Source organism: Macrotis lagotis, chromosome 8 (assembly GCF_037893015.1).
Source record: "Macrotis lagotis isolate mMagLag1 chromosome 8, bilby.v1.9.chrom.fasta, whole genome shotgun sequence".
In the NCBI taxonomy this organism is placed as follows: domain Eukaryota; kingdom Metazoa; phylum Chordata; class Mammalia; order Peramelemorphia; family Peramelidae; genus Macrotis; species Macrotis lagotis.
In genome coordinates this window covers 144,586,671-144,857,482 of record NC_133665.1, presented here as the reverse complement: position 1 = coordinate 144,857,482, position 270,812 = coordinate 144,586,671, and the positions used below count along the sequence as shown (strand labels likewise).

Genomic DNA, 270,812 nt, shown 5'->3' with positions numbered 1-270,812 from the left:
CAATCTACAGACATATATATATATACATGTATGTATATATATATATATATATACAGAGAAAGAGAGAGACATATAGATATAGATATACATAGATAGATAGATAGATAGATAGATAGATAGATAGATAGATAGATAGATGGTAAAAAGTTTATCCAGTTGCCTACAAATGGTAAAGCCCTGCTTAATTTGAAGCCTGTAGCCCCTGCAATAATTTAGGCAGTAAAAAAACTTCTCTAGCCCTCTCCTTCCTCAAGATTTCTACTGCCCTTATATTGGCATAAGATATGTTTGTGATTATAAGAACAAAGATTTAGAGATAATATATATTAAGAAATCAAAAATTATTTAGAGATGGAAGGGAGATTGGAAGTCATCTAATTCTTTTGTTTAAGAAATATATTATTTATTTTGAGTTTTACAATTTTCCCCCCTAATCTTACTTCCCTCCCCCCAACCCCAACAGGAGGCATTCTGTTAGTCTTTACATTGGTTCCATGGTATACATTGATCTCAGTTGAATATGATGACAGAGAAATCATATCCTTAAGGAAGAAAAATAAAGTATGAGATAGTAAAATTACATAATAATATAACTTTTTTCTCCTTATTTGATGGTAATAGTCTTTGGTCTTTGTACAAAGTTCATGATTTTTTCTCTGGATACAGATGGTATTCTCCATTGCAGACAGTCCCAAATTGTCCCTGATTGTTGCCCTGATGGAATGTGCAAGTCCATCAAGGTTGATCATTGCCCCCATGTTGCTGTTAGGCTGCAAACTGTTTTTCTGGTTTTTCTCATCTTGTGCAGCATCATTTCATGCAAATTCTTCCAGGCTTCCCTGAATTCCTATCCCTCCTGATTTCTAATAGAACAATAATGTTCCATGACATACATAAACCACAATTTGTTAAGCCATTCCCCAATTGAAGGACATTCACTTAATTTTCAATTTTTTGCCACCACAAACAGGACTGCTATAAATATTTTTGTACAAGTGATGTTTTTACCCTTTTTCATCATATTTTCAGGTTATAGACCCAGTAGTGGTATTGCTGGGTCAAAGGGTATGCACATTTTTGTTGTCCTTTGGGAATAATCCCAAATTGTTCTCCAGAAAGGTTGGATGAGTTCACAGCTCCACCAACAATGTATTAGTGTCCCAGCTTTCCCTTATCCTTCCAACATTGATCATTGTCCTTTCTGGTCATATTGGCCGAGAGGTGTGAGGTGGTATCCCAGAGATGCTTTAATTTGCATTTCTCTAATAAGTAATGATTTGGAGAAATTTTTCATATGACTATAGATTGCTTTGATTTCCTCAGCTGAAAATTGTGAGGCCATTTAATTCAACCTTATTTTGTTTTACATTTGTGGAAACTGAGGAAGATTAAGAGTCTTGGCCAAGGTTCACATAGATAATAAAAGGCACAATTAGGATTTGAACCCAATTGCCAAACCCAGTGTCCTTACCACTCATCACACCACAACTTCTTTGGTGTTTAGTGAGTGAGACTCATTAGGAACTAGGTTTGATCACTAACATGAAAAGTGATACGTACTTCAATATATACAACCCTCTTCAAAGTCCAACTTAAAGATACACGCTTTACCATTTTCACTGCTCTTAAGAGGTCATATTGAGGAAATATTGGATATTGGAGAAGAGATAGACATTATTTTTGCAAGGTCATTGATTTCAACCTAGAAAGACTATCTAGTACAATCTTTTCATTTCTACAAATGCAAGCTATGAAGTCCAGAGGTTTTTAATAACTTGTCCAAAGACATGAAGATATTGAGTGGGAAAGGCTGAATTTAAACCCAGTTTCCGACTCCAAAGTCAATATCTTTGGGGGTTGTTGCAAGGCAATGGGGTTAAGTGACTTGCCCAAGGTCACACAGCTAGGTAATCATTAATTGTCTGCGGTCAGATTTGAACTCAGGTCATCCTGACTCCCGGGCCAGTGCTCTATCCACTGAGTCACCTAGCTGCTCCCAGACAGCATCTTTCATACTACTATTGCTCAAATAAATTTCTCATGCTATCCTCTCCCTAGGGCTGTACATTTTCTAATCTTAAAACCATTGTAAATACCTCAGAGTCAGTTTCTGATGATGCTTGAAAAATATAACAGATAGAAAAGATTAATCTGAAGAAAGAAATTAAGCATTACTTCCAACTTGCCCCACCTTCAACCCCATATCAGACCTTTCTGTGTATAAACCAGAATGATGGCTCTGGGAAATTCCATAGAAATAATCTTGGCTTCTGAATCTTTTTTTTATGTCATTAACCTTTGACAGTCTGGTCCATTTTCTAAAAATAATGTTTTTTAAATGCATTCAATAAAATACATAAGATTATAGATGAAACAAACTACATTGAAATATAATTATAAAAAAATTAAGTTTATGGTCTCTGGGGTAAGAATCTTTGATGGCCTGACCCTTTTACAGAAAAGGAGCTGTTATCCAAAGAAGTTATGATCCATTCAAGTTATCACAGATAATTACTGTCAGGAAGATTAAAAATTCAATTTACTTAATTATGAATTCAATACTCTTTTTACTACACACATTAAGGAATAGTAAAAGCAATTGGTCTACATTTTACAAACTTTCACTTTAGCCATCTTACTATAATGCTGTCTTTTGAGGTCACGTTGAGACCATATACAATGTGCAGTAATATTTTAATGAGGTGACTGCCACTTTCCCTTGGGAAATGATTATCTGACTAATCAAATTCCTGTTCTCCCACTGGGAAGTGATAATAAGAGAGAAATGGAACAAAAAAATGAAGGAAGAAAGAGAGGAACCCAAGGGTCCAGATGTCCCACATCTGCATTATCCTCTCCTAAACCATCAAGATTCAGCTATACTGGAATTAAAAATATGAGCTCAAAAGATTTTACCTTATTTAACCCTAACTATAAGAAGCCAGGGAGAAAAGACCATAATTCTATCAGAATTTTTTTTCAGAAACTTCCCTTCTACATTTTCTTCTTTTCCCTACTGCAGGAAAATTTTCAAGTATTTCCAGTTACTTTCATCTAGAGATCCTATGCTTACCATAGTTGAAGGCTGTTCTTTCATTCATATATTAATTGTAAACTAGAGAGAGAGAGGAGAGGAGAAAGAGAGAGAGAGAGAGAGAGAGAGAGAGGAGAAAGAGAGAGAGAGAATATCACCATTATTATTATTAGTTCCTGCTCAAAGCCAAAGAGTAAAGATAGAAATACTGCCTGGCTGGATGAAGCAACATTTTCCTCCTTTATGATAGTCATTTCTAAAACATGTCCTGCACCTATCATCCAGGAGCTATGTCTGGATCTAATCCTAATTCCTATTTCCTAGATTTATTGCCTCGAATAGCTGTTGGATAGACCTTATAGTCTGTTTTGAGCCCTATTACCTTCCTTACCATGAATCAATCCCCTAATATTTCCTTTGATCCCTTTTGTTGCTCTGTTTGCTGACTTCACCTTGTCTACCTGGTTCTGACCGATGATCTTCCTCTGACTTTCAAGATGGGGCTTTCTCCTCAGTCTCATCATAATAACTAATGCTTATGTAGTGTTTCAAGTTTTGTAAAATGGTCCTCAAATATCTTATTTGATCTTCACAACACATGGTGAGTGAGATGCTATTATTACCATGTCCTTTGATATCTGAAGAAACTGAGGCCAAAACTGACTTGTCTAAGTTAACATAGTTGATGAGTGAAGTGATAAGATTCGAACTCAGATCATCTTGACTCCAAGTCTAACATTCTAGCCATGATGCCACCTAGCTTCCTCAATCCACTACTCATTATATTCTTCACACTAACATCCTGAGCAGGATGTCTTTTATAACCTGTCTTAGAGGTTTGGAAATTTAAAAACACACAGAGAAAGAAGTCCCATGAAAAGGAGTGTATCCTATTGGTTGTATTTACTAAACTGCTTTCTTTTTTGTCCAGGATATATCTGGAAATAGAGGTGATGTGAAACTAAAATATATCAATAAAAATTGTTAGTAGAAAAGGGATGACAAGGGATTTCTACATTTGATAAGAGACTAGAATAATTGATCTTGGAGTCAATCACTCAGTTACCAAGAATTTATTAAGCTCAAGATTTTAATGTTTCCCAGACTTCTTATGGGAAAAAACAATAATATACATCATATCTATGACATATATAGATATCTATATGGAGATGAAATGTGTCCTAATCTTAGGGTTGAGGTTCTTTTTTTATTATTTAGGGTTTTTTTGCAAGGCAATGGGGTTAAGTGGCTTTCCCAAGACCACACAGCTAGGTAATTATTAAGTGTCTGAGGCTGGATTTGAACTCAGGTACTCCTGACTCCAGTGCCGGTGCTCTATCCACTGCACCACGTAGCCGCCCCAGGGTTAAGGTTCTTAACCTAGGGTTCATGAATTTGTGATTTTTAAAAGACACATTTTGATAAGTACATTTTACTATATTAGATACTGCTGTGGTCCTATGCATTTTATTCTATGCATTTAAATGCATCATTCTGAGAAGGGATCCATAGGCTTCATCAGATTGTCAAAGGTGTCCATGACCACAGAAAGGTTAAGAATCATAACTTAAAAGAAAAGGTTTTAGTTTTAGCTTCTAGGGAGGGCTAGGAAGGACCTTTTGTAAAAGGTGGGATTTGGGTTAAACTTTGAAGAAAGACAGAAGAGGCAAAATATTCCAGGCATGATAGGGAACAGACAGTTAAAAGACACAGAGAAGAAATAGAGAGTCGTATGGACAGAACAGTAAGACTGTGTAGCTTACAGTATAGACTCTCTGGAGGGAAAGAAAGTATAAAATGATTAGAAAGGTAGGAAAGGTCAGGTTGTACCTTTCAGTGCCAAACCAAGGATTATATATTAGATCCTGGATATAATAGAGAACCCCTAGAATTTATTGGGGTTGAGGGGGGAGAGGGAGGTCAAACAGTCTAACCTTCACTTTAAAAGGAAAATCGATTGAGCAAGATTCATCAGAACAGGGAGATTCATGAGGCACAGACATTTCAAGGTTGATATTGCAGAAAACTGATAAGGTTCTGCAATTCGATGATTCTGTGTATACTATAATCTATAAAAATCCAAGTGTGTAGTTTAAGCAAGTTGTGTAATTATGATGCTAGCCAAATATGTTTCATTCAAATAGATACAGCTGAGATCAAAGGCCATATATAAATTTGTAATATTTCTGACAGCTAAAATGATTTATATACCAACAATCTTCCAACATGCTGCATAAGAAAAATCCGGACATAGGTAATTTAATGTTGTTGTGAGTAGTGAGAACATCCATCAGATTGTGCTATTTACCAACAAAATTAGATCCCTTGAATCTTATTTGTCCAGATTACAAACATTTATTCCCATCCTGTAGACCAGGGAAGTCTTAATTGAGCAAAGTTTTAAGGCATCCATAACTTCACCAATGGGATCACATACCTCTTTTTTTAAACAACGAATTGACTTAAAGATCAATTGGGAGCTTATTTTCTACATTAGACCTGCCTTGAAATACTCAATGTAGGCATACCTCGAAGATATTATAGGTTTAATTCCAGACCACCACAATAAAATTGATCACAATATTTTTTTTTTGTTTTCTAGAACATGTAAGTTATGTTTACACCACACTGTGGTCTATTGAGTATGTGATGGTACTGTGTTTTTATAAAACCATGCATGCTTTAATTAAAAAAATAATTTATTGCTAAAATAAAATTCTAATTATCATGAGACCAGTAAATAGTAATTTTTTGCTGGTAAAGGGTCTTACTTCAATGTTGATGGCTGCTAACCTATGGAGGTTGCTGAAGGTTGAGAGATATCTGTGACAGTGTCTTAAAATAAGACAATGAAGTTTGTCACCTTAGCTGAGTTTTCCTTTCACTTGAACACTTAGAGGCCATTGTAGAGTTATTAATTGCTCTAATTGCAATATTATTGTGTCTCAGGGAATGGGAGTCCCAAGTAGAGGGAGACAGAGAAAATACACATGAAATTTATAGATTGTCAGCTTATAAGGGCATCAAAGATTACTGGACACAAATCACTGCAATATATTATAATAATAATGAAAAGTTTGAACTATTACAAGAATTACCAAAATATGACACAGAGACATGGTGTGAGTTCATGCTTCTGGAAATGTGGTGTTGACAGACTTGCTTGACACAGGGTTGTCACAAACCTTTAATTTGCAAAAGAAAAATAAATCCATTTTTCTATGAAACACATTAAAACAGTATAGACCTGTGTGCTGAGAACAGATGAGACAAGTTTGTCAAAAGTTGATCATAGATTCTCTGTTAATTCACATTAAGAATAATGTATATTGGGGCAGGTAGGTGGCACAGTGGATAGAGCACCAGCCCTTGAGTCAGGAGGACCTGAGTTCAAATGCAGCCTCAGACACTTAATCACCTACCTGTGAGATCTTGGGCAAGTCCCTTAACCACAATGCCATGCAAAAATTTAAAAAAAAGAATGATGTTTACTACATTCAGAAAATGGAGTAGGATTTTAGAAGACTCAAGGGGTGCATTTTATTTTTGAAGGAAGTTAATTGTGAGGAAAGTATATAAAATGAAAGGGAAGAGAAATTTCAATTGCCCAGAAAATGAATTCCATGATTTAGCAATTACTTATTAGAATCCTCCTTATGTAGTATTTTCCATCTTTTTGCAATTAAAATAAAATCTGCAAATAGATAAAATGAGTTTTTCTGCTCCTACCTGACCTAAATGGTAGGGAGGATTTTCTTTGTCAGAATCAACCAGAATTAAGTACTTGCTATTTGCTAGGTATTATGCTAGATGTTAGGAATAGAAAGACAAAAATAAACATTTCCTGCCTTCAGGGAACTTATTATCTGTACTGCTTTATGAAAGTAGAATTCCCAGAATTAAATACTTCAGCACTTCAATAAATCCATGGCATTATATTTAATTGTATACCCTATCTATAAGTCATCTTCATGATTCATATCCATTTCCCTTGTAATTCTTCACAGGGAATGGATACCATATGCTTGCATCTTTATTCTATGTTTTTTAGCTTTCCATGGAAACCATTTTAACACTTAAGATATATACATATTATATGTATATATATATATATATATATATATATATATTCCTTTACAGTCACTATATGACTAATTCATTCTTTTCCACATATGCATTTTCTGAATGATATCCCTTTAACTATTTATTGTCTGCAAAGCATCATTTGTGTAGCATCCCATCAGGGTGCTCACTATTCACAGTGGTATTAGAAAGATGGGCTCCCAGAGATTTGACTTGGGTTCTAAGGTTATTCATTCACATCATTGATTTTTCCCACCCACAAGTTCCCACCAATGTGTAACTCATTAACAATCATCTAAGAGAGCCAACTAGCTCTTAGAAAATATATTTTTTTCAAATAGTAGCACAAAAACACTATTTATAAAAAATTCCACCCTCACCTCCACTACCCCATTAAATGACTGGAGCACACTTTCCTACACAGACATATGAAACAAAGTGGAGAAGGGTGGACCCAAATTTAGAGTAATGACTCATTTGTATATGGAACACACCTGGTCAAGCCACTCACAACTGTGGACGAGAGGACTTTGCTCCATGTCCTCTCATTCTCTAGGGAGCCCTCTTGAAATTCCCTACATGATAAGATGAGTCATTCTGCTGCTAAGCTGGCCAGGCTCTCCATAGAGCATGGCATCTCAGTTAGACAGGTGGCTTAGCTAGAATGTTTTTAGGTAAGCTATTAAAGGACTAAAGGGAAGCATTTCAACTGACAAAAAAAAAAACCCAGAGAGAATAGCTTACCAGCTAGGGAGAGCTCCACTAATCAGATTTGTCTTGAGTACAAATCAGACTAAAAAATAGGGCAACACAAAATTATGCAGAGCATTGAATGCCAAAAACAATGGATTTAAACTTTACTCTGGAGATAACAGGGAGTCACAGAATATTTTTGAGCAGAAGCATGGCAGGATCAGACCCAGGCAGAAGGAAACTTAGCCTGGCAAAGATATAATGAATTGATTGAAAAGGAAATTTGCTTCTTCATTTTTAGACCATAATTATTTCTTTTGGTTTGCCTATATGTTGATCATATTTTTACATATGGTAATTATGCCATGTATGTCCCAAGATAATTAGGATATTTTAAGGTTGATATAGACAAATTAACTGGTGTAGAGGAGGGTGAACTTGATAGGGAAGGTGTGAAAAATCTAAAACAGAGGAATTAGCAAAAGGCAGTGAATCTGATCAACATTTAGATAAGCCTAATGTAAATAATTATTGTATAAAGATGAAGATGAAGGAACTAGGAATGTTCAACCTAAAGTAAAGAAGTCCAATTATCTCTTCCACATTGTAACTTTCCCCACCTAGATTTCAAATATTGTGGGTCAGCATGGAAATTAAATGAGGATTTGGGAGGAGCATTGTGGAAGTCACAGACAACATGTAAAAGGCAGCATATAACATAGAAAAGATTTAGAAACTCAGAAATATATAAAGTATATGGATAGTATTGAATAATATCAACCCAAAACTTACAATAAGGTGTTTTAAACACCCTATAAAAGAAAAAGAAAAAATTCATACTTCTTTGGCATGAAAGGAGGACCACAAAAATTATACATGAATTAGGGTCACTGAAACCCTAAATCCCTGCATTGTAAAAGGGATAATTGCACTGGGGAACTGAGCAAGTATCATCTTTCTAAGATTCAGTTTTCTCCTCTGTTATATAAAGGACCTGCCTAGATAGCAGAGTCAACTAGACACTACCGTGACACTATGTTAGACCTAGACTCAGGAAGATCTCAGTTCAAATCTGGCTTCAGACACTTATCAACTATGTGACCCAAGTAACTAGCTTCCTGGCCAAGTCACAACTTCTATGCTTCAGTTTCCTCCACCACAAAATGGGCATAATAATAGCACTACCTCATAGGGCAGTTGTGAGGATCAGCAGAGATAATAATGGTAAAATATGAATCAAAGTGATGACCCAAAGTAGTTGTTTAGTAAATCCTTATTCCCTAGATGACCTCCGAACTCCTTTTCCACTCTAAATATAGGATTCTAGGAAGCAACTGAATTTTAGAGAGAGTCTGTGGCTAGGAAATGTCCAAGACAGAATTTGCAACCCAGTTTGTCCTAACTCCAAGACTGTCTGTTCTAGATTGCCTCATCTTACTAGATGGATCATGATGTGGTAAACCCCTCATCACTTGAAATGGTCAATCACAAGCTAGATGGTCATTTGTCAGGAATACTCTTGGAGTTTTTTCCTTCATTGAAGGATTCCTTCATTGAAAGAGTTTAAAATATATAGTCTTCAAAGTTCTTTTCTACTCCAAGAACCCTGGTAGGTTCTGACTTGTCCAAATATTTATCTAAGTGCTTGCTATTTATTTAATTTAAAATTCATACCAATTTTAAAGTCATTCCCTCTTCCATATTCTCAATTTTTCTACTGACAAATTGACAACTTTGGTCTAGGAGACCTCTAGTGATCCTTCAGCTATTATAATAGTCCCTAAATCTATAATTCTAGATCAAAATATGCAACTTGAGGGCTTTGAAATCTAGGAATGTAAACTTTGCACCCATTCTGACAGAGACACAAAAGGGAACTCCCTTCCTGTGGAAGCTTTTAAGCCCACACTAAATATTTAATCTTTCTTGGAAGTTAATTACAATAAATGGCTCAATTAAAATTATCTAAAGAAAAATCTTTCACAGTTTTTAATACCATAAAAAGATTAGGAGGTCTTACTGACTTCTCTCCCTCTCTTTTTGGTGGGAGCTTAATAAATATGAAGGATGTGTTTCCAGAAGTTCAAATAAGGAAAGTTTTAAAATAGCAAAATGACACAAGCAGTTAATTATTTGAAAATGCTACATTTCACTCACTGTTGGCAATCTATCTGTTTTTTAATAAAAGATAAAAATTCCAAAAGTTTTGTAACTAGCCTTTGCCCCTATATGGGAAAATGTTTTCCTTCCTTGACAGGAGGGTGTGGCATCTCTCTTCTCTAGCTGATAAGAAGATGAAGAACAAGAGCAGATAGATCCCAAACAATCCCAAAAGGACTTGGTTTAGTAAGAGTGGAAAGTCAGTTAAGCTTAAACAGTAGGCTACATATTAACTCAAGGTTGATACCAAATGAGAAGGATTTCATTTCTTAGATTGTCTTGTGTGGTCTCTCTCTAAGAATAGTTCAGATATTTTCCCCCTTATTCTTTGGAAATAATCACTCCTTCTAAAATGAAAAGCGACTATGGTTCATTTACCTTTGGATTAACACAACCTAATGGGAGCAATGTGTTGCCTATAGCTGTGTGACTCTTTTGTTCTGACTTCCCATCCTATTTCAGCTGAGTACTCCTAAGACTATCTAAAAGAAGTGAATTAAGGTGCATGGGCCAAATTCAACCACCATCTGTTTTTTATATGGCCCTCAAGCTAAAAGTGTTTTTTTTCTTTTTTAAATAAAGTTTTATTGCATTTTAAAATTAAAAACCATTTTTAACTTATAAGCCTTACAAAGGACAGACCAGCTGTATGGATTTGGTCTGAGGGCTATAATTTGCTGACTCCTGCTCTAAACTCCCATTTTACTAGATTCAGAACATGAATTGTACATGACAATCAGGATTTTTCAATAATAAGGGAAACAATGTCTGTATACACATACTATCTTCAGGTTAGAGTCTCATTCTCGAAGAAATACTGTAGAAAACAATGTAATGGTAGATCCCTATTTCCCCAATTTGAAACATGAATATACTATTAGATTGTTTCCTACATTATTTTTACTCTCTACTTTGCTCTCTCTCTCTCTCTGGAATGAGATGGAAGTAGCCTTCAATGTAGGCATGTTAACTGGTAGATTGCATCTGCTACCATCAACTTGTTCAAACTCAGTTCTTTGCTCTCAGCAACCATCTTTCTTTGTTCTGTAATGTCTCAGAAATGTCAATATTTGGATGACTTGATGTAGCCCCTCCACATGGCTTTCTTCTCTCTAAAATTTTGCATCATCCTCATTATGGTAGAAGTATACAATCTCACTGGAATAAAAGTCCTACAAACTTCAATCAGGTCCATTCTTGAGTTCTAGAGTCTTATGGGAAATGTCATTCTTGTCTTGAATGTTCCCTATAAGCTTATGTTCAAGATGGAGAACTGAATTGGGAATTATAGACCAATGGTGCCAAACTCAAAGAGAAATGGATCTCTGTGGGCATATATTGACTTAGAAAACCACACATTATGTTGTATTTTTTTTTATTTTGCTAAACATTTCCCAACTACATTTTAATGTGGTTTGGGTGGCATTCAGGTAAACGTGATCTGAGGTCTGAGATGTTGACCTCTCTACTCTAGACACATCTATCTGTGTGATCAGTAGTAAATCATTTAACTTCCTGGATACCCAGTTTCTTCCTTCGCAAATTTAAGGTATTGGTCCAGAAATTTTATAAGACTCTATCTCTAATAGTCTATCACTCTGATATTTAATATCAGGATAGACATATTAATGTCTTGAGTGAAGACTGGTATAATCAACTTCATAGACTATCCTAATTTTGTTCCAGATAACCTTTTGTGAATGGATCATTCATTCAATTACCTTAAACATACTACTCATTTTTCTTTGAGTTTGCCATGTTTATTTTCTTTGTCTCTCCAATCTGTCTTTGCTCAAAGGACTACCTTTACCTTAATGAAGGTAATTGACATTGGGATACATCAGAGGTTCAGAAGGCTGCCTAGAAATCAAGAATGTCTGTGGAGGTAACAGTTTGTTTTCTTTAATGGTTTAAAGGGAAACTCTAGGAAATCTCATTTACCGTTAAGTCTCCTGAAACCAGAACTTTTCAAAAAGATAGGAGGAAAGTCTATATATCAAGAAGAGAAGGTTTTAGGCCAGGCATAGGGCTAAAAAAAGCTTCTCCAAAGTTGATTCCTGGTTGAGTTAAGTGGTCCAGTGGAAGTTTAAGAATATTAATTTGGATCCCACTGAACTCTCCACAAAACTGTAAAATGAGCAATCACTCTTCCCCATGTCAACAAAACACCCCCACACTTGGCAATTCTCCCATCCAAATATTTCAAGCCCTAAGTCCCTGTTTTTCAGAGCTCAACTTAATAATAGCTCACACTAAGATAGTATTTCACTAAGTGTTGGGTTTAGGTTTTGGGGGTTTTGTTTTATATATATTTATAGACCTTTTGAATTTGACAGTATTATCCCCATTTTACATACTAGGGAAATGAGGTACAGGAAGTTCATTTGTTTCATATGACTTAATAGAAAGACTCTCAAAGATCATGTAGTCCAATCCCTTCATTTTGTGGGTGAGGAAAATGTGCCATACAGTGACTAAGTGACTTGCCCAAGATTAAGTGACTTGCCCTTCCTGTTTACAGAAAAGAGAATTGGGTTTCAGGACCCAGGTTTTTTTAAATCTAAATCCAGTGCCCTTTCCCCTAGATCACATTGAATTGTGCTAAAACACTTGCTGCCTTCTCATCCAAAGTCTTGATGCTGGAAGTGACAAAGACTTAAATCCAAGTCTTCTTGTATCTTCTACCTGTGTGACCTTGGACAAGTTATGGAATCTCCTTGAGAGTCACCTTATCTACAAAATGAGAGCAGTCTAAAAAACTTTTAGATGCCTATGATCCTATGATCCAAATTCTCACCCTGGAATCCTGGCCTCAAAAAGGTAATAATAGCTTTCTTTTTAAATTAATTAAGGAGGAAAGGGGGATGGAAGGCACTACACATTTTCCTAGTATCATTTTTTTTTCCTCCAAATACTTTGTTTCTGCCATACTCAATTTTCCTGTTTGCCATTTTCTTATACTTCTTTCAAAGAACTTTTCTTGCTTGAAATCTCCATCTCTTTTATTATATGTTTGCTGTTTGATGGGAAACCAACCAGATGTACCTGAATGAGAATTTCCTTTACCTAAAAAATTCTTTTAATCTTCTCAGAAACATAGCACTGCCCTAGTTTATTGATGATGGGAAGAGTGAGGCCTGAAACTGGACTCTCCAGGACCTCTATGGAATTCCTCTTGTCTTTATTCCAAAGAACTGACTCCAACTCACCCCCTGTAACCTATAATTAATATCTATTCTGCTGTGATTGACACTGGATCCTGCATATTCCTAGGCAATTCCAGGTTTGGGTAGCATCCTTGCCCTACTTGTGGTTCAATTTGGATCCTGAATACTTTGGATTCTGGCTGCATCTTGTGCTTCAACCCCAACCCTAACATCTCCTCATGCTCTTGGGCATCTCCAATTAAGAGAGGGGTGGGTTTTCCCTTTTGAGCTAAATACACCAGATAAAAGGGTTTTTTGCTTTCAGTATACACTTGCTCATTAGATTAACTTTTTTTAGGTTTTTGCAAGGCAAATGGGGTTAAGTGGCTTGCCCAAGGCCACATAGCTAGGTAATTATTAAGTGTCTGAGGCCAGATTTGAACTCAGGTACTCAGATACTCCTGACTCTAGGGCCAGTCTATCCACTGCGCCACCTAGCCAACCCTCATTAGATTAATTCTTAAAGCCTCTTTTTAGTTCAGAAACAAGTCTACCTCAATTCTATACCTGTGACTGTTAATAATTTGGAGAATAAACCTCCTTAGATATAAGCAAGTTATTCCTTTCCACACAAAGTATGATTATACTGAAATCTCACCAGTTCATCTGTATTTTCTATGAAGCAATCATGATATTAGAGAAGAGACCAAATTCTACATTCTTCTGAATATTAAAAATTCTACAATGAAGTTTTATGAAATAAGTTGGCTAAGGTAAGGAGCTTTAAAGTGTATCTTTATCATTTGGCATCTAGAATTCCATAAATAAAGAAGCTATTTTTTCATTCTGAGAACTTCTTCAAATCTTTCTGATTTTGGTTGATCCCAAAAAAGAGAGTCCTTGGAAAATCTTCCTTATAAACAGTCTTAGGGAATACATTTTTAAAAATCAGTCACACTCTTGGCATTTCGATTGGCCATCATTATTCCATAAGGAAATTCCTGAATCAGGTCCCCTATTGATGTAATTCATATAAAAATTCCACATGAAACAATCTCACCCAAAACTTACCACATGTACCCCATTTGTATGGCCTAGATTTGAGTGGCACATTTTAGACGAATCTGTAAATGATGAACATAAATAAGAAAGACACAGTCACCTAAAGGAAGAGAAATTAGAGTAATAAGACCTAGCTTTTATTGAAAACAATTGCTCTGCAAGCCTTAAAAAGAGCAGTCTTGGAGTTATTAGTGGTAAAGGGAACAAGCTTCTGATTTTGAACTAGTGGTTTCTCAATAAGGAGGTTTTTGATTATTGTTTTTAAATCATCATAGTGGAGGAACAGTTGACTAGAGGAATTATGTTCTATCATGTTCCTTTGAAACAATCAACAGTACCATAATTAAGATAGGAAAATCAAGACTTTGCCCCAGGGCTAAAAAAATTAATCTTTCAGCACCATAGAAGCTTCTAAACTTGGTACCTAGTTAGCAAGAATATTTATCTACCATCTATTAACTTCCATATCCCAGGCAACTATACCCCCAGGTGAGTTTAGTTTTGTTTTTTGTTTTTAGATTTTTCAAGGCAAATGGGGTTAAGTGACTTGCCCAAGGCCACACGGCTAGATAATTATTAAGTGTCTGAAGTCGGATTTGAACCCAGGTACTCCTGACTCTAAGGCCGGTGCTCTATTCACTGCACCACCTAGCCGCCCCTGAGTTTTTTTTTTTTTAAGAAAGATTTTAGTTATTTTGAGTTTAACAATTTTTCTCCTAATCTTGCTTCCCTCCCCCCACCCCCACAGAAGGCAGTCTGTTAGTCTTTACATTGTTTCCATGGTATACATTGATCTTAGTTGAATGTAATGAGAAAGAAATCATCTTCTTAAGGAAGAAATATAAAGTATAAGAGATAGCAAAGTTGCATAATAAAATAATGGGTCTTTTTAAAAAATTAAAGGTAATAGTCTTTGGTCTTCATTCAAACTCCACAATTCTTTCTCTGGATACAGATGGTATTCTCCATCACAGATACCCCAAAATTGTGCCTAATTGTTGCACTAAGTGAATGATCAAGTCCACTAAGGTTGACCATCACCCCCATGTTTCCATCAGGGTGTACAATATTCTTCTGGTTCTACTCATCTCACTCAGCATCATTTCATACAACTCTTTCCAGGCTTCCCTGAATTCCCAGGTGAGTTCTTTGCAGGGCAATCATGTTTATCTATGAGCATCAATCTCCTCAGGAGTGACCCAAAGTACTCCAGAGACTCTATTTGAATTTCCAACCCACTGGTTACTAAAATTGAAGATTCATTTTGTGGCAACTGGTAGAAATTACTAGTTATGTCACTGAGGCTCAAAGTCTTTTATAGTAAACTTTCCTTTTCATCACTCCAGATGTACAACTTGCAAAATCTATATAGTCTGTTTGAAGTCAGTAAGACATAAATCCACTTAGAGTGTTCATAATCAACATTGAGCTACTGATTACCTATGCCATCAAGGTTACCAAAAAGACCCCATATACTCAGAAAAGTCATCAAAAATATTATTGTCTTACAAGGGAGATAATTAAATTCTTTTTGACCAGTAGAAATTGATCATACACCTGATCTGAAGAAGAATCCGGTAGTTGTGTGGATACAAAGATGAATACCCTATCATCTTATTTCTTGCTCTCCAAAAATTTACAGTCTACTGTAAAACAATTTGGTGTACAGGGTACCAAATGGTGAAAACAATTTTTACAGGGACAAATATAATCAAAGGTATAGTGAGATTGTTCAAAACTAAGAAGACAAAAAATTCTACAGAAATATAGGGAAAGAGAAGAAAAATTCGTGATCTGTGATATAATCTATATGGGAATCCTCACCATTGAGAGGTTGCAAATCCTCTATATCTAAGTAGTCTGTTTTCAGTGATAGTTGTTGAAACCATGCATCAACTTTTGTGATCTTTCCACTGTGTTCTTAAATATTTGAAACATCTTGAAAATCAATATTTACCTATCTGGGATTCTTCTTCATCTTTTTTTTTTACACAAACATATCTATTATTCCATCTACTTCCATTTCTGTTTTTTATTACTTTTGCCGTAGTATATTAGGTTCATATTCTCATTATTGCAGAAAGGAATAAACATTGTAAAAATGCTGATACCTCTGTACCATATCATGCTTGTTTGTTATTCTTTGAGAGTCATCTGCAATTACTCTTAGGATAATGTTAAGGATTATCTAGATTTTGTGCTAAACTTTCAGCATGCTAATTTTCTAATCTGCTTTTTTTTTTCATTTCTATGGTACTATTGCTCATACTCTTCTATCATTTTCCACTGTAGATTTTTATAAATGGCTAAGACTCTCCATTTATATAACCATCAACTATCACATCTCTTCAATTAGCAAAAAGTCAACATTTACTGATTAAAAAGTTTCTGGGATCTTTTGGCCTCCTCACATACCAGTTAAACTCATCTGGGAAACAGTTAATGGTTAGAATTGACATCTTTACCTTATTGATTTTGCATTTTCAGAAGGGTCAGCTTATTTAAAGTAGTCTTTAGGCTGATTAAAAGTTATTGTTCTTGTTCAGTTGTGTCTGATTCTTTGTAAACCCATTTTGGATTTTCTTTTATTCTTTTTCTTTGCCATTTCATTCTTTAGCTCATTTTAGAGATGAGGGACTGGAACAAATAGGATTAAGTAACTGGTTTAGGTTACACTGCTAGTGTCTGAGATCAGATTTGAACTACAGGAAAGTGAGTCTTTCCCCCTAAAGAGCCAGCATTCTAGCTGACCCATGTAGGGAGAATTTAATCCCATTTTCTGACATAGTACATTCTTACCTTTGTCCTTTCTTCTTTGATGTGAGACAGCTGAGAATATGAGACTCCAAGGGCCTATGATTTTAAGGAAGTTGAATCCTTATCAAATGAGAGTAAAGTATTGTCCTAAAATATTTTTTGGACAAAAAATGTTTTTCATCCATCTGTTAGCATCATCAAATATTCCATGACAGATGCAATCACAGTAATAAACTTGTTCAACAAGTCCCTGAAAATTAAAGTCAAGTGAAGTATCTGGGCATGGGGCATGGGTGGGCTACATTCTGCATCATTGAAGACAATAATTGCATTTATGAGATCATGGACCTACAGACTTTTCGGAGTTTGGGGCATTTTTGGTGACAATCTTGTCAGTAGGTATGTTTGCAAAGAGTGACGGCTGGAATCACACAGAGGACCTTGCTCAAGTTCAAGAGGAAAAATAACCTACCTAACCAAGACCTTGCAAAGAGTATTTTTGATGATTGGCATTCTATGTATTGTAATGAATCCTAGAAATACCAAAAGGCCTTTTTTATTAAAATATAGAGAAATGTGGAGATCAATGTAATAATTCACAAAAGAAAAACCAGACTCTAAGCCCGAGTCTTACAAAAAGTAGATGCTTAATATGTGTTTTTGAATAGAAATATAAATAAAAGTAGTTGAAAATACCTGTCATCCAAACTATGACTCAAACAAACTCATCAATGGATGAGTAGTTTATGAAACTAGTCTGTCCAAGTAGAATTGGATGGGAAGAAGAGTAGCCTGGATCACACTTCTGTTACATAGTACTTTTAATGACCCAAAACTATACACCTCTATGAAAGTCCATTTTTTTCTTGTTTCTTTTTGTAATAGATATTTTATTTTTTGAAATACATGTTATGAAAGTTTTTTCAACATTTATCCATATGCATATGTATATTTTTAAGTTACAGAATTTCCTTCTGTCCTCCATTCCCACCCCACTCTCCTCAGTGGCAAATTGTCAGGATGGTATTGTACATACATATTTTTGATAAATATGTTTACAAATTACTCATTTTCAGTGTAAGGAATTAGGATTAAGGGGAAAAGATACACAAGAGATAATTTTTATAAAGTGTTCATCAGATTCTGAAGGGGTATTTTTGGATTTTGTTTTATTTGTCTTTTCTTGCTCTCGATGGGGATAACATTTTCCATAGCTGATCTAATACGGTTGTTCTAGCTCTCTGAACTGCTGAGAGGAGCTGCTTCCATCAAGGTTGATCATCTCACAATGTTGTTGTTCATGTGTACATTGTTCTCTTGGTTCTGCTCCCTTTGCTCATCATCAGATCCTGTAATCCATTCCATGCTTCTCTAGAGTCCAACCATTTATGATTACTTATAGAATGATAATATTCCATAGTATTCATGTATCATAATTTTATTTAGCCATTCCCCTCAATTTCCAATTCTTTGCCACTATAAAAAAGACCTGCTCTGAATATTTTGGAACATGTAGGACTTTTCCTTTTTTTTTTACAATCTCTTCTGGATATAGGCCTAGAATTGTAATTGCTGGGTCAAAGGATATGAACAGTTTTATTGCTCTTTGGGCATAGTTCCATATTGCTCTCCATAATGGTTGGATCTACTCACAACTCTACCAGCAAAGCATCAATGTCCCAGTCCTCCACAACCTCTCCAACATTGATCATTTTCCCTTTTTCTAATATCAGCCAATCTGATAGGTATGAGGTGATAGATACCTCATAGTTGTTTTAATCTGTATTTCTCTAATCAATAATGATTTGGACCATTTTTTTCTTATGAATTATATATATATATATATATATATATATATCTTTAATTTCTTCACTTGAAAACTTTCTATTCATATTCTACTGTACTTATAGTCCAGAAAATTTCAGTTCCCTATTACTTACTAACTTTTTGACCTTATACAAGTCATTTCATCTCTATGTACCTTAGATTAGTTCCTAGGGCTTATCTACTAAGTCAGAGATTCCCTGCCCCACCCTGCCAACTTTCTTGGTTCTTAGTATCTGAATCATTTTTTTCCATCTAGACCAAAAGAAAAAACTAACAGTTCTGTTTATTAAATTGTTAGGTCAAAAATATAAAATATTCCATGGCATCCCTGTGAGTTCATAGCAGTACTTAGTGATAAAAGTTTAGCAACCTGATGTAGTTGAAGGATTTAGCTGGGAATTTTTCCTGTTAGTGGAACCATTGATCTCTCTTGAAGTATCAAGAACTGGCTGCAAATATGAGCCAAAATCACTGTTCATAGAACGAATATTGAAAGTAATTCACAGGTCAGTTGAAAAGCATCCAATGGGTATAAGCATTTATTAGTGTCTATTGTTATTAAGGTAGCTAAGTTCATTGGACGTAGAGTGCCAGTTCTTGAGTCATGAAGACTCATCTTCCTGAGTTTAAATATGACCTCAGAGGGATTTGCATGAACTGATGCTGAGTGAGATGAGCAGAACCAGAAAAACACTGTACATCCTAACAGCAACATGGGGGTGATGATCAACGTTGAAGGACTCGATCATCCCATCAGTGCAACAATCGGGAGCAATTCTGGGCTGTCTGCAAAGGAGAGTGCCATCTGTATCCAGATAAGGAGCTGTGGAGTTTGAACAGAGTTCAGGGACTATTCCCTTCAATTTAAAAAAACACAGATATCTTATTGTCTGATCTTGTTACCTCTTAGACTTCTTGTCTCTTCTCTAAGGATATGATTTCTCTCTCATCCCACCCAATTTGGATCAAGGTACAACATGGAAACAAAGTAAAGACTGACAGATTGCTTTCCATGGAGGGGGAGGGGAAGGGAAGAAAGATTGGGGGGGAAATTGTAAAACTCAATATCTTTAATAAAAATTAATTTAAAAAATAAAAAATAAATAAATATGACCTCAGACACTTACTAGCTGTGTGACCCTGGGTAAATCCCTTAACCCTGTTTGACTCAGTTTTCTCATCTGTAAAATGAGTTGGAGAAGGAACCACTCTAGTGTCCTTGACAAAAAAAAACCCTAAATGAGCTCATGAAGAGTTGATTATGCCTGAAAATGACTGTTAAATGACTACCAAATCATGTGTGAAGCACTTCACAATGTGATCTCATTTGATTCTCATTAAGAGGGAGTTACTATTATTATCCCCATTTTACAGTTGAAGAAACTGAAGCAGACAGAGGTTGTAACTTGCCTAAAGTCACACAATTAGTAATTGTCTGAGGTAGAATTTTAACTCAGGTCTTCCTGAAGCCAAATCCAGTGCTCTCTCAATCAAATGGTAAGATAACTTTCTGCCTCGATCCCTAATTGTTCATAAACTCTCACTAGTGAGTGAAACAATATATTCTACACATTTCATTATTTGGGGCTGTTTTGCAGCTGAAAAGATACTCACAGCTCCATTTCTCATGGGTAGTCACTCATGCTTCATTGCTACTCTCCTCTAGCTACACTCTAAGACTGTCATTCTTTGCTTCTCCACATTGATGCCATATGCTACAGCTGTTTCTTCTTCCTCCCAAGTGTTATCACTTTTGTGAGAGTGCCAGAGATCTAATCAACCTATTTTCTCCTCTTTCATTAGTCAAGCCTGCACACAAAAAGATCCCTCAAACAACAGTTCTCACTTTTTAAAAAATTATATCCAACTCCTTTCAGTAGGTGTCTCTTAGCCTCTCTCCTCTTAGGGTTGGCTAAAGGAATCCTTTCAAGTTCAATCAGTCTCTGAATATCTTAGCATCAGGTCACATAAACTTCATTGAAAATTTTAAAACACAGATTTTTGTTAATGTATTTCATTTTCAAATCACCTAAATGTCTCCCATGTCCTCTCTTACCCCCTCTTTACCCCACCTTGTCCCTTATTGCTTATAACAGACTTTGTTCCAGAAAAATGGGAAAAACATAATTCCATATATATATATATATCAAAATTCCAATATATCAAAATAGTATGACTTATCTGTAATGTTTCACATTCATAGATCTTAAACCTGCACAGAGGACTAGAGAAAGGTATAGCCTTATATTTAATTTTGCAGAGTGTTTGCTTATTACAATTTTACAAGATTCAGTTTTGAAAATATGTTTATATTGTAGTGCATTTTTTCCTGACTCTATTTTGCATCAGTTCAGGTAAGTTTTTCCATAATTCTCTTTATTCTTTTATTCATTGTCTCTTAAAGCACAATAATATTCCACTATCATCATGCAATACGATATGGATTGCCATGTCCTAGTTAATGAGTTTCCAGTTCTTTACTATTACAAAAAAATTTGCTAAAATATTCATATATTTACAAATTATATGTAATATATTTATTAGTGTACATAGAGTTCTCCTTTCTGTCAAAGACTTCCTTTGGCTATAGAAGAATCTCTGATTCAAAGGATGTGGACATTTTGCTCCCTTTATTTGCTTAGTATCAAAATGCTTTCCAGAATTGTTGTCCTTATTTTCAGCTATACAAGGCAAGAGTTTGATGATCTTTCTACACCTCTTCATATATCGACTACTACCTTTTGTCATCTTTGCCAAGTTATTGTATATGAAACCCTTGAAGTTTTGATAAGTCTTATATGTATACTTCATAAAACTAGGAATGGGGAGAGGGAAGCCAAAGAACTGAAGTCCCTTGCCCGTCTTCTATTAACTATAGAAAATGTCCCTTTCCCTCAGGGGTATATTGGAACCAGCTTGACCCTCCCTTGCCAATTGGCCTCCATCTTTCAACATGAGGAATTATACCTAGGAAATTGGCAAAGCAACAGGTCAGTGCTTGATTTTATATTTTGTTAATTGTCTGGGCTTAAGAAAGAAATGGAAAGAGGTATAAAATGGGAATTAAATTTAAATTTGTGAGCTAGTTGATAAATACCATCACAGTTTTACTTTTAACATTAAATATTTAAAATGTAAATGACTGATCTCAGATCCTTTTCGGGGGTGGGGTACCAGAGACACAAAGAAGGACATGGAACAAGGAGGCGTGTGGTCCAGATAAAATGTGGCCTCCTCCATAAAGTTTCTGAGAGTCAGATCCTCTTGCAATATCAGGAGTCTCCCAGGTGCAGGTTTTCTCACAGCTGTCTCAATCAGTCAGGGCTTGCCTCCAGGGAGAATCTTCTTTCTCCCCATCATTCATCAAGTGTGGCTGCTGTTTTGGCAAGCTCCCAGAATTCTATGGGCTTAAAACAAGGGAGAACACTTTTTAATAGAATACAGAAGTTTGATTTTATAAGCTCCCAAAGACTTAAAATATGTAGAATTAAGAAAAGATGGAATGTTGTTTTTTTCCTGCACTATATACAGAGCTCAGGAGCCAAGGAAGAAGAATCAAAACAACTTCTCCCCTCCAAAAATTATTTAGAAATTTCTCTTCTGGTGAATCTGTCCAGTTGCCAGTCTTACTGCTTTGCTAACAAAAAAACTAAATTTGAAGAGTACCTTAAATTCACCCCAAAAATCTTTAAGGTAAAGATAAGCACATCTATCATGTTCACACCCACATCAGGGACATCCCTGGGAAAGGCTATGCTAATTTATAGAGTCACAAAATGTTAGAATTGGAAAGTTTTTTAGTGATCTTATTCAGACTCCTCAAATTTCAAATGAGGAAACGGAGGCTGAGAGGCAAAGGTGCATACAAAAGGATGGTGAATAGAGTGAAGAATAAATCCTACTTTTGCCATTTGTTGTAAGACATGGGGTTTTTCATTCAGTGGGCACACTGGAAATGTCTCTAGACTCAAAGGACTTAAGGTTCAGATACCCTTTACTTACTATTATGTTCACTATTACTCACTATTATGTAACATTGTGCAAGTCCCTCAACAACCCTGGATTTCAGTTTCCTCCCCTGCTAGGTCGAGAGCTGTGATCTCTCTTTACCTGAATTTCTTCTTCTGTATTATGAGAGACTGGTCTGCGTGACTTCTTTTTCATCTCACGCCTAGAAATTCTATGATTCTACAAGCATAGAATAAACTATTTCTAGGACTAGGGATTTGTTTGGTCATTGATGTTTCAGAATTGTCAATGAAGCAGTGCAGGGAGCACATAAGATAATATTTGTAAAGTGTTTAACCCAGTGTAGATAATAGATCATATGCTAATTATTAATAAATTATTAAATGCATGAGTTAGGTTGTCATATATAACTATGATAATATAAATTATTAAAATATTAATAGGCACCATTTTGAATTTTATTTATTTTATGAATACCTAAAGACTTGAAATGTGTAGCATTAATAAAAGATGGAATGTTGCTTTCTTTCCTTCTCCATACAAAGTTCAGGAGCTAATGAGTAGGAATCAAAGACTTTCTGCCTTCTGAAAAGGATTCAGTAAGTTCCAGTGAAGAAGCTTCTTCCATTAAACAGGCTTGCAGCTTCAGTGAATAAATGAAAACTTATTTATGAAATTCTTTCTTTTTTATCAAGTACTACACTAAACATTAGTGATATAAATAAATATAAAAACTGAATCGTCCCTGCCTTCAAGGAGCTTCCATGCTAATGAGAGACAAGGAGACATCTGCTAGAACCAGCATCGTTGAATTTTCAGTTTGAACATTTCCATCTTGGAAATTAATAAATACTGTGAATTAGAGCTTGATTTACTATTTTTGTTGTTTGTCTATACTTTCAAAAATGGTAGAGAAAATGCTAAAAAATATAATTTTTCCCCTAGAGAGTTGATTGTTAAAACATTTACCAGAAAGGGCAATGTATAGAAAGAGAAAAGCATCCAGGGGAGCATAAAATCAAAAAGAATTGGAAATGAGATAATGACCTTTTTTCTCAAAAGTAATGATAGCATTTCTTTGATTACTTGAGGTGGAAGAGGTGCCGGTGGAAATGTCCAGTCATTAGAACTGGCATAGTGTATTGAGTTGTCAATGATCAGCACAGAGAAGGACCTGGCAATCTGGTTAGGAGGCCACTGGCAGGAACAGGAAGAGTGGAATGCTAGGAAAGTGGCAACTTATCATCTCAGAGCATTGTCTAGGCCACATAAAGACCAAGTGTCTTGCCAAGGGTAGATATTTAGTGTGTAATCAGAGGCAACCATAACTCACAGGCTATCTGGCCATCCATGATCAACCTTCTCTCTGTTATGCCTACCTACAAGTAGGGATGATTTTGTACAAACTCAACCACTTATTACTCCTTGTGGTCATAGTCTCTAATTTGCAATCAGCAAATTAAATTCAAAAAACATTGATTAAGCATGTATTTGTCTGCAATCCCATGATCTTTTCTTTACCCCCATAGGGCCTCCAACTTCCACTATACAATAAAAGGTGATGATGTCAACCTGATGAGTTATAATGAAAAAAATGCTTGCAAATTGGCTAGACGACTCCTAACTTGCCCCTGGACCCTTTATGCCTATGATTACAGATGTTGAACTTATTACTTTATATTCACATGGGTAAATTAACATTCAAGGAGAGATGCTGAAAGCTTTTCCACTGATGGGTGTTTGCAATCTGCCCTGGTCGAATGATCTATGCCTGATCCTTTCTAAGAAGCTATTGTTCCCTTGCCATGGCTCTAATGAGGGCCTGTGTACAAGCATGTTATTATTGGACCAGATGTTTTCTTTACCGGGTCCCTACATTCCTCCAGCAATCCACCCTTGGTGCTGAGCTATAGAAAGGAGCCTTCAGAACACAGACCCTTGGTGTGGATCTGAACGTGCAAACCATAGCAAGCTTGGGCCAAGTTACAGCTTGGGGCCCAAATGCCTCTTTTCAACAGAGACCTAGTGAAACAGAGCCAGTCTTGCCCCTTGAGAACAGCCTGAGCAAACTTCCTCAGACAGACTTGTCTGGCAAAAGGACCTTTTAGCAAACTCAATTCAAAGGCTATTTAACTTGGGTGGAATTAGTCTCATTTTCGCCCCCACAATATTGCATTAACTTGAAAATAAAAGGCCACTTTTTAACCTCAAAAAGAAAAAATGCCATAGTAATTTAGAGTCCTGGGTAATGGGACTAATCTCCCTTTGCTGCAATTAAAACAACAAAGAGCTTTACTTGGAAGCATCTGAAATGGGGAGAAAGTAGAGGGAAAATCCCTGAATGGGGAAATCATATGGGAAAACATTTTGAAAATGAAAAAGTTCTACACACTAAATCATCAATAATGATAGTTGACCTGGCTTAACTATCAACTAGCTGGGTGATTGTGGATAATTCATATAATGTCTCTGGGTCTCATTTTCTTCCTCTGTAATTCAATTCAGCAAAAATTTACTGCATCTACTCTGAGATCTACAATGGAGTAGGCATTGGAACCTGAAAAAGGGGGAAAAAAATCAAAACAGTCCCTGTCCAAATACATCCTCCTAGGGAAAACTTCAAAATTAAATATTAAATATATATGTAGTAGTGAGGAGAGGAGCAAGTAAAAGTGACCAAGGAGCTACCAAATGTACACATTAGGATCAACTTTACTGCCCTTATAGGCTTGTTAGGAGAAAAAAAATGAAATTGATAGGAAGGAACTTTGAAATCATAAGTGTTATCAAATGAAATAATTCTTGTGGTTTGTACCACAGGCAAGATGACACAAGGAAAATCTCACATAACCAGAGCAAGGGGGGAGAGGTTCCCTCTCCATACCAGGAAGATGTGAGTTCAAATCAAATACGTACATACATACATATGTGTGTGTGTGTGTGTGTGTGTGTATCTATACAAAGAATAAGTGTGAACAAAGGAAGTCATGTAACCTCCCTGCTTGACTAAATTGGATGAATTTAATTATTTAGGAATTGGGTGACTTATTCCATGTGAAATGATCCCCACTCTTAGGAAGCAGCTTGGCATAGTACTTCTGTTTCTTCTTATACTAAGTATATGACCCAGAACAAGTCACAAGATGGTCAGTAATTGTCCTTCAAGTCATGGCCCACCCAGTTTCAACCAAGATTTCATCATTCTTCTCCAACGTCCATGTTCTTTAGCTAGTGTACAGGTTGGAACATTAAACTTTGAGCTAAAAAAGACCTGAGCTCAAATGTTACATTCAATAATCACTAGCTCTGTGATTCTGGGCAAAATCATTCAACTACCCATAACTTCAGTTTCCATGTCAAAATGAGAATAATAATATCTCTCTGAAAGGGTTGTTGTATCAAAAAGAATAATCTATGTAAAATACTTTGTAAACAATGCCGTATAAATATTAACTATTACTTTTATTCCACATCAGAGAAGTTCAATAAGATCCTGGAAAGACCAATGATTTTATTTGGTGGAGGGAGCAATACTCATTCAGCTATGTCCCCTGTTGAATGTTGCAGTTAGAAAAATCCGGTAATAGGTCACTGAGATCCCAAATGGGGACCCCAAAGTGGGGTTTAAAAGTATTCAGAGGAGGGAACAAGGAAGGTTGCTTAGTCAAAGGATGAGACCAGAGCAGAACAAGCTGCCATAATTAAGTACTTTAGGTCTCAGAGAAAGTCATCAAATAAATCTCATGAAATTCAAGTTTACTGATTAGAATTTGGAGCAATATGATCTAATAGAAAGAACAGAATTTTGAGTCTGCAAGATCTGGTTCAAATGACTACTCTGACTTATACTAATCATGTAACCATGGGAAAATCACCTATGTGTTCACTGTACCCCCAACAATTCTAAGACTATAAATTGTGGCATTGGTAGATACAAATTTTCATTGGTAGAGGAAGTTTCTTCATCAGGAGTGTACTAGACCAAATAAATCACAATTACAATTCCCCTAAAATTTTAAATTTTCAGTCATTTGAATATAATAGCACATGAATTTTCTTTAGTTATAAAAATATCATTCCTCCTTTAATCATTCATAATCATTCAGTGAATAGGAAGGTCCAATATATATTCAGCAGCCTTTTCCAATCAGAGGAATCGGTTAGGCAGTTTGCATTTTAGGAAACCAAAGGATTTTGAAATTTTATTGGATCATAATATTTGACATTGTAGCATATGTAAAATATTGGATCATAATTGATCTTGTATATTGATACTTAATGGTATATGGTGACCAATGGTGAATTGTGATGTTTTCTTCACATACCTAGTTTTATTTAGAAATACTTTGTTTTTACTGTTTAACAGAGCTGTCTTGGATCAATGATGATTAAATATTTTATACTTTTTCAATTCTACTGTATGACAGTCTTCTTGTCTCAACCCACTAATGACAATTAAGAGGATTTTTCTATATCAGAAAACATTTGTTCTCATTAGCTGGAGTTTCTCAGTGTGTAGTTACTCCCCTGAAGCAAATGAATGATTATAATTATATATTTTTTTCATTTCAGAACTGGAAGAGTTATTAGAATTTATTTCATATAGTTTTCCTCCAATTTAGGAATCTCTGATGGAGGTATGCAATTTCTATTTGAACTTTTTCAGTAACAGAGAAATTCACTACTTCACAACCTATCTTATTCATGCACAGAGCCAGTTGTTAGAAGGCTTTGCTCATATTAAGTCAATATTTGCAACTCTTTATCTTCCCTAAAGGGGAGAGCTGTGCTCTGGATTAACAATAAGCAAGTTGATTCCCTCTTTGTGACTAGTCCTGGAAAAGTAACTCCCTTCTACCTTAGAGGGCATAGATCATTGAGGGGTGGCAGACAGCAAAAGTTGGTGGAAACTGGAGGAAAGGGGGGGTATGGAGTCAGAGTATGAAAACGGTAGAAACTAGGGAAACAAGAGGTAGATTTTTTAAGTGATGATCATATATTTCACCAGGAAAGTGGCATCCAAATATTGGAGAGCTCTTAAGTCATAATTTAATGAGAAGTAAAAAACCAGTAGACAATGCAGCTGTTCAATGAGCCAAGTAATACTCATTCATAAGAAAGAACTTCTAACAGTGGAGCTCACCAATTAAAGATCATAAATAACTCTCAGTAATTACATGTATATTTGAGCCTTATTTGAAGTCTCGATCTATGATTTCATGAAGTTAGAAATCTGCAGTGTGGCAACTCCATCTACTGATGCACATCAATAAGAGCCTATAACTTCAAGTCTTAGAAAATTGTGACAAGGTTCGAGGGATTGAGAAATGACCACAGCCACAAAATTAGTAAATCTCAGAAGAGGGCTTGAAACCAAGTCTCTCTGACTCCACGAATCCCCTTTTATCTACTGACCAATGCTGCTATTCCTCTTTTAAGCTATTGGCTGCTTCTTCAAAGTTCTCCTCTGTGCTTTATTTCTCATCATCATAACTTCTACACTATTGGGAACTATATCCCTCTTAGCTAGGGGCATTTCTTTGTAGAAGTGGGGGACCTACTATGTTCAATATTGCATATGTAATACTTTTTGGACATTCTGCTTAGTTTTGCAGAATCTTTGTTTTCTTTCTTCCTCGTATCTGACTCATTATTACATTGCAAATGTCTCTTACCTTATTCTTCCAGGGCAGAGCCTGCTATGTCTCCTCCTCAGAGTTCCAAGGTACCCTTAAACAGCTTGACTTCCTATTCTGTCGCTTTCTCCCACTATTAGCTGCCAGTTCTAAGTGTTCCTACTTCATTAAATCAACTAACATCAATTAACTTTTTACAAAGGAAGATTTGCTTCAAAGATGTAGCAAGAACAGAGGGACAAATTTCCCTTCCTACCCAGCAAGCTTGGGACACACTTTCCCCTATAGTTGAGAAGAATGCGTTTACACTTCATATAAATTCTAAATAGCATTATTCCTATCAAGTTCACATCCAAATGCCACAACTTTGCTAGAAGAGTCATCCTCTAAGATTCTCCTAGGCTAAATCTCAAAGATAAACCCTCAATCCCTTTGGACTTGATGACTAAAAATTTTGGCAGGAACTTGGAACTTCCAGAGTTTCATGTCCTTAGCAGGAAAGATCAGGAATGGGATAAAAGGTCATGAAACTCAAAGAAAGAGTAGAGTAGAATTAGTTCACTTAGGGTCAAAAAGTAAAAGGGATACAGAAGCCTGAATGGGGCTTATGGGTTGGGGGCATAAGGATTGTAGACCATGGAAACTGCTAGCCTCAAGGGATAGACTTTCTGTTTAAGCTGCTGTTTTTTGCTTCTATATTTAAACACATGTATACTTTCTGGTATAATACGTTGAAGGATCAAGCTGTTTTAATTGATGTAATGCATTTTTAAATATACAAGGCAAAGAAAATAGTGATAGCAGAGGAAAAAATTTATTCCAAAGTTAAAGGGTTTGAAATTGTAAGGCAGGTAAAGAGGAGGAAAGATTATAAATTCTGAAAAGATAAAGTTATATCAGAGTTCATGAAAATAAAAGAGGAATACCTGTGAGTACTAGTATGGAGAAGCAGGTTCTGAAAAATAATTAAGCTGAGGAACTGGGAAGTTAGAGTGACCATTCGAATAGGAGACATTGGGCATTATACACTGAACAACGTTGAGGAAAGAAGGAAAGTACACTGGAGGTTATAGTTTAAAGCTGCCAGAATCTTGATTGGGCAATAAATATGGATTGAATGAATCTCAAAAGTAGAGAAACTCCTGAATTAGAGAGATAGAGGGAAAGCCTGGAAGTGACAATGGGGAACAAGGAATATTCCCACTCCCCAATCTGGATGAATGTCTATAGATAAAAATACAAGAGCTAGAAAGGGTGGCTGAGGAAGTTGAGTCATCATACAAAAGCTGGGTTTCAATGAGAAAAAGATTGAAAGAGCAAAAAAAAAAAGTAAAAAGTTTAAGATGAAATTGATAATTAGTTTTCTACGGAGCAGACATTCTGAAAACCATGGTGAGGGGCAGCTAGGTGGATAAAGCACCGGCCCTGGAGTCAGGAATATCTGGGTTCAAATCTGGTCTCAGATACTTAATAATTACCTAGCTGTGTGGCCTTGGGCAAGCCACTTAACCCCATTTGCCTTGCAAAAAAAACCCTAAAAAAATAAATAAAAAAATAAAAAGCATGGTGAGCAGGTAGGTGATTATAAAGTGATAAGTTGAGGAATGGGAAGGTTGGGTGGAGAGGGATGGGAAGAAGACTAGGTAATGGCATAAAGAAAATGGGCTTAAATAACGACAGACCAGGAAAACTCATTTCACTGGAATGGTATAAGAGGAAGTAGGAGTTTGTTAATCACTAAGGAATGGGTTCAAGTATCAATATCTATATCCCTAGATATTCAGCCTTAGGTTGGAGTCCTCTAAGAATGTTAGGCAGTGGTGTGTGTAACTAGAAAGCTGGGGTGGGGGTGATAAGAGGAATACAGGAGGAGTCTTAAGAGGAAGTTCAGGCAGGCAGGTGACTGAAGCGGGAACCCAGTGCAATGATGCTGGAATGTTTTTCTTCTCCTTCCCTACAACACCCAGGAATGACTATTCTTGACAATATTGCTGACAAATGGACCTCCATTCTTTACTAGCATCCTTACAATTACATGGAACTCACTACATCAAAAAGTAAGCAATTCCATCATCATTGCAAGAAAATCAAGGGAAGACATAAGCTTTCATTACAAGTAAATTTTAAAAGCAATTTTCCTGGATCCTAGAATTAGAATTTAAATTGGAATATTCCATAAGTGATGATTTTTAGAGTCTATCTCTATCTATAAAATACCCTATAATAGTTTATAATTTGCTACAACTGAAATCTATGCTTCCAAATATGAATTTCTCTTGTTTTGACTAACAGACTTGACTCATTTGTTGTTTTTAATTTTTTTATTTTAAAATGGTTTACCATAAATAATATTGAACCTCAATACATTCAATTAAATTTGTTATGATTAGTTAGATTTAAATACATTAAATTTAATCTCCAAAATGTCATAAATGTTTTAGTTACAAGATTTATTAGCAATTAGCAACACAGAATCCAAAGCTCCTAGAGCTATAGTTCTAGAAGTGATCTTCAAAATCATGTTGTCCAACTCTACCATTTTACAGATGAGGAAAGCAAGAAAAGGAAATTATTCATCAAACTAATGTAAAAAGTTATTGGTTTATTAAGTACTAAAACCCTGTTCTCCTACCTCAATCCAATAATCTTTCCACTTCACTTTGCTTTATATAGATAAATAAGGCACTAAAGTCTAAAGGAAAAAAAATATTATAATAATTTAAACATGATTCCTGCAATTTATTTTGCATGCCAAATGTGCCTGGCCCAGGCAGATTTTCACAGATAGTGCGAAGACAAACTAGACCTGTCTGTAATAAATCACCAAAACTTTACAATAAACAGAGTCTCGAATGAATGAGTTTTGAATGTCTGAAACTTTGTGTGAGTTCCCAAAATTACACAGGACTGACAACTCAAATCAAAATGTTATAATAAAAATAATGACCTCTTAGAAAGGACAGAATGTCCTCAACTATAAAAATACTATCACAAATCAAAAGCCTAAATATTATATTTTGGAACATGGAACACAAGTTCAAATGACTCCAATATACTTTCTAGAAACAAGTGAGATCCTTCATTATTTAAAAGTCTGAAATAGTTTAGCAGTAACAAATAGCAGCTGCTAGCCTCAAGGGATAGTCTTTCTGTTTAAGCTGCTGTTTTTTGCTTCTATATTAAAACACATGAATACTTTCTGGTATAATACCTTGAAGGATCAAGCTGTTCTAATTGATGTAATGCATTTTTAAATATACAAGGCAAAGAAAATAGTGATAGTAGGGGAAAAAAATTTATTCCAGTTAAATTACAATGTCTTCTTGTAATTATTTGTATTTCAAGTACTCTTGCAAAGCTAAGTGAAATTGTAGTAACTGATAGTGCAATTATGAAGAAGAAAAAAGCTGTCAATTGAAGTTTCCAGTCTTTCTTGTATTAAATATATTGGAAATGGAAATTGTTAGGCTGTAAATGCCTACTTAGATTCTAGGACTGATCAGGGGATCACAGAATTTGGGGTTAGACAGAATCTTAGAGATTATTTTATACCATCTTTTCACTTAATATTTGGGGACAATAAGACCTAGAGGAGAAAAATGACTTGTCTAAGGTCTCATCAGTAATACATGGCAAAGGAGATATTTGAACCCTACACTTATTTGCAGTGTACACTGGTAGGGGAGATAGTGGAGAGCACTGGGCCTGAAGTAAGGAAGATTCATCTCCAGGAATTCAGATTTGACCTTATACATTTACTAGCAAGCTGTGTGACCCTAGGCAAGTCACTCAATACTTTTTGCCTCAGTTGCTCATCTATAAAATAAGTTCTCTTGTTGTTTGTCATCACTATTGTTAATCTTCCATCTCCCTCAACTTGCGAACTAAAAAAAATGAGAAAGAATACCATCATCATATAAGAAATGAAAGCAGGATGATTTCAGAAAATCCTAGAAAGACTTACATGAAATGAGGAGAACCAAGAGAATATTATCCACAGTAACAGCAATACTGATTGTACTATGATCAACTGTGAATAGCAGTTATTCTCAGCAATATAATGATCAGAGACAAATTCAAAGGACTGATGATGAAAAATACTATGCTCAACCAGAAAGAGAACTGGTAGGGTATGAATGCAAATTTAATCATACTATTTTTCATTTAATTTTCATGGGGCTTTTTTATCTATATCTTCTTTCAAAATATGACTAATATGAAAATTTATTTTACATGATTGCATATATATATATATATATATATATATATATATATATATATATAACCTCTACCAAATCGCTTACCATCTCAGACATGGGGAAGTGAAGGAAGGGTGAGAAAGATTTTGGAATACAAAATTTTTAAAAGAGAATGTTAAAATTGTTTTTATATGGAATTGGGAAAAAATGAAACATTATATGCACATAAATGTTTATATATCATATATATGTATATATATACATATATATATATACATATATATATGTATATATATACATATATATGTTTGTATGTATTTCAAGAAAGGATCCTGAGGATCTCCCTGAGTTCCTGTACTCTGAATGTTGCCATACAGAATTGGTTGTTGCTACTCCCTGAGTCTTCCAAAGTCGCTGTCTTGTGACTTTCTTGGGAGAATCCTTACTCTTACTGTCTTAAGACACAGGACCTTACAAGCTGCTCATATTTCTGATCCAACTTTGATCTTTTGGGGAGGTTGGGTTTGTTTGCCTTCTGACTCCCTTTCTAAGTAGTTCTGAGGTGGGCAGAGTCACATATTATAGTTTCATATTGAATTTCTTTATTGCTATTCAGTCTGGTAAAAATTTCAGATGTTTGCTTAGGGTAGGTATGGAGAAACTAAGTGGTCCACTCCCTATTGGGGAATTTTATCTTGGCTAGAATTCACTTTGAGTATATTTTGAGAACTTTACTAGAGTGTTTGTGGAAGAGCTACGGTCCTCTAGAACAGCAGTTGAACGTGGGTCAGTCAGTCCTGAGAGATGGGCGAGTGCCATTCCAAAGGGATGAATGATGGTCTCCAATGCCTTCAGGTGATCAAAAAGAAGCTGGGCTAATCATTTAATCTAGAGTGGCAGAGACAGTCACCATGAAGCATTCAGTACTGTTACTTAATTCATTCCAGAGAAGCTGTGGGAGTCCTTAGAGGATTCTCTTTTCTTTGGGAAGGGAAGGGCCCCCATGACATAAGTGTGACCCAAGAGAAGGGTCCATGCCTCCTTAGTTTCTTGGTTTCAGCATCATCCAGTGTACTTGAGCTCTGGTGATTATTCTTTTTTTTTTTTAGGTTTTTGCAAGGCAAACGGGGTTAAGTGGTTTGCCCAAGGCCACACAGCTAAGTAATTATTGTCTGAGGCCAGATTTGAACTCAGGTACTCCTGACTCCAGGGCCAGTGTTTTATCCACTACGCCACCTAGCTGCCTCTTCTGGTGATTATTCTTACAGAGCAGAGCAGCACAGACCTGTGGGTGTCAAGCTGACATTGTCCAAGACTTGAAGCTATTGCCGATAGTCACATACCGATGGTTAGCTCAAAGGTAGAATGTCTGAGAGGAAATGCCATACTGATGATTAGTCCATTGAGAGATAGATTAGGATTTACAAGGTTGTGGCATTTTGTTGCCAGATATCACATGCTGGTGCTTACCCGGAATTAATGGTACACCATGATGATTTGCTGATATGGGAGGGGAAGGGAAAGCAATTAAAGGTCAAGACTCCCCCAGCAGCCAGACCATCTCTAATAGTCCTGTTTCTTATCAATCAGATCATGGGGTGAAACAATTCTGGTAAAGGCAAGTAAGAAGGATGCCTTGCCCAGCATAGCTCTCACTATAATAAACATAATTGTGCAACTCGTATCATCAATCATAGGTTAGTTGGTGTGGTCCTCTTTGATACCAAAGGACTAGTTGCCACCATCTTTCATGCCACCATCTTAACCAAAAATTACCAAATTGCCAAAGGGAAGAAGGCCATGACTTCAGCTAAATTCATCTGTACCATGTCTGTTTCACCTCATGTTTATTTTGTCCAGTATTACTTCCCCTCCCAGCAGGTAAGATCATCTGCATGCTGAAAGAATACATGTCAGAAGAACAACAACATAAAATTAAAGAACTTCAGGGACCTTAAATGTCCTCTAGATCAATTCCCTCATTTGAAATATGAGTAAAGTAAGAACCAAAGAGGGAAGGAAGGGGAACTTGGTCAAAATAATTTAGTCATGGGGCGGCTAGGTGGCACAATGGATAGAGCACCAGCCCTGGAGTCAGGAGTACCTGAGTTCAAATCTGGCCTCAGACACTTAATAATTACCTAGCTGTGTGGTCTTGGGCAAGCCACTTAACCCCACTGCCTTGCAAAAAAAAAAAAAAAAACTTAAAAAAAATTACATAGTCATGAGGGCCCAAGATTTAGGATAAAAAATATCAAGGTTTTTGACTGTCAGTCAAATATTCTACTATTCTACCCTGTGAGAAATAGAGTCTGGCAATAGGGATGAGCTTAGGAAGGCCTAGAGAGAGAAAAGACAAAAGGAAAATAGTCCTTCCAGTTGCATCTCATTTAGACTAGGCAGGGTTGGGTGAAAGGGGGAAGGTGGGTGGCCAGTCTGAATTAATAATAATTAAAACTTTATGTCATTAAAATAATTTGATTAGTTTCAAGTCAATTGGATTAGGCCAATAAGATAGATCTAGTTTCATAGGATTTAGAACTGGAAGACACCTTAGAAATCATCTGATTCAATCTATTCAGTATACAGATAAAGAAACTGAGACTTAGCAACATGAGTGACTTGCATGAGATAATAATTAGTAAATAAGAGGTCAATATTTCTTCTGGTTTGGTGGTATAGTAAACAAGGTCCCAGGCCTAGAGTCAAGAATATTCATCTTCTGGAGTTCAAGTATGACCTCAAACATTTGCTAGCTGTGTTACTTCTGGGTAAGACAATCTGGAGAAGGACATGGAAAACCATTTTAGGTCCTCTAAGCTGGAGAAGGAAGTGGTCAACCACTCCAGTATGTCTTCCAGGTAAACCCCAAGTGGGATCACAAAGAGTCAGTACAACTGAAAAATGACTGAACTCTCCATTCTACCAAACAACCTTATCTGGGTTATTTACTACCACTGATCTCTTTCACTAATGCCTCTTGCCTTTAATCCTATCTGGTATCCACTGCTAATAAATCTTCCTAAAAGATATGATTCTTGGTTATGATATAAATTGAATATAATATCCTATTACCTATGATATCAGGTGAATTGTATTTTTCTTGCTTTTAAAATACTATACTCCTTAGTTTGTCTCCCATCTCCCTACCCCATTCCTCATAATTCTCCAACACACACGTTCCACTCTAATCTGACCAATCTCCTGGTCAGGACATGTTCTTAAGCAAGCAGATCGTTTTCTGACTGCAAAATCAAATACTAACTCATGTTGAAATGGCATTTTACTAAAGGCCTAAGATTTTTGTGATGCAAAGACTTCTAAGCCTTAACATACTTTACAAGTTTGAGTTGTCACCATATTCCTGGAATGGATTATAGAGGACATCTAATTTAACCCCCACCTCCATCCTGTATTTCATAGATGAAGAAATTGAGGCCCAGAGAGAAGTAAAAGTTTCTTAAAATCACACAACTTTGACTTTGTCAAGTTTCTAAGCTAAGTTGTTATTTTGATCCCTTCTACAGGTCATGAATGGTTGCACCTAGCTAAAAGATTTCAGCACCTTAATAAGTCCTGATCCCCATTCTACCCTTTACATCTTTCATCAATTATAACAGGGGTCCATGGTATATCAAGGGGAAAAAATGATTTCAATAAGAATCAGGATGTTGGGATTGAAATTCTAGTTCCATTATTTTTCTAGTTAAAAGCTTTGGGGCAAAGTTTTGCTATTCTTTAGGTCAAGGTTTTCTCACCTATAGAAGAAGGGAGTGTTTCAAATGATGCTGAGGTCATGTCTAGCTTTAGATTCTATGGCTACAAGACAACGACTATGTCTCTGAATTTAAGAAATTACCCCAGACCATTTGTTTTCTTGGTCTTCCATTTTCACAGAGCCTTCCCCAAGTGAGTAAAAAGAAAAGGAAGTCATTTAGCTTTTAAATCTTGAATGAGAGAATCTCAGTGGTTCCCAGGATCACACTGTCACTCAATAGTTTACAGAAGACAAATATTTGACCTCTCCTCCCACAGAATCTAAATTAAAATATTGACTGGGCTAGGAAAATACTTCTGAGACACTTGGGAGGTTATACGTAAATAAGACAAAGGGCAAATAAGGTCTTCTGAGATAGATTGAGGAGACCAACTGGCTTATTGGAATCCTTTATCTTATGTATCACAGGTACAAGTAGCCCACATGCAAAACTCAGCAAGAAGAAAAAAATTCTTCAGGTGAAAATTGTACTGGCTAAGTCAGACAGAACTGTTAGAATGTAAAAAGGATACTTGGATTTTGCAGACCATTAAAATAACTTTTCTGAATCTAGTTAACAAAGTCACTTTCCTTAACATTGAGCCAGACTGTCCCAATGGATAGGCTATTAAGGGATAGAATGCTAGGCATTCTGGGAAACCTATAGTTGAGTTGGGGAGGCAAGATTGCAATACAAATATGCATAAAATAATCATAATGTGGTGGAATTCTTAGTTTTTTGAGGTCTCTTTTTTCTCCTCTGCAAAATGAAAGGGTTAGGCTAGGTGATATTTAAATTCCCTTTCAACTCGAAATGTGATGGGTTTTATAATAACTCCTAAGTAGTATAGTGGAGGCAGTGTGATTAGGGACTCAGATAAAGGAGAAATTAATGAGAAATGGAGATAGAAGCCTAGACCCTTGAAATTCACATAAAATTGGCAGGATCTGGATATGGAAAAAAGAAGACATTCTAAGCTTCATTCTAGGGAAATCATTAAGTGAAATATATAAAATTACAGAAATATGGAGTGTTCTTAGGTATCCTCTAGTCAAACCTCCCTCATTTTGCAGAGGATGGATCATTTGAGGAATATTAGCAAAAGAATAGAGCCCTTGCTGGCAAAGATGGCTATAAACCAAAACTCTGCTAAGCAAATCTCACTTTTCCCCTTATAATTGAAATAGATAATATAATCATAATTGTTTCATCATGAGGGAGAAAAAACAGATTACATGTATTTGGTGAGGAAGGGGTTTAAGATAATGAGAAGTACTGTATCCTGCTAAGTATTACAATATAGCTGCCAATTTCATTCCTTCTGGGAAAGATAATCATCATTGACCAAAGAATCATGGAAAAATAAATCTGAAAGACCCTTTGATCTTGTCCAACCCCTTCATTTTAGCATTTTGTAAAAAAAAAAAACTTAAGCTCAGTGACTTATCCAAGGTCCTACAACTAGCACATGCTAGAATAGAGAATAGACCAGAGATCTCTTGACCTCTCTCAAGATTATCAAGTATTTGAGAAATATCCACCTCCAGAGAAAGAAATGATGGAATCTGGATGCAGTTTGAAACATACGATCTTTCACTTTATTTTTTCCCATTTTTTTCAGCCTGTATCTTCTTTTACAACATGACTAATGTAGAAATGTGCTTTCCATGGCTGCACATCCATAACCCATATCAAACATTTGCTGTAACTCTAACTTAAGTTTCTGGACACTATAGCTGCTCTCCATTTCACCTAATAGACAATGGGTTTCTTCTAGAAGAAGAATGTAAGGGTTAGTCTTGAGAATGGCTTCACATGGCTCCATGCAATATCTCCTATCTAATCATGTTGGGGGTTATAGTCCTTCTGCTTGGATCTTTGTCTTCAGCTCAGTTAAGGACTTTTAGAGCTAGTAAGGTCCTTAGAGATCATATGATCCAACTCACTCATTCTACAGCGAGAAGTTACTCTATTTCTTCAATAGTCACATAAAGGAAGAATCAAGATTTGTACCCACTTCTTTCTACTAAATGACATTCTCCTTTTCTACTTTCAATTTAGTAATTAAAAGAGCTTTAACTAGGAATTTTGTGCATTGGGCAAGCAGCATGAATCATGCCTTCAGATGAATGAGCTAGAAGACAAGACACTAGGGCAGGACCATGGCACATCATGGGAGCAGGGGAGAGGGATGAATCTGATCTCATATCATCACATCATCTAAACTCCTTAAGTCAGTTAGTGTTTTATTTGTGTCTTTGCGTTTGTCTTTGTGTACAGTAAACACTTACTAAATGCTTTCTGGTCGATTGGTTGGTAGCTTCTTATTTTAACAAATAATTCTTGATTAACAAGGGAAAAATAAGCTCCTTTTTTCTAAATGGGTCAAATATTCCAAGCACCATCAGCACCTTTTAATTTCAGAGTCTTGAGGTAAAACGTCATGTGCCCTGGCCTAGTTAGAATTCCCAAGGTCACACCTGAATTAAGTCACAGAGGTCAATCGAGTACTTTATCCTTACTACATGACAGAAGTGGGGCTAGGGACACAGGGAGGAAGAATGAAACAAAGTCCTGCATATGGAAGCTTTTATTCTAATTAGATTCCAAATCACATAGCTTAACACCAAATCCTTACTCCTGGCTCCTCCTATTCTATCATCTCAGCTCTCTCCACTGTCAACCTTTGTTTTATGTATCTACAACTATCTCTCAAAATGGAACCCTCATTCCCTACGGATCCCCGTTTCCTGCCCAGCTTCTAATATAGTGCTACACATTCAATCAGCGGTCAATAAATACAAGTGTGTTGATAGGTGATTCTAGAAATTGAAGCATGTTCATAATGGCTTTGAAAGGTATCTTTCTGTTTCAGTCCTACTATAAAAGCACTGAAGTTCAAGCCTTTCCAGTTTAACTCTTGTGGCATCTCCAACCCTACTCTGAATGCTGATCTTGTCTCATTCACTGTATCTGGTGTCACATGGAAACTCTTCAGAGAAGGGACTAGGATTCCAGGCATGCTGGTTCAGGTCCCATTAATAGTGATGAAATCATAATTATATTAAGCTCAGTTGTTACCAGGTCAGCTCTTATCCTGTCAGTCAACCAAAGTTTAGATTCCAGAGAGTCACCCCTAGCACATGGTTACTTCAGAGTGGGACCCTGATTCTTCAATGTAACGTACAGTAATTAGTGCCCCCCCACCTTTAGGTTTTAGGTTAGTACACTATGAGATCATTATACACATCTGAAGAATCAAAGCAAGCCCAACATTGGTCTAGCTGGCCTAATAAGTTCTGTGCTTTTAAGTTTTCCAGGGGAAGCTAGTGATCAGATGTGGGAAGACACGTCCATTATTTGTTCCACTAGATGACCTCTAAAAGGTCCTTCCAATGCTGGGATTCTGGGCTTCTATGAGCTAAGCTGCATAACCATCTGCAGGGTTGTGACGAAGGGATACTAGGTAAGATTTTGAGAGTCCAAATATGACTTCATTGTTGTAAGAAAATCTGGATAAAGAAATTCAGTCTACTAATATTTGACAATTTTGCATTTTAGAGGTTAAGTGACTTGCCTAGAATCATGAAATCTATGTCAGAAAAGGCTTTGAACTCAGTCCTTCTAGATGCTGAGGTCAGATCTCTACTCACTCTGTTTCATTCCCTCTTTGGCAAGATTTAAACATTAATTTACAGCCATGTTTGTACAATGTTTAGCCCCTTAGCTGTCCAATTTGGACTCAAACATGCTTCATGCAGTCATATCTGATGATATTTGATGATGTTGATGTTTTTGTCCTTCATTCTCAAAGACCACGACATGAGGGAGGTGATGTTAGGACAAGCACATGAACTGGATTTGAGTGAGGGGATGCTGTGCTAAGTCACCAGCCTCACTTTCTTCTCCAGAACCATCTGGGTCCAGTGACCAGTTATGAATCAGATGACTGCAGATGGCCCTGAATGCAAGGCAATCAGGATTAAATGACTTGCCCAAGATCACACAGCTAGTAAGAGCCACTGGATTCAAACTCCTGTCCCCCTGACTCCAAGGCCAATGCTCTATCCACTGCACCACCTAGCTGCCCTGTCTATGCTACTAAAACAATTTAAACATTTATGTCTTAAAGCACCTGCCTCAGGACTAGGGAAAGATGAAAAAGTTCAATATTATTTTCTTTGACACTGACTCTTTCTATAGCTCATATTTTTACTTGTGCAGGTTTTTCTCCTGTAATTATTTTCCATCTAAAATGAAATGAAATGAAAAACTTAATTATTCACTCTCCTAAGTACAAGAAAGATAAAAAGGTAAGGAGGAGGGGAGGAATGGAGGAATTGGAGAACTTTGAAAACTATAGTCCCTTTAAATTTAACTCTAAGGGGGGCGGCTAGGTGGCACAGTGGATAAAGCACCAACCCTTGAGTCAGGAGGTACCTGGGTTCAAATCCGGTCTCAGACACTTAATAATGACCTAGCTGTGTGGCCTTGGGTAAGCCACTTAACCCCATTTGCCTTGGAAAAAACATAAAAAAATATATAAAGTTAAATTTAACTCTAAGAATAGGACCTGATGAAGTCCAATATAGTCTCCCTAGTTCTTAGCTAGCCCATGGAGCCCAATAACTGTCTCACTGGAAACTTTAGTCATTATCTATGATTATCATTCCTCAATAGAGGCAGTATCAAATATTATGTCTTCAGCTAATTCACCCTGGGAAAACCCACTTGCAGGGCAAAGCCAATTCCTTTTGGGCCTCCAGCCACCCAGCCAGCTAGATGAATTTTATTTATATTCCAGCAACTGACTGGCCAAACTCATCCAAGCATGTATAATTGCCCTACAGATCACTTCATCTTCATCTGTCCATAGCGTAGTCTTCTCCCTGAAAAGGGTTGATACACCCACCTTGGTTGATCTACACACCTGACCCAGGCTGCAAGAAGGCCAGAGCAAAGAAAGCTGTTCCCATGCTCATCAGTCACTCTCTTGTTTTTCCTTCTCTAAATGTACAACGAGAGACAGATGGCTCCAATGCAAATGAGCCCATCCTGAAGAGAAAGCTAGGCTTGTTCTGTCTGATTGCTTTTTCCATGGATATTTCTACACCCTACAATTTAGAGACCACACAGAGACAGCAAACACTGAGCAGTTGTTCCACGTGGCTTTGGAGTTTGATGTCAGGCCACCAACTCAACAGTCCAATGGACAAGACTAGTGGAAATCTAGAATGTGGCTAGGGTGGTGGTGGTGGTGGTAGTGGTAGTGTCTGGGACTTGATTTTCCACATCAATTCAAAGTAGATTTGAGCCTCTAACTTTTTGGCAAATGGAGATTTCATGATTTTCTCACTTTCTGGTGTGTGGATTACTATGTAAATCATACATTTCCAGAACAGTTTCCACATTAGTTTAAAATTGATGAGCATACACAAGAAGTCTAAAATAGACAGAGCTACTGTACCTAGGAGGGATTAGCCCTACCTCCATTCTGTTGGTGGGGACAGAAATTATTCTGAACCATGCCCTTCTAGGTAGGGCACAAGGTTTCTGGTTATTAATTATTCATTTGAAGTGCTGGGTTGCTTTAGCACTTAGCACTTAGATACAGTCAAACTTCATCCTTCTCCAAAGCACGGTCTTCAGGATAGTTAGGGTCTCTGAGAAAATGAAGTCCTTTTATACCAAGACAAGAATTTCTCTAACAACCTTTCTGCAGGTGGTCATCCTTGAAGACCCACAAGGAAAGTTAAACTCACCATGACTCAAAACCGACTATTAACTGCTAAAAGACTTTTTGTGACACCAAGCCAAAATTCATCTCTGCAATTTCTAACCACTTTGTTAAAGCAAATCAAGATAGGCCTGACATAGTAGAAATAGGAAATAGACCTATGAGTTTATTCATGCAGGAAACTCTCAGGTGAGACAACTCCCTCCAGAAACACAGGATATCATCTTTTCTGGAACTTTTATTCATAAAAAAGTATCTGTAGCACTATGAGGTCATGACTGACTCAGCATCACAAAACCAGTATGGATCAAAAATAGAATTTGAACTCAGCTCCTCCAAGAAGTTTCTCCTGATATGCGGCCTAAAATTACCCCTTTGAAACTTTTATCCATTATAACAAAGTAAATCATGACAATATTAATACATAATAGAGATAAGGAATAGATCCATGATTTCATTCCTGTAGGGAACTCCCAGTGACTACTATCAGTGTAGATTGGCACCTTCTCTTCAACTTATAGTCATAGAGCAGAAGCATCAAGCTCATGGGAGCAGCTAGGTGGTTAGCGCACCAGACCTGGGGGAAGAAGACTCATCTTCGTAAGTTCAAATCAAACCTCAGGTACTTACTGGTTGTCTGATTCTGGGCAAATCACTTAATCTTCCTTGCCACAATTTCCTCATCTGAAAAAATGAGCTGGAGGAGTAAATAGCAAATCACTCTAATATCTTTGCCAAAAAAAAAATGTCAAATAGGCTCACAAAGCATCAGGCATAACTTAACAGCATCAGACTCATGACCTTCAATCAGATAAAAATGAAATTGGGAAACATTTAACAAAATAAATAAAAATACAATAGAAAACAAGTGTTAATATGTGGTTTCCTAAGTCAGTATGCTGCCTGTAAGGATTGTTACATAAGGTTTCTATTTGAACTTGACACCACTGATCTAGAGCCTTCAGTGATTAAGTGACTTTCCCAGGGTCACACAGCCAACTCTTAATGGCTTAAATTCTGACTTCCTAGTCATTAGTCTATACTTTCTCTTGATCATTAAATTGATCACTTCCTCACTAACCACATATGATACAATAAAGATTTTTAAGAGTGTTTAGAACTCTTCAACAGTACTCAATGATACAGGTTGCAAGTCATTCCCACTTGCCTGTCTTGTGGAACTTTTGTCCATGTCTTCCCTTAAATTCCTCATAAGGTTCTACCTAATGTTTTAGGGACCTTCTCTTCCTTCTCTTGACATTATGAAAATACCAATGAATAATGCAGACCATGTTAACCCCTCTCTCTTATCATATGATCAGCCCATCTTTTTTTATTTGCACATTTCTTTAATGATCTCCTTCATACTGCTTCATCATAATTCCTTTTGGGTTTTATGCAAACACACACACACTCACTATACTTCTCTTCAATGGATGGTCAAATCTGATTATTTAAAGGATACATTACTGCCAGACATCTAATCTCACTAGAGGAGTGCTGATATTAAAAAAGTGAGTCTTTATTTTCAAAAAGAAGCCCATAGTCATTGAAAGAACTTCCCAATTTCTAAAAGGCAATTTAATCTGCTCTATTTTGGTCTAATACTAAGTTCAAGTTACTGTGCATTTGCAATGTCTAGACAAAATCTATCATTTTTTCATTAAAGAGCATGCCCTAGACTGGACAATAGGTATTCCCCTATTCACTTGAACTTTCCTAAACAGTCAGGCAAAATGATTGAGAAGAGTTGAAGTTTATGCAATGTTCTGAGGGACTTGATACTTCCAGAATAGTCATTCACAAACAGAAGCCTCTGAAATATTTCCCTAAGAAATCCCTAACCAATTGAATTCTCCACTGAATCTCCTCCATGGAATCCTGGCTACTTTTGGTGAATATACATCTTCCTATATTGTGCCTCTTTGATGGATCAAAGAATTGCCACACTTCTATAATGTCAGTTCTTATAATATGCTGTTTCTAAAATGTAAGCTTTTTGAAATCAGAGGCTATGTAAATTTTATATCATTCTCAGTGCTAAATATTACCCTGTTCATAATACACTGTATTCTACTTATTTCAAATTTATACACTAAACTATAATAAAAAAATCTAGGCTATTCTGTATGAATCTATATTGTCTATTTGTTTTGTTCTACCATATCTACCTCTCCTAAACAGCAATCTTCATTTTATTTTTTAACTTCTAGAGTATGTTAGGGGACCTTCAAATATTGAACCTGATTTATCTCCTTGTTAAATAAACATTTGCTAATTTTATTTTATCATAGAATGCAAAGCTAGAGTAAATTTTTCTTATAGATTGTATTTTGTATCAAGAAGGAGCGTCTTTCTCTTTCAAAATGTGCCAAATGAAGTAAAATTCAATGTTATTTAAAAGACAAAAGGAGAGAAAAAGATAGAAAGCACTGTTTGGTGGCTCTAGTACCAATGAGTTATGTGATAGTAGGCTTTCCATAGGACCTCTGCAAAGTTGTTTTCTTCCCTATAAAATGATGAGAGTCATAGTCATAATCAAAGAGCTTTTCCAGCTCTGACATTCCATATTCTTCGATCACTTCTGACTCTAACACTTTATGTTTTAAATTGCCTCTAGTTCTGATGTTGTGTGTTCTAAGGTCCCTATCAGTGTTAATGCTTTTCTCTAAAGTCCCTTTCATTTCAGATATTTCTTAAATTTCCTCCAGTTCTGTTTTATAGTTTTGTGATTCACTTGGTTTCCATTCACAATGAACTCCAAAAAGTATATTTCACCTGTGTCATCAAAATTAAAATTAAGATCCTACCCACAATTATTCAAAAAAACTATTAAAATGTAGATAATTGGGGATGGTCTAAATTCCAAAGTGTTTCTGCCTTCACATATTAAATCATCTTTTGTTTTAGCTGGGCTGGAATCCTTTCTGAAACTATTATAAAGCACATTTTTCTGAACCTTATTAATTATGTCAAGATTCAAGGGGAAAGTTTAAGTATATTTTAAGACTTAAGATTTTGCAATATTGAATAATGACTTGGACTTTAAATTAATTTAATTCCAAAAATATATATTAAGTATTTACTATTTCAAAATGCTATACTAGACTTTGGAGGTCCAAATAAAAAAATACAGGGGTATCTGAATCCAACAGAGCTTATATTTTATTGGGGGGATGCCCCATAGAAACAGATAAATAACCACAAAATATTCAAAGAGTATTACAAGATAATTTCAAGAGGGGAGAAGGTAGAATGAGACAGAAACAAAGACAGAAAGAACTCTACAACTGGAGGGATTGAGAAAGGCCCTGAGTAGGAGGTTATACCAATGCTATGCTTTCAAAGAACTAAAGATTCTAGGAAGAAGTGAGGAGAAATGTTTTCCAGGAATGTAAAGGGACAGAGGGGAGGAAATGGAAGAGCATAAAATTCAAAAAGTAAGTGAGAGTCTATTATAGAAAGCTCTGAACACCAGGATGAGGATTTTGTAGAGATAACAGGGAAACAATGATTTTTTCTTTTTTTTTTAAGGGAGCATAATAGTTAGTTCTTCGTTTTCATAATATCCATTTGGCAGGCATATGGATGATATATTGGAGAAGAGAAAGATGAGGAGAAGCATTAATAAACAAGCTGCAACAATAGTCCAGATAAGGGTTTGGTTAGGGTGGTATTCAAGTGACTGGAGAAGAAAGAACAGAAACTGTATATGTAGAATCTACAACATTTGGCAACATAAAATGTAAAGGAAAAGGTAGAGAGGGGTGGCATCAAGGGGGTATACCTTGTCAGCCAGAAGGACAATGGTTCTCTCAACAAATACAGGGAAGATTGAATGAGAAAAGATAATCTTTTCTTTTGGATATGTTGAGTTGGAGATGTCTATGGGACATAAAGGTAGAGATGTCTAGAAGTCATTTGGTAATGCAAGACATAAGTTCAAAAGAAGGGGTAGGTCTGTCTATGAACCCTTGGGAATAATCTGCAGAAGGATGATCATTGAACCCATGAAAGATAATGAGATAACCAAAGAATAGGACATACAAAGAAAGAGAAGAGAAGGTAAGACATAGCTGTAAGAGATGTCCCCACCTCTCAGCCTCTGTTCTCTGAAGCCTCATCCAGAAACTCAACATGTCTATTTTCAAGATTCAGGCAGGGAAAATGTTTGACTATCCCCAAAACCCCACTGTTGGAGTTGATCTCAACTTTGAAAGAGGTCTCTTCCGAGTTGCTCTACCCAGTTGTGCTTCTACTAGCATCCACAAAGCCCTGTAATTTTGAGACAATGATAAGACCAGTTATTTGTGGAAAGAGATCTCAAAAGCAGTTGAGCACAGAACTAAAACTATTGCCCTGATCTGACTAGTAAGAAAGTGAATATTGTGGCATAGGGGAAGAGCAACAAATTGATGATAGAGATGGACAGAACTAAGAATAAATCTAAATTTGATGCAAATGACGTATTAGGAGTATCTCTGGTTGTAAGGATGGAACTACTGAGAAAGATGCCTCCTTGCACCACCATATTGCTGACCTTGAAAGCATTGATGAAGTCAGTCTGCCAGTTCCAGCCTTCAATGTGATCAATATTGGCTTTCATGCTGTTAACAAAGTTCATGATCTTCCCTGTTGGAGTATCAAACTTCAAGGAGGTCATATGCTTTGGAGCTGAGGTCTAGTACAACCCGAATAATGTAAGAACTTAGTGGATAAAGGCAGTAGGCTGATTAGGCAAAGGAAACTGAAAGAACTGTCAGACAGGTAGGAGAATCAGGAGAGAGAAGTGTAATATGAGGCAAGGAAAAAGAGACTATCCAGGAGGAGGGAAATGGTTATCAGTATGAGAATTTAAAAACTATAGAAAGCTAATTCACACACATCAAAACTTCACCCCATGATGTCATTGGTCCTCTTTGAGCAGGAAAGATTGACAACAACAACAGAGAAGATAAGTTGAGTGAAAAGAGAGAAAGGGTCATTAGATTCACAATTCAGAAAGTATTATTAATTTTGAAGAATGGAAAAGAAAATGTGACTAAAGGTTAAGAAAACTGATAAATTTGCTAATGCTAAGGGCTAAAAATACAAATAAAAACAATCAAGACAGCCCTTACCATCAAAGAGTGTACATTCTAAAATGAAAAACTAAAGATGACCAAGTTGTAGTATGGGTCTGGATCTAGGCTATAAAGAATGAGTGCTCACGACTCAGAAGTCTGCATTTCCTGATGAGTGTGTGCCATGTCAATTTGTTGGCAGAGACTAGCACAGAAATATGGAAGCACAAAAATGGCAGGGGGCGTGATGAAGAGAGAGTTTCAGTCAAGTGGGAGATCACTTTTTCTAGGATTTGGTTGTGAAAGGTAGAAAATATATGGAGTGTTGGCTTGAAGGGAAAGGAGGACAGACTCAAAATGAGGCCTGGAAGACCTGTGTATTGGGAAAGAGTCAATGGATAAATAACCAATGAAATTGGGGATCAACAATTGTGACATAAGAAAGAATGAAGTCAGAATTTAATATAATTCATTCAATTCTGCATTTAATAAATAACTACTATGGATTAGGTATTGTGCCTAGAGATTCAAACACAAAAGTGAAAAATTTTTTCCCTCAAGGAACTCATCTACAGACAAAATATACATCTGTAGCATGTCCAATATAGATATCAACTGGTGGAAGGCTATTGGGAGGAGGAATTAGTCCTTAACTGGGAATCACCATGGTAGGTTCTAGGGAAAGAAAGATGAAAAAAAGGATTTTCCTCAAGAAGCTTATGTTCCACTGGAGGAAATTTAGGTAGGGAATCTGAAAAGCAAAATGAAGTGAAAGACAGAATTTACTTCTAGCTACAATGTGTTCCAGCACATTGAACTGGAAAGAATTCTGGAATTGGGATCAGAGAACTAAAATTCAAATCATGATTCTGCCACTAGACCACCTGTGTGACCTTGGCAAGTCAATTAACCTTCTTAGAAGGTCTCAGTTTCTTCAACTACAAAAGAATGGGATGAACTAGCTATTCTCTTCAACTAAATCTATGGTCCTGTATCTTGAAAACATGATGGGAGGAAAGTGAGGGAGTTAGGAAGGTTTATTAGTATTTTTCTTGAGGAACTCTGAGGGTTCAATTTTCCATTCTTTCCATTTGAATTATGGATCTTGCTGTGGTGACACCAGCTGTTATTTAAGGAAAGGAGAAAAATTATTAAGGGAAAAAAAATCAGTAGCAGAAATGATCTCCCAGCTGAGTCTTACAAATTGAATTTAAAGTCATACCCTCAGCTTGAAAAGTCTGTCATCAATAATATTGGCCTTTAATTTAAATGTCTTAGTGAGGTTGACCCTCTTAGTCAGCTGAGTGTTCTCCTGCCCTCTAAAAAAATACCCTTGATGCTCTAGCCTTTGCAAACTGATTTATCACTATTGCACAATGACCAAACATTTATAAAACTCCAGTGGAAAAAAAGAGAATTGCCCTTGAAGGCATACACACCTCACACACTTGCATTGTAGTAATAGTCTTCTAGCTGGCCTCCCTCACTTTGAATTCTTCACTACCCTTTTCATCCTTTAAATGAATTCCAGATTAAATGTTCCTTGAATTTCCTTTGTATGATGATAGCCCTCCTCTTAGTCAGGTATCTTCAATGCCTCACTACATTTTGACACATCAAACCCAGGGATTTCCCCAGAGGCTGCTGTAGCAGTGAATAGGGAAAGAAGGAAGGGTAGTCATTCCACTCCCTTTTCCCCCCTCATTACTTCAGGTTTACTCATGTTTTACAATTTTCCAACAAAAAAATACAAAGTTCTTAGATCATTGTGAGAAAAAATTTCATTTTCATGCTATTTAATCATATTTTACTGTGAAAATCAGAGAGGATATAGTTATGTGGATATGTTTTACCATGGTATAGTATAGCAATATTAAATTCAAATAGAAATTCATATATAGAGCAGCTAGATTATATAATGCATAGATTCCTGGGCCTGGACTCAGGAAGACTTGAACTCAAATCCGATATCAAACATTTAATTGCTATGTGACATGATCAAGTCACTTAACAACATGAAAATTCTTTCTGAGTAAATTGCTTACAATTTAACCTCCTATTCCTATCACACTGCTATAGACATATCTAAAATGCTCTTTTACCTGTCTCTTCTTTCATCTATCCCTTCTTTCTTCTTTTCATCCTTTCTGTTTCTTTGTAATTTTCTTCCTTTCTCTTACATTGTCTCTATTTCTTTCCATTCCTCCTTGATTCTTTCCTTTTTTCTTCTTTCCTTTCTTTCTTCCTACATTTTTCTTTTGTCTTTCCTTTGTGTCTTGGGTCTTTTTCCTTCTCTTTTTTCCTCTTTCATCCCTACTTGAGTCTTTTCTTTTGTCCATCTTTTTCTCCTTCCTTTCTCTATCTTCCTTCTTTTTACCACTTCATTTCAGTGATAGCTGTGCAACTTCATAATCAGAACTTTTCTTTAAATATATCTTCAAGGAAGAGGAGAGTGTTATCTTTTCCCTTTTAAAAAACCCCATTAAATAAGAAAGGAAAGGAGGAAAGAAGGAAGGAAGGAAGGAAGGAAGGAAGGAAGGAAGGAAGGAAGGAAGGAAGGAAGGAAGGAAGGAAGGATGGATGGTGAGAGAGAGAGAGAGAGAGAGAGAGAGAGAGAGAGAGAGAAATACAACTTTTTATAAAATCAGTTAATCCAAAGTTTCTGGGGAAATATCTGTTTTCTTATCATTGTCCTTCCAAGCCGGCCTTCTGGCCTTCGGCTTCCACACCAGGCAGGAACTCACTCAACCTCTCACAATTTGATTTTTCATTTGAGTCCTCAGATACCAAAATAGGAAAACAAAGTGGAAGGCAAGCAGCAGTGGTGAGCAGCCTCTTTGATGGCACTGAGCTGCCTGGAAGAGAGAAAAAGCACCAAAATCAGCTTCTCTCTGAACTCTGTTGTCCCCAGGCCGGGCTGCTTCCCAGGATAAACTGCTCAGGAAGGGCTGTGACATCCAAGAGATAATAAATTAAAGGTTATTTTTTTAAATGTCAGCTTTATTTATGACCTCATTTTGCTAACACATACTTCAGAACATTTGTGGTGCTATTTGTTTCTATTATATTTCTCCTGAGCAAACCAATATTTGGATCCCACAGTTACACAATATAGAAAGGAATAATAAGTCTTTATATGGCTGTATGATGGCCAATACTATTCCCAACATGGGTCATTTCTTTTGCTCAACAGAACTAAAATTCTCATTAGTTCTCCATTGTTTTTTGGAGATCTTAATCAGGTTTTAAGGACAGCAGGGTTTTGCTAATGAATCACATTTGGTAAAATAAAGTCTCTAGTATCAAGTGGAAATTAATTTATTTCTGGGCAAAAGGACAAAAGAAATGAATTAACTCCTTTGCTTAGAATTTAGATTTATTTAAAAAAAATTACAATTACCTAAAACCCCCTAGGGAGTTTTTTCCTAGAGATACCTTTCAAAGCATTGCCTAATTTTAGGGCAAAAAAATATGCGAAATACTTTCTAGGGATTGATAGGCAAGATCTAGGGGGGGAAGCAAAGAGCTCTGTGCTTCAATACTTTGGGCATAGTTGAAAGAATGCTGAACTTGAAATGAGTAGTCTTGGCTGGTACACTTGCCAACCATATGATCGTGGGTGAGATACATTACCTCTCTGAGTCTCAAACTCTGCACTTCTAAAATGAAGTGAATAAAATAATACTTGTACTTCCTATCTTACAGACTTGTTAAGGGTATAACAGAAAACATATGCAATCACTTGTGTTAACCATGAAGTGCCACATAAAGGCCAGTCATAAGAAGTAGCAATAGCATAACTAATACCTTTAAATTGTTATTACAATTGAGGAGAGACAACATGGTGTAGTGAATGAGGACTACTCTTGCAATAAGGGAGATCCACTGACTAGCTATGTGACCCCGGGCCAATCGCTTAATGCTAGGATCCTGATTCCAAGGTCTTTTTTTCCTCTGCTGTCATCCAACAAGCTTCTCTTGCTGGGAGATCCCTCTTCTTCTCAAAGCCCCTTCTTCCAATTGATCATTTTCTCCTAGATCTTTCATTTTAAGGAAATTGTCAGAGTAAACCATATTCACCCCTTCATTCCCCTCCAAGCTCCTGACTTTTAGGATTTCTACCTTCACTATATCTCACACGTTTATGGATTTTATTTTGTTTTGTTTTGTTGTTTTTGTTTTCTGTTTTGTTTTTGCAAGGCAATGGGGTTGCCCAAAGTCACACAGCTAGGTAATTATTGAATGTCTAAGGCAGATTTGAACTCAGGTCCTCCTGACTCCAGGGCCAGTACTCTATCTACTGTGCCACCTAGCTGCCCCACAAATCTATATTTTCACCCCACTCTTTCAGCTTCCTCTTATATTTTGTCATACCTATTAGAAGATAAGCTCCTGGAGGGCAAGAGTCATTTTTTATAGGTTTATTTATATCTGCATACCTAGCACAGAGCACTTAATGTCTCTCATGGTCCACACTTCTCTTAGACTGTTAACAAAGGAGTTAGTGATTTGCATCAGTAAAATTTTTCACAAAGATAAAATAACTACCCCACTCCCTTAAATATAATTAGTATTATCATGTTCCAACCTTTCTGATGTTCCCCATAGTCGCTGAAACTCCAATGTCACCAGATTCTGGAAATCTATTCCTTTTTACCAGAGCCTCTATGGACCCCCCAAATTGCTTCAATTTGTCACAATAATGAAGTAATTTCTATTACTCAAGGGTTGATAACATTCTAGACACAGAATTCCAAGTCATTTCTCTTTATGTATTTGTATGTATTTTTGAGAAGAGATTAGCTTATCAAAGTCATGAAGAAGGGTTCCTCTGATTTTAAAAAGATGCATTCCCCATATATACATATATATATATATATATATATATATTCTGCTGATTAGAGATGCTTTTGATCTTTTTTAAAAATGCATATTAGGAGGGGCAGTTAGGTGGCACAGTGGATAGAGCACTGGCACTGGAGTCAGTAGTACCTGAGTTCAAATCCAGCCTCAGATACTTAATAATGACCTAGCTGTGTGGCCTTGAGGAAGTTACTTAACCCCTTGCCTTGCAAAAAAAACTAAAAATTTTTTTTAAAAATGCATATCCTAAAAATACCTAGTTCAATCTCATCATTTAGCAGAGGGGAAACTTTAGACAGATTCAGAGTCATCATCTAGTTTGTTGGTTACAGAATAGATGCAAAAACAAAAGTCCCCACTCTCCAAGTCTAGTCATCTTTCCATACTGTGGCAGAGAGTTGGACTTAGAATTAAGAAGATCTGAATTCATATCATACTTCTGACCCTTACTATGAGACTTTAGGCAAGTTGTTTAATCTGCTGAAGTCCCAATTTTCTCCTTTGTAAATGAGTGATTATAATGGCAATATCTGTTCTCCAAGGTTGTTTTGAAGCTTAATGAGTTCATAAATGTAATGAGCTTACATATAAAAAAACAACCCTTCAGAAACTGAACACTTTATAAAAATTATGTCTGATGTATCTCTTTCCCTTAATCTGAATTCCTCATACCAAAAATAACTAATAGTAATCTGAAAACATGTTTATCTAGATAGATAGATAGATAGACAGACAGACAGACAGACAGACAGACAGACAGACAGATAGATAGATAGATAGATAGATAGATAGATAAACAATGCTAACCTGTCTGTTCACTGCTGAGGGGAGGGGGTGGGAAGGGAGGGTGTTAGGAAATTTTGTAGCTTGAAAATATACATGTGCAAATGGATGAAAATAAATAAATAACAAAGAAAATAAAAAAATAAAAATAATGAGCTTTGCTTAATAGAAGTATGTATGAACCTCTATGGTGATGATGGTTGGTGGTGGTGGTGATGATGATGATGATGATGGTGATGGTGATAGGTTGACAAGTTCTATTGCATTAATATTTATTTTGAAGCTAGAAGGAAACTTTGGCTCCCTTTGAGGTCTTATTCATCTTTTTATGACATATACAATAAGTGCTCAGAAACCATTTGTTGAATCAATTTATAAATGAATAAATACATGAATGAAAAATGAATATATATGAATAAATAAAGATCCAGTTTATACTCACAGGCTAAATGAGTGGCTTCCTCCATCCTACCTAATTAGAACAGTATCTGCAGAGTTCTTTCACCACAAAACCCTGGGAATGAATGTTGTGCTTTTGAGGTCTGCAATGAAATCCCAGTCTGTAAATACTTGGGATCCTATGAATAGAACTGATCTTGCTTCCTTCTCAGAGGAAAAGTATTCTCTTTTTGTATGATTGAAATGACAGGTCCTCATTAGTGAACTGGTCAAATACAAGACCTGGAAAACAATAATAAATGAAATATGAGAAAGGAGGAAGAAGAGAAAGGAGAAGGAGGAAGAAAGGAGGGGGGAATAAGACATCATCACTTCAGGAACATGTAGCTAAAGGTAGTGCTTCTAGAAATTGTGTTTTATGGAAGAAAGCTAGAAGGATTGCCCTCTGCATCCCTTGTAATGGCTTCAAAGTTGTTACTTGATGGTATAAGAATTGTCCTAATAGTCCTGCCATGTCACCATCTCCTCATTCACTTCCCTAGCTTCTCTTTCCCTTCTTTCTCCCAAGATCCCAGTAAAAGATGAGTGGGAAACAAGTTGCTCAGGGAAGAGAAGGGTTGATAGACTGGAGAACAGAATAACAGAAGAAATCATTGTGGGGGTTTGGTGTAACTTCATCCCTGGCTATAAGACAGTAAAGTGGTGGTGATGGTGGTGTTGACCATGGCTCTATTAAAGGGATTCTTAATCTAAGATGCTAAAATGCTTAAATAAATTTCAGGGGGAATGGATCCATGAACTTGTATGTGAACAGATGTGCAACATTTTTGCAAACACCTAACAAATACAATATTTCCTCCATTGTTTAAAATCATTACTCTGACGGTACATTCCAAAGGGTGCTCTCTCTCTCTCTCTCTCTCTCTCTCTCTCTCTCTCTCTCTCTCTCTCTCTCTCACACACACACACACACACACACACACACACACACACACACACACACACACAAACACTAAAAAAGCAACTCGTTTTAGTAGTTAGGGAGCCAGCCTTGAGTCCTGTTTCTGATACGTAGTGGCTGTTTGACCATGGACAAGTCATTTCAATTCTCAGAGACCCTTAGGCACCTTTCTGACTCTCAGTGACATTGGAACCTCCTATGTACATCAGTGGAAGTTTCTCCCTTTGGAATTCTTTCTACCCAGAAAATCAGAGAGATGGACCAAATAAATAATGATGATTTTCATAATAAAAATAGGAGCTAGACCTGTCATTTCATTGCTATAGGGAACTTCAAAGTGAAAAAAATCCCTTTCTCAATACAAGTCAACACTTTCTCTGTAACTCTGAAACTTTGGATTTTGCTGCCCGAGATACTGAGACTTGCCCAGAGTCAGATAACAGTCAGTGTCAGAGGCAGGGCTGGAAGTCAAGTCTTCCTCGCAGCAAGGCCAGCCCTATCTATCCATTGCCAGATGGCCTCTCAATAATAATGATAATAATAGCTGACATTTATATAGCACTTTAAGGGCTTCAAAGGATGGTAATGTGCTCTCATTTGAATAATGTGATCTCATTGGAATAAAAGCTCTAATGGTAAAAAGGGGGAGAGGAGAGATCTTCTTCAGCTCCACCCCCACTATTGGGTCTAATTTCCACTCTATCTTCCTGACAACAGTTTTTAAAAAAGGTTTCCAGTCTGCATTCCAATGGAATCCCCTAGCTTTACACCCCAACTTCATCTGTTCAACCCAACTTGGTAAACACATTGCACCTGTCCTCATGTCCTCAAGCTCAGTGGCCAAATATGAGTTTAGAGGGGCTTAGATTGAGGATTTCAGCTGTTTCAGATAAAATTAATACATGAAGAGACTAATTTATAGGAGGGCAGAGAAGAGAACCAGAACTGTCCTCTGTGTCTCTTCTTTGATGGCTTAAATTCTCCTGTCCCAGTTCATCCATCTCACCTTTCCATCACATACCTTCCTCTCCTCTCTCCCAAGAACCCAGAGGAATAGATAAGTGGAGGGAATTTTCAGATCCTGGCAGATTTTACCCATTTAACAAACAACTATGGTTTCTGGTATTTCTGAAATATTCACTTGCCTGTTCAGTTCTTTGGGTTAAGAATCATCCAGCTCTCCTTGGGAAGGATGAATGCAAAAAGTCTTTAATGCCTCCCAGTGATTGAAGAGCTCAAATTTCTGGGGTCAGATTTCCTACTGGGGAGGGGAATGGGAATGATGAATTGTAGAAAGATAAAGAAAGAAAGAAAGAAAGAAAGAAAGAAAGAAAGAAAGAAAGAAAGAAAGAAAGAAAGAAAGAAAGAAAGAAAGAAAGAAAGAAAGAAAGAAAGAAAGAAAGAAAGAGAAAGAAAGAGAAATGAGAGAAGAGAAAAAGGGAGAGAAGAAAGAAAAAAGAGAGTGAGAGAAAGAATGAGAGAATTAAGGAAGGAAGGAAGGAAGGAAGGAAGGAAGGAAGGAAGGAAGGAAGGAAGGAAGGAAGGAGAAATAATAAAGAAAATTCTTGAAAGGAAGAGATAAAATAAAAGAGTCATGTTTTCTGAAGGGATATGTTACTCCCCTATCCAGAATTTTACCACCAGGAAATTCCTTACACTTCAAAATTCATAATATTCTCTTTCGGGCAAGGGTTCTGAACTTAGGACCCTCAAAAATTATCCACCCTCAAAGGGAATCTGCAGCTAGAGCCAAGTTGAACCAGCTCTGGAGAACCAATCATTAAATTTCTAGTGTGAAATCAGCAAACACTATAAGTTAAGTCATGATGTTTGGTTTGTTGATTGTCTAGATTTAAGTGAAGAAGAAAATATGGGTAATGCAAAGAAAACTTAAAATTGTATCATTCCACAATTTGTTGTAGGGGCAGCAAGTTAGTACAAGGGATAAAATGCTAGGATTAGAGTCAGGAAGACCTGAGATCAAGTCCTTGGTATGTGATCCTGAGCAAGCCATTTAACTGCTATTTATCTCAATTTCCTTATCAGTAAAATGAGAATAATAATAGCACCTACCTCCTAGGGTTACTGTGAGGATCAAATGAAATCATAATTGTAAAGCATTTAGCACATTTGTGTTATATGTTACCTATTATTCATCATCATTATTACTTAGTATTTATCAACATACTGCTGGGGATTGTAGATATATTTCATGGGATCCATTAACTTGGATGGGAACAACATCTTCATTACTGCATTTGAATATAATCAGTTTCCTTTAAAATCCTATTTATTTTGTTATATGCATTTTAAAATATTATTCTTAGAAGGGGATCCAGAGGTTATTTTATTAGCTATTTGTGGTTTTACTCTCATACAAAATGTTAACAAAAAAAAATACTCCTTGCTACTCATCAGTGGGGAAATGGCTGAAAAAAATTGCTGTATGGAATTGTGATGGAATACTACTCTGCTATAAGAAATGATGAGCAGGATGCTTTGAGAAAAATCTGGAAAGACCGACAAGACCTGATGCAAAATGAAATATACTGTATACAGAGTTATAGGAACATTGTTAGGATGATTCAACTGTAAATAACTTCACTTTTCTCAGCAATATTGTGACTCAAGACAACTCTGAAGGACTTACGATGAAGAATGCTTTCCATCCCCAGAGAAAGAACTGATGGTGACTAAATATGGATTGAAACAAGTTTTTTAACTTTATTTTTATTGAGATTTCTTTATTTTGGGGATGGGATCTATGTTTTCTTTCACAAAAAGATTATTATGGAAATGATTTGCAAGACTACACATTTATAGCCTATATCAAATTGTTTGCTTCCTAAGTTGAGTTGGGGAGAAGGATATGGAAAAAGTGAGAGAATTTGGAACTTAAAGTTTTAAAAATAAAGGAACAAAGATATCACAGGGGTCAAATATTTTCTTTTACCATCTACTTTGTCACTTTTACTTTCTCAGCTCATCTATTTTGTTCTGTTGCTGCTACTGAGTTTTATATGGAGTGGAAATTCATTGCAGGTAGAATGAAGAAGCCATGCAGGGACCTCCTGCAGTATGTGTCCATATCTGCCTTCTTTTTGGTTGAAAATGGAGCCAAAGCCAATTGCAATCCACAGCTGCCATCCTGAGGATATCTCTCTCTAGGCAGGCTCCAAGGATTGTCACGCACTACCTCAGAGACCAAAGTCCTGGCCAGAGATGCTTTATAAAGCGGTGATGTCACCCCACTCATCACTCTCATTTTGCCAGTACACTGAGGCCCCCAGAGACATTTGCCAAGGTTCCTCAAGTTACTGCCTTTATCTCTGAAATAGACCCAGAGGTCTTTCAAATCAGAGGGCCTCGGGAGCTTTGCATTTCTCGGTACGTGAAAGACATGCTGAAATTCATGAAGTTCTCAAATAGAACCACATCTGAACCACAGGCTGGCAGCTAAGCAAGCCACCATGACCCAGGAAGGATAAGATTAGGTCTGGGACATCAGGGATGTGGCACTGAGGTTATATCAATCCTTCTTTTATTGTTTGACCACAGGCAAACCATTTAATCAATCGACAAATACCTACTGTGTTCCAGATTCTGGGAATTAGAAGACAAAAAAGAAATAATCCTTGTTCCTGAAAAGTTCACATTGTATAATGGATATCCACCTTGAACTCATTCTTTTATCTGTAAAATGGAGAAAATAATTTATTTAGCCCTTAATTCACATAGTTGTAATGAACATCTAAGGTAATGTGTATAAAAGCCCTTTATAAAACTTAAAATGCTATAAGAATATCAGTAATCACCACTACTATCACCACTATCACCATCCCCTTTACAATTGCAGGATTATTGTGAGGACAAAATGAGATCATATTTGTAAAATGCTTTGCAAACATTAAAGCATTACTATTATTAATAATAAGTATAATGAACTTCACACAGAAACAAGCACATAATCAAAATACTTGAGCTGGGAAACCGAATTGAGATGATCTGAGCCTATATTTTTATGTTATAGATAAGAACACTGAATCCACAGGAGGAGAAATGACTTGCCTAAGGTCACACAGAGTTTTAGAATGTGAGAAATATCTATCTAGCCCTCAGTCCTTCTCTTGGTTTAGTTCTCATTGCACTATTTCATAGTTATTTTACTTTATTTTTGCTACTTCACTTTATTCATAACCTCCCCAATCCTAGGTTTCTCTTTCACTGTTGGCCCATCCCTGTTCCCCTGTAATAAGGATCCCCTCGGACCAGGGACTATACTGATGAGTATGCCAAATACTCACTGTTTTTCTTTAAGCAATTACTCTCAGCCCACTACCTTCTAAGACCAGATATATAACTGGGGAAAAATAAAGAGATAAAACTTAGACTAGATTGATCTCTTTTGACTCTCTGTGCAATGATTTTAATTGGAAATGATATGAAAAGTCACAGAAGAAATCACAGATCCACATTTTTAGAACTAGAAAGACTCTTAAAGATCATCTAGAGTCCCATGGCTTAATTGTGTAGGTGTGTAATAGATTCTTTTGGTATCCTATGAAATCCACAGAATAATGTTTTTAAAGACAAACAGTAAAATATTTATATCAGGTTAAACAGAAAGTAAATTTTATTGAAAAACAGGTATCAAAATATTTTTTTAAATAATAAATTTGGGGTGGCTAGGTGGCGCAGTGGATAGAGCACCAACCCTGGAGTCAGAAGTACCTGAGTTCAAATCCAGTCCCAGACACTTAATAATAACCTGGCTGTGTGGCCTTGGACAAGCCACTTAACCCCATTGCCTTGCCAAAAAAACCTTAAAAAAAGATATTACACATGGAGGGCATAAGAAAGGTAAGAGATGTGGAGTAGCTCCAGAGACTGAATGTCACTCCCATGGTGACAGTTGCATAAGGAAAGTCTTAACAAAGACCTAGCCCTGAGTCTTCCATCACTGAGATTGATAACACATTAACATGAATTTTTATTGTTTTACTCTAGTGTAAACCACTTTAACAAATCATTGTTCAGCCCTTCTAACAGCCTGATAATTCAGGACCTAAGGAAACACGCTAATTAGAAACACAGACTTGGTGAAATCATTATCCCTTATCTTTTCACCCTTCCTTTTTCTAGGGAGTACAACTGACTTGTTGCCAGTATTCTTTAGAGAGAGTATCTCTAAAAGCTTCTAGAAGATTTGAGTTCCTCTGTGTTATTTCTTTAATTGCTCTGGGACTGCTTCTAAACAGAGGCTGCCAGCTTCTGAGCCCCCACTGCCAACTCTTAAGAATGTCATGACATCATTGGCAAGCTTACCCAAGCTCTCCCAAGACTCAGACAATGGTTCTGCAGAGCCCATCTTTGGCAGATCTGTAGACTCAACGATTAACCCCAAATAAAAACTGTATCATTCTCCCTTGGCTCCCCCAAGATTTCAAGCTAATGAGTTGTTGAACTAATTTTTATCTATATATGTGTGCAACTGTATGTGTGGAAATTGGTGTCAATTTTTACAGGCTCCTAAGTCAGACTACCTTGTGAGCCACATTGTGACAAAGAACACAATAGGCTTAGGAGTCTAAATTCCAACAAAACTGGCCTCAGCCTCCCATAATTGATTCTTTTTTTTTGTCTCACAATTTGAATCCCTAAGGATAGCAATTCTGAGTGCTAGTAATTATGCCTTTTTAATCCACAGACCCATTGGTTCCATGCCTTTGATTTCCCTCTTCCATGAAATCATATGCCCTAAAACTTATGAGTCTTGAATTGTCACCCCCAAAATGAATGGAGCAAAGGGAAAAAGGTAACCCAAAGACTCAGTTTCTAGAGAGTGCTGTTGGCCAAATGTTCATCCCTGTTCTGTGACATGGAACAAGAACTATCAGCTCCATGTTCAACACAGCAGATAGACAGTCCAACACCAGAGGGCATGCTGGGGCACCATACTAACCATTCTCTGGCTCTCAGAAAGTTGAATACTTCTCTTTTGTTAAACTTTCTGAACCACTCCCTGACTCCAGGCTTTTCCCACCCCAATCTATCCTCTATTCAACTGCCAAAGTAATTTTCCTAAAGGGAAGGTTTGTTCATGTCATCCCTCTACTCTTTAACTCAACTGGCTCCCTATTACCTCCCTGATCAATTAGAAATGCTTCTATTTGACCTTAAAGCCCTTCACAACATGACCCCCAACCTATCTTTCCCACTTTCTTACTCTTTGTTACTCTCTACACTATGATTCAGGGAGGCTAACTTTGTTGCTCATCCCCAAACACAACTTCCAACTCCTTAGTATGTTTTTACGAACTATCTATCAAGCTTGGAATATTCTCCTACTTATCAAGTCCTTCTGCCTCCTAGATCCCCTCCTGGTTACCAATGAAGTGATGTGGGAGACCTTAAGAATTAGTCTGAAAGTTCTTGCGATATCCCTCATTAGTTTTACTTTTTCAGAAAAGAATGTATATTTTACATCTTTAAACAGTTTCCTAGGACCTTCCTATTCTGAGGGAAGGAACAAAAGACAGAAAGGACCTACCTTATATCCTGTTTCCCATCATTCCTGCATTCCCATTGTTGCTATTCAGTCATCTCCAGTCCTTTCAGATTCTTTGTGATCCCCTTTGGGGGGGGGGCGGTTTCTTGGCAAAGATACTGGAGTGGTTTGCCATTTCCTTCTTCAACTCATTTTCCAGATGAGGAAAATGAGGCAAATAGGATTAAGTAATGTGCACAGGGTCACACAGCTACTGAGAGTCTGAGAATGGATTTGAACTCAGATCTTTCTGGCTCCAGATATAGCACTCTATTCACTCTGCTACCCAACTGCATTCCTATATTCACTGAACTATCGGTCAGTAGAAACAGTAAACAATCCAATTAAAATCATCTTTAGGTAGTCACATGTTGATTGACTATTCAGCCAGTCCTAAACATTAGTGAAAAGAGGAAACAGTTCTCTTCTCTGCCTATATTTATATGGACCCTCTAACTGACAATAGATTCATATATGTGTCCCTGCATGCCATAAAATCAGTTTTAGGAATGACCTAATTTATTCTTTAGGGTGTATTTGCTAGGGCAAGAAGAGAGTAGCTGAATAGAATTTACTAACATCAGGTTGTTATTACTCAAAATAGGACAAAGCAAACATCTGGCATTTTTTCCACAAACTGAATATGTTCAGGCAATCAAGGTAAAGCAATTCAAGTTAAAAAAAAGTGTACTTTAGGAGATGAATTCTCCATTCCATTGTCTATTCTGACAAAACTCATACTATAGGGTAAACATTAACTCAATTTTTTTAGATGGGGATTGTGTTACAGCAAGGAGAACCTATCAGAGGAAAAGTCTTCAGGCCATGGTAAACTGGGAGAGTGCAGAGGGAACTTGTCTCAAGTAAATCAATTGCCTGAAAAGGATAGAGAAGAAAGGAGGAAAAGTCAATGAATGAATAAATAAGAGAATGGAGGCTCATCTAACATGTAGGAGTGAGAAGCTTTAAGGAAAGCAAGATCCAGGGCGGAGCCAAGATGGCAACAAGAGAGGATCCTGTCTTAGGTGCTCTCTCATAAAACTTATAAGCTAAGGACTCTAAATTTTCGAGAGACAGAACCCACAGAGGGACCCAATGAGGCAGTGCTCCTACTCAAGGCAACCTGGAAAAGAGCAGAAAGGCTCTGCTCTCCGGGGTTGGAGGGGCAGCACGCCAGAGGGGTGGGCCACCAGGGTGAAAGAACTTCAGCCTCCTGGAGGCAGCCCCAGGGTGCTGGGAGCCCCAGCTCACAGCAGCGGGGGAGTTTCCTGATCTACACCCCGGGGAGCACTGGGCACAACTTGGGGGAACAGCAGGGGACCTCTGCCAGAGTGCGCACGTGAAACCCAGCCCTCAGGGCACGCAGGGAGCAGCATGGTCAGGGCAGTCAAGATCCAGAAAACAGAAGCAGGCAGAGCTGGTAAGCAGGAGCCCCCAGGGCATGATCCCATTGAACCTAGGGAGGGGAGTGAAGAGAGACTGCAGAGCTCTGTCCTCTGTCCCTGGAACAGGACTCTGGGGCTCTGAACACATTCAGATCCTGATGGAAGTCTAGGCCCCCCCATAGAACAGCAGGGCCCCCTCCACCTCAGCCCCGTGGCAGAGGGAGGCGCTTATGGTCATTCACAGACCAGGGGGGGAGGACAGAGCCTCACACACTGAGACCCTTGTGGGAGTGTCCCAAAAGCTCAGGAAGCACCTCAAAACCAGGCCCAGGCTGGGAAAATGAGCAAGCAGAGAAAAAAAGAGGAACACCATTGAGAAATATTTTGCATATGAGACCAAGAAGAATCAAAACACTCAGTCTGAAGATGAGGAAGCACAAGTTCCTGCATCTAAAGACTCCAAGAAAAACAGAAATTGGGCTCAGGCTATGACAGAGCTCAAAAAAGACTCTGAAACTCAAATGAAGGAGTTAGAAGGAAAATTGGGAAAAGAAATGAGAGAGATGTAGGAAAAACATGAAAATGAAGTCAGCAGCTTAGTCAAGGAAATCCAAAAAAACAAAAAATGCTGAAGAAAATAGCATACTAAAAACCAGCTCAGGTCAAATAGATAAAGCAGTTCAAAAAAGTTATTGAGGAGAAGAATGCTTTAAAAAAGCAGAATTGGCCAGATGGAAAAAAGAGATAAGAAAGCTCTCTGAGGAAAACAAATGCTTCAGACAAAGAATAGAATTCAGGGAGATTGCTGAATTTATGAGAAATCAGGATTCAATACTTCAAAACCAAAAGAATGAAAAATTAGAAGAAATTGTGAAACATTTCATTGAAAAAACAACTGATATGGAAAACAGATTTAGGAAAGATAATTTAAAAATTATTGGAATACCTGAAAGTCATGATCAGGAAAAGAGCCTTGACATCATTTTCAAAGAATTACTATAGGAAAATTGGCCTGATATCTTAGAAGCAGAGGGCAAAATAGAAATGGAGATAATCCACCGATCCCCCCAAGAAAGAGATCCCAAAAAACCAACCCCCAGGAATATTATAGCCAAGTTCCAGAACTCCCAAGTCAAAGAGAAAATATTACAAGCAGCCAGAAGGACACAATTCAAATACTGTGGAGCTGCAATCAGGATCTCATAGGACTTAGCAGCAACTACATTAAAAGCTCTTAGTGCTTGGAATATAATATACCAGAAGGCAAAAGAGCTTAGAATGCAACCGAGAATCAACTACCCAGCAAGGCTGAATGTCCTCTTCCAGGGAAAAAGATGGACTTTCAAGGAACCAGGGGAATTTCAAATGTTCCTGTTAGAATGGACAGAGCTGAACAGAAGGTTTGATCTTCAGATACAGGACTCAGGTGAAGCATAGAGATTGGAGGAGAGGGGGAAAATATGAGGGACTTAATGATGATGAACTGCATGTATTCCTGCATAGAAAAATGACACTGATAATACTCATATGAACCTTCTCAGTTAACAGAGCAGGTAGAAGGAGCTTTTATATATGAAGCAAAGGAGAAAGCTGAATTTGAAGATAAAATATGGTGTAAAAATGGAGTCAATAGGGGCGGCTAGGTGGCACAGTGGATAGAAAACCAGCCTTGGAGTCAGGAGTACCTGGGTTCAAATCTGACCTCAGACACTTAATAATTACCTAGCTGTGTGGCCTTGGGCAAGCCACTTAACCCCAGTGCCTTGCAAAATCTAAAAAAAAATGGAGTCAATAGAAAAAAGGGAAATGTAATGGGAGAAAAGAAAAAGGAGAGGGGAAATAGGCCAAGATATTTCATATAATAAGATTTTTCTTTATTACAATGAGCTATTGCAATGATATGGAAGGGGGGAAGGCAAGAAGGAATGAGGGAATCTTTGCTCTCATCAGAGGTGGTTAGGAGAGGAAACAGAAAATATACTCAATGGGGTATAGACAACTGGAGTATAAAGGAAAGAGGGGGGGTAGGGGAAGGGAGGGAATGTGAGTGACGGAGGAGAGGATGGACCATGGGAGGAGAGTGGTCAGATATAACACATTTTCTTTTTTACTTCTTGCAAGGGCCTGGGATTGGATGGCCTGTCAGGGACCATAGGGCTAGGTGGATGCTGGGCCTAAGGGGTGGTATGGGGGCTCAGGGCCTCTTGGCCCCAGGGCCAGGGATCTGTATGCTGAGCCAGTCAGCCACCCTACAGCAGAGTCAGAGTGAAAGAAGAAAGAAAATATAGTACATGGTAGTGGCGAAATATGAAAGGAGGGAGTTGTGATCAGCAATGGCAATGGTGGAAAAATATGGAAGTAACATTTGTGATGGACTTATCATAAAGAATGTGATCCACCCATAACAGAGTTGGTGGTGTTGGAATACAGACTTAAGCATGTTTTTTATTATTATTATTTGGGTAGGGTGCAGAGCAAATGGGGCTGGGTGGCCTACCTGGGGCCACATAGCAGGGTGATTGTTGGGTGTCTGAGGCTGGATTTGGACCCAGATGCTCCTGGCTCAAGGGCCAGTGCTCTGTCCACCACCCAGATGCCCCTACTATTATTACTATTTTATTTTATTTTGGGTCTTTTTTTTCTTTTTTGGGTTTTTGCAGGGCAGTGGGGTTGGGGTGGCTTGCATGTCACACAGCTGGGTGATTATTGGGTGTACGGGGACAGATATGGGCTCAGGTGTTACTGGCTCCAGGGCTGGTGCTCCATCCACTGTGCCACCTGGCCATACCTACAATTATTACTATTATTTTTAATTTTAATTTTTTTCTCTCCCCTTTACTTTATCACTCAAGTGAGTCTATATTTGGGGGGGAGGGGTTATTTTGTTTACTCTTAAACAAGAATATTTTATTAATGTATATAAAAACATTATTTGTACAAAATGAAAATAAATAAATATTAAACAAAAAAGGAAAACAAGATCCATATTTCTCCCATAGAAAAACAATCAAGAAAAGGAAAGAAACTTGAAAAAGACTAATCAAAACAAACCAACAACAGCAAAAATGTCAAGTAATGATCGGCACTGATGTAATTTTAAAATATAGAAAAATGAATAAGCCAAGTAGCAAGAAAAACAAATATTGGGGGGAATTATGGATAATATGCAATATTTAGGTACTTCATGCTTTGTGAGTATCTTACGGAATAAGACATTTCTGAGTATAAACTGAGTAGAAATTCTTAAAATAGACAGTAACCAGATGATTCGGCTCTTCTTTCCTTTTCAGAAGGTATGTAAAAGAAAGAATCATGTCTCAAGATCCAACAAGGTCTACATGATCTCTTTCATCTGCACCATGAAGCCAAGTGGGTATGATTCTAATATTTCTGAGGCAGATAGCAGAGATGGCATCCCATCTCTCCACTCAGACCAACCTAAACCTGTGAATACCAATGGTTCTGTTCTTTGCCTTTTTTGTGTGTTTACTTGATGTTACTCTTAAAGGTTATGACCTTATGAACTTTGAAAGTTTAGGAGATATAAAAAATGACAATCAGGATGATTTCAGAAAACCCTGGAAAGACTTACATGAGCTGATACAAAGTGAAGAGTGCACAAAACCAGGAGGATGTTGTACATAGTAACAGGAATATTGTATGATAAAGAACTATGAATGACTTAACTATTCTCAGTAAAACAATGATCCAAGAGAATCTCAAAGGACTAATGAAATGTCCAGATATTGTTTGAATTCAGACTGAAGGATGCTGCTTTTTGCTTTTTTCATTGTTTTTCTTTTATTTGAGTCTTCTTGTATAAAATGACTAATTTGGAAATGTTTTACATGATTATATATGTACATCTTATATCTGATTGCTCACCATTTCAGGCAGAAGAGGTAGGAGGAAGGGATAGAACTTGGAACTCAGAATTTTATGCTTTTTAAATTGTTTTAACATATAATTGGAGGGAAATAAAATGTGTTTTAATTTTTTTTAAAAAAAAGAAGTCATTAGAGTTCCAAAAGCTCAGGTCCATCACAGACACTGTGGACATCCAAGTCTAATGAGGAGCAAAATTCTGAACAATTTGCCTGATCAAACAAGATTCAGAGAATATAGCTGAGAGAGACAGTGATTTATCCATTAATTCTACCATATTTGGAAGTAAACCTGGTGAAGTGACTGCTACATAAAAATTGTTCTAAGTTTGAACCCACTTTACCTGGGGGTCAATGTATAGGGGAAAGTATGTCCCTAGTTAAAAGGAGGGAATATTTGTATTTCTGGTCTTGCTATATCTGCTCAATAAATATTTCTTTGTAAAAACTAATCAATGTTAATTGCTTAAATGATACTTGGTAGCTAATGACTGATGATTAATTTTGCATCAAACCCATCAGAGTGTTGACTAGAGTTAATAGCATTAGATAAGAATCATCCCAACCTCTTGGGGATAGTCTTAGAAAGATGGAGAGGTGTAGCTTCAGACCCAATTTATAAGTGTGAATATGAGTGAGGTTTACAATCCCCAGAATTTATACAAACTGCAAATTCAGTATCATAGAGCTATTTCTAATCTCCCCTCAACTAGACTATAAAATGACTGAGGAAGGGGATGACCATTTGTTCATAATGTCAGGTAACTGAAATATAAAAACCTTAAATTCTAGTCTCAGTAACTGAGTGGATCCTTGGATTGGATTTGAAATCCAGAAAGATTCTAAAGATCAAGGATCTGAATTTTAATCTTGGCTATTCCACTTAGTAGTTTTTGGGTAACATTTCTCCTCTATGGGACTTTGTATCCTTTCACCTCTAAATTTATGATCATGTAATCCTTTTTACTACTTCCTCTCTCTCTCTCTCTACCTCTTACTAATCTTATGAAGAAAATCTTTGAGTCTCACTCTTCTTTAAAATGAAGGGCTTATAAGGAATTTTATATGATTTCTAAGGTTCCTTCCAGTTTTAACTGAGATAAAGGGGAATCAGGGAAAACTTGGAACAAAATAAATTTTCATGCTAAATAAAATTCACTCCTTATTAATATTTTTGATGCATAGAATATTTATAGTATCATAGAAATCCCACCTAACACACCATCTGGAATAAAAAAATTGCTTGGGACCTTGTTTAGAAAATCTTGATGTAGCTGATTTTTCCCTTGGCTGCTCATTTTCTGCTTCAATATTCTGTACAACATAAACAATATAAAAAGAAAAAAATATAATCATCACAAAAGCTTTAGAAAAATTTTAAAGTGTTGTCTTTTTTCATGTTTTGGAGTAATCAAGCAGGGTCTAATCAAATAGGCTTTAATCAATATACAAATAACCCTCAATCTGTGTGGGAAGTCATGAAAATATTCTCATTCACTGCTCATTTTCAGGAATCTGGAAATTAATATTCTTTATAGTTTATGAAACACTCTCCTATCCATTATCTCTTTATTGCTGAGGTTTACTGATTGAAATATTCAGGAAGGATTTATTTTTGTTTTGTTTTCATTGGTTGAACTCAAAAGAGGATGACTCCTAAGACTTTTACCAAAATGGTTGTTTCCTTTTGCCATTTTTCTCACCTCCCCCAGTGAGTTTAAACAGTCCAACTTCCAGGAATTCAGACCTTGAAGATCTCAAGGTTATCAGCAGCCTGATTGTTTGTGTTTGGGTTACATAATGCCTGCCAAGGAATGCTTAAAGTCAAACAGGAGATTGTTCTAATATTTCAAATATTTTCATTAATAATAGATCTTGTAAATCTTCATTTCTCTTAACCTAATTTTGGAGCCTGTTGTCATATTTAATTAGGGAAATGAAAAGGTTTCCATGTGCTGTAATATTTCTAAGATCTTATATTTTCAATGTGAGTAATTCCCTCTACAAATGGAAATTGCAACCCCTCCTAGTTTTAGTAGTTGCTGTGAGTGAAAAAACTCATCACCTAGGGGTTAACCTTCTAGGGCTTAATATGTAAAAGATGTCAATAGATCTCAAAGAAAATAGAGAAAAGCTAAGAGATAACCTGGTAACTATACTAGGTCTATACTCAAAACTCTTCTGGCTTGATAGGATCTAATAAGTCTCATGAATGGATTTAGAGAACCCAGACTTATTCATTCCATGATAAAGTTTTAAAATGTAAGCTTAGTGGAAATGAGAAATGAACTCAATTTAAAAAAAAACCTTTAAATGATATAGAATTACCCTGTGGAACCATGGGAAAGTTAAGTTAGCCTCCCTATACCTTAGTTTCCTCATCTATCAAATGAATGGATTGAATTAGGTAACTAAAGTCTCTTGGAGCTCAAAATCAGGGATCCATATATGGTACCATTAAGATCAAATTTGCAAGTCCCTCTTTCCTTTCCTTGGATCTTGTCATATTGAAGCGAAATTTCCTGACTCTTTTGCTATTTCCTGATGCTTTTGCCATGCTTCCACAGCTTCATGCCTGAAACTGAGACCCAGGCAGGGAAGGAGGAGCCACACCCCAAATCCAAACCAGACGGCTCAAGACAATTTGTGGGCTTCCTGTGGTTTACAATCTGGTTTGTTTTTTTTTCTCTCTCTCTCTAAGAGAAGAATGTACACTGAGCATCAGCCATCCCAGAATCCTGCTCATATTTACTGAATGAAATCATGTTTATGCTGACTTCAAGGATGGTTTATTGAAAGACTAAACATTGTTTTTTTTTTTAAATACCCACAACATACATAGAAAATTCTAAGGGAGTCAATATATGGCCAAAAATGGTCCTCTAAAGCCTTGTTCTTAAAAGAAAAGTAAAAGGCCCTCTCCTGGTACCAGAGAACAGATGATGAAATGTGTTTACTTCCTTCCTCTCAATAGGGAGGGTATATGGGTATAGAATATTTCATGAACTACTGGCATACACATTCTATTCATCACTTTTGCTTCATGATGGTGTTTATCTGACTTATGAGGGAGGGCTTGATAGGATGGGGGGGCATATTTGGAATTGATGGGGTTTAATATGTAAAAGACATCAATATAGGGGCAGCTAGGTGGTGTAGTGGATAAAGCACTGGCCCTGGAGTCAGGAGTACCTGGGTTCAAATCTGGTCTCAGACACTTAATAATTACCTAGTTGTGTGGCCTTGGGCAAGCCACTTAACCCCATTTGCCTTGCAAAAACCTAAAAACAAAACAAAAATAAAAGACATCATTATACCTAAAAAAGTGAAATTGAGAAAAGATAGAATACTATTTGGTTGAGCAAATAAAATACTGAATTTGAATCAAAAGATCTGGATTCTAGGTAAATAAAACCACTAAATAGCTCTGAGCTTCTGTTCCCTCATCAATAAAATAAAGAGATTGCCACAGAGAAACTCTAAGTTCCTTCTAGTACTGAATCCTATGATTCTATGCACCCTCTTTAAGGAGTCTTTATGAATATTTGTATGAATATATGTAGATATATATATGTATATATATATATATATTTCATAATACTGTTCATGAACTTTGAAGACCATATTTAACTTTGCATTATTGATACAGAAAATGTGAAGGCAAAGAAAGTGCTCTTACTATTCACAATAATTTGGAGTAATTCTGAAATGTTTTGGGGAAAGATATTGAATATGAAGTCTGAGGCCTGCAGTGATGAATTGTTTGGCTTCAACCATCACCTAACCTTCATGGGCCTCAATTTCTTCATCTTTAGAATAATAAGGTAAGAATAGAAGTCCTTTGAAGCCCTTTAACCATCTCTATCTATGATTTTCCTCTTCCATTCAGTATATCATCTCTGTTCTGACCTTACTTTCCTCCCTTTCTGGTATGATTTTAGTTTGAAAATCAAATTATGTACCCATCTTCCATCCTTGAAACTTCTTTTCCCTACCATTGAATGTTCCCTCAACCCTGAATCATCCCTGTCATTCACTTCTCTTTCTCCACCCAAGCTACTGAACACAGAGAAAATTCCAAAACCAGACTGGAGGCAGAAATGATTAATTTTGTCTAATATCAACCCAACTCTCGGTGTTACTTGGCAATCCTCTTTATTGCTCCTTTATTCATTCTCTATCACGTTCCCCTCAGTAGTTATTTAAATCTTTCTCAAGTCCTCGGTTTATTTCTTAAGTTCTCTCTACTAACATATTACCCAGACTCCTATTCAATTGAGAAAGCTGAGGTCATCTCTGCCGTTTACCTCATTTTTATTCCATACTTCAAAACCCCTCTAACATCCTCATTTATTTTCTTCTTTCCTCATTTTGAGGAGTGGTTGCCCTTCTCCTTGTCAAAGGCAAATCATATACATATACCTTTCATTTTATCATCTCTAGGGATTTGTCCCATCAGTCTCTCTCCCTCCATATTCAAGCTTTCTACCTTTCTAATGATTCCTTTCCAGACACCCATAAACATGATCATGTCTCATTTATATTTTAAAATTTGTCACTTGATTCTGCCATCCCATCAATTTGTATTCCTTTATGTCTTTTCACTGAAGGGCAGCCAAATGGTACAGTGCCAGACCTGGAATCAAGAGGATCTGAGTTCAAATCTGACTTCAAGCACTTACTAGCTGTGCAAACTTGGGTAAATCACTTAAACCTGACTATCCCATATCTAGGACTATCTCAGGTCATCCTGATTCATATCTGGTCACTGGACCCAGATGGCTCTGGAGAAGAAAGTGAAGCAAGTGACTTAACACAGCCCCTCACTTGTTCAAATTCGATTCATGTGCATGGCATGGCATCACACCCTTGATGTCATGCTCTTTGAAAACAAAGGATAAACATCATCATCATCATCATCCTCATTCTTATCATGATTTCTCATTGCCCCATTCTTAGAAAAAAAGAGAAATCTGACATAATTATATTATAATGTACTGATGTAAAGTGAAAGTCAAGAGGAAAAACAATTTCTGCAATAATATATTGAAGAAGAACCTTTGAAAGGCTTGAGAGTATGATCAATCCAGTAATCAATTATATCTTCAAGTGTTGTTTTTACTGTTATTTGTCCTTCACTCTCAAAGAGGACCAAGACATCAGGGAAGTAATGATAAGACATGCAAGTGAATTAGATTTAAGTGAAGGAGGGCTGTGCAAAGTCATCAGCTTCACTTTCTCCTCTAGAGTCATCCAATTCAGTGGCCAGATATGGATCAGGATGACTGGAAATGACTCTGGGTGCAGTGAGAGATAAGGTTAAGATCTTTAGAAAGTCTCAGTTTGACTGAGGCAAAGCCCATTCAGTAATTAGGGTAGGTAAGAAAGAAAAGAGACAAGAATGGCCTCTTTACCTAAGCAAAAAAAAATCCATCTGTGAGGGAAAATCCTGAGGATTTAGAAGACTGATAAGAAAGCATGCCTTCAATCTCTTGGCCAATGAATTAGAGGTAGAGAAGGAGGCATTCATTCTCAAAATGGCCAGGATGTTGATTTATTTAGTTGACTATGCTTCTTTGTTACAAAAGAGTACTTTTATTTGAGGGAAAAGGAATTAGTGGGTAGCAATAGAAATGCCAAAAAACGGTATCAGTAAAATATTTTAAAAATACATAAAGAAAAGTCTAAAACAGGAAACAAACAGAGAAATATTATCACTGATGTACTGTTTACTATTATGCACTTTAAAAGATGAATTAATTTGAAAAGTTTGCAATTTCCCATTCAGTCCTCTTTTTCTTCTTTCTGTGTAGAAACATTGATATTTGTTGAACCTGTTGTTTCATTATCAAATTTAAATATTAAGTTAAAAACAGAAAGTTTTACCCTCAAAAAAATAATAGTTCAGGGTAATAAAGAAAATGGATTATGTTAAATCATATGTAAATCGGACACCAATGCAAAGGTGTTATTAATAATTTTATTTTAATTGCTAATTACACTGTACTAGATGAATTAATAAAGGCAGAAGTCATTGTTCATATAAAGACTCAAAGGAAATATAACACCATGGAAAATATTTAAATCACTTTTAAGTAGGAAAAAAAAAGAATTATCAGGCAGAAGGAATCATTACCTTTAGCAACACAAAAGCATTGCTTGGTGAAAATATTCCTTCAACAGGAGGAAATTCAAATACTTCTAGAATTATGAAGGAAGAAATCATGCTTAGTTTGGAGTTAAGAAACCTGGCTTCAAATTTTAGCTCTGATCCTGGGTTGAGTTGACCTGGGCAAGTCATTTTACCTTTCTGTGGTTGTTCTTCCTCCTATAGGATGAGGATGATACAACTTCCACTCTCTACCTCATTATGAGGGAGCACTTTATAAACCCTCAAACCATATAGGAATGTATGTTACTGAAATAGCCAAAACTGGCATATTATTAGAATTGGGTATGGATCAGTTCCCCTACCAATCTGTAGGCTGGCAAAAGGGGATATCCATTGCTAAGACTGGACTATAGAGTTGCTTTATTCTGAAAGTGGAACACTGGAACTGACCTTCTGACAATGAATGTAGCTTCATGAAATGAAGCTAAATGTGGGAGATCAGAGTCCAAAGAGCTATGTTATCCATAACTTCAGAATTATTATCCCTGCATTTGCTCCTTGATTAAAAATTCCCCTTTTTCAAGAAGCTTTCAAAAATTATTCCAACATCACCTATTCTATCCACCTTAGGCTATCCTACAAGCTTAAGTCACAATGTCTGTCTTAAATCATAACATTTGTTAAAAATATCTCATTCTTCTTCCTACAAGATTTGAATTGAATCGAAGTCACATTGTAGATCCCTTTGTGCCTGGACTTTTAGCCTGTGGATGCCCAATAAAGAACAGAGTGTGGTGAGTGTCCTTGAAACCCCCTTGGAAGAGGAAATGAATAAAAATCCATGAATGAATTCAGCATTACATTATATAGAGTAAGTTCCAAACTACACTTGATCATTTGGGAACACAGGAGACCAACTTGAAGCATTTCCCTTCCACCTATAAGCCTCCAGGAATTTGTAAAGAGGAAGGAATAGAATATCAAATTGGGAATTCATTACTGTCTGCTGTTCCATTTGCAGAGCAAAAGCACACACTTTACACTCTCAGAATGTTGCCTATGACCTTCTTTTTATGTCAAATAATACCAGGAATGGGGAATTAGTAAAACTCTCATCTTTTTACATCTCTTTGTCATTGGCTAGTTGACCTTCAATCACTATCAGACCAACTAGAGCTAAGAGAACAATTAAAATGATCACTGGCTTGTCTGATGTTACTTAGCAGTTCAACTTTCCAATAAGACCAATGGAAGCAGGAAAGTGATAGTCTTAGATTGTGTATAGTTAAGAGTCCTAAAATTATTTATGGAGCTTCCTTTTTGTGAAATCCCTGCATGAGTAAGTCCCTAGAGTTCACAAAAAAACTGTTCCTTCTTTCTAAGGCAAGACATTGAATAAGGCAATGGGTTTCATCTTCCAAGAAATTTCAAAATGCAGTGAGAAGCCTTCAGTCTTGGGGATAGAGCATGGTCAGAAAGATAATAGTTCCAGTCTTTGTTTTGCTACCCATCAGCACCTCAAGGCTCTTGGATAGACTCTTAGACCAACTGGGTCAAAAAAGGTCACAGGGGCAGAAGGCTTAAGGTTTTTTGATTGGTTAGGAGTTTTTTGGGGGGGAGGGTATCATTTATTAGATTTTTCTTTGTGGGATCTGGGAGTGCTCCTGTTTGTAGAATATGTATACATACATATATAATGAATAGTTAATATATTTTCATATATATAACATAGCTACATACTATATACATGTGTGTAGTAGCTCTATGCTATTAAGATTAAAACTGCAATAAGAATTTGAGGATGTTCTGAATGTATTTTATACAGACTGTGAAAGACAGAAAAAAAAATAGAGGAGTGAATTTGACTTCTAAGTGGGTGTAAAATCCAAGAATACTCTTTCCACTACAGTTATCTCCATTTTCTCCCATCCCCCAAAGTCCCAAAATTGGAAGAGAGAAAATTAACTCTTTTCCTAACCCCCCTTATGTCCTATGATGAGACCCACAGATGGGCACTGAGGGTGCTGATAAGAGGTCTAAGTACAGAGGTGGGAAGTTGCAGAAGAACTAGCATCTATACCTTTAGGTCTTGCACAAATAAGAAGCTCCTTTACACTAGCAGCATCTTGCCTGGGTGATGTCTGTGTCTAATTCAAGTCCAAGCTCCCTCATTAATTAATCCTGTGATTTTGAACAAGTTTTGTCACCTCTTGGGCTTCAATTTCTCACCTATTGGATTGGTTATAAAAGGAAGTATAAGTGTGAAAGTGCTATGCAAATATAAATCAATCTTATTTTACTGGCATTTACATCAGACTTGCCAACCAGTATCTAACACTCTCTATCTCTTCTCCAGTGTGCCTTTGGGGTCCTAAGATCAAAGTTACATTCCTACAACAGAACCAGTTTATATACAAATCTGGCAGAAAAGAGAGACCTCTCTGAGTTGGAATACCAGAGAATAAAGCAGTCTATCTTATCAGACTTTCTTAGGATGTTAAAAAGGGCCCCTTTTCTAAATGCCAACTCTATATAATGCTATCTCCCTTTTTCAATGATGCTCTCAGAAATGGGACAGACAAAGCAACACAGACATTGAAAAAGGTAAAGGCAGTTCAAAAAATCTATTATTGCCCCCTCCATAGGTTTTGAAATCTGATTGATTTTGCAGACAAAATATTTTCCACTCTCATCATTGTAGGTTTCTAGAGACTTACCCCTCCCAACATTCAGATCAAACCCAACCCTATAAATATTCAAAACAAGCACCTGCATTTGAGAATATGATGAGGCTCCATCTTCCCACAACTATTTCCCTCCTTGACTTGCTGTATTATTGACCTCACATGCCATTAGGTCTGAAATGATTGCCATTGATCATTTGTACTTTGACACTGACTCTAGAGGGCCCCTGTAGTGGACAGAGCATTAGCCTGAAGAGAATCAAGTTTATGTCATTTAAAGACTGACTAAATGAAGTGGGATTATTTCATCTAGAGAAAAGCAGACCTAGAGGGAATATTATCACTGTCTTTAAGTTGGCAAAAAGGTCATTTTGGGGATTTTTTCCTGGTTGTTCCTAGAAGTCAGACCCAGTAGCAAAAAATGGAAACATCACACCAAGATTTAAGCTCAATGTAAGGATAAACTTCCCATCAATTAGAGCTGTCCAAATGTGGAATCCACTGCTTCAAAACAGAGTGGCTTCTTCTGATAAGTAATTGCTTCTCCATCTCAGTAGTGATCCACTGTCGATCACACCTAAGGAAACTAACTCTCTCTTGAGTCAGCTTACTTAACTTTTTTTTGGATGGTTCTCATTATTAGTGAGCTTTTTGTTATACCGAGCCTAACTTTGCTTCTTTAAATATTTCACCCAACACTCTTCATTCAGTTCTTAACAGCCAACCAAAATAAGTCTAAACCTTCTACCATAAGATAGTCTGCAAACACTTGTAGACAACTATCTTGTCTTCTCCTCCTGGCATTCTCTCTTCAATCTAAGTGATATCCTTACTTCATAAAGCATATTCTTGAATCCCTTTACCATTCTGATCAATTTATCAATATCCTTAAAAGGTAACACGCAGAAACTAATAAAATATTTCAGATGTAATCATTGCTCTTTCAAAGGGGCTTAAATTACATGAGCAAACCTATTTGGTGATGATTTTATACCCTATCAATTTGAGAGCTTTAGGTGCCTACTCATTCCTCCCTATAAACAAGCAGTGGCTTAATTGTAGTCTAAATAAGTTGGCACTCTCCTCATTCCAATCCATCCCAAATCTAACTTTCTTTTCCAGTGCTAAACCAAAATCATCACAAAACCTTTCTGAGGAGTTGAGGAATTGGCCCTAACGAGATGAAACATCTGGGAACTGAAACAAACAGATGTGGATTACCATAAAAATCCACCAATTCTTCCATGCTTTTAATTTATTTGGTTTTGTTTGTCCAGTAACACTCAATGTGCCTGGCTGGGCTCTGTGTCCCCTATGGTAAAAATGAGAAAAATGACTGGGTCCTGGCTGATTCTCAGAGTCCCAAAGTCTAGGTCCATGTCACTTGGAGAGGACTGAGCCTTAGAGTAACTTCTATAATGACACAAGAGATGCAAAACTTTTAACGTTCCAGGTGCTATGACTGATAGGTAGCTGTTGAGCTATGAGAGTAATCCTAGAAAGACTGCTAAAGCATTTTAATCATCCAATGGGTAGCTTTGGAATGTATTTAGAAATTGATACCAAATTGTTTGATGCTCAAACATGTTATTGACACAAAAACTCGTTTTTCCTTTGGGGTGTGTTTGTTTTCTGCATTTATATACTCCTTGGCTTCATCATTCATCAGCTCACTGAAGGATAAATTGGTAGCCCAATTCCTGAGGTTTCTCAAGCCTGAACCACAGTTTTAGAAGAGCAACTATTGGATGGATGGATCTAACCTCAACCCTGCCTTCTTTGGGGACCTATTGGATGAGAAAAACAAGTGGGTTTTCCATTGGAATGACTCTCTTCTCTTTTACAGACCAAAGTTTGCTTATTGACACATTGCTGATGTGCTCAAGGGGCACACCCAATTTTAAATCCAAGAACCCCCATTGCTATTAGATACCAACAGCCATTTATTTATTTATTTATTTGTTTAATTGTTTAATTAACTATTTATTTATTTATTCATTTATTTATTTATTTATGCTGAGAAGTTGGGTGGCCAACAATAACAGTGAGCATTATGCTATCCAAAGATGAAACCATGATGGCATCTATATTCTCTCCTTTTTTCTTCAACTTAACTTTTTCTTTTTTTCTTTTTTTTATAACTCAATTGTTTATAATGGAATGTTCTCTGGATTTTACCTCTGATTTGTTGGGGATTTGTCGCTGATTAGAATATTCCCAATAAAACCATTTCAGGGTTAATATTCCTAGTGAAGTCCTCTCGGGTTAAGAAATATTAAAGAAAGAACAAACTATTATTTTTAAACTATTGCTAGAAGAAACTCCCTTGTATTCCAAACAGGTGGATCACTCTTCTAACTTTTTTCTTTTTTTTCTTATTCTTTTTATTTTATTACTAAGAAATTTGTATTTTTGCAGCATCTGGGATGAATTATAAATTTTTGCCTTTAAAGTAGATATAGTTTATATTTTAAAATATATATGAGAGACAGATAGATAGATAGAATATGCATAGAATACCAAGTTTGAAGTCATGAGGACTATATGATTCTGAGCAAGTCAGTTAACCCTGTGTGCCTCAGTTTCCACATGAGTAAAATGAGCTGGAGAAGAAAATGAAAAACCACTCCAGTATTTTTCTTTGTCAAACTTATTTTCTTTGAAATTTTACTGAATCTATTATGTCATCAATCTGAGTAGTTTCACTGTGGTCCATAAAACCTCTGCCTGATTCAGAGTGGTATTATTACTTTTTGTCCATGCGTTCTCTAAATCCCCTAGAGAGATTCTTTTCTTTTTTTTGCATTAAAATTGTTTTTATTTCTTTTTACCTATTCAAAGATCCTCTCCAAGTGTAATCTCCCTTTTATTTAAATTTATTTATTTATTTTCATCCATATGCACGTGTATATTTTTTACTTACACACTCCAGTATTTTTCCAAGAAAATCTCAAGCAGAGTCAGGAAGATTTAGACATGACTGAAAATTCCTGAATAACAACAATAAAGAAAAAAGCCTTTTTCCCCAGGGTTTACCAAAGTGCAGAACTTGGATCATTAGGTAGAAGAAATTTCAGTAAATTAAGACTCATCATAAAGGAGATGAGAACATTTGAAAGTAAAATAAGGTATTCCTAGATGTCTTCAAAAGAAGGATTAAAAATTATTTGTTGGTAATATAGAAGGGATTTCCAATCTCATATAGGTTGGATTAGATGTTTCTTTTATGCCTGTTATTTGAAAAGTCTATGCTTCTAGAATTTTACCTTTTTTGGGTGCACAAAGAAAAACACCAAAGTTATCAATGGAACTATAATTCAAAGTTAGAGTGTAGATATCCCTGATCTCCTGAAAACAAATGAGTAATCAGAAAATCATTGTGTATGACTTCTAAAGAAAGGAGATGAGTTAAGATTGTAGAATAGAAAGAAATTGTATAATCAAACGTCCTTACACAACTATTTCACAAAGACCTGGAAAACGAAACCAGACTTAGTCCTGATTGGGTAATCTAAGGATTGGGTAATCACATTGAGTCATTTTTTTCACTCAAGTGAGCCAAAGGAGATAGAGGTCTACAGACATGGTGGTACTATAACTAAGAGGTTGCCTCTTAGCTATAGCATTCCAGGATGTGGAATGAATTGGGGTTTGGAATTATGCACTAGGCTAATAAGAATTTTCAAGATTATGTTTAGATGATCTGATGCTATGGAGGAAGAAGGAATTTGTTCCAACTGACAATTCTGTTGTTTATACTACAGAGATGGCTCACAGAGCCGATGCAGACAAAGTCAAAGGAATGAAAACTAGAAGAAAATGTTAGGTAAAAACTGACTGGAGAATAGATAGATCAAAAAGATGTCATCATATTTCAAAAAAAATAATGAAAGAAAATTTCCTAGATTTCTTAGAATCAGAATGCAAAGTAAAAACAGAATCTCCCAGTTATATCATTTAAGAGATGCCCAGTTGAAAATTCCCAGACATTTAATATACAAAATCAAGAACGTCTAGATCTGGAGTGGACAGGAGGGGATCTAAATTCATTTCCATCAGATGAGTGAACTTCATGGGACTCACTGGTTTAGTTAGGTAACTTTTTCATATCATTTAGTCTTAGAAAATTGACTGGAATACTATGAGACTAAATGATTTACCCAGGATCACATGGTGGATTCAAAAGTCAGGACTTCCTGACTCCAAAGTTGACCCTCTTTCCATCATACCCGAGGACTTAAGTCACAGACTTTAGAACTGGCAAGTACCAAAGAGCTGATCTAGTCCAATTCCTTCATATTAGAGATGAGAAATTGAGGAAAAGGGGTGATTAATAAAAATAATAACTTACATTTTTTGGCTCCTATAGCTATAAAAAAGTGTTTTGGTGCCATTTTTCTCGTTTGAAATGCTTTGTCCTCATAAAGGTCAAAAATCCCTTGCTAATATGGTCTTCAGAAATCAAAGCAGATTTCTGCCACTTGGCTGGGTGTGAACAGAATTCTATCTCCTGGAGCCTGTCATTTGGTTCCACTTTACAGCAACAAGTAAAAGGAAAATCTCCTGGGATATCAGTAATGGTATGGCTGATAAATGACCTCAGTCGGTTATATGATAAAAGTCAAACAGCAAGAATCAATTTCCTAAGTGAAAACTTGGAAAGAAAATGATGTAAGAATGAAAGAGTGTGGACTATGAAGAAATCAGAACTGAAGGGTTTAGATAATGACTGGGTTTACAGACGTAGAAGAGGCAAATGGATTCTGAAACGAAGAGTGAAACATATTGAAGGGGAAAAGTGCTTTTCTAATGGACCTGAACCTGGGGCTTAACCATGGAGACCACAAATTCAAGTATTATCATACTTATTCCAACCATTCATTTCATCCACCCACCAGCTCTGAGTGTGGAGTTCTATTGCTCCCCCAGCCTGTCTTGTTAAATGCTAATGATCTTTTCAGTTTGAGAGGATGAAAACCACTTTGGAGATAAACTGGAAAGAAAAATAGATATGGTGATTTTTTTTTTCTTGATCTTTGTACAAAATAAACACTGCATTTGTAGTTAAGATGGTGGCACAAAAGGCTCTTCCATAAATACTCCAGTAATTATCTTTTTTTAAAGGGAAGAGATAAAATAATGATCAAAGAGTCCAAAGATGAATTGGTAAATCCCTTCTTTCACTCCATATCTGCACAAAGAGACTGAAGTTTCAAATGAAAGCAGAGGTGTTCTGCCAAAAATAAAATCTGCATGACCTCAGGCTTTTTTTTTTTTTTGGCAAAACCTGAAAAAGAATCTCGATAGGGAGACTCTGGTGGCTAGGGAGCAAGGTAGAGTAGCACAGAAGGGAAAATGGATGCTTTCAGTAGAATCTGGGCTGGGGTCAGTTGACCACAGAGAACTGATTAAGGACAATGAAGTCAACTCACAATCTGGATATAAACACATCAGTGAAGGTGAAAATTAGTGGCAGGAGCTCAAGAAATCAAGATTAGGACCAAAAAGGTCCTGACCACCCAATATCTAGTAGGAGGTAGAGTCTAGACCTAGTTTGGGATTGGGATCTAACATTGACGTTAAAGGAAAAAAACCAGAAGAAAGAAATCAATAAATGCTATAAAGAAATATTTGGTTTGAGATACGCAAGACATGAATACCAGAAGAAAGAAAGTAACTCTTAGATAACATTAAGTAAAACTTCTGGAACGAAAAATGGTTCAGCCACAAGGACTGAAAGAGTTCCTAGAAGAAAATGATCTAGAGATTAAAAATGGAATTACAAGAGAAATAAGCACTTGTGAAGAATGAATTGAAAGAGATTACCCTCGAAAACTTTATTCAAGTATGTATTTTTAAAAATTACAATAAAATTTAAAATAATAATTATAGCCAAATGAAGCCAACAACGAAGCCATGAGGCAACAAAGACATTAGAATAAAATCTAAACCTGGATAAAATAATAGGAAATTAGAAGGTATCTACTATCAGAAACAGCTAAAAAATTGGTCAAGGCAAATAAGTTGCAAAATTTGAATTTCTTTATCACTGTCATAGTAGTGTGCTGAAGAAGTAGTGACTATAGGGAGCGGCTAGGTGACACAGTGGATAGAGCGCCTGCCCTGGAGTCAGGAGTACCTGAGTTCAAATCCGACCTCAGACACTTAATTACCTAGCTGTGTGTCTTTGGGCAAACCACTTAATCCCATTTGCCTTGCAAAAAAAAAAAAAGTAGTAACTATCTGCAATGACTACATCAAGACCCTGAGAACAGATTGAATGTGATGAAGAACAGACTAGAAGGAATCCATCAAAACAAAACACAATAAAACCTCCATAAGGAAATTATAGTGGGAACTCCAACAACAGTATCTGTAGGAGCTGTGTGGTATATTCTTTTTTGCCATCCCTACTATAAACTTTAGTCTATTTCCCCCTCGACTCTATGTTATACTTGTGGGAGAATGGGTCATTGAGATGGGTGAGATAGGGATATTTTGAATTGATATAAACAAATATTCCAAGAAGAAGCATACTCATGATAAAAAAAAAAAAACCCTAATGCTTCAGCAGTGATCTTCAGCTTCATCCTTAATTTCTTTACAAGATCCTCCTTTGTCCATAGTATAAAGGGTGAGAAAAATGAGGTTGAGGCTGACGCTGAGATGTCCTTCTCCCTCTGTAAGTGATTTCTTTTCAGGGGCTTTGCAGAAGGTGTTCACAATTAAGCTACTAGATGATTCTTCTTGGTTCTGAAATTCCTCTGGATTGGGGCAGCTAGGTGGTACAATGGATGGAGCACTAGCCCTGGAGTCAGGACGACCTGAAGAATTCAAATCCAACCTCAGACACTTAATAAATACCTAGGTGTGTGACCTTGGGCAAATCACTTAACCCCATTGCCTTGAAAAAAAAATTGTGCAATTCCTCCTTATTTTATAGATGACCTGCAAGATAGAATCAGATTTCCTTAACCAATTCTGAATATACTTTCTGTGTAATGTCACTCCATTCAAAGACTTTAGAAGGCATCTAAATTGATTAAAGACTTAAAATTATAGTCTAAGCATATGAATGAAAGTCAGGCAGGTAACAAACATTTATTAACTTCTAACTTTGTACTAAGTTCTGGGGATACAAATATAAACAAAGAAAAAATGATAGTACCTACCTTCAAGTAGCATACATTCTGTTGGAGAAAGACAATACATAAAAGAGATCTGAAAAGAGGGGTAGAGGAGAATATTCTCATGGTGGAGGAAAAAGGAAAGGTCGTATATCTAGAGGGAATCAGAAGCACAACTGGGAAGAGTCTAAAGCATAACCACACAGGACCCATTCCTAAAATAGAGGCCCCTTGGAAGGAACTCACCAATGGAAGAAGGGAGCTATATGGTAGAAGAATATTACAGGAAGAAAAGGCAACTAAGTCATGATAATAAACTTCAGAGAGTCAGAAACACAACTCAAAGGGTAGCACTGCCTCTGAATTATTTATTCATTTATCTAACAGAGGTTTTCAGGTCCTGTATATACCTTATCAGCATTCACAATGTGTTCTCACCTGGCTAATGTGTCATGACATAACTTCTTGTAATGTTAAGTGGAGTAATTATCTATACTGACAGCACCCTTACATACTTTGAATCGGAAAAGGGAAGATGACCTCCATCACACATTTCTGTAAGCAGGCTCATCAACACTTCAGGTGGGTTGATATCAGGCAGAGCATATTACATGGTTTAAGGATTAGGCTGACACTGACCATTACCCTCTAATATCAAGAATTTAATAGGGTGATAGAGTTTTGAAAGGGATTTCAGGAATCATTCGGTCCCACTGCCTCATATAGAAGAGGTCTTGTGTAGTCCTTTTATTGAGAACTGATTTAATTTATCTGCAACCCAGTATCTCTACCTTGGGGGTATAATACCTGACAGCTCTTATTTGTCCCTCATGAGTTCTAATCCTCACCTACTGATTACTCTTCTCCATTGTAGATCCAGCATTGTTTTTTCATCTCCTCAAACCCTCACCTATAGTTTAGCAAGTAGTTTGATTACATCAGGGGTAATATATTAATAATATCAGGGAATATATGAGTAGGCAACAGTTTTGCCACCCATATTTCATCTAAAACATTAAATCTTATTCCAACCCATTAGGGAATAATATAGGTACAGTCCTCCCCCAGCTCCAGAAAATCATGTCTTAACCCTGCATTCACCTCAGAGGAACTGGAACAGATGGGAGTGGTAACTTGCTCATCACCCCAGAAACAAAATGTCTTCAGGACTGAGAAGCAGGGCTGCTGACTAAGAACATAGCTAACAGACAGACAAATTCTAATCTGGCACAGAGGTGCAATCCACCACAAGTCTTGCTGGTCACTTCCAGTCTGAAAATTAGTTATCAGCAGGATCAATGGCACCTCCCATTGCTATAGCAGTACAGTAACATCCATACCCAATTTCCAACCTCAGCAGGAAAAGACAAAAAAAATCTCATTCTCATAAGCCATGTTAACTCCAAATCCTTTTATTTTCCCTCTTTCCCATACTCCTTACCATAGTGACATATGTATGTGTCTCATGCTTGCTCCCCCAGGAAGTCAGTTTTGGGACCCTCTCTGAATGAATGTAATCTTTCCTCCAAGTCATTCCAGGAAATGGAGTTTAGAGAGATTAGGTATTTGTCTATCCAGACAAAAACGTCTTCTATGTGACATTGATCTCTTATACTCATTTGACAGAGGAGGAAACTGAGGCAAAAAATGTTTGCATGAATTACCAGTTCAATTCCCTTGCCGCTTCACTGTAGCTGGAGCCACCCAGCCAATGATGAGACCATCAAGAGTCTATTCGAATGCTGTCTCAATGTTCATTATCAGCTTTTTCTTCTAGTTTTGGCAAGTTTTCATGGGCCTAAGAACTGATTTCTCTTGACTCTAGAATCCCTCAAGTCCTAGATCCGTGCTTCTATAGACTACAAAGAGAAAGGGTTTTGGCTAAAGCTTCTCTGTGGTCCCTTCCTTTTCACTGTTCTATCATTCTGCCTCTGAAGTGAAAAAACCTCATCCAAACCTGTAACCCTAGCCACATCTGATAGGTTCCATTTTTAAAGAAATGGAGAAGTCAAGTATCTTTGTATCTGCTGCCCTCTGGTGGTCATACTTATGGTCAAAGGCCAGAAGACAAACCTGTCTCTCCATAAAAAGATGAGATTGTCTTTGATTCTCCTCTCTCAGTCCCCTCATCAATCTTAGGTACCATAACTAAACTACCAGTGCCTCCTACCCAAGAAATAGCCCCCCAACATGATTTTTAAATTTCTCTTGGAGGAATTCCTCTCCCAATCCTTTAACACCAAATTTACTCATTGTCTCATCCTCTCAACCAATAAACTAACCATCTAAAAACTCAGGTGACGATAGCTGGTAATATATTCAGATCACATTAGCATCTTCACCAAAGCATTCTAAGCTTTCATTAAAGGGAGAGAGAGAGAAGGAAAAGCAATAAACTTCTTTCACTCCACCTAGGGACTCAAATCACCATCTTGAAATCACTTGTTTCCATTCCATAGTTCTTTTGTCCTCAACTCAGAACAATTCTCTAAAATGAATCAAGAAAAATTTGGAGTTAACGTGAAAGAAACGATGTGGAGGATGTTTGGGAACACTGGTTGACTTTCCTCAAGGAACAATTCATAGTCAATGATTCATTCTTTCCATGCAGAAGGATATGTGTCTCCTGGTAGAGATAACACTCTCAGAGCAATCTAGACATTATCAGAGAACTAGTCAGTTGGCATGTGCTAACCAGGTGATAGTTAATAGATAGAAGGCTAAACTTGGGTCACACCTCTATAGGTGTGACAACCCTGGGAGACTGGTTATGGACAATGCCATCCTTATCCAGAGGAAGAAAACCAAAACAAACAAACAAACAAACAAAAACCTCCAGAATCAGAATGAACATTACATTCAGTTTTTAAAATTTCTCTTATGTATTTATTTCTTTTCTCATGATTTTCTTTCTTTTCCCTTAATCCTAACTCCTCATACCAAAAATTACTAATTTATAAACATGTTAAATACAAACGTGTATGTATGTACACCTGAGGAGAGAGGGGTGAGAAGGGAGGGTGGAAGGAAAGGTAACCTAAATAAATGCATATGTATGTAGATGAATGCTGAAAAACTTTGATAACGTGTAATTGAAAAATTGAAAAAATAAAATAAAATATCAATTTAAAAATACCAATTGAAATTTACTGTGATAAATGTGGTTATGAGCAAGTCACATAAGCTCCCTAAGATCATCTCCTAAATTTTACATAGTTTACCTTCTATATCAGTAGAGCAGGTTCCATCCTAATGAAATCAGAAATCTTTAGCACGCTGGATATTTTACTAGGTATCTTAATAATTTTCTTCCTTTCAAACCTTCAGTGACTCACTTTCATCTCTAATATAAAATGCAAACTCTTCAGCTAGGCTTTTAAAACTCTTCCCAATCTTTCTCCATTAACCTTTCCAGGTTCATTTCCCAACATTTCTCCTTCCGACACACTACACTCTAGTGGAATAAGCAGGTTTACTTGGTATCCAATGAATTCAACGTTCCACCTCCTGGACCTTTTATACAGTTTATACTGCATGTCTAGAATGTACTTTCTTCTCATCACCATCATTTGGAGTCAGGTTCACTCAGCCTACCTTCTCTCTGAGCCCCCTAGAGTTCAGTACTCCCCTCAAATGAACTCCAGGAAGCTCAGTTATTGGAAAGTCTCCCATGAGCCTTGGTCCTGCATCTCATTACCACCTTATGCCTTTCTGATTGAAGGATAGAGTCAGGAACATCAAAATGTCTATTTAAGGAAGGGACTCACTCAGTTTGTCATCTGTCTGAACCAATACTCTGTGACATTTCTGACATCTCTACCATGTCCTTCATCTGAGTATGTCTCTTGATTTATCAGTCATTTCATTTGTGTCTGACTCTTGATAATCCCATTTGGGGTTTTCTTGGCAAAGATAGTAATTTGCCATTCCCTTCCCCAGCTCATTTTACAGATGAGGAAACTGAGGCAAACAGTGTTAAGTGACTTGCCCAGGGTCACAGATAGTGAATGTGTGAGATCAGATTTGAAACTCAGGAAGGTAGTTTTCTGACTCACTTTATCCACCCTTTTTGGCTTCTTGTATGTGTTGTTATCCCCATTAGATAGGAAGACCCTTGAGAGTAGTGATTCTTTCTTTTTCTTTTTGTATTTGTATCTCCAGTGAATTAACACAGTGTCTAACACATAATAGAAATTTAATAAATGTTTATCGACTATAGCTATGATTACCCTCTCTATTTTTCATGGAGTTTTATTCCCATTCCCCCAATAATCTGTAAACATCTTAAGGGCATAGAGCTATTTTGATTCTCTTTCTGATTTATCGTTGTATTCCCAGGATACCCACCAACTGATGTCAGCCCTTCATAAATACTTATTGGGTCATTTGGAGAGGGTCACAGCTAATAAGTGCCTGAGATGGAACTTAAGTCCAAAACTGCTGACTCAGAGCCCACTTTTCTGTTTAAATATGTGTTCATTGTCTCTCCTAAATTCAAAGAACCTGGAGAACAGTGTTTGTCTCTTATTTATTCTGATATCTCTCTTACTTGATACAGAATAGGTACATGTCTCAAAGCAAGGAATCGATAAATAATCATTTATGTGTGTTTTCCCACTCCATAAATTTGGGGAACCTTAGAAGGGTAAGGCATCAAAATCCCTTTAAAGTTGTGACTCTTGTCTTCAAGACATCAATGGCTAATAGAACAGGCTAATAAAACAGGACAATAGCCGTGGGGCAGAGAGAATGATTCCTTTGTCATTATCAAGTTTTTTTGAACCCCTTCTACTGACTTCAACAGGCTTTTGGCATAGCTAGGCATAGATAAATAGACCCTATGATGATAGTGAGCCTTAAAAACATCAAGCTTAGACATTTCCTATCTCTGATGAAAGCAGTTAAAGTCAATAACAGCAGAGTAGAAAGACTCAAGTCATTAAAAGGCAATAGGAAAGACAAATTTGCTTTTGTCCATAAACAGTGCCAGTGGCAGCCTAGGTGAGGTTAGTGGTCATAGAGTGTATTTTCTTGCCTCTTACATTTTAAAGGAAGAAAACAAAACCACTTAGATTGTAAAGCTGCCAGTAGACTTTCCTCACACCTGTTGAGAATTTCATTGTTGTGGCAATGTTCTGGTAATGTTTACTTGGAGGAGAGAGAGGGTGAGAAATCAAGGTCATGGCATCTAGGGATGTACTGTTCCAAGATGTAGGGACAAAGACTTTAATTTGCTAAATTATTTTTATTGGTAGTATTTGCTTTTCCATCATATTCATTTCTCTTTATAGCCAACAAGCCATATCTTGGATCCCACAGAGAAGGATAGTTAGGTATCAATGTGAATGAAGTCAGAGACCTTCCATCAGGAAGAAAAGAGTTCAAATCTTACTTCAGACACATATTAAGTGACCTTGGGCACTTAATTTGCCTGTTTCAGTTTTCCTCATCTACAAGATAGAGTAATAATAGCACCTACTTCCATCAGTTGGTACAAAGATAAAATAAAATATTTGTAAAGCATTTTGTAAATCTTTTTTTTAATTTCATTTATTTAAGGCAATGGGGTTAAATGACTTGTCCAAGGTCACACAGCTAGGCAATTATTAAGTGTCTGAGGTTGGATTTGAACTCAGGCACTACTAACTCCAAGGATGGTGCTGTAGCCATTGTGCCATCTAGCTGCCCCCAGCACTTTGCAAATCTTAAGAGCATCATGTGAAAGCTATTATTTATAAGAAGAAAAAAATAAGTTTAGCCAATCCAAGTAACTATCAAGAATGTATAATTAGTAATATAATGAACCTTAATCAGCATCTCCCACCTCTGCAATGAAGGAAGTGAAGTGCATCTCTCATTTCTTCTCCATGACAAGCTTGGGCATTATATTTATACAGTATTGTTTTATTTTTTTAATCCTTACCATTTACAATATATTTTCTAGATATATGGTCACCCTGATTCTGCTGATTTCTCTCTCTAGCAGTTTCTCCTTGTTTCTCTGATTCCTTCATCTTTGTCACTTTTCATGACATACCATCCATTAGATTCATGGACCACAATTTATTCAGCTACCCCCCAATCACCACCCATTGAATTTTTCTAAAAATCTATTTTATCACCTATAAAATAATGATGATGCTGATAATATCACTCTCCCAAGGTTGTTAGGGAAATCAAATGATATTTTACATATGCAGTTTTTTGGTAAACTTAAGGCACTATATAAATATCGATTATTCTTAGTAAACTTTAAAGTATTATATGCAAGAATGCAATACAAAGTCCTTGGAGGACTATTTTTGTTTCTTTATCATCTAACTCTAAAATAGTGTCCATCACATACTAAACACTTAAGTTCTTGGTGATAATTATATGAATATGAGTTGTTATCATCTTCATCCTAATCTCCGCATAGGATAAACCTGACATATTACCTCTTACTGTTACTTCTTCTCTCTTGAATAGCTGTGTTTGGAGAAAACTATGAATAGAGGGATATTCAGATTGGGCCTGAAAGGTAGACTAGGAAGTGGTAGGCAACGCTTTAATTTCCTTTCCAATTCCTATAATCAACCTTTCCGATCTAAGGCACAGATTTTTATAACAATCAGGACCTCAAAGAGATCAATATCCATTCTGTATCAACATAGTTATTCTTCTTCTCCCTAATTTTCAGGGCCTCACTGACTATGAGTAGAAAATAACGAAGTTGGTTAGGTGAAAGGTCAACACTCACCAGAAGCATAACTGGGGTGTAAAGTCTGGGTTTCATCCCAGGAAGGCATTAACATCATTGTAGTATGGGAAGATGAGTCTTACTTTTCTCACCCTTCTAAACTCTAGAATTGGCAGAAATTTAATTGATCTTATATAGTGTCCCAGGCATCTCAGAGTCCTTCTTTACAAAGTAGTATTTCACCCCTCTCCCTATGTCCATACCAGTCCCATCTTTTGAACCTTTAACTCCAGAGTAGAGTTTGTGGTGCTTACCATCAACCAAAATATCCCTAGTTTAGGCTCTGCTTATCATGAACTGTCTTTTCTTCTTTTTTAGGTTTTTCCAGGGAAAATGGGGTTAAGTGGCTTGCCCAAGGCCACACAGCTAGGTAATTACTAAGTGTCTGAGGCCGAATTTGAACTCAGGTACTCCTGATTCCAGGGCCGGTGCTCTATCCACTGTACCACCTAGCTGCCCCTGTCTTTTCCTCTTAAAACTAAGCATTGCTTCCTATCAGTGGTCTCTCATTGGCTCCTATGACTTACATGTGTGCATATGAATAATTATACATGCATTTATATATGTGTATATATATATATATATATATATATACATATATATATATATATATAGTTATCCCATAAGTGTGAAGGTTAAGAGCGTTAAGTTCACAACTCAACTTGTGAATTGTTCTGAATTTAGGAATGAAAAGAACTCTTTTTCCCTTAAAAAAATTAAAATAGCAGCATATTTTTTGACTCTAATGTTGAAATCCCCCTAAAATCCTGTCCTTATTTAGTGCTATGGTAAAAGTGTTGGGTTTAAAGAAAGAGGTTTCTGCATCTCCACTCACTTCTAGAATGGTCTTGGCCAAGTGACTTCCCATTCTGGCTTCAGCTTCCTCCTTTATGAAGTATAGGATTTGCCCCAGGTGGCTTCCTAAGATCCTTTCTAGTTCTAAATTTATGTCTTTCACAGGGTCCTCCTTCTTGCCATTATCTGCAGTCATTCACCAAGGTCCATTAATAACCAGAGAGTAGTAGCCAGGAGGTAAAGGAAAATGACAGGACTTTGAAAAGGGATTCCAGAGAGCTTTCTCTGTACCCCATTTCCCTGCCAAGCAAATATAGTGAAGGATGAGATAAGACTTGGAGATGCCTATATAACAAGAGGGACTCTTATTCCATGGATCTGGACTTATTCCATGGATCAGGTCAAATCATTTCACACATATTCTCTCATTAGGCTTCCCAGCAGCCCCCAGTTGAACAATTCCACAAATGCTGATGTAGTCATTAGACTAGAGCCCAACACCAGCTGATGGAGGAGATAAACCTCAGAAACTTTGCCAACAGGATCCCACAAACCCTAAAAAGGCAGGGGGTGGATCTCATTAAAGCATGCCTCAGCCTCTAGTGCCTAGTGCCTTCTCAGTTCATGATAACAATGACTTAGTTTTGTAAAACACATTAAGTTTTCCTAAGTGATTTATATATAATGTCTTTTGAATATCACATCAATCTAGGCAGGTAAGTTTTAAAGATGTCATTATTTCCACATTACAGATAAAATGATGCTGGTGTTTAATAAGCACTATATCCCATGTTAGTGATTATCATCATTATTTTTATTACAGAGGAAACTGGGGCAAACAGAAGAAATTATTTGCCTAGGATCATATAGGTTGTGGCCTCAGGTGAAAGGTCAACCAACAATCACCAGAAGCATAACTGGAGTGTGAAGTCTGGGTTTCATCCCAGGAGAGCATTAACATCACTGTATGGAGGATGAGTGTTACTTTTCTCACTCTTCTAAACTCTAGAATTGGCAGAAATTCAAATCCAAGTTTCCCTGGTTCCAAGTCTAATCCTCTAACCACTGCACATTACCTCTATATTTTGTTTTGCTGTTTTTTTTAAAGAACTATAATTCTATTCTTGTGGGAAATTCTTGATTTGTAAAATACTTCTAGCAATACAAATTTGTAATTAATATGTCTAACTGAGCTTCCCAGAGTCCCGGGAAATTAAAAATGTTTCTCATGGTCAATGAACTACTGAAGATCAGAAGCAAAACTTAAACCCTTGGTCTTCCTAACTTCAAGGTGAGGCCTGAATTAATTAAACAATTAACTGGCTAATTCATTCATTCCACAAGAATATTCTTAAGCTTTTGACTTTTGAAGGACTACAGATAAAAAGACAAAAACTCTATGTGACTTCAAGGGACTTCCATTCAGTGGCATAAAACAACATGTACATAAATCATGTTAATGTGTAAAAAGAGGGCATTGTGATTTCATTCATGTAGTGAATTCATGATAAGGATATTAGCTCAATCAGTAGAGATCAGAATCTGTTCAGAAATGTATAGCCTATGAGTGTCACCTGGGAAATTGAGAGGTTGTGACTAGCCCAGTCATATAATGAGTAAGTGGCAGAATAAAGACTCAAACCTAGGTCTTTTTGACTGAATCTAGCTCTCTATCCATTGCATATTAGTTGCCTTTACATTTGAAATATATACAATGTGAATATAAAGAAATGTGAGAGGAGACAACTCTGTCACAAAAGGGAATTCACTTTATGGTTTTTTTGGGTCCATAAGTCAATCAACTAGCATCTATTAAGCACCTACTATGTGTTAAGGACCTGAATCTACCAGTAGAAAGCTTGTTCTTATTAGGTGAAAATATTTATTGTGATGTTTAAGTTGATGCTCCCAACGTATCTATTTGGGAATTCCATTTGTGGAACCCTTTGCAATGAAATATACCAGGGTTTCCAAAAGTTCCATTTTCTGAAAAGTGAACCAGAGCACTCAAATTCTAATTTTTGTCTCTTCTCCCTTGAGGGTTGTGCATTTCAGTCCCACTATCATATGATAGTGCAGCCACAACAATATCTCTCCGGGTAGTCCAGTGCATACACCTTGTTCTCCAGGCCATAGATGTAATAGAGGTAAGTCTTCCCTTGGTACCAATAATGGACTTCTGTGAGTGGGATCAGCTCAATGGTCTGACGCTGAAGAAACACAATACAAAAAAGAGTCTTAAGTAAATACTGTCTCTTCCTCAAGCCCTCCCACACTTTAATCTATCCTCCCGCACAAATTAAACACATTACACCTCAACTCAGTCCACTCCATTGGCTTCCTATTGCTTCCAAGCATAAAAGAAAATCTCTCCAATTAACTTTTTTATTAAAAAAAATCTTCATATTGGCAGTCAGTGGCCTTTCATTTATTTTTTTGACTTATTTATTTTATATTATTACAATAATCTTGTGAAATAAACATAAACCCACCCCCCACCATCCAAGAAGCCTCAAGAATAATGAGAAATAAAAAAAGTGTACTTCAATCTGTGTTCAGATTCCAATGGCTCTGTCTCTGGGATGAGTCACTTTCCCCATCATAGCCACAAGAGAAGTTGTTTCAATATTTTTCCCACAGTTGCTATTACTAGCAACTCAATTTCTCCCCACTCTCATCTCTCTCTCCTCTCTCCTCTCTCTCTCTTCCTGTCCCTGTTCAGAAGTTTATTGTATCTGGTTATCCCCTCCTCTATCACCTACTCCCCCCCTTCCCTCCCCCCCCCATTCCCTCTTGTCCATCCCTTTCCTCTCATTTTTCCTCTATGGTAAGATAGATTTCTATATCCCATTAAGAGTGTGTTATTTCCTCTCTGAGCCATTTCTGATGAGAATAAAGGTAGACTCATTCCCCCTAGCCTTCCCCTGCTCCACTCCATTGAGAAAGCTTTTTCTTGACTCTTATGTGAAATATCTTAACCCCTTCTTCCTCTCCTTTCTCTTCTTCCTAGTGCTTTTCTTCATTACCCATTGACTCCTTTTTTAAACTATGTTCCATTATATTCACACATATCCACTATATACCATTATATTAAGCTCCTTCCTATGCCTTGCCTATATATGCTCCTTCTAACTGCTCTTATAAATGAGAAAGTTCATATGACTTATCAATATCTTCTTCCCATGCAGGAATATTTTCCTGATCATTAAATTCCTCATAATTAGTTTTTCCCATTCACCCCTTCTATGATTCACCTGAATCCTGTACTGGGAGATCAAACTTTCTGTTCAGCTCTTGTTGTTTCAATAGCAAATTCTGAAAGCCCCCTGTTTCACTGAAAGTCCATCTTTTCCCCTGAAAGAGCATGTTCAGTTTTGCTGGGTAGTTGATTCCCAGTTGTAAATCAAGATTTTTTTGCCTTCTGGAATATCATATTCCAAGCCCGATGAGTCCTTCATGTAGACACTGCCAGATCCCCTGTAATCCTGACTATAGAGCCATGGGAGTTGAATTGTTTGCTTCTGGAAGCTTTTAGAATTTTCTCTTTGACTTGGGAGTTTGGGAATTTTGCTATAATATTCCTGGAAGTTTTTCTTTTGGATCTCTTTCAAGAAGTGATCAGTGAATTCCCTCATTTTCTATTTTAGCCTCTGCTTCTAGGATCTCAGGGCAATTTTGCTATATTATTTCTTGAAAAATGAAGCCTAGGTTCTTTTCTTGGTTGTAACTTTCAGGTATCCCAATAATTCTTAAATTATTTCTCCTGGATCTGTTTTCAAGGTCAGTTGTTTTTCCAATAAGGTATTTCACATTTTCTTCTAATTTTGGGGGTTTTTTTGTGTAGTTTTATTTATTAATGATTTCTCATAAAGTCATTCATTTCCTTTAGTTCCATTCTGCATTTGAAGGAGTTATTTTCTTCAGAGAGCTTTTTTATCTCCTTTTCCAGCTGGTCAATTCTGCTTTTTAAGGCATTCTTCTCCTCATTTGCCTTTTGTGTTGCTTTTTCCATTTGGCCTAAACTGGTTTTCAACATGTTCTTTTCTTCACTATTTTTTTTGTATTTATTTCAGTTGTTGATTTAGTTCTCATGATTTATCTGTATCAATCTCATTTCTCCTCCCAATTTTTCCTCTATCTCCCTTAATCACTTTTTGAATTCATCTATACTCTATGCCCATTTTCTATTTTCCTTGGAAGTTTTGGATATAGAAGATACCACTTTTGTCATCTTCTGAGTATGTATTTTGGTCTTCCATGGGACCAAAGTAATTTTCTATGGTAAGATTCTTCTTTTTCTGTTGTTTGCTCATTTCCTCAGCCTATGACTAATTTACTGCACTTCCAAGGTTTGGGGGGAGATTTTAGGGACATCCTACAGGGACCTTAATTCCTCCAAGGTCTTATGAGAGGTTCTGACTGCTCTCTTGCCTGTGCTTTGGTATGTGGATGACCACAGACCCCCACCTGGGAGCTGTAAGGAAGATCTGTGCTCTGTTATGGTGGTGTTGTAGGGGCCCAGACTGTGACCTGGATCTGAGTGTGGGCAAACAGCTGAGTCCTGCTCCAGGGAGAGCAGAAACACCTCTGTAGTCTCCCCCAACTCCCTTACCATCTATGGTGATAGATCTGGACATGTTTGGTGCCTCTGCTGACTCCCACTGCAGGGCTGCTCTGAGGTTGGAGCTCCACTCCACACTCACTCTTGTATGGCAGAGTTCTCTCACTACCCCTTTCAGCTATCCCCAGTGATCCCTGGACCAAGAGGTCTGGAAACTGGCCCCTCTGCCATGGACCCAGGCACCCTGTGAACTGTTCCTAAGAGACTGGAGCTGGTTTGCTCCAGTCCAGCTGCACTGGAGCTGTGACTCTTTCCAACCTCTGGTCCTAGTGAAACACTCCTTTTCTGTAGAACTTCTAAGTTCTCTTGGACTGGGAAATTGTATCACTCTGTCTTTCTGTGGGTTCTGCCCCTCTAAATTTTGGCTAGAGTTATAATTTGATGACTTTTGGAGTTTTGGGGGGAATGAGTTTCCAGGAATTCCTGCCTTCATGCTGCCATCTTGGCTCCTCCCCCTCCAATTAGCTTTGAAAGTTCTTCACAGTTTGACTTCAACCTCTCTTCCCATCCCCATTACACACTCCTCCTCTTGCACTCTGTGACCCAGTCAAACTGGGTTGCTCTTTCTGTCCTCACTTATAACACTCAATCTCCTCTTTTATTGCCATTGCATTGACCATCCTCCTTATCCAAAATATACTTCCTTAACACTCCATCTTATTATAGACTACATTACTTCCTTCAAGACAAAGTTCATGGACCAACTTCTACATGATCCCTTTCCTAATCATTCAACAGATTATGATCCCCTCACTACATTGTATTTAACGCCTTACATTTTATATATATATATATAAAATACATTATATACATTATATATATAATACATTACATACATTATACATTATATATATTATACATTACATACACTATACATTATATAGTATATAATTATATAATTATATATATAGTATATGTATTTGTTTAATACATGTTTATAGAATATAAATTCATTGAGAGGAGGAATTTTCTTTTTTGTCTTGGTAGGTCTAGCATCTAGAACAGTACTTATCACAAAATGGGAGCTTAACAAAGGCATGCTGATTAGGTATTGCCAGACCACAGCAAAGGATGAAAGTGCTAAAGGTATCCCTTCCCCCAATATGCCTAATATAATATGCTTCTGACACTGTGTTAAGGCCTGAGAATGCCAATATAAAATATAAAAAGACATTTTCTTCCCCTCAAGGAAGTTCCATCCTAATAGCGAAAGACAACACCCAAAAGGGAAATTGAAGAGTAGTTTGTAAACTACATGGGGTTAGGTATTGAATTCCAAATGCATTCAGAAATGGGCGGGGGGGAGAATGTCACTTATAGATGAAGAAAGTGAACCCAAAGACATATAACAGGAAATTGAAATCAGCTCTCATGACTCAATCTCTGGGACTCTTTTCACCATCTCTAAGCTTTCTGAAGCCTTCAATATGAAACTGAAAAAGCAAAGATATGTTTTTCCCCCATTTCCATAGTTTAAAGTGCAGGGCTTCAAATAAGAAAGGAAGATATGGAAATAAATAATAATAATTAATAATAACAATAATTCATTTGTATAGTTAGTGCCTTCAGATTTACAAAGTACTTTCTGACAACAGCTTTCTGAGATGTAAATTTTTTTGTATCTGCATTTTACAGATTAAGAAATTGAGGTTTAGAGAGTTTAAGTGACTCAGGTCATGTACATGAAAAAGTCATATTTAAACCCAGTTTCCTGACTGCAAATCAGTGTTCCTTTCATGACATCACAATGTTATAAAAAATATAAATTAAATTTTTGATCCAAATTCAAAATATAAGAGCAATGGGGGGGTTTTTTGATCACTCATGAAGCATATAATAGAAGTTGGGAAGAACACATTTGCCTAGACTCTTTCATAGAAGATCAAGGGAAAGACCAAATGTCCCAGTCTGTTTGCTTTTTTTAAGGAATAGAGGTAAGAGTCTGTACATTAGAGGAAAGAGTCTGCACACTATAGAACAGTAAACTTCATTTAAATTCCCATGAAAATTTCTAGAACATATAGAACATATAGCTGATAAGAGATAGTTGATGATCATCTAGAGAGAGAAGTTGTAATTATAAAGATACAGCAAGGTTTCATCAAAAATAAGTCACGTGAGACTTCCTTTACTTCTTTTTTTTGACAAGGTTATTAAACTTGTACATCAGGGGATGCTAGGGAGATGGTGTAGGTAGATTTTAACAAAGCATTTGATAAAGTATCTTGTACTATTATTGTGAAGTAAAAGAAGAGACGTGAACTAGACAATCATATAATTAAATGGATTTGGAATGGGTTGAATGCATGGACTCAAAGAGTTGTCATTAACTTGTCATTAACTGTCAACTTGGCATGTCATCTTCAGTAGAGAGTGCCTCTGGGATGTGTGCTCAGCCTTAAGCTGCTTAATATTTTAATCAATGACTGGGATAAAGGCAAAAATGCCATATTCATCAGAGTTGAAAATGACAGCAAGCTTAGGAGAATACTTAACTCACTGGATGGCACAATCTAAGATCCAAAAAAAAGATTGCTACCAGTTAATATGGGGTCCAATCTAATGAGATGAGATTCATTAGGGAAATATGAAAAGACTTAGACTTGCATTTTAAAAATCAACTCTGTAGGTACAAGGTTGGAGAAGTATGATTGGATAAAAGTTTGTGCAAAATATATGTGAGAGTTTTAGATTTCAAGGTCAAATATGAGTCAGTAGGGTGAAATGATAGCCAAAAAGATTCATGTAATCTCAAATTACATAAAAAGAGGCAGCAAGGGGCAGCTAGGTAGCACAGTGGATAGAGCACCGGCCCTGAAGTCAGGAGTACCTGAGTTCAAATCCAGCCTCAGACCTAGCTGTGTGGCCTTGGGCAAGCCACTTAATCCCATTGCCTTGCAACCCCCCACCCCCAAAAAAGAGGCAGCACTTTGAGCAATAAGGAGGTGATGGCTCTTCTGTAAGTCACCCTTTCCCAACACATCTCTGGTGTTGGACTCAGTTCTGGCTAGTCAACTTAAGACTGACACTGATGGGATGCAGCATGTCCAGAGAAGAGTAGCTAGGATAATGAAGTACCCTTGAGTTCAGGCCAGTTGAAAGCCAGTCAAAAGATTAGTCTCATTCTGTTTGACTTCCAAAGATCAGAACCAGGAACAAAAGGCAAAAGATGGGTCAAGATATACTTGAGGCTTAATGTCAGAAAAAAATTTCTTAACAATTAGAGTTTTCTAGAATGAACTTCCTTGGGAAGAGGTAGGTTCTCCTGCATTAGAAGTATTCAGATGGAAGCTAGGTAACCATCTTTTGGTTAGGAAGATAGGAATGGAGGTATTTGAAGAAGTCATTCCAGTTTGGATTGAACTAGATAACCACTGAGTTTCCTTCTAACTAGAAAAATCTAAGGTCCTGGCTTTTTGTGATTGTTTCTGCCTACAGCAAATATCCAGATATCACAAGTTTTAAAGTGTTTAATACAGTATCCAGTACTTTGTAGATGCTACTATTATTATTATTATTATTATTGTCATGGCTATTTTTCATGTAATCCCTGAAAAGATTGGAATCTAAAAACTGAAATATTATCAAAAGATGACTAGTAATTTCTTTCCATTCACAGTCCTGAAGAATATCAATATCCTCTGGAACTTTCTGAATAGAATCAAAGATTGGCTCAATTTCTTGCTTACATATTAAAAATCAAAATCCAATTACAGAAAACACTATCATTACACACTGCCTATTTTTACTAAATCTTTTCAACTTTAAAAAGAGTACCCACCTGCTAAAATATTTGGATGTCATAGTATTGAGTTAAAGATTTCCTAATCTACTGAAGGGAAGAAGAAAAATCAATGGAAAACAAACTAAAGTCAGAGTCAGGGCTTCAGACTATTAAGGGCTAATAGGCTTGGCTCCACACCATCATTCTCTGTTTGGTTTCCATGGGGATCAAGACCTAGCAACTCTGTATGCTCATGAGCCAAACAGATATTTGGGTTCTCTTAGCCTAGCCATAGTTTCCTAGCCAGGAAACAGGAATAACTTTTTTTTTCCTCTCCTGGTGGAAATACCACCCAAATATTTATTTAGTAAGTGAGATGACAGAAGGAATAATAATAATAGTTAACCACTTTTATATAGCACTTACAAACATAGAAAGAATGTTCCTTATGATTACCCTGTAGGAAACCAAGGCTTAGAAAGGCAATGTGACTTTGCCAAGGTGTCACAGCCTGTAAGGATCAGCTCAAGAATTTAGAGGCATATAATTTGAAAGTTGGAAAGGCCACAGAAGTCACATGGTCTACCCTGAAAAGTAATGATGGGAGTGGGATTGGAAAGGAGAGAATGCAGTTATAAGTACTACTATGAAGGAAGATGAGATAGACTAGCCTTGACTCCAGATTAGACGTAGGAGTCAAGATAGAGAAAATGATCAAAGATGATGTTAAGATTATGATTCTAGGAAATTCAGAGCACAGGTGCAAACTAAACCTGAGATGATTTCAACATGGTCAAATAGAACTGTCTAATCAAAAGGTTCAAGTGAAGAACTGCAAAGGTAGAAGGGGAGGGAAGAACATTACAGCTGGAGTCAAGAGAATAGAATTCACTCCCAGGACTATGCGCAGCTTCTGCAATCCCTGTGAAAATCAGTTTCCATGTTTGTAAAGTGGAGATAATAATACATTCCCTGTATATAATATAGGGATAATAACTTTATAGTTAATGGTATGAGAAAATTATCTTTTAAAATGAAAAGTGCTATAAAGATGTGAAATAGATAAGGTTCAGAAAAGTAATTATAAACACATAAATATACATAATATGTGTATTTATATATATATTAATCAACACATGTATATGTGGATATAGAAATATGTATGTATATGTGCATACACATGTTATATGTATAATTATCCATTCGTATCAGATATATAATTAAATCTATGATCAAATGGAGGCAGCCTGCAACCATGGAAGGAAAACTAATTTGACAGCAGAAGATCTGGGCTCAGATCTCTTCTCTAATGCTTCTTTCTGGTGGGACCTTGCCAATACTGGGTCTAAGTTTCCTCAGCTTTAAAAAAAAGATTTGACTAAGTCCTTGCATTTGTTTCTTGCTTTAGGTCTCTGATCCATATCTAAGGAAGAATTCCCTCTATGACTTATAAAACCAATGGTCAGTAGAAACTCAAGTTTCCTGATGCTAAATCTCTTTGCCCTCCCTTTGTAGTTGGCAGCAGTGGAAAGAACCAAGGAGAGTGGAGATCTAGCCTGACCACTGCTACTTATCTCACCAGCTGTGTGACCTGACATGAGTACCTTTTCCTTCAAGGGTCTCAGATTCCTCATCTGTAAAATAAGAGTTTTGGACCAATTGACCTCCAAGATCTCACCCAACTATGGCACACAGTCTGTGATAAGGAAGGAGCCTTTCTCCCTTGGAGGACAGTTTATTTTGCCCTTAATAGTGGTTAAAAGTGATATGGTTTGAAAATTTGGGTTCAAGGGTGCCCAGAGCCCCCATTCATGAACCTTCAGGGCACAATTGGGGGGGTGAAAGGTGAGAAACAAGAAGTAAGATCTTTTTCAAAGACATTCAGAGGGCCAGAGTTGTAGAGATGTGGGTTTTGTTAGCTTGGCTTTTTAAAACACAAAAGTTGTTTTCTTTTGAGCACAAAAGGAGATCATTTGACCCCCTCCTCTGGGTTTGGCTTAAAATCCCAGGAAAGGTGGCAGATTGCCTATTACCTCAGAAGCCATCCAAGTGACTGGCCAGCAATTCACAGACACCCGCTTTGTCTCCTTTTGTCATCCCTGAAGGGACAAATACTGCAATTTCTTTGCACAAAGATAGTCCTCCTTCCCACAGATAAAGTTGAATGGTGGCTACTCCCCACCAATGATTACTGACCATTCTTTCCTTTTTCAACCCTTTTCACATATTGGCATGACTTCTGGCCTTTGTATTTAAAAAAAGCCAATCTTGTGAGATAATTTTGAACAATGGTCTCTTTCCAAATAGTGTCTTTTATTTATAGAAATCCATAGACTTAAATTCTCTTTTACCCAAACAAAGCAGCTAAATAGTGTAATGGATAGAGAATTGATCTTGGAATCAAGAGGTCCTGAATTCTAATGTGACCTCAGACACTTAAATAGTCATATGATCCTGGCAAAGTCACTTAATCTCTGTCTGCCTCAGTTGCCTCACTTGTAAGATAGGGATGATAATAATAATAATAATACCTGCCTCCCAGGGTTTTGGGATCATCAAATGAGATGATGTTCATTTTTTTTAAATGTGCAACATAGACATATTTAAGTGCTTAATAAATTTTCTTCTTCCCACTCCCTTTTGATTCTAGGGTTTTCAAATAGTTGATAATATATAGGGAGGGCAAGGAGATACAGTAGAAAAAATCCTAGCTGGGTATTAGTATTGTCTTTAGTTTTATCCCAAACTCACTGTAGGACCTTGGTCCAGTTGTTTCCCTTCCTCTGTGACTATTTCCTCATCATTAAATGAGATGGATTCAGTGATCTCTAAGGCTCCTTACTGCTCTAACATTATATGATTCTAAAACACACACACACATACACAAACACACACACACACACACTCATGTACCTAGTTCCCAAGCTTGCTTTAAAGATAAATTTGCCCAGTCTTCTTGAGATAAAGTACCCTCTAATTGCCTCTGGTACTTTTCTCCCAACTAACTCCTTGTAAACATCAGTTCAAGTACAAGAAGGAAAAGAATCATGGAATTCTCCAGTTCTATAACTGGATTCAGTGATCACCAAGTCCAACCTGCACTTGAAAAAGAATCTGTTCCTTGGCACTAAGCAGAGAGTTGGCATCCAGGCTTTACTTACATATCTATAAGGGCTGCTAGGTAGCTCGGGAATAGAGCATCTTCTGAAGTCAGAAGGACCTGAATTTGAATCTGACATTAAACACTAGACATTTACCAGCTGTGTGACCTTGGGCAAGTCATTTCACCCTGTCTCACATCCAGAGCCAACTCCAATTATCCTGATCCATATCTAGACACTAGCCCCAGATAGCTCTGGAGGAGAAATTGAGGCTGGTGACTTAGCACAGCCCCCCCCTCACTCAAGACCAATTCACTTGCTTGTCATGGCATCACCTCCCTGATGTTACATAAGTGATATGGGTACATAATGTACCCAAAGCAGACTTCCATTCTGGGAGTCATTTTAATCCTTCAGAATATTCTGCTGTTGCTCCTTCACCCATTACTCCTCTGTCTGCCCTAGTTCTGGGAAGAAAAGGTCCAAATCTAATCTTTCAACTTTAGAGATAGATCACAGAATTAACTACTCCTCTCTGAGGGATGAAAAAAGTGAGGACAAGGAAGGTCAACTCATTTGCTCAAGGTCACACAGCTATGTGAGAATTTGTTCCTGATATCTCATTCCAGTGAACAATCTCCCCATGATGCTTCTGTGGATAGAACAGAAGTGATTATATGGTCAGAAAGTATTCTCTTATGAATACCATAAGAATCCTCGGGACCTCAGGCTTCCTTTCTCTTTTGAGTTATCTTTTCTTGTAAAGTCACGAGCCTTTTCTTCTCCTGTTTCCTTAATACCAATAGGGGCCCACGATCATTTAGAAAAGTAAGGGAATTTAGGGATAATTTAATCTAACCTTCTCTTTAACAGATAAGGAAACTGAGAGCTAAAGATGTTATACAAATAATGAAGAGTAGGGGCAGTTATTTGAACCCAGATCTGCCACCTCCAACATTAGATAGAACTGTAATCATGGACCAATCAAATGTAACTCCTTTCCAGAAATGTCAGGACCTTGGGAAGTAGGAACCACTGTCAAAGGTAGTGTCCAACCAAATTTTCTTTTCAAAACCAAATCAACAATTTAACTTCTCCAAGAGTTCTCCTTGCCCTTTGGGTTGCCAGGGGAAAGACTGAAGTTCTAATCCTATATGGACCACTCATGCTAGCTGTGTGACCCAGAATGAGTCATGTCTTTTCTGGGCCTCAGTTTCCCGATTTCTAAAATAGAGGGTTTGAATGAAATGACCTCATACATTTCCCCAGCTGTGAAATTCCTCCGATTTCTTTAACTACTTTATCTCTTGAACAAAAAATAGAATTCCCTTCAATCCATTTGCTGCTTAAGTATGTCTACAAATTCATTCCCAGACCCTGAGAATGACCCCCTGCCCCAATAACAATTAGGTCATTACTTGTTTTCCCTCCAGGGCTAGTAAAATAGTGGGGGGGGGGGGGAGAAATAAAATGTACTTTTATTAATGTTTCTGGGGATCTACTGCCATCTAGTGCATTGTAGAAAAAACACAGCTAATTCAACAAATCAACAAGTCAAGGTCACATAGCTATGGGAGAGCTGGTTCCTGATATCTCATTCTAGGGAACTCTCTTCCCATGATGCTTCTGTGGATAGAACAGAAAATTCTTTGTTACTGATAGTGGTTATGTGGTCAGAAAGTATTCTCTTTTGAGAAGGTAAGATGGTGTTCCTTGCCCTTCATCCCAGCAGAGAGATGTCAGTCATTCCATTGGGGGATCACAAAGAAGAGAGAGGAGGGATAGCATGGTGAAGTGGGAAAAGCCTTTGCATTCTGAATCATAAATACTCAAGATCTGAAAGGATTTCAGAAGTCATGTAATCCAAATATGGCCCCATGCTGTCATGAACTGGCACCAACTCTCCAGAATTGATTGCTAGACTTTCAGTGGCACCATTTATACCTCAGAAATCTGAAAATACTACAAATAAAAATTTGGTTTATTGTTTTGGTGATTGTCTAGTCTTAAGAAAATGGTGGAGATAATGTTAGTAATATAGATTTAATGTCAATGGGCACCATGGACCCCTCCAAAAGTTGGTTGTTAAACTTTTATCAGTACACTCACAAGTCTAACCCATAAATGAAAGTCATTCCCTCTACAATATACCAGAGAAATGATCATCCAGGTTTTTCTTGGAACTTCAAGTGATGGGAAACCCACTATCTAATTGTAAGAATCCTCCTTCACAATGAACTGCCACAGCACTGGAAGCCACTTTGTACCTGCAGCCCCCTCACCTTGGAAGCTCATTCAACCCTGAAGTCCTTGAGGCCCCTTCCTTTAGTTGGTAGGCTCCTCCCAGAAACCCCATTTTAAGAAAAATGCCCAGGCCAGTCATCTAGGTCACTTTATCCGTTTTTCTTCATCATTCTTCACTCCTAACTCCTGAGGCTTTCTTCACCATACTCCCAAGTGGTCCCCTCCCCTAGTTTTTAGCTTTGTTGTGGGTACTATATTCCTCCATTGGGCAGCTAGATGACATTGTGGATAAAGTCCGGGTTCTGGAGTTAGAAAGACTCATCTTCCTGAGTTCAAATCTGACCTCAACCACCAACTAGATGTGTGAACCTGGGCAATTCAGCTAAGCATGTTTGTCTCAGTTTGTCTTAAAATATGCTGGAGAAAGATACAGAAAATCACTCTAGTGTCTTTGCCAACAAAACCTCACATGGGGTCAAAGAGACAGACAGGATTGAAACTACTGAACAATTATCCCATCAGAATATAAACTCCTTGAGGCCAGGACTGTCCTTTTTCTGGTTCTAATTGTATTCTCAGAGTTTAGCATGATGTCTAGAATATAACAATTACTTAATAAATGCTTGTTAATTTGACTTAAGTTGACTAAATTCCCTTTGTTGATCTTAGTTTTGCCCAAGTCAAGCTAAACAATTCTAATCTCTTCCACAAGGCAACTCTTCAGATACTGAAGTCAACTATTATAATCCCTCCAGAGACATCTCTTCTTCTTGATTTGCATCCCAGTCCCTCCAAACAGTCTTCATATGTCTTAAAGTTGCTGCATTCAAAGCTCTATACAAAGAGCCCATGAAAAGGAGGCAAAGAAACATTCATGTACAAAGAAAGCTACACTGGATTTTTTTTCCATTCATCACAGCCATTAATCCATCTCCTCTTTCTGTGCCTTTTCATTGTCTTTCCATCATGCTGGGAATGCTTGCCCTCATCATATCCAAATCCAAGAATTCCTTCTGTGTCCAAGGGTACCACCATCTTCTGAGTCACCTAGGTTTACAATCTATGTGTCATCCTCATCTCCTCATTGCATCACTCCCACACCCTGCCATTTGTACCTTTAGAGAATTTCTTCTATCCCCTTCCTCCTCTCTCACTTCTATTCTACCACTCTGGCTGCCTATTTAATGTTGATCAACATACTTCAGTGAATTGACTATTCTGGGTAAATGAAATTGGGATATGGGGCGATGGGAAGGGTCTAATAACAAAAGAAAAGGAAACTAAGATTTTTCTCTTGATTTTGCCACTGGTGTTGATCTTTGTACAAGTCACATAAACTCCATGAGTCTCAGTTGCCTTCTGTTTAAAATGAGGCGTAAGTCTACCATGGATCATAGAGCTAGAAGGAGTCTTAGAGATAATCTGGCCCAAACCTTCTAGCTCCCTATATCACTTCCATTGCATCAGAGGGGTCAAATACATAATGGGCCACATTTGACTCACAACATTCTCTTGTGACCCAAATCAGATAAAAATGCATTTGGGAAAAATTCAACCAAAATAAATAAAAATACAATGATATATACATCCTATGCTTCCTTTATTTTATATATATGTAAATATATATATATATATATATATATATATATAATATGTGATTTTCTAAGCTAATTTGTACCATAGGCATCCTCATGTGCTAACTGGTGGCCCTATTTCTAATTTTATATAACCACAATGCAACATTTTATCTCTTAAGTAAGATTCTCCCTTAGAGCATTAGAATTTAGAAATTCATTTGGTTCCCTCAACTCAGAATTTATGTTTCCTAATTGTTCACCACCCATCACCTTTCTTCTGACCTGCTGGAGAACACGAGACCTCCCAGCCAAAGCAGTGCTATGCTCGGCAATGGCTCTCTGGGATGCTAAAGAGATCTCCTGTTTGGGGAAGTCAACGATTGGATACACCTAAAAGAGAAAAATAAGCAATAAATAAAAGCAAACATTCATATCCTTAGTACTCTTTTGACTTGAAGCAAGAAGGCTAAATTAATTCAAATATTCAAATGATGGGCATTTGGAATAGGATTTAGACTTCTTTTGTTTAACCCCCCAACAGGGAAAAAAACAGGAACACTAAATAGAGGTTGCAATGAGACAAAATTAGTCTCTTTGTTAGAAGAAAAAATGCTTCCTTGCAATTAGAGTTATCCAAATGTTGAATGGGCTGCCTTGGAAGGTAGTGGCATTCATATCAGCAAAAGTCATTAAACAAAGGCTAAATGACTATTCTTAGATAGATTACTATAGGCAGTCCTTTCATGTTAGGGTGGGAGTGGAAGACTATTAAGGTATTTTTCAACTCTAAAATTCTTTGATTCTGTGATTCATGGTTTTTAACAATAGAGAATCTGTCCATTTTAACCCATCTTTTTATAGCTAAAAAGTGTTCTCCCAAGTATTCTCCAAGTTAGCAATATTGAACATACAAAAAAACAGTTTCCAGGCATTAATGATGATGATGATGACTGATGATGAAGGAGGAGGAGCAACAGGAAGAAAAAGAACAAGAAAAAGAAAAAGAAAAACAAGAAGAACAAAAAGAAGATCAAAAACAAGAACAAAAGTGAGGAGAGAAGAATAACTGCATTAAGGTTTGAAAATCACTGTATGTGGGAGTGGTAGGAAAAGTATGGAAACTACACTCCAGTTGGCCACAACCACCATATATTGGCACTGTATTGCAGAATTTCTCTGTTCATCTGAGATAAGCAGTATAATGGACATTTGGATCAGAAGGCTTAGGCACAAATTCTAGAACCGCCATCCAACAACATTGAACTTCTGATATTGTCACTTACCTCCTCTATGTATCATTTGTAAAATGGAGATAACTGTACTCTCATAAAGTTGCTTTGAGGTCAATTATTTGTAAATGATAAAGAAATATACATAAATATGTATGTGTATATATTACATATATATATTGTGGTATAGACATATATGTATTTATACATGTACCTATATGTGCCTACATAAATACTGTCCCCCTCCTTCCTTTTCCCTTCATATACTGGCTGGGTTGGCATGAACCTATATAAGCATGGCTGATGCTACATAGAAATAAAATAGGTGGTTACCTAAGTAGTTCAAAGTGAAGAGCCCTGGAGGACCCCTGCATTTCACCAAAACCAAAAAACAAACAAACTATTCCTTCATTACTTTTCATTACTTTGGGTTAAGCATTGTCTCCCCTTAGAATCTGCTTTGAGACTTAGTTTCCTTATTGATGATATGAGGGAATAACTCAAATTTCTAAAGAATTTTAAGGTTGTCAAAAAGTTTTGTTCTTGATGGTTCACAATAATCCTGCAAAGTAAGTAGGAAAATGCCATTATGCCTGCTTGACAGTTGGGGAATCTAGAGTTAAGAGCTGTTAGTCATTTGCTCAACCCATCTAATAAACCACTGAGCTATTTCTGCAACTGATATCTTCTGATTTTAAAACCAATGCCCTCGTCTATTCTCCACTGATAATTTTAGAAGAATTCCTGCATTACCCATCTTTGAGGTTGGTAGCAACAACCGATTAAAAAGTATGGAAAAATAACTAGCATTTAAGTAGTGCTTTAAAATGAGCAAAGAATTGAGCAGTTTCTCAAATGAAAGAATATATATAATATTTAGTTAAATATTATAAATGTACTCCTGTATAAGCATATGTAATGCTTTGCCAACATTAAAGTGTCATCTAAGTGTTAGCTATAATTATCTCATGTAATTCTCAAAACAACCAAAGAAGAAAGATCTGTTATTATTCCCATTTTTCAGATGAGAAACTAAATCTGAGAGATGCTAACTTGCTCTGGCTCAGATAGCTAGTAAAAGTCTAAGACAATCTTCTGACCCGGAGCTACCTGATTATAACTAAGCAAGCATAGTCTAGCTATGATACTAGGCTGCGTTTATCTAAGAAGTCTTTGTAAACTAGAATGTCCTGTATAAATGCTGCTGCTGCTGCTGCTATTGATCTCCTGCTCCCCTCTTTAGAAGTTGGAATTTGCCAGAGAAGATACACTAAGTTACCTAATTCCTCATAATGACTGTATTTTGCATTGACACTCCACCTTAACTGGAGGGACCCAAGCATCTGGAGAGCTCAGGATAATGAAGACAGCAGTAGGCAATGAAAATAGGGGAAGGGATTGGGGGCCAAGATGGCGGAGAGAAGACAGGCACAGTACTAAAGTCTCCTGATCTCTTCCCCATCTATCACATGAAACAAACCTCTTAAAAGAAATATGAACCAGGAAACTCAGAAAGAAAAGCCAGGAGAGGAAAATCTACCTCAGGATTCGTCTCCGCAGCAGCCTTGGCTGAGTACCGGCAGGTGAGTCTGAGCTCCCAGGGAAGATCAGCCAGACCAACAGCTAAATCGGAACGGGGAGTCTGAGAGCCCGAGAGCCGGACCCGCTGGATCAGCGGTGGGGCTGGACAAAGGGGGCTTGGGTCCTCGGGGAAGCAGTGGCGCTGGTGTTGGGGCTGTCCCCCTGGAGCTTGGGGAAGGGGCCGGGGGAGAGGTCTGGGGCAGGACAGCTGCGGATGCCATCCCTGGGCTCCTCTGGTCTGAGAAACTCTGAGCCCACGCCTCCATTGCAGGAGGTCTCTTCTCAAACAAATGCAAATTATTTCTGCCTCAGGCTCAGGTGTGTGAGCAAAAGAACCAGCCCAGCTGAGGAATCACCTCAGGCCAGGGTAAAGCCCACCATGGATTGAAGGCAAAAGAATTCAATAGCTCCAACTCCCTCCCTCAAGCAAAGGGAGAAGGCCTGGCAACCAAGGTCACAGACACCCCAGAGAGGGCAACCAGCTCCTCCTACTGGCCAGCCAGAGAAACTGCACTCAGTAAAGACTTTAGAGATCCCAAGCCCAGGTGAACCAGCCCCACCCAACTCAAGGTCTTAGCATAATGAAGAAGGGTCAACGGAAAGGTGGATCCATAGAAAAATTCCAGGAAGGGAAAGACCCCAACCCAGAGAGACCTGGAACCTCTGAGGAGAATACAATCTGGTCTCCAGCACAGAAAGACTTCCTTGAAGAAATAAGGAAGGAGTTTAAAAATCAACTGGAAAATTTGGGGGAGACAATTAATACCTTGCAAAATGAGAATAATTCTCTCAGATCCTCAGATGAGCAAATGCAAAAAGAAATTAATTCTCTCAAAACCTCAATTGGTCAAATGGAAAGCTCTTTCAAAAGTAGAATCGACCAATTGGAAAAGGTTCCTGAAGAAAACTCCTCCCCCCAAAAAATAATGGAGTCTACAGAAACTAATGACTCCACGAGACAGCAAGAGTCAGTTAAACAAAATCAAAAAATAGAAAAAATAGAAGCAAATGTGTAATACCTCATCAACAAAACCACTGACCTCGAGAATAGATCAAGCAGGGGAAATCTGAAAATTATAGGACTTCCTGAAAACATTGAAGAGAAAAAAAGCCTGGACTTAATATTGCAGGATTTAGTGATGGAAAACTGCCCTGACATCATGGAATCGGAGGGCAAAGTAGTTATTGAAAGAGTACATCGATCCCCACCAGAAAAAGATCCTAAAATGAAAACACCAAGGAATGTTGTGGCCAAACTCCAGAACTATCAGATAAAAGAGAAAATCCTGCAAGCAGCCAGAAAGAAACAATTTAAATATCAAGGAGCCACAGTAAGGATCATGCAGGACCTGGCTGCATCAACTTTAAGGGATCGAAGGGCCTGAAACAAGATATTTCAAAGAGCACGGGAGCTTGGAATGCAGCCAAGAATCTACTTTCCTGCAAAGCTGAGCCTTCTCTTCCAGGGAAAAAGATGGACATTTAATGAAATGGAAGAATTCCAAAATTTTCTGATGAAAAGACCAGAGCTAAACAGAAAATTTGGATATCAAACAGGAGGTTCAAGAGACACATGAAAAGGTAAAAAAAAGGGGGGGGGGGGCGGTAAAAGGAAAAAAATGCAATCCAGCAAGTTGAAACTGGCTATATCCCAGCGGGGGAGGGGGGGGGGTAGAGACTCTCATAAATCCTGAGAATCCTGAGAAATGTAACTCTAACAGAGAGAATATACCTAGCCAGAAATGCTGGACATCCATGACCTATCCATGAGACTGATATCTAATGGGATGTAACTGGCTTTAACTCCACTGGGGAGAAAGACTCTAATAACTCCCAGGAATTTGGACTCTATTCAACAGAATATACTGAACTAGAAGGGTCAGACACTCAGAATTTTCTATGACTTAGATAGAATGATCTAAAAAAAAATACACTACCTCCCTAAAAAGGGGCACAGGAAAGAGACGGGAGGAGGGAGGGGATTGAATGGGACAAATCTCATTACACTAAGAGGTACAAAAGAAAATAGGGGAAGGGACAGACCAATCTTACAACCTTGATTATTTGTCTAAGGGCATTCCCTATATGTTTACTTTCTCTCCTTATGAAATATTCTGAAAAGCCAGGAGAAATTTATGGGGTTTTACTCAACAAAACCAACAAAAACTGTGATTCCTCTTCATTCTCAAAAGGCAAGTTTTCTTTCAGTCACTCAGTCAAAGAAGTATGTTTAAATATTTACTAAGTACCAGGTCCTTGCTCAGCTCTGGGAATACAAGAAGCAGTGAAAACATAATTCCTGCCCTCAAGGAACTCACATATTAATGCAGGAAACAACATTCAAAAAATGAGGTACATACAAGACAGACACAATGCAAATTGGAAGTGATCTCAGAGGGAGATACTGACAATGAGAAGGACTCAAAAAGGGTTGTTGAAAGAAGTGAGATTTAGTTGAATCTTGAAGAAAGCCAGGAAATCTAGAAGCTATAAATGAGTAAGAGAACTTTCTAGACACGGAGGACAATCAATGGAAAGATACAGAGATTAAGGGTAGGAATGTTATGTGTGATGAGCAGCAAGAAGTCCAAGTTCACACAAAAACATTGGGCACAATAGAAAAGATGAGTTTTTTAAAAAACATACTTTTGCTATGCTTTCTTCTATCTTTCCTCACCATAACATTTTCATCCTTGAATATATTTTCTCCTCTGACTTTAACCAAAAGCTCTGCTGGAAAGTTCATATGGTGCTCTGTAACAAACTCAAACAGGCTGTTTTTCCTGGAAAAAAACAAAAAACCTGATGGTTATAAATGGAATTTCCAATATTTTTCTGTAAGCTACATTGCTGATTCCTTCCCTGTCCTTTCAGTGACTCAGTCCAACCTGAAAACCTGAAATCATTGTTCTTTCTTGAAGTAAGAAATATATATATATATATATATATATATATATATATATATATATATATGTATGTATGTATATATATACATATATATAAATCTGCAACTATATCTTATGATTCTAAAAACCAATGTCTTCATCTATTCTACATGATAATTTTAGAAGAATCCCTGCATTAGCCATCTTTTGGATTGTGGCAACAATGATTTAAAAGTATGGAAAAATAACTAGCATTTAGGTGGTGCTTTAAAAACTAAGCAAAGAATTGTGAGCACAGTTTCTTAAATGAAAGAATATGTATTATTTTTGGTCAAAAAGGGGCTCAGAGCTCTCTCACAAAAAAGTCTATTCTGATGGAAATTTATTTGATGACAGTAATATTAAGTTCCCTGGAACATCAGTATACCACATAGAAATAGAGCAAATTACAAAGTCAAAGCAACTGAATATATTCCCAAAGTTCCTCATCTCTTCCCTTTACCCTGGTCTTTAACAATGAAAGGCTAAGTCATAGAAGCAAAGATTTAGAATCAGTCTTCCAACATTCTCATTTTTATAGATGAGGAAACTGATCACAAAGTTAAGTAGAAAATCCTGCATTTGAAGCAAGGTTGTCTAAACCTTTTTCCATTGCTCCCCCCCCCCCACACCCTTTCTATTGATCAGGAAAGGGCAGGCAAGAAAATTGAATATGCCCAGAAATAAGGCAAATCCATTTTTCTGGGCCTCAGTTTCCTCCTCTATAGAAACTGGGGTAATAGCCTGCCTACTTAGAACAAGATGGATAAGATCTCTTGTAGATTCTTCCATAGTATCATAATATAAAGATTTAAAGAAGGAAGGGACCTAAGAAGTCTTCTAGTCCAAACCCTTCATTTTATAGGTCATTAAACTGAGATCCAGGGTACAAACTTTGATTCCAAGTCTTGCACACTCAGCACCATACCTGATATGAACCCAACACATAGCAACTAATTTGGAGGGATTAAGCACATAGGACATATGTCCATAAAACTCATAAATGATGCCAATGGAAAATAAGGTAAAAATAGTCAAAAAAGCAAGCTACAAAGTTCCTTTAAGATCCTTAAGATCAGGGGCAGCTAGGTGGCATAGTGGATAAAGCACCGGCCTTGGAGTCAGGAGTATCTGGGTTCAAATCCGGTCTCAGACACTTAATAATTACCTAGCTGTGTGGCCTTGGGCAAGCCACTTAACCCCATTTGCCTTGCAAAAAAACCTAAAAAAAAAAAAAGATCCTTAAGGTCCCTTAAGAGACGAATTAATGAGAACATTCAAACCCTATAGGGAGAGAATATCTTTGGAGGGTAGAGATATGGATAAATTAATGTTTGAGGACTGAATTGCCTAATATGACATTGGAAAAATTACATTTCTAGGGTTCTACTTCACTTTGTGCTGGACGGGTCATAGCAAAGTGAATACTCAAAATAAAGTCAAAACCGTGCCTCCTTTCACCACTCACCAGGTGATGACGAGTTGGATGAAGTGCAATAACTTTTTCTCCCCCTTACATGTTGCACAGGTCTTGTTCCCCCTACCTGAACAGGTGCTGCACCTTTGGAAGGAAAATAAAGAGTGGTAGTCACAAAAACATGAATCGTGATGTTTCTACTTATCTCCTGATACCTTATGACCAAATACTATGTTCTTCATATAGAGTTACAAAGTGGTCCTTTAAAATCAGTATTCAGAAGCATGAACAGAGGCTCAATCTCTTTTGGTAGTCTAGCCATAGAAAGAGATTGAACAAGCCCCAGTTTAGCCATTACATGTGGATTTAGCATGAAGTCATAGAGGAAAGAAACCATTTCACCTTACAAAAGTATCATTTGTTTCATCAGTCAACTGAAGAATATGTAATAAATAAGTGGATTGGGGCGGCTAGGTGGCGCAGTGAATAGAGCACCAGCCTTGGAGTCAGGAGTACCTGGGTTCAAATCTGACCTCAGACACTTAATAACTACCTAGCCGTGTGGCCTTGGGCAAGCCACTTAACCCCATAACCTTGCAAAAATCTAAAATAAATTAAAATTAAAATTAAAAATTAAATAAATAAATAAAAGTGGATTAACTGAATGCATTTTTAAAAGCCTGTAATCCTTACTAAAAGGGAGGTTGAAACTGGTGAATTGCATGAGTTTGGGAGCTCTGTCTAAAGTAGATATAAAACCATTTGAACATCTGATCTCAGTTTGATACCAATATGGGAAACCTCTAGAGCAGAAGGGTCACCAGGATGCCTAAGGAGAGAAAAATTAGCCCAGATCAAGAATAGAGTAGATCAAACCTTCAAAGTCAATCAACATTGGGATTAGATTTGGAATGGTAGAGTGGCCTTCCAGGCCAGGTAAGATAAGGAGACAAAATTTTTCTCAAAAAAATCAGGAACTTCCTATTTGTGGACTATAGACTCCTGGGGGAGGGAAGGAACAGTGTTTGCAAGGGGTCTTCAAATTTCCAAGTAAGCAAGAATACCTTCAGTCAATTGAATAAATGATGCAGTATCAGCTATATGGCTGACTTTGCATTCTGGAAGACTCGAGTTCAAATTTTTTCTCTGCTATATACACTAGCTAGTGTCTCTAATCAAATCACTTATCTACTCAGTTCTCAGTGTACTGTATCCATGAAAAGAATTCATTACTCAGGCAAACTCATAAGTACAAACCATATGCAATTTACACATATGCTGCTATTTTGTAAGTATGCACAAATCCTATTGTGATTAATAAAATGCATAACATAACTTTAGCAATAAGAGAAGAAAAAGAAATTGAAGTAATTAGAATTGGCAATGAGGAAGCAAAACTTTCACTCTTTGCAATTGATATGATGGTATACTTAGAGAACCTGAAAAAAATCATCTAAAAACACTACTTCAAATTAATAAATTCAGCAAAGTAGCAGGATGTAAAACAATTCACATAAATAATCAGCATTTCTATATATGAACAAAAAAATCCAAGGTAAGAGATAGAAAGAGAAATTCCTAAAGTAACTTCAGACAACATAAAATACTTGGGAATCTATCTCCCAAGACAATGCAGAAACTATGTACACAATTACAGAACACTTCACACAAATAGTCAGATCTAAACAACTGGAAAAATGTCAGTTACTCATGGTTAGATAAAGCTAACATAATAAAAATGACAATGCTACCCAAATTAAATTACTTATAAAGCACCATACCAGTCAAACTACTAAACAGCTATTTTACCAGGCTAGAAAACATAGTAACAAAATTCATCTGGAGAAACAAAAGGTCAGGAATATCAAGGGAACTGATGAAAAAATGTAAAGGAAGGTAGCCTAGTTCTAGGATATCTAAAATGATACTATAAAGCAGCAGTCATCAAAACTGCCTGCTAGAAGGATATGTACCAAAGTAGTGAACATAATCTATTGTTTGATAAACTCTATAAAACCTATTGTTTGGTAAATTGTTTGAAAAGACACAAGTTCTGGGATAAGAACTCATTATTTGACAAAAAATTGTTGGGAAAACCGGAAAATAGTAAGGCAAAAATTCAGCATAGGTTCTGGAACATCTCATACCCCTATACCAAAATAAGGTCAAAATGGGTACAGGATTTAGACATAAAGTGCAATACTATAGACCAATAAACAGATCAAGAAATACTCTGTCAAATCTATGGAATGGGGAGAAATTTATGATCAAACAGAGTACATTATACATTGCAAAATGGATGATTTTGACTATATTAAATTTAAAAGGTTTTGCACTAATAAGGCCAATGCTTCCAAGATTTGAAGGAAAACAGAAATCTGGGAAACAATTTTCACAGCTAGGGGTCCTAATAAAAGTATCTTTTCTAAAAAATATAGAGAACTGAATCAAATTTATAAAGTTACAAGTCATTTCCCATTGATAAATGGTCAAAGGATATGAACATGCAGTTTTCAAATGAAGAAATTAAAACTATAAATAATTATATGAAAAAATGCTCCAACTAATTACTGATTAGAGAAATGTAAATTAAAATAACTATGAGGTATCATCTCACACCTATCAAATTGACTAAAATGCCAAAAAAAGAGAAAATGATCAATGTTGAAGATGTTATAGGAGTATTGGGACATTAAAGCATTGTTGGTGGAGTGGTGAACAAATCCAACCATTCTGGAGAGTGATATGGACCTATGCCCAAAGAACAATAAAACTGATAAATACCTTTGACCCAGAAACACCAATACTAGGTCTATATCCAGAAGAAATAATAAAAATGTGTAAAGTTCCATAAATTCATCACAGCTCTTTTTTGTAGAGGCAAGAATTGGAAATTGAGGGGATACCCATCAATTGGCGAATGGGTGAACAAGTTATAGTATAGGAATGTTATGGAATATTATTGTTATATAAGAAATTATGAATGGTCAGACTTTGAAGAAGCATGGAATGATTTGCAAGAACTGATGCTGAGTGAAGGGAGCAGAACCCAGAGAGCAATGTCCACATTAAACAACAACATTGTGAGTTGTTCAACTCTGATGGATGTAACTCCTCTCAGAGTTCAGAGACCTAAGATAACCCTGGGAGAGCTATTATAGACAATGCTATTCACATCCGGATTAAAAAAGTAAACAAGACTAAAAAAAATGTAGAATCTGAATGAACACTATGTTCACTTTTTTTAAATTTTTCTTTTATGTTTTCCCTTCTTATCCAATGGTTTTCTTTATTTTTATCTTAGTCCTAACTTCTCATGAAAAAAAATGGCTAATATGTTAATATGTTAGACACAAATGCACACATATAATGTTCACTACACTGTTCATTGCTGAGGGGAAGGGAATGGGAAGGGAGAATGGAAGGAAATTATGTAATATAAATATACGTGTGGTTGAATGTTGATAAACTTTCATAATATGTAATTGGAAAAATAAAGCAAAATGTCAACTAGAATAAAAACAAAATAAAATATATAACTTCTTGTTTTGTCCTTCATTCTTGAAGAACACTATAACATCAGGGAGGTGATATCATGACAAGCAAGCAAATTGAAGTAGGGATGAAGGAAGGGGCTATGCAAAGTCACCAGCCTCACTTTCGCCTCCAGAAACAGTGGCCAGATATGGAATAGAACAACTGAAGATGGTCCTGGATGTGAGGTAATGAGGGTTAAGTGATTGTCAAGTGTCTGAGGTCAAATTTGGACTCAGGTCCTCTTCACTTCAGGGCCAATGCTCCACTAGCTGCCCAAGAATAACTTAAAATGTTAGTGAATTCACAGCATCTTTTTCAGCACACATTTTCTTTAACAATGCATAACTAATACCACAGATATTATCATGTAGAAATTGATAATATTTTTTGGCATTAAGAAAAAGTCCTCATTCTTGTAAAAGTTGAAAACTGGGGCAGCTAGGTGGCACAGTGGACAGAGCACCTGCCCTGGAGTCAGGAGGACCTGAGTTCAAATACAGTCTCAGACACTTAATAATTGCCTAGCTGTGTGGCCTTAGGCAAGCCACTTAACCCCATTGGCTTAAGTAAATAAAAAAATGTTTAGAAAAAGAAAATTAGTGTTTCTGAGAATTAGGACTTGGTCACCATTTCTCAGTTGCCCTCTCAGTCTAGAAATTCTCTTAGTGCTCATGGTCTTCTCACTTCAGAATATCTGTCTACTTTTGCACCCTTTTCTCCCACTGGTAACTTCCTCCTGGAATCTCCATTTTGAGGCTAGACAGGTTTCATTCCTCATAAGTTTCTGCTTTTGACTCTCATGACTTGGCCACTATACCTTCAGATGAATAACCTACTTTCATCTTTTCAATTCATGTTGACTGTACCCTATTACATTGTAGGTTCGTTGAGGACAGAAACCAGTCTTCTTTTTATTTGTATTCCTATTCATAGCATTTAGTAAATTGTATCTGGCCTTCAGTAGTTGCTTAAGAAATGCTTTGGGGGGTGGCTAGGTGGTGAAGTGGATAGAGCACTGGCCCTGGAGTCAGTAGTACATGAGTTCAAATCTGGCCTCAGGCACTTAATAATTACCTAGCTGTGTGGCCTTGAGCAAGCCACTTAATTCCATTGCCTTGCAAAAAAACAAAAAATAAATGCAAGACAATGGTGTTAAGTGACTTGCCCAAGGTAACACAGCTAGGTAATTCTTGAGAGTTTGGGTTCAAATTTGAACTCAGGTCTTCCTGATTCCAGGCCCAGTACTCTATCCACTGCACCACCTAGTTGCCCTGCTAGATCATTTGTTTACTTTTTTAATGACTCCGAATATTTTTGCCCAAATACAGGCAAAGCTAGCTATCAGTATTCATCCTTTTGCAAGCTTTTGAGATCCATATTTTTCTACCACCTTCTGTTTCAATCCAGCTTTAAATTTCTATGCTTAGGAACCTTTAGAAGTCCAAAGACTTTTTTTTTAATCCAGAAGGAAATAAGGAATTTTCAGAAATTTAGGAAGCCAAGGCTAATATGGATTTGGAGATATTAAACTAATGCAAAAAAAATTCAAATCAAGAATCACTGAAGCTTGTACAAGAAATTTTAATATAAGGTCCATAGGGTGACTGTCGCATCTAATTCAGTTTTCTATCAAGTTTGCATTAGCTAAGTTGATGTTTATTTGAAGGAAGGAAGAGAGGGAGTTAGGAGGGAAGAAGGAAGGGAGGAAGAGAGAGGAAAGGAGGGAGTGAGGGAGGAAGGGAGGGAGGGAGAAAGGGAGGCAGGAAGGAGGATGAAAGGAGGGAAAGAGGGAAGGAAGGAGGGAAAGAGGGAAGGGGAGAGAAAGGAGGCAGGGAAGGAAGGAGGGAGGAGAAAAAGAAGTCTTAAAAGTTATTCATGGGGGTGGCTAGGTGGCGCAGTGGATAGAGCACTGGCCTTGGAGTCAGGAGTACCTGAGTTCAAATCTGGCCTCAGGCACTTAATAATGACCTAGCTGTGTGGCCTTGGGCAAACCACTTAACCCCATTGCCTTGCAAAAACTAAAAAACAAAACAAAACAAAAAGTTATTCATGGCTTAAAGAGGTATGTAGTTAGATTATTCAGGGGATAGATTTATTTAAGTGTATTAGCTGAGGAATAGAAGGTTCTTGAGGGTATTTCCTTAACTTTTTGAGGCTGATGTAATACAAAGTATGAGTTTGAGGATAATGTCCCAGGATATTATGTGATCCTTTGGTTCTTATGTACACAAACTTCAGCTTGCATTTACTGACTTGATGGAAAGGCTGCTTTGTGTAGTCTTACTTTGTCCCTGTTGCCAATATAAACAGTGCCTATAAATATGAAATTAGTCCAGGAAACATGTAAATACTTAGGCCAGGGTGATGATAGCTTTGTGGCAGTGCTGAAGAAGATTGGCATGACCTCTCCAGACCCTCAAATCTGTATTTCTAACAGATGCCACAGCACTGAATGCCTCTACAGCATCCTTTCTGAGTTCAACATAATGTAGAGATCAGTAGCAGTTAACATTGATGCAGAAAGTTCTCAGAACCCTTGTTATCTTCAGCAGGCTCCAACTTATAAAAATCCCAGTTTTGATTACCCACATTGGGATCTCCATGGGTTGCACAACACAATCAAGAGATGTGGATTTACATTCAGGCTTTGCCTTGATCAAAATCTATGACCTTGGGTGGTGATTCCTGCATTATTGGTCCTCTGGTACCACCTTTGGTTTTCCTTGGAAACAAATATACCTCTACAGGAAAGAAGTAAAGTCATAATTTGATGATGGACATAAAAGAAACTATATTTAGAAACAACATCCTCACATAAACAAAGTAAAAAAGTATCAGTACTTTAAGCTGGAAAATTTTTTCCAGGTCCTTTTCCTTTTACTTCCATTCTTTTTCCCCACAATTGTTGTCTTTCCTTCTGTCTCAATTCTTTCTTTCTCTTCCCTCCTTCAATTTCTTTCTCTCTTTCTCTTCTTTTCTCTTTTAATGTCTGTTTTTTCTTCTATCTCAAGTTCTTTCTTCCCTTCCATTTTTTTCTTTCATTGCCTCCCTTTCTCCTATTATTCTTCTACTTTCTTTTCTGTTTCAATCTGAATTTTCTTAGTCTAATTCCTTCCACTTCCTTCTTTCTTTTCTAGTTTCCTTCCTTCTCTCCTCTCTCTTCCTTCATGCCTTTCTTCCTACCTCAATCACTGCCTTTCCTTTGAACTCAATCTCTTTTTTCTCTTCATCCTTTCCTCCATTTTTCCTCTTTCTCCTTTATTTCACATTTTGTTCATGCACCAGGCGATCACTGGGTGTCTATCAGATAAAAAATTCATTGCTGAAAGAATATAGAAATTAAAGATATTGCCCATAAAGTTAAGGAGTTTATGATCTAGTAGGGAGATTAGTTGAGTTAATAAATAATCCCAAAAAAAGTTATGAAAGATACAATAATATGTATATTGTATTTACAGGATTTAGAAAAGTAAGGGATCATTTCTGGGTGAACAATCAAGAACTTTTATGGAAGAGTTGGCATTTATATCTAAACATTTTTTAACAGATGCCTAATACTGTCAAATGCTGTACAAGATAGAGAGAAATATAAATCATGATGTCTGACCTCTCAGAGTTCAGGGTATAGTCATGGAAGAAAGATTTGCCACATGAAAAGACTAGACAAGACATAAGATGATAGACCAATAAATCTGGAATTGAGAGCTTTAGAGCAGAGGTGGCAAATTCATAATTCAAGTCAGAAAACTTTTCAGAAAATTTTTAACAAAATAAACAAAAATACAAAACAACACAAATAACGTTAATTTGTGGTTTTCTACATCAATATATGACCTGCAGAAATTCGTTTCAATTTGAGTTTGATATCACTGATTCAGAGAATGTTTTGGAAATCCAAAGATCATTCATAGAAACCCTCAGGTAGCTTCATTTTGATTCTCAAGACCAACTCGCCTCAGTTTACATACCTTTTTCTCCCAGAGCCAGAGCACACCTGACATCTTCGGGACTGCTTAGACTTGCGCCTGGCCCCACTGCAGGAGGCACATCGCATCTAGAAACAAACCATTCAAGTCAGCACTTGGCCAGCACCCAAGTCATTTATTAGGAGTCATGAATAAACATGGTGGGTGAAGTAGGGAAGGTCAATATGGGAAATGAATAATGTTAATATAGCTAATACAGCCTCCCTCATGGTTACCTGTACTCCAGTCTGCTCTAGGTCAAATTATAGCTTTGAGACATTGCTCTGCCACTAATTTGTGTATATCAGTGGACTGAAATCATAGAATCCCAGATTAAGAAATAGAAGACATTTTAGAAGTCACCAAGTCCAACTTCCGCGTTTTCCCAGTCAGAGGAATGTAGATTTCTGCCTGTAAAGGACCTGAGAGGCTATCTAGACCAATTCCTTCATTTTACAAATGAGAAAATTGGGGCCCAGTAAAGTTAAATGACTTGCCCAAAGTCACACATAATTTACAAATATCAAAAACAGGTTTTTCCATCTCCAAATCCAATACATTTTTCACTGTACCATGTTATCTCCCCTGAATCACAGAGATGGAACTTTGAGAGATCATAATTCATCAGATCCCTTTATTGTTAAGGAAATAGCAAGTCAAAAACATTCATTGATTTGCCAAAAGTAAAAAAAAAATCTAGAAAGTAGCAGAGTTAAGATTCGAGTCTACATTTTCTAATGTCAGAGTCAGTCAATATATTTTCCACTTCTCTCTGCCCAACACCTAATTTCTAAATACCCTGACTTTATTTGATTTCTGTCATATGATATTTGTTGTCTCCTCCTAGACTTTGAATGACTTAACCCAAGTTTCATCTCAGATCACTAAAATCAATCTCTAAGGTTAAAATTGGCCAACACTTCAAATAAGGATGCCCCAAACTCACTGTGCCAGCCCCATGACATCCACTGCACTTGTACCGTCCTCGTCCTTGGCATTTATGGCAATCCTGAAAAGAAAACATTTTCTTTGGGTCAACTCACCCCAATAGAAGGGTTTGCTATAGTGTTCTCAAAGATCCCTACTGTCCCCAGTGTGGTCATTCCCTCACAGATACATATCTCAACATTTCCATTGCCTAGTAGAGTGCCCTTATGGATTGCATTGGTCAAAAAAAATTTCATCTCATGGTGTCCAACTTGCTGTGGTAAGCATTTCCATGCTTAGCAAGGTAGGTCATCTTCTACCAGTCTTGTGTTTAAATCTTTCAGCTAATTAGGATGTGCCAGGATCCACATTCCAAAGTCAATGTCTTTAAGAATATGCCATTATGAGACATCAGAAATAACTTTTATAAAAGAGCACCCAATTTATAGATACCTATAAGATTTGGGCAGTTGCTTAGAGTGAAAGGGATTTTCCAATTTCAGAATAAGTAGCTTCCAAAGACACTATAAAAGACTTTCATTTTTAAATTAAATTAGATATATTTTAATTAACAAAATCTGTTTTCTCTTTCTCCCCTCAGTAAAAAACAAATGTAAACCAGACCCTTATATCAAATATGTTTAGTCAAGGAAAATGAACTCCTGCATTGACCATGTGCAAAATGTGTCTGTTTCACTCTGCACCTTGAACCCATTGCTTCTTTCTCAGGAGAGACTGTATCATCAGTCCTCTGTAGGTATGCTTGGTCATTGCATTGGTCATTGCATCAAAGTTCTTAAAACATTCAAAGTTTGGATATTCTTTGTCCATAAAACCCAAAGTTATTCTTCATACAAACAATAAAGGAAGGGAGAAGCTGCTTCCAGACTACCAAGATCTGTCCCAGAAAAGTATTTTTCCAATGAAATATTGTCAAAGATAATGGTTGGTTTCCAAGGTGAACTCATAAGTAGCTCCTTAACCTTTTGTGTAGCTTAAAATCTCTTGGAGCACAAACCATTGGTTAGCAAGAAGGAATCTATATTTGGCCAAGAGAAGGAAACTACTTTTTCAAAAGTGAATGAATCAGGTCTTTCATAATGAAAACAAGGCGATGAACAGTCTCCTGGAAAAAGACCATCTTGAAGCAGTACAATCAACTAAACTTAATGAGATTCCTAGATTCTTTGGTAAACTCTGATTCTATTTGGTCTAAGGATAAGATTATGATTTCATTAGTGTAGAGACTAGGGTGAGGAAACTCTCTGTATTGATGCAGATCAGTGCTTTCTCTTCAGCTGTCTTAGAGAGATATCCGTAACACTACAGCTAAATAATTTGCCAAGGTTTATATAGTCATATGAGAATTCTATTATTGGATGTAAATATGGAAAATTTATTTATGGAGACAAAAATATATTATAGTATCTGTTACATAATAGTATATGTGGCAGATAGATGATGGCAGACGAAAATATATGACAACTGTTTCTGGAAGACTCCAGGCTTACCAAATAGTACACAATGACTGAGTTAATGAAAAGTTATGATGAAGATTCTTTTTTACTACATGCTCACCATATAACACCCAGGGAGATGTTTTAACTTTATTATGGATTTTCAGTTGTCATATATCCTGAACATTTCAGCTTTATTTTCCTATTTGTCTATCACTTGTTCGCCTGATTGCAAAAAAATGTATGAATGCAGTAGCCACAGGAATATGTGATTTTTTCCTTTTAAAAAGGGAAACTATAAAGCAAAATATATTTTTTCTAATGACAATACTGACCTCTCACCTACTATTATGATTATATTGGTTTTGGTTTGAGGTGAAAGTGGGATATGCTTACCATGAAGAATTACTTTTTAGTCTAAATATGTGGCCATTCCTCTCTATTTTTTTGGAGTAGCTTGAATTAATATCTTTTGTTTTTATATCACTACATTTCCCAATGTATTCCCATTCCTCTTCCAAAGAGCCATTCCCTACAAAATTTAATTTTAGAAAGATAATACTTCATAAAAACAAACCAATACATTGAAAGAAAAGCTGTTATTACATTCATTATTCCAAATTAATAGTTCCCAATCTATGAAAAGAAGAAATAAAGTGAGGAGAGTTGTAGCCTTCTTAAAATATCTCATGGTGAGAAAATTTTCAACCTGTTATAACTCTCAGAAATTAGAAAATCAGGGGTGGCTATGTGGCTCAGTGAATAGAGCACCAGTTCTGGAGTCAGGAGTACCTGAGTTCAAATCTGGCCTCAGACACTTAATAATTACCTAGCTGTGTGGCAAGCCACTTAACCCCATTGCTTTGCAAAAAAAAAAAAAAAAATTAGAAAATCATCATATACGAGAGACCATTGTTCGGTCAGTCCATAAATATTTATTAAACCCTTGCAGTGTGCAAAGAACTGCCCCAAGCACTAGAGATAAAAGGCAAGAAAAATTCTACCTTCAGTCTAATATTGTTTTTCTTGTTCTCTCTGGCTGCTACTTCTTTCCCTCTAAAACTAATTTTTTTTCCATTTTACATCTCATTTTTATGTAATATATATATATATATATATATATAGTACAATATGTAGAATATACATATATTTTATATACATAGTTATATGCATGTTAGCCTATCTAGTCTGTAAGCTCCTGGATGGCAGGGACTGTTTACCTTTTGTGACTGAAACATGCTACATACTTTATAAATACTTGGTCAGTATTTGATACTTATAGTCACATTACCTTGACTAAGGAGGAGTGTGGTACTTGAAACTTCTTAGTGTCCTCCTGAAACATGGGAGGGACATGCACTTTGATGTCCCAAGGCTTGGGAGATGCTCCTTTTTTCGGGCCATCAACTGAGTGATCTAAATTTCAAAAAAGGAAATCTCTCTGAATCTGTGGTCTGATTGGTAAGGGTTATATTACTTAGAATTAATTGTGGGCCAAGTCTAGTTCACAGATTGGAATTAATTTAGGGTTAAAAATGAGAATTAGGATTAGAGTTAGAATGAAAGTTAGATTTAACCTGTTTCCACAGGAAATTTGTGCATAGACTATTAGTTAAATTGAGTCAATAAAAGATACAATGCTATGAAAGATTTATGTTGCTTTGATAAACAGTACCCAGAATTTACCTATGATTGAGGACAGAAGAGAAGGTGTGCAGCATGAAATCTCCTCCCACTCAGTTCTGAAATTCTCCCATATTTATTTCCTTACTGATTTCTTAATGAAAATGCAGTGAAGAATATGGTTTAAACAAGATAGACATTAAGGTTCTTCCCATCTTTAAAAACTTAAGCTTCTGTGATTCTTGTGAGCTTCTCAGATTTGAGTATAAATTCAAATAAACTTAGTTTTAAAGAAATTTAAACTTTAAATATCAGCTCATGCATTAATGATATGAGTTTCCCATAAGAAGAGACCAAGAGAGGAAAATGTATTTTGTATATCAGAGCAACCAGGATAAAGGAGATTGGTGGTGGAGGGCAAGTGACAGATCAAATCAAACAACTAACTGAGGAAGGCTTGGAAGGGGAATAGAGGGGAAGAAGGCTATAAGTTTCTCTAGTAATTCATTTCCAATCATTACAAGCAACTGATTTCAATTATTAGAATAAAAGTCATTCCTTGATTAATAAATCATTGATGGAAGGTAGTTCTCAAGTTAAGAATTCAAATACCTGAAATAATGCCTCGTATCTCTAGCAATTAAAACAATGCAAATTGAAGCAATTCTGAGGTTCCATTTCATATTCATCAGTTTATAAGAGTTGACAAAAAAGGGAAAAGTGATAAATGTTGGAGAGCTGGGGGAAATGGGTGCACTGAGGATGAGTTGGTGAAGCTGTGAATTGGTCCAGCCATTCTGAAAAGAAATTTGGAACTATACTCCCAAAGTAAGTAAATTGTTTGTACCCTTTGACCCCCAAATTACATTATTAATCCTATGCCCTAAATGGTTCAAATTAAAAAGGGAAAAGTTCCATACGTACATAAATATTCATAGAATCTCTTTTTGTGGTGGAAAATAACTGGAAACTAAGTGGGGCACCCATAAATTGTGGAAACCAGAATGAATTATAGAATGTGAATTAATAGCATAAGAAACGATGAAAAGGGAGTTTTCAGAGAACTGAGAATATTTCTTTGAAATAATATAGAATGAAATGAGTGAAACTAGAAAAAATTATTTATGCTATAAGAATATTATAAATTCAAATTTTGGAAGGCTTGAGCACTGTGTTCAATGGAATGATCAGCCATCACTTCAGAGGATCAAATATGAAAAATGTTATCTAGCTCATGATGGAAAAGTTGGTAGACTAAATATGCAGACATTTGTTAGAACATATCCAAAATCAGAATTTTTGCTAGACTCTGCATAGTTTTACAAGGACTTTCTTTTGTTTTTGTTTTTTCAACAGAAATAGAAAGAAAATAGTTTTTTGGTTCATTAAAATAAATTAAGGAATCAGACAGACCTCAAAAACTCATTTTAAAACGCTTGTTGACTTAACCTTTGATTCCAAAAGATTACCTTGCAGAAAGGGAAAAAAAATTTATTGACTCACCCCTCATTTCTTTATTTTATAAAGGTACATTTTCCTATATTGAATTTCTGTTCACCAGAAATTGGCTGTCACCCTGGATTTGTGCTTTAACTTTTCAAGATTTATCGATGGAGCAGCTTCAAAAAAATATCCAGTAACTAGAGTGGTTGCAAAAGTTACTCCTTTACCATGTCATTCCAAGAGCTAAGTAAGTCCTGCTCCAAAGTAATAACTCAGATTTCTATAACATGTTAAAGATTTAAAAATCACTTCCTCTATAACAGTCCTCTGAGGAAGGCAGTACAAATATGGCCAACTTAATCTTTAAGGAAAAAGAAACTGAACCTCAGTGTCTTTTCCAAAATTATTTAATGAGTAAGTGCTAAAGTTGGAGTTTCAACCCATTACTTATACCATTATAATACAGTTGATGCTAAACATAGAAATAGGCAAAAATGAGAGACATAACACTAGACATCTTGAAGCAGAGATTGTTTAGTTTGTTTTTTATTCTGTATACTCAACATCTTACTCATATTAGATGTTTAATGAACATTACACATTAAAATGAACTTAAAGAATATCTAAAGAAATGATCTTATAGAGCACCAACTCTGGAGTCAGAAGGACCTGAGTTCAAATCCGACCTCAGATACTTAATAATTACCTAGCTGTGCAACCTTGGGCAAGTCACTTAACCCCACTGCCTTGCAAAAACAAAAAATAAAAAACAAACAAAAAAGAAATGATCTCTTAGTAGGGGAGATTCTAAAAGATTTGCCATTAGGTAGTAAAACCCAGAAAAGAACCCAGATCTCCTAATTCCTATTCAGTATTTGTCTACAGTACTATCTTTCCTGGGTAAGGATACTGATAAATATTTAACAACTTGCTCTTGAGAAGAAAAAATATATAGCCAAAGTATATTTTTAAAGCTTAATCTGCACTCAAATAATCACCATTATTTGCTGAAGTCCAAACAAAACAAATCAAACCCTAATTTCTATGGTTATTTAGTCATTTCAATTGTGTCCAACTCTTTGTGACCTCATTTTAAGATTTTCTTGGCAAATATACTTCTTGCCATTTCCTTCTCCAGCTCATTTTACAAATAAGGAAACCGAGAAAAACAAGGCTAAGTGACTTGCCCAGGGTCAAATAGCTAATAAATGGCCAAAGCCAGAATTGAATACATGAAGTTGAGTCTTCCTGATTCTAAGCCCAGTGTCTATCCATAGCCTATCCACTGAGCCTAATTTGTAACATTTGCCAGTTTCTGAAGTTCAATGCTCAAACTGAAATTTTAGCACCCCACTCTCATTAGCTGGCATTAAAAAGGTTTTAGCATACCCCTGAGGATAAGGTTTGGGGCAAGGGATGTTATTCGTAATTTAATTGATATTTCAACATCTACTTACTAGTATAAGGTTGAAATGTCCATTCACTTAACCTGGATTCACTAAAGGTTTCCAGTCGATACTAGAAAAAAATTAATAATCAAAGTTTTTATAAAGAAAAAACATTGTGTATATACCCGATGCCGCCTCTGAGAATCAGTTGGAAGTTTCTTTTCACAAAGTCATCTATGGATGTTCCAAATGACTCCATAACAAATGATTCTAATTCCAGTCTTGTAACAGCCCAGGATGCCTTCAGTGGCTTTATATCATATGAAATGTTTCCCTTCTTCAATGTCTCAAAACTGAATTAACTTTAAAGTTTTAATTTCTAATAATAAACTCATTCCATGCAACATGCTTTAAGACTTTGTTGCAATTTTTCCCCCAGTCTCGCTTGTAAAACTCAAAATAAATAAAACCTTTCTACTATTAAAAAAAGACTATGTTGTACTAGTAAATATTTAACTGGCTCTCTGAAAAAAATGTACACATTATGAACTTTTAAGTTCAATCTGTTATTGATATTTTTGTCCTTCACTTTCTTAAGTTTATGAGAAAAATAATGAATCAAGGCCTGATTGGCAACATTTGCAATTTTTGAGATTTAAATGTTTATACCAAAAATCTACATCTCAGTTCTTGACATGAGCAGGCTCCAGTACAGCCCTAATAGATGGGAGAAGATGATATAATAAAACAGCAAACCACATTTGGAAAATGGGGTATCGTCGTTCTGAGGCTCAAGACATGGTAAAAAAATTGAAGTTTATTTTCTTTATCCTTATAGTCATCTCAGGAAACTTTAAAAAGCCTTATATATAAGGACCTAAACAATTCACCAACAAGGAACACCCAGGCTTTTGGGGTGGTGTATTGTGGAGCATTGGGAAGTTTAGTGATTTTTCTTTGGTTATATATCCAGTTTGGGTCCAAAGTAGATCTTGAATGATGATTATAAAGTAAGTATCCATTATCCCATGCTGCCTTTCAGACTTACACCCTCCAGTGACCTTGATGCCCCCCTTAGATGACTCCTAGATGTAGCAGGAGGCACAGAAAGAATGTTGGACATTTCTGATAAGAACTGGATGGGGCTCAGATCTTATCCCTCCCAGCAGTGGTCAGGAGAGGTCCTCAGAGCTCCTTGGTCAGAGTCTACTTACTCTGTATAACATCTGCTGCCTCAGATTCTGAATGACCAGCTCCCCAGCTGCTCGGTTGCCATAGCAACATCTGGAATTCACAAAGCTCAGAAGGGCATTCCGGGCCATCTCCTCTGTCATGATGGGAATGCTATGGGAGGAAATAGTTCAGTGGAACCAGAAAGCATCCAAATGCCAATTCTCCAAAGATTTCTTAAGGGTTTGCCAACAGCAAAGCATTAATGATAGAAAGACAGATAGGGTATAGGCCCCATCATCAAAAAACATACAATCTGATAATAGAAAAGAAAGTTACACAAATAACAATGATACAAATAAAATTCAGAGGTTCGGAAAGAATATTATGGAGGCTTTAAGAAGAAAAATATTGTGTTCACCTGGGAGGGAGGGTCTCATAGAGAAAAATGACACTTCAACTGAACCTTAAAAGAATACATGGTTTTTTAACAGATCTCTTAGAAGATTATAGCAAAAGTTCTGACAGATGAAAAGTGATTGACTATGAGAAGTGAAGAAAAAAGAAAGGTCAGAGATAACCCCAAGGTTTCAGACTTTGGAGAGCACAATGAGACTATTCATTGACACCAGAACACATTCTGCTATTTTCCAGCTTCATATCTTATCTCTCTACGTTTTGGATGTCCTCCCCCTCTCCAGTTTAGTCTATTGAATTCTATCCATCAATTTAAAGTTCAATTAAAATACTGTCTCCTCCAGAAAGTGCTCTTCATTTCCCCCAGTTAATAACAATCTTTAGTTCCTTATGTAAAAAATGAGCCTTTCTAATATGCTTGAGATTAGGAATAGACTTGTGATTTCTTTAATATAAGAAACTCCCTTGAGCAAAGTCTATCAAACACTTTTTTCTAAAACTTATAGTCTTAGGGAGTTGTGTTATGTGCAATGTCACAGAACCATTAGGTAGGTCCTGAACCCAGTTCTCTACCCACCATACCACACCTGCCTCTAGATTAATGTGCTTTTAAGTTATTATCATTATTTGTATACCACACTCCTCTACTAGAAGTAAAAGTAAGAACGATGTTTAATCTAAACTGTGTCTCCTCCACAACTAGCAAGGGGTTCTGCTCTCAATGGGGAATTAATAAATGTTTGTTCAAATAAATTGCTTTAAGAATTCTAAGAGATATTATTTCCCTGGAGTCACAGATAAGAAAGAATAGATTAGTTTAATAAAAGTAGAAATATCATAGTTTTAGAACTAAAAGAGAGCCTAAAAAAACCATCAAGTCTAAGAAGAACTGAGGCCTGGAAAGTGACTTGTTCAAGAACATATGGTTATAAAATATCATAGCCAGGGTCTGAATGCAGGGAATCCTAGAATCCTATAAGTAAAGTTGGAAAGGATCTCAAAGGTCATCCAGATCATTCCTCCTTATTTTATTGAATAAAGTAATAGTGGCAGCTAGGTGTAGATAGAGGTGCTGGTTCTGGAGTCAGGAGACTCATCTTCCTAAATTCAAATCTGGATTCAGACACTCACCAGCTATGTGACCCTGGGCAACTCATTTAATCCTGTTTGCCTCAATTTCCTTATCTGTAAAATAAGTTGGAAAAAGAAATGGCAAACTGCTCCAGTATCTTAGAAGAAAACCCAAATGGGGTCCCGTAGAGTTGGACACAAGTGGAACAACTTACCACCCACAATATCAAAACCATGCCACCAAAAGTTTAAAGTTAATTATCCAAGATCACATGATTAATTAAATGGAAGTTTAATGAAATTAGCTAATTTGATTTAATTAAACTAATATGAATAATAATTAATAAATTAAAATGATATTTGAACTCAGATCTTGTGACTCCAAAATCACTTATTCCATAAACATTGACTCACTATACTAGCTATGAGTCAGTATAATAAACAACTTCTGCCCTCCTAGGACACCCATCCATCGCACTCATTGAGATAAGTGAATTCACACTGTAAGATCAAGAAAATAAGATGGTATGGCAGAGGAACTCTGGTCACAGAGCTGTACCTGAGTGGAGTTAAAACTCGATTACTTTTTGGCAACAATCTTTGGGGCAGGAGAAGACACAGTAAGTAGACAGGTGCAATGCCTGCAGCGACTGCCATTGGAGAATACCTGGAGATGCTAAATCACCTCACACATCACCCCTGCCCCATTGAAATGAATTTAAGCAAAATCTGCTGCAAGCTCTCTTCTCTCCTTGACTCCCATCTGGGTTTCATCTTCTTCTTTTCTCTAAGCTAGATTCATGTGTTCTGGCTTATATTACTGGATCAAAATGGTACCAGTTCCATGAAACTGGATCTATGTTGTTCTAAGCTTCTTTTCCTTCCCTTTTTTCCTTTTTTAAGCATTTTGGTCTTTTTATAATCTTAACTTCTACTAATTAGTCTATCCTTTAAGAAACTATGTTGCTGCTGCTCCAAAAAACTTATCCTGTGAATATCTTGTAGTCATCTGTGAACTTCATGTAGTTACCTAGTGTCCTGTGAATTAAAATTTAAGTCTTTCTTATCTCCTGGAGTCAGAGATGGGTGAGTTCATCACAAAAAGTGAATCTCCATAGAACCAATCTTTAAACCCCCTTTCCTGAAACCTATTTCCTCCTTTCTTCAATTTGACAGGATATATCACAAGATGGTACATGGTAAAGTCAAATGATTGATCTTTAGGAATTCATGGGAGGAAAGGGACACTGCTGTTGAAAGTAGGCAGGAAAAAATTCATTAAGGAAACAGGTATTAAAATAGACTTTGAATTACAGGATTTGTTATAGGTAGAGAAGAAGGAGAGAGGAAATCTGCCCCAGAACCTCCATTGGAAGAGGTTCAGCTCCAGATTCTGGACTTTTCTACCTTCTGGCCATGCTTCCAAGGATGTTTCCTCTACAAACCACAAACTCTCTTCCTGAATTAAAATGTAAGCAAATTGAGGGCAGGGACATCTTTATTTTTATTTGTATTTTTATTCTCTGAATTAGTAATGTAGTAGTTCTCAAATTTGGGGTCTGAAGATACTTTTTTTTGAACTTTATAAATCATTGAGGAATTTGGAATTTTGTGTGGTTTATCTGGTGATATTTATAATATTAGAATTTTTTAGTGTTATTATGAAAATTATTTTGACCTTATAGACCCATTGAAAGACTCATGAGCTTCCCTAGAACACATTTTTGAGAATTACTTATCTAATCAGTAGAACATAATATAAGCAAAGACTCGAAAATTCAATCTCAATAATAGTAATATAGTTCTAGAGTTGTTTTTCAAAGCACTTTTTTCATCTTTATGAGGTAGCTAATACAGATATCATTATTCCCATTTTACAGATGTTGAAAATGAGACTCACAGGGGTTTGTCTTGCCCATGGGTTCATAGCTAAGTACCTGAAGTATGCTTTCTAGATTCCCAGCAAAACATTCTCTTTCTACCATTCTAGGATGACTCATATCAGGCTGGAACTATCCAATTCTAATTGGGAAGGTGATAAGAATTGAAATATTATATACTTACAAAAATGGAAGAAAATTCAAAGTATTATATTTAGCACATTATCTCCCTGAGTGGGCTAACTTCACCAAAAGAAAGTGGTGCAATCTAGGACTCTTGAAAGGGGGGAAGGAGGATCTCTAGCAATTTAGTGAACTGGTACTCCTGTAGCATCAAAGGATTATGTTAAGATTACATTTCTGATTGTGTGACCTTGAGTAAGTCATTTCAATTCACTGGGTCTCAGTTTTCTCAACTAAAAAATGAAAGTATTGGTCTAGGTGACTTTTGAGGTTTTGTCCTCTCTACATTTAAGATCCTGGCATCTTGGACTATAGTTTTAGATTTATAGAAAATACAAAGTATTTTGAGATCACCTATGATGGATTTTTATGGGCAATGTATTGTACCAGAGTGTCAGAAAAATAAGTAGCACCTCACCTGTGTTGCAGAAATATTGGCCGGCTCCTATGATCACTGAATTTCCTCGGGGATGCTGAGGATTGACCTGGATGAAAGAGAGATTAGAGACCAGTACCATCTTTATTGGAAATTGCAAACGTGTCACTCAAAATTTTCTACACCTTTCAAATTGGTTTATTCCCAAGGGTTATGGTCCCAATGCAAGGAACAGAAGCCCAGATTTGGAGCTGAAAAACCTGAGTTCAAATTCTGGCTCTGGCACTTACTATTTATCCTTTAACGAGAATGCTATGTACCATGAACAGAGGACCTTGTCTCATATCTTCCCCACCCCATCAGGTGGTGACAGAAACCCCCAAGTTAGTGGACATTATTTCAATGCCCTTGTGATATCTTCGCTTTTAAGATTGGCATCATTAACCTGACTTAAGAACCCTCTAGGCAGCCCAGCAGATCTTGAAAAATAAGAATCTTAAACCAATAAAGTATCTTGGTTTTTGAACTACATCAAAAGCTTTTTTTTTGCTTCTTTTTCTGGTTCCTCTACAGAAGTGAAAGATATTGATCCATAAGAACCTCCAGATCGATAATTTTAAATACATTCACTGCTGAGAGAAATAGAATTGAATCAATACTTTCTTGGTGGCTGCCAATTTTGTTCATTCTAAGCCCATTCACTTAATACACACCCATTTCACAGGAATGAATTTATAAGGTAAATTGAACTTGCCACCATCTTGAAAAGGCCAGTCGTAGTGTGCCAGTTGTTCTAGAAGTTCAACAGGTGGAGCCAAGGGACTCTCAGCCTCGTAACTGAGATCCATGATACCTGTCAAAAGAATCAACTGTCATGAAGAATTGACAGAGAAAAGTCACCTGGCTACATTTGAAACATCCTACTGTTTCTATCCCATCTCTGGGGAACCAACCTGGGAAGGATGAGATGAAAGCTGCAATAGAAATGACCTTCACCACAGCCCTTTCCCCGACATTCCCCCAATTCTTCTCCTCTACCAGGTTTAGGTCAGCCTGGTTGACCCAAGGAATCAGAAAACAAGTCACTCGAATCACAGAACCTCAGAAATTCAAGGATCGAAAGGACAGGTGGCTAGATAATGTAACATCGGTAGAGAAATAATGGACAATCTCAGAAACTTACTCTATTTCCCCCAAACAACTCACTTAAACTCCCCAGGCCTTCATTTCCTTTTCAATAAAATAGGAACAGAACTCTAAGTATTGTAGAGAGGATGAAATGAGAAGATATTATGCGAGGGAAAATGTTATGCAAAACTTAAAGTACTAAATAGATGTTATCTATTAACTTTCTGAGAGATCATTTAATTTAATTTGTACCTAAAGAATAATGCAAATGCCATGTAAGAATAAATAATAATAATCCATAATAATAACTAGAATTTATTTAGCACCATAAGGTTTGAAAAGCACTTTACATATATTATCTCATTTGATTCTCACAAGAACCCTGTAATTTAGATGTAATTATTGTCTACATTTACAGATAAGTCATTTAGTCAATAAATATTTATTAAGGGCCCAAACCAAGACACACAGAGGTTGAGTGATTTCCTGGCTCATCCTGGAGTGAGCTAGAGGGCGGGTGAGGCAGGAGTCAAATTCAAATAGCTTCCTGATTCCAAGACCCACGCTCTGTCCATGATGCCACCTCATTGCCTCTGGTAGGCATTTATCTTATGCTTAAAGACCTCCAGGGAGATCCCCTTATGGCAGCAGCATATTCTCCTTTGAGATACTCATTGTTAGGAAGTTTTCTTGACATCTAAGCTAAATTGCCTCATTACAACTTCTACCTATTGCTCTTAGGTCCAGTCTTTGGAAAGATCCTTTAGGACAAAAACTGTCTATTGCCTCCTTTTGCATCCCCATTGGTGCAATGGAACAGCTACAGGTGGCACATGGATAGGCCAAATCTGGAGTCAGGAAGACCTGAGTTCAAATACAGTCTTAGATACACTTGTTACCTATGTGACCCTGGGCAAACCACTTAACACTGTCTGTTTCCATTTCCTCATCTTAAAAATTAGCTGGGAAAGGAAATAGCAAATTACTCTATGACCTTTGCCAAGAAAACCGTTATAGGGTCACAAAGATTTAGATACAACTGAAAACTGACTGAACAATAGCAAGCTTAGTATGGTGCCTGACCCATAGTAGGAGTTAATAAATGATGGTTGATTGATTTGATTTTTAAAAATCTCATTCTCTTCCAGAAGAGACTCTTTCAGACAGGAAGATTATCATTTACCACCCTAAGTCTTTTCTTCTCCTGAAAATTATGAGATCTTCTGGTAGAGAAGTCATGTTAAAACTTTTTTAATGTTCTTTTTTTAGACTATCACAAGTTAAAGAAAGTATGGTTCTCCCTTTCCATGAGCAGTTAAGCATTTATCTGTCCAACCACAACACCTCATAGAAAAATAAAAATGTATAGATAGGTATAAGTCCTTAAGATAATCTCATAATTATATATATATATATATATATATATATATATATATATATATATGTATATATATAGCCAGAGACAGATGCCATGACAAACACAAGAACTAAATTTAAGTGGGGGGAGGGAGGGGCTGTACTAAGTAACCAGCCTCACTTTCTCCTTCAGTCATCTGGATCCAGTGCCTAGATATGAATCAGAATGACTGAAAATAGCCCTGGATGGGAGGCAATCAGTATTAAATGATTTGTCCAAGGTCACACAGTCAGTAAGGCTGGATTCAAACTTCTATTCTCCGACTCCAAGACCTATCTATCCATTGCACCATCTAACTGTCCTATAGATAGAGTAAGAGAGATAGAGATGATAGATAATGATAGATAGATATAGATAGATAGATAGATATACATATCTAGTCGACCCACACTTGTTCCTCCCTCTTCTCTTAACTAGAGTATTGTTCTGCTATCCACAAAACCTAATTTAATCCTTTGTGCCTCTCAGAATTCCTTGCATCCTTCAAGGCTCAGAGTTTCCCAATCTTCCCAGAGCCGTTTATCAATACAAGATTTCCCAGCAATAATTAAAGTCTGCACTATGATTTTGGGGACCCTCTGTATTTGAGGGTTTTGTGTGTTTTTTATATTTTGTATTTATTTGTGTAATTGTTTCTGCCACCAGAATATACATTCCTTGAGGTCAGATAACCACCCAACCAATAGAAAGTAAACTTCTTCAGGACAGCGGTTAATTCATTTTTGTCATTGTATCCTTAGTGATTATCACAGAGTTTGGCACCTAATAGATGTTTAATAAATGCATGGTGATTGATTGTTAAAGAATAAAATTTCAGTTCTACTTTTGTAATGACTTCAGTGATCCTTTTTAAAAAAAAAATAAAATAACAAAAGGGAAGAGATGCTCAGTAGTCACTAACTGGACTTGAATTGGCCTTCGCTTTACTTCACTCTCACTTAGTTGCAGGGACCTAAGACTAGCCTCATAATCTCTGGGGAGGCAGGTTACATAGTGAGAAAAGCCCTTCTCTGGGGTCAGAGGATCATTTTCCTCATTTGGACAAGATGGCCTCAGAGGTCTTCTGATAATTCATTTTATCCTCACAACTGTGAACTAGGTACTATATTATCATCACCATTTTACTGACAAGGAAACTGAGGCACAAAGAGATTAAGGGACTTATCAGGATCATTCTGGTATTGGGTAATTGTCTGAAGCAGATATGGACCTCAGAACTTCCTGAATCAAACTCCCAACAAAAACCCAGTCATGGCACTATATAGCTGCCTATGGTAGAATAAAAGTCATTTTAGAGGCAGAGACTCTTTCATTTGTTTTTGTGTCCCTAATTCCTGAAAAAAATGCTGTCACTTAGTAGGTGTTTTATAAGTATTTATAGAACTACTAGAAATTATTTCAATATATGTGCATGCATTTATTTGTTTGTTTAATTCTATAATTCTGAATTAGGTTGTTGAGTTTGAATATCTTAAAAAGAGAACGAGAAGAGGAAGGTGGAGACTGACCCAGGACACTGAAATGTGGGTTGTAGTCATGCGCATACTCTTCCTTCATGGTCTTCTGGATCTTTCACTGTGTTCATTCCCTAAGTCCCAGGCCTTAGCCCCAAAGAGACCCTTACTACTTTTGTAGACCCCCACTATCATATCAGCATTCTATTTATGTAAGTATATACTAAAAATGTGTATATGAATACATAAATATAAAATAGGATACATATGCTTGTGAGGGCAAGCCAAATGTTATGGAGAAAATATTAAATTATTGCATTATTTGCATTATCATTAATGTAAATGCAGAGTAGCTAAGTGACACAGTAGATAACATGCTGAGCCTGGTGTCAGGAAGACCTGAGTTCAAATTCAGTCTCAGATACATACTAGCTGTGTGACCTTGGCTAAGTCGCTTAACCTTGTTTGCCTCAGTTTCTTCATCTATAAAATGAGATGGCTAAGGAAATAGAAAACTACTCAAGTATTTTTGCCAAGAAAACCCTAGATGAAGTCATGAAGAGTCAGACTTGACTGAAAATGATAAACCAACAAGATAACTTAAATGCTTTTTTATGAACTGTATATAGTCTGGTTTACAAGGTAAAAAAAAAAACACAATAATGGGGACTCATGAACTATGGAAAATTCCGACCTATAAAAAGACCTAGAACCTGTACTATCTAACAAGGAGGCCCATAATCAGGATGGTTCACAAGAATTTTGTTTATACAGTTATAGTGTGCATTTTCTTTCTCTTGAGTTTTCTTACTTCATTTTATAAATCTCTTGGCATTCCCCATATCATTTTTGTACATTCTTTCCACTTCAACAAGCTGGTTGCAATAGAATGGAGGAAGATAACAAAGTTCAGAGTGAAGCAGATCCAGCTACATCCCCTGGGTCTAGCACAGAGTCTTGCAAACAATAAGAGCTAAATCAATGCTTTTTGAGCCAAGTTGAATAAAACAGCTGCTTTGCACCAATGTGAGAAGCATTGTTACTTTCTGCAGTGTAAAGTTCTAAAAATACTCCCTCCTTTCCTGAAACAATGAACACAGATTTGGAACAGATAAATAAAGGTCCCTCTTAGGTCCTGCGACCCCTCACCTTTCCCTTTCTCCCAGAAGGCATAAAAATGTCATCTGTTATCTCCTGTGTCACTTTGCTACAAACAGCAGGAAAAAGGGGAAAGAATGAGAGGTGGGTGGCCCCCCACACCAGTCCATCAGCTTGTGGTACACAAGGCATTCTCCATTCTTTGGGAGGCTAAATTAATCTCTCCATTATTATACCTATGAAAATCAGACACTTGAAGCAGAAATAGAAATGTGTCATTTCCTGAATGGGATGGGACAAGGCCATCTGGGCAGAACAGGAATGCAAGCGTCACTAGTTTCTCATTGTGGAGTTTGGAGGTTTACTTACTCCCGGAGGACCCTGCAGCCCTATCCTTCTTCCCTCCTCCTCCTCCTCCTCCTCTGGAGAATTAAAAACTAGCTCCCCAGATCCTCTATCTCAGGTAATTATCCTGATGGAATCACAGAAGTACAGAGGCAAAAGCCCTTGAGTTTTAATGATTATAAGCAATTTTCTTGTGCCTTGCCCCCAGTACGTTTCAAGACATGTTCACCTTCATTTTCTTCTTAGATCTCCCACCACCACCCAGTGAGGAAGGCTTATCTCTCTTAGCTACATAATGAAAAATTGAAGCTATGAGATTAAGTCATTTGCTAATTGTCCCAGAGGCAGATCCAGGCAATTTGTCAGTCCTAACTTTTGAGGCGGTCCCTGTGAGGCTGTGTAGCACCTCACAGAGAAGATTAAATTATTGCATTATTACAGCCATTACCTTAAAAGCAGAGCCGCTAAGTGGTGCACTGGATAACATGCTGGGCCAATGCCAATAAGACCTGAGTTTACATCTGACCTCAGATACTTATTAGCTGTGTGACCTTGGACAAGAAGGAAATGGCAGCCTCCTCTAGTATTTCTGCAAAAGCTCTTGGGTTATAGAACTACTAAGTCTCACCATTGCTCCTAAGAATGTTCAGTGGCTCCTTACTGCCTCCAGGAGAAACTACAGGCTTCCCTGGTTGGCATTATGGGGCAGCTTTATGGGGCAGCTAGGTGGCTCAGTGGATAGAGCCCCGGCCCTGGAGTCAGGAAGACCAGAGTTCAAATAAGACCTCATACACTTAATAACTGCCTAGCTGTGTGACCTTGGGCAAGTCACTTAATCCATTGCCATTCTGACTCCTGCCTGTCCTTGGTCTTTTATATATTTAATCCCTCTCACATATTCTAATGTTCCCTGACTAATCGCTGATTTTTCATTGACTGTCCTCACTACCTGAGCTGTACATCCTCTTCCCCACCCCACCATCTTTCCCACCTCCCACCCCCATTCCCCCACCTCTCTGAACCCCTGGCTAAACTCATATGCCAGCTCCTCCAGGAAGCCCTTCTCAACCCACCCTTCTTCTCCCCCCAGTTGTTTGTGGTCTCTCTTTCCTTTCCAATGATCACTCATTTACTTATCTGCTTTTATATTTTATCCTGAGTGATATGGTAAAGTTCATTGAAGACAGAAATTATTTTTTGTCTTCCCAGCCCTTTCACATTTACAGTCACATAACAAGGGCTTTGTCTCTCTTTCTTAGCCTTAATCACAGAAAGGATGTTAGTTCAGTCAAACGGACACCCGAGAAAGACCTTAACGTAAAAAGATCAAGGTCTCCCATGCATCCGGGGCCATCTCCCCTCCTCCTGATTCATATCTGGCCACTGGACCCAGAGAGCTAGTATGTCATGGCTTCACCTCTCTGATTTCATGATCCTCAACAATGAAGGACAAACAGCAAGGTGTTCACAAGTGCTCATTGGAGTGAATTGGATCTCAGAAACCAGCTAGTCCAATCCTTATCAGAACACAAAACCTCCTCATCACATCCCTGACCAGCAGTCTTCTAGAGACAGAGATCTAAATCCAGAGACAAAGTACTAGGTTCAAATCCAGTCTCTGACACTTACTAGCTAAGCAAGTCATTTAAGCTCTGTCTGCCTTTGTTTCCTCATCTGCAAAATGAGGATAATAGTATCTCCCTGCCAGAGTTACTGTGAGGATCAAATAGGAGATAATAGTTGTAAAGCCCTTGGTACAGTGTCTGATGCATTCATTTGATCCATTATTTCTCTTCATGATGCCATTTGAGGTTTTCTTGGCATAGATACTGCAGTGGTTTTGCCATTTCCTTCTCCAGTTCATTTATACAAATGAGGAAACTGAGGCAAATGAGGTTAAGTGACTTGCCTGGGGTCAAACAACTAGTAAGTGCCTTGGACCAGATTTGTTCTCAGTAAGATGGGTCTCCCTGATTCCAAGTCCAGTATACCACCTAGCTGCCCTGGGCTAATAGGTATTATCCTTTGTTGGAAAAATTTCCCTAAGAAGAAGCACAGTACCACATAGAGCAACCTCTTCCTGGCTTAGATGTTCCATATTATATAGATGTTCCATATAATATATATATTTATATATATAGTAAACTCTTAATGCAGTTTTTCCAACCATATATTCATTCATTCATCCACCCGTTTATTTATTTTCTACTTTTGTGTCTCTCCATTCTCTTGGTTCTCCTCCAACTGTCTCCTCCCACTATATTTATCTAATTCTTCCAAATGAGAATACTAATATCTATAGGATGCATCTGAGAGCACAGCTACAATGGTCTGGTCATGTTGTTACAATGCCAAATGCACCCTTGCCAAAAGGACTATTTTATGGAGAACTCACACTGGACAAGTGCTCATAAAGGGGTCAGAAGAAGCACGACTTGGACACCCTGAGGGTCTCTCTTAAGAACTTCAGAAATGATAATGCAGTATGGGAGATATTAGCACAGGACTGCCCAGTATGGCATGCCCTCATCAGAGCAGGTGCTGCACCCTATGAGCAAGGCCGATTTGAAGTTGTTCAAAGTAAACATGAGATTCTTAAGTTTTGAATAAACAAATCCAGGTGTTCATATGGACTATTTGTGCCCTAACCTGCGGTACAACATTTCAAGCTGTATTGGTCTGATCAGCCAAAGTTGGACGCATGGTAGCATCTCTAACATAGTGATGTTAGAGATATAATTTTGGTCTTCTTTGACAACAAAGGACAAGAACCAATCAACCAACCCATCTGATAGGGTTGCTGTGGGTTTCAAATAAGAGACTTCGTATAAAGCTCTCTACAAATTCCAAGTGTTAAATGTTGGCTGTGCTTTTTGATGAACTTAGAAGAAACTCACAATATGGACTATATTTACTGACTGATAATACAAAGATTTACAAAACACATTTGTCTTTAACAGTATATACCAAGAAATGTGTGTGATGTTAGACTTCATCACAGCACCCAATTTGGGTCACCTTCTAGTGACATTCTTAAAGGATAACAAATGTAAGAGCAGATTTCATTTTTTTTAAATGAAGTCCTATCCCTTGTCCCAGTATGATTTTAATTAATGATGATTAGTTCTTAGAATTCAAAAAGAAGTAATATTTTCTACTTTCTTCTAAGGAATTATTAATTATCCAGTCATTCATAGCAACACAGATTTAGAACATTTATAATATCTAGTTATATACCTAGAAACTTAAATTCATCTCTTTTTCAGAAGAGGAACTCAATACTGACAGAAGTGACTAGTCTAGGTCACACAAGCAGCAAGTGAATCCAGGTCCTCTAACTCCCAACCCATTGCACTGTTTGTCACAATTAACATAAGAATAGTACAGAGTCATTGCCTACAGAGTCATTGCCTAGATTGTCTTTCTACATTATTAGTAAATTTATCTTAAGACCCAATGGGACATATTCTTGATTATTATTTATAATCACAGTAGGGGTGGCTAGGTGGCACAGTGAATAGAGCACTGGCCCTGGAGTCAGGAGTACCTGAGTTCAAATCCGGCCTCAGAAATTTAATAATTACCTAGCTGTGTGGCCTTGGGCAAGTCACTTAACTGCATTGCCTTGCAAAAAAAAATAATAATCACAGTAAAGAAGGAAATAGAAATTCCAGGAAACTGCAAAATTGGTGTCAATTTATTTTTTCTTGTTATCTTAAAGCAATCATGTTTAATTAACATAAATTCAATTCAATAAGTCTTTAGTGACCAAGGTTATAGGGTTACAGGGATATCAGGTTATAGGGATTCAAAGACAAGATGGAAATAAAGTCATACTACAAAAGTCAATATTAACAACAACATGTTCCTTCATAGCATAGTCCTCAATATCAAAAGACATAACTAATTTTAGATTACATTTTTACATATATATGTAAATACATTTATATATCTATGTACAAATTTGTGTCAAAAAAGAGTCATTCCTAGGATGAGGAGAGGGGGGAAAAAAAGAAATGTCCATGATAATATGAGGCAAATGGGGTTACTTGTACATAACAGATTTGCAGCTTCATGTACAATTGTCATTTTATGATGTTGTTATTGAAATGGTTGGTTTATTCCATAAATTAAAAGTAAAATAAAACAGTTTTTCAAAGAAATAACTATAAAGTGCTTAGTGTGATACCTGTCACATTACTGTCATAAAAAGTTAACTATCATTTTTATTATTCAATAAACATCAGGTCAGATCATAGTCCCCAAACATTACTTCATGCTGAAAAGTCTCATGCAATGATGTCAGCCTTTAAAAGGTAGACTTTAGTCCATCCCTTTAATTCTAATATTTTATAGTAATTCCACAGTTGACTGATAGTGATCTTTCTCCTGGATCAGACAGAATGACTTCAATTATACTCTGTGATATTGTTTAAGTCACTTGATTTCTCACCTGCAAAATGGAGGAAATTGCCTAAATGGCCACTAAGATTCCTTCTGAAATTCTACATACATTATAGAGTGCCACATACTTTACATAATGCCTTAAATCTGAATTGTTATGGCTGTTTAGTCATTTTAATCATGCCTGACTCTTTGTAACCCTATTTGGCATTTTCTTGGCAAAGCTATTGGAATGGTTTAACATTTTCTTATCCAATTTATTTTTCAGATGAGGAAACTAAGGCAAACAAGGTTAAGTGACTTACCCAGGCACACAGCTAATACATGTCTGAGGCCAGTTTTGAACTCAGCAAGATGAATCTTCCTGAGTTCAGACACCTAACTTCCTCCACTGCACCACCTAAGATAATAAAGAAGCTCTCATTTAAGGACAACGACCTTAGAGAATCAGAATTTTTAACCTGGAAGAAACTTTAGTCATTTACGCTCTCAGACTTCAGTTTTCTGATTTAAAAAGCAAGAGGATTATTCTGGGGTCCATTTCAGCTCTAAATTTATGAATCTAAGAAACTTTAGGTATCATTTAGATTAGCCCCTTCATTGGACAAATGAAGAAACAAAAACCTGTAAAGTTAGAGTACCTTCTTGAAAGTCACACAGTGAGCTGCATTCAATAAAACATACTGAGGGGTTGCTAGGTGGCACAATGGATAGAGCACCAGCTCTGGAGTCAGAAGGACCTGAGTTCAAATTCAGCCTCAGATACTTGATAATTACCTAGCTGTGTGGTTTTGGACAACTCACTTAATCCCATTGCCTTGCAAAAACCAAAAAAGTAAATAAACAAATTGAGTTGGTCCAGGCACGTGGTCAGTAGAACATCCTGGTTCAATGCTAATGTTGGAGTTTTCAGAACTGGAGGTGGTGCAATAGATAGAACACTGGCTTTGGAATATGGAAGACTTGATCTGCCTCAGGTACTTACTGGTTATGTAACCCTGGGGAAGTCACTTAACCTAGGTCTGCCTCAGTTTCTTCATCTATAAAATGACTATTGTAAAAGTACCTGCCTTGCAAGGCTGCTGGGAGGATCAAAGAAGAAAACATCTATAAAGTTCTATCTAAAAGTTACCTACTATCCTGTCACTTACAGACTATAAGTGGATCAAGTCTCATCACCTCCCTGAGATGCATTTTCCTCAATTGTAATTTGAATTGTAAAATGAGAGAATTGGGCTCCAGTGGACTTTTGGATTATTTCTAATTCTAGTTCTTTGACCCTATAGTAACCAAGAGTAGAACTTAGATTCCCTGACACCAAAATCAAATTTTTTTTAACTCAAATACATTCTCTCAATCAAATCCTGACTCCAGATTATTTTGATGAGACATTCAATTCACCAACCTAGGATACTTTTCTCCTCTGTCATGCATGAATTAAATACCCCTCAGATTGAATTCTATTTCTGACCTGTATATGACAAAATAGGGTCATTCAGGCTATATATCATGAACTATCTTGGACAAGAGACCTTCCACAGAGCAGTAGATGAAAACTAGATATCTTTCCCAAGAGTTGTTTAAAATTAACAGTATTTTTTTAGAATAAGACATATGTTTGATTAAAATAAAGATTCCTGGCACCCAGCCTCCCTCCCCAAAAAATACTTCTACAAACCAAAGAAATTAAGCAAAAGAGAATGGCAAAAGGGTAGGATCAAAAGTTAGGGAAGAACCAAACATAATATTCCACTGAGGTCTCTTCCTTGCCCAGATAGAAGCATACCCTAAAACCACTAAGTTTGTTTCATTCTATGAGAAGAAACCAGAGAGTACTTCTCCATGACCTGCTTCTGGGCAGGAATATTAGAGTGGACTTTAAAATGTCCATTTCTGAATAGAGAAGTCACTGGATTGTTAGGATTAAATATTGGCTCCAACAAAATTGCCATCTATCAATGGGACTCATTTTTTTTTTTTACTTACTGTCTTCTTCATTTTGTTCTCCATTCATGGTCCACACATCAGATGAAGAGAGTATCAGTCACACAATACAAGTTTCTCTGACATTACCAAGGCACAGGTTGAGAAAGACAATCCACTGAAGCCCCTCCCATTCAAAAGTCAGAGTTGGACACTTTGGAAGTCCCAAGTTGGCCATTGTTATCCAATTTGAATACAGCAGAGGAAAACATTTAAAAGAAAACAACTCTCCCAATTATAGCTCGACCCAGAGCTGTTTCCTATTCCATTAACACATATTTATGGAGCCCCTCCACCGGACAAAGCCCTACGCCATGAGGCCCTAGGGAATGGGAACAAAAAAGTAATAAAAGGTACAGTCTCTGCTCCAAAGGAGAAGCAATGTTGAATAGCAGACTGGATTTGGACTCAAGAGAGACCTAGGTTTCAAAGCCCACCTTTGATAAGGTACTAGCTGTGTGACTGTAAAAGAGTCTAATCACACTGAACTTCTCTGATCCTCCATTTCCTTATCTGTTAAATGGGGATTAAAAATACCCCCAATGCCTATCTCACAAGGTCGTTGTGAAATTCACATGAGAAAAATATTCCTAAATCTTTTTGTAAATTCTAAAACTCTGTCTAAATGTCAGCTGTTATTATAATCTGGGGTGATGAGAGAGAATCTCACAGGTGGAACTGAAATGTGCTTGGTTTTTTACTCTATTTTACAAATGGGGAAAGAGTTCAGAAAAAGGAAGTGAATTATCCAATTTTGTGTCTGGGTCGGGACTAGAAAGAATCCAATGTTGATCCTATTTCACATTCCTTATTTATCAAAACAGTAAAGGATATTTTTTTCTTCTTTTTAAGATTTTTTTTTTACAAGGCAATGGGGTTAAATGGCTTGCCCAAGGCCACACAGCTAGGTCATTATGAAGTGGCTGAGGTCGGATTTGAACTCAGGTACTCCTGACTCCAGGGCCGGTGCTCTAACCACTGCGCAACCTAGCCATCCCCTTAGGATATTTTTTAAAAGTTCAAAACACCAAGAGAAGAAATGGTTCAGGCAGCTAGATGGTACAGTGAATAGAGCACCAGCCCTGAAGTCAGGAGTATCTGAGTTCAAATCTGACCTCAGATACTTCATAATGACCTAGCTGTGTGACCATGGGCAAGCCGCTTAACCCCATTACCTTGCAAAAACTAAAAAAAAAAATGGTGCAAGGCTAGATGTAAATAACAACTTTAGGAATTTCCCTAAAAATAAGTTGTCTTGATGGACTTGCTAAATGGGTGCAAACAACCTGCTCTATCTACCTGGCCACTAGACGATATTTCATAAGCCATCCAATCATCAACTCCGCTCTAAGATTGCATAAATACCTTCCATACACAGTCTCCAAATATAAACATACAGACACACAACTTTCCCATCTTTTTCCTTGGGCACAGCAAACTATTCACCGCTTATGGAAAGGACAAGTCATTTTCTATCTATACAGATTGACTCCTCTGATCAAAAAGCTCCCTTCCCACCATTTCTTTACATATATTATTTCCACCTATGAGAATGAAACTCCCTGAGGGCAATGGTTAGCTTATTTTTTGTTGCAAATAGTGACTAGCAAATACTGAAAACTAGTGAGACTTTAATAAATGCTATTTTAATTTAGTCCTTCATTGATTTATTCAGCCAAATACTGAAGAAACTTATTTTCCCTCCAAGTCTTCTTTTCTGAGTTAAACATACTCAATTCCTTTGACCAATAACTGTCTATTATGATCCCGAGGCACTTCATCTTGCTTGTTCCCCTTCACTGGATCCTGCAAATTGTCAATTCCTCTATTAAACTGTGGCATCAAAAAGAACACAATATTCTAGATTGGGTATGACCTAGGCTGAGCACAATGGCACTAACATTTTTCAACTATCACTCTTAAGGATGAAATCAAGGATGAAAGGTAATTTAGAGGTCACATTGTCTAACATTGTTCCAAGGACATGGCTCCCACTAACTGGACATTTGGTACATATTGGGGAGAGTCTGTATTTTTTACTTTACCTTCTCCAGCCCACCATAACATTGCTGGGAAGGTTTAGTGACGATCTGAGAAGCCCAGTTCAACATTTTATTTACCTAATATTTCTAGCAGCTGCTGACATACATGCATGGCTCTAAGCTACTAGATAAAAATGACCTCATTCTGTTTTCTCTACATGTTCTTAAAAGAGCAGCTGCAGTAATGATAATAAAGAAAGCAATAATTTGAAGACAAATACTCTAAATATTGCAGGGTGACTTAATTTTTGTTAATGGGTACCCGTGATTAGTTGGTGAAATAAACTTCTTAAATCCAGCTATTCGTCTTCTCAATTTCATTATCACGTCACCATCTGAAGGAAAACAATAGTAGCTAGAATGATCGATAGGGATTTAACAGCTTATGCATAAAAGCCGTCCTGTCCAGCCTTCTTATCTCTGTACCCATAGTAACAAGACTAAATATAGATAGATGCTTATTATATGCTAAGGATAATATAAATATGTACGAGCATATCTGCAGTTTGTCTGCAGAAGGATGAAATCATTACCTCTTTACTGCATTATGAAAAGCAAAAATTTTTGCCTGCAATTTATTATGTAAAAAACAGAGAGAGGGGAAGTCTTTAAAAGACACAAATAATGAACTGAAAGTCCAATGAGTCAGCAAAAATAACATAATTGTCCCAAAGTATGGGCAGTGTTAGTAAATACAAGTATAGCATCTTTAAAAAAGTACATATTTGTCCTACGGTGCCTGATTACTCCACCTCCAACTGGAAACTATTTCACTCTCACCTGATCCCATAATACTTTATATTTTTAATTTAATATAACTTAATTTATTAATTTATAGTCAGTTCGGTGGCTCACTGGATAGAGTGCAGGACCTGGAGTAAAGAAAACTCAACTTCCTGAGTTCAAATAGAGCCTCAGATACTTCCTAGCTCTGTGACCCTAGGCAAGTCACTGTTTGCCTCAGTTCCTCAACTATAAAATGACCTGAGAAAGACATGGAAAATCATTCCAGTATCTTTATTGAAAAGTATTTCTTTATTAAGAAAAACCCAGGGGCAGCTAGGTGGCTCAGTGGATGGAGTGCCAGCCTGGAGTCAGGAGGACCTGAGTTAGGATCTGACCTCAGAAACTTCACTGTGTGACCTTAGGCAAGTCACATAAGCCCATTGCCTTGCAAAAAATCCAAAAACAAAAAACTCAATGGGGTCACAAAGAGCCAGACATGACTGAACAAAAAATTAATCATTTTTGGACATATGGCTTAGCTTTCCCCTATTAAAGCATAAACTTAATGAGGTCAGAACTCTTACTCAACCCTTTGTCTCCCCAGCACACTTTATATTGAGGTCAGAACTCTCTCTTACTAATCTCTTTGTCTCCCCAGCATACTTTATATTGATATAAATATGAGAGACATCAAATAAATACTTTCTGAATGTATAGTACTCAGTTACTCATAGGTCCACCATGGCTGTTTAGGAATCACAAATATTCAATTCTTGGCTTGACCTTTTGTCTATTATTTTACTGTCTAACTGAAAGATACCAGAGGCACATGAAGCCATTAGCAGAAGCATTTAATTAAGACATAAGCAACATAAATAACAAGGAAGGGAATTAAATAGTATGAAATTTTCTCTACCCAAGGAAAAAAAGGGGTATATTCTCTTAAATACTTATAGAAGAGCTATAATCTAATTCCCATTCATTTCCTCTGATTTCCCCCAAGATGGAGTGCAAGATCACTTCATAACTTACAGTCCTGGCTGTCAAATGGTTAGAATAAGACTATTGGAGTATCTTTTTAGCAGATTCCCTCAGGTCAGGCAAAAGAAGAACTGATGACTCAAGAGAAGCGCATAATTAGCAAAGCATATCAATTCAACTCTAGAATTAGTAGGATCCAGATATGATGCCATAGTTGACTATACCACAGCATCTGGTCTCCTATTTTTCCAACTGATCTCAGAACACTACTTTTCCTGTCCATTCAAATTCCCATTCCTTCATGCCTCTCCACTTTAAAAAAAATCATTCATTTGGGGGCAATTAGGTGGCTCAGTGGATTGAGCACCGGCCCTGGAGTCGGGAGTACCTGAGTTCAAATCCAAACTCAGACACTTAATAATTACCTAGCTGTGTGTCCTTGGGCAAACCATTTTAAACCCATTGCCTTGAAAAAAATAAAAAAAAAAAACATTCACTTTGTAGAACCTCCTCACTAATCAGAGATCGCTCCTAGTAATGTAAGTCAGTCAGTCAAAAAAGAAATTATTAAATGTTTATTACAGACACTCTTATCATTCTGCTCTCAAGGATCCCTTTGATAGTTGGGTGAGATCTTTGGGTCTCTTCTTAGAATAAGGTTTTTAAATACATAAAATTAGATATATTGCATTACAAAGAAGCCAAATAAAATGAAATTAAACTATTAGAATATTTTTTAAAAATAGTTCATGGAATTCAGGTTAAGAACCCTTAACTTAGTAAGTATCATACCCTGTGCTAAACATTAGCAATACCACAAAAAATATATGGTCCCTGGTCACAAGAATTTCTCATTCTAATGGTGTATACAACAAACAAATAATTAGAAATAGATAGAGGAATGAGTGGATGGATAGATAGATAGATAAAGAGATGGATAGATGTATAGGAAGAGTCAACTTCATGAGTTCAAATCCAGCTTCAGACACTAGTCATGTGACCTGGGCAAGTCATTTCATCTTGTTTGCTTCAATTCTTCATCTGTAAAATCAGCTTGAAAATGAAATGACAAATTAGTACCTCTGCCAAGGAAATTACAATATGTAGAGACAGACATGACTAAAAAAATGACTGAACTGATGGATATATATGCATATATATACATGCACTCACATATATGAATTTATGTACAAAATATTTACAATATAAGTAGAAAGTAATCTGTAAGATAGAGTAGCCAAGACCTGAATGGAACAAGGAAGGTACTCCAAGGGAGCAAAAGAAGGTGCCTGGAGGTTAAACCACCTCCACCAGCTCAACCACCACTTCCCTTGAAACTGAAATAGAAGTCATCCAGAAGCTGGAGTCCAAGAGTTCTAGAAATAGCAATAACCCTCAGACCATTGCTTCTATGTTTATTAACATCATCATTGAAAGAAGCAATGCTTACAAAAAAGATTATCATTCTCACCACGAACACAAACCATCAAGCAACTATTATTACTAGTAAAGAGCCTTGGCAATAGCCAAAGCTCCACCTTTGCTTTAAACCTGACCCCCACAACCATTACCAAAGGGAATAACCTTTGTGAAGGAGGAGCCCACCATCATAAACAATGGCAACTGCCGCAAACTGGTAGGTAGACTAACATAGGTAAATTGATAAGTCACCCTGGGGTATGATTAATAGCCAGTTTCCACAGATGTACAGTAAGTCCAAAAGTCCCAGGGGTGACTCTCCAGCCCATTAGCCCTGCTTCCAATCCAACTCCCATAGTCATGACCCAAGAAAACCAACCTTAGTGGAAAAGTGACCTGGAAGCTTTGTCTTCAAGTTTCCCTGAAACTTATTATATATTAAAAAAGATGAGAGATGAAAGAGGTTAAAAAACAAAAGTAATGAAATGAAGGCTCCATGAGTCATTAGTGGGACATGATAACCTTCAAATATGAATATTATTAATGAAAGTATAGTATCTGGGACAAAAGGACTTCATGGTGACCTTGCCCCTGGATGACAGGAGCATCTGTGTCCTCAATTGCTATAGATACTATTGTCCAAAAAAAGCATATACTTGACACTAAGGTCTTTGGCACTGTCAAATAGTTAACTATCAGAAACTAATATAACTTTATCAATGCAAATAGCATTAAAGAAGCTACATTGTCATCTGCCTGGCTGCTACACCGAAAAGACTATAGGGTCATTCTAAATGATTTTCAAATGAAACCTCCTTTATAAATTGTTCCTTCCCATTAGAATATGAGTTTTTTGAGAGTAGGGTTTGCTCTTGTTTTTTCTTTTAATTTATATACCAGAACCTAGCACAGGGTTTTGCACAAAGCAAGCACTTAAGAGGTGAATTTTCATTTCATTTCTAATCTTCTGGGAGATATTCTATAGCAGTTAAGTTTTGTGGGATGAAAATTCTCATCATCATTCCTCTTAAAAATAACACCTGGTTGGATAGAGCACCACTCTTGGAATCAGAAGGATCTGAGTTCAAATCTAGATTCATATACTTACTAGCTGTGTGACTTTAGGCAAGTCACTAAATCCCAATTACCTCTCCTCAAAAAATACTCACTGACAATGAATAAATTAATGAATAAATATACCAAGATAATTGTACTCTATTCCAAGGATCCATAATTTAAGGAAGGCATTGATAACCTGGAGTTTATTAGGAAAAGACTGATCATGATAGAAACAAGTCTGGAAATCCTGATAAGAGGAATGATTGAAGGAACCAGGAATGTTTAACATGAAAAAGAGAAGTCTTATGGGAAATATGATCGTTGTCTTGAAATATCTTAAGATTTATCATATGGAAGAGGAAGATTATTTGTTCTTTACTGCTCCAGAAAGCTTGAACAGAATTGATGAATTAATTAAGATACAAGGAGACAGATTTCAGCTAAATTTATAAGGAGTGCTTTTCACCTTAATGGAACTTCCAAAACTGGGAGAGGCCTCCTCATGAAGGTGCTGTCAGCTTGCCAAGGATGTGATATGCAGAATTTCTATATGGGATTAAAGATAAAAAAAATTATTTACAAGGCCTTATTTGATTCAATGACTTCATAACGCTTTCATTAATAATGCCAGACAGATACTGCAGGACTGTCACACATAGAAAATTTGTCCCTCATCTCTTTTCTCTACACTCACTCCCTTGGTAATCTTACCCATTTAAAAGACTCCAATTATCATCTCTATTAAAATGACTCACAGATCTTTATCTCCAGTTCTGACCTATCTCCATCTGGTTCCCCAGCAGACTTTCCAACATCAACATGTCCAAATCAGAACTTATTATCTTCCTTTCTAATTCTACCTTGCATCCTAGCTTCCCCATTTCAATTACTTCACTCTTCCCAGATGCTGAAGTTCAAACATTAGTATTCACTGGAACTATTCTCTCTCCAACTCCACATCCAAGCAGTTGCTAAATCCTGGTGCTTCTACCTCCAGATTATCTTTCAATTTCTTCTTTTCTTTCCCAAGATCATTAACACCTCTTACCAGTACAATTAAGGGTCAGCACTGGGAGTTAGAAAGGTCTCAGTTCAGCTCCTCCCTCAAATCAGACTAGTTTTGTGGCCCTGGGAAAATTCAATTAATCTTTCCATTTAAGTTCCATCATTTGCAAAATTGGATGTTATAGATATAAAGTACTTGACTAATTTTAAAAATATACATATGGGTACATAAATGTATATATGCTGAAAACTACTGTCTTTTTAATTTTTCCCCAAATTTTATTTTTATTTCTAATTTATGAAAAGAATTATTTTCTTAACATAGTATAAAAAAGATGACTTCACATAAAAACAATACTATTGTGTACAATTTGCTATTCCTTTTAAATATATAATAAAGTTACAAAACATTTTTCCATTGTTTCTTCCATCCCCACCCTAGAGATAGCTAGCATTAGACACAAATAAGTGTATGTGCATAAAATCATTTTAAATGCACTTATAAACCTATTTATCAGTTGTTCCCTCCAGAGGCAGAATACAAATAGTATCTTTCTTCATATATGTTCTTTGCAATATAATAGTCAAAATTATTTATTTGCTCAAATTTGTTCTTAAAACAATATTTGTTTCTATATTCAACTTTCTCTTCTTTGCATATTCTTCACCACTTTGCACAAGTTTATCATGTTTTTCTAAGATCATTGAGCTCATCCTTTGTTATAGCCCATAGTATTCCATCACAATCATATGCCACAACTTGCTCAGTCATTCTCCAACTGAAAAAATATTGTAATAGTCTTCTAATTGGCATTCCTGCCCCTAGTACCTACCTCCCCAATCCAATCAATTCTTCATATTGGTGCCAAAGTAATCTTCCTAATTCAGGTCTGGTCCCATAACTCACCTACTTTAAAAATTGCCAGAAGCTCCCCATTGCCTACTCAGTAAAGTTCAGACAGTTGACCATGAACCTACACAATCTTGCTCTAACTCATTTTTCCAGTCTTCTCTGCTTTATACTGAAACTATTCATTTTTCCCAGAATGATCCTGTCTTCTCTCATCACAATTCATTTGTGTATTTAATTCCCCATGTCTAGAAGAGTCTATTTTCTGTCTCTCAGTGTCTAGCATTCTGTGTTGTACACATTAGGATCTGAATAAATGCTTGCTGAATTAAAATGACTGTAAACTAAAGCCTTCGTTTAGCTATTCTTTCTATACCACCTGGGACTCAGAGTCTATTAATACAGAGAACAAACTCTGGCAGACCTTATCAAACTAGAAAGAGTTCTCCTATGACCTATCTGATTGTTCCTTCTTCATTTATTTTGTTGTTCATCATGTTCACCCCCAAACTCTGGGTGTACCCTGAAGCTTTGTCCTGAATTCTTTCTTTCTCTCTCTGTGTGTCTCTGAATCTCTCACTCCATCTGTCTCTCTGTCTGTCTCTCTCTGTCCATCTCTCTCTCTCTCTCTCTGTCTTTCTCCTTTTCTCTATCTTTCTCTGTCTCAATCTTTGTCTCTCTCTCTCTCTGACACTCTCTCTCTGACATTCTCTCTCTCTCTCTCTCTCTCTCTCTCTCTCTCTCTCTCTCTCTCTCATTGTTTCAAGTTTGTATCCTCAGGACTTATAGGACTTAGCACAACATGCGATTCTTAATAGGCAATTAATAACTGCTTACTGATTCAAGAATTGATTACAATCTGTCCACAAGTTGCATGGGTCTTTAGCCAAAATACTGAATTTCAAGTATTTTGAAACATAAAGCTTAAAATGATCTTTGCCTTCAAGAAACTCACTCTTTATTGGATGCAGAGGGATGAATACTCTAACCTCGGCAGCTTCTAAAGCTCACCTACGGTACTAGCCATTACCACCGAAGATCATCAGCTTCAAAGATAAAGTTGCACAGTGGATAGAGTGCTAGAAATGAAGTCAAAGGAGACCCAAGTTCGAGTCCTACCTCTGGCAATTTGTGGACTTGTGATGATGAGCAAATCTCTTTTCCTCTCTCAGGATAAACTTCTCCAACTACAAAATGAGTATAATTATATCTACCAGGGTTGTTGAATTAAATAAGATCATATTAATAAGGCTCAATCTATCATAGCAGGATTGTAGAAGGAAATATCAATTAAATAATACTACAATCTAATAAAAATAACTACTTTAAAATTGGCAAAATGCTTTTCTAAAAGAATCTCAGTTGATCCTTAAAAAGACTTGTGAGTTGGATACTTTAAAAGTTGGAATTCTCCATTTCATAGATGAGAAATTTCATGCTCATAAATATTAAATGATTTACTTAGACTCTCAATTGCTTAGTATCAGAGATGAGATTCGAATTCATATCTCTCTGCCTTCAAAACCTGCATACTGTCTTCCAAGATGGTACAATTACTTTGGCAAATTACAAAAACTAACCATATTAATACAACTTCTATAATCTATTTGCTTTAAAGAAGTCAGTTGAGAAAATGTACCACTAGATAATTATTTGTATAAGGAACTTTATGACCCCATTTGGAGTTTTCTTGGCAAAAATATTGAAATGATTTCTTGTTTCCTTCTGCAGCTCATTTTACAGATGAGGAAACTGAGGGAAATAAAGTTAAGTGACATGCCCAAGATCACACATCAAGTGAATGTCTGGGCTCATATTTGAGCTCAGTTCTTCCTGACTTCAGTTTTCTATCCACTGCACCACCTAACTGCCCCTAAAATAAAAAAGAAGGAAAAAAAACTATCATGGAACCTCTGTGGTCAAGATAAGAATGAGATAAGATTGTTTCATCTATCTTTACTTAATTTTTCTCTATCCCTAGATCAATTCAAGGTTACAGTCTGAAATCAACACAAATGACAGAATATAAAGTTTGGTTAAACTCTGTCTTGCCCAAATAATTCCTGTAGTAGGGACTTAAGTCTCCCCCAAACAAGAAGTCCAACATGATATTGATGAAAGAGGCCAGGGAGCTCCAGATTGATTATATAAATAGTTTAATGATCAAAGTAAGATGCTCACATTGGGGCAGCTGACATACAGCAACATATTGATTCTCACCCAAACCCCCCAAAACCCCTGTGGTAATTGTGGAAATTATATAGAGAGAATATGTTGGTGAAAATTTATTGAAATTTTTGGATTTACTCTACTTAGCACTGGGTTCAGGTCCCAGACTCCTGCTATTTGGGTTGGAATCCCAAGCTTGCAAGGTTATGGCCTGAATATATGCTGGTTATGTTCCAGCCATGACCTGGTTATTAGGCTTTCTATTGGCTTATTTTAATCTTGATTTACATTATTCATGGATTTCATTGAAGGGACTCCATATTTATTATTATTATTATTATTATTATTATTATTATTATTATCATTATTATCATTATTATTATTATTATTATTACTTTCACAGATAAACTTTTTTTATTTATTTAAGGCAATGGGGTTAAGTGACTTGCCCAGGGTCACACAGCTAGGCAATCATTAAGTGTTTGAGGCTGGATTTGAACTCAGGTCCTCCTGACTCCAGGGCCAGTGATCTATCGACTGCACCACCTAGCTGCCCCCTCACTGATAAACTTTTGCTAGGAAACCTAAATTATTTATGACTTTTACTGCTTAAGGGGTCTACAGGATAAATTTGACCAATAGGAATCCCACATACTCCATTTATCATTAACTTATTTACAAAGGATATTATGGAAACTATTACAAAGGAGGCAGACTTAGAAATTTTATGAACTTTAAAGAAGTTAACTCCTGTCTCTGGGTCTGACATTTCCCATTGCTAAAATGAAAGTGTGAATAATACATTCCTACAAAACCTTCTATCTCTTATGATCTATGGTTCTATGATTCTTTTTAACAAAAGGCAAGGCGGCTTCACGATTAATTACAAGAAATCAGAGTTCATAGCAATGCACCTACTTCATTACATCTCTACTAAATTTAAATTGAAGTAGGTGACAATGTCTTGGGAACCACTGGGAATAAATACACTGTTTTCAATCTCCATTTAGATTACAGACAATCAAGCAAAGTCAGCTTATTGAATTTTTAAAAGATATATTACTTTGTTCAGCATTCCAAATGTCATGACTGGAAAACATTCAGATAATAGTTATAATGCTCCCATTTTATCTTTCTTTTGAACTTGAATGTTAATTAGAATTATCAAAATTTGCATAAATGAACTGACAAAAATCGGCTGCTAAAGGATTAGAATATGACCAGTCATCTTAAAAATTAGTCATTTCTTTTAAAAAACAAAGGACATTGTCATTGTCTTTGAATTTGAGAAACTGATAGATATGATTCATAGAACCTGGAATTAGGAAAACAGAATTTGAATCATAACTCTGGGATCATGGAAAAGTCTGTGCTCAATCTGAGACCATGGGAAAGTCATGGCCCTTCTCTGAGTCTATAGAACCTAACACAAGGTAGTTGCTTAATAAAAGTTAATTGGCTAACTGCTTGAGCCTCAGTTTCTTCATCTGTTAGATAGAAACAGGAATAAGATCTGTGATTTCACTGGTGAAGACAATTTCATGAAGAAGAAATTCCACTTACTAATGCAGGCCAGGAGAACCTTCTCTACAACTTATAGTCTCAGAGTTTTGCCTAGAATTCAAAATGATTAAATTATCTTGTCCTGGGTCATAAAGACAATCTGCATCAGATGTTTGGACTTGAGCCCTGATCTTCCTGGCTCCAAAGTTCTATTCACTATACCCTGGGAAAGGCCTTTATAAACATTAATTTATTTGATAAATGGCAATATAGCTATGTTATGAGAGAGAGAGAAAGAGAGAGAGAGAAAGGAAGATAGATAGATAGATGACATATACCTTAAAGGTAAAATGAATAAAAAAATTACAAACATAATATGGAAATTATATAGAGTGAATATGTTGGTGAAAATTTATTGAAATTTTTGGATTTACTCTACTTAGCACTGGGTTCAGGTCCCAGACTCTTGCTATTTGGGTTGGAATCCCAAGCTTGCAAGGTTATGGCCTGAATATATGCTGGTTATGTTCCAGCCATGACCTGGTAATTAATTACAAGGGAATTTGGGAGGGAAAGCACTAGCAATTAGGGGAATACTCAGACGAGGACCAAAAAATAATCTGAAGTTTGCCATCTGGGTCTTACTGACCCTGTTATTATTTCTGTGAGTTAATCAGACAGTGCAAATCTAAGATGAATGGGAAATATGTAGTTATGAGTCCCACAATGGTCTGTACCATCTGTGGGAATCAGATAAGATTCCTGTTTCTGCTATTTGTTTATGTACACTTATGAGTCCTCTATGTCCTATACATTTTTGTGATGGGTGAAACAAATTTTGTCCAATGACCAATGCATATATTGTACACTGAGTAATTTTGGAGAAGGGAAATTTTTTAACTCTTTCTAGGAAAACTTAGTCATAAGCCATAAACCATACTTTGGAGAGAGCCAGAGTTTTTACTCTGGGGCAGGATACAGCAAACCAAAGAGAGAATTGAATCAGGTTCCCCAAGTCTGAGTAAAAGCAGGATTGAAATGGTTTCTAGGAACAAGGAAGATTTAGGCAATCTGGAAGGTCAGGATTGGGTCACTGTACATTCATAAGTTCAAAAGATAGATTCTCTAAGTTATAGGAATACCAACAGACCATGATGACAATTTCCTATCAATATATACAAAAACTGGAAAGACATATAGACTCCATGCTTGATGAGAATGCTTTATCTAGTGGCCTACTATTTAATTCACCCTTGAACATTTAAAAGATGGTTTATGATTCAGAAATTCATAAAATTATAGACTTTCCAAATTGGAATGAACCTTACAGGTTATCTAATGCTTTCTCAGTCTACTTGCCAGTGACTTAGCATCATTGTGTCTCTTTAGAAACATTTCCACATTTATAGATTGCTAGAGAGTTTGTGAAAATGATCACTCTTAAACAATCTTTACAACTAATGATTCTGACAAAGGACTCATTTCTAAAATATACAGAGAACTGAGTCATATTTTTAAAACAAAAAGCCATTCCCCAGTTAACAAATGGTCAAAGGATATGCAAAGGCAATTTACAGATGAGGAGATCAAAGCAATCCATAGCCATATGAAAAAATGCTCTAAATCATTAATTATTAGAGAAATGCAAATTAAAGCTTCTCTGAGGTACCACCTCATACCTCTCAGACTGGCCAATATGACCAGGAAGGATAATGATCATTGCTGGAAGGGTTGTGGGAAATCTGGGACACTATTACACTGCTGGTGGAGCTGTGAACTCATCCAACCTTTCTGGAGAGCTATTTGGAACTAGGCCCAAAGGGCAATAAAAATGTGCATACCCTTTGACCCAGCAATACCACTACTGGGTCTATACCCTGAAGAGATGATGAAAAAGGGTAAAAACATTACTTGTACAAAAATATTTATAGCAGCCCTGTTTGTGGTGGCAAAGATTTGGAAATCAAGTAAATGTCCTTCAATTGGGGAATGGCTTAGCAAACTCTAGTATATGTATGTCATGGAACACTGTTGTTCTATTAGAAACCAGGAGGGACAGGATTTCAGGGAAGCCTGGAAGAATTTGCATGAGCTGATGCTGAGTGAGATGAGCAGAACCAGAAAAACACTGTACACCCTAACAGCTACATGGGGGTGATGTTCAACCTTTAAGGACTCGCTCATTCCATCAGTGCAACAATCGGCAACAATTTGGGGCTGTCTGCAGAGGAGAGTGCCAGCCGTATCCAGATAAGGAGCTGTGGAGTTTGAACAAAGTTCAAGGACTATTCCCTTTAATTTAGAACAAAACAGATATCTTATTGTCTGATCTTGTTACCTCTTAGACTTCTCATCTCTTCTTTAAGGATATGATTTCTCGCTCATCACACCCAATTTGCATCAAGGTACAACATGGAAAGAAAGTAAAGACTAACAGAGTGCTTTCTGTGGGGGGAGGGGGGAGGGAAGTAAGATGGGGGGGGGACTGTAAAACTCAAATAATATCTTTAATAAAAATTAATTTAAAAAAAGAAAATGATCACTCTTGGATATTAAAATGAATTCATGATCTCACCCCTTTGGATAGTCTCTCTAATAACATAAAAGGCAACTTATCAAAGCACCTCTTTTTTTGCAAGGCAAATGGGGTTAAGTGGCTTGCCCAAGGCCACACAGTGAGGTAATTATTAAGTGTCTGAAACCAGAATTGAACCCAGGTCCGCCTGACTCCAGGGTCGGTGCTCTATCCACTGGGCCACCTAGCAGCCCCCTCAATGCAACTCTTGCGCAGCTCTCATTCATGTTCTTCCAAAACTTTACTATAGAAAATCTACATTAGAATTCCTTCATTTCTCCCAACTCCTCCAGATGCCATTGAAGACATAACACATCTATCTCTCTTTCTGTCAAATAATTCTTTGATGGAATCCTTTATTCTTATTCTCTAGTGATCCTCATGGGTCATATACTATCAATTGCTCACACTCACCATGGACCCTTCCATCACCTCTGTATGTGACCCATAATTCACGTGTAATTCATCCATAATTCTTCCAAGGCAATGACTTTCTAATTCTAGTTGCCATATAGCAATACTAGAAAAATTGAAATGATGGACCTTTACTTTCCTGTTGGAAGAAACTTGGGGTTCACCAAAGTGCCTTAACATTTTCCTCTTGTTTTATCCTTCTGACCTCAGTTCAATGTCTATGATATCTATCACAGAAATACATAAGTTGGACAAACTGTGTTAAGTGTCTATTAAAAAATAATTCACTTTGGGTTTGTAAAAATTCCCATGACTGCCTGTTTGCATTTGTCCTAAGCTGATTTAGATTGGATGGAAAGCAAACATTTCATGAGAGTAACTATAAATCTCTGAAGAAGAATTCTACTACTACAGGTTTTAAGCTAGTGTTTTCCTCTAGTTGCAGACATTTGAAGAACTGAGCACTGAAGGTAGGAGTACCAATTCTCTCCTCCTGCAACCATGACCAATAATAATCTCATTTCCATGGTGTGTTATGTTTACAATGTACTTTCCTCACAACAACTCTATGAGGTTCGCGACGTACGTGATGTAAGCTAATGATGCCCAGTTTCCACATGAGGAAACTGAATCTGAGGAAAAAGGGAAAGTGACTTGTTCATGATCTCACAGTTACTGAATATCAGAGTTGGGATTTGAGTTTCTGTCTCCTGACTACAAATTCTTCCAAAATTGATGATGCAACATCACTGTAAATTAATGCACATATAGGGTAGAGGGAAGTACATTGACCTAGGACTTAGGAGACCTGAGTTCTTATACTGGTTCTGCCAAGAATAGCCATGGAGATCAGTTTGATTTGTTGAGTTTCAGTGTCTTCATTTGTAAAGCAAGAGACAGGCACTAGATTTCCAAGGTCCCTTCCAGTTTCCACATTTTCTGGATCTCTAAATCATTATAAACCCAAGTTCATCAGTCCTTTTTGATGATTAATGGTCTTTTAAAATGCTATTAGCAGACACACACAAGACCAGAATTTTGAAAATAATTTAATATCCTATAAGTATCCCAAAGAATAGTGTAAGCCAAATTATATTATGAGAAAAGAGATGAGATTTAGAGTCTCTTTCCATTATCCTTTGGGGATGTTAAGATGCAACAAAGCTTCTGGAATCCCTAAGCTATGAGTAAAGTAAATTGTATTGTATTTCTGGTTACTGTTTCAGTTCAGTGAATATCAGGTAACATTTTTTTTAAAAATGAAAAAGTTTTATTGTGTTTCATCTAAAAGGCTCCACTCTCTTATAAAGGGAACTCAGAGGTATTAAACATGTCTCTGGGGCTTATCCAGTGTCATATATCATAAATGTAAGACAAACAGATTTATTTCTTCCACCCCTTATGAATGTCTCTTTGAGACTCAGAAGCTTTGCTTACAAGACCAGTTTGGTGTTTAAGGGAGCACAGAGAGAAAACCAATAAATAAGACCCTTTATTCTCCACAATGTTATTATTGGCTTAAGTAATGGTGTAGAGGACACAAATCTGGGATGACAGATTTGAGTTGCAAAAAGAACTTGACAATCTAGAAAATCAGAGCAAAATGAACAATATGAAGTTTCTTGTGCATATAAGTCAGATACAACATGGGGTCAAAAATGTATTCACACAAGTTGAAGGAGGTATGGACAAACAACTGCTCACTCAAAAAGTTCCAGGGGTTAGTAGAGGTTTGATATGAATCCACAGAGAAATAATGTACAAGAATTGGGAGGTGTCCAAGGCACTCTACTCTAGTCATACTATATCTGGATTAGTTATAGTTATGGTTGTCCCATTTTAGGAAAAAAACCAGAGCATTCAGAAGAGAATTACAAGGGCAGCTAGATGGTACAGTGGATAGAGCACTGGCTTTGGATTCAGGAGGATGGGATTTCGAATCTGGCCTCAGACACTGGCCTCATACTAGCTGTGTGACCTTGGTTCTGATTGCCCCTCACCCAGGCCACCTCCAGTCTTCCTGATTCATATCTGGCCACTGGACCAGATGGCTGGCTCCAGAGGAGAAAGTGAGGTTGGTGACTTAGCACAGCATCCCCGTCACTTCAAATCCAATTCACATACTTGTCATGGTATAATCTCCCTGATATCATGGTCTTCTTCAAAATTAAGAATAAACATTATTATCAGGATTTCAAGTTAAAGCTACAGGAAAATCGCATTAAGGATTTGAGGACATTTATCTTAGAGAAGAGATTTAGGAGTGATCTTTAGGCATTTAAAAAGAAATCATGTAGAAGAGCAAACAGGCTTATTCTACTTAGACTCTGAGTATGGAACATTGTGTGAAAGAAATGTAAGGAAAAACTGCCTATCCCTTATTTAGTCATTTCAATTGTGCCTGATCCCATTTGAGCTTTTCTTCACGAAGAACAGATTCACCATTTCTTTTTCAGCTCATTTTATAGATGAGGAAACTGAGAAAAATAGGGTGAAGTGACTTGCCCAGGGTCATAAAGATAGTAAATGTCTAAGGCCAGATTTGAATTCTGGAGTCCAGGACTGGTACTCTATTCAAATTATATCATCTAGTTAACTTACTATTAGTCCTATGCAAAATTGAAATGGGATGCATTATTAGATGGTGAGCTCTCCAGTGCTGCTTATCTTTAAGAAAAATCTCTATGATCTCACATATGGACCAGAGGATTTTCTTTTTAAGGGGACATTCATTCACCAGGAGGGTCTTTGAGGTCCCTTATAGCTCTGAGATGCTGTGATTTCAAGACTTCTCATATTCTTTTGTTCCATATATGTCCCAATAGTGAAATAGTCACAATTAATGGAGGGGGAAAAACTCTTTAAAGCAGATATCTCACTTTTCTTCCTTGCTTCTCTCTCTCTCTCTCTCTCTCTCTCTCTCTCTCTCTCTCTCTCTCTCTCTCTCTCTCTCTCTCAATATACCTTTAGAAAAATCTAGAATAAATGCATTCTTGCCCTGCACAATATCAAATCCAGTTAAATGGACTGACTCAATTAGTTATCAACAACATTTAAACATATACTGCATGTTAGAATTCAATAATACAAGTTTTTATTTGTGTGTTTTAAGGTTTACAGGCTGGGGGGCACAAACCATAAATATACATATATATATATATATATATATATATGTGTGTGTGTGTGTGTGTGTGTGTGTGTGTGTGTGTGTATAAATAATCAGTCTCTCAGTCTCATATGCATTTTGCAGATGAAGAAATGGAGGCTCCTAGAGGTTGTCACTTTTCCCTGCCCATCTATCCAGTTGGCGCCAAAATTGGGATAGAAACTGATGTCTCCCAACTCCAAGGAGAATGGGTGTCATGGTGAAGAACACATCAACTCTAGAATCAGAGAATCTACATTCAAATCCACCTCTAGGAGTTAATTACACAACTACATAGGGCAGTGGATAGAATACTAGACTTGGAGTCAGGAAGACCTGTTTGTAAATCAAGTCTTAGATTCTTTCTAACTGTGTGACCCAAGCAAGTATCTTAATCTCTAACCAACGTAATAAATATTAGTAGTAGAATCTGATCCCAGGTCTCTCTTCCCTCCAAGTCTGGTACTTTTCCCAGTCTACCATGCTCCCCCCCCACCAAGAAAAAATTCTTTCTTATGCCCCAGTAGAAATACTCATTGATTAATAGGGCCATGGATAGTTAAAGCTGGAAGGGATCTAAGAAGCTATCGAATTTAATGTTTTCATTTTACAAAGGGGAAGACTAAGTTCCCAAGTGGGGAGACCTTCTCCTGGGGGAGAATTGGTTTTGGTGGAAAGAATTTGGAAGTCAGCAGACCTTAATTTGGATACTGTCTGCCACCTGTGTGACCTTAGGAAAGTAATTTAAGCTCTATGGGTCTCAGTTTACAGAAATGTAAAATGAAGTTGGACCAATGAGCTCAAAGTTCTCTTCCTCCTCTAGATTTATGCTACCATGATTTCCTTAACACAATTTCTTCTACACACTTAATAAGCAGCAAAGCTAGGCATCAAAACAGAGGCTCTGTATAAATGTTATTGTTCATTCTTCTTTTTCCAAGAGAACCAATGACATCAAAAGTGATGTCTTGACTTGTGCATAAATTGAATTCAAGTGACACAGAATTGCACAAAGATGGCAGTCACATTCTCACTTCCAGAGTTAAAAAAAGGCTCACAACAGGACAAAATTCCAGATAACTGGTGATAGTCCTGGATATAGGAGGAGACCTCTGCATCTTTGATACCTGAACAAAATAATTATACTGTGCCAGCTTTAGTCACTTCCATAGCCATTGGAACAAATTGTTTTCATCTACCCATTCTACTGGGTAAAGTATTCTCATAAGAAGACATAGACATCCCCAACCTTACTGATAGTTCTGATGAGATACAGGGGCTTAGCAAGCTACAGCTTCTTGGAGCCACACCTGAGGGTTGGGTGAAAAATAGACCCCAAAGGTAAATGAACAGCCTTGTAAAGGGTTTGACAAGCCCTCACACCGGAGGTGCTAGTCCTCCCTGAGTGCTCCCTATACCTCTCCTCAAAATAGCTGCTTAACAAGGTTGAATTGAATCACACTGAAGTTCAATATTTCCTTATTGGTTCTAGACTACACAACCTCATAGTATAAGGGTGTTGGAAGAGAATGAAGCAATGTTCAGGGCTTATCACTGTACTTTGGACACAAATATGTGTTTAACTACTTGCAGTTCAAAGGACTTATTGATGTCGACAAAGTTTGAGAGAGAAGATTCTTATAAGAGACAACAGAGAAATAAATTTAGAGAAAGTGTACTTTTCTCTTGTGCTCAAGGTTAACGAGATACTTTATATACATTATCTGACTCTATCCTCACAGTAACTCTAGGACAGAGATCTTACTACTATCACCAGTTTACAGGTGAGGAAATAGAAGTTAAGATTTAGGTGACTTGCCCAAGGTTAGCTTTTTAAAGCCAGAAAGGCTCTCAGGTAGGATTTAAATTCAGGTTTTCTTCACCTTCTTGTCCAGTATGTCACTTAGTTGTCTCATCTTATCCAATCTTCCCTTCTCTTTCTTTTGAAAGGCAATGGGGTTAAGTGACTTGCCCAAGGCCATACAGCTAGGTAATTATTAAGTTTCTGAGGTCAGATTTGAACTCAGGTACTCCTGACTTCAGGGCCGGTGCTCTATCCACTGAGCAACCTAGCCACCTCGTTCCTTTCCCCTTTTAATGGAGAGGGAGGAATTCAATGGGAGTAGATGGGGAAAGAGTACATTCTAAACATAAGAAACACCTTAAACCAAGGTAACCTGGATAAGACAGCATTGCTCATTTTTTAGAGGGCAAAGAGAACTCATGGAGGGCAAGTGGCATGAAAGATGTTTAGAAAGAAAGAAGTGTCCCAAATTGAAGTAGGCTTCGAATGTCAGGAATTGTGAACATTTCCCTGGGAAGCAATAGGACCAACACCGTAATCATCATACAAGATCACTGTGGGACAGGATAATTCAAGAAAGGTTTCTAGGGGAGATGAGTTCTAAGGATAGCCTTCCTAATCGGTTCTCTCCATCATAGAGGGTATTCCTGCTTTGGAGAGAATTCAATCTTAGCCAAAATCTGCCCTTTCAGGCACCAAAGCCAGGAACCCTGGAAGCTTCTCCACCCAGTAAACTACGTAGGATCTGTGCCCAATGGACCAATGACTCCTTTTCCAAAGTGCCTGCTCTGTTGTGATAACATTGTTCCTGACTTATCAATGGGCAGTGTGAACTCAAGCCTACAATACTCATAGGAAGAAGAGTGAATGATCCTGAATAGGATAATTTGCTGCAAATGCCAGACCAACCAAAATGGACATGGTTCCTGGAAACATTTTCCTCCATAATATGGCCCTTAGAGAAACCCTTGGTAGAAGCTATGTGCCTATTCCAAAAGTGTGTATTGGGGGGGTGAGATTAATATATATTTCCGAACTTCTATCTTACTGACACAGAATTTCAGCCCTGGGAAGAACCTTAGAGAAAGTGCATTTCTCTAGTGTTCAAGGTTGGAAAGGTACTTTATATAAATTATTTGAGCCCCACAAAAACCCTAGTCATGGGTCATCTCAGCTACATGTTTCTTTGATGTTAACTCATTATAATGCCGATGTTCAAGAATTACAAATTGGTGTTCAATAGAAAAGCCACTAGTTTTTGAAGGGAATTGTTGTGTGTTTTGTTGTAGTTGTTGATTCCCCAGACTTTTCATTTCATCGAAAGTAGTACCCCTTGGTGAGGGCACCCACCAAAATAATAATAATATAATAATATCAGCAACTGCTCTGAAATTTATAGTCTTATAGGGAGTTTCCTGAGACCTGAGAGATGAAGTGATTTTCCCAAATGACATAACCAATATGTAACTACTAGTATTGAAGCTTCCTGACAATGAAAGCAGATCTCTAACCATTAGACCACACTGCCTCTTGCTTCTCTTTAAGCCAAAAGAAAACAGGGGATGTCATTTTTTTTTTTGCTTTGTCCTATTCAGAGAAGAGGCAGGACCATAAAATGTCAATAGCTCTTGGTCTTTTCACATATGGGATAGGGAAGTCCTAGATAAGGAAATGCCATCCACCAATCTTCTCTGAAGCTTAGTTCTTTTGAGGATTGCCCAGAGCAGGGTTGGGGAACCTTTTTTTCTGACAAGGGTCATTTGGATATTCATAACATCCTCTTGGTCTATATTTGGTCAAACATTTCATTAATTCATCCTAGAAAGTTAACAGATTTGTTGAATTTCAAGTCCCATTTGTGGTTGCCTTGGTATAACCCCAAGCCTGAAAGTTTTCCTCCCCTGGCCTAAAGAAAGATGGCAGGTGATTAAATCTAGTCACCATTGTTCCAGAATTTTCCTGGTTCTGCCTCTATCCATGCTATTGAGACTGACTCTCTTTCAAGTATGAGAACAACTTTTCTAAGGATAAAAAATTCTCAGTTGACTATGTGATAGGATTTGTATAATTAATATCTGTTCATTGAAACAACAAGATCAATGATTGCAACTTAACGTTTTAAAAAAATACTTGAGGTTCAGATAGTCAAGTGACTGGTTCAGGGTCACCCATTAGTACAGTGGGATAATTTGAATCAACATCTTCTCAACTCAAAGTCTAACATATTACCCATTATGCTGTCTGCTTCTTTTGGGGGGGAATAAATAATAGTCAAAAGCTACTTTAAATTTAGAAATGTTCTTAGAGTAAAAATAATATTTTTCTTAAATTACTCTGCATCTACATACATTTGAAAAGGTATTGTTCAGGCATTTCAGTCATGCCTGACTCTTCATGACCCCATTTGGAGTTTTCTTGGCAAAGATGTTATAGAGGTCTGACATTTTCTTCCCTTGTTCATTTTACATATAAGAAAACTGAGGCACCAGTATTAGGGGATTTGCCCAGGGTCACACAGCTACAAAGTGTCTGAGTTTAGATTTGGAATTCAGGAAGATGAGTTTTTCTGTCTCCAGACTCAACACTCTGTGCATTATGATACCAGCTAGTTATACATGTGAAAAAAATAATTGTATGTATATATACATAGAATATTATTTATTCATTCTATAAAAATAAGTTCAATTATTTGAAATATCTAGATGGTACAATAGATAAAAAGCTAGACTTGAAGTTAGGACAAGCTAAGTTCAAATCATGCCTTATCCATTTACTCTCTATGAGACCCTGGTACATTCTTTTCCCTCTCTCAACTTCAGTTTTCATATTTGTAAAGTGAAGATAATAATTATTTCTGCCACATACAGTTGGAGGAAAGATCAAATGAAATAAAATTTTATAATAATATAAAATAAACTTTAAAGCATTATATAAATACATGCTAAGATTATTATTTCTACTCAGTCACTCAATGAGATGGATCTTATGAAATAACTCACCAGCACCCAGACATCCTGGGGCTCCTAGGTTGAACAAAGCTGATCTAGATAATGCTCATCTTCTGGTCTTCTCAGGGCTATACAACTTAAATGAAGTTTTCTGGTTCCTGAGGAAGTATTCATAAGTTTATATCCCTTATATGTTGTTAGATGAGTGACTGGCTAGAGAAGGTAGCACAGAAAACAATATCAGAGATATTGATCTAATTATTTTTGAAGGTTGCCTGGCATTGGTTCCAAGCCAACTTTTCCCCATCTCACCCTTCTCGATAATCAGATCCAGTTGTCTCTATTATCAATTTCTGAATTTTATAAGGCCAGGGTCTATTTGATTACCTGACTTTTCAAGCATAAATTCAATTTGTTGAGCATGTTACAGCCTGCTTTTCATGTAACTCTTCAATTATTTAATAGATCTATGATCTCATCCATGTGAATATTCCCTCTGACAAGGTGAATTACATTCAACCCAATCCAACCCATTTTGTGCAGCTCCTAAAAGTTTGGTCTGGGAACCCATCTAATATCCTGGGATCTTTCCTCCTATTCTATTCAAGCCTCAAGGACACCAATGGACTTTCCATTGGCTATTCTTCCCTCTTGTATCATTGGGTCATCTTTTTCTCAGGTAGGACTTTTCATTTGTGGTAGACTTTAAGCCTCTGATTGATGCATTTGTTGTTATTAGGTCATTTCATTTGTGTTTGTCCCTTCATTACTCCATTTGGGTTTTCTTAGCAATGATACTAGAGTAGTTTGCCATTTCCTTCTCCAGTGAATCCATTTGATCAAGCAGAAGTTGAATGACTTTCCCAGGGTCACACATCTAAGAAGTATCTAAAGCTGGATTTGAACTCCAGTCTTCCTGACTCCAGGCCACAATTTTATCCACTGAATCACCAGCTGTCTCAAGTTTTTAATTTTTATGTGTAATTTCTTGTTTGTAATATGACACCCAGTGTGCTTCTTGCCCCTTCATTTGGATTTATTTCAATTCTTAAGAAATTAAGATTTGGCAACCATGCAGTATCACAGGAAGAATAGTGATGCTAAAAAGCTGGCCCTTTGTCTCAAGAAAAAGTTTAAGGTCATTCAAAGTCTTTTGCAGTTTCTTAAAAGCAATTTGACTCATTCTTCTCCTCTTTAATTACAAGCCTAGGTAATTAATCATCTATAACAATCTGACCTCAAACATTTATTAGCTCTGTGACCCTGGGCAAGTCACTTAACTTCTGTTTGCTGATGTTTCCTCCTCTGCAAAATAGATACCTACTTCTCAGGAATGTTGGGAGGATCAAGTAAGATAATATTTGTAAAGTGGCTAGCATAGTAATTGGCACCTTTCCCTTCCCCAGTATACACAGATATACTCATATATACAAATGTGAATTGAATTCATGCACATAAACAAATACAATATATATATATATATGTATTTATATATATGTTTGCAGACATACATGAATGTACACATGTACTAATGGAAAAACTTTGGAGGTCTGTAACCCAATGAGATGCTTTAGAAGGGACAATGAGCACTCTTTACCAATTTGGGTTTTGCAAGATCTTAGATCTTATTTAAGAAGTGCTATAATATTCTGGGACTTGATGCCATTTATGCAATATTATCTTCAAAAAACTCATTGACTATAGCGATCCCCTTGACTTGAACTCTCCTCCTCTATGCCTCCTCCATGATGGTGGTAAACACCTTTGGTGGGCATATAGCTCACTGTTTTATTATACTCAGGATAAAAGTGAAAAAGGATCTCCAGCAAAAACTACTGAGTGGAGAAAGATTTTACCAACCATCTCTTGTCCTCCTCCCAGTTCAGTTGCAGATCTTCTGATAAAGATATGGAAAAATTTCAAACACACACACACACACACACACACACACACACACACACATGCACATATATATCTGAGGTTTGGGAGGGAAAGAACAAGAGAGGAGCAACTATTCACCACTTCAGGCTCATGAACAACAAAAAAAAATTGGAAACAAAGACATTGAATTGTCTGTCTTATCTACCTAAGGCACTTGGAAGTCATGGTAACCATCATGTAGATCTCAGCTTCTTCAAGAAAGAGCTGGTCACATTGAACCTCTCCATTTGGTCCCCAATTATTCCTAGGTACTTTTATCTTCACAGAGGAATAAAAAGGAAGAAGGGAAAGAAAGAAAGCAAGTAAGTATCAGTAATGACTCTCTTGACTTTGTCACATAGCTCCTTGAGAGAAAGAAGCTTGTTGATACCTCTGGGATAGTTTATCTATTTTATCTACCCTCTTGCAGAAATATTATGAATAAACTCATTTTAAATAGGTCTCAGTGTTAGTCTTTTGTCTCCCTCCATGACTCATTTCTTGAGTCCTTCCTTAGAATCTCTGTAGAGATAAAAAGATGAACAAAGGCACCAGGATACATTCTAGGCAACAATAACAAATAAGCATAGAGGAAATGTGTATTCTGGACAATTTTCACTCAGTTGTGCAATAATGAATCCAAATATCAATTGAGGAAGATTGCCTATTCCCTCCCAGTTCCCTGATTAAGGATGCCCTTAATGTACAAATACGGTATTCATACATAGAAAATTATGGATGTAATAGCAACTGTTGTTTTCTTAATTATTTGAGGTGGAAGGTAATAAATTAATATGAAGGTTTTTCTCCCACATTTTTATAGCTTCCCCTTCTTTTAAGATATCTTGAAAAATAGATCCTTGAATATCTCCCAAATTGTTTCATCACAGTACAGACGTCTGCAGTATACAACTGGTCTAGTCCAATCACCTTTCCTGTCTTTGTTTTCTTCACTGATAATCCCATTTCCTAAAGAATCAAGGAATGTGATGTCAACAAAGTGACAAATATATCACTTCCACTGCTTTGATGATGTAAAGAATTTGCTATAAATATCTTCCAAGATTTTTTTTCATCTTTTTTTTGTTCATGGCCATCCAAGTTTCTTCCGTGATTTTAATTAGGGTCATAGATTTAGAACTAGAAGAGAGAACTTAGAGACTATCTGGTTTAGACAGCTAGGTGGTACAGTAGAGTAACAGGCCTAGAATGAGGAGACACATGGCTTCAAATGTGGTCTCAGTCAACTTTATAACTATATGACTCTGGTCAAGTCACTTGCCCCATTTGTCTCATTTTACTCATCTGTCAAATTAGTTGGAGAAGGAAATAGAAAACTACTACAGTATCTTTGTTAAGAAAATCCCAAATTGGGGTGGGGGGAGCGGCTAGGTGTCACAGTGGAAAGAGCACGGGCCCTGGAGTCAGGAGTACCTGAGTTCAAATCCGGCCTCAGACACTTACTAATTGCCTAGCTGTGTGGCCTTGGGTAAGTCACTTTAACTACATTGCCTTGCAAAAACAAGAAGGAGAAGAAGAAGAAGAAGAAGGAGAAGAAGAAGAAGAAGAAGAAGAAGAAGAAGAAGAAGAAGAAGAAGAAAATTCCAAATGTGATCAAAAAGAGTCAGACATGGCTGAAAATAATTGAAGACCAACAGTAGAAGTTTAGACCCCTCATTTTGCGATTCAGGAAACTGAGATGTAAAAAGGTCACACATAATCAGTAAATGTTAGTAGAGAGGTCTGTGGGTAGGAGAGATTCAGGCCCAGGACTTCCTCATTCTATGTCTATTCACTATAACACCTTGCCATTCAGTTGAGTTTCTCAACAAGCTTTCTTTAAACTTGCTCTGTCCTTTCAATGTTTTTCACTATTTTATAAGGTGAAGCTGCCCATAATTTCCACAACTCTTCTCTGTAAGATTTTACAAAATAATTTACATTTTAAACTGATATTACCTTTCATTTCAATTACTCTCTGCCAAGTGTTTATGAATAAGACAGGTTCTAAACTCTTGGTCTCCTCATTAAGACAACTGATTTAGATTCATTGAACTTCTGTACAGATTTATCATGACTAGTGTTGATATACTTTCTTCTATCTATTTCCTACTTTATTTTATCAGTGACTTATTTAAATGGGTCAGATAAGACACTGTTCATTTCTTGCCCTTCCAGGCATGCATATCTTTTTTTCTAGTTCTATATTAAATTCATCTTTGCTCTCGCATACTGTGATTGCATATAGATAGTTGATTCAGGAATGACTTCTGCATGAGTAACAAGTCATTTCTTGTTAAATATACTGTTTCAAATTTTTCAGTATCATGTGGTGCTCACTATGGTATACTTCAACATAATTTTTTCTTCAGTTTGTCAAGATATCACTGTTATACTTCTCAAAATGCTTTTGTTCCTCTACAACAATGCTGTCATCTAGGCAGGGCAGTAAAAATGATCTCTGTGTTATATATGAGGGAAATTGAATCTCAGAAAATCAATTATCTCATTAAAAATATCACAAAAATTAGAGTCAGGACCAGGACCAGAACCTAGGTCTCCTTTCCTTAACTCAGCATCAACATATATTTATTAGGTGCCCACATACAGGTACCAGAGATTCATTTTAACTAGACAAATATTTGTTAAGTATCTACCAAAAGTAGAGAATTGTGTGAAATATTAGGAAAGATAAAAAGGGGCAGCTAGGTTCCTCAGTGGATAGAGCACTGGCCTTGGAGTCAGGAATACCTGAGTTCAACTCTGGCCCCAGACACTTAGTAATTACCTAGCTGTGTGGCCTTGGGCAAACCACTTAACCCCATTGCCTTGCAAAAAAAAAGATATAAAGTTTTTACTAAGAAAAAAATCACTAACCTTGTGGTGTCAATCAATTACTATAAATTGTTAGTCTATTAATTATAGAAATTCTTAACTTTTGTATAACATAGGATTCTCAATCTTTTGAGAGCCATGGACCTCTAAGGCAATCTGGTATGGACCCCTTCTTACAATAATATTTCAAAAACATAAAATGTAGAAGATCATTAAGGAAATCATACTGAATTAAAGTTATCAAATATATATAGCTATATATTTTTTTCTTAAATTTATCAACCATAAATTAAGAATCACTGACACACATAGTATGGTATAAAGTAAAGTATAATAGGATTGTGATTTAAAACTAAAAAAGAATTCAGATATTATTTTCCTTCTCAGGAAATTAGAATATAGAAAAACATCCTTTTGATGGCAGCTTAGCTGCCAATGGCACTGTGGCTTGGAGTGAGGAGGATCTGAGTTTAAATCTGGCCTCTCTCAGTGGCCTTCCTATGATGCTGTCTTGCTTCCCTGCTTAGCCATCAAGTTCATACACACAGGATAGAACAGGCTTTCACAATTGGTACCCACTTTGACCAAAATAGCAACTTCAAATAAAATCCAAATGGACAACCCCAATAATGGCCTGAAAGGAACAGTTAAAAGCTTTTGCTCACACACTTACTCTGAAAATCCATTTAGCCTTTAACAAGAAATGAATAGTGACATTGAGACAGCTGTGTGATTCACATACAGTGGGAGGTCAATATTCATCATAGATGCTTAGGGTGCTATAGCAAATCAATATCATCTTGTCAATGAATTCTAGGAACCCCAGATTCATAGGTAGGAGAGATTTTAGAAGACTTCTAGTTGAATCCCTTCAATCTATTGGAAAGGAGACTAAGTCCTGGAGAATTAAATTAACTTGCTTTATGTAACTGGCAATCAGGATTTGAATCCATGCCCTCTTAAGATTCAACATTTTTCCCACTTGTACCTTAATACTCATATGATTCAGAAGGCACTTCAGGTTTCTGCAAAGCTTCAGTCCTCCAATCAATTGTCAAAGAATTATCAGGTTATCCATCATGTCCAAACTAGTCAATGGATTACCAAGCATCTACTCCAACATATTCAGAAAGTGAGGCCCATAGAAGTTATGGCATGTGCCCAAAGTATAATAGCAGCAGAGCCAGAATTAGAATTCAGGTCTCCTGATCATTTTCTCTACACCCCCCAAATGAGAGTTTCTTTATAGGCAGATGATAACTGAGTAGGAAGGCAACTGAACATTAAACTAGGACATGGAAGAAAGAAATTGTCTCTGCTGTCCAAGGAGAAGACATTAATTGACAACCATTCCTTAAGTTCTTTCTTTGTTCTAGGAAAGGGTGGTTAGGTGACACGGTGGATAAAGCACCAAGACTGAGTTCAAATCTGACCTCAGGCACTTATAAGAAGTGTCTCTTAAATATGCTTACCTCATACGACCTCACATCTCTCAGACTGGCCAATATGATCAGAAAGGACAATGAACAATGTTGGATGTGGGAAAGCTGAGACACTAATACATTGTTGGTGGAGCTGTGAATTCATCCAACCTTTCTGGAGAGCAATTTGGAATTACACCCAAAGGGCAATAAAAATGTGCATACCCTTTGATTCAGCAATACTACTTCTGGGTCTATACCCTGAAGAGATCATGAAAAAGGGTAAAAACATCACTTGTACAAAAATATTCATAGCAGTTCTGCTTGTGGTGGCAAAGAATTGGAAACTGAGTGAATATCCATCAATTGGGGAATGGCCGAACAAATTGTGGTATATGTTCATTATGGAACACTATTGTTCTATTAGAAACCAGGAGGGACGGGAATTCAGGGAAGCCTGGAAGAATTTCCATGAACTGATGCTGAGCAAGATGAGCAGAACCAGAAGAACATTGTATACCCTAAACAGCAACATGGGGGTGATGATCAATCTTAATGGACTTGCTCATTCCATCAGTGCAACAATCAGTAAAAATTGGGGGGTATCTGAGATGGATAATTCTTTCTCTGTTTCCAGAGAAAGAATTGTAGAGTTTGAACAAAGACCAAAAACTATTACTTTTAATTTAAAAAAAAACTTATTATGTAATTTTGCTATCTCCTATACAAAAAAAAAGGATATGATTTCTTTCCCATCACATTCAACTTAATTCAGTGTATACCATTGTATACCAATGTATACCAATGTAAAGACTAACAGACTGCCTTCTGTGGGAGGTGGAGGAAGGGAAGCAAGATTAGGGGGAAAATTGTAAAATTCAAAAGTAAATAAATTATTTTTAAAAACATGTTTACCTCAGTTTTTTGAGCTGGAGAAGAAAATGGCAAACCACATCAGTATCTCTGCCAAGAAAAACCTCAAAAATGAGGTCATGAAGACACATATATGATTGAAATGACATGCCAGGAATTTTGCCTATGAAGACAAAGACAAAAGCAAAGCAGTCCCTGCCTTCAAGGATCTTACAGTCTACAACCATAGAAAAATTGTTGTTCAATCATTGAGTTATATCCAACTCTTTTTGTGCCTATGAACAATACTGTCCATGGGATTTTCTTGGCAAAGATACTGGAATAGTTTGCTATTTCCTTCTCCAGCTCATTTTACAGATGAGGAAACTGAGGCAAACAGAAGTTAAGTGACCTGCCCAGACTCACATAGCTAGTAAGTATCTGAGACCAGATTTGAACTCAGGACTTCCTACTCCACTCAAAGCACTATGATGTCCCTTAGATGCCCCTTGTAGAAAAATAGGTACATAGAAAATACACAGAGAGAAAATAGAAGGTACTACAACCTAGAATACTAACCTCCTATATAGAAGGTTTCAGTTGAGCTGAGTTTCTAAGAAACTACTTAAAGTTTGAATGGTTTGAATAGCTGAATAAGTGGGAAGTAATAGATGTAGAAAATGACTTGCCTTCAACTACTCAGTGAGGTCAAGGCAAACCTGTGACTAGAACCCAAGTGACTTGTCTGACATCTAGCTCCCATTCTATTATATCACATTTGACCTTGAAAGAGTCACCAAAATACATGATATTTGGATGTTGGGCCTCCATTCACCACCAGTTTCACTGCTGTAATTACTGGCAGTTTTCAAAATAAAATATTTTTAACCACTGTGTATCTATCATGGAGAAATATTCAGTCTTCATTTTATCCCTAGAAGAGTCAAAAAAATTTTAATTCACAGCATAAGTAATTCATAGCTAGAATGAATGAGGAAAAAGCAATTTGTGATTTAAAATATTGTGCAAATTTAACTGATTTTCTAGTTAAGGACATTAGAGAATTTTTCAGAATTTTCTGAAGCTTTTTTTCTGTCTCTGAAAACAACACTGTGTAGTAAGGGAAGCTGAATTTCAAAAGCATATTCATCTTATATAAATCAATACAAATAAATACAAAATTCTATCTTACCTTACTTTGAGAATATGCATGGAAATATTATCTATATAAGACTCCCTATTCAAGATCTAATTGGAGAAATCTGGCAGCAAGTTCTCCCCTCCCCCCATAGTTTGTGATGGAGCAGAAAGCAAGCTGTCCTATGAATATTTCCTTCAGACCAAGAACTGTGCTTTGCAAAAGTCTCCCAGAAAAGGATATAGCAATATTTCATTCTTGGACCACACTGGAAATTCAACCTGTTAGAATTCCCCTACTCTGCCTAAAGATAATAGGTTTGGTTTTGGTTTGCCTATTTGTTTGAAATCTAGGAACTAGGGTGTCTAGGTGGCACAGTGGATAAAGCACCAGCCCTGGAGTCAGGAGTACCTGCGTTCAAATCCTAGCTCAGACACTTAATAATGACCTATCTGTGTGGCCTTGGGCAAGCCACTTAACCCCATTTGCCTTGCAAAAATCTAAAAAAAAAAAAAAACCCAAAAAACTAGGAACTAATTCCTCCATTTTTTTCAGACAAAGAAATTCTCTGATTCCCAAGATAGTGAGATATTTTTCCCACTATCCATCTAGAAAGCAAATTGCCTTAATGCAACAAAAATGATTCAGCACCAACAATTGTCTAAGAAGGGAAGGATAGAACACAGTTTTCCTTCAGATCTGGAATCTAGAAACCAAGATGGAGACTAATCCCATTGGACTTGTCTACCATTAACTTTCCTAAATACCATTGGGAAATGCCATTGGGAAAAATAGGATTTCATCCCACACTGCCCTTAGTTTTTATTTTTTTCTATATCCTTTCCCATCTCTCTAGCATTCAGTTTCTCCATCTTTAAGTCAAGTCAATCAGGACTCATTAAATACACGAATTCTGTTCATTCTATTAGGGGTAGCAAGAAAGACAGAAATAGTCCCTGCCCTCAAGAAGTTTTTACCCTAATGGGGAGATAACATGCAAATAACCAAGTAGATATAAAACTGATTCACATGGAAAATGGAAAGAACTCTAAGAACAGAAGTATTTAGTAACTGAAAGAACCAAGAAAGACTCCTACAGAGGGTGATATTTGAGTTATCACCTAAGTGGTGGAGTTGAATCAGGAGAACATTCCAGATCCCAAGAAGATAGTTTGTACCTGGCTATGGAGATGAGAGAAGGAAGATCCCCTGAGGAACTACAAATAGACCCATGTTGTACTTAGCTCAGTATTAAGCAAAGAGGAAGCACTTAATAAATGATTGTTGATTGTTTGTTGACTGAATGTTACTAGAATTAAAATGAAAGAGTAAAAGCAACTAGAAAGGTAAGACAGGATCAGATTGGGAAGTACCCCCCCCAAAAAAAAGGTTTTATTTGATCCTGGAGTCAGTAGAGTTTATAAGTAACAAAATGTTAAGACTTACACTTCCTGAATGCAGATCAAGGATATTTTTTCTTTATTTATTCTTCTTGGGGGGGGGGCTTATTTTCTACCACAGAATAACTTACATGGAATTGTGTTTTTGTATGACTATGCATGAATAGCTTTTGTCAAATTGTTTGCCTTATCAATGGGGGGGGGGGGGAAGAGAGAGAGAATTTGGAACTCAAAATTTGAAAAATAAAAAGAATGTTAAAATTGTTTCTCCATCTAATTGGGAAAAAATAAAATATTAAATAAGATTCAAAAAATAAGAATGCCTTACTCTTTAGACAAATTGCCTTGGCAGCTGAATGGAAGAGAATGATCTGTATTGGGGAGAGGTTTGAGTCAGGGAGACTAGTTAAAAGGTTACTGAAATAGAGCAGGCAAGAAATGCTGAGGGTCTCAACTAAAGTTAGGGTTATATGAGTGGAAAGAATGGGAGGAATATTGAAGCAGGGCACAGACTTGAAGGTCATGCTCTTTGGGCCAGGAAAGACTACAGCATAGAACATTACTCAGGGACAATGAGTTTTCTCTTAGTTACTCCTTGGGGGGCTGTATATGTATTGGAGAAGACCTGGAGTCATGTGCTAAACCATTTCCCCAAGCACCACCTTTGCCCAACCCACTATGGAAAAGTATTTAAACAAGGTCTTCAGGCCTCAGCTCCAAGGAGCCAGATTTATGTGGAGAAAAGCTTTCCTTCTTTCCTTTCCTGGGCTCCCTAATATTTCCTCCTCCCTTCCTCTTAAGTTTTTGTTTATGAGCTTGCAATTAAATTCTTTCCTATGTTTAGGTTGTCTCTGTGAAATTTTCAAGCTTATGAAATAAAGATCCTGAGTTTTTCCAAATTCAGGGCTAAATCATGAGTGTTTCACTTTCTTTTTTTTTTTTTTTAGGTTTTTTGCAAGGCAAATGGGGTTAAGTAGCTTGCCCAAGGCCACACGGCTAGGTAATTATTAAGTGTCTGAGACTGGATTTGAACCCAGGTACTCCTGACTCCAGGGCCGGTGCTTTATCCACTACACCACCTAGCCGCCCCGAGTGTTTCAATTTCAAAGAACTTTTATCTTTATGATGGCACCACTCACTCCCCTGACATCATTATGAGAGATGTAAATCTAGAAATAAGATTTGAGAAGAGGGGATACATGAAAGTAAAAATAGGATCAAGGATGATTTCAAAGTTGGGCACCTACATATTTAGGAGCAAGATGGTGTCCCTCTATTTAGAGGGAAGGATTTAGGGGGAAAGCTAATAATTGACTTTTATTTTAGATATATTGAATTCAAAATGCCTAGAGGATACGCAATTCAAAATGTCCAAAAGATAGTTATTAATTTCAGCTTGGAGTTCAGGAAAGAGGATGGACAGCAATGGATGTTTAGATTTGGAAATCATCTACCTAGAAATAGTTATTGAAAATAATAATGTCTGAAATGAATCTCAGAGGTTCAGGATTGAAAGAACATTATAAATCTCCTCATTTCACAGATGAGAAAACTGAGGCCAAGACAGGTTAAGAGACTGTTCCAGGTTACATAACTAATAAGTAGCAGAGAATGTAATTGAGCCTAGTTCTTCTGATTCCGAATCCAGTCCTTTTCCCTTTGACTATGATGCCTTGGGGATGAGTAATATCAGTTGATCTCTACTTCATAAAGTTTACAGAAAGAATTTATAAGCCAGGGATCTGAAGAGAATCCAACTCTGACAATTCAACTTTGGTTCAAAGAATAATTCAACATTCAGGCCAGAGTTCATAGGATCACAGATTTAAAGTTGTGAGATATCTTAGAAATCATTTAGTCTACCCCCTTCCTCTCATTTTATAGGTGGAGGAGGCTGAGGTGTGAATTGACTTACTCAGCATAGCATAGTAGTGGGTAACACCCTCCCCACCACCCTTTGACTTCAAACTCAAGGTATATTTCACTGTACCTTGTCTCAATACCTTGATTCTTTGGTAAAACTCATATATATGTATGGGATAGCTAGGTGGCATAGTGGATGGAGCACCAGTCCTGGATTCAAGAGAACCTGCATTAAAATCCGGCCTCAGACACTTAATAATTATCCTGTTGTGTGACCTTAGGCAAGTCACTTAACCCCATTGCCTTGCAAAAACCAAATTTAAAAAAGCTCATATATGTGTGTTTATGTGCCTGTTTATACACACATACACACGTTTTCTCTTCAAAGATATAAATCAAAATCTCTGCTCACTTCTTCATTCTGTGAAATTATTATTCATGGTCTTCATATTTTCACCACAGAGGATCTGTATGTTTGGGATCTTTATCATTCTCTCTCTCTTTTTTTAAATTTTTGATTTTCACAAGGCAGTCGAGTTAAGTGACACAGCTGAGGGGCAGGGGGCAGCTAGGTGGTACAATGGATAGAGCACCAGCCCTGGAGTCAGGCGTACCCTAGTTCAAATCTGGCCTCAGACACTTAATAACTGCCTAGCTGTGTGGCCTTGGGCAAGCCACTTAACCCCATTGCCTTGCAAAAAAAAAAAACCTAAAAATAAAAAAAAAATTTGAAAGTCACACAGCTAGGCAATTATTAATTTCTGAGGCTGGATTTGAACTCAGATGCTCCTGACTCCAAGGCCAGTACTCTATCCATTCCACTACCCAGCTGTCCTTCTTTATCATTTTCTTAACAGAATGACTATCCACAGAGTACATGTGATATTGGGATTCTGGGGGAGGGGGGTATTGTAAGGCAATCGAGTTAAGTGACTTGACCAAGGTAATTATCAAATGTCTGAGGTCAAATTTGAACTCAGGTCCTCCTGATTCTGGGGCTGGTGCTCTCTCCACTGTGCCACCTAGCTGCCCCAAGTACATGTGAGATTACAGAGTCCTTATATCTGACTTTCAATATATAACTGACCCATTTTTTTTCTTGTTCATATATTTCCTGATGATATCAATCCTGCACTGATTATACCCTACGTCTTCTTTATCTTGAGTCATTGCTGAACCATTTCAACTCTATGCTGTCTTCCACACCAAAGTTTCTTGCCCCCTTATTCTATTAAAGACCTCGTTTTGCCCATCTTCCCTGGATTATTCGCACCATTCATAGTCTTTGCCCTTATTCATATGCTGTTGAATAAAGCTGGAGAAAATCAAAATACCCTGCTAATCAGTCCCACTACAAATTCATTTTGCCAAGCTCCAATCTTGGATTACTCCCACCATGTAAAAATCTTTATTTCTACTCACTTGCCATGGAATCGAGTAGAAACATCAAAATTACATGCTACTTGGGTCCATTACAATTATGAGGCAATATCTCAAATGTGCCCTCCCTGTAGCAAGGCAATCCTGATACACCACACCCTGATCAGTTTGACTATCCCATTCACTACAACAATAGCTATTCTTAAACTTTGCATCCCTTTTCAAGTATCCCTTCTTCCCATTCTCTCAACTGAAGATCTAGCCTCATGTGATCAATGAATAAAATAAAGTCAATCATCAAGATGTTCCCTTGGTACCTTCATCTCACATGATTTAACTGTCTCCTCCCCACTAACCTCCTCTTTCACCCTTATCTCACATAAAGAGATGCCACTTCTCCTTGACAAGATCATCCTGTAAATACCCCTTGATTCTACTCGGTCCCATCTTCTGCAATAGATTTTCTTCTCTCTCATCTTGACTGGATCACTAATTTTTAATCTGTGTCAGTAGAAGGTTCCATGCTGTCTGTAAATACACCCATCTCCCTATCATTAAAAAAAAAAACCTTTCATTTGACCCCACCATCCCTACCAGCTTTCATCCTATATCTCTTCTCTCATGAATACCTAAAGTCTTTGATAAAGTCAAGGAATAACATTGATGTCTCTCCTCCCATTACTCCCCACTACATTCTAATCTAGCTTCTGACATGGTCATTCAAACAAATTTGCCCTGTCCCAAGTCACCAATGATCTCTTAATGATCAAATCTAATGACCCTTTCTCAAGCCTCATATTTCTTGATCTCACCATAGACAGTGTTGATCACCCATTTCCACCTGAGGGTTTTTGTGACATTACTCTATCTTGATTGTTCCCTTACATTTCTAACCATGCCTTAGTGTCTTTGCTATATCTTTATTTGGAAAATGTCAGCTAACTCTTTTTTGGTCTCTCCAAGGCTTTTTCCTGGACCTTCTGTTCTCCCTCTAAACTTTTTTTTCCCTTAGTGAGTTTTATCAGCTCCGTTGGATTCAGTGATCATATATATGCATATAATTCCCAAATTCATTTAGGCTACCACAACCTCCAGGTTCCAACTGCCCATCAAACCTCCTAAACTCTAAGTCCTCTAGACATCTCAAACTCATCACCTCCAAAATGGAACTCATTCTCTTTCCTCCCAAGTCTTTCTCAGATTCCCTATTACTGGTGAGGGCACTATCCTCTTAGTCATCCAGGCTAACAGTCCCAACATCTTCTCTACTTCTCACTTGTGCTCACCCCAAATAGTCAATCTGTTGCCCAGTCTTGTCATTTCAACCTTCACAAGATCCCTTCTATCAATTCACATAGTCACCACATTGGTGCACCATGCCTATACGAAGTCTGGCACTAACTTGTTAGATTCAGAACCCGAAGAAATATAACTCTTACCCTAGTAATCAGGCATCTGCTTTAGGAAAAAAAAAATGCCTTGGCAGCTGGGCAGAGGGTGAAATGGAATAAGAAGAGAATTGAGGCAGGAAGAGCAACCAACACAAGTGAGAGGTTAAGGTGACATTGAGACTGTGAGATAATGGGCTCTATTTCGGAGGTGTTGATTTTAAGATATTATAGAAGATAGAGTTTGAGATGTCTGAAGGCTTTTGGAGCCTGGAGGTTATGATTTGTTGATCAGAAATTCACTGACTAATCTTTAAGATGGGTCAAGAATAAGACTGAAAAAAGAAATGGTATAAGTGAGAAGCTACTAATGGTGGGACAGGGAACTGATCCAACCATTCTGGCACCATTCCAATTACTTAAAATCATGAAGAAAAATAATCACTGAATTATTTATAGTCTGTTATCTCATCATCCCTCTATCCCATCAAAAAAAGGAAATAAAAAAACAAAAAGAAAATAAATACCAAAATTTGCATAGAAGTACTATTTGAAGTACAAAGGAACTGGAAACACCATGGGGTTTCATCAGTTGGAGAATGGTGGAATAAATTGTGTCATATAAATGTAATGGAATATTATTCTGCACTAAGAAATGACAAATATGAGAAACTGATGCAGCATGATAAGCAGATCATAAGAACAGTAACTACAATAATATAAATGAAGAGATTTCTAAAATGAATTTATGACTGAGTAATTAAAATGACTAATATTGATCCCAGAGAACAGATAATAAAATATCCCTCTCTTCTCTTAGCACAGCCTGTGAACTCTTGAGACTAAATGCTGAATATATTATCAGATACTATCAGCCAGTGTCATTTATTTTTGCTTAACTATTTTTCTTTGTAAGAAGGGAGTGCTCAATTCTTTGGGTGGGTGAGTGGAATATATACAGAAGTGACTAGTGCATAAACAAAAGTCATTTTGTTTTTAAGTTTTGGGGTTTTTTAGTATAAGTAGGTTGGCATCTCAAAAGACAAACAAACTAATAGAAGTCATTTAAGCCCTGTTAGGCACCAGAAAGTTCCATTCTGAAAAGGTATCTGATACTTTGGTCTCAAATTAAAAATTGAGTTCAAATGATATCAGTACCATCCTTCTGTCTTACCTTTGAAATGTAGTAGCAGGGGCGGCTAGGTGGCATAGTGGATAAAGCACCGGCCCTGGAGTCAGGAATACCTGGGTTCAAATCTGGTCTCAGACACTTAATAATTACCTAGCTGTGTGGCCTTGGGCAAGCCACTTAACCCCGTTTGCCTTGCAAAAAAAAAAAGACTAAAAAAAAGTAGTAGGAATAAGAGTAGTGGGAGTAGGAGGTGAAGGACTCGTAAAAGGAGTAGATGTAGTGGGAGGAAGAGGAAGAGATTTCTACTTTAGGGTTGAAAGGAAATGGTTATCACCTTCTGCCTAGATACCTCAATAATTCTCTAGACTATTCTAATAGATCCTAATAGAGTACTTTAAGTAATATAGAATTTGTTTTCCCCCTCACAACCCTTCCATGTGAATGTTGCAATCTGCTCTTTATGGATGGAAAAACTCAAGTGATTTGACTAGGGTGACAAAATACAAATAAGCAGTAAGTGCCAAAGGAAGGCCTTGGACCCTCAGGTATCAAACCCCATTTCATGTAACCTAGCCAGGAAGGGATGGAAAAGATTGCCCACCAGTCCTTCCTGGCCAGATGCAGCAGAGTGGAGAATTAGTACCTCAGAGGTTTATTGAAACACCTGCCTCTCTCTGCATTGTGAAGGCAGCCCACCATCTGGTCATGGAAACCAGTCCCCAAGGGAGTGCAGTGTTTGCTTCCCTGTCTCCTACTGGAGCCAGGTCGGCCCCCTCTCACCCGCCTCTCCTACCAGACAGACTGGCTAGAGCCAGCCATGGGGTGGGCTAGCAGTGCAATTTTGTTTTGCATTCTTGAACTCTTCCGTGTAAAAATAGTTTTGCTTTGTTCTGTTGGGTGGTTACAAATTCTTTGACTTGGCAGCATGCCCATTCAAAAGGCAAAGTCCAGACTATTTCAGGCGGCAAAAACAAACTCTTGCCAAAAACCAACACTAAGCCTTCAGATAATGTCATTAATACCCTACTAGATCATTTTTATGCCATCCAAAGAAATAATCCATGGTAACATCATTCAGTCTTTATTGTCCAAACCCATGCCAACATCTGCTCTGGATTTTGACTAGGTCTTTGATGGAGTTCAGATATTGACTCTCCCCCTCACTTTGTCTCTCATTTCACCATTCTCCTATATATTTATTCTCTTTGCTTTTCCTTTATAATTATTTATTTAAATTTCATTCTTCCTAATGAGCTGGGAGGGAGGAGCACACTAATGTCTCTTTTCTCCTTGTAAACCTTGCCTCCAGAGCAGTGTCCTGATCATTAGAGTTTTTTTAAAAGTATTTGTTAAGTTGAATGAAATTGGATCTGCATCTGACCAAAAAGAAATTCTTTCCTCAGAGCAAGGAGTAGATTCTTGTGTTCTCCAAAAAAGGAACCCAAACATCTTTTCAAGTCATATTTCCTCTGGGATAATTTCCCATGGTTTACCCCCACCTTCAAGGCCAATTACTTTAGGTTGATTTCATGTCCACCATATTTGAGGGCCAACCAATCTTCTCTTCAGCCTCAACTGGCATAGACATACTCTCACTTTGCACAAACTGATCAACCTATGGCTCCCACAACTTTTCCTCAACTCGTTTTTCCCACCTAGATCATTGGATAGCAGAGAGTCACCTAAAGAGCAGCAGACCCCTCCTTGATCTATGACTGGCCCTCCATATCAGATCCTGGAGATGGTTGGGGATTACACCCGACTACCAGTAAAGATTGGTAGTGTGATTAGCAGGGTTTCTTCAAATAGCCATCTCACCAATTCAAAGGTAGCCAGTGATAGTCCTCATTCCACACAGACATAGAATAAAAGAAAGAACACTGGGGCAGCTAGGTGGCAAAATGGATAGAGCACCAGCCCTGGAGTCAGGAAGACATGAGTTCAAATTTGACCTCAGACACTTAATAATTACCTAGATGTGTGATCTTGGGCAAATCACTTAACCTCATTGCCTTGAAAAAACAAACCAACAAACAAACAAAAAGAACACTGAGTTTGGTGCCAGAAGACCTGGGGGTTAAATTGTAGTTATGTGACCTTAGGGAAAGCATTGTCCAGTTTAGGCAATTCATGTAACTGATCCCTTGGCAGAAACCCAGTCTAAGGAAAGAAAACACCATCATATCTTTGGCCTTGCCAGTTCCATGCAAGATATTTGGACAAATGGAGATGACAAGTCATTTTGTATCAAGAAAGCCACTTCTACCATTACTGCCACAAGGCCTAGACTGAAAGTCCTGGGTGAGACTTGACAAGCCAGGGGTCATCTTATATGCAATATGTGGTCCATCATCTTGCTATCAGTCTGTCTGTTTCTCTGTGACTCTATCTCATCTGTGGGTCTCTGACTATTTTTCCCTCTCTCCTAAATTCCCCACTTTATTTCTCTCCCTCCTTCCTTCCCTTTCTTCTCCCACCCCCACTCCCAACACATATTTTATCTGTTTCTTTTAGAATTATTTTGAAACTAATATTGTCAGCTGTTAAGGCAGGCCCAAACAGATCGAGAGGCAGTCAAATCTCATCCATATGTGTCTTGTATCTTTAAAGTTATTGTTAAGAATAATTATTCTCAAAAAAGAATAATTATTATCAATTTAAATAAATCATTTTGATAGATTTTCATTTTTGTTACTAAGCTAAAAATTTCCTCCTAGAGTCTGTCCTTGTTAGTCATTAAATACTCCATCTTCTCTCTGTCTGTCCTCTCCATCTCTCCATGTGTCTTCATATTCTTCTGCTTCTCTATTTCTGTCTATCTTTGTCTGTCTAGGTTTAGGGGGCATAACCATGGCACATGAGGACAGAGAGTGTGTGTGGACCTGCCTGTCAGCTTAGAGAGAGACTGATTGTGAGTCCACACAGCTTGGGGCTGGGAAGGAAGGGGGAGAAGGTGTAGCCCAGCACAGAGCTCTTTAGAAATGGTTGCAATGCCAACAATTCCACGCATAGAAGAAGTAGAAACCAGCCTAAGCCTTAATTGTTCCAGGGTAGTTTTCCTGGGCACCATCCAGAGGTGGATTTCTGTCCCTGTGCAATAGCAGAATATGCCTTTGAATAGCCAGATCATAGAACTGGAGATTCCTGGAAATTAAGTCTGAAAGGATCAGAGGTTTGTTTAGATATGGAATAAACCTTAGCTATCATCTAGTCCAATCATTTCATTTTACAGATGAGAAACTAAGATCCAGAAAAGCTGAAATAGCCTGACCAAGCTCACATGTCAGCTACAGAGTCAAGATTCAAACCCAGGTCCCCTTACTCTAAATTGGCTCTTCTGTGTTGTATACATCCAATGCCTACTACTGGTATACAGTAAGTGAAAAATGAATGCTTGTTGATTGTTATATGTCAGAAATAGAGGAGAAGCCATAATATCTTGGGAAGTCTGGATTTCCCCTTCTTCATGTAAGTATTTTTCTCCTCCTAAGAAGTCTCTTCTCTCTAAGTTTTCATGACACAATGTTCTCTTGAATCTCCACCTAGCTGTCACCTCTTCCCCTAATATGAGAGCATCCCAAGACTCTGAACTTGGTGCTCTTCTCTCTATAGGTGACCAGATCAGTTCCCATAAGTTCAAGTATCATCTCTATCCAGATGATAATCATACCTCTACACTCAGTCCCAGACTCTCTTCTGAACTCCAACACTTCATCAATGACACTCAGGTAAACTCCACCAGGGTGGCCCTAGAGATTCTAACCTCATTGTGTACTCTGCCAAAACCTTGACTTCTCTTAATAGCCCCATTCAAAGGCGTCAAAGAGGAAGATGCCATGACAGTCATCTCTCCTAACCTTCAGATGCAGCAAAAACAGGTAGACAAGGTGAGTATCAGGTCTCTGGCTCCAGAAAGAGATTGAGGATGATGGTCAGTCCAAACATGGAAACCAGACAAGAGCACAGAGCTAAGGGACCTTAGAGACCAACTAGTCTAATCCCCTAATTTTTGTGGAGATTTTTGTTTTTTAATTTTTTATTTTTATGAATTTAAAAACTATCAATGGAAGATGGAAGTGCAAAACCAAGAGGCTCCCAGAGCTTTTCTCAAACAGACCCTAAATCTATAGAATCCCCCAAAATAAGCAGAATAAAACAAATTCTCAACTCAAGATATCGTAGAGGAGATTCAGTAAAGGTCTGTCTCAACAGGGTAAAAGAAAAGTATAGTCCAGCAGGTTGGAGAATTGGAAAGCCAGTAGTTGGTTCTTAGCAACAGAGCAGTTCAGGTCCCAGCTCAGCAAACCAGTGATAAAACAGGCCAGCAGTCAGGGTTCCAACCCCAGTATAGAAGACAAAGTTCAAGCCCTGGAACACTGGTGCAACAGACAGGACTGGGCAGGGGTATCACCTTAAAAGTCAGAGGCAAGCAGTCATTCAGGAACCAAACCCCTAGAGCCAGCACAAAAGTTCAGCACCATGCCCCTTTTGTCCCAGGAGCAGAGTTCAGCTATCAAAATGAACAAAAAAGTACTAAACATAAAAAACTACTTTTCTGAAAGGGATAATAAATGCCATCTTAGAATAGGAAAGCAATGACAAAATGCTTACATGTGAAGCCTCAAAAGGGATTTTGAATTGGTCTCAAATCCAAAAAAAAAGGTCTTCAAAAAGGATTTTAAAAACCAAAGAAGAAAAGAAGAAAAATGGAGAAAAGAAATGAGTCATGGAGGAGAATTATGAAAAATTGACTGAAGAAAATAATGCTTTTAAAAGTCAAATTGATCAAATGGAAAAAGAAATCAATTACTCTAAAAGTAAAATTAACCAATTAGAAAAGGAAGCCCCAAAACTAATGAAGAAAACAAAAACTCTTAAAATTAGAATTGGACAAATAGATACCAATGATTTTATGAGACTCCAAGATTCCATGAAATAAAACCAAACGGTAGAAAAAATGTAAAGTACCTCTTAGGAAAAATGACCAACCTATAAAATAGATACAAGATAGGTAATTCAGGAATTATTGGTCTACCTGAAAGTAATGACCCGAAAACGATCCTGGAAAATATCATACAGGAAATTATCATGGGAAAACTGCCTTTTGCATGTGGTTGAAAATAAATGATTTTTTAAAAGAAAGGAAAAAATATCAACAAACATGAATAATTCCTTGAATTATAATAATAAAATAATGGTCATTATCATTACTGTTATTATTATTATGGCATTTATATAGAAATATAAGGTTTACAAACCACCTTACAAATCTCATTTGATACTCATAACCACATTGAGAAATAGGTTCTTTTATTATACCCTTCTCTTTTTAAAAAAGAGGAAACCATAGAAGAAATTAAATTGTTTGTCTAGCATCACACAGTAGGTACATATCAGAGGTTGCATTTGAACTCAGGTCTTGCTGACTCCAGGACAAATGCTCTATCAGGAAACCTTTTATCTGTACAGAGGAAAACAAAAATGAGCATTGTCTATGAAACCTTGAATCTCCAAGTTACATCACTTAGTTTCTTCTAAGCATATTTTGAATTGAATTTGATAGTACAGACTTGATTGTGCCCCCTTCTGAACTCCCTTCTGTTCTCTTCTATGCAAATTTTCATGAATTATTATTTTATTTATAATTTTTATGATTCAAGAATGTTCTTTTCATTTTCCTTTTTATTGTTACTATCAATTTTATTGTTACTATCAATTTTATTGTTACTATCAATTTTATTGTTATCATCACTACCCACCATGTCCCCAGTTCTCCTCTCCCCCCCAAAAATGAAATACCATTTCTTCTTTATAACAAATAATTGCTCACACAAAGTAAGTGATCACACTGGATGTGTCTGAAAATGTATATGTCATTTTGCATCTCTAGTCTATCACCTCTCTGGTAAGAGGTGAAAAGCATTGTCCATTATCATCCTCCAGAAGTAATGAATGATCATTGCAGTTCTAAAGCCTTTCACATTTCCAGTGACTCATTTTACATATGAGAATGATCCCTAGGGGCGGCTAGGTAGCGTAGGGGATTAAAGTACCAGCCTTGGAGTCAGGAGTACCTGGGTTCAAATCCGGTCTCAGACACTTAATAATTACCTAGCTGTGTGGCCTTGGGCAAGCCACTTAACCCCATTTTCCTTGCAAAAACCTTAAAAAAAAAAAAAATGATCCCCAGTGAAATTAAGTGATTTGAGCAAAGTAAGTAGTCAAGATGGTGTTTGAAACCCAAGACCTCTAGTTTCAAATCCAGGAATCGCTTTCCTGAAACACGGTGTTGCTGATGATGGAGAAAGTTTTAAAAACAGGAACAACAACACAGCATCTGGAAGAATGGGTCAATCCACTAACCTCTCAGTCTCTTCTGTTCCATTTTCCTATATCCTAGACTCCATTAACCTCCTCCCACCTTCCATGGTTGTTATGGCAACTTTCTTATTTTTTTTTTTTGCCCCAGCTTGCAAAAGCAAGCTTCAACATTTATTTTCAAAACTTTGAGTTTCAAACTCTTTCCTTTCCTCCCACCCCACTCCCCACATTGAGAAAGCAAGGTACTTGGTATAGGTAAAAAATGCATGGCTATGAAACACATTACTACAATAGTCAGGTTGTAAAAATAAACAGCATCCCCTTCCCCACTAAGAAAGAAAAACCTCAAGAAAAATAAAGTGAGAAGGAAAAAAAAGTGTGCTTCAGTCTATATTCAGATACCATCAGCTCCTTTTTGGGGATAGATAACATTCTTTATCATAATTCCATCAGAGAAATGGCTTCAATATCTTTTCCCACAGTTGTTATTGCTAGCTGTAATTCCTCCAGCCTATTCCCTTCCACCCTCATTTACTCTCTACTCTCTCTTCTTTCATCTATCCTTCCTCAAAAGTATATTTTATCTGACTACCCTCTCCCACAATCTTCCCTCTCTTTTATCACCTACACTCCACTCCCTTTTTCCCATCCCTTTTCTCTCCTATTTTCCTCTGGGGCAAGAGAGATTTCTATACCAAATTGAGTGTGTCTGTTATTTCCTCTCTGAATGGTGACCCTTTCTTGCTTACCTATCTTGATCAGATCTATGATAATGAAGTTTCTGAATTCATTCTGAAAATCTCCTAATTTGCATATGCTTTGCATATCTGGAACTGGTTGACTAGAAGGAATGTTGAGTTTTGTTGCTTTTTTCTCCTAAGGGATGCTGGGGGTATTATTGCCTTGGGATTGTTAGGAACTATAGGCATGATAATGGATATAGGTCAGACCCTAGTTGATTCCCTTTCATTACTGATTTTTAAGAGAGTTAAACCAAATGTATAAAATAAAAACCTCTGAGGGAGGAAGCAGAGGGACCAGCAAATGGGAAGAAAGGGAAAAAGAAAAGGGCAATGGAATTCCATCTGCTGAGGCATAGCTAATAAGGTAGGATGGGGCAGAATTTTAAAGAGTAGATGTAAATCCATATTATAGTTTAAGTTGGTTTAGCCTTTGCCAATGAAAGGTTTTGCTGTGAGCATAAATAAGAATTTATTATGAATATGATTATTTATTTTTAAATTTGTATTTTTAATTTATGAAATAAAATAAGCATTTCCATAATATATCATTTTTAAAACATAAGTGCACAAGAAACTGAAAACTTATTATATGCAACTTGCTATTCTTTTTAAGTATAAAAAATTTATCATGTATATTTTTCCTTTTTTTTCTTTCCTTCCCCTCCAGAAATGGCTACTATTAACTACCAAAATTATGGCTACCATACATATGGATATTTGCATATATATATATATATGCAAAATAATTCTATACACACTTCTATTTATCAGTTCTTTCTCTGAATGCAGATAACATTTTCCTTCCTATATCCTTTCTAGTTAATTTGGGCATTTATGATTGTCAAAATGATTTATTCACTCAAAAATTATTCTTAAAACAATATTACTGTTACTGTATACAACACTGTCTTGGGTCTGCTCCCTTATTATATGATTAATGCTCGTAGACAGCAGAAGGATGGAGAAAATAGTGCCAGAACAGAAGAAGGTAGGACCAAGAAGGAGGAAGTCCTGCCCAAGCTAGACAAGTGGTTTAGGAAACAAGACAATAACTTTGTTGATATATTATAATTTTTCCATTTGACAAAAGTGGCTAATTTTTCTACCACCCAGGCTGGAGAGGAAATGGTACCCCTTTACATATTGCAGACTGGAGCAAACTCTTTCTTACCCCACCCTAGTTCTTCCTTGCCTGGACTCCTTTCTCTGATACCCATCTGTTTCATTCAGGGTGTACTAAACTCAAGACTACTGAAATTTGTCCTGTCTATTTGGAATTCAACATGTACCTCTTCCCTCCTGACTATGCTTAAGTTTTAGACTTGGAATCCCAATCATTCACTTGGAAACCACTCCTGTCTTCTTCCTTTACAACTCTGAGGTGTTTCTCTGCATTTATCATATTTGTTTTTAATATTAGAATAAAATAGAAGGGCTGCCTACCCAAACTGACAAAGGTGAGAGTCCTTTACCCTCCTGTACTGGAGGTCCCTCTTCTTCCACCTCACTCTACACTTCTACAGGTTCCATGACCCTTGATATTAACCTGGATGTAGTTGGGGAGAGGAATTGGGGCTTGCTTCTTTCCATTGCTCTTTTGCTGTGACTCTATTTTCCAATTGTCCAGATCTATTTCACGATCTTTGCTATTTCATGGAATTTCCTACTTTTATTGTCTTAAAATTCTACTTTGAACTCTCTTTCCACTGATTCTCTTGGGCCTCCTGCTTTCCAAGAGGGATTATTATATTAGTCTCAAAGACCCCACTGTTAAAACCTTCACAGCTATTAACTCTGAAGTCAATAGAGCCACTAGAAATATAAAGGCTTCTTTAGGTTTTGTTAGAACTACTTTTTAGTAGCTTGAGTTTCCTTTCTAAATTTCTGAGTTAGAGTTAATGTCTCATGCAAGCCCCCTCTTCTTACTCCCTGGGGAGGGTACACTACCCACTCTCTCCCTTAGCATCTCCCACTAAGTCTTGAGAGATGCCTCGGTTTACTCTCTTGCCAGTTTTTCTATTACTTTGCTTATTGTTCAGACAGGGACAGCTGTTGAAGACAATTCAAGAGTCTCTGACAACTTCAGAGAACAAATGACATGACATCCAACAAAAACATGATTAATTGGGAAGCTGCCTAATTTAAATGACTTCCAACAGCTTTTCTCCTTCTCTCTCTTCCCACACATTCACTAGGAACCTTCATCCCTAACTTGAGAAAATGTCTTTCCCCATCTAGGATAATTGTTTTAGCCAGTGGAGGTCCAAGAGCTGTGGGTCAAAGATAGAAAGCCAAATCAAAAGTCAAGAAATATCTAAAGATGCTAATGAAAATGTAGCTTCAACTTCCTAGGGGACAGATTTAGATTTTTTTTCAACTTTGCAGACCTACTTAAAGTACAAAGCCAGTCAGCAGCATTCTGTGGCAGGGTAGGATAGACAAATAACACATTTCACAGGAAAGAAAGAAGCAGATAAAGGGAAACTCATTCAAGAGACAAAAATTGGGTCTTCTAAGAGAAGAATCACCGTGCAGCTGGCAAGGTCTGCTATTGAAATGAGAAGATGAGCCCTGTAAAGAAGGAAGCAAGGGAAGTGATCAAATTCTTTTAAACTGACATACCCACCTAGATAAGGCTGAAGATGTCACTTAACCAAAGAGAACAAATACTTGTTCCAGCAGTGAATAAGATCACTTTACATGGTTTAGTAAATTTGTTTTCCTTACTGTCCACTTTAAGGTTGATGGGGATAGATTTCTACTTTGTTATTGTCCATCAAGATGTACTGAAATGATTGTGGTACTTAGTTTCCTTCCATTTCCATCATCATCAAAGGAAATGATTGACCATTTGGTGACCAAAGACTGGTCAAAAACTTTCAGAACAAGAAACTTACAAATTTTCTTCTAGGTCAGTTCTTTCATTTTAATGGGGGGAAACTGAGGTACAGAAAATGATAATGACCCCAAAAAGCTAGGGTGGTGTGGTGGTTAGAGCACTGGACTTGGAGTAAGGAAGACCTGAAGTTCAAACCCTGAGTTTGAAGTTTGAAGTTCAAACTCAAATTTCTGACACTTGTGAGTTATATGACCATGGACAAGTCACTTAACTAGAACCTATCTTTATTTTGTCACCTGTAAAATGGGGATCATTATAGTTGTATTTATCATCTCTGAAGTCTAGTCTGAGACTCAAATGAGACCATGGATGCAAAATAGATTTAAACTCTAAAGCTTAAACTACAAAGCGCGATTTAGATGTCAGAAATCATTACCCAAAATCCCAAAACATTTCCCTATACAGAAATATACACCAAATAAAGTGACAAAAACAAAAAACAAAAAGGAGATTGTCAATAAAATTTCGAATCTCTACAGCTTGTGCAGCTTGCTCTTTAAAAGTATTTATCAGGGTGGCTAGGTGACGCAGTGGATAGAGCACTGGCCTTGGAGTCAGGAGTACCTGAGTTCAAATGCGGCCTCAGACATTTAATAATTACCTAGTCGTGTGACCCTAGGCAAGCCACTTAACCCCATTGCCTTGAAAAATCTAAAAAAAAAAAAAAAGTATATATCTTTTAAAAACAATTTTGGTTTTCTTATATCACCAAAATTTTCCCCAGGATCCTTCCTCCTCTCCTCCCAGAAAACCATCCCCATAACAAATGATATAAAATTATCCTTTGAATTTAATATGATAGAACTAATACTGCTCAGCTTTTCTGTTTCCCCTTCTAAACTTTCTTCTTTTCTCATCTATATATGCTTAATGATTCATTGGTGCCTTTATGTTTCTTTTCATCTTTTTTATGAATATCACCAATACTACCAAATATCCCCCACAAGAAAATTAAAGGATAAATTCAAACTCTCCATTGCAGCAAGCAGAATCAAGCAAAAAAAAAAAAAATGACTGTAAAATATATCTCATTCTATATCTCTTGTCTATCAAACTCTCTGCCAAGATCATAGTTCCTAATCTTTTACAGTTCCAATCCCTTCATGGGGATGTGGGACCCTGGGCAAGAGACAACCTCTGTCTGCCTCAGTTTCCTCAACTGCAAAATGGGGTTAGTAATAGTATCTGTCTCCCAGGCTTGGGAGAATCAAATGAGAAATATTGCTAAAGCACAAGATCAGTATTTGACCAGTATGGTAGGTGCTTAATAAGTGCTTATTTTTTTATGTCACTTTTGAGGAACTGAGAATCAACTAACCCCCTGAGGTGAAGTGCCCAGGGTCACACCATCAGTAAGACTCAGATTTGGGGATTTGAACCCAAGTGCTCTTGCTTCCAATACAGCAATGAGTCCACTGTATCATGCTAATGTTTCAGAGTTGGGGAACAGTACTAGTTATTTCATACTCCAGATTCTCGGCACCATCAGCAACCCCTCACAACTTAGTATGACTAGATTGAGAGCTCTTAATGGTGAAACACTGAGCACAGTACCAGACTCAGAGTAAACTCTCTACGTTGATGTTGTTCAGTTCCTTCAGTTGTGTCCAAGGCTTCATGATCTCTTTGGGGCCTTTCTTGGCAAAAATAACAGGCGTGGTCTGCCATTTCCTTCAGTACATTTTAGAGATGAGGAAACTGAAGCAAACAAGGTGAAGTGACATGTCCAGGGTCCTACTGCTAGAAAATATCTGAGGTCACATTGGAACTCAGAAAGAGGAGTCTTCCTGACCCAGCTCTTGATCCTCTCTATTCCTTGAGGCCTAGCTTCCCAACACACGCTATACAAGTATTAATAGTAATTGCTGTCTTTGTTGCCGTTGCTGTTGTTACTGGACACTGGATTTATCAAGGAGAGGGCAGGGTATTCTAAAATCTAAGCTAGGCCAGTCCATTGATTCGGACTCAGGAGTTAAAACGCAATGAATTACTCGTGGATCATAAAATGTAATTAAAAATAACTCTACTAATAACAGGACATTAATAGAACACAGTTTTCAAAGTTAAAAAGAATAAGATGCTTCCACAGTCCCTAGGACAAGAGCTCAGACTAGCTTACAAAAGTCTGCCCTACAGGCAAAGGGAGCTCTGAAAACTGGTTGGATCTCTTATGTTTTAGCCATCAGGAGTCAAAAACCTCCCAGTCCCTTAACAGAGCAGCCCAGGTAGTTTTAAGTCTACAAGTGTGTAGGGCTATGGGTAGAACTGCCAAAAAAGGAAGGGTAAGGGAGAATAAAGACATGGAAGTAAGAGGCAAAATGGGAAGAGGAGACCTCAGTCTTAGAACTGAGGGATCTCTCTGCCTCTGCCTCCCCCCCACCCCTTCTCTCTCTCTCTCTCTCTCTCTCTCTCTCTCTCTCTCTCTCTCTCTCTCTCTGATGTAGGACTTGGAAGGAGGGATAAATGATTTAGTGGAAAGAGTACTCACTCAACTTGGACTTGAGCTTAAATCCCAGTTCTGGTACTACTGACTCTGTGATCTTGGATACAAGATCTCTAGGTCTCAGTTTCTTTATGTATAAAATAGAGGTGTCGGGGCGGCTAGGTGGCGTAGTGGATAGAGCACCGGCGTTGGAGTCAGGAGGACCTGGGTTCAAATCCGGCCTCAGACACTTAATAATGACCTAGCTGTGTGGCCTTGGGCAAGCCACTTAACCCCACTGCCTTGCAAAAACCTAAAAAACAAAACAAAACAAAACAAAATAAAGGTGTTGGACTAAATGACCTTTGAGGTCCTTCCCAACAACAGATCTATGATTCTATGATTTGTGTAAATGGAAAAGAGAACTATTGTCTAGACTGGTTTGCTATCTCTGCCAGCCTCATCTCCTTTCCAGAGTTGCCCCCCCCCAATTCCTAAGAGGGACCCTCTTGGAGGCAGCTAGGTGGCATAGTGGATAGAGCACTAGCCCTGGAGTCAGGAGGACCTGAGTTCAAATCCAGTCACAGACACTTAATAGTTACCTAGCTGTGTGACCTTGGACAAATCACTTAACTCCATTGCCTTGCAAAGAAAAGGACTCCCTTCTTTATTCCACTCACCCTTCCAACTCTACCCTATACTTGCCCAGTCTCATGCTCCAGGTCCTACATTGGACAGATATGAAATCCTCACCCAAGTAAGCAGGATTCAAAAGCTAGAATCTAAATCTACATTCTTTGATTCAAAGTCTCTGTTTTCTTTTGAAGATACCACATGGAAAGGCAGGAAAGGTACTCACCATTCAGAATAATTTTATACTAATTGGGCTCCAGACAGAATTGTGAGATATATACAAATGTAAATCTTAAGGAGGAGGGAGAGTGAAATATTGCCCCTGGCCCACAAATGTTTGTAAATCTCAGCAAGGAAGAGAGAAAGAACAGGAAACTCTAAAATTTTTTAACTAGTAAGTTTATCTTAAAAAGCTAAGACTGGAGATGGGGAATGGGGGAAGGTTGGGAAGGAGATGGAGAGCAGCATTGCCATCTTTGAATATTTGAAAAACTGCCAACTGGAAGAGAAATTGTCCTTGCTCTATTTGATTCCAGAAGAGTAGGGGGTGGAAGGACCAGAGAGGCAGATCTCTGCTCAGTAGGGGGAAAACTTTCCAACAATGACCAATGACTGAAAGTGGAATGGGTTGCTTCCCAAGCTAGCAGGTTTCCCTCCTAGAAGTTCTCCAAGTAAAATCTAATTAATCAGCTTTGAGCATAGGGCAAGATGTCATTTGAGATCCTTCCTGTAAGGACCATAAGCAGATGGGATGCGGGAGAGGTCACAGACAGAAGAAGCAATAGGTTCTAAAAATTACTTTTTTTTTTAGAAAAAAACATTCATCCCTTTTATTTTTATATGTTTTGTCTCCCCAATGAGATTGAAAATTCCTTGAAGGCAAGGAGTGATTTTGTCTTCCTTTATATCCCTAGATCTCAGTCCAGCGCAGGTGCTTATAAATGTTTATTAACTGATTCTTATCATCTTAATTTCCAAATATATCTCTCCCTCCACAACCCAAAGAACTAGCAAATAAATAAAATGAAATAAAAATATAATGGTGTGCTTAAAGTCAATAGTTTTAACCACTTATTGAAGTTTTAAATTACACTAAGACTTTTGGCATATCCTATATATAACTTCACCTTTTCCTACAATATAGTTGCCTACAATGTCCCTAAAGACAAGTATTCTAAGAAACAAATCCCTAAGGAAAAACAAGAAGACTGTATATCACATCTAGTGTTATTCAGTCATTTCAATCACTTTTGCTTCTTCATGACCCCATTTGAGGTTTTCTTAGCAAAGACAATGGAGTGGCCTGCCCTTTACTTCTTCATTTCATTTTAGATGGAGGAAACTGAGGTCAAAAGGGGTAAGGGATTTGTCCAGGGTCACATAGCTAATAAGTTTCTGAGAATAGATTTGAATTCAGGTCTTGTTGACTCCTAGTCTGGCACTCCATCCACTCACAGCTCTACCTAGTACTTAAACACTCCAATCCAAATCAGAGTATAGAATCTTAGAACAAGAAGAGTCATTAGCCATCTTCTAATGAAACCCACTCATTTTGCAAAGTTGGAAACTGAGGAACAGAGAAGGGAAACATCTTGCTGAAAGTCCCACAGCTAGTACATGGCAGAGCCAGGATTGAAACTAATGAGTCTGTCTGAGCTACCAAAGAAAGTTCCTCCAGGGGTTGATGTAAGCATAGAATGAGCTAAAGGGTAATGAAAGTGTAAATAAAGGATATACACTAAATTTGCTACTCATTCTCAAAATGAAAATACTTACAGTGGCTTGTAGGAGTTGCTTCAACCACTAGATAGCTCCACTGACTTGTTAAACAACTTCCATTCGTTTCAACTAAAATCTGTCAATTCACCTAGATGTTACTGGTGATTAGCTACCGAGGGTCTTATGGTTCAGCCAATTTCCCCCATCTCATCCTCCCCAGACTATGCTCTCCCAACTTCCAAGGACCATCCAATCGGCCAGGGTGAAAGCAATGATACCAGACAATAGGAAAAGTTCTAGAAACAGAAAATCTGGACACTAGCCATGGTCCTGCCAATAGCTAATTAAGTGGATGACCTTGGTCAAGTTATTTCCTTTGCCTGAGCTTCATTAGCTCCTCTATAAAATAAGGCACCTTCTTGCGAGTTCTCCTATTCTTATAAACTTGATGATAATCTGCTGCCCATTGGTTTCCACTGTTAGCATTGCCTACCACCCTTCCTACCCAGACTACTACTTTCTTCTGTGTCCTATCTTCCCCATTAGAATGGAATTTCCTTGAAAGTAAAAACTGTGAAAAAAAAAGAATGATGAAAGAACTGTGTCACTTTTGTGTTTGCTTGCTTAACACCTAGCAGAGAAATTGGTACTTAGTAAGCACCTAATAAATCAATGAATTTTTATTTATTAAGAGCTTAAAACTTAGCAGCTAGGTGACACAATAGTTAGAGCACCAGCTCTGGAATCAGGAGAACCTGAGTTCAAATCCAGTCTCAGACACTTAATAATCACCAAATTTCCCCATGTATAAGATGCTTCCATGTATGACATACCTTAATTTGGGGCGGGGGTCTGAAATTTGAAAAAAATGCATTACATAAACTTATTGAATTCAAGTTTTATTCATCATGAAATTCAAGGACCTTCTGCCCATAGCTTTCAGGCATCTTTTGGGCAAGTCTGGGGCATGGATGCATGCTTAGTCTATTCTTTTTCATGATCCTGAAGCACCAGTTGTATCCTCCTTTGAAATCAGTCACTTCTTTTTCATTGGAAGTTCTTGCTTCATGCTAAACCATCTTTGTGGACACAGGAATTCCACTTGCCCTTTGCTCTTCAATCCATCTCTTCAATTCCCTCTCGAACTCAATAACCCTCTTATGGTCTTCTTCTGCAGGAGCATTTTCAGTAGGTTTTCTTCTTCCCATAGTTAGTCTCAGATTGTTTCCTCAGTTGGAGGAGGACCAAACTGATGTTCAGCATCATGATTTCACTCACTTTTGCAAATTGGCTCACTTTGAAATTGAATTCAGCACTGGACAAAAATCTTTTCTGAGTCATTTCTGGGCAGAATGTGGCAAAATATAACTTAATATACCAATAACAAATGCCAAACATTGAGTGCAAAGACAATGCATGAAAAAGTGGGAAATGCAAGTTAAAAAATTTACAACCATTGTATAAGACACTCCCAGTTTCTAGACCCTAATTTTTTTGGAAAAGGCTATGTCTTATACATGGGGTAATATGGTACCTAGCTGTGCATCCTTGGGTAAGTCCCTCAACACCATTACCTTGCAAAAAACAAAAAGAAAAGTGCTTATAATTTGCCAGGCACCATACTAGGGGTTGGTGAAAGAAACACAAAAAGATAGTCCCTGATCTCAGGAAGTTTATGTTCTAAATAAGGAGAGATGGGGTGTTCATATTTAGGTACATTTAGGATATATACAAAATAATTACAGGGCAATAAGGGAGAAGGCCTGGCAATTGAGGTATCAGGAGAGGCTTCAAAGAGGCCATATATTGATTGAGCAGAACTTTGAAAGGAAATGGGATTCTTAGAAGTAAACATAAGAAAAGTAGGAATGTCTTATAGGTATAGGAAGCAACAAGGGCAAAGGCAAAGAGGTTAAAAATGTGTGTGAATAACAGGAAGACAATTAGTTTATCTAAACTACAGACCTCTGTTTTGAAAGGTTGTTTGGGGAAAGCTTGTGAAAAGCTTTAAAACTAAATAAAAGAGTTTGTGATTAATACTAGAGGCAACAAGGAGCCATTGGGATTTATTGGATGGGGGGGGGTGAAATATTTAGATACACTTCAAGCAAATTGCCTTAGAAGTTATGTGGAGGATGTGTGGATGCATTGAAAAAGGGAGAGATGAATCAGAGAAAGAGATCAACCAAAAAAGGCTTTTCTCTAGTAGTTGAAGTGAGAGGTGAAAAGGATAGTAGTAATATGAGTAGAGGGCAAAAAATCAAATTCAAAAGATATTGTGAGGGGCGGCTAGGTGGCACAGTGGATAAAGCACCGGCCCTGGAGTCAGGAGTACCTGGGTTCAAATCCAGCCTCAGACACTTAATAATTACCTAGCTGTGTGGCCTTGGGCAAGCCACTTAACCCCATTTGCCTTACAAAAAAAAACCTAAAAAAAAAGATATCATGGAAATCAAAATTGATAAAATTTGGCAACTGATTCAATACATAGAAAAAGGAAGAATAAAGAGTCAAAAGCAATGGAAAGATTGTGAATCTGAGTGCCTAGAAGGAAAGAACCTAGGAGCCAAGACGGCTAAATGGATAAAGTTCTAGGCCAAGTTCTTCAGGAAGAACTTAGTTCAAATTTGGTCTCAAATAGTTATTAGCTATGGGGTCCTGGGCAAGTCACTTACTCTCTGTTTGCCTCAATTTCTTCAAATGTAAAATGAGCACTTATCTAAAAGGGTTGTTATGAGGATCAAATGATATAATATTTGTAAAGTACTCAGCATAGTGCCTAAAACAAAGTAGGCACATTTACATGCTTTCCACCTTTCCTTATTTCCTGAAAGAAGGGTTATGACCTTGAGAGAAATGAAAAAAAATGTATTTTCATTTTGTGTATATATATATATATATAATGTATGTATATGCATGTGTATATGTGTATATGCATGTCTGTATACATGTCTATAACATGTATTCCTATGTGCATGCATATATGTGGTCATCTACTTAGAGAGATAGGGAAAAGACTTTTGATTTCATGAGTATAGGGAATAATTTCTAGATAAGATAACTTTTTTTTACGAAGGTAGATGCATGTCTTCTTTGTAACTTATAGGCTTAGAGAGTTAGTTACCAAGAGTCCTGAAGGATTTAGATTATAAACTCCTTGAGGGCAGGGACTGTCTTGTACCTTTGTTTGTAACCCTAAATTGACATATAATAAATGTTTTATAAATGTTTATTGACTGATAGAGAATAAGTAACTTTCTCAGGATCAGTCAGTATGTGCCAGAGTTAAGACTTGAACCAAGGTCTGGGACTAGCTGTCCTTCCACCATACCACAAGCCATGTGAAAACTACCAAGAGAAAGAATGGAAGGCATAGAGAAATTAGCCATGTTCTTAAATGTTTATTGCTCAATCCATTGAAATCCCTTATGAATGGGAAATTGCTGCACATCACTAGTCCCTCTTTGGGCTTTTAGCTCCCACTTCCAGACCTTCCCTGACATCCTTCAGCATCCTCTCCTCTGCTGTCAGTTCACTCCAGCTCTTCTACTGATCCAGCCTGGATCCTTTTTGTTATCATTTCCTGGCCTTCTGGTCACCTTCCCTTCTTTCTCAAATTCAGCACCATGCTCACACCCTTCTCCAACCTAGTGCCAATCACACCCTCAGTGACTTGAGGATTCCTATTGATGCCCCTTTGAAAAAATTCCCATGACCTTCATTTTTATTCTGTTAGGAAAATAATGATTATGAACCTACTGTGTTTGAAACACTGTGATAGTCACTGCAGAAAGGGGCTGGACTCAGGAGTTCTTTGGTACAAGTAACTTCTAGATAAGGAAACTCTGCCAGCACAGGTCAGCACCATCTCATCTTAGAGAGATGCTGACAGCCCTGGAGGTTCACTGACCCATCCAAGATCATATAACAAATGGTGGCAGAGCCAGGTTTTCCTGGTTCATGAGGTAGAATAACTTCACTACACTATTTCTTCCTAGGTGTCACTGGATAATACAAATATTTAATTTTAAAAATCCCTGCCTGTAAGTGACTTTCATTATTCTGGGAAGATTAGACAGATAGAAAGAAACTATAAATAGAGAGATGGCAGATATATAGATGACACATGAATAGATATAGGTTAGATGAATGGAAGCTAAATAGCTGTACATAGATATAGATCAGATAGATAGATAATGTGGATGGAAATAAATAGATAGATAGATGGTTATAGAGATAGCTACAGGCTGATAGAGAAAATAAATAGAAGTGCCCCTATCACTTGCCTTCTCCATTCCTACTAGGCAGCAGCTAAATGTGGATATAGAAAATTATAAAATCTCACCAGCTGTGTCCATTAGAAATTCAGTAATTATCTCCAAATGGGCCTGCCCTGCCTACTAGTGATCCTTTAACTCATTGCTAATGGGAGCACTATTTCACTCCCAGAACTCCCAAACCTCCTGTATAAGCCTCCAATGTTCTCCAAGCTCACATGCCTCTCCTCTCTCCTCTTAAAAGTGGGTCAAGGTTAAGGTCCCCCAAATCTCCCAGTCCACACCTCAAAACCACTCTACATCTTATTATCTCCAAATTCCCTCTAGTTTTGCCACAGGCTTAGAGAATATTCTCACCTTTAGCTCTCTCCATTAATAGGAGTTGACTTCACATAGGGCTTTAAAGTCTGCCAAGTTCTTTGCTAGTATCATCTCATTTAATCCTCATGATAACAGTAGAGGAAAGTACTATTATTGCTCCCCTTTTAACAAAAGTTAATAAAATAGGTTAGGTAACACATGGTTAGTTTCTGAGGCTGGATTTGAACTCATCTTCTAAGTCCAACACTCAATCTATCTGGCTGACTTGCTACTGGTTCACTTGTATCCTGGTGTTTGCTAGTACTAATTCTCGGTACACAGGCACTAAAGTTTAATTTGCATTATGAACATTTTTTTTCTATCACTTTCTTAAGTCTAGATACTCGAGAAAATAAATAAAACCCTAATTTGTAGAATTTGCCAGTTTCGGGGGGGGGGGGTAAATGTTTACATTTGCTTACCTAATATTTCCTCATATCATTCTCTCTTTCCTTTCCCTGCTAATCCCATAATAAAGAAATATCTTCATCTGTTCTTTATCTCTCCTTGGCAAACTGACCTCAGATTCTATAACCAAAATACTCTCCCAAAGGATACCAAGTTAAAAACAATGGTTTATCATCATTTCCACTCGTCCTTGCCCTTCTTCACAGTTTCTGACCACTGTCACTTTTTCCTCCTGTGACTCCTCTGACTCCACTGTCTCCTGGTTGTCTTTCCTATTTGATCACTTTTAAGTCTCTTTTGTTAGATATCATCCACTTCCCAATTCCCTAAATTAGAGAGACTCCCCCTGACCCAAGTCTAGGCATTCTTCTCTCTCTATCCTCTTTCTTATTTATCTTATTCATTTTGAAGTGTTCAATGGTCATTTCTACATGGATATTGCCATTATATTCTGTTCCCTTTAATCCAGTATCACACTGCTAAATGAACCCACTCATAGGTTCCTCAGCACCCCATATTTGCTATGAGTTTGAGTTCATTTTTTGCTCTTCTTTGAAAAGCCCCAGGACACTCCACCACGTCTATCCACTCATTATCAAGTCCTGGGGACCCTATCTCCAAAACACGTTTCACCCCAACCTTACCTTCCCTCTCACCCCAGTGATCACCGCAGTTCAGGTCATCCCCACCCATCTACTTGGATTATTTTTGTTGTTGTTGTTTAGGTTTTTGCAAGGCAGTAGGGTTAAGTGACTTGCCCAAGGCCACACAGCTAGGTAATTACTAAGTGTCTGAGGTCGGATTTGAACTCAGGTACTCCTGACTCCAGGGCCAGTGCTCTATCCATTGAGCCACCTAGCCACCCCCCATTGTGCCACCTAGCTGCCCCCACCTGGATTATTTTTAGAATGTTCTAATTGGTCTCCCTTATTTCAGTCTCTGCCTTCTACAATTACTCATCTTCTGTAGCTTACAAAATCATCTTCCTAAGATATAGGGATGACCATATCACTACCCTGAGGAAAAACTATCAGTTTCTCTATTGCCTCTAAGATGAAATGCAAAATCATTACTCCAAAACCAAATTTCCCAATATTATTTTATCACTAAATACCAAAGAGGATGGTAGGTCCAGAGATTTAGAATTCTATGGAACTTTAGAGATCATCTAACCAAATGTCCTCATTTTACAGATGAGGAAACTGAGACCTAGGGAGATTGAATGACTTGCCCATGGTCACTTGGGTAGTTTCATAACAGGTGCAGCATTCAAATCCAGGGTTTCTGACTCCAAATCTGGTGTCCTTCCTACCACACTATGACAGAATGGGTCCTTCATCTCTTCCAGAATAGGGCACTAAATTTAGGGCTAGAAGGAAACCTATAGATCATCTGAACATGAATATTCTACTTTAATCTGGCTGGTTTACTCAACAAACACTGAATTCAATTCAGCAAACATTTAGAAATAAGTACTATGGCACAGTAGATAGAGTACCAAGCCCTGGAGTCAGGAAACTCTTCTTCTTGAGTTCAAATCCAGTCTATCCCTGGGCAAGTGATTTAACCCTGTATGCCTCAGTTTCCTCATGTGTACACTGAGTTGGAGAAGGAAATGGCAAACCATTCCAGAATCTTTGTCAAGAAAACCCCAAAAGGGGTCATGAAGAGTCAACTAAACCACAACATATGGCAGGCCCTGGGACAAGTGTTTGGGAGACAAAGGTAGGTGATACCATGTTCATCTTCCCATCCCCTTTGTTTATTTTTCTGTAAAGGTATCTTTTCTCCCCTCTCACCTCTGTCCAACTGTGGAGGCTAGGGAGTCAGTCAACAAACTGTGTAAATGCTAGAGATATAAAGAAACACAAAAACATAGTGCCAAACATCAAAGAGTTCACATTCTATTGGAGAAAGGGGGGAGGGGAGGATGACAACTGCAAATAAATTAGTTCTACCACTACCAAGGACTTGTCTTCTCTGAATTCCTATTAATACTCAAGAGTCTGTAGAAAACCATTCAGCCCCTAATTAGAGTCTGTTTTGTTTTTCTGTCACTGCTACTTCATGAGTCTTCATCATCTCTTTAAGTAGCCTGTGAATCCTTTGAGGCCCAAGATTAGAGTTTATATTTCATCTGCAATCCTCCCAGAACCCAGCACAGAGCCAGGCTTGTGCAGCTCTGTGCTTGTAAGCCGACAACTGATTCACTGATATAAAGACAGCTCTCCAAGATTCAAAAAGACATTGCCTTTATGCAAACCATTGTTTTTCCTTCTCAGGTGGTGATCCAGAAATAAACATTCCCTCCCTCCCCTATCAAAATAACAGGTCGTCTTGGATTTATTGCTGTGTGATTAATCTGGCATTTGATTTTTTCAGATATGTACTTAGTATTTGGAACTGAATCATTCAGGTATGACTAAGGTGGTCATATTATCAAATCAGTCACTTCCTAAGGGGAGGTGGGAAGGGGATAGAGAAATGAGAAGATAGTTTGGGTGAGAGAGAAGAATTGGTTTTGTACCATCTCCATACCCCACAGACTGCAATGACAGAAATGGTAACTGGAGTATTCCAGTATCTGCACCCCATAAACTCTCCATCTTCCTGAAATTCATTATCTCGGATGCAAATCAACAAAGAGCTAAAGAAGGTCTTTCACTAGTTAGTTCTAAGTTTCTGAGATGGGGGTGGAGAAGATGAAGCTGATGACTAGATCATAAATCAGTGTAAATGACTTTGTGTAGTCATTCAAGTAAGATTCAAAATTGGTTGTCTACATAATGAATATGTAACACTCCAAGATGACCCCACTAAGATGACTATGGCTATTATGAGCATGGCTATTATGCCCCCTCAAGGAACTAGTGCTGATCCTGAGGGGTTGTGGGGAAAGGGGGGAATCTCTCTAATGGTATTAAACATGGCCCCTAGCAGTATTCTTTTGACCATGCATATAAGTTGAGAGATGTTTTACTAAGCTGTCAGATCTGATTAGCTTTACAAGTGAATATTTACTAGAGAGGAAAAGTAAGAGCAGGGGATAGAAAACAGTCCCTAAGAATTCCAATGACAGAGGCCTGGGTGGGTCTGAGTTTCCTAATAAATAACCACCTGGGATGGCAAGAATCAATCGTGGTCCAGTTTGACATTCCACAGAAAGCTGAATGTTAACTGTGAGCAATTTTCTAATGGAGAAAAAGAAATCATTTGAGGTCCTGCTGTGATTTTAATTCTACCCTTCAATGTCAGGGAACTCAGTTATTATAAAAGGACCAATGTCTGACATATAGAAAATAACTAATGCTTAGTTTAGGTAAAGACTTCAATGGATTTGGATCTCAAAAAATATGATCTCATATGGGAACAAATCATAATGATCCACAAACATTTAAGGCTCTCCTATAGTACAGGTAGCTTAGGCACTGGAGATAAGAGTACAGAGTATCACTCCACAAAATAAGCATACACTCCAATGGTGAATGTAATAAATGCCCTTGTAAGTACAGACAAAATCAACATAGAAAAACCATAAATAGTATAAATCAGTCAAAGCCAAGATTATCTGAGACATGGAACTAACATTTGAAGAGATTAAGACAAGCTTCAAGTGGAAGATGATACTTGAGAAAGATTCTTCTAAGTGGAGGAAATAGAGTCAGTGAAGGGGCCAGTCAGTGAAAAGGCATGGAGAGAGGAGACAGAATGTTTTTTATGAGGAACAGAGTAAAAAAAACAAGTCTAATTACTCCCACAGACTTGGGGTGGAGAATGGTGAATTAATATCCAATGAGAACAGGAGAATAGAGAATTAATATCCAATGAGAACAGGAGAATAGATCAGGGCCAAGAGGTGGAGAGTTTTAAAAGTTAAACTTTTAACTGATTTTGGGGACAAAAAGGAGATACTAGACCCATGATCCAATAGGGGAAATGTGAGTCTTAGAATGATAAAGAAATATTTGTGTTTCTTTGGGGTATTTGTTTATCCTTCAGGAGGTTAAGCCCCAACAATTACAGGGGAAGACCTGATTCTGGAGACTACTGTCCTTACATTTTGCTTTGGATATCTGTCTACTAAAAGTCATCCATTTAATGACTTCATCATCCACAGTCAGATGGCTAAGAATCCCATTCTTTCTTTCTTCCTCAGCAATAAAAGAAGAGAAAGTTTTTTTTCCATTTGATTCCACTTAGGGAAGATGAATTTGATTTTTCTTGGGCAAAAATGAGCACTTCTTTTAGCTTTGAATTGAATGTTTCTTTGTAACCATAGATCTCCATGGAATGACTCAGAGACCCTTGCAACCTTATTCGAGAGAGTGGCCTTGGTAAATGCATTGTCTGAATCAGCATGTTCTTTCCATTGATGTTTCTTGCCTCTCTTTTCTTGTTCTACTGATAAAGGTCATAAAACCAGGCAAAGAAGTTGCTGCAAAATTCCTTGAAAAGGATTTATTTGCAGCAGTTGAAATGGCAAGTTCCCCTGGAGTGGTCTAAATGCTTCTAAAAGATATAACCCTAAAATAAAGTCAAGAGATATAGAGCTTTTCAAAGAAATTGATGGCAACCATTCCATAGATGCTTGCATTTGCCTTTGGGAACAAATGATATCACTGTCCTCATGTTGCCTTGAGTTAAAGATTACATTGAAAAACATGGTAGGAGAGAAGCCTAGAACATTAGCTCCTGAAAAGGTCTTAGAGATCACCTAGTTCAACACAGCTGGGTGGCACAGTGGAACTGAGCACTAATCTTGGAGTTAGAAGGATGGGAGTTCAAATCCAGCCTCAGACACTTGACACTTAACTAGTTGTGTGAACTTTGGCAAGTCATGTATCTCTGCCTCACATCCAGGGCCATCTTCACATCTACACATCATCATCAGTTCAACAAATCTCTCCCATTTTGCAAAAAAACAATACTGGGGACAAAGAAGGAGAAGGGAATAAACATTTATAAAGTTCCTGCTATGTCATAGGCAAAATTTTAAGGACTTTACAAATGATGTTTGTCCTTTATTCTTGGAAAAAAAACCATATCAGAGGAGGTGATGCCATGACAAGCACATGAGCTGGATTTGAGTGAGTGGGGGACTGTGCTAAGTCACCAACCTCACCTTCTCCTCCAGAATCATCTGGGTCCAGTGACCAGATAGGAATCAGTATGACTGAAGATGACCTTTGGAGGTGGGGCAATCAGGGTTAAGTGACTTGCCCAAAGTCACACAGTTAATAAGAGTCAAGTGTCTGAGGATGGATTTGAACTCTCATCCTCCTGACTCCAAGACCAGTGATCTTGTCTGCTGGGCCACTTAACTTCCCCTTATGATCATGATCCTCACAACAACCCTAGGAGGCAGGTGCCACTATTAGCTCCATTTTCAGAAGAGAATATTAACAAACAGAGATTAAGTGACTTGTCCAGGAACACACAGCTATTGAGGATCTGAGGTCAGATATGAATAACTACCTTTATGAATCTTTCTGCTTTCCCACTTAACTAAGAAAATCAATTCATTAATCATTCAACCAGCAATCATTAATTAAAAGCAACCATGCTACAAGACTTGTGCTGTGTGCTGGAGGCTAAAAGATAAAAAATGAAATAAGTGAATCCCCAGGTTGGACAAAAAGTAGGTAGCAATTGTAGTCCTAGAATCCAGGGCTCTTAATTTACAATGAGTACTCTTTTTACAGTGTTACCCTGTCTCCTGAGGGCATTGAGGCAAGATTGTAGAGTGAAATGAGCTTGAGATGTTGGATGTGAGGACCTGGGTTCACATCTGACCTCTACCTCATGATGCAATGTGTGACTTTAGACAAATCAGGTAACTTCTCTAGGTCTTGGTATTTAATCTGTAAAATAAAGAGGTTGGGGAAAATTTGGAAGAAATAATAAATCCTTAAAATATACATAGTTTTAAAGAAAAAAAAACAAGGGGGTTGGTCTTGATAGCCTTTAAAAGTCTTTATAGTTCTGGGGCAACTAGGTGGCACAGTGGATAGAGCAGTGGCCCTGGAGTCAGGAGGACCTGAGTTCAAATCTGGCCTCAGACACTTAATAATTACCTAGTTGTGTGGCCTTGGGCAAGCCACTTAACCCTATTGCCTTGCAAAAACCTAAAAACAAAAAAAAATTTATATTTCTGCTATCTTATGTGGTGTTGGCATGCTTAAGATGTTGAGAAACAAACAAAACCTCAGACTTGCAAGAGACCTCCTGTCTCTACTTCTACACTTAGGGGCAGCTAGGTGGCACAGTGGATCAATCACGGGCCTGGAGTCAGGAGTTCAAATTTGACCTCAGAAATTTACTAGTTCTGTGATTTTGGGCAAGTCACTTAATCCTGATTGTCTCACATTCAGGGCCACCTTTAGTCATCCTGATCATAATCTGGTCACTGGAACCGGATGACTCTGGAGGAGAAAGTAAGGCTGGTGACTTTGCATAGCCCCCCTCAAATCCATTTCTTTTGTTGTCAAGGCAACACCTCCCTGATGTCATGGTCTTTGTGAAGGAAAGAAAAACATCACTTCTATACTTATCTATGCATTCAGAGCAGCCAATAGAGGGACTAATAGAATTAATCTTATTTCACAATGAGAAAACAGAGGTCTGTCAGAGAAAGTCAACAAGAATTATAACAATTCACATTTCTCTATATGGATTATAAAAAATGCTTTTCTGCCAATAATCTAAGGAGGTCAGTAGGAAATTAATTATTTTCATAATTTTGTAGCATGGTACATAGTGGATACTTGTTAACTGCCTGAGATGTTATACAACTAATAAGTGTCTAAGGCAATATTTGAACTTGGATTTTCCTGACTCCATCTGATTTTCTCCACTGGTCTACCTTATTGGCTATACATGTGAGGAAACTGAAATGCATAAAAAGTTAAAGGATTTGGTCAAAATCACCGAGTTAGGATTTAAACTCAGGTCTCTCCTGTTGCTAAATCTCATAAATCTTCTATTATACTGTCCAACTTCAGCAAGACCCTTTATTAACATAAAGACAAGCTCCTCCAACCTTCAGTAGAGAAAATTTCTAATCTCTCCTAAGAAAAGTATTACAATGCTCTTTTCATAGTGGCAAAGAATTGGAAATGGAGGGGATGTCCATCATTGGGGAATAGTTGAACAAGTTGTGGTGTATGGTGCAAAGGAATATTATTATTCTGTAAGAAATCATGAGGGCTACAACCTCAGAAAAGCCTGGAAACACTTGCATGAAATGATGCTAAGTGGAAATGAGCAGAACATTGTATACACTAACAGCAGCAATGGGTGATGACCAACTATGTTGGACTTGGTCATTTCAGTAGTACCATAATCAAAATAATTCTAAAAACTTGTGATGGAAAAAACATCCATCTCCAGAGAAGGAACTGCGGAGTGTAAATGCAGACCAAAGTTTACTATCTTCAATTTTTAAAAGTTGTTTTATGTCTTAGGTTTTTATTTCTCTCTAATTTTTTTCTCATCTTCATTTGATTCTTTTTTCTTTTTTTTTAATTTATTCATTTTGAATTTTACAATTTTCCCCTAATCTTGCTTCCCTCCCCCACCCCTTCATTTGATTCTTCTTTCACAACATGATTAATATGGATTTATGTTTAGGATGGTTATACATGTATAGCCTATAAAAGAGCTCATCTCTGGATCACAATATCATCAATTTATTCTCTAGTTAAGGAAAGCACAGAAGTGGGGGGCAGGGGAGAACTCTAGCCATACTCTAGTCTAGGAGTTCTTAATCTGGAATCTGTGAACTTATTTTTATTTCAATATTTTTCATCTAATTCAATACTTTTAATCAATACATTTCAATAGAATTGGATTCCTTCATTCTATTTTATGCATTTAACATTATTCTGAGGAGTCCCTAAGCTTCATCAAACTTCATAAAACTTCCAAAAGCTAAGAACTCAGTCCAGTACAACCCCACTCCTACTCTCATTTTACAGATGATGAAACTAAGGTCCAGTGACAGAATGTGATAAATTAGCAGAAAAAATGAAACTAGTCACAAGTTCCTTGGATATCACTTCAATGCTCTTCCCACTAAGACAATGGTTGCAAACCATTTTTTAACCCTAAGGTCCATGCCTTTCAGTAAACCATTCCACATCTTCTATTCATTAGGAAAGGAAATAAATTCTAAAGATTACTTAGAATATGTAAATAAGAAAAAAAGATTACATCAGGATAATATGATTATTTGCCAAAGTCTTTCTATAGCTCCTAGACAAGATTCTCATGTCATTTGTCAGTCCCCTTCCTGTACTGGAAAGCCCTATAATACATACTTTCAATTACAAACTATGAATTCTAAGGAGGATTCAGTACAATATCCTTCAGTATATGTAGTATCTGCTGTTGATAACATGAAAGATCAAATAATCTTGTGTAATTTAGTGTGGATGAGCACAGCAAATACAATGATCTCTAAAACCACCACTATATTTAAAGCATTACATAAGGAATCTCAGAATTATATCATTTTCAAGGGTCATCTGGTTCTCCCTTCCCGCTTGAAGCATGAATCCTCTCTAAAACATTTGTGATCAGAGAATTGTAGGATCTAGGTTTTGACTATCATGTGACTTGGCTGCCTATATGACTTTGAGAAAATGAATTAATCTCTCTGGGTCTTAAATTCCTTATGTATAATATGAGAGGGTTAGACTGGATGAGTTCTAAAATCCCTTCCAAGAAGACTGTTTTTATAAACATTTGTGGTTATCCACCCTTCACTTAAACATTTCCAAGGAAATTTAACTCACAACTTAGCCAGGCAGTCTATTTTGTTTACAGAAAGCTCAGAAAATCTTTGATCTTATTTGGAGTGTTGTCCTTCTCAAAATCAGTTGAATTTCTATTTTCCTCTCAAAGTTCAGTTTAAATATCTTCTCTTCCAGGAAGTCTTCCCTGATCCTAACTGTCAGTTGGGCTTATCTATCATATTTTTGTTTTGTAATTCTTCAATGTATTACATGATATTACATATTAAGGGTGTCTATGTTTCTATTTTATTTCCCTTCTAGATTATTGCTCCAAAATCAGGACTTCAGCTTATCTGAACTCTGTTTCTTTCCTAGCATCTAACATAGCATCCTCTACACAATAGTCTTTCATAGTCATGAAGGAAATGTAGCCAATATTCAACTGAAATTGTGGCATATCAAAACAATGGATATTCCTAACTGTAGTGTTCAGTCATGAAGGTTAAATTCTACTCATTGAACTGTTTACTATAACACTTTCATTCAGTCAGTAAGCATTTATTAAGCTCCTATATTCCTCTGATCACAAACGTTTTAGAGAAGATTCATGATTCAAGTGGGAGGGGAGAACCTGATGACCCTTGAGAATGGTATATTCTGAGATTCTTACATGTCAACCCTGATTGCAACACAGCCTGGGTTAATTCTGGTCATCTTGATCCACAACTGGCCGCTGAACCCAGATGATACAGAGGAGAAAGTGAGATTGTTGACTTTGTACAGTATCCCTCACTCAAGTCCAATTCACTTGCATGTCATGGCATCACTTCCCTGTCAGCTATCAATCATTGTGTTAACCAACAGAGATGGAAAAATGAAAAAATATTTGTACTAAAAGAGCTTAAATTCTCATGGGGTGGGATGGAAAAAAGAAAATATTTACACAGAAGTAAATGTTATATACATTCATAAGCACAGTAATTTTGGGGAGATGTTTTTAACAGCTGTGGGAACCGGAAAATGTTTTATATAGGAAATGGCATATGAAATGATGGGGGAAAGGTAAGAATTCTTAGAAGCAGAATGTAGAACATTCCAATCATGAAGGAGAGAGGTATGAAGAGGAGTAATGAATATTGTTGACAGGGAACATTAATGGACCAGTTTGGTGGAACCATTGAGAGCATGATGGTAGCGATATTCATTAATCATGGGAAGATACTAACTGGAGCTAGATTGAGAAGGCCTTCAGTGCCAAACAGAGGAATGTGCAATTTATCCTAGAGACAACAGAAAAGTATTTGTAGGTCATTTGAGAACACTTTTCATCAAAAAACATTGAAATAATCAATCATTCTTTGACTTTTAGAGCTAAACTTCAGTTATCTGGAAAATTCACTAATAATAATAATAATAATAATAATAGCAATAATAACAACTCTTTGGATGAAGTTGCTAAGAGAATAAAACATTTGCATGGAAGCAAAATAAGTTTCATGCCTTTAGCTTGGACCCTGCACTTAAAATGGTTTTAGAGGTAGCTTTCAACTTATTTCCATAGATATAACAGGAAAACTGATTTTTCCTCCATTCATAAAACATCACATGCATAGCAATCAGATTCGCAACTCAATACTATAAGAGAATAATTCCTGCATTCATAAAGAGTTTTGACTTTCTAAGCATGTTCACATTTACAATGAATAATTTGTCTTCGTATCTAGCCCAGTGCCCAGAAATGTTTTGTCAAGTAAATGAATGAATCAATGAACAAAGGAAACCCATTCAATCCTACCACCAGTTAGGTAAGGCAAGTATATTTGAGTCCATTTTATTGACTGAGGAAGTCAGGTAATGACATATTCAGTTGATTAAAGATTCATGATCTCCCCAATGAATATTCCTTCCAGCACTACAGATCATAAGGCACCAGTGCTTTATTATTCAGCAACTCTCATTCATGTACTTCCCTCAGTCCTACCAAGCCCAACTTGCTTCCTTGCTTTCTCTGGCATCAGTAGAAGGGATACCAGTGGAGCACCCAAAGAATCCATTGATTAGGTCTCATTCTTGCTATGTAATCAGTCCATTTATTTCATACATACATTTCTTTGCTGATATCTTTTGTTCAGCTAAAGAATTGTTCCTTCTAAAGTGCAAAAATAATCATATTAAACCTCACCTCCCTCTACTCGATAAACTGAAGAGATTTCCCCATTCCCTTGTGGATCAAATATATAAATCCTCTATTTGGCATTCAAGGCCTAACCCATCCCCTCCAATTCTCCCCCTTTACTGTCCCATATTTGTACTCTTAGATTCAGTGACATTCCTGATTATTGCATAAATAGGACACTCAATATCCTAATCTGGATATTCCCACTGTCTGTCCCATTCCTCTCCTTGTCTTTGCCTCTTGATTTCCCAGACTTCTTTAAGTCCCAGCTAAAATCCTATTTTCTTCAAGAATCCTTTCTCGATTTCCTTCCCTCTATAAAGTATCTCCAATTTATCTTATATAGCTTGTTTATAAGAAGTTTTTGCATATTGTACCCTCCCCCCCCACCCCCGCCATGGACTACGAACCACTTGAGTGAAGTGATTGTGTTTTACCTTTCTATCCTCAGTGCTAGTACATTGCTCAGTACACAGTAGGTACTTAATAAATGCTTGTCACCTACCTACTTCTTGCAATTTCCTATTTGCAATATGATATAGCCAACACCCACTCACCGTGAAATTTTCATTAACTTTAACATGTTCTGGAGTAGCCCTCAATTCTAAGTCATATAAAAATGCCAGAATATTGTTATTAAAAAGATGGTTCTTTCTTTCATCAATTTAAACAAATAGAAGTATAACAAATATTGATATCTCAAAGTGCTACATATATATAATATCAGTGGATTCTCATAGAAATTTACCGTCATCAAAACCTATTATCCATAAGCAGTCACTGTCTAAGTCATTGCATGGATAAAATCCATAGCTTATCCATCCAAAGGCATATCACCATCAGAGCAGCAGACAGATGTCATTCAACTTACCCAAGGTCACACAGGTACTTGATGGCTGCCCCAAGAGAATCAGTGTTTTCCAAATTTATAAAAGGAAATTAATTTTTTTCCTTTGAACTTCATCTCTTGGACTCTTCCAAAGATAAATAAACTAGGAACCCTGGGGAGGATCATTAATTCTCCTAGATCAATATATCTTGGAATGTGAACATATGGGAATTCCTTCCATCAAGAATAGCAACCCATCTACAAGTTAATATCCAAGTCTTGGAGAGGGTTCAGAGAGTGCAAGGAATTTGCCCAGGATTACCCAACTAACATCAGAGATAGAATGGAGCTTCCTGCTCCTAAAGTCTAGCACTTCCTAGTCTGTCAGCTACTCCAAGGTAACTCCCAGATCCCTAGGATAAAATTTAGTGCATTGAAATAGCATTAAATGCAGGATGGCTAAGAGATGTTATAGTGCATAGGGCACTAACCCTGGAATCAGGAGGACCTGAGTTCAAATCCAGCTTCATACATTTACTGACTCTGGTCAAGTCACTTAACTCCAATTGCCTAAAAAAAGAAAGGAGGAAGGAAGGAAGGAAAAAAGACTGGATATGGAAACAGAAGGTTTGATTTCAAGTTCTATATCTACCTGTTACTATCCATATGATCACAGGTAGGACATTTATTCTCTCAAACTCAGTTTCCCTCTCTGAGAAATAAGGATAATAATACTTTCCCTAGCTATCTCATAAGATCACAGGAGATAAGGTTTGCAAAGCATTCAATAATATGTTAGCATTTTAGAAGAGCCGCTAATATAACCTCTCAAAAAAACTCAATCAAGAACTGGAAAATAGTCAACGCTGACCTCTGTCAGCCAACAAAAAAACAGGTCGGCCATGCCCTCTTCAGAGTCATACTTGCCCACACTAGTAAGCTAACTCAGCTTCTCCAAATCCCCAGGATCCCAAGGGCAGGTAGTCTCTTAACTGTTTTAAAATCTGAGTTGAACATGATTAATATGGAAATAGGTTTAACATTGTACATGTGTAACCCATATCAGATTATTCACTGTCAAGGAAAAGAAAGGGGGAGAAGGGAAACTGTGGAAATCAAAATCTTACCAAAATAATGAATGTTGAAGATGATTTTTACATTTCATTGGAAAAATAAAATAAATGTTTTTTTTTTAATTTTTTAAAAAGAATCTGAGTTGAGGATGCATACTAGATCTGATTCTACACCACAGTATTTTAGGAAAGGTAATCAATTAAAACTTCAAAAAGGAACTATACCCCAGAAAATGGATAGACACAATTATCATCCTTAGATGCTGAAGGTGTTTAGGGATTTCAAGACAATGTTAATGTCCTGTCTTTAGGGCACAGAATGCACAGTTTCCCTAGTCAATAATGAGTTTGAATTGGGGTGGGGGGAGGTAATTTATTAGATAGCTTGGGTAGAGTTTTGTTTAATAATTTATTAATAGTTTATATAGTCATTAGAGCAAGAAGGGACCCCTAAAGTCCAATCCATTCATTTTAGAGTCAAGAAATCTGAGCCTCAGAGGAGAAGAGGTCATACAACAAATCAAAGGCATTCGAACCTAGGTTTTTTGCCCACATTTTGGTTAAGTTCATTCAAACTACCTCCTTTTTCTGGTACCACCAGATGGAATCAGTTTAGGACAGTGAAGGGCAGAGGCAACTCTTCCAGGTTTTATTACACTCCCTCCTGAGACTCAATTTCTATCTCCTGGATCATTCTAACAGAACAGAAGGACCCACTGAGCTTGATCATGAAAAGGTCACATTTTAGGGACTTTCAAGGGCCTCAGCAGCTGGCAGCAGACTGAAGGTTTGGCAGTATCGAGGCCATTACCATAGATCCCAAAACCTAGAACATTCTGCAACCTGGAAGAATTGTCAGATTGCAGCTATGCATGGAGAAACTTGTTAACCAACATTCTGTCACCCAGACCTCCCAAATAAGCACCATGTCTGCCCCCACCACTATAGCAATGCCTCATTTAACCAGATCTCATTTATTTGGAAAACAAAGATTCAGAATGTAGCCAGGTATCAGGGAGAAGGCACTGATTAACCAACATTGCCAGGAAGTCCACGCAGTAAAGATCACCCACTGCTCATGGGGAAGGACATTGGATCTCCTTCAGAGACTAGTGATTCATAAAATAGACACAGTCATAGCAGACTTGGCTATCTAGCTTTTCAGTTTGTCACTTACTACAAATTTAAAGTGAGCAGAGAGGGATACCAGGAGCATCCTTACAGCAATAGGAAGTGACAACCAGACAGCAAGAAAAGAGGGAGGAAAATGACACATTTTTAAAAGACATTATATTAAAAAATGGACAGAGACCTGACATCATTTAATGTAGAGGGAAACTGTTCTACACATCTCAGCAGTCCCAGAGGACAAAGTTGTATTACAACCTAATATTAATGATCCAAATGGTGACAGTGAAGAAGTGGGTAAAATTAGCAAGCCAATTCCAGCAAACTGTAGTAAAATGCCTCCTCTGTGCAGAATATAATGGGAAATGGAGAGGTGTGGAAAGGCAGACATAAATAATGATCATTCACAATAAGTTTCTTGGAGAAGAATAAAACAAAGTAAGATGTGAAGGATGGGGTAGAAGGAGAAGTAAGGAAAGAAAAAGGAGCTTATTTTTGGAGTGGACTTGAAAATTTGGGTAAAAAAGTTTATAAATATAAATGTAGATAAATACCTATATATTTTATATATAAATATATGCATACATGTGGTGTATTATGAAATATAGAAGTGGGCATGTATATATATATTAAATTGTTCAGCCATTTCAAATATGTCTGACTCTTTGTGTCCCCATTTGGGGGTTTCTTAGCAAAGACAACTGCAATGATTTGCTGTTTCTTTCCCTAACTCAATTTACAGAGGAGGAAACTGAGACAATCAGGATTTGTGACTTTCCCAGGGTCACACAGCTGGTAAGTGTCTGAGGCCAGATTTGAACTCAGAAAGATGTGTCTTCCTTATTCTAGGACTAGACCTAGTAGCCCATATAGACATACAAATACATATATATATATATATATATATAGAGAGAGAGAGAGAGAGAGAGAGAGAATTTAATCACTTCTCAAATTTCTTAAACAGAATCATATATATGCATACTTACACTGTATGTCTTTATACATATATGAATGCCTTCAAATTTATGGTATTTGGATTGAATCTTATTATGGAGTCTGTGTATATGCATATCTATTATATACACATATTTATTGCTGCATGAATATATTTTTGTACCTATTTCTGAGTATATACACAATATAGATAATTTGTAGTTATGTGTATAACATTTATGGATATGTGAACATATAAATGAATAAATGTATATATCATATATAAATATATGTGTAGTAGCATATGTATGCATGCATTATAGGCACAAATACACGGGTATATATGAATATTTGTCTATTTAAGAAAGCAGGAAAATGGTTAATTCAATTCAATACCTATTAAGTATATGCTATTTAATGATGCAAAGGATGAACCAATTCAAGTCTGGTCCTTAAGAAACTTAGATCCTCCTGGGTTTGTGATTTTACAAAAAAAAAATCTTATGCAGATAAAGAAATACAAGGTAATTTGAGGTGAAAAATAGACAGAGAGCACAAAGAGCTGAGATATCTCACCTGGCTAAATTCTGCTTTTTGAATTTTAGTGCTTGAGTCGGTAAGTAAGCATCAATTATCCAAACAACTCCCTCCCATGGTTCACTTCATTCTCTGAGTCTTTTGAATGAGTGAAGGAGGCCAACCCAAGGGTAATTGAAATTCACAATGATGCCCTGAGGTCCTTGTAATATCTTGAATCATTGAAGAAAGCTTCAATTGTATTCCATAAAGTTCAAATACAAGTCTTAAATTAGTTGCATTTTAATGATTTTGAAATTGGTCTTGTGGACCAGAACATTCTATGATTCAGCATGGCCCATTCCCTGACCAGACTGCTCACTGTGGCTTTTCAAAGGTTGGCTTATTCACAAGAGCCTTTTCCCAAAAACTTTGTCAAAGCATTGAATTAGGAAGTCAAGGCTCAGACATGCAAAATCTGAAGAGGAAGAGACAGACACAATTCTGGGGAAGAAAGAAAGAAATATTTTGTATAAGGCAAGTGTGATTCAGATAAATAAGACGTAGATATGTGGAAATCCATCCATTCTGATTAACTTGGACTATGAGGAAGTTAGTGGCATTGATACAGGGGAAAGAAGAGAATTGTGAATTTAACAGAAAAAAAATTGGGTGGAGACATAAATTGACCACCATCTATTCTTGAGATGTAAATTGACTGTAAGTAGAAAATTATAATTGTGACAGAAACAATCTTAAAGGTGATTGGGTGGAGACCCCCACCCCCCATTCTTGATGTACCATTGATTGTTTAATGTAAAAATTTGTAACCTGATCTCCTTAGGCTGCACCCTCGACCTAAGTCCTGGTCCAGTAAGTGAAAGGGAGTTCACCTCTTGTCCTCTGGATGAGAGACAAGACATAAAAACCTGGGTTGTACTCCAGCTCAGGGCCACCAGTCGTTTCTGACTTGTGGCCCAGCCAATAGTGCTTGGCTTTTCTTTAGTCTCTTGCTCTCCCTTGCTCTCCCTAGGCCTCCCCCCACCATGTCTTATAATTTTTTTAAGAAAGATCTTATTCATTTTAAGTTTTACAATTTCCCCCCATTCTTATTCCCCTACCCCTACCCCACACAGAAGCCATTTACATTGTTTCCATGGTATACATTGATCTCAGTTGAATGTGATGAGAGAGAAATCATATTCTTAAGGAAGAAAAATAAAGTATAAGAGATAGCAAAATTATATAAGATTACAGTTTTTCTTTTCTAAATTGAAGGTATTAGTCTTTGGTCTTTGTTCAAAGTCCACAAATCTTTCTCTGGATGCAGATGATATTCCCCATTGCAGATAGTCCAGAATTGTCTCTGGTTGTTGTACTGATAGAATAAGCAAGTTCATCCACCCCTTTGTTGCTGTTAGGATGTACAATGTTTTTCTGGTTCTGCTAATCTCACTCAGCATCAGTTCATGCAAATCCTTCCAGGCTTCCCTGAATTCCCATCCCTCCTGGTTTCTAATAGAACAATAGTGTTCCATCACATACATATACCACAGTTTGTTAAGCCATTCCCTAATTGAAGGACATTCACTTAATTTCCAATTCTTTGCCACCACTAACAGGGCTGCTATGAATATTTTTGTACAAATGATGTTTTTACCCTTTTTCATAATCTCTTCAGGGTATAGGCCCAGTAGAGGCATTGCTGGATCAAAGGGTATGCACATTTTTATTGCCCTTTGGGCATAATTCCAAATTGCTCTCCAGAAAAGTTAGATGAGTTCACAGCTCCACCAACAATATATGTGTCCCAGATTTCCCACATCCCTTCCAACATTGATCATTGTCTTTTCTGGTCACATTGGCCAGTCTGAGAGGTGTGAGGTGGTACCTCAGCAAAGTTTTAATTTGCATTTCTCTAATAGGTAATGATTTAGAGCAATTGTTCATATGACTATGGATCATTTTGATTTCCTCAGCTGTAAATGGCCTTTGCATATCCTTTGATCATTTGTCAATTGGTTAATGGCTTGTTTTTTTGAAAATTTGCCTCAGCTCTCTGTATATTTTAGAAATGAGTCCTCTGTCAGACATACTAGTTGTAAAAAATTGTTTCCTAATTTACTACATTTCTTTTGATCTTAATTACAGTGGTTTTGTCTGTGCAAAAGCTTTTTAATTTAATGTGATCAAAATTATCTAGTTTGCTTTTAGTGATGTTCTCCATCTCTTCCTTGGCCATAAACTGCTTCCCTTTCCATAGATCTGACAGGTAAACTACTCCTTGATCTTCTAGTTTGCCTATAATACTGTTTTTTTATGTCTACATCCTATATCCACTTTGATCTTATCTTGGTGAGAGGTGTTGCTCTAATCTAAGTTTCTTCCATACTAACTTCCCCAACAGTTTTTTTTTATCAAAGAGAGAGTTTTTATGCCAGTATCTTTGGGTTTATCAAATAACAGATTACTATAATCATTTCCTGCTATTGCACCTAGTCTATTCCACAGAACCACCACTCTATTTCTTGGCCAATACCAGACAGTTTTCATGACTGATGCTTTATAATATAACTCCTAGATCTGGTAAGGCTAAGCCACCTTCCTTTGCACTTTTTTTTTCATTAAATCCCTGGAAATTCTTGACTTTTTATTTCTCCATATAAATTTACTTAAAACTTTTTCCAACTCATTAAAGTAATTTTTTTTGGAATTTTGATTGATAGGGCACTAAATATATAGTTTAGTTTTGGTAAAATTGTCATTTTTCTTATATTAGTTTGATCTATCCATAAATAGTTGCTGTTTGCCCAGTTATTTAAATCTTATTTTTATTCGTGTGACAAGCATTTTGTAATTGTTTTCAAAAAGGTTTTGAGTCTGCTTTGGCAGGTAGAGTCCCAGGTATTTTATATTGTCAGGTTACTTTGAATGGGATTTCTCTTTCTACCTCTTTCTACTGTATCGTGCTAGTCATATATAGAAATGTTGAGGATTTGTGAGAGTTTACTTTATATCCTACAACTTTGCTAAAGTTGCTAATTATTTCTAGTAGTTTTTAAAATGATTTTGGGGGATTCTCTAGGTATACCATCATGTCATTTGGAAACAATGAGAGTTTTGTCTCTTCCTTCCCAATTCTAATTCCTTCAATTTCTTTTTCTTCTCTTATTGCTGAAGCTAACATTTCTAACACAATATTGAATAGTAGTGGTAATACTGGGCCATCCTTGTTTCACCCCTGATCACTGGGAATGCCTCTTGCCTATCCCCATTGCATATAATGCTTGTTGATGGTTTCAGATAGATATTGCTTATTATTCTGAGAAACAATCCATTTGTTCCTACACTCTCTAGTATTTTTAGCTGGAATGGTTGCTGTATTTTGTCAAAAGCTTTTTCAGCATCTATTGATATGATCATATGATTTCTAATAAGTTTGTTATTGATATAATTAATTATATTAACACTTTTCCTAATACTGAACCAACCCTGTATACCTGGGATAAATCCTACTTGATCATAATGCATTATCCTAGTGATAACTTGTTGTAATCAGTTTGCTAAAATTTTATTTAAGATTTTTTGCATCTATATTCATTAGGGAGATAGGTCTATCATTTTCTTTCTCTGTTTTAGCTTTTCCTGGTTTAGGCATCAGCATCATATTGGTGTCATAGAAAAAGTTAGGCAGAGTTCTGTCTTCACCTGTTTTTTCCAAAGAGTTTATATATAGAATTGGAACCAATTGTTCCTTAAATGTTTGATAGAATTCACTTGTGAATCCATCAGGCCCTGGAGATTTTTTCTTAGGGAGTTTAATAATGGCTTGTTGAATTTCTTCTTCTGAGATAGGGTTATTTAGGTGTTTAATTTCCTCTTCATTTAATTTGGACAACTTATATTTTTATTAAATATTCAACTATTTCACTTTGTCAAATTTATTGGCATAGAGTTGGGCAAAATAATTCTGAATTATTTAACTTCCTCCTCATTGGTGGTAAGTTCACCTTTCTCATTTATGATACTAGCAATTTGATTTTCTTCTTTCTTTTTTTTAAATCAAATTTACAAAGAGGTTTATCAATTTTATTTGGGTTTTTCATAAAACCAGATCTTGGTTTTATTTATTAGTTCAATAGTTTTCTTGCTTTCAATTTTATTAATTTCCCCTTTAATTTTTAAAATTTCTAATTTGGTATTTAATTGGGGGTTTAATTTGTTCTTTCTCTAATTTTCATAGTTGCATATTTAGTTTGTTGATTTCTTCTTTCTCTAATTTATTCATGTAAGCATTTAAAGATATAATGTATCCCCTGACAGCCATCTTGAGTGTATCCCATAGGTTTTGGTATGTTGTTTCATTATTGTCATCATCTAGGATGAAATCATTAATTCTTTCTATAATTTATTTCTTGATCCACTCATTCTTTAAAATGAGGTTATTTAGTTTTCAATTAGTTCTGGGTCTATATCTCCCTGGCCCAGTATTGCATATTATTTTTATTTCATTATGATCTGAGAAAGATTTATTCACTATTTCTGCCTTTCTGAAATTGATCATTAGGTTTTTATGCCCTAGAACCTGGTCAGTTTTTGTGTAAGTGCCATGGACTGCAGAAAAAAAAGTATATATTCCTTTCTGTCCCCATTTAGTTTTCTCCATAAGTCTATCATGTCTAGGTTTCCTAACAATCTATTCACCTCCTTAACTTCCTTCTTGTTTATTTTATGATTAGATTTATCTAAATCTGACAGTGGGATGTTGAAGTCTCCCTCAAGTAGAGTTTTGCTGTCTATGTCTTCCTCTAGTTCTTTCACCTTCTCCTCTAAGAATCAATACCATTGGGTGCATACATATTTAGTATTGAAATTACTTTATTATCTATGGTACCTTTTAGGAGGATATAGTTTCCCTCCTCATCTCTTTTAATGCTATCTATTTTTGCAACTGCTTTGTCTGAGATAAGGATTGCTACCCCTGCTTTTTTCACTTCAGCTGAAGCAAAATATATTTTGCTCCAACCTTTTACCTTTACTCTATATGTATCTCTCTGCTTCAAATGAGTTTCTTGTAAACAGCATATTGCATGATTCTGGGTTTTAATCCACTCTGCTATCTGCTTATGTTTTAAGGGAGAGTTCATCCCATTCACATTCAAAGTTATAATTACTAACTCTTTATTGCCCTCCATGCTATCTTCCTTCTGTTTGTATTTTCCCACCTTTTTTTCCCTTTATCTATATTCCCCAGTGTTTTGTTTCTGAATACTGCCACCTTCAGTACGTTTGTCCTCCTATGTAAACCCCCTTCCCCTTTCTTTCCCCTTTTCCTTTTTCCCTTCTTCCCTTCCTTCTATTAGTTCCCCTTTTTCTCCCCCTCCCCATTCCCCCTCCCCTTTCCCCTTTTTAATACTTGAAAGGTAAGATAAGTTTCTTAACTTAACTGAGTGTGTCTAAGTTAACTTTAAGCCAAGTCTGATGAGATGAAGCTTCAGGTGGTTCTCAACTCCCCCCTTCTTCCCCTCTATTACAATGCGTTTTTTGTACCTCTTGATGTAATGAGATTTACCCCATTCAACCTTCTCCATCCTCCTGCCTCTTTATTTTTAAGGAGGTATTGTTTTTAAATCATTCTGAGTCACAGAAAAGTTATGAATGCCCATCACTTCTGGCTAAGTATATTCTCTCTAATAGAGTTACAATTCTCAAGAGTTATGAGACTCTTTCTACCAAGTGGATATATAGCCAGTTTCATCTTATTGGAGAGCAGTTTTTTTTTCTTTACCCTTTTTTTACCTTTTCATATGTCCCTTGAGCCTCCTGTTTGATGTCCCAATTTTCTATTTAGCTCTGATCTTTCCATCAGAAAAATATTAGAAGTCTCCCATTTCATTAAATGTCCATCTTTTCCCCTGGAAGAGAAGGCTCAGTTTTGCTGGGTAGTGGACTCTTGGCTGCATTCAAAGCTCCCTTGCTCTTTGAAATATCTCATTCCGGGATCTTCGATCCCTTAATGTTGATGCTGCCAGGTCCTGCATAATCTTTATTATGGCCCCTTGGTATTTAAATTGTTTCTTTCTGGCTGCTTGCAGGATTTTCTCTTTTATCTGATAGTTCAGGAATTTGGTCACAACATTCCTTGGTGTTTTCATTTTAAGATCTCTTTCTAGTGGGGATCAATGTATTCTTTCAATAACTATTTTGACCTCTGGTTCCATGATATCAGGGCAATTTTCTATCACTAAGTCCTGTAATAATAAGTTCAGGCTTTTTTTTCTTTTCAATGTTTTCATGAAGGCCTATAATTCTCAGGTTGTCCCTTCTTGATCTGTTCTTGAGGTCAATGGTTTTGCTGAGGTAATCTTAAAAGCTGCTTGGGTGGAGACCCCCCCATTATTGATGCAGCATTGATTGTTTAATGTAAAATTTGTATCCTGATATCCTTAGGCTTTACCCTCTACCTAAGCCCTGGTCCAGTAAGAGAAAGGGAGTTCACCTTTTGCCCTCTGGATGAGAGGCAAGACATAAAAACCTGGGTTGGACTCCAGCTCAGAGCTGCCAGTCTTCTCTGTCCTATGGCCCAGCTGATACTGCTTAGCTATTCTTTCTCTCTCTATCTCTCTCTCCCTAGCCCTTCCTATGTCTTGTAACCTTTTTAATAAATTTTTGCTTTATTTCTACTCTTGTTTTCCCATGTTTGAATAATGATTCCTCATAGGCAGAACCAAACTCAAGGAGCCAGTGGCTACAGCATAGGGGATAGAGTACTAGACATGGATGCAGGAAGACTCATCTTTCTGAGTTCAAATTTGACCTCAGGCACTTACTAGCTGTGTGAACTTAGGTAAATCACTTTAAACCTCTTTGCCTTAGTTTCCTCATCTGTAAAAATGAACTAAAAAGGAAATGGCAAGTCACTGCAATATACCAAGAAAACTCCAAATGGGTCACAAAGAGATATACCTGACTGAATAACAATGATAACAATAGGAAGAATAATCTAACAAGATTTTTGAATTACAGGATTGTTTTAAAAGAAATATGACTCTAAGTAGGAGTAAACCAAATAAAGGCAAACAAAGTGTTATTTCCAAAATTATATTAGTAGAGTGGTTTGCTGAATACATAATATGTCATGAAAATTATAATCCATACATTAATATCATGTTTTCAATTTTCAATAATTTGCTTGAATCTTATAACAACCATCTCCCCTCTCTAATCTTGTTTCTTCATCTGAAAAATTATAGGGCTTAACAAAGTGGCTTCTTAAGGCTATTTCAGCCCTAAGATAGATACTGGGAGGTGGAGGGGTAGAGTATGGGAAGGGATCAAGACTTGTCCTTTCATCTATGTTGGAAAATCCCTCCAGCAATGCAGATCAGTAATTCTTCTGTTACTGATTATCTTAGAGGTTAAACTACTTGCCCAGGAGCACATATCTAGTACTTAGCTAATTTGCATAGTGGATAGATTGAAGTCAGGAAACCTGAGTTCTAATCCTACCTCAGACAATTACTAACTTTGTGAGTCTGAAGTGAGTCTTAACCATTCTCCTGACTCAGTTTCCTCCAATGTAAAATGCAAATAATGAGAGCACCTACATCATAGAGATATTGAGAGGATTAGATGAGGTATCATATAGAGTGCTTTCCATAGTTTGAAGTCCTCTACATATACTAACTATTCTTAAGAATAATGGGTAAGATTTGAAACCTATTTTCTCTGACTCCAAAATCCCAGCTGGTCCCTCTTTCCTCTACTACATCATGCTGCCTCTTATAAGTCTCTTTTCTCTCTTTTGCAACTGAGGAAAGTTAGGATACTTTCCCAAGGTCACATAGTTTGTTTGTTGGGGCTAGAGTCTGAGTCTCCTGATGCCTAAATAAACATCCTAGGATGCTTCCCATTAGAGGAAGACATTCAAGACATCTTATTTTCTTGAGTAGGTAGGTTAGCCATTTCACTCACTAACCTCCATCCAAAATCTCTTGAAGACTTCCCTAACTCATATTCAGTAAACCCCATTCTTCAAAGAGAATAGAAAAATAACCTTTCACTTCAGCTCTGTCCAGATCATTCTAAATTCAGAACTAATGTTGCTTGAATTCATTAAGTTTTATTGAAATCTAGCAGGGATATCAAGGTTTTAAGTAACAAGCACAAAGCCATCTCTCCAAATGACTTGCCAGGGGAGCCATTTACCTATAAGCACAGGCCATTTTTTCTTCTGTGTCTTTTTACTTAAGTCTTAGCCTAGGGAGAAGAGTAAGTGGATACAGGTGATATAAAGAAGAAATACAATGTGATTTTTTTTAGGTTTTTGCAAGACAAATGGGGTTAAGTGGCTTGCCCAAGGCCACACAGCTAGGTAATTATTAAGTGTCTGAGACTGGATTTGAACCCAGGTACTCCTGACTCCAAGGCCAGTGCTTTATCCACTACACCACATAGCCACTCCTAATGTGATTTTTTTTAAAAAGAAACTGAATTAAGAAGTCAGGAGTAGGGGATAGAGTATTGGGCTCAAAGTTAGAAAGATCTAAGTTCAGATCCCACCTCAGGGCAAGTCATTTAATCTTTCTGTGTCATCCTTTCCTCAGCTATAAAATGAAGAGATTAGACTAGATGGTCTCTTCAAGTTGAAAAGTCATATATGACCTTGTCTTTATGGTAGACATGAAAAGGGCTCCAAGTTATACCTTTTTGGGCCTCAGATTCATCATCAAAATAAAAGGGCTTAATTCAGATTCTTTCCAGTTCTAATATTTTATCTTCTGTTTCTTTACTCCAGAAACTCATTGAATCTGTCAGATCCTGATGGATCTCACCACTGGGCTAGAAAGCCAGCCTTAAAGTCCTACTCCATCTTCATCCATGAATAAATTTATTGCCTCCAGCCAAGACAAAAGGTGAATGAGATCCAGATAGCCTGATAGACAATTGTCTAGCCTGGCCAGATCAAAGGGGCAAAGCTGATAGAAAAGAGGAGCAGCAAGTTTATTGGGGTTCCATGGTCTTCTGAAGGAGTAAGTATTCCTTCCTTGACCCATTCTTTTTTTTCATGGAAAAGAGACCTTTTAAATCAGTCAACTAGCATTCATTATCTATCAAGTGCCAGATACTATGCTAAAGATTAAGGAGATCTTAGAAATTATCTCATCCAACATCCTTTTCCTCCCCCAGTTTAAAAGATGAAGGAACTGAGATCCAGAGAGAAAAATATTTGGCAACATCATAGAATCAGTTTTTTCCACCTCACCACTAGTGACTCTAAAGACTAATATCAGGTCTGGCTCCACATGTAAATAAAAGTAAGTATTCAACTACCTAACAAGATTTCAGTTGGAGGTGGGTATGACTTTAGCAGGAGTAGGACAGAGAAATAGGACCAGGTATGTCTCCAATACATCCATGATCTCCTCCCATTGGCCAACTGCTGCCTGTAAATTTCATTTTTTCCTCTATGAGTATTCTTTGCCATCTTTCACGCCTTTACTAGAATGAAGAATTTGAAAGTAGTTTTGGTTGGGTGATGGAGAAGGTAGTGGCTAAGCCCTGTTTATCTCCAAGAACCTTTAGATCTATCCCGACTTTCAGAACTACCTCCAATTCCTTCCCTCCTTCTTCCCTCACTCCCTTCCTTCCTTCTTTCCTTCCTTCATTCAGTATGAAATTAAATGTCCTTGGAAATCATTCTCACTTTTAGTCAACCACATTTCTTGCCAACCAGGTCTGCTATTGATGATACAATTTTTCTAGACTCCAATGGGATCCATGCTTCTCCCTCCAGGCTAGGTAGACAAGCCAAAAATGCATTGCAGAAGGTCTGATTAAAACTTGGCAGGCTCCCAGCTCTTCAGAGGCAGCTTCCATCTGTCAAACTTTCCTGGAGATTGCTTTTAGTCCTACTGCCTTGAGACAGGTTAGATTTGTTCTTCTCAGCCTTTCCTGGTGGATTTTAGGAGCACAATAATGGTTTGGAATGCCAAGTAGACTTCCTCATAGCCTGGTGAACAGAAGCAGTTATTTCAGGGGTAAGGGATATTGATTAAGGCATGAAAAGAAAAATGACTTGGGCTTCTGGAGGACCAACCTTCTTCATAGGCAGCATCATAGAGAAATAAAAGGATAGAACAAAAAGCATGCATTCTAGCCCAAAATTCAAGTGAATCTCTTTAGCTTCTCTGAAGATCATTTTCCTCTTCTATAAGTAAGGTTGTTAGAGTAAGTTATCTCTAATATCCTTCTATGTCTAATGTCCTATAAAGACAAATTCCACTAGCTTCCCAATTTTACAGACCCCTGGACATTATGCCAGGGACCAGACATAGGGAATTGACAAGCTTACTTGCCAGATCCTACCTGACTGAAATATATAAGAATTTATTGAACTGAAATTGTTTCCACTTTTTTTCTCAGTGACATGTAATAATGTTATAAAAGTTTACATATAAGTAACTCTTTTGTTAATTATTTTGATAACACTATCAGGGTAGAGTCTCATCACTGGAATTATAGGGCCAATGACTATGACTGTTTATATGATTTTTACTCTGTGCTGCCAGACTGTTCTCCAAAGAGATTGTAGAGGTTTAAAATTCAATCACCAAAGAATAGTATTGAGTTTCATTGCTTTCATTACTTTGGACAATTCAACTGGTTGTGTCTTAAAGTGGCTGTAATTTCATGGAATCTCAGAATTTGATAACCAAGGTGATACAGTAGGTAGAACACAGGCTCTGAAGTCAGGAGAACCTGGGTTCAAATCTGACCTCAAACACTTACTAGTTGTGTGACCTTAGGCAAGTCACTTAACCCTGATTGCCTCAAATCCAGTCATCCTGATTGACATATGGCCACTAAACCCAAATGACAGAAGTTGGTAACTTAGCATGGCATCACCTCACTTAAATTCAGTTCCTGTGCTTGTCATGACATCAACTCCCTGATGCTATAACCTTCTTCGAGAATGAAGAACAAACATTAAAATACCATTAATAATTAATTAAATAATATATCATGGACTTGGTGCGTCTCTCTTTGATTAGTGATAATATTAATAATGACTAACTTTTATATAGGACCATAAGGTTGGTAAAGTGTTTTAGATACTTTCCTAACAACAGACCAGTCATCTTGACTTTTGTCTTATCACTAGACTCCAATGATTCTGGAGGACAGAGTGAGTCTGATGATTTTGCACAGCTCTGCCTCACTTAAACTCAATTCACTTGTAAGTCAAGACATCACCCTCCTGATGTCATTGGTCCTCTTCAAGAAAAAAAGAATGAACAACAACATCCTCACAACAACTTTTGCATCTCATTATCATTTCCACTTTACAGATAAAGAAACTGAGACTAAAAGAGGTCAAGTAACTTGCCAGGGTCATATTGCAAGAATTGGACTCTGAATTTGAGCTCACTTCTTGACTTCAAATCCAGGACTCTATTAACTCAAAGTCCATCCCAAGTCCTAGCTGTTTTAGTTGTTGTAGGAAGTTAAAGTTGAACTTTCTAGTTGTTAGAGGACCTTCTCCTCTGAGATCACTTTCCATCTACTCTACAGAAAAAGGAATCTTTTTTGTATTTGTTTTCATATTCATCTTCCCTTCTAGAATTTAAGTTCCTTAAGCAACGGAACTGCCTTGGGTTTTCTTTGTAATAGCATGGTGCTTGGTTCTAAGCTTAGAAAATATTTGTTGACTGGTTAACTAATTGATAAAGTTGCACATTTTTTAAAAAAAATAATTATTAACAATTTGTGCTTCTCCTTTGGAAAATAGTCTCATCATTTATCCATTGGTGAATGAGAGATACTACAGTGAATTTTTAATGGTTCCTCCTATATTGATATTAGTCTCCAAAAAAAATTAAAGTTAAGAATCTCACAACAGACAATGTAGTAAGCCTGCTAGGAGATGCAGAGTGTGTAGCTGGAGTTGGATAGAGTGGATAGAGTTGGAATTCCTAGAGTCAGGAATACTTGAATACAAAATTAGCAAGGTTATGAATCTAAGTCACTTCAACTCTGTCAACCTCAGTTTCCTTATTTGTAAAATATGAATAATAGTAGCATCTTCTGCCAGTGACAGAATTGTAAGGATCAAGTAAAATACTATTTGAAAAGATCTTTGCAAATCTGAAAGAACTCTGTAAATGTTAACTATTATTATCTTGGGCATCATAATATGGTTGAAACATCACAAACAAGAAATTAAAAAGGAAAAGTGTATGAAGGATGGCATTAAAGTAATGTGTGCTTGAGAAAAATGAGTTGGCTGTGTCTGTCTTTGGACCCAGTAAAAAGATCAGTCAAAAAGTTGAATTCCAACCTTGGAATTCACCCTCAATTATCTTTGTGACTAAGAAAGTTATTTACCCTCTCAACCTCAGTTTTCTTATCTATAAAATAGGATTAAAACTCACAGAGTTGATGTGAAGATCAAACAAGAAAACCTATGTAAGTTGCATCATAAAACCTTTAAAATAGTTGCACAAATACAAAAATAGAATAACAACTATTTTATTATTCTTCCATTTTTTATCATTTTAAATCTTTTTTCTATCATTATGCCATGTTCAATAAGATACTATCTTGCTTAAGATGTATCCTTTAAGTGGCAGAGAGAAAAGAGTGTTTGAGCCTTAGTTGATAATCATTTTTATTTTATTATTATTAATAATAATTATTATAGGCAATTAGGTAACACAGTGGATAGTGTCAGTCTAGAGTCAAGAAAACCTAAATTCTAATCTGGCTTCAGACATTTACTGGTTTTGTGACCCTGGGGAAGTCATTTAACCCTCATTGTCTCAGTTTTCACATCTGTAAAATGATATGTAGAAGGAAATGACTCATCACTTCAGTATCTATCCTCAAATGGAGTCATGAAGAGTTGGACATAACTGAAATGACTAAACAGTAATAATTATTACTGATCTTGTTGCTCTATAATTCTGGGTTCTGCAGAATTGCAAGAAGCACTCTGGCTTCATCATCTCTTCTTAATTAAAAGGTTGGGTTTTTTTTCTCATTCAGTCAACAAACTGAAGCATACCTATAGAATCCACCTGCAGAAATAGAATTACTGTTCATTTTTTCCAAGATTACTTTACTTCCAGGGGCTAAAGCATTCCTATAAAATATACCTCCTAGAAGCATAGACTAAGGGACATTGAGAATACCAATTCTGGGGAGAGTTAACTTCATTCATAGAATTTGGGTAAAATTTTACCCACAGAAAAAAAAAAAATCACACCAATCTTCCCCTAGGTTTCTGCTATGAACAAAACACTACAATGGCAGAAATGAAATAAGTCCTGATGTCAAGAGCTTACTTTCTATAAGGAGATATAACATATCCTTATATTAAGAATATACCATAGTTGCAAAATTAATGTTAAGTAATATTGGAAAAATGAAGAAGCTTGGAGGTCATAGGATTATAAAGGTATCATGGAAGAGATGGCACCCGAGTTGACTTTTTTTTTTTTAGTTTTTGCAAGGCAATGGGGTTAAGTGGCTTGCCCAAGGTCACACAGCTAGGTAATTATTAAGTGTCTGAGACCGGATTTCAACTCGGGTACTTCTAACTCCAGGGCCAGTGTTCTATCTACTGTATCACCTAGCCACCCCTTACCTGAGTTGAATTTTGAAAGAAAATAAGAATTCTAAGCAGTGGCAGTAATGAGAAAGTGCATTTTAAGTATGGGAAACAAACTAAGAAAAGTTATGGAGACACAGGATAGAAAGTCATGTGTGAGGAATACTAAGGAAGCCAGTTTGGGTATATGAAAAGGAATAAAGCAGAATAAGAACATTCATGTAGATCACAGTCAGACTAATTAGGACTTTATATGCAAACCTAGGAGTGTGAATGGGGGTGAGACAGCATCTAACCTGGGGAAATTTAAGAATGTTTGGCCTGGAAAAGAGAAGTCTTGAATGAGAGGGACGTAAATGTCAAATAGATTTAAAGGGCTATTATATGGACAGCACGTTAGATTTGTTTTCCTTGACCTAAAAAGGGCAGGTTTAAAGCAATGATAGAAATTTCAGAGAAGTTGTTTTAGTTTTGATATGAGAAAAAAATTCCTAATAATAACACATAAATAATATGAATAATGATAAATAAATATTAGTAGCAAAAATACATAATAAAATAATAATGAGCTATCCCCAAAGTTGAATGAACTGCCATAGAAGTTAGTGTCTCCACCTAGAGGTCTGGGAGAGAAGTCTTGAGGGGGGTATCTTAGATTTGTTCAGGTCTAATCGGGTGGGATGATTTCTGAGGTTTCTTTGAATTCTAAGATTTGGTAATTCTGCTAAAATCCCTTCCAATTCTGAATTTTTCATCCTAAAGACAAATTTTATTGACTTGAAAACTTTGCCCAGTCCTAGCTCTGTGGGAGATAAATGCAGTCATATTAGTTATGAACTTCCTAACTCAATGGATACATTCATATCAGTTCTATGTAACATAAAAAAACTTGCATTCTAAAGTTTACAGAATATTATTCAACCTGAGCAAGAGTAACTGGTTGGTAAGGAAGCCCTTTTGGAGAAGGTGAACTTTAGCATTATAAAGGAATAACTGAAAGAAATGATCCTTTAACTAGAAGTGAAAGAAACACCATGGTACAACACTATTCTCCCGCAGGCTCCCCTTGCCCTCTTCACTGTAGCCAACTAATGTCCTTACTGTTCTCCAGACATTATGCTACATCTCCTATCTTGGTGCCTTTGATCTGGCCATCCACATAGTGGAATGCATTCCCTCTTTACAGCTACTCCATTCAAACAGTTCTCTTCTGAAGATGTAGCACAAGGATACTTTCTGTGGGTTTTTCCTAATCTTCAATTGCTAGTGCCTTCCACCTCTAAACAGCTTTACATTTTTAAAAAAACTACCTTATATTTAACTGCTTTGTATAGATTTAGATTTATATGCTCTCTCTGTTCTATATAACATATATATAAACATACATATGTTTATATATACACAGGTGTGTTTTATATACATATATTTACTTGGATTTATTCACTTTGTCATTTCTGTGTGTATACTTGCAATCTCTTAGATTAAAAGGTAATCTCCTTACTAGTAAAGATGATTTCATTCACTATATCACCATTGCCTGACATATATTACATTATTAATTGAATGCTGTCACTGCGAATCTTTAGACCTGAGTCTCACCTGTAAAATGAGGATAATAAATTACTGTTTTACATAGCTTTGACAGAACTATCCCATTAAGATAATGGATATGAAGGTACTTTGTAAACTACAAAGTTGAATATAGAGGGAAAATAGAATAGATGGCAGCATGGAGGGGTGCCAAGCAGATAATTCCAATTTATTTAGCAGATTAGCCATATTGTTCATGATTTCAAACCAAAAACATTTTCTTTATTTGTGATATTCTCCCCTGGTCCCCTCCCCGACTTCATAGAATCATAGATACAGAGACAATAAGGATTTTACAGATCAATAATCCAGATCTATCATTTTATAGGTTGGAAAGCTGAGATCAAGAGAATGATATAATTCTTACAAGAAAACATGTGGTAATAATAGCAATGTCAACATCCATAACTATAATAATAATACAAAGATTGAAACCCAGAGTCATGGACTCTAAATTTAGCCTTCTTTCCATGACATAATACTGCTCTTTAAATCCCTGGAGTCCAATTTAAAGGGAATATTTTGATGCAGTGGTTCTCTAAGATCCTTTCAAGGGGTCCCAGAAATCAAAACTATTTTTATAATAATATTAAGATAATTAAATTTCTTGTATGGCAAATATCAATAGAAATAACACATATTATACCATGGAAACAATGTAAAGACTGACAAATTGCCTTCCATGAGGGGTGGGGGGAGGGAAGTAAGATTAGGGGGGAAATTGTAAAACTCAAAATAAATAAAATCGTTTTTAAAAAAAGAAAAGAAAAAATAAACAATACATATAAGCAAAAGCTCTTGGGAAGAAGAAAGAACTGAAAGGAGATCCTCATTAATTTTTAAGAATGTATAGGAATCCTGAAACCATAAAGCTTGAGAGCTGTACTTTTAATGAAAAGTTATCCTGCTTGTCATACTAAGGTCTGTCACTAGATGGAAGCAATATATTCACTAACCCAACCCAGACAAAAGTTCTTTGGAAATAGACTAGATCATAGGCCAATGGGATCTCAGGTTTCAGAGTAGAAAAAGAGTTTAGACTTCATCACCTGAACAAGCCTCTCATGGTATATCCAAGGGAACTGAGGCTCGGTGGAATGATTTTTCCAAAGTTATGCAGTCAGTGGCAGAGGTATAATTTGAACGCAGATCCCCTAATACTTGGGGTAGCTGCAGGACCTCTGCCATTCACAAACTATTTTATCCTGGACAAACTATGTTATCCTGTTTGCCTCAGTTTCCTCATCTGTAAAGATGAGTTGAAGATGAAAATGACAAACCACTCCAGTATCTTTGCCAAGAAAAACCCTAATTGGGATCATGGAGAATCAGACTCAATTGAAAATGACAAAACAAAAAGGGTTAGGAAGTTTTTCCTTACATCTCAAAAGGTGTCACAAAGACTGAAAAACTGCTAAATAACAATCCATAATACTGATCGTAAGGTTCACTGTATCAATTGTTCATTCAACAGGCATTTATTAAGCACCTACTATGTTGATTAGGAACCAAAAAACCAAAAGCCAAACAGCCTCTGTCCTAAAGGAGCTTACAATCTATCTGGGGAGAAAAAAGCATGGGCCTACAGTCCCATTTTCACTCTCCATTATCTTCTATGAATATGGTAGTTTGCATTTGCCTCTCCTATTATAATCCTTTGGCATTTACCTCCATGACTCAGTTGCTCTCTCACCTTGGAACATTCTAGCCTAGCCTCCTTCTCCCATTGGTGCATTCCTTCTGGGGTCTGAATTTTAAAGATGGACACAGGTCACCCATGCTTTAATCTCCTCCCAGCTATGCTGTGCATCCTCCTCCACCCAGATCTTGCTTCGATGCCCCCCATGAGCAGCCTTGTCCTTTTCAGCTCTCTTTTAATGCTCCTTATTAGAATGAAAACTCATTGAGGGCAGAGCCAGTCTTTCTCTATTTATCTATATCCTGAGTGGTTAGTACAATAACTGGTCCATAGCAAATGCTTAATGAATTTTTATTATCGATGATGTTGATACACACAGACACACAGACACACAAATATAAAGTAATTTGGGAAGCAGAAAGAAACAATAGTAACTGAAAGAATTATGAAAGTTCTCATTTAGAAAATAGTGACTGAGCTACATTAGAGACCAGAGATTCAAAAGGAAGGGATGCTGAGTATGAGAATTCTAGGTACGGAGAGAGGACAATTTGTTCACTGACCCAAGGGTGAGAGATGACTAATTTGACTAATCCGTTAGTGTTTGAAGGGGAGTAATGTAGGCTACTGTCAGCATAAGAAGAGCAGAAAGGGAAGTGAATGCAAGGCTTAAAGTCCAGGTCCCTGCCCTCAAAGAGGAAAGAAAGAACCCATGAAAATGCAAAGGCTTTCCAAACTGACAAAGCCATCACATACAAGGAATGGGGAACATCAGGAGAGAGGATTGCTTTGAGACTGGTGGATTCGCTCAGGAAAGGCTTTCCAGAGGAGGACAGCTTTGAAAAACATTTCCTGTTCTACCAAGCAAGATATAATCAAGAAAGAAGGAAAGCCAGGAAAAAAAAAACAGGTTGGGGAAAATAAATCCATACAGAGAGGAAATGATAAAAAGGCTTTACCAAAAAAAGCAGACAAGATAAAATTCCAGTAAAGCATGACTCTCTCTTATCTACTAACGCCCAGATCACAGATTACATTTCATCTAGGACTATCTCCTGAGGTCTATTTCTATATACAATGTGTAGAGGAGACAAGTTGGATAAATGAAAAGCTCAGGCTTGGGAACCAGTGAAGCTAGATACAAGACCCAATGTACCGTGTATTGATGATACTCCACTGGGGGAGGTCAAGAGACAAGATTTTAAATCAGAACAAACCTTCCATCCCTCCTCCCAGGTTTTACAAGTAAACAGAACCTCAAACTGTTAAGGAAAGAAGGAGATGGCAAAAATAGAACCAGGTGGCTTTTTATCCTTGCCCCTCTCTCCCCTGCTATTCTAGGACCCTGTACCAAGGGACTTGCCTGCACTGCAAGGAAGGAGGCAATTGTACCCAAAAGTACCAACCTAGAGTGGTGGCTAACCTCATTGCCAAAGCCATCCTGAGGGTTATTGGCCACCTGTTGGATTAGATTAGCATGAGGAAGACAGATCAGCGAAACCTCAGCTGCCATTCACTTTTGCCCTACTGTCCACCTCCAGGCTTCCTTCAGGGCCTTAGAGCATTCATTTTTACCAGGAGGGGAAGGGATTGGATTACTGGATTAGATTAGAATATCCTGCTTCCAGGTTCATGCCACCTGTTGTCCAGGTTCGTGCTTCTTATGGCACTGAACAGGACTCAGGAAGTCTGCTCCTAACCTACTTCCCAATCTCTGGCCTTCATCTTCATCTCTCTTCCCATTCCCCTTTTGCATGTTGTCTTCCCCTATTAGAATATAAGTTTCTTAAAGGTAAGGTATTATCTCAACCTTGATGGTTTATGCTTATACCTCCCTTCCATCTCCCAATAGATAATAGAATGGCTGGTGGGTAATACATGCTCATTCCATCTATCTTTCTTGTCCCAGCTCAATCACTAACAGCCTGCATGTTTCCCAAAAGTTTCTTTCTTTCTCTGGACTTCATTTTTATCATCTCCCAAATGGAATCAGAAGTCCTGGCCCTACTAAGAGAACTGTTGTGTGAATCATATAAAAAATCCATAAAAGCAACTTAAGATGCTATTATAGACATGTTAGCTACTGTTAGACTTTCCTATGACACGAGACCCAGAGTAACCATGTCTAAGGAAGAGAGAAGGAAAAGCAAAAAATTCTGAATTCTTACAAAGAAGTGCTATAAATAATCTTGATGGCTAATAAGTTAGAAAATCAAACTCATCTCAAAAGACAGGAATAGACAGTTTTCAAATGAAGAAATTGAAGCTATATATAATCTTATGAAAAAATGCTCCAAATAATTATTGATGAGAGAAACGCAAATTAAAACAATTATGAGATATTATCTCATACCTATCAGATTGACTAAAATGATAAAAAGGGAAAATGATCAAGATTGGAGAAGTTGTGGGAGGATTGGGACATTGATGCACTGCTGGTGGGGTTGTGAATGGATCCAACTATTCTGGAGAGTAATATGGAACCATGCCCAAAGAGCAATAAAATTGTTCATGCCCTTCGACCCAGCAATTCCAATTCTAGGCCTATATCCAGAAGAAATCATAAAAAATGGGAAAAGTCCCACATGTTCCAAAATATTCATAGCAGCTCTTTTTGAAGTGGCAAAGAACTGGAAATTGAGGGATGCCCATCGATTGGGGGATGGCTGAATAAGTTATAGTATATGAATATTATGCAATACTATTGTTCTATAAGAAACTTTAAGTGGTCAGATTCTAGAGAAGCATGGAATGAATTACAGGATCTGATGCTGAGCTAAGGGAGTAGAACCAAGAGAACAATGTACACATTCACAACAACATTGTGAGATGATCAACCATGATGGAAGCAGCTCCTCTCAGCAGTAGAGAGAGAGCTAGGACAACCCTAATAGACCAACTATGGACAATGCTTTTCCCATCCAGAGGAAGAAAAAACAAAACAAAAAAAACACAAAAAAAAATCCTTCAGAATATGATGAACACTACATTCACTTTTTAAAAAAATATCTCTTATGTATTTCTTTCCCTTAATCTTAATTCCTCATACAAAAATGACTAATCTATACACATGTTTAACACAAATGTGTATGTACAATATTAACCTGACTTCGCTACTGAGGGGAGTGGGGTGGGAAGGGAAGATGGAAATTTTGTAACTTAAAAATGTACATATGTATATGGATGAATGTTGAAAAATTTTCATAACATATATTTGAAAAAATAAAATATCAATTTAAAAAGGAAATCAAAGTCATCAACATGAATTATTAACTAAGCAGTGGTATGTATTAAGCACTGTACTAAGTACCATAGGTACAAAAAAAGGCAAAAGACAGTCCATGCCCTCAAGGAGATCACAGTCTAATCAGGGAGAAAAGATGCAAATTACCACAAACAAAGAAGCTAGGTGTGGATAACTTAGCAGAGAAAAGGTTCTAGAATAAAGAATGATCTAGAAAAACTTCCTATGGAAAGTAGAATTTCATCTGGTTCTTGAAGGAAGCCAAAATAGAAGAACATTCTAGGTCTCAGACAGAGACAGAGAAAATACCTGAAGTGGAAAGATTTAGTGTTTTGTTACCACTTGTTCATATTTATCTTTGAATCTCTACAACCTAAAGTAGTCCTTTGCACACAGTAGACAGTTTAAATGCTAGTTAAATTGAACCACAATAAAATAGGCTACAAAAATGTTGCTAGAATATTTCCCTAGTAGATGAATATTATAAGAATGGAAAGATAGGTAGAAGTCAATAGATACTTAAGCACCTTCAATATGCCAATTCACTGGGTTGGGAATACAAAGAAGGACAAATAGCACTTCTTGCCCGCAATAAGCTCATTGTCTAATGATGCTTTTGCATAAAATGAATATATGAATAATTCCTCTAGACCTGAATAATAAAGACATTAGCCAAAATATCACCAGTAGGGAAGCTAAAGTAAGTTATAGATCCCTTGAAGCTCGATATTTTCATGGTTATGGAGCTCATAATTATAAAAACTAAGCCTGTAGTGTTTAAATAGCTTAAATTAACTTTTCTGCAGAAAAGGAATATCTCTCCTCTAGCAAGAAAAATTGGGACAATGTCCCTAAATTGGGACAATGTCCCAATGATGTACAATTTGAAAGACCTTTCTCCTCCCCTCTGAGTCAATCATTGACTGGTCTGAATCATCATGATTACAATCTAATCTATACAATGAGCCTCAGTTGTCACAGGGGGAGTGTATAGTAATATGTATGGACTTGATTATACAAATACTCTTGCAGAGGTCAGGAATCTAGGTCAACCCTTAACTAGTTGGAGTTAGTTTTTGACCTTCTCCCCAGTGTAAGGCAACTTAATGTCAGATGAGGGCGTCTCATTTAGTTCAGTGATTGGTTTGAGTTAATTCCTTTATTGCCCCTTTTGCCTTACTTTCACGAATACAGAAAGACCCCAGTCTTTGTAATGAATATCTTAGACAGCCTCCTCCCTATAGAAACCAAACACCTATATTTCTCACAAAAGCAGTGTAGCACACTTACTTTTTTGGTCCATATCACTAAATGATATGGTGACCATATCACTAAGTCCTTGTTAGCTACTAGTTTTCTCCTTTGTGAAATAATTCACAAAGATTCAACTTGAAGACCTCAAAGGTCCCTTCAGATTGCAAAGTTCTGTGATTGTTTTGAATGGTCATTTGCCTGATTTCTTTCAACAAACTGATTGGTCACTAATTTTGACCTAGCCGAAAAATAGCCTCTACCTGATAGCTCTGGAAAGTCTAAAGGACACAATTTTGTAATCTATTCATAGCAAAAACCTATGTTACTGTAACTATGCAGTCCTAAGAAACCTAAGCAGGGAAAGGGGGACAGAGGATCTCATATTGATAGAACTCTGCTGAGAGAATCACAAAGAAGGGACAATATTATACCAATATGTAATCTATTTTTACAATTTCCCCAAAGCATTCAATTCAGTACAATTTAACAAGCATGAATTAAGTGTCTATTGGGTGTAAGACCCTGTGATAGGTCCTAGTGACACAAAGATAGAAATGAAACCACTCTGACCTTATAGAAATTATTTGGTATAAGAATTCTGGCAGCAAAGTGGTACAGTGGGTAGAGCAATGGAACTTACAGTTAGGAAGACAGTTCAAATCCTATCAAACAATTATAAGCCATGTGACCCCATGACCCCATTGCATTATGGAAAGAATATGGGACCAAGGAGTCAAAAGTCTCTTAGATCTAGCCGGAAGTCATCATGTGACTTTTTTTAATCATTTAGACAGATGATAGATAGATAGATTAATGTTAATCCTCTTAAAAATCATTGATAGTTCCTATTGCCTACTAAATTAAAACTTCTAACCACAGAAATATTGAGGCACTAGTTCTAGAAAGTCTCTCTGATCTGGGAATAAATTATAAGGGATTATCCTGTAACCTGACCCCTCTGAGTATCTCAGATTTGGGGAGGATTGAATTCTTTGTCAAACAGTCCTAAGAGACTACTTTTCTTCTATTTATTACCCTCTTTAATGTACTTGACCTCAGAAAGTAATTAGGCATTGTGGGAAGAATACTGGCTAAGCCTTGAGTTTGAATTCTTTTCAGCAATAAAACCTTGTACAAGACAATTACTTTTCTCTGTCTCATTTTTTCCATCTGTACCCAGAAGAGGATGGACCAGATGACCTTTAAAATTTCTTCTAGCTCTCACATGGTGGATAGAGTGCCAGACCTGAAGTCAAGAAGACCTGAATGTCTTTGGGCAAGTCACTTAACCTTATTTACCTCAGTTTCCTCAATGTAAAATAAACTAAAGAAGAAAATGGCAAACCACTCTAATTTCTCTGCCAAGAAAACCCCGAATAGGGTCACAAAGAGTCAGACATAACTGAATTTGACTAAACAACAAAACTCTAATTCTATAGATTACTACCATCTTATATAACCCACGTCCCTTGAGTCCTCTGCCACTCTTATTCTCTAGGCCTCAGAACTATAACCAACTGCCATGTTCTCAAATGGCTCATACTATAGGTTCCAATCTTTATTTTAAAGAACTCCCCAGCTTCTTACAAGAGAATAAACAAAAGAGCAACCTTCTTTACCTGCTCTTCATCTAAAATCACAGGTCTTTCCCAGGTTTTTGAATCCACAATGGTAAATCAATAGCCTGGGCTCATCCAAATTAGTACCAGTATTTAATAAATAAATATTGAACACACCTGATAAGCTGATGCCTGGAAGAAATAAAAAGTTTCCATAAAATGAGGGACTTGCCCCTCTATTACTAACAGTCTAAGAAGGTATCAAATATGAAGTCCCTGAGTGAATAAAATATAATTCGGAAATATTTAACAAAATAAAAATATAATGTACAGTCAGGAGTGAAGACTTAGTGGTCTATTTGAATTTGACACCACTGCAAAACACACAAAAAGAACTCTAATACATGATAACACATGTGCCCCATTTCTTTTAGTGGGAGTGGACAATGGGGGATAGAAAAAATTCAACTATAACAACTGAATAGTTTCCTGAGAACTTTAGAAACATTTCTTTGCCTATAATAGTAGGAATTCTGGCAGAAACAAGAAGTAAAGGAGGAAATCAGAAGGAGAAAAAACAATTAGTCAAACTATGTCCTGTCTTATTTCACTTGAGCTATTCCACAGGTACTGAGCACTCCATTCCAGCTAGGCTGCTGAATATAATGTCTTTTTGTATACAGATTGAATCTTAGAGTCAAATGATGTTGGTACAAATAACATTTCTGATGTTCCCAACACTCAGCCACCAGCAGGGCCATAAATTTGTCAGGCATCATAAATTAGAGGTGTATAAAGTTACCTGATTGCCTACACCAAGAGCCGCATTCCTCCTTTTCAAACTGTGTACTGGGATGTTGGAATGAGAAATAACTCTGAGAGCAACTTTTCATAACTCAGCTGGAAAGTTGTTTTGAAAGATGCATTTTCTTCCCTAATAAATAAACCATTGAGAGTCTGAAATTGGAGTTTTCCTTTATGTTCAATGAATCTATATTTCTTGTTTATATTCCCATGAAAATCTCTGTAGAGGGGGGAACATGGGAAAGTGAGAGGTTTAGCATCAGAAAGATACAAATCCTGTCTTCCTATATTTGCTAGCTGTGGGATCTAGGGTGAGTTACTTAACCTTATATATCTTAGGCATCTCTCTAGAATTTATCCACTAACTCAGAATCCTATAATTCCATAAAAAGCATTTAATAAAAAAAAGTCTTTTCTGTTTACCAACAACTAATTATTTCTTGATTAGGAGGCCTTGCTATCTACTCTGCAGTTAGGCTCTTTTATCCTTTATCTTTATCTATTAGATTATTTTCCAATTAACCTCTTCTGAGGACTTGGATTCAGATTCTAGATTTTTTACTTACTCCTATATGACCTTAGACAATTCACTTTTCTTTTAGGGACTTCAGTTTCTCCATCTGTAAAACTGGAGGGCAGGGAAAGGATGTGGATTAGATGATCTTTAAAATCCCAAATCTGAGATCCATTTACCAAGAAACTATCACTTTCAAAGCTTTGTAGAGGATGCAATGACATGACTCCTAGCCTCTGTCTTCAAGGAGCACTTGGGTGAGTTGAAAAGACAATTAATCTCTTTGAAGGACTGGGGAGTTTGGATCAGAAAGTCCAATTAAGAAGTGGTCTTTGATTGATGGATACAGCTGCATTTAAATAGCACTTGACAACTTCCAAAAACTTTAGCATCATTATCTCATTTGTCCCTTAGCTAGAAAGGAAGCATTGTACTCTGCCTTCAGAAAGAATTCTGGTTCAACATCCCAAAACTGTGTGACCTTAAGCAAGTCACATAAAAACCTCAGTTTCTTCATCTGTAAAAATTAGAGGATTGGAAGATAGAGTCTCCAAGGTCCATTTCTAGATCTAAATCTATGATCCTATGAATCTTGGTGAAGGTAGGCCAGGCACATATTGAGTTCATCACATGGAAAGGCATATAGTATCTTCATTCTGTTATTTTCATTATATAGCATCATAGCCAAGGTATTCCACAGCACTAATAGAATATTAGGACTCGTGCCTCCTGACTTCCTCCTACTTCACTGCCCTGCTATATCCCTGTAGCATCACCTCCCTGATGTCATGGTCTTCTTCAAGGATGATTGACAAACATCATCATCTTTTAAAATAGGCAGAGGAGGGGCGGCTAGGTGACATCCTGGAGTCAGGAGTACCTGGGTTCAAATCCGTTCTCAGACACTTAATAATTACCTAGCTGTGTGGCCTTGGACAAGCCACTTAACCCCATTTGCCTTGCAAAAACCAAAAAAAAATGTATTGTCTTGGGGCAGCTAGGTGGCACAGTGGATGGAGCACCAGCCCTGGAATCAGGAGGAACTGAGTTCAAATCCAAGCTCAGATCCTTAATGATTACCTAGCTGTGTGACCTTGGGCAAGCCACTTAACCCCATTTGCCTTGCAAAAAAAACCTAATGAAATAATAAAATAAAATAAAATGGGCAGGGGGCACAGAATATTAGACATAGAATCAAGAAGCCCTAAGTTCCCAATCCTGCCCCAAACACTTGACTGAGCTAGCCCAAGACAATTTGCTTAACTGCTCTGAGCCTGTTTCCACACCTGTAAAATGGGGATAGTGAGAATACCCACTTTGCAGAGTTTTTTGAGAGGAGAAAATGAAATACTATGTATAAAACACTTAGGAAACATTAAAGGGGGGACAGCATCTTGGGCAAGAGCCATGTATGAGCAAAGGCAAGGAGACTAGAAAACATAAGACATTTTAGAGTAGTGAATTAGCTGCCCTAATGAGAAACCAGAGATCAAGATATGTGAAAAAAAACAAAACTTCACAAGGCTAGAGCATTGGCCAAACAAATCTTATGTCCATTTCTGTTCTTAGTTTTAAAAAGGCAAACAAAAAAGCTATTTTTGTTTCTTCCCTTCTCTCTGTTGATCCTGACAGTGTGTGAACTAGAAGCCTATGCTAAATCTTTATAACACCCTGTAGAGCAGGCTAGAACTCTATCAGCAACTTGCTATTTCTTGGTGATGAAAAAATAGTGAAAAACAAGCAAACAACAACAGCAAAGATGTCTGGTATGTTTTGGGGGTCTGGATGAATTCTAAGGTCCCTCTAGTATTAGGAGCCTAAGAGTTAATGGCTAAACTATAACATCTCTGAGGCTTTCTCTTGACTTGACCCCATGAACTTCCTTTGGACACAGACCAGGAGATCAAAGAGTCATAAACTTGTCTATTTATTTTCCAGATCCCATTCTCAAAAGTCCAGGGAGAGGAGGGAAGTGTTCAGCTATCCAAACTTTGGCAACCCTGGGAAATCAGCTGCATTTTTTTCTCAGAACAAAAATGAAACTAGGGGTGAACAAGATAAGGAGTAGCTAGGGTGCAATATTTGTGAAAGAAGGGGCAATCTGAGGTTTGTTTTTAATGTGACCTTTTTATAAACAGTTTTTTTCTGTCAGCAAGGGTACTCTCCATGGTGCTGAGATATTTATTCTGTGATAAGTAAAGGCTCAAAGGATACAAGCTTACCTAGGACACCCTTTCAACCCAAATGATATAGAATTGGTTCTGTTGAGTGACTTTTCAGTTTAGATCACAAATTTAGACTAAGGAAGGATCTCAAAAGATGATCTAGTTTGGTCCCTTTATTTTACAGATGAGGAAACTGAGGTTATCAGAGTGATGTGCCAAACACGGTGGTAAATAGCAGAGCTAAGATTTGAACCAAGTTCTCCTGATCCCAAATCTAGCATTCTCTCTAAGGTACCAAGAGCCAAACATTGCAGAAAACAAACATAATTGCAAGGCATCAAATATATCCACTGACAAATGGTCAGTTTCTAACAATTCTCTCTCCCACCTTGGCCAGTCATATAACTCCACACCTTTAGAAACCCTGAAAATATTCAATAGGGAGAGGTGTCACCCTATATTTCTGTACCCTAAATAAGATGCTACTTATTTGCCTGATTTCCTTGATGATACACTGCCCCAAGAAGTGCCATCATGGGGGATTTCACAGCATTTTGCATGTGCTAATGAGAACAGAACAGGATCCCTAAAACTGGAAGGGACCATAGAGGTCATCTAGTTCAAAACCCTCATTTTTTCAGATTACAATACTCAACTTGCTTTTGGGCTAAGGGATTTGCTCAGAATCATGAAGTAGTAAGTAGAAAGGAGAGGGTTTAAATCCAAGTCCTTTCTACAGTAGCACACTCTCTCCTTTGGCAAGCCTCAGTTTCTTTGTCTAATTAGGAAACTGCATTAGATGACTTCTGAGGGCCCCTCAAGCTCATGATCTGTAAATCTGTGTAGAGATGAGGAAACCAATGTTCCAAGAGGTGACAAGTCACGTAACAAGTTAGGACCCAGCTGGGACTTGGACTCAGTTCTGTGATTCCTGACCTGCTGCTTTCTCCGCTATATAATATACAAACTTTCAGAGTACCTGGCATTCCTCCTTTTAAGATTCATCAGTTTACTCAACTCCTGCCATATGGCTTTACCACCTTGACTGTTACTAAGTGAGTATAAATTTGTTTAGACTATTGTATCTGGTTGACTGTATCCATGTCAGACTGTGTTTCATATCCTAGTCAGATGACCATCCAAGACATTTTACCATCGGTATTCCTTCCACCATCTTTGCTTTCTTTCTCTTGTTGTGGCCACAGAAATCAAGTCAAAGGCAGCACTGTTTTTGGAAAGAGTCTTTTGACTGATTATCCTGTGGATCAACTGAATATTACCATTACTCCCCAGTCTAAACTTCTCTTCCCTGGCCACAATTCCTCTATGGTTTTTTCCCCTAGTCTATTACAAAATAAAAGTTTTTTAAGGGCAGAGATTCTGCATTTTTCTTTTTCTTTGTTTTTAGCATAATACCTACCATATGGGAAGTTTGTAAAAAATGTTCTTTTCATTCATTCATTAGGAAAGATAGAATTTTGTAAATCCAGAATCACTTTGGAAATCTGGTGAAGCCTGTGTACTCCCTTCTCAGAAGGGAGCTGAATTTAAATGTGAAATTAAAAAATGCACAGGAATACAAAAATATATTGAAATATGGTTATCCAAAAAATTAAGTCCATAAATCCCAGTTTTAAGGTTTGGAAGAAGAATCTTATATGAGGCATTATACCCTAAACTGTTATTAGCTAACACTTTAGTTAGTGGTGAACAGCTCATTGAGAACAAGACCCTTCTGGAAAATGACCCAGAGAATAAACTGGGCCCCTGAAGGGAGGCAGGAAATAGGAAAAAAACACTGAAATGGATGTAGAAGAAGCCAAAGACGGACTCTAAAATTTTCCACCACCCTAAATGAAATTAAACTTGGAAACAGCACAACATCAGGACAATATTCAGCTTCCTGTAGCAGCAAAGGAGACATGAGGAATAGGCAAGAAAGCCCATCTAGGCTTAATTAAAAATGGTACATGGGATAAAGACACTGCACTGGGGATTAATAGCCTTGTGAGCTGGCATTTTCCCTTTGGGCTGTTACTGACCTGATGCCATGATTGCTAATGGAAAGCATTCGTCACAATGGGTGGAGGAGTTTGACATAGGCCATGACTCTAAATACTTGGAAACCCAGAACAACCTTCCTAGGAGCAGTATCTATGGACAAAAGGAATAAGAGATTGTACAGGGCCAGGTAGGAGGTCAAATTCAGCTTAGTTTCCACATGGAGCATCAGTCTAGAGCACAGAAACCAAGACCTTCTCAGAAACATAAATATCCTCTGTCTACATCACACACATACACACATACTCACACACACACACACACACACACATGCATACATACACATACATGCATACACACATCGCTAGAGAAGGCCAGGAGGTTTCTGCAAATACCATTAAACAAAAAAAAAAAATTATACCCAAAGAGTTCAATTACTAATATACCAACAAGTCTTGATTGTACAGTAATGTGAGGAAAAGCACAGTAAAGCATACTTTTTAAAGCATTATTAGAAACATTTTATCTGTCCAATTATGCTTTAAAGTGTTCAGTGAAGAGAGGAAAGTTACCCTTAAGAAAGAAAATGTCTATGTCAAAAATCAGGATCATATTAAAAAAAAAAAACACTGAGACCACCTACCTACATTTATTTACACAATCACAGTTCACATCTGCTGTGAACCTTGCCTTTGGCTACTGTTTTGTCTTCTCCGGAAGAAATGTGGTACAGTAAAATGGACGCATTCCTATGCCCAAAGGGCAATAAAAATGTTCACACCCTTTGATCCAGTAATATCTCAACTAGGTCTGTATCCTGAAGAGATCATGAAAAAGGGTAAAAATCCTACAGGTACAAAAATATCCATAGAAGCTCTGTTTGTAGTGGCAAAGAATTAGAAGTTGAAGGGATGCCCATCAATTGGGGAATGGCTAAATAAATTGTGGTATATGTATGTGAGAGAACACTACTGTTCTATAAGAAATCATGAGGGATGGAATTTCAGAAAAGCCTGGAAAGACTTGAATAGTTGATGCTGAATGAGATGAGCAGAAGCAGAAGAACATTGTACACACTAATGATAACATGGGGTGATGATCAAGCATGATGGACTTGCTCACCCCATCAGTGCAATAATCAAGGACAATTTTGGGGGATCTATAATGGAAAATAACCATCTGTACCCAGAGAAGAAACTGTGGAATTCAAACAAAGATCAAAGCTTATTGTCTTCAATTTTTAAAGTTGTCTTATATATTACATGTTTTTGCTATCTCTAATGTTTACTTTCTTCCTTTTGGATATGTTTTTTCTCTTATAAAACATTCAATTTTAATCTATGCATACCATAGATACAAATGTAAAGATTACATCAGATTGCCTTCTGTTGAGGGGAGAGGGAGGGAAGGAAGAGAGGGAGAGAAAAAATTGTAAAACTCAAACCTTGCAAAAAAATGATTGGTAAGGGCGGCTAGGTGGCGTAGTGGATAAAGCACTGGCCTTGGAGTCAGGAGTACCTGGGTTCAAATCCAGTCTCAGACACTTAATGATTACCCAGCTGTGTGGCCTTGGCAAGCCACCCCATTTGCCTTGCAAAAAAAAATACCTAAAAATAAAAATAAAAAAAATGATTGGTAGAAACTCTCATTTTATGTAATTGGAAAACAAATAAAATAAATATATAAAAAATAGACATATTACCCCTTCAGCCAAAGGACCAGAGTTTAAGAACTTGGAGACCTCAGAAGTCATCTAACCTAACTCCCTCTTTTTATAGATAAGTAAACTGAGGACAAAGAAGGTAAAGTCACTTATCCAAAGGCATACCATATGGTTGAGTCAGGATTTGAACTCAGGACTTCCATCTATCCTATTTCTCTTTCCAACACAACTTGCTGTCACCAACAATAGAGGTCTCATTTGCTCTTTCTATGCTGACTTAATACAATCCATCTTCCCTTCCTAAGAGTACAGAAGCAACAATGACTGAGTTACATTTCCACTTATATGAGAGTTTTCAGATTTATGTTTCACTTCTTTTTTCCTGTTTCACCTTCATGGTTCTCTGCACTTTAAATTCATCAAAGTGCAAATTGTCCTATGAGTCCTGGGGTCCCCAAGCATGGAGAGATAGATGCTGTTGCCCTGGGGTCTCCAGTACTAGTGGAGACACGTGGATGGCAACTACTTTGAAAGTCAATTTCCTCTTTCTAATAAAGTCAAGGATACACAGCTCCTTTTTAATAACTTGTGATTTGCTAGTTTCTTTGATCCTATTTGTCAGCATGGAACAGGTCCTATCTACAGTACTGATCTCAGCTGGTCTTGGTGTTCTTTTTTTATTAGCACCCCATAGCTTCCAGAAAAATCAGAACAATGAATATGCCAACTGCATTTCCAGTATCCTTTGCTGTAGACACACTTGAAAAGGGACCAGTAGCTCCCAGCCTCACATTCCTGAGTGGCACCAACCCAGGGAATGAAGCTAAATGTTTCCTAAAACCTTCCCCAGATAGCTTCCTCCCACAGAAACTGATTGTTTAATATATAATTCCAGAGAACTTCATGACTCAGTTACAGAAATTTGGATCTCAAATTGGGCATTTGTTGGTCTCTGGAGCCATTGCCTTTACTATCTCAATGGGTTGACAGATGCCAGATTTGCCAGACAGCACCATGTTCTGGAAAAAGACAAAGCATGAAGTTGAGAGATAGGGCAAAAAATATAGATAATAAATCTGAAATGAATAAACTAGCATCTTAACTAAAGGTTGGAAAGTGGGGAAATCATAAAATAATTGGCACATTTTTATTTATCTTTAACATTTCCATCAATACATGACAAAGCATTGGGTTTGTGCCAAGAACATCCTATTTTGATTCCTATTTCTGTTCATTACCTATGTGATATTTAGAAAGTTGCCTCTGCTCTCTGGACTCCAGGTTTCTCCTCGGTAAAAGGAGAAGGTGGATCCTGGATCATTAATACTTGTGTACAAGAAGCTTCTACAGTCCCTTTTCTACTAACAACAAACATGCCCATTATTTCCCATTCCTGAAAATTACCCACACTTGAGCCTTCATCCCTGCGAATCATCATCTTATATCTATTCTGCCCTTGGTAATCAAATTCTTCTGTTTCCTCTCTTCTCACTGTCTTCATAACCCTTACTATGTGGCTTCCCACCCTACTCCCATCAGTAAAACTGTTCCCTCCAAAATTACTAATGTCTTGGTTGACAAATCCAATGACCTTTTCTCAGTCCTCTCTGCATCCTTTGACACTGCTTATCACTCTCTCTTCCTTGGTACTCGATTTTCTCTAGGTTTTTGGAACACCACTCTCTTCCAGTTGTCCTCCTAACTTAGCAGATAACTCCTCTATCTCCTTTGCTGATTTTTCCTCCAGATCACACCCTCTAATTGAAGACATCCCTCAGGGTTTTGTCCCAGGCCCTTTTCTATTCTCCCTCTATTTATTTGTTAGTTATCAGCTCCCATGGATTTTATTACCATTACCGTGCTGATGATTCTCAAATCTACCTTTCCTTCTCTAATCTCAATGCTGACCTCCAATCTTGCATTTCCAATGACCTTTCAAATATCTTAAATTGGATGTCAAATAGATATCTTAAGCTCAATATATTCAAAATAGAACTCATCTGTCTTCCTAATCCCCCCACCTTACCTGTCCTGCCAATGTAAAGGGTACCACCATCTACCCACTCCCCCAGATTTACAACTTGGGAGCTATCCTGGATATCTCACTACCTCTTGCCCCATTATATCCAAGCTAGTGCCAAGAGCAATCATTTTCATCTTTGCAACATCTCTTCAATAGTCCCTCTTCTCTCCTCTGATATGATCACCAGTCTGGTGCAGGTCCTCATCACTTCCTGCCTTGATTATTGCAATAGCCTGCTGGTGAGTCAGCCAACCTCAAGTTGCTCCCTACTCCAATCATCCTTCATTCAGTCACTAAGGTGATTTTCTTAAACCACAAATCTGATCATGTCAAACACTTTCCTCCTACTCAATAAACTCCAGTGGTTTCCTATTACCTCCATGAACAAATATAAAATGCTCTGTTTGGCACTCATAGTTCTCCACTTCCTAGACCCCTCTAACCTCTCCTTCTTTTTCACTGTTTCTCCTCCCATTCCTGGAATGCTCTCCTTCCTCCTCTCTGACTACACACTTTTGACTTTTTTTTTAATCCCAATTAAAAATCCACCTTCTGTGGGAAGCCTTCCTCAATCCCTCTTAATTCTAGTGCCTCCTCTTTTCATAATCATTTCTTATTTATACTGTATATGACTAATTCTGTATATATATATACTATATTATATATATATATATATATATATATGTTTATATATTGTTTCCCTATTAGATTGTAAGCTCCTTGAAGTCAGGATCTGTCTCGTACCTTTCTTTGTATCCCCAGGGCTTATCACAGAGTTCTGACACATAGTAGGAACTCTATAAATATTAATTGATTGATTGTTTCATAAATGTAGTCCAGTCTTTTTATTTTTCAGATAAGTAAACAGGAACTCAGAAAGAAAATGGCTTTTTCAGAGGAAAAGTTAAGTAAATATGAGCCAGATTTTGAAGCCAGATTCTCTAACTCCAAATCCAAAACTCTTTCCATTGAATCACACTGTCTCCTGGCAGTAGTTGTGAAGTCTCCAAACCTTATCATGGACCAATGTTCCAAAATGCATAAAATATATAGGATTTACCAAGGTCACAGTACTGAAATATAGTTATCTAAATATTAAAATTGAAATGATATTGAAATAGCTATTTAAAAAATAAGTTCATCATAGCCCCTGGACTAGAAGCTTCCTACAATCCTTCAAGTTCTAATATTCTATTCAATATTTCACACTCCTACAAAAGGCTATAGAAGCTACATCCTAAGTCTCCTTTCACTCTTAATAATCTGTTTTAGAAATGAATGTTTTTCCTTGTCTGTATACCTGAGAAGTCACTCTAAACAACCTTTTTCTCCAGGGTTTTCATCTGACTCACTGCAAAGAAAGAAATTTAAACTCATGGACATAAACTGAAAATGAGACACACTACCTGAACCCACCCTAACCCAGCACCATTGTAAAATGAATAAAACCAGCAAATTGGAATCAACTGGGGGTGGAGAGTTGTTTGGGAGATGGTGAGGACCTCACTTATAGCACCTGAGTGATGAGATGGTGCTAATCTTTAGCTTTGCCAAGGTCAGCAGGGTGATTCCCATCCATTCACCTCTTTCTGTGCTGCCTATGACAGAGGAACCTAAACACACACACATTTCATTTCCTGAATTATATTTTTCTCAGAGATACTTGCAAATAAAAATATGCCATACCCAACTGTTCCTGATAAGGTTGGAATCTGCCTTCCTATGGTCCCCTGAGTCCAGTTCCCTGAGAGGCACATTTCCCAGGCCTGTTTTGGTACATGCCAACCTATGACCCTATGTCTGTGGGCAGACAGGAAGGACAAAGACTTTTTCATAATCTTCTTTTGGTGAAGAATGAACAGGTATCTCTGTCTCCCACTTCAAAGGTAGACTTTGAGGGGTGTAGCTTCAGTGGTAAAAACTCCAAGTCTAATGAAATCACATCAATAAGCTCTTTATTAAGCACCTTCCATTGACTAGGCTAAGGGCTGAAGATAGAAAGTTAGAAAAAATAGAATAGTCCCTGGTTGCAAGGAAGCCCTAGAGGGGCACTTTATGATCTGTCTCCAAGCTTTCTCTCCAGACATTACTTCCTCTCATACTCTCTGTGTTCCAGACAAATGGGTCCACTTGAATACTTTCCACAGAGAAAACAACCCATTTCTCACCTCTCTGCTTTTACACACACCATCCTCCCTGCCTTGGGATGGAGGGGGAGATTAATTGAAGAATTCTTCAGATTGGTTACAACTTAAATGCTCTTCCTTCTCTCCACCTCTTAGAAGCCCTTATTTCCTTTCAAGGATCAGGGTAAGGGTATCTCCCACTAGATAACCTTAACCAATGCTTCTTTTCTCCCTCCAAAGCTAATTTGCATTTGCTGCATGTGGATATGTTCTTCTGTAGAGTATAAGTGTTTTGAGGGCAGAGACTATTTTATTTTTAAACATGATATCTCTAGTATATAGCACAATATTAGAAACATAATAAGCAACTAATAAATTCTCAATGCATTGAATTGAACTGGGACCATTTTAATTGGTGGGGGGGGTGTCAGTTCAGTCTATGATTAGGCTGGTAAGCTATTTAATACTCATTCCATGCTACATGTATTTATATCCTAAGGAATTAATAAGGTCCCTTACAATTTGACAAGGTGGGCCCCCTCTTTAAGTTCAGGAATATGACATGTGGACAATTATGGCACAACTCATTCAGTGACAAACAAACATTTACAGCTTTACTTAGGGTCTCCACAGTATGATTTTATAATTAAATCTCTCACACAGTCAAACTCATGGCTGACTTAACAGTCCTACTGGACATCATTTGCCCCAAATTCACAAAGGAAGTTGAGAAGGGTTAAAAAAGGGCCAAAAGGAGCTTTTGGGGGGAAGGGTACCAGAGTTGGGGTTTTTTTCTCTTTGGAAAAGGAAAAATGGCTAATTGGTTTGGTTGCTCACCTTTGAGCAGTTTCTTCAGCCACTCAGAGCACATAATTTCAGGACCCATCCCTAGATACACCAGTTATTCTCTGGCCCTAGTTCCAGCTCACATCACAGATGTATACCACATTATTTGATCGTTTCACACACTACCACCCCAATTGCATAAACTCTAATGACTGCTTATTACATACAGGAACAAATATAATATGCTCTATTTAGTATGAAATTCCTTTACAACCTGACCCCAGCTTTCTAGTCTTCTTATACTTTAACCCTTCCACATAGCCTGCATTCCATTGACCCCGTCCTCCCAGCTTTTTCATACCTGACATAGAACTCTCCATCTCTATACACTATGCCTTATCATTGATGGTCCCCCATGGTAGGAAGGTTCTCCTCCCTCATCTCCTCATTTTCCAGTCTTTTTTTCCAATTCTCATCTCAAAGCGCAACTTCTTCAGGAAAACTTTCCTGCTTCTCCTAACCCATCTAGCACACGTATGCACCTGCCTTCCCTCTGAAATTATCTGCCATTCCCTCTAAACACATAATTGCAATTCTATGTTGTATAACCCTCCCATTGAAATATGAGTTCTTGTGGAGCAGAAACTATGTTTTTGCCTTTATTTGTATCCCCAGCACTCAGCATTTGTATCCCTATGACACATGGTAAGCATTTTAATAATAATAATAATAGTAACATTAATAATAATAAATAATTCTTGTCCTTCATTTTCAAAGAAGATTTCCATGACATCACAGAGGTGATGCCATGACAAGTACATGAATTGGATTGGGGAGGGTGGGCTGAGCTAAGTCACCAGCCTCACTTTCTCCTCCAGAGCCATCTGGGTCCAGTGGTCAGATATGGATCAGGAAGGTTGGAGATGATCCTGGATGGGAGGCAATCAGGGTTAAGTGGCTTTCCCAAGGTCCCACAGCTAGAAAGTGTCAAGAATCTAAGATTGGATTCAAACTCCCATACTCCTGACTCCAAGGCTAGAGCTCTGTCCACCATGCCACCTAGCTCCCAATGCTTGCTGACCGACTGATCATATAAAGAGGTGAAAAAGAATGGAGGACTCCAAGAATCTCATTTCCATGAATGGAAAGATTCAAAACTATATCGACCCAAGGTATGTCAAGACCATCACCCATGTACAAGTCAAGGGAATTTCAAATTAACAAGGAGAAATGAAGTAAAGAAAAATTGTATACTTGGTAACAATCATTCAAGGTAATCTCTAAGCTTCAAAGTTAGTCTCTTGAAGTAATTAGCATGCAGCATTTAGCCCAATGTATTTAATCAAAAGCTAGTTCAGATAAATGAAAGAGGAGAAGGTAGTTAACATTAAAATTCAGATTAATCTTTTAAGGGGGAAAAACTAGCAATTTTAATTCCACCTGACTTATTGAATGGGTGATAATGAAAGGTCCCATTACCCATTTGAAAGAAATCTGGGAAGTGATTCCAGAAGGCAGGAAACAGCTGTTCTTTCTCATTAGCTTTTCTTGATGCTAAGTAGGTTTGTTGCCACTTTTTGTTTCAAATGGTTTCTCTCATGTTTAAATTAAGCTAGCTGGGTTGTCTTTTCCAAAAGCATCTTTTTCTGGGGAGTTTTTTTTATCACTCTCTTCCAGGTTTAAGGATTTGTCCAACCCTCCATGCTTTCTCAAAAAAAGTTAGATGATGGCTGCAAAGCAGAACAATAGAAAGAGGAATTGTTTTTTCAGGAAGGAGTCCTGGGTTGAAGTTTGACCTGTCCCACTTACAAGTCAAGGGACTTGAGCCAAATCAATCTCCAAACAATTATTAAACTATATTTTATGTAAAAGTTAGATGACATTTGTACTAGGAATATCTGAATTCTAATCCTGCATCAAATATTTACTATTTGTATGACCCTAGGCAAATCACTTAATCTCTATTTCAGGCTTTTTTTTAAATCTGTAAAATGGGAATGATAGCATCCATCTCCAAGGGTTGTTGTGAGATTCCTTTGAGAAAATATATGTAAAGTGCTTTGCCAATCTTAAAGCATTTTGGAAATACTACCTGTTGTTATTGCCAGGTGCTATTTTAGGTGTTGGAGATACAGTGACCAAAAATATACAAGCTCTGCCTTCAAGGAGCTTCCATTTTACTTGAAAGAGACATGTTCACAAATAAATAAAATGGACTTTTACAGAAACAACAACAATGTACTGTGATGGAGGTGGGAGGTTATTACTTAGTAAGTCTTCTAAGAGCTTTTAAAATCACTCTTCTTTAAGTCTTGTTTTCCCCCAATGGATGTAATATAGATATATATTATATATGTAATATATTATATATAATATATATGTAATATATATAATATATATGTAATAGATTATATATATGTCTTGTTTTCCCCAATGGATATATAATTAACATATATATATATATATATATATATTTCTAATACCCATTTCTTAAGGTTGCTGTGAACAGCAAAAAAAAAAAAGATATCTGCAAAAACTTGGTAATCATAAAGGGTTATTTAAATGCCAGTTATAGGAGAAAGAGCACTGGATTTGGAGTGAAATGTGAGTTTGAACTCCCAAACTGATCCTCATTCCCTGTATGTCTATAGATAAGTCATTTTCTCTCTCTCTCTCTCTCTCTCTCTCTCTCTCTCTCTCTCTCTCTCTCTCTCTCTCCACCCCCACCCCCCACCTCTTTCTCTCTGCGTTGATTTGGTCTTCTATAAAGAATGAGAATTAAACTAAGAGGTCTCAGTTTCTTTCTGCCTCTAAATCCTATGATTCCTAATTTTTCCACCTCTGCTCCTCCCCATCAATCTCTTCTTAACTTCTTGTACCATTTCATTGGATAAATGGATTCTTGGTCTACTCATCTCCAAGCTCATTATTAAAGAGAAGACATGAAAGCACAATGACACCCAGGAGATAATTTCTGGAGAGGAATAATTATTCCCTGTTAACTGGAGTCAGGAAATAGGGAGGCTGAACCCATTTGAGCTCTCATTTGAAAAGTCATTTGAGAAGTTAGTATTATAAAAACTCAAATCAATATAGTAGTCTCTATGCCATTTGAGTATCATACAGCTCCTATCATGATTCTAAAATGTATACCAAACACATCATCTGAATTGTTATTGCTGGCTCCAACTTGGCATAACTCATGAGGGAGGCAGTTTAGTCTCAAACGCCACCTCTGGCATTTGTTTTACTACCTCTGTGACCTTCAACAAGTCATTTAATTTCTCTTAGCCTCACTTTTTTCCATCTGCGACATGTTGAGGGTTGAGGGTTGAACTAGATAGCCTTTGAGGTAACTTCCAACTACATTTATATGATCCTAAATCATTTACTAATTCTAAATTTGTTATCTTTCAATAGAACCAGAGAATTTAAGGTTACAAATGGACCTTTGAGATCTTCCTATCTAACTTTCCCCTACTTCTCTTTAGAATCCTTGATCACCCTCTACTTGAACCTTATTACTTTATATGGCCACCCATACCAATATAGGATAGCTCTCATTGCCAGAAAGATCTTTATCCTGGGCCAAAATTAATCTCCCTGAAACTTCCATCCCTTGGCCCTACTTTTACCTTTTGGAGCAATACAGAACAAGATTATTTCCTCTTCTTTGGGATAGTCCTTTAGATATTGGAAAATAGCTATCTAACCCCCACCCACCCACTTCTATTAAAATATTCAGTTTTTCCCCAATTCCTTCCCACACACCCTGTCCTGACCCATTTCCCATCTCTAAACTTACTGTTCATGTGAAAAATGGAAAAGATCAGAGGCCAAGTACACTTTGGCTGTCCCCAGTTATCCCTTATCTTTCTTGCTCATAAAAATCGACAGGGGAGATTAGTCTCGGACATTTTCACAGGATAAATTACTTCAGGCTGGGGTAGAAACTGGTTGATCCTTTGAACCATAACCAAAACAATTACTGGGCTTCCATCCCAGAAATAAGTCAGTTCATGAGGACAATGATAATTCCAAGGTCAAGTGGTACAGGGTTGATTGACTGAATTAAAAGGGGAAGGCCATGGGTTGAATCAGAAACATCAACACTAAGTCAGAAAAAAAAAAACTAAGTCAGGTCAAAAGAGACCTGGTTGAGTTCTCATACCATTCACAAGAATCATACATTTAGAACTGAAAGGATATCAGAGGTTCATCTAGTCAAATCATCACATTTTACAGATGAGAAACCTGAGGTACAAAGAAGGGAAGAGACTTGCTCAGACATACCAGTAGAAAATGATAGAACCAAAACTCAAAACAATCCTCTGATGCCAAATCTAGACATCTTTCTGTAGCACTGTGGAATCAATAATGAAGAAAGGAAGGAAGGAAGGAAGGAAGGAAGGAAGGAAGGAAGGAAGGAAGGAAGGAAAGAAAAGAAGGAGAGAGAGAATGAAAGAAAGGAGAGAAAGAAAGAAAAGAAGGAAAGAAAGGAAGGAAAGAGGGTGGCTAGGTAGCATAGTGGATAAAGCACTGGCCTTGGAGTCTGGAGTACCTGGGTTCAAATCTGGTCTCAGACACTTAATAATTACCTAGCTGTGTGGCCTTGGGCAAGCCACTTAATTCCATTTGCCTTGCAAAAACCTAAAAAAAAAAAAGGAAGGAAGGAAAAAAGAAACAAAGAAACAAAGAGAAACGAAGAAGAAAGGAAGAAAGGGGGAAGAAGGAAAGGAGGAAGGAAGGAAGAAATGATATATGCCAACTGTGTTTCAAGTAAGGGGCAGCTAGGTGGTATAGTGGATAGAGTACAGAGCCTGGAGTGGAGGAGTCTCAAATCCCAGAGTTCAAATCTGACCTTAAACACTTACTAGCTGTTTGACTTTGGGAAGGTCACTTAACCCTGTTTGTCACAGTTTCTGTATCTGAAAAATGAACCAGAGAAGAAATTAGCAAAACACCCCACTATCTTTGCTAAGAAAACTCCAAATGGGGTCATAAAGAGCTGGATATGATTTATTAGCTAAACAACAAAGATTCCAGGTACAATACTAAGGGCTTTACACATATTTCATTTGAATATGAAGAAAGTGTTGTGATAAGTAGGAAGACAAAAGTTCATTTGTGCTTGAGATTTGTTGAATTAATGTGGAGTGGGAGCATATTTGTATGATGTGATGATGTTTCATTCTCAAAGAAGACCTTGACCTCAGGGAGGTGATACCATGACAAGCACGTGAATTGGATTAGAGTGCGGGAAGGCTGTGCTAAATCACCAGTTTCACTTTCTCCTCCAGAATCATCTGGGTCTAGTGGCCAGATATGAATCAGGATGACTAGAGATGGCCCTGGATGGAGGACAATCAGGGTTAAGTGACTTGTCCAAGGTCACACAGCTAGTAAGAGTCAAGTGCCTGACTCCAAGACCAGTGCTCTATCTCTGCTATGCCACCCAGCTGCCCTGGCTTAATGGGGGGGGATTGCCTAAAAAGGGACTAGTCCTTGAGCATGCTCAGATTTGCTGTTCCTAATTGGTTATACAGAACACGTGTAGATTTTTCCTGCCTAGTTCCATCCAAAATATGGAACTTTGGGGCACCTCTTTCAACCAGATGTGACTGAGGACCTGGTTCTGTGTGATGATAAGAAATCTCTTAATTAGCTTTGGCTCTGGAAGGATGGATAACTCAGGAGTCTGAGTCAGAATTGAGTATAAGAAGGATTGCTTGGAACTGCACAAAAATGAAATCAAAAAATGACACCTTGAGAAATGAGGGGTTCCCATTCCTCAGAAATCTACTCATAGAAATTGGACAACCGTTTCTAGGTCACTTTATAGTGGAAGTTACTTTCTGTATAGGTCAGATTAGATAGTTGTTAAGGTCCCCCTTGCATAATTACAAATTTTCTGAATCTATGAACTATTTTTTCAGTCATGCTAACTCTTTCTGACCCTATTTGGTGTTTTCTTGGCAAAGATACTAGAGTGATTTTCATTTTCTTCTGCAGCTCATTTTCTAGATGAGGAAATTGGTGACTTACTTGGGGTCACATACTATAAGTGTCTGTGACCAGATTTGAACTTAGGAAAAGGAGTCTTCCTAACTCTAGTCTGGTGCTCTATCCACTGTGCCACCTACCTTCCACATGTGTGAACCATACCACATGTGAATCCCAAATAGATTTACATACATATGGGAATCTTTCAGAATAAGATCTAAGTACTCTGGCCCCTCATGTTTACCTTTTCCTTGAACCCTAAATAGGAGAAGAAAGTCACCCCCTGGAGACTCAATCTGTCAATGCCAATGGTAGTTGGGAGAGTGAACCTGGTATACAGGAAAAGGGAGTGGTTATGTGAAGAAAGAGAATAGTAGTATGTCTCAGGTATTAGAAAATTCATTGAATGGTATATAAAATAAATAAGACAAGAATGATCTCCATAAATTCTAGTCTAAGAGAGACTAGGCTGAAACTAATAAAGTAACTGGGTCCTACCACAATCTCCCAAGTTAGTGCATACTCCAGTAAAAGATAATGATCTGGTCTAGTCTCATGTCATTTATCTGAATCAAACATTTCTTGAGTTCTTCTAATCTCTTTTTTAAAAAAAAAGGTTTCTGGAAGCACAGGTTGACCAAAGGCATGAATATATGGTAGTAAATTAAAGTTTCATGCATTTGGAAACTTTCCTTCTGTTCTTTCCAGACAAAAAAACAAAAACAAAACAAAAAGTCAAATCATCTAATTCCTTCCTGTGACCCTACTCCCAATCCATCATTCAAGTTACATATAATTTACTACCATAAAACCTCCCATCAACAACTCTTGATCTATCAATAAATTCTCCCTGATCCTACCCTGGAATATGACCATTTGCATCTCCATCTTTACCCATCTTTGCAATGCATCATTCTACCTTCACCTCTTCTCTCAATTCCAGGAAACAAATCAACCATGTCCTAGGAAGGAACTCATCACTCCTCTGAACTCTTTCATCATTTTGAATTAACCACTTTCATTGAATGTACCATGGTTTTCCCAGTTAGACTAGTTATTCAATACAGATCTTGACTTTCCCATTAAACTATATGTTCCCTGAGGGTAAGGTCCATGTTTTACTTACCTTTGTCCTATGATAGAGGATCATGCGTGCAGTAAATTTTCCATCATTGTTTGTCAGGAAATAAAGTTTTTCTGTTTCTCTCTCTGGGTCTCTCTCTCCTGACCTTTCTCTGATACTCTCCCCTTCCTCCCTCCCTCTCTCCAGGCTTCAGCAGAATGACCTCTCAGACAAGAGTACGATCTCATTCAGAGTCCATGTGATGTAGATGAGGTTAAAGTCTTTTACTCTCTGGGGAATATAGAGAATAGAGCAGCACATGGCTGGAAAAAGAATTAAGGAGTCACAAATATCTCAAAACTACAGAAGGCAAACCATCTTTCTCTGGTAAGAATTTAGTGCAATGTGTTAAACCATTACTTAAGTAGATGGGTGTCCAGACAGGATGAGAGCCCATTCTGAAAGTGAACCTCTCTCCTTCTCTAAAGAGGTCTGAATATCTCTATTTTTGTTTTGTTTTGTTTTGTTTTTAGGTTTTTGCAAGGCAAATGGGATTAAGTGGCTTGCCCAAGGCCACACAGCTAGGTGATTATTAAGTGTCTGAGACCGGATTTGAACCCAGTGAATATCTCTATTTTAAATTAAAAGTAGTTTGTGACTCATTAAGAAAACCACAAATAAAAACTGTCAAAGATCCATCTGTATTAGTAGTGAGTCTGATTTGAAGGATATTTGGTATAGTTTAGAAGTTTATCTTTTCAAGTGAATATAGCATAGCCCTATATGTATGTGTGTGTGTGTGCATTCCCTTTAAGGAACTTTCTTAATAATGATTAAATAATATGATAGATGGGACAGTAGAGATTAAGTCAAGAGACTTGGTAATGAATCCTACCAACTCAGATAAAATTTGGTTGATTTTGTTTCTATTTGTATCTACAAAGTACAGTGAATTATACAATGTACAGTGACTAGTGCTTGATACATAGATAAGAATAGGGATTGGATCTATGATTTTCCTGACCTTAGGATGTGACTGGATTTCATCTACAAAATTCAGGTTAATAACTTCTTTACATTTTCTAAGACTAGAGTCTTAGAAAAAATTGCCTAAAGCACAGATTTTTTTTAGACTTTTTTAGATTTATAGTCATCTGTACAAGATATAAAAGAAGAAATCAGATGAAAATGTAATTGGGAAAAGTTCAACAAAATAAAATACTATACAAGATAGACAATGTTAATGTGTGTTTTTCTAAGTCAGTATTCTGGCTTGTAGGGATCCTTTCTATTTAAGCTTGACACCTTTGACCTGGAAGGCTGAGTTAAGGTGACTCACCCAGAGTCATGCAGTCATTATGTGTTAGAAATAGGACTTGAACCTAAATCTTCTTTTTTCTTAAGGTTTTGTTGTTTTGTTTTTTTTTTTTTTTTTTGCAAGGCAAACGGGGTTAAGTGGCTTGCCCAAGGCCACACAGCTAGGTCATTATTAAGTGTCTGAGACCGGATTTGAACTCAAGGTACTCCTGACTCCAGGGCCGGTGCTCTATCCACTACGCCACCTAACCGCCCCGAACCTAAGTCTTCTTAATTTAAACACAGGTTTGTTTATTTCTTAATTCTCATCAGTATACAGCCTCCATCTCTCAGAATAGGAGCTTGTTTGTTCAAATAAAAGAAACTATAGTATCACCACTAGGAGTCACTGTGGAGTGTAAGGTCTGTGGATCCCTATTCAGGTTTTCTTGCTTCCTCATCTTTGCAAGATAGTGCAGTTTAAACTTTCCCAGGTCTTGCCAATCTTCTTCCTCAAATGTGGTTTCAGGTATTTTTTCTCTTAAGCCACAGCCCACTTCTCCTACCTCCTCTCTCAATGGAGATTTGACTAACCATCCCAATACAACAGTTAGCTCACATTATTGTCTAGGGACAATATGATTACCCTCATGTCCTTGTGGTCCCTTTTGTCTACTATTTCATGGACTTTATGGCAGATGAAAAACTAATAGCACAATTATAATAGTTCACAACCTCCAGTTGGGAAAATTCCTAATATTTAGACAATGGTTTCGCTCCACTTTCTAATATAACTTTTGTGTACCTTCTGAGAAAAAGGATTATTTCTGTCATACTAATAATCAAATATTGAATTAGGACTAAGATTTTTCCCTTTCTGTTTTCTCATTCTTTGTACGTAATTTGAAGGGCAGGCTTGAGAATGAGATGAACTCTTAGTCAGACATACCCCACTGAGAAAACTCAGATTTGTTCAAAAGCTTAAGAAGTTTTCATTTAGGTGAACTGATGGATTCCAGCCTATTGAGTTTTACTCTGTCCAGACAGGTCTGGATAGAATTGGATTCCTCCTTTTTGTCTGGATTATCCTAGCCAGGGTAATATGGGTATAGATAAATCTCTTTGACCAGAATCATATGATCAGAATCATATCCCCCAGACTCTCACTAGAATAAGCCCACCTCTCATAAGAACATTCATTTTCTCATTACTTGCTAATTAATCAGAGTTCATTGCCCACTCTTTAAAGGTTTGAGTTTAGTGATTTCCATAAGGATCTTTGGCATTTGAAAGTGTCTCTGATCCCTTTTATGATTAATAAAATGATTACCTAGAAACGAAGTCTCTCATATTTTTAAACATCACACTTCAGCTAATCCTTATGTCTGTTTTCGTGGGATAATATAGCAAACATCAATGAGCAGAGATTCAAGAAAGAAAAACTCAAGATAGAAAGGATTCAAGCAGAGTATATTAGAATGTTTTCCTGGAGAGATATGAGGAAGGAAAATCAGGAAAAGAGCAAACCTTTTTAGTAACTTTTCTCAGTACTTAAAGTAGGGATGACAAGTTGTAGCTTCTCCCTGAGATCTTTATTCAAAGGTGCCTGCCAAGTTCAAATAGGTCAAGTGTGTGTTTACCTTCTCTGCTTTTTTTTTTTGGCTTCTTTTGTTTTTCCTTTTGGGTTCTTCTGTCAGTTATCTTGTAGCACTGATCCTAATACTTCCCAGTTTAGATTATTAAGTCCCAGATAGAACTGGAGATACTATCTTCCACTTCTTGTTCTCACTTTTCTCACTCAAAGTGTGTGTGTGTGTGTGTGTGTGTGTGTGTGTGTGTGTGTGTGTGTGTTTGTGTGTGTTTGTGTGTGTGTGAGCATTTATAATGTGTGGGTGTATTTTTAAACTCCCAAATATGATTCAAGTCCAACTCTCAGGGCTCCAAGGAAATGTTTTTCTTGCTGAACAAATCCCAGAATGCCAAACAATCCTCAAACTCTGATTATGGTAACTTAAGAGGACAAATCTAAAAAATGAGGGTAATAGAGCTAGTATCAATGGTGGGGAGGCACAGGGAATCCAATTTTAGCAAAAAATAATTAGAGTTGGAGCAGTTAGGTGGCACAGTGAATAGAGCACCAGCCCAGGAGTCAGGAGGATCTGAGTTCAAATTCAGCCTCAGACACTTAATAATTGACTAGCTGTGTGACCTCGGGCAATCACTTAATCCCAATGCCTTAAATTAAAATTTTTTTAATTTTAAAAAATAATTTGAATTATCCAACAGTGAAGAAGTCTGCTTCCTTTTACTGGAAGTATTAAATCAGTGGCACATTACCCTATCAGAAATGGTGGAAAGAGCTTCCTGAATTGGACATCATTGAAACCTGATGACACCTAAAGTTCCGATTCTAGGAGGTCATGGTTCCAGGAATTAAAGACTTTTTTGGGAACAAAATTTGGGAACTTTGCTCATTCTGAAAGATTACTACAGGTTTATAAAGAAGCTTCTTGATGGCAGGGAATATTTGGATTTTTTTTTATTATTTTGGGATTCCCAGTGTTATCAAAAGAGTTTGTAAATACTGTATATTTAATAATATCTGCTGAATTTTAATTTATCCAAAAAAGAAAAATTACTATTATCACCTAGAGTTAAATTGGTCATACCTCAATTTAATCTGTAGGTGATAAAAGTAATCATTCTAGAACCAGTTTCTTCACAAGACTTCATTGTTGTTATTCCCCCATTAAGAGATACTGCTCCTATGTAAGCAAAAAGGTCATTCAGCATGGAGGATAGAATGAAAGACAGATTTTGGAAAATCTAAAGTTCTAATTCCCCCCAAGTCACTCAATAGTTGTTTGTTCATGGGCAAACTTTCAGAGTTGAAATTCCCTATTCTGTAAAATGGGGATAATAATATATATATATATATATATATATATATACATATATATATATATATATAATTCAATCTCATAGGCTTGTCTTGAGGAGCCTATGAGATCACACAAAGAGAATACTTTGAAAACATTAAATTTCTATATGAAAGTCAACAGTTATCATTATTGCCTTGCCCTAACAAAAAATTGACTTCATCTGGGTTTGGCAGAAGATACTTGCCAATATTTAAAGACGGCTACAGCGGGCAGTGAGGTGGTGCAGTGGCTAGAGTACCAAGCCTGGAGTTGGGAAAACCAGAATTCAAATTTGCCTTTAGACATTTATTAAGTGATCCTGGGAAAATCATTTAATTCCATTTGCCTCGATTTCCTCATATGTAAAATGAACCAGAAAAGGAAATGGCAAACCCCTCCAGGATCTTTACAAGAAAATCCCAAATGGGGCAACAAAGAGTCAGACAAGACTAAACAACAATCACAACAATATAACAGGCCATGGTGTCCTGAGGGGTCAAGCACAGTGAAACCTTATTAATACAGATAAACTAATAAAAAATGTTTATTTGTTGGAAGTTAAACCCTTTGTAACTTGACCCTTTCCTACCTTCCTTGTCTTCTTACACCCTACCACTCCTTCCCATGTAGCCTTCATTCCAGTGGCACCAAAACACTCAAACTCCTTACTTTCTCCTCCTTACTTCTTTCTCTCATCTCCACCTCCTGACTTCCCAGATTCCTTCAAGTCTCAATTAAGATTTGCCTCCTCTGTTATTAGCTCCAGTTTATTCTATATGCAACTTGTGTGTACATAGCTGACTACACGTTGTTTCCCTGATAGATGGTGAGTTCCTTGAGAGCAGACATTGGTTTTTGTCTTTATCTACCCACTACTTAATATAGTGTTTATATACAGTAGGAGCTTAATAAGTTCTGCATTTGGGCATGTTTAGAATAGATTTGTAGGCTCATAGGTTATTAGAGATAGAAAGAAACTTTAAAATAACTTAATATTAATAAGCAAAAGAAGAAGAGAATTTTTCTGGTGATGCTACTACTGATGGCCATTAATAGCTTGCACATTTTACATATATACACATGTATGTATGTATGTATGTACGTACAGTGCTTACAAATCATCCTATATGTATTAACTCATTGACCCTTAGGCTGGTGAAATAGATATTAATATTATTCCCATTTTACAGATTTAAAAAACTGAGTCTCAGAAAGGTCAAACACCTTTTCTAGGGTCACAGTAAGTATCTGAGGCAGAAAAATGGAACCTAGGGCTTCCTGAATCCAAGTCTGATGCTCTAATCATTATGAAGTATCCTCATGACATAGTTAAAGAAACTGAGCCCCAGAAAGTTAAAATGACTTTCCTAAGATCAAACAGTAGATTAGTGTACAAGCTAACTGGATTCCAGTTCTCTTGCCTCCTGGTCCAATATTATCTCCATTACACTAGGGTCCAACGAGCTCCTGCCTTTGGATAAAAACCTTTGTGAATCCAGACTGGCCTGGCTCAATCTGGCATCTAGATAGTTAATAAATCTGAATACTGGAAGTCTGACTTTGGCAACTAATTGGGTACCCAGACTTCCATGTTACATCTTTCTCTGTGAGTTGTCTCTTGAATTTTTTTTCCCTTTTCAATCACATCCATTAGATTATATCTGCTCCTTTCGATCACTAAAAGACATTCTCCTCCATGACACATTATCAGAGGAACATCTCCTGCTAGAAAACTGAACAATAACAACATACAAAAATGATTTTAAAATAAGAACACAGACTTCCAGTAAAACATCAGCTAAAATGGACTTTGGAAAGTTTGTTCTACTTCTTTCATATTTGCACAATACTAATGGAATCAGAAAATGGATTTAAACATTTCATACTTTCCCCCTGGTCTTCAAACTTCATAATGTGCTCTCCTATGTCTATTCCAACCTTCATCTTCCAACAATTATCATTTTTCAAAGACCCTTGTGGCCATTCGGCACTCTATATACTTTGAAATACTTCGTAGCCATTATCTAATGTGTTGCCTCCTGAAACTGCCTTCTGAAAAGAGTAGATTAGAAAAACGATCCACATTTCACTGAAGTTCAGAGTAGCTAAAGGATTTACCCAAATACACACAACTAATTAGCTAAAACCCAGGTGTGTTGACTCCAAGTGTTTACCTAAACTCTAACCTTTTGTGGAAACCTTCTTTGATTATCATAGTCAATAATGATTGCCTCCACCTTTGAATTAATAGAGGTCTAGCAACCTTGGACATGTGCTCTAGGAAGCCACCCCCTTAAATCTTGTGATACTGTGGGCCTTTCTGTAACTGTCAGTTGAGTTGGGTGAGGACCCTTTTCTTCCTCCCTTTCATCTAGATTATAGTTGCACTGTCTGGGTAGAATCTTTGATACCTTCCAAGTGATTTGTTTAAAAAATCAAACATGATAACTCTCAATAGGGGTTATCAGTACATATAATAATAATGAAAATAATAATTTTAAAGCAGCTCCATTTATAAAAGGATTCAAGGTTTGTAGCTAGATTTATATACATTATCTCATTTGCTTCTGAAAGGAAGTATTTCTTTATTCTTCTTTTACAGAAGCTGAGACTTAGAGAGGATATGTGATTTTTTCCAGAGTTGCATAGTGATTTAAGTGTGGGAGGAAGTCTTTGACCCTAGGTCAACCTCACTCCAGGTCCAGCTTGGACTTGCTTTCTTGTATACTACATGGCCTTCAGTGACAATGCACACATGGGAGAGATAAATCTCTTATTCTTTTAACAGATATAAATTCTATGAATTTATATCATGCTAGCATCTTCCTCTAACTTCACTGGCTTTGGATCTGGAGTACAGATGGTTTTAGGTTCCTTGGGAGTAACTAAGTTTGTAGGAGTTGAAGATTCCGGAGGCCTGGAAGAGACTAGCCCTGAAGTAGAGAAAGTAGAGAATCTTCATCCTTTGACCAACTATGGCTTTTGAATGACTACTTTGGTACTATAGTAGAGGCAGAGAGAAGAAATGTGGGGGAGAGAGAGAGAAAGAGAGAGAGAGAGAGAGAGAGAGAGTAAGGAGTAAGGAAGACTAGGGCATACCATTAGCAAATTTAATAATGAATACCATATATAAATTACCACGTTTGATCCTCACAACCACCCTTTGTGAGTGATACTACAAGTATTATCTTTCCATTTACAGAATAGAAAACTGAAATTGAAAGGAGGTACATGACATTTCTAATAAGTGTCAAATAGGGGAACAGAACCCAAACCTTTCCCATCTCTATGTCTAGTAGTCTACACCATAATGCTTCTCATTCTGCTGAAGAAATTCAACATTATATAGGGTTTTTTAAATATTTTATTCATAGAATATTATTCAAAATATTTCCTCAAATACTCCTTTCTTCAATTGATGTACATCGCTTCTTTATGGCTTCCATGGCCATGAGAGTAATCATCAAATGTTTGAAGGGTTGTCACAGGGGAGAAAGATTAGATTTGTTCCCTTTGACCCCTGAAGGCATAACTAGGAGAGTAGATAGAAGTTTTAGAGAGATGAATTTAATCTCAAGGAAAAATTTTCCTAACAATCATTGTTGTTCAGTCGTGTCTGACCTTTCATGATCCCCATTTGGGGTTTTCTCAGCAAAGATGCTGGAGGGCTTTGCCATTTCCTTCTCCAGCTCATTTTACAGATGGGGAAACCGAGGCAGGCAAAGTTAAGCAACTTGCCTAAGGTTACATAACTAATAAGGATCTATCCTAGATTTGTGCTCAGGAAGAAGAATCTCCCTGACTTCAACCCCAGCACTCCATCCACTGCGTGACCTAGCTGCCTGGTAGGAATTTCCCAAAGTGAAACTAGCTGGCTTGTGAGATAATGGAATCCACCCTCACTAGAGATCTTCAAGTAAAGGCTGCAGGTTGAGGGTGGCAAAAAGGAGTTCTTGGTCAGGTTTGAGTCACTGACCAATGATTTATCTTCTAACTCTGAAATTCAATTATTTTGTGATTCTGTAAATTTTACAAGTGGAAATGGTTTTGATGGCTGTCCTTCATTCTTTTTCATTGTTGTTTTTGCAAGGCAGTGGAGTTAAGTGACTTGCCCAAGGTCACACAGCTAATGTCTGAGACCAGATTTGAACTCAGGTCCTCCTGTCTCCAGGGCCAGTGCGCTATCCACTGTGCCACCTAGCTGCCCCCTGTTCTTCATTTTTTTAGGTTGTTTTTTTTTTGCAAGGCAATGGGGTTAAGTGGCTCACCCAAGGCCACAGGTAATTATTAAGTGTCTGAGGTCACATTTGAACTCGAGTACTCCTGACTCCAGGGCTGGTGCTCTATCCATTGCATCACCTAGCCACCCCTGTCCTTCATTTTTTAAAGAAAACCATAGTATCAGGGAGATAATGCCATGACAAGTATTTGAACTCGATTTGAGTAGGGGGGGGGCTGTGCTAAGTCACCAACCTCACTTTCTCTGGAGATGGTCCTGGATGTGAGGCAATAGGAGTTAAGTGACTTGCCCAAGATCATACAGATATCTAGTAAGTGGCAAGTATCTAACACTGGATTTGAACTCCCTCCCTCCTTACTCCAAGACCAGTGCTCTATCCACTGCACCACCTAGTTGCTCATGGAAAGGATTTTAGAAAGCAGAGTGATGCAGTTCCCTAAATTGTCAGATGCAAAAGGGAGAAAGTAAGTGGCCAAGTATCACACTGGTAATTGGTGTTGGGGTTCAGATTGGAACCTAACCCCATGATTTCTGAATTCTTTGTAAGTTCCACTGGCCCATGCAGCCCCCATTAGTCTGCTCCACTATCTCCTCTGATGTTGTAGAACATGGAGAATCTTCTCATTGGCCCTTGTACTCAGTCATTAATGCCAATGCTTTGTATCCCAAATATTGAGATATAAACAAACCTAAAGAACAAAATAGATCCCAAACATCCATTAGGAGGACTTGAAGTTATGGAGAGTTTATTTGTTTCATAAACAAACTATTGGGTTTGAGAACAGAGCAGCCCTAGCCAGACATAAGTTAGAAGTGCTAGATGCTCAATCTTCAACTATTTACTGGGGCTTTAAAATACTCATCATACATCAGCACTAGAAGGTCACTCTGGAGATCACTGGGGAGCAGCTTTCTGCACTTGGAATCAGGAAACAGGTTTAAAACATACCTTTTTTCCACTTAAAGATTTTATTTATTTTGAGTTTTACAATGTTCCCCCTAATCTTACTTCGCTCCCCCCACTCCCACAGAAGGCAATTTGTCAGTCTTTACATTGTTTCCATGGTTTACATTGATCCAAATTGAATGTGATGAGAGAGAAATCATGTCCTTACAGAAGAAACATAAAGTACAAGAGATAGCAGGATCAGACAATAATAGGGGTTTTTTTTCCCCTAAATTAAAGGTAATAGTCCTTGGTCTTTGTTCAAACTCCACAGTTCTTTCTCTGGATACAGATGGTATTCTCCATTGCAGACCGCCCCAAATTGTCCCTGATTGTTGCACTGATGGAATGAGCAAGTCCATCAAGGTTGATCATCACTCCCATGATGCTGTTAGGGTGTACAGTGTTTTTCTGGTTCTGCTCATCTCACTCAGCATCAGTTCATGCAAATTCCTCCAGGCTTCCCTGAATTCCCATCCCTCCTGGTTTCTAATAGAACAATAGTGTTTCATGACATACATATACCACAGTTTGCTAAGCCATTCCCCAATTGGAGGACATTTACTTTATTTCTAATTCTTTGCCACCACAAACAGGGCTGCTATGAATATTTTTGTACTAGTGATGGTTTTACCCTTTTTCATCATCTCTTCAGGGTATAGACCCAGTAGTGCTATTGCTGGATCAAAGGGTATGCACATTTTTGTTGCCCTTGGGGCATAATTCCAAATTGCTCTCCAGAAAGGCTAGATGAGTTCACAGCTCCACCAACAGTGTAATAGTGTCCCAGATTTCCCACAACCCTTCCAACAACGATCATTATCCTTTCTGGTTAAAACATACCTTTAACATTGACTAACTGTGTGACCACAGACAAATCCATTAACACCAATGAGATTCTGCTTATACATTTATAAGAGAGGGATAATAATCAGAACTGACATTTCATAACATATATTATTTCATTGGATCCTAATAACTACTCTGGGAGATAGCTGCCATTTTTATTCCCATTTTATAGATAAGGAAATTAAGGTAGGGCAGCTAGGTGGCAGAGGGGAGTCAGGAGGACCTGAGTTCAAATTTGGCCTCAGATACTTAATACTTAGCTACAGGACCTTGGGCATGTCACTTAACCCCATTGCCTTGAAAAAATAAAAAAAGGAAATTGAGTCAGGGGTAAGTAAAATGGCTTGTCTTAGGTCACAGACCTGCTTAGTCAGAATGGAACTCATGTCTTCCTGACTCCAAGTTCAACACTTTATCTCTTTCAGCTAATACACAGCATATCTCAAACATTAAAATATGGTTTACAAGACAATTGTTTTTATCATAAAGTCTAATTCTCTAATTTTACTGGTAAGGAAACTGAGCCCAGCAAGATGGTCACCTTCCCGGTGCCACACTGGCAGATTCAGAATTTGAACTCAGGTGCTCTGATGGTGAACTCAGGACTTTTTGTAGACTGTGACTGTTGTTGCTCTTGAGTTGCTTTAGTCATGTCCAACTCTCTGTGACCCCATTTGGAGTTTTCTTGCCAAAGACACTGGAGCAGTTTATCTTTTCCTTCTCCAACTATTTTATAGATAAGAAGCTACATGGAGTCAAATTCATGTTTTCATTCAGTCAAGAAAAATAAAGGGCAAGAAAAAATCAGAAAGGGCAAAAGAGAAAGAAAAAAAGAACATGGAATTCACAAATTTAAAAATAAAACTAGGAGTCACCACAGAATTCTTAGAAAATCAAAACATCTGTTTAGTGAGCCAGTTTTCCCAATACTTTGCTCTGCTATACTTTAATCTCCTTTACAGTCACCACTGAGAAGGAATCCCAGTTGGCATCAGTTGGCATCAACTGGCAGCAGTGTCCTCATACTGTTCTCCACAATTCCAGTGTTAGGTGAGATGTCTATTTATTCAATACACACAAGTGTTCATTACACATATTTAGATCACATGTATACATAATGTATATGTGAATACATGCATTTTTTGGCTTTGTTTTTGAAGTCATTCATCTAGGGACCCCCCAACAAGAAAGTCCTCTCTACAATTACAGACCAGAAACTATTCCACAACTTGTTAACAAATGCTTTTATATGATGTAGCCTGCCTTCTGCTAGGCTCAAAGAGGTATATTCACCCAAAACCTGGCTGAGGGATAAGGATCTACCTGCTGGCCAGGGATTTCACCAGCATTTCCACCTGCTGGCCAGGGATTTCACCAGCATTTCCCAAGTACAGGGTGATCTGTTCCTGACTTTGATCTAGAACTGTCTTCTGGGAAAGGGAAGCAGGAGAAAATATGGATGTCCATCACAGCCTTCAGAGCTGAAAGATGGACTTTTGGGAATTATATAGGATGATGATGCTAAGCTCTAGACTTGCATTACTGGTCAGGTGTACACCAGTAGATTGAGGACAGTGATCTGTAACCAGGGGAACTGAGGGCTCTCAACCTGGTCCACTTGCTGCTGCTTTGTGAATTAAATATCTTACTAGAAGGGACTCTGTTAACCCTCTTTTTAGGAGGCACCCTAATATTGAGCCCTATCTAAGTTCTATTTAAGAAATTTCCCCTGGGACCCTTAAATTAGAGCATAATAACCCAGAGAGAGAGAGGAAGAAAACCTTGACCCCCTATTTTATATGTCAGGTTCCCAAGAACTGAAACTAGTCGGAGTCCTTTGAGAAGGCCCACCTTGCCCTCAGATTACAGATGACACAAATAAATTTGAGGCACCTGAGCTGCAAACAACCATTAATTACTAACTGTGTAACCTGGGCCTTGTCAGTAAAACTCAGCCAAAAGTTCGCCATCTGTATGTAAAGTGAGGCTAACAATAACAGCTACCTTGCAGAATTTCTATGAGTGCCAACTGAGAGAATATGTCAAGGGTTTGGGAAACATTAAAATGCGACATAGATACAATTATTATTATCAAATACCCCAAAAGATAGAAATATACATATGAATAATATATAATTAAAATGATGTCAATACATAGACATATTCATTTACACATATATAATGTTTTTCCTTCATTTTTGAAGAGGACCATGACATCAGGGAGGTGATGCCAAGATAAGCACATGGATTGGATTTGGGTGAGAGGAGCTGTGCTAAGTCAGTAGC

General features: G+C 37.2%; 1 protein-coding gene across 3 annotated transcripts; it reads right to left on the bottom strand.

Annotated features, from left to right (window-relative positions):
* Positions 1-86,962: 86,962 nt before the first annotated feature.
* SSUH2 (ssu-2 homolog) lies at positions 86,963-258,476 on the bottom strand. Of its 3 annotated transcripts, XM_074198670.1 has the most exons (14): positions 258,338-258,476; positions 246,055-246,217; positions 149,781-149,860; positions 132,013-132,111; positions 131,301-131,367; positions 127,376-127,505; positions 126,231-126,291; positions 122,999-123,123; positions 120,270-120,332; positions 119,327-119,412; positions 111,873-111,965; positions 110,158-110,263; positions 104,953-105,060; positions 86,963-91,613 (listed from the first exon to the last, which is right to left on the bottom strand). In XM_074198670.1, the coding sequence occupies exons 4-14, from the start codon at positions 132,104-132,106 to the stop codon at positions 91,467-91,469; spliced, it is 1,080 nt and encodes a 359-aa protein (XP_074054771.1). In that variant the 5' UTR covers positions 132,107-132,111; positions 149,781-149,860; positions 246,055-246,217; positions 258,338-258,476; the 3' UTR covers positions 86,963-91,466. The 3 variants fall into 3 exon arrangements, with proteins under 3 accessions (XP_074054771.1, XP_074054770.1, XP_074054769.1); XM_074198669.1 differs by lacking the exon at positions 246,055-246,217; XM_074198668.1 differs by lacking the exons at positions 149,781-149,860; positions 246,055-246,217; positions 258,338-258,476 and adding an exon at positions 143,091-143,988.
* Positions 258,477-270,812: the final 12,336 nt, after the last annotated feature.

Excerpts from the sequence above, each read along its gene's own strand:
- SSUH2 (XM_074198668.1), bottom strand. The coding sequence starts at position 143,118 with ATGAATGGAGAACAAAATGAAGAAGACA. Across the intron at positions 119,413-120,269 it reads GATGTCATGGGGCTGGCACA|ATGCGATGTGCCTCCTGCAG; the intron begins GTGAGTTTGGGG and ends GTTTGTTTCTAG. Across the intron at positions 111,966-119,326 it reads TCTGGCTCTGGGAGAAAAAG|GTGCAGCACCTGTTCAGGTA; the intron begins GTATGTAAACTG and ends TTCCTTCCAAAG.